Here is a 265,857-nt window from a genome sequence, read left to right on the forward strand (position 1 = left end):
GATCTCGGCGTCGCGCGACACCCGGCGGCACTCCTGCTCCGTCAGCGCGAGGATGTTGGCGCGCACGTGGGCCGAGTGCGCGTCCAGCGCGGCCATGGACTCGCGGATCTGGGCGGCGCGCGTGGCCGGCGGCGGCGTGTGGGTGAAAAAGGCGCCTGTTACGGGGACGAAGATGGCCGGCAGGAGCGTGGTGAGCGGTGGGATGTCGTTTTGGAGGCTTGCCGTGGACGAGGGCGTTGGTGGTTTTGGGGTGGACATTTTTTTCTTTCTTTTTTGGGGAATTGTATCGTGGTTTCGGTTATATAATGGTTGGAGTGGAAGAGTTGGAGAGGACAGGAGATGAGAAGGCAGGTGGCACGGGGAGGTAGTGATTTGGGCAGACACGGAATCAGATGCGTTTGACGGCCGTGGGCAGCTGCGGCGGCTGTCGAGTTGCCCGTTTGATGGGAGAACTGGCTGGCGTCCGAGTTGACTTGGGTACGGGGGGACTGTTTAACATGCATAACTTCATCATGCCTGAGCTCATTTGCGTCTGGGGTTGGTAGATGGGCGACATGCGCCATGTTCCTTCTATTTGGATTATATTTTTCAGCCTTGGGCACGCCTGATAACACAATCACCTCCCGGTATAACTTGTACATGTAAATCCTCATGAGTCGTCTATTAAACAGAATGACGATCCCACCTCTTAAAGACAGCTTACCTGGTGCTGAGCGCTAGAGGCAGATCTAGCGTTTCTGCACAAGTAGAGCCTGGTTTTGAACTGTTCGTCCACCATATGTGTATTTCTGTCCTGGCGAGGGGTGGACAGAAGCGTGCCCAACGTTGGTGTTACGTCTGGGGCATGCTGGAAATGTCTACGCATTTGCGCCCCCGAGAGACGCATCTGCTAGACGGCATAGATGCTGCAGGCAGCGTGCCCGTCTCTTGATACCATCGCCCCTGGCGATGTTTGTGGCAAGCTTAAGCGTGGTGGGTTGTGCCGTCATTGGTTATTGTAGCGAATTTCGTTCATTCACCTCGACGGCAGAATATTTCGGACGTATTCTCGTATAATCTTCAGTGCAGACCGGACCAAGTCTTCCAAGCGCCTGTCCTTGCGTTTCCGCATCCATATCAAGACAATGGAAAGAATGACGCAATCCACAAGCAAATGCTTTAGGAATATCCAGAGAAGCCAGCCAAACCACGCAGGAAAGCTTCGCTCTTTCTTTGATCGCCACTCCCTACCAGTCGAAATTTGTTCTCTTAAAGCAGCAACCTCTGCCGACAGCTTAGTAACGGCGCGCTCGACCTTTTTCTGCCATCGCGATGACTTTTGGTCTTGGCTTTCTGGCTCTCGGCTTTCTTCCACGGCATCGTCCAGGTCCATCATACGTTGAGATCGCAATTCAGCTTCGTCTTGCTCGCTCATGGGGCTCAATATTTTCATAGGGCCATCGGTGCCACTCAAAGGTTCTTGGAACGTCCGAGGGGCCTTGCTGGACGCGGGCGCCTTCGGCGATGAATCGGTTGAGCTTGGAGAGTTGTGCTTTATTTGGTTCCAGACGAACTCTAGTTCGGTTACAAGCTCGATGGCATCACTGCAATATCATATCAGTAACCTTGCCGGCGACAATGGAAATCGATACAAGAAACGTACGACGTGTTGGCATATCGGTACATAGTTTCGATAAGCGCCTCCACATATCTGCGCTTGGCTTCCGTTCGGCTAAGTCCCTTTTGCGAGTTCCAAGCATCCCACTTGTCTCTCTCCCTGTGCAATTCTTCGGCTGTGAGGAACGGCCCAGCGGTGGGTTGTTCCATGACACCATCGACATCCCCCTCCATCGCTTGCTTGTAGAGGCCATAGAGGCGGAGGCGATCGGATGGCGGCGGCCGTGATGCGCCGGTCTTGGGGATCTTCTTGACTGTGTTGAGGGCATGGACGAACACACGATCTGATGGCAGCAACGGCTCTGATTAGCATCCTGGTAGGACCAATATCTGTTGATAAACAGTAAGTTGACGTACCTACGGAGTCGGCCATGGTGACACTGATTGGCCCAGCGTCTGCCGCACCTGGATATCTATGTTGTCTGCGTTTTGTTGAGCAGCTCAGCTAGTTGAAGCGGCAAGGTGCTTTTGATGGCTGGTTTGTATGGCAATTCGATATGCCATTCGCTGCTATCGACGCGCCGATAGGGATGGTGAATGGTGGACAGCAGACTAGGTTAGGCGACGGACCGTGGGAAAGATAGGACTGAAAAGAGGAGGAAATGACAGGCGGGCGGAAATCGCAAGGCTTTCGCGCCTCACCGAGAATGTCTTTGTTGCCGTCGCGTGTCCAATCGAGACAGAAGGAAATTTGCGTCTACCGCGATGCTGAGGAAGGCCATTTGATGGATGGGCCAGAGCAGAGTGGCACGGGAAGGTCGATCAATTGATGGCTGTCAACCGAGGCCCCTGGAGCCGCCACTGCGGAAGCAGGTGGGTTGTGGATGGACGCCCAAAAGCACGACATGAGCAGACTGGCAGGTGCAGCCTGCGATTTGGTCCCGACCGAGGCTAGAGATGGATGGTGTGTCAACGGGTGACCAGACTGGTCCTAATTCGGCACCCGGTCACGTCTAATTGGTCCGTTCCCCGGACTTCTTTACCTTTCGCGTTATCGACATGGTTTCTAGAATGACAAAGGCCGTGTGCTTCGGATATCTTGGACAGTTTCCGGAGGTGGCGGGCGCTCTGCATTTATCGTCTAACCTGTGAGTAAATGGTTCACCGTGAGTCGATCCGTGGCCCTGTTGCGGTGCCGCTGCTGCGAAGAGCAAGGCGGATGCCCAATTCCGTTACGGTCGCCATGCCATATGTATTTACGGAATACAGCACCCTATGTCATATCTCAGTGAGGCTCTTACATTTTGTGCCAGTGTACCAGACATCCTGGAGCATTCAGACAGTGGAGATGCAAATGGCGACGTGGATGGTAGGCAGACGTTTCTCGCACGGGATAGCACTATTCCGATGCGACAAACACATATCGACTCGAGCAGACGCAAGTGGCGGATGATTGAATATGTCGCTGCGGTTCATAATATGCATTTTCTGAACAGATCTGACAAGTACCTGACAAACTGTGTTATGAGCAAAGGAGAAAACGGAATGGCCCTTTTGAAACCCATGCAGTAGGGGAAAACTCCTCATTTCCCCCGTACTGAATGTTTCGCCCTGTCCTCTTCTCCTATGATACTCCCCTTTGTGCGATTGTGCAAAATAATCGGTAACCATTATGGGTATCATGACAAGCAAATTCTATCTACACCGCAGACATCGTTCCACAATCAAGACATTGTGTCCGCTTCTTCAGAAGCCTTGGTGGCCTCCATGGCCTCCATAAACGCAGCCTTCTTTGCCACGTACGGTTTGAGGAGCTTCTTATTTTCCAGCGCCTGTTGCGCTGCTTTCTGTGCCGCTTCTTTTTTCCCAAGAGCCGTCCCCGTGCCGAGGAGCTTGTTTCTTTCACCCCACCCATCCAAATACGCACCGACTGTGTAGAGAGGCAAGCCAAGGTCCCTATCTCTGCCCATTCTGGGCATGTCCTCGTACCGAACGAGAACGCCTTTAACTCCAATCTCTATACGCAGCTTCTCTTTGGCGCTTAGATTGCTGTGAGATGCCATGTCTTTGGTGCTCCCCTGCTCTGTGGAATTGGGTTGAGTAGCCAGCTTGCGTTTTCTGTCGTTGGCCACAATTTGGTCCTTGATGGTCCTGGCCCAAAGCGATTTGAGCCAAGATGCTGTGTTGGCCATGCCATTCTCAGGGTCAGAAATAATAGCGGCGGCAACGTATGCCTCAAACATGTCGGCTTGGGTCTTGATAATATCCTTGTCACTCGAACTTCCGCGACCGCGTGAAATGTCCTTCTTCAAGTCACCTGGTAGCTGAGCCTTGGATTCTAAGCCGTACTCGCGAAAGTACTGTGCCAGGGTTTTGTTTCGGATCAGTATTTCTCTCAGCTGAGAACATCTTCCAACAGGAGTAGAGGTGAATGTCTGGTAGATCAAGCTAGATGCAATCAATTCCAAGTAGGCATCACCTAGCCATTCGAGACGTTCATAGCCGCGGAGAGGGTCACTCAGACCTGGATGCAGGAAAACCGTCGCTTCAAGCTCCGGGTCTAAAATCTTCGGAATACAAGGCAGACTTGAAGGTATATCTGAAGGAAGCCAAGGCGTCAATCCAAACATGGCTGGGATAGGACCAGGTATTCTGATGTTTGGTGCCACATTTTCGTCGGTAGAACCGCTATATCTTTTCCTTTTGCTCTCTTGGCTGGCATTATCATCTGCGGGTCTTTTCGACATGTTTTCAAAAACAAAGGGTAACGATGATGAAGCTTTGAAATTACTTTTAAGAAAATTATCGAAGACATTGTAGCAAGACAACCTTGCCAAACTATGAGGTGGCCCCACAGCGAAGTATGTAGCCAATCAGAAGTGATGGATCACGTGCTCTTTTAGTCCAGTGTGAAAATATCTAGTTACATGTTGATGTGTAAATGTGTGTATGTTGGTCATGTATTTGTGTTTGTATATATTGTTTGAATTCCTATTATTGTATTGCCTACGGAGTACGAATATGTCTCTGCAATTTCCTAGTCAATTGGTTCTGCCTCTGGAGCAATCGAGTTTTTTGAACCAAAATTCTGGATAAATCAAGTAATTAGTGGGTCCAAGCAACAGGGCAAAGCTCCCTGCCAACGTCAACTCTGAACTTGACCAGAAAAGTTGCATGACGGCCTCGGCAATTATAAAGTATTGCGAAGATGAGTGTACCACGAGCCCGGTTACTAGACTTAATGAAGGTTTGATTCACTATATCCAACTCATCTGCGACTACCCATCTGACATTTTGCAGGCGCAATGCCAGGTCTTCGCGACGACATACAACCCGGAGGGCGTGCGCATGGGCAACAAGGTCCTGCGGCAGCGATTAAAAGGCCCGGCCCTCGCCGCCTACTATCCGAGAAAGGTTGCTACCATCAAGGACGTGAAACGAGAATTTGGACCTGTATTAGCAACGTGGGATGAGGCCGAAGAAGACCGATTTGAATACATTGAAGAGTACGCTGCACGAACGACTCAGACCCTGAATGTAACGACAACGATTCTGACCTATAATGTCTAGGTTGAAGCAGCGGGGAAAGAGCGCGCCAAAAAAGAAGAATGGCCCTCCTGGTACGTACAGACTTCGATTGAGAGGGCAGAGCCTATGCTAACGTACTGAGCAGCCGAGAAGCCGGGCAGGAAGCGATAAAACGACCGGCTGGCGGCACTGGAGGGTCATATGCGAGAATGACGTGAGCGCATAAACAGAGGCGTCGTTTTGCGATTGAAAATAACTTCAACGAGAATCCCGATACCATCTAGATGGCCTCCATTCGTGGGGTGTGTATATTATACTGTACGAATTACCCATACATTTTCGATTGTGCGAATAAAATACGAATATGTCGATAGCATCGTGACGTGTGCCGAATCCTCAAAATAATAGAGCACGGGTGGGAAATATTGAAACACTGGGCTATGCAAAATGAAGTTGGTATTTTGATAGTGTTGATGCTGGCCGTGTTGTGAATTATGTTGAAATAGTTGTGGCGCTAACAGGCCAAAGCTAGTACGAACAGCATGAGAAGTACTCTTTGCGGGATTATTAGGTCTGAAGCTGACCTACAAGATATTGAGGTGATTGATTCACTCCCATGATCGTTTGTTGGGTCTCATGGCCTAAGCAACTGTTGCATTCTACTAAAGTACTGAAGTTGTTTGACCTCTTCTGCATCGACGCTTTGAGCACCTGCCGACATCGGTTTGCCAGGTGTAAGCAGCTGCGGCTCATAGCAGTCAGCCTGCCCTAGCGTCAACTTAAAGCTCGGTCGAGTCTGCTGGATTTGCTTAAACCTCCCCTCGTCTGTCTCCGGTCTTCCGTCTTGCCCTTCCACTTCCACTTTCACTTCCACGATTCTTCCGCCTCTCTGTCCCTCCACTCTCCCTCCCCGGCGACGAGGCTCGCTAGTATCTCGTTTGCCGCCATATATCTTGCCTTTTCTTCTAATCTGCATGCCGGAAATGACCCAGGCCATCTTCACACTAGCCGGCACTTGCCATTTTCTCTGTCAGGTCGCTCTTTCAAGCTCGTCGTCAATCTAGCATATTAGTGCAGCCATCTGTCGTCACACCATCTTTTTCCTTTCTCTTCCTTTTGTTCCCCATCTCTTCTGATTTCTTCGCACCACTGTCTTGGTTTTCCCACATCACCTCTGTCTGCGATCTAACAGGTCTGTTTTTTGAGTGAAATCTTCATAATCTTTATTGCCTGTGTCCCCTTCAAATAGGCACAGCCGTTTGTTATTTATTTCTTTTCAATACTTTCCAGCGTTGTGGCTGCACTACGCTCCAACATGGTCTCCTCCGAATCACGCGGTTCACCTCCTCAGCGAACCGGCAGCATTCCAGTCATCACTTTCCAGGAAGAACCCATGAGCACAAGTGGTGATCGACCATCACCCGTGAGCCAAGCCGGTGTAAGTATCTTGCTGATCCTCTTGTTGTTTGCCCTCTACGCGGGGCGTCCTCTTCTATGCAGCATCCTATTCACCCAAATCCCCTTGACGGCCACGAACACGTCTGATGTGGTCTACAGGACAACACGCCATTCACCACTGGTCAGAAGAATATCACTGTGCTTGCCACGTCGAAGCTGGTTAATCAAGCCGTTCCCAAGGTGAGTTGATCACATGTCGCTGTCCATATCCAACAACTCACTAACGAGACAAAATACAGCAGTCAACAACTGAAGGATCCTCCAACACGAGCGAAGCTTACCCCATGGACAAGCTCCTAGCAAGGCTATCGGAACAGCAAGCCGTGCTCAGCCAGCAGAACGAGGCACTCAAATCTGGAGATGACGAGGGAAACATGTGCCAGCGACTCCCTGGACACACATCCTCCAGTAACTCCCTGCCAATCACACCAGCCACGGATGGTTTCTCGTCTACCGCACCAAGCACCCGTCCAGCCAGTGCTACTCTTGAAGAAGCTCGTTCCGACTCTGATGAAGTTCTTCGCTTAAAGCTTCAGCTAGCACAAGCCCAGAACAAAATATCCAAGTTAGATCAGGAATTGTCTATCCGCACAATCAAAGGTGAATCGGAAATGCAGGCTATCAACGCAGCTCGAGGCATGGACACAACCGCTCGTGACAGCGTCTGGATGGCAACAGATGATGACCATTCAGACACCAGTGAAGCCATGTCTACTACTACCTTCACTCGTACCAAGGGCATTTGGGGAGCCACCAAAGGATCATTTGCTGGCAATGTTCTTCAAGGCGCCGCAGCTGAGCCACAGCCAGGAACCTGGCTGGGAGGACGAGGGTTCAACCAAAGTTTCACCGACGGGAGCTCGTCCTACCAAGCGATGGAAGGATATCGTGGAGATCGCCTAAGCCCCGATCCGGATCTTGTGATGCGTCAATCCGCAACCAGACGACCCAACCGGTACGATCATCGAGCCAGTAACTCTCACCACTTTGCCAGTGTCGGTTACAACCCTGTGAATGGACCAATGGCTCAATTTGAAGCAATTGGGGGTCAAATGGCTTCTGCAAATATGCATCCGCCCCCTGGACTTGGCGCCATGGGGATGGGAGCTTATGCTGGATACCAGCAACAGCCCGTCGGTACTCCACTGTCTCCTCATGCATCCGAGTTTACATCCAAGACTCACTGGAAGAACGAAGTAAGTACATAGCCATCTCCGTACATCCTCTCACACCACCCGCTCATTCTGGCCAAAGGGACTTCCGACCGAGGGCCCGACCTATTTGCCTCCAACTGAACCTCTCAACTATCGTCGTCTTCTCGATCGTAATGTGACGTGCAATTGGAAATACATAGTCGATAAGATTGTGTGCAATAATGATCAACAAGCCTCCATATTCTTACAGCAAAAGCTAAAAGTTGGCACACCGGACCAGAAATACGACATTGTTGAAGCTATTGTGGCCCAAGCTTATCCTCTGATGGTAAACAGATTTGGCAATTTCTTAGTTCAGAGATGCTTTGAGCACGGAACCCCTGAGCAGGTGATTAACATTGCCCGGGCTATCCGTGGCAATACTCTCAACTTATCCATGGACCCCTTTGGATGCCATGTAGTCCAAAAGGCATTCGATTCGGTCCCCGAAGAGTACAAGGCAATCATGGTTCACGAGCTTCTCCGCCGCATCCCTGAAACAGTTATACATCGATATGCTTGTCATGTATGGCAGAAACTCTTTGAGCTTCGATGGACTGAATCTCCACCTCAAATTATGAAATACGTTAATGAAGCTTTGCGCGGCATGTGGCATGAAGTAGCCCTGGGAGAAACTGGCAGCTTGGTTGTTCAAAATATCTTCGAGAATTGTTTGGAGGAAGACAAGGTGAGTGTCTTTGTAGTAGCTCGACGAGCATCGCTTGCCTTCGTTTTCGCTAACTCTCTCACAGCGCCCCTGCATTGAGGAAGTCCTCGCCAACATCGATATCGTTGCGCATGGACAATTCGGAAACTGGTGTATCCAACACATCTGCGAACATGGCGCACCGCCAGACCGTGGCAGGGCTGTTGATCACGTCATTCGTTACGCCGCTGAGTACAGCACTGATCAATTTGCTTCCAAGGTGGTGGAGAAGTGTTTGAAGATTGGGAACAGCGAGTTCTTGGGTCGATATCTGGACCGGGTCTGTGAAGGCCGCTTGGACCGGACTCGAATTCCGCTGATTGACATTGCGAGTGACCAGTATGGCAATTATCTTGTGCAGTGGATTCTTAACAACGCTACACCTCAGCACCGCGAGATGGTGGCGGCCCACATTCGAAAGCATATGGTTTCTCTCCGGGGCTCCAAGTTTGGATCCCGAGTTGGCATGCTCTGCACCAACCACGCCGTCACTACGCGGCCTGGACCTGGAGTTGGGCCTGGTATGGGTAGCCGTATGGGTCCTGGACCACGATTTGCAGGGGCATATCGTTAGACAAACCTTTATGTGTGTAGTCGGATCTTGAAGTCATTATCGCCTTTGCATAATATAAGAATTTTGCTTTACGACTTTTAGCCTAATGTGACGATGTCTGCCGCAGTGTAGTCCTGCTAATACTCGCCAAAGCTTGATGTATGATGTTTTCCTTGCAGCTACGTAATAAGCCCATCCATTAAGTATGCTCTTTAAAATGATTCTGGCTCAGTTTTTCAACCCAGTCTCAAGGCTTGAATTGCGGTCATCGAGACCATATGAGCAAACAAAAAAAAAAGGAAGAAAGAAAAGGCCAGCCAGTCCTAACGCCTTGTTCACCATGCAAAACAATGGTTTAAACAAAATACAAAGGATACGCGCCGCATTAGAATGTTATGAAGCTACGGGATCAGCTGCCGATGTTGCCTCAGCAGCCTCGGTGTCTAGTTGAGGAAACTCGGTGTCGAGAGCTTTGGGAAGATTCACTTCCGGGGCCATCTGAGGGTTGTCCCGTTCCCAGGGTTTCTTGGGAGCTGCCCGAGAACCAACGGGTTTGACTGACTGTGACGAAGGATGAGTCTGAGCTTCTTGCCAGGCGAGTACAAGTGATTTTGCAAAAATTGGCTCAAGACTTACCGGATCCCTGACAACGGTATTGGGAATCTGCTTTATCCCGGGAATGGGCTTCCCTTCCTGCAACAGCTTGAGCATCTCGGCAAAGCCCATCGGGTAGCTGGGTTGGTCGCCGGTTGCATTCTCAGCTGCGGCTTTACGGTCGACGTAGAGATCGGCCTTGGGGGCGGCTTGTTGCCAGGGGAGTGGAGGTTCAGAGGGCGAGGATGCGGAAGGGGAGCGGTATTCTTCCGGTAGGACTTGGGGCGGTGTGTGGCCCGGGTGTCTGGACAGCCAGTCTTTGTATTTGGCGAAGTCGATTTGGACGCCTATGCGCTGGGCGTAGTAGAAGATGCGGGCGTGGACGGCCATGTCTGACGGGGAGCCGGGTGTGTCTGGGGGGCCGAGGATGGCGGACAGACCGGACTGGCGGTGTTAACAAGCTTGTCGGCGGGAGAGGGGATTGACTGGATGGACGAGAAGTAGGAAGGGCAGCGTACGAGGAACATTGTGTCTTTTGTCCAGGGATATGCGTCGAAGGCTTGGAATATAGAGTCTTCATCTTTGAGGGAGCGGATGCGGTCGGCGCCCGGGAGAGAGGGCTCTGGCTGTGCCATTTGGCGGGGCTGTAGGTGGTTGAGGTGAGATTGGGTGAGGAATGGGTGTGAAATCGAGTCGAGGTCGGGATGGGAAATATGAGATGAGCTTGTGAGGAACAGATGTGAGTGTGAAAGCTGTGTGTGTGACTGTGTATGGTGTGGCATGGACAGCATGTGATGGATGATGGAAGGGTGGCGGGGCGGCAAAATCTGGGGTCTGGCATATGCGAGAGAAAGTGCTCGCATGAGCTCAGGACGCACTGATGGGTGTCATGGTGCCGTGTGTATAAATTAAGAAAGTCAGGCGGGGTATGGAGTATTCGTATCCGTTTATTCATTCACTTGCGAATAGCATCCTTTTTGCGTTTTAAGTCATGAGTCGGCTCTCAGTTCACCTTGTCACGTGCAGACTGCGTTGGGCATCGTCATCTGAGAGGTGTAGGGACAAGGACGAGTGAGCCCGTTCCATCTGACCTCGCTGGGGACAAAGGGCGCGATGTGCTACAGGTGTTTTAGTGATGGACATAGTGTTCATATTTCCAACATTGAAGCTACCCAAGTGTTGAAACAAGTCATGAGCGTTTGATGTTTCCAAACCGATTCCAACTAGAAGGGACAGAGACCAGGGGACTTTGACGGACGGGGCTGCCGAGACGTGGCACTAGGAACTGCTGGCTGCTTGACCAATCCCGTGCCGACTTTTCCCCCAACTGCATCACGAACACCATCGACACTCCATCGCATTACTGGCTAGCTCAAATGTAAGACGTTCCTCCACCACGTCAACTACCGCCGCCACCTCCTACGCCCTTGTCTGCCCGCGACCTCTCCTCCGCCCTACCCCATCCACGGAGTACCGAGTGCATCGAGACGTAGCGGCATCAGCATTTCGTCGGCCAGCCATAGTCGCTGCCTTCAGACCTCGCACGACTGGGTGGTCTCGACATTGACCAACTTCAAAACCCACGTCTCTCCATCGTCATCTCTCCGTTCCAGTCGCCCAGATGCACCGTGCGGCCTTGAGAGCGTTCCGGACGACTTCCACCTGCTTCAGCGCCGTCCGCAACCTCTCCCGCACCTCACGAGCATCCCACCGAGCTCTCTTTTCCGCCGCCAGCCAAGCCGCCCATCGCCAGCCCGTCGCTAATGAGCCTCTGAGGTCCTCCATGTACTTCCGCCGCTTGCCCGTCGCCCTGGTCTCCAGTATTGTTGTGGGATACGGCGCCTGGTACTCGTACAATTCGACTGGCGGCGTTCCCGGCGGATCATCCGTCGCGCGAAGCTTCACTTCCACCCAGGGTTCTAGCGATGCCCTGCCGACCAGGACTGTTCTCGTTGTCGGCGCAGACGAGCTTCGACAGGGCACTATTGTGGGGGAAGGGCCTATCCTTAAGCCCACAGCTGACGGGCGCCGAATCGTCGAGATGTTGACCCCGGAGCAAGCTACCGAGAAGTTGAGGGCGCTGGAGCAGTCATTCTCTGTGAATAGGGGGCAGGGCGTGACGAGGTACGACCTCGTCCAGTTGCCAAGTAATGATCCCATCGAGGACGATCATGCCGAAAAGATTGTTCAAGTTCCCAGCCGGTCTGCTGGTGCCGAGGGACAGAGCAGTGACTGGATGTTCTGGGGTGTCTTTGACGGCCATTCGTGAGTTTTGCCCATTTACCTACCTTTATTTCTCGATGCTGATTCATCCCTAGCGGCTGGACAACATCAGCAACTCTTCGCGAGAGCTTAATCAGCTACGTCGCCCGCGAACTCAACGAGACGTACAAATCCGCCAAAAGCAACTCCCCCACCGACGAAGCCATCGACTCGGCCATCAAGACCGGCTTCACCCGCCTGGACCACGAAATCGTTCACAAAAGCGTGGAGAAGGTGTTCAAGGCCAGTTCCAAAGCCGTAGCCGCCGAGCTCCTCCAGCCCGCCCTCTCAGGCTCGTGCGCCCTGCTCTCCTTCTACGACACTCGCAGCAACCTCCTCCGGGTAGCATGCACCGGTGACTCGCGCGCCGTCCTCGGCCGCCGCTCAGAATCCGGCAAATGGACCGCCACCGCCCTCTCCGAGGACCAGACGGGCGGCAACCCCAGCGAGGCGGCACGCATGCGCAAGGAGCACCCCGGCGAGGACGGCGTTGTCCGCAACGGCCGCGTCCTTGGGGGCCTCGAGCCAACCCGCGCCTTTGGCGACGCCGTCTACAAATGGTCCCGCGACGTGGCCGGTAAACTGCGCGCGTCCTTCTTCGGCCGCAGCCCCTCCCCCTTGCTCAAAACACCCCCATACGTCACCGCCGAGCCCGTCGTCACCACCACCAAGGTCAACCCCGAAAAGGGCGACTTCCTGGTCCTCGCCACCGACGGCCTCTGGGAAATGCTCACCAACGAAGAAGTCGTCGGCCTCGTGGGCCAGTGGATAGAGAGCCAGGCCTCGTCGTCCGGCTCGTCAACGTCTCAGTTCGAAGCGGCGTGGTCCAAAATCTTTGGCTCCCAGAACAAGCCGCTTCCCGTGGAACAGTCCAAGACGGGAGCAAACGACGGCCAGCGGACGCCCATTCGTCTCCAGCAGTGGGGAATCAACCCCGACGCCAAAGACCGCTTCACCGTCAAGGATAAGAACGTCGCTACGCATTTGGTTAGGAATGCCCTGGGGGGCAACAACGACGAGCAAGTGAGGGCTTTGCTTACTCTTCCCTCACCGTTTTCCAGAAGATATCGGTATGTGTTAATTTTCCCTTGTCCCCCCCCCCCCCCCCTTTTTTTTTTTTGCGCCGTGTTCCTTATATGTAGATGTATATGTATATGGTGCAAGTACACACAGTTCATGGGCATGTGCTAACTTGTCCAAGGGATGACTTGACGGTCCAGGTAATTTTCTTCGGGGACGGCCCCAAAACAGGCGAGGTTACGATAAACCTCGATGCTACCGCCGAAACAGCCGAGCCCAAGCCCAAGCTGTGATTGTCTTTAGCGGCGTCTTTATTTCTACATAATGGGCGGTGACATGGAATATTGATGGGTGATTCAGGCATCTGACGTGGCTTAGCGTGTATATTGTAGCGGATCAAAACGGAGACTTAGAGCGCAGGAGCTTGTATTTTAGTCAACTCGTCCCTACGGATAGAGTAGGGTGCAACTAATAAAGGCATTTAGTGGCCCTATTTGCGGCAGCTTCCAATGAGGGATTCAAGAATTTCCACCGCTGATGAATTTTTTTTCAATTATTTGGACTTCTCTGAGTATCCCTTTCCTAAGCTAGATGCCAGACAGGAGCCCAAGGTGCCATAATGATCTGGTATTAGGACGAGGGAGCGACTGGCTCTGGGACCTGGTGGACTAGACACCTTCCTCTGGGCAAAGTAAGCCTTCTGTTCCATAAGCTGTGGAGCATTTTTGACAAATACGCTACCCAGACTATGATGAGGATGATTTGTCATGACAACACCGAATAGATGCAGGCCATTAATATTGAATTTGTCGCCCATGGCCTCTGTGGCTATGACCTGCGGAACATGAGAAGAGCGATGCAAAAAGGGATGAGACGGCCCGTACCAGTCCCATGTTTGAAAACGTAGACGACTGCTACGTCATTTGGAACGGCATCTTGTATCCTGAATACGTGTGCTTCCACAGCGATCCAAAGGACTCAAAAACAGTCACAATGACAATCCCCACAGCCAAGGAGCGACAAGGACACAATCTTGATTACATCGGCTGCATTGGAGTCTTGGAACCTCTTCAGCAACAATCTTTGGCATAGCCTCTTAGAAGTGCTGTCAGAGGTCAGAATGCAAAACAAACAGAGATAATGATCGGTATCAACGTACCAGTACTTGCGGCGGTGAATGCAAACGGTCCAATAGATATCAACTGAATAGTTCGTAGTGTAGGTTGGTTTCATTGAAATATCGACATGCCGCTCCCGGCCGCTGCATGTCTTGCCATAGATCCTGCGTCATGAGACGGTATATAAAGGCAACCAGACACCCTTCTCCTTGTGTTGTTGCGCAAACGGAGACAGTGGCGCCGTTGATAAACCGCAGGTGTCTAGGTATTTCCGCTGCGGCGGCGAGGTTTGCGACGAAAGGGCCGGTCAAAAAGAAGCGGATACATGAGAAACACCACGTAGGTGTCATAGCACGAGCAGCAAGGTCTCCGTCTTCGTATTAGCCACGTTCATTCCATATGCTATTGCTGCAACGGCGTACAAAGTTGTCCACGGGTCAAGGTACAAGCCAGCGCTGGGGACTGCACCCAAGCCAACGTCCATCGTCCGCAACAGCCAGGTTCCACTGTGGAACTCCATACTGGCATATCTTTATGAGAATGATGACGATTCTGCTTTGACAAGTTCAAGTCAAATTATTCGGGTTGGAAATTCTCTCGAGACAAAGTGATTATGCGAGTATGGCGCTGGTGAGAGGAGTATGCAACTGGACAGTCCGCTGGCGTGCAAACTCTAGTATGAAGAGCAATTCGACTTGGTCGGTGAATGAGTATGTGAAGCTCCCGGGACGCCTATAAAAGCGTGGCGAAATTAAGATACAATCGAGAAGCAAAAGTACGATATTCAATGTACAAAACGAGATACCGACAATAACGTCCCAGCCCGTTTGATGGCAGACTATGGCCCGCTTAGCGCTTGCTTTACTTTGGAGCCTCCCAGAATTCCTCACCGTAATGAAGTACATTGGCCATACCACCTGTAGGCATAGTCTACGTGCATGGTTAGCGAGACGGCAGATGTGTGAGGTTTATCATGTCATACCATTGTAAAATAGGCCCATTGATAGTATGCAATCCGGTCTTCGAGAGTTGCTTTACCACGAGGTTGTAATTTCTCAGACTTTCTCATCGTATGAGATGCGGGGTGCAGCGTCATACTTGAATGAAATGAATCCATTACGGGAGTGACCTCATTGCCAGATGACTGTGAGACACAAGACTGTCCTGTTGGGGCCGACCACGGCGTTGGAACCGCCAACTGCGACCGTTGAATGCTGGACACGTTTGAAGACGAAGTAAAGAGGCCAAGCTGCTTCACATGATGAGGAGACTCATGCCCGCACCCAGGTAAGTCGCGTGATGTATTGCTGTTGCTCACCACTTGGGCGTGGTCGGAGGCCATGTTGCCGGGTCCAAATCCTCGGGTCTTCGGGCCAACAGCTTGGAGACAAAATAGAGGACGACGAGCAAGCTAGGTTCGGCATGGGAGAATGCGAGGTTAATATAGACCAAGTGGGTGAGAAAGACGATATGATGCAAGACGATGGAGCCGACATTGGCCAGAGGCATAATGCCTGGTTTCGAGGCGGGCGCGAAAAGCCCTGGATGATGCCGACGTCCTGTTCTCTAGCATCGACTTGTCCGGTTTGGGTTGCTCTCCAGGCCACACGTCGCCACGTCCGTTCCACGCCGAAGGATGATGTGTGTACGACGAGTAGATGACAGGGCGAGGATTGCCTGTATCGTCGTCTCGTGGCGGAGTAAAACAGTGTGGCGCTACAAGTGCTCGGCAACAGCACACATCGGCCAAACGAAGCAGAAAGTACCAGCAAGCTGGAGCAATGCCAAAGATGCAAGTAATGAATATGTCGCGATGGAACGGCGCAAGAACAAAGTCGAGACCAAAACGACCCCTTTGTTGGCTGAGTGTTTGATGGTCGGATGTGGGGCACAAGGACAGGTCGAGATTGAAGCCCAGTGTTACAGACACCGGATTGGAGTTGCTCTGGTCGCAAGCATCAGACTTGGTCTGTCTTCTAGAAGGCTCAATGGGAATGTATTGATACCAGGTATTCTGGAGTGCAATTTGATGCAAGGTATGGGGTAGTAGTGCTTTAGGTTAAAAGTGATGGTGGAGCGAGCAAAGGGAGGTTTGCCAATGTTAAGAACGTAAGAAAAGGCCATTCGCCGATTGGAAGAGCCAGGACTTGCATGTGCATGACGGCTTGACGGCTTGACGGCTGGCGACCCAAGACCGAAAGACCAGGCCACGAGAAATTATCATTGAACATTGAAGCTTGAGGCCAATTTGCAGCTGCGGCCCAGCAAGCTATTGACGGGACCTCATGCTCTCTTGTCCAACCCGACACTTGCTTCACCTCCAAGACTCCAACCCTCAAACACAACGGAATGTTCAACAGACAAGGAACCAGACAGCCGTGCTGACTGACACCCAGGCTATTTTATGGCATATAATTTGCAAACAAATGATAATTGACTGTTGCCACCGCTATTTTTGTACATCGAATCAAGTTCACTCCCGCATCAAATTGCTTCCAGCGTTCAGTTCAATTCGTTATCGCGCCACTGCGTCACTGCTTTCGGCGTAGCACGTGACGGTCGTCATTCCCCCGGTATGTTCCACTTGTCAGCTTGTCCGCTTGTCCCACTCCGCGCACTACGTCCGGACTCCTCTCCAGATAAGCCACGCAGCAACTTCCACCCAAATCACAACTGTGACGGCATGCGCACGATTGTGCGATTGGGTTGCGGTGTTGTTTTCCATGTTTGCCGTTGAGCTCCTTCTCCTGTGCTGCTTCTAGTCATTGGAGTTTCATGTCGTCGACTTATCCCGTCACCGGCCCACAATCGCGTTTGCGACGCTCATCACATCAAGCAGAGAGAGCTCTTGGCATGCGCCCATCGACAGGCACGACGAAACCGCATACAACTACGACCCTAATACCACAATGACCTTCACAAATGCCCCCGTCACCAGACTGCTGGTCCTCGGGCTCGTCGCGGCCTCCATAGGCGCCAGCATGCTCGATGTCAAGCATTACTTCTACATTTCCATCGACACGCACCTGTGGAAGTATAGACAGTTTTGGAGGTTACTCGCCTACCAACTGTGCTATACCAACTCAACCGAAGTGCTGTTTGCCGCCATGTCATTGTACAACCTGAGAGTTGTCGAGCGCATGTGGGGGTCGAGGAAATACGCCGTGAGTAATCCTCAACCCATCATCTTGTTCACGTTGCAACAAGACTAACAGGACAACCAGTCATTCGTCGTCGTCTGTTCCCTCTTCACCGCCGTCATTCCTCCCCTGATCATGGCCGTATTGCGCCCGCTGTCGGCAGGCTTCTTCAACTACATGCCTGCAGGCCCGACCCCTATCGTCTTTGCCATACTGGCACAGTACCACTCCATGGTTCCCCACGTGTACAAATATCGAGTGGCAACGTCACAAAACACCACAACGGGCGGCTCCTCCGGTGTGACCCTGTCGGATAAATCATACCAGTACGCTATTGCCCTCCATTTATCGTTGCTACAGTGGCCCGGGTCGGTGCTTGGTGCCTTTGTTGGTTGGACAGTGGGAAACGCTTGGCGAGGAGGTTTGATGCCAGCTTCATTGGTGACGTGGCGACTGCCGGGTTGGATGGTGGGGCTTCGATCTCACAGGCGCAGTGCCGAATTTGAAGGTTTGCGAAGACGTCTGGAAGGGGAAAACGGCTCGGCTACTGGCGCGTCGTCTGGTGTTCAGGGCTCCAGCGGCCAGCAAGCGGAACGAAGAAGAACAATGGGGCAGCAGATTGTGGACCAGTTCCGTGAGGCATTATAGAATGTATGATGATGATGATCTGTAGATGGTCTTGCATATTTTACAGCGGCGTCAGCAAGCACTTGCATTGTCATAATCAATTTCTGTTGGTACAGGCTACGTGTCTCTTCCAAGCCGCCATTCCTCGCATCAGCCTGCTGTCGGTATTTGACCCATGGGCCAGAGGCGGTCTCACTGTCACTAGTCTTGATTCCGCAATGATACTCGTAGCATGATCTCAACGAGTCAGTGACTGGCTGGCCCATGGTGGCAATCGACCGAGTACGTATATACGTACATACACTGCCCACGGCATGGAGTACTTGCCATATTCTGGTTCACTCCCCCGATGGAACATGCCGTGCATAACCAGGCACAGGCACGTGTTTGAAGGGATCGCGGATCGCCAGGATGCAGGGATGATGCCAGCCCAATTGGAGCGTTGGGTTTGACCTCGCCTCGTCGCTGAGCCCGGCTCGGACCCCGGTCATTGTGGCTGCTCGATCAGCTATCATTAATTACCCAGGTAAGCACGGAGTACGGAGTAGGTAGTACTAATTTGTAACATGCTGCAAAAAAATCCGACGTGTTGGGAAATTAGGATAAAAATTTTCGAGCATCGGTCTCGAGATTCTCGGGCCTTGTTGTTGGATGCACTGCTCCATGCAGAAAGAGAGACTTCTCGTTGCTGGCTGGGCTGCGTGATGCCAAGTGTTACGCACCAATGGCTTGAAGCTGCGGCGAGCGTGAGTTTCTGATGGGACGGCTGAAATGGCAATGGGTTCCTTTACATGGCTGGGTCGACGGCCAGAGATGGGGAATGTCCGCGTCCCAGCGGAAAACACCTTTGTGTGTCCGTGTGTACGGCGCTTGGGAGGGTAAAATGGCAGAAGTCTCGGGCTGAGACGCAGAATTCCTTTGTGTGTGTCCGTTCATTACGAGAGAAGGCCATGACTGTCTCGCAGTATTGTCTGAGAGCGTCGCAGATGCACACATGTGCTCCGTACGGAGTAGTCGGTACGGAGTGGAAGCACAGAAAAAGAAAGCAACGAGACCAGACATCACCAGGGTGCAGATTGATGATGGTAGTACTCCGTAATGTCAAGCCAATTCAATGTCTGGTTGCATTGATGTGTTGCCCCAGTGCCAGTTCCCTGTGGTGAGCAGTTACGTCAACCACCCGTCAGCCCGTCAGCCCCGTCAGCCCCAGCCTGCGCCGCACCAGACATGGACGGTCCAGCGACCACACGCCGCCAATTGCAGGCTCAGCCAGCGCTGTGGCTGCATCAATCAATTGATGGGTCCAGCCGTCAAGTTCAATGTTTGGTCCGCCCAGGTGCCGGGCCCTGGAGGTCCCTGGCCCCCGCTCCCAGCCGCGCTCCCGCCTATCGTGTGGCTTTGCATCCCCCGAATATGGCCCAATCTGGACACCAGCTTTGACACTAGCGTTGACACAAGCAGCAGCGACATGGGCAAGGCCTCCTTTTCCAGTCTCCCAAACCCCAGGTCAAAGTCCAACCTCCCAACCCCAAATCATCGTGCCACGGCCCTTTCCTGCCATCCTGCGCTTCTCCTCGCTTGCCTGTACCATCGCCACCTTGCTGAGCTTCATTTTTTTTTTTTTTGGATTACTGTACGCCTGTGCTTAGACCCTACGACCCTGCCGACACGCGACCACCCGGCCTCCTATCTCCGTGCTTTGGCCTCTCTCTCTTTGATCAACAAAGCTATCGCGACTTGCTGCCAACACAACACAAAAAGACAAACTTTGACTTCTCAGTACCTTGCATCACACCGGGACCAGCAGACTCTATGGCGAGTTAAACTGGCTTGTTCCTTTTCCCGCAACCTGGTCCACTCCATTTTCTTTGTTCTTCTCTCTTAATGTGCTCATGAATATCCACGGACTGGAGGATTGAAACAATACGATTAATACTATGAACGGCTACCCGACGGGTAGAGCCCCATATGATTACGGGGCCCCCAATCTGCCGTCCCAGAATATAAATCCTAGCGACAAATCGGAAGGTTATGCACAGGATGGTAATGCGAATGGATTCGCGCAGCATGCGCCACGGCACCAAGTAAGACGTCGAGATGGGACACAACAGTTGTCCCTACCCAATGACTTGGCTGGGGAAACACTTGTCAGAGGAATATTGTGCTAACACATGACAGGCTTCGGGCCCGAATTCGACACCACGGTCAGCGCGCGTCGACTTGAAAGACCCAATTCAGGTCCATCTGCTCACCGAGACGGCTCTTTCCGACAGCAAGGGATACGAGATTTTGTCACAAGAGGAAGTGGACGAACTGAAAAAGCACGCTGCGCTACTCACCCAGCGCGTAGAGACCACAAGATCCAACCTCGCCATCCAATCCAAATACCGAGATGCCACGGCGTCCATGGCTCGGCTCAACGCCCCTGGCTTAAATGACGAGCAGCGCAACCGAGAAGCTGAGCGTGAGAGAATTGAGAACGAGCGGAAGTGTGATGAACTGGCTGCAGAACTTCTAAACTTGGAAAAGCGACTGTTGATACCTCATCGGAAAATCGTAGAGCATACCGCAGCCATCCTCCAACTAACCCACAAGGCGAGCAGGAAAAAGACTGCACCGCAGAATGGGCAGCTCATCAACGGTATACCTGGAAGTCCCGAAAGCCTATATACCTACTCGCACAGCAGAAATAGTATCGATCAGGTCGGCGATGAGACATACTTCGATGATCCGAGCGCCTACCAGCTCGATGGAATGGATCGACCAAGGAATAATGTTATTGAAATTCCTCTCAAGTCGCCAGTTCGTGAACAGAACCAGCTTCGAGTTGAATTGGACCGTATGCGTGAGGAGAATATTCATTTACGGTCTCAAACCGATGGCCTGTTGAAGAGGCTTCAAAGCCTCAATGTGTCGCTGCGTGACACTATTGTTCGATTTAACCCAGAGATCAACCAGACGTATGATGAGCCGCCTCAAGTTTCTGCAGCCCCAGACATCAAACTCGCAGACTTGCTCAAAACTCAGATTGAGTATCTAGAGAGCGGTCTAGTTGCCGTCCAGGCCGAGCAAGACTCGTTCGCCGGCGGAATTCAAATGGGAGAGCGTCTTGAGGCCATGAACCTCCAGCTACGAGACCTCCTCATGACGTCTGATCCTCATTACACGCCAACACCACTGCCATTGGACTCCGATGTCAACGGGCAAATGGCATACCTAGAAGATTCAATTCGAGCTGTCGACTCTCACATGGCGCGCGCTAACTCCTCACCTAAGGCAAATGATGAAACTGGCCCAGTGCTAACTACTCTTTGGGATTCGATGCAAAAGGGCATCGTAGAGGCCAAGCAGCGTCAGGATGAACGCAAGAGAAGTCAGATCGAAAGGGGCATTACAGAGGACGATATGGAAATGTCCGACGACGAAGACTTCGATACAACCAAGCCGTACTCTCTAGACACATTCGCCGACAGGGTGCAGCGCATACATGCGCGAACCATTACTCTACGAGACCAAAAGTACGTGCTCAAGCGGCAGATCAAGCAGCAGCGGGAGCTCAACAAGTCGGACGGGGAAAAGGACAAGGAGCTGGAACGCAAACAGAGGGAACTCGAAGAAAGCCGGCAGCAGTTCAACCGCTCTGAAAAGGACCGCAAGGATGCTCAAGAGCAGCTATCCAACATGATGGCTGACTTTGAGAAGGCCAGGGAGGCAGCAGACCGTGCTGGAACTGTCACCCTTGAGCTTGAAGAGCGCAAGGCCAAAATCACCCAGCTCGAAAAGAGCCTCCAGGCCACCCAAGCCAGCCTGGCAGTCGCAGAATCCGGAACAAAGGGGTCCGAAAGCAAACTCTCCGCAATCAATGCTCAGATTGAGGAGCTCACTGAAGGAAAGAACGTAGCAGAGACAACTGTCCAAAGCCTACGCGACGAATTGTCGGCCAAGAAACAGGAGATTGACGACACAAAGAAGAAGGTTGATGACCTGGAATCGGAAATGGTTGATCTTAAACTCGATCTGACGGTTGCCAAAGCCGAATTGGACGGTGCTTATGGGTCCCGTGCAGAACGTGCGGAGCGTGCAGCAGATATCGCAGCCCTGAGGGAGGACGACAAGATCAAAAAGCTCAAGGAGGAGATCAAGAGGCTTCAAGGGGAAATGAATGAACTCGGAGGAAAGGAAAAGGAACTAAGGAAAGAGCTTCAGGGCATGACGGACGAGTGCCAAAGAATCACTAGCGAATCTGTTGGATTAACGGGCGAGCTGGATGATGCTCTGAGGGCTAAAGACAAGCTCAAAGAGGAGCTTCACAGTACCCAGGAGAAGATGGCGAAACTACAAGAAGACCTAGACAACGAGCGACTCAAGATCCCCAGCGACGGGTCCAGGCCAGGAGCTGGTGCATCGGTTCTGAGTGAGCGATTTAGGGCGACAATGCGGGAAGAACGCAAGAGATTCCAGGACGACCTAAAGGTGCGTACAAAATTACACTCGTCGCTGTGGAGGGGATAGAAAGGGAATGCTAACAGTTGTACAGGACGAACGCCTCAGGTACCGCAAGTTGGAAGAAGAGCTCAGCAAACTAAAGCGCACCTTGGGGCCTGGCAAAAGTCCTCTAAGTCCACGGTAAAAAAAAACAAGTTGCACTGCATGTCCTTCACAGTCCATTTTGTATATTTTTTTTTTCGTCTCCCCAACAATTTTGGCCCTCAATATGGCCTTTGGGGTTTCTTGCATACTGCACCATCGACATTCTTGACAATGTCGCTCTTGGATATGTAAATTGAAAAAAACATGCACTCACTCACAGAATAACCGGGACGCAAAGCAGTATTTGGGAATTCGCAGAGTGCGTATACAAACTTATGTCTGGATTCATACACTTCACACTTTGTACATAGCATGGCATTGGAGCCGGCTTTTATCACCTTTTTTTTTCCTTTCAGAAGCATGGAGAAGGGACAGTGCGTCAGTATATTATTTTCACGCCCTGCTCTGGGTTACGTATTAAAGTCATGACGGGGGCGAAACATTAAAGAGAAGGGCGATTGGGGAAAAGGAGGAGTCTTATTGGGCCTTTTTTTTTGGTTTTTGGTTTTTGCTCATTCCTCTTTTCTTCTTTATATATATACATGTCTATATTCAGGTGGCAAGGACGTTGAGAAGGGTATTCTTAGCGATAGGCATATATGTGTCTGATAGTCCTGGACGGTCCTTGCCATGTGGCTGGTTGTGCTTGGTTCTTTGTTGGCCCAGCTGTGTTTAGCCAACGCCATTTTCTTCCAACTGGCGTAGCCACGATTGTCCATTACGTGACCTGTCGCTGTGGCGATGCTTCTTCCATGTACCTGCTACTCCAACAGGCGCAGCCGTGACATTACCTGCCGTACACAGGTCGCTCACTGGGACTTCAACTGGGTTGGTTGCGGCGTCTGCTTATAGTGAAATCGTTATTGCTCGCTTATATAGCCTAGAGAATATAATACGTACAAGCATAACGCATACAGGGCAAAGTGCCGCATGCGGCCGCAACAATACATGTACAGAACAGAACACAGAAATCTCCAGTTCATCGGACCTCAGAGGGTCACGGGGTATATAGGTACAAAGGAGAAAAAGAATTTCACGGGATAACCTCGACACTGGGGTTGTAGCTGAATGCCGTTTTTTGGGGGGCGTCTACACAGCAATCCTACTGCTCTGTAGTGCCTCCCATTCCCGAGACCCTACAACCTGGACATCACAGCCGAGTGCTGATCCAGTCTTTATCTTGCCATCTGGCCCAGGGAGCCGTATCCGCAGCTGCGCAGCTGGGTTCCGAAGAAGGCCCTTGCCGGCATCGGGCGTGCGTAGCATCGATGATTTTCGAAGCACGGAGCGTTGCCAGGCATTCCAGGCAGCAAAGTCTTCCATCTGCTTAGCGGCGAGATATTGAGGGGTTGACTTGGCAGGCTTCCACGCGAGTTTGTCCTCGGGCAGTGTGCCGAAATCAAACATCTTGGACGCTGTGGCCATCTTGACGAGTTCGCCCAAGACATCCTTGCCTTCTGCGACGACGAGTGCTCTGCGTTGTTCTCTGGTACTTGTAGGTTTCTTGAGCGGCTCTGCCAGCCAGTCGTAATTCTGCTGTTCAGTCATTCGTGCCCGATGGTTGTCTTCTCGCAAGTATCGCACTGCTGATTGTAGGCCTTCAATGTTCTTCTTCAGGGCGTCCATCTCGCGAGCAGTTGCCACTGCCCGCTCTTGGCCGGCCTTCATGCCAGCCGCATCCGCACCATCTGCATAGGCTCGGCTGTCGCTTGCAATCTTCTTCCATTTGTCACGCTCGGATTCGAGGCCCTTGAGCTCTCGATCTTGTTTCTCGATGTCCTCTTTGAGAATGGTGACTTGTTCACCGGACGCCTCGAGTTGCTTCTGGAGACTGCTAATGCGTTCAACATTGGTCTGAGCATCGCGCATGCGTGACTCGAGTGTATCGATCTTGAGAACAGCAGTGCTGAGGTGCTCATCTCGCTGAGCAATTGTTCTCCGAGCTTCGTTGTGTTCTTCCCTAAGGCGCCGCAGCTCTTCTTCGGCGTCGGCAGGTACTGTCTTGAGCACCTTGAGCTCTTGAGACCGCAGTTTCCACGGCGCTGGGTGAACGTCAAACTCTTCCGTCTGGTCGAGGTCGGTTGCCAGAGCAGCCACATCGTTGATCTGACCAGTCACTATGCGCAGCTTGGAAAAGTACGCAGAGAACATTTCGGATTCGGAGGCAGAGGTAGCCTCCAATACAGCTTGGTGAACGGCGCTCTGAATCTCGCCGTACGTGAACGGCTCCACCCGCCCTTCATCTTGGGTAAGCAGCAAGTGGACGCGGTTGCCAATAGCTCGGGCTATGTTTGCCAGCTCTCGGCTGTTATGCTCGCATTGCTCAAAAACCGGTTTCGTATCCGGGAGTAGTGAGAGCGAGCGGGTCTTCAAATCCTCCAAGGCACGAACCGCTTTACCAGCAATGACCTTGGTGCTTCTTGTTTGTGTAATGACCATGTCAAACTTTTTCGCAAAGAGCTGGCTCATCTCATCCTCTTCAGCCTCAGAAGGAATGGCGCGCTGAACCATGGCTCTTGTTGCATTGAAGGCTATTGCAGCCGAGTCGAGGTGGCTTTGCACAACTAAAGACGACATGTATACATAGTCTGCAAAATTGGGAAGGCCATTGGAGATATGCAACTCTGCCAAATGTGACATGAGGGCAATTGTTCGCTGCAGCTCTTCGGCACACTTCTTTTCCTTGAGATCATCACGACGAAGACCATCAATCCAGCTGTTCAACGCGCGCTCAACGGGCTCGAGCTCGAGCAAGGAGTTCTGATATGCCGAGAACTGCTCAGTGGTGCAGTGACTAATGTCGTTGATGAAGCGATCACACACTGCCGCCACCCACACGAGCTTGTCCACTGCGTCACATCCAGCAAGTAAGTCATCTTCGTGGCCGGGTTGGGGTTGCCCATTGATACGCTCTTTGATAAGTCCATTGACGAGATTTGCCTTGAATGCCAATCTTCGGAACCGAAGCAGTGCAAGAACCGAATCCTGGTCTTCACGGTACGTGTCGGGGAGGAATAGCTTGATCATCTCGAGATGTTGCTCTGCTTCCTGGGCATCGAGGTGGCGAAGCTCCAAATCGATTGTCTTGACTTGTGCCTTCGCGACGGAAATCTGGAGCTTCATGTTCAAATCCATCATGGCTCTTGAGCGATCATTCAGTTTCTCCGATTCGCCTTCGGTCACCGCCTGTGAGGCTCTCATGTCATCCAAATCAGCCTGCAAGCTTTCCACAAGTTCTCGGAATCGTAATATCGTGTGCGCCCTATCGTCAAGCTCCCCTTGTTGTCTTCCAGCCCTTTGCACTTGTTCCGAAATGATGGTGTCTCTAATGTCCAACTCTTCCTGCATCTGCTTCTCCAACTGCACATGATTAGCTTCTAATTCATCGTCAATCTCCTTGAGAGTCTCAAGCTCTGTGATCTCGAGTTTGAGCTTTTCTATCATTGAAGACATATCCATGTTTTGCTCAGACAATTCTTCAATCATACTTTGGGCCCCAAGAGCGTCGTTAAGTTGTTCCTTAAGCTGTTCAACGACCTGTTCAGATCGGACCAGTTTCTCCTTAGTCAAATCGTGCTGTTCCTTGACTGGCCCAAGCTCCTTGATATCTTCCTCGAGCCCAGCGATCTGATCCCGCAGTTCCTTCTCTTGGTCTTGAGTTATATCGCGTAACCTTATCAAGGCCTCGCGCAGCCGCTCATTGGTGCTTTCCATCTGCATCCAGCCAGCGCTGGCGCGTTCTTCCGGTGACATTCCTTTGCAATAATCAGAGTTCTCGGCTTCAAGAAGGTCAACCTTGAGCTCCAGCTCTTCTGTTTTCAGTTTCAGCGCCTCTACCTGCGACTGCGAGTCTTCAAGATCCAACTCGGCGATCTGCCGGTTGACTACTGACAGTTCAAGCTCGGCCTCGAGATCTGCTTGCTCCTTTTCAATTGATATAAATCTGGCTTCCGCTTCCTTCATCTGTTTTCGCAGCTCAGCGTTCTCTTGTTGCTGGGGTTGGTATTTTTGTTGGAGCTTCTGGATGATGCCTTCAAACTTGTCTCGTTCACCTTGAACCCTATCCAGTTGGTTTAGTTTGTCCCTGTCCTCGAGGCGCTTACGTTCAAGCACTTTGAGCTTCGCTTTCAAATCCTCATTTTCGCGATTCAAAGCGGAATTCGGAGCAGATCTTTGGGTTGTGACAGCTGCAGTTGTTCGTTTCGACAGTGGAGGCGTAGACGACGTTCCAGGAGACGTAGCAGCGGCAATTTTTTCCAGAGCTTTTGCCCTCCCTGCCACTGGACTCGTAGGCTGCGGTGAGAGAATCTCCCCATCACTCTTAATGGGAGAACCTGGACCAGCATCATCGGCTGAGCCACTATCACGCCCCGCTTGTGAATCGGTCGACGGCCGACGGCCAGAGTCTGGTCGTGAAACAGTGCGCATAGATTGGGGGGGACGAGCTCCGCTGGCAGACCTTGCATGAACTCCGCCGGCGCGGGCTGTTGTCGAAGATATTGACGATACTCGTGCTGTCCGCGAAGCAGGGACGGCCGGCGGTCCCATCGGAGTTCGCTGTCCACTAGCGGATGTTCTTGCTCTGGCGGCTCCAACCGCAGATGCTGATGGAACTCGTGCATTTGACGGCGTGCCTGTTCGAGAAGCAGAGGCACTGGATGCGGCGCTGAGCTGCTTTGTTGGAGACTTTGCGGGAGACTACACCATGGCTGTTAGCGAGGTCGAACGTCGGAATTGGGGCTCCTATCCGCACCCTCACAAGACTAGTAGGACGAGACTTGGGAACTGGACTGGGACTGGGAGCGTTCAAGCTCCTCCGCTTGGCTAGCGCAACATCGCCGCTGGGAGCAGCCTTCACTGATGCCGGATGAAAGCTGCTCGGGCGCGCTGGTTTGCGGCCAACGGGCTTGGTACTTGGGGCCTGTGCAATAATTGTCGCCATCATAGGCTTGACAAACATGCCGTAGCCCGCGGGGCAATCAAAGTACCTGACTCCCTGAACGCTGCCATCATTCTTTCCAGTCTTGTCCTCAAGTTCAACGCCAATCCACTCCCCAACCTGGAAGTTGGTCTGGCCGGCAAATCGAACCGTAGCCTTGCGACCGTCGCTCAGCTGGACTATCTGGCCAGGCTTAAAGTCCGGCATTATGAATGAGAAGATAGGCGTAGGAGCATTGTGGTGCCAAAGCCCGCGGAGTTGGAACGCTGGTGGTAATGGCGATGGTGGTGGCGACGACTTGAAGCTGTCGATACTATCAATATGTCGCCAGGGGTTGATGGCCACATGCAGTGTGCAGAAGTGGCACCGAGTCTGGTGGAACAAAACAGGCTGGCTGCACATGGCAACTGTGGGGGACGCGTCTGTAAGAGTAGACGCGCCACACCAGGCGTTTTTTAGTGGCTGCAAGCCCACAGAGTCGCTGTTGCTGTTTAAGTGGCTCCGCCTGCCTTTCATCTGCAGTGCTGCCTCACATTTGAGGCTTCCATGATTGTTCCTGGCTTGGCCCGCCATCTGAAACCACGCGCGTTCATCAACCCGTTCTGGGCCACACAATCATTCGTTGATGACATCTGGCACAGTGGCGTTCAAGCGCCTCGACCGACCAGCGAGTTTACCAAGTCAAGACGCAGCCTGGGCCGTGTCGCTGTGTATTTACTTACACGCATCTACGTTCGCAATTCGACAGATGGCACAATGACCGGTTGGACGGCACCCCAAAACGAGTCCTCAATTACTACAACTGTCTGGTGCAAGACAACCATGTGCCCGCAAGGTGCTTGCACAAGCAATCTTCCTTCTCCTCATGTCCACATGCCCATGGATGGCCCATGGATGGCATTCAATCCTCAGCTCTCTTGGCTTCTTGACGCCATTACACAACCGCCATTTTTCTCTTCATAATATGGTGGCGCTCCTTCCGACGACAACACCGACGGATCAAACTGAATCATGTCTCCAGCTCTCACAGACTCAGTCTCGGGAGAAGGCCTCCCTCATCCATTCCATCACCTCAAAGGCCATCCTGCGCTCTGTTGCTTCATCCAAGCCTTGCCCGGTCAATACTCTTACAGAGATCAGTCCCATATTTCTCGAGATGTCGACAACGCCTGGCTTAGCAGCATCGTCCTGACTTTCTTGTATATGCACAACCAGATCAGGATTGGCAGTTCCCCGCCAAAGACTGGCCGTCCATTGCCAATGGTCTACAGGGCTGTATCTGTCCGACATGGTCATGGCAGAAGCATACTTGTCTGAAATGGTCAGACTGAAACCACCCTTCACCAAAGCAACCGGCATTTTTGGCGCAGCCGTTGGACGTCTCCCATCATCTGGCGGAGTGCATACCTCAGTCGACGGAGCTTGCACCACCTTTGAATCCTTTTCCTGGTCTTGGTCTTGAATAGTGCCTCCAGCACGTCCGCCTGTGACGTGATAGGCAATCTGCTTTGACTTTTGCCGCCAAGATAAAATGGTATCAAAGTATTCTGAGAGCAGACTGTCCACGGCAGCACCATCATTCCCTTGATCAGTTTCAGCAGAGGTCTTAGTCGATCTCCCTTCCGCCAGACCAGCTTCATTTGACCATACTTTAAGGGCCACATCTCCGCCTGCCGCCAAGGCTTTCTCTATAGACACACCAACCTCATCAAGAAGCCCTTTGCTTGCGTTGCCTTCAACGGCGATGAACACCCCTCGCTTGTCACGGTGTGGCCCATGCTGACCTTCTGGAGGCAACACCCGTGTAATGGTGGACAAAATGCCTAGCTTCTGGCTCAAGTTTGGTTTCTTCATCGCCATTGTCTCTTGGCTGATCGAGTGTGGCTTCCTCGTCGGTGAGACATTTAATCTCGCTGACGGTATGTCTGCATGCCTACTTTCCACCCCTGGCGACCTCGAAGGCGAGGGAGGAATTGATGTTTGAAGGGGCGGCAACCGCAGAGATTCGTCAAAGCCACTGTGTCGACGACCCAGAGGCTCCTTGTCCATTGACCACGGCGAGGACCCTGGAGGCCGCAGAGGCGGTGGCATAGGACCGCTCTGTGACCTCGGAAGGCTGGCCAGGTCTGGCAATGTCGTCCCGACGTAATGCCTCGCCCGGCCAGTAGTGCCCTCCGGCAGTGTGCGGCTCAAATCTGGGGGTGCAGGTGGTCTGGTAGTGTATGCCCCGGCTGTTCCAGCGATGACATGGTACCCGCCTACACCATTCGCACGTCGCCGTTTGATCTCAGGAGAACTCGGCTCACTTTTTTCAACGTCCCGAACAGGCGGCAGCTGGTGGGTGAACGGCAGCCCACTGGTCGGGGATTGCTCAAAGCTCGATCGACGAGACAAGGCAGCCGTGTCTGGCCGCCTTAACCCTGGCTGAGGCTGGGACGCCAGTGTGAAATTTCCAGCTGGTGAGGTTGAATATGGCGTCGAAGGTGTCCTTGGTGTTGAAATGGAACGGCCATGGCATTTCGGGCATCGACCATGCTCATCCGATGGTGATGTGCTCGTCCAGGTGCTTTGATTCTTGGCACTCCTTCGAGGCTGGTATCGGTAATTTGGATACTGATGCTGGTGGCGCTGCTTCTCCTCTTCAGCCAGCTTCTTCCAGTTGTCCTTGACATCTTCACTTTCGTGTTTCCACTTGTCTCCAATAATTTTGGATATTTCTGGATTCGAAAGCTTGGGGTTTTCGGCGGTGACTTGTGACTGATGGTGTTGGCGATACAAAATGAATGCTGAAACGGAACAAGTTAGTTAGCCATCACACAGCTTTCATTGCGGGAGCAGAAGTCGTCAAACACAAGTGTCTATTGTTGACTTATCCCGTGATAACATTGCTTCTCAGGATACTCCCCAGCAAGCCTCCCGAAGCGCCAGGGAGAGCCTAAGAAATCTGTGGCAAAATGTGACTGCTTGCAAGTTCACTCACCATTTCTTGGTCTGGGTATCTTGGGTGCCGGGGTACACAGACATATTATATCGCGGGGGCCATCTTGACTAGAAGCACCAACATTGAGTGGCTCAAACATGCCGTGGTTGGCATCCGCAGTGTTGATGGCCGACGCCCTTTTTCTCCCCGAGCCCGACCTAAAGGGGCTAGGAGATTGTCTCCCGTCTGATGCCAGTGTAAAGCCTCCGCTATTTCTGAAGGGCCTCTGGAGACTTATGTGAGGATGAAGAGAAGCACTCACGGTTTCCATATCTCGAGTAGCGAAAGACAGTACTTCGGTCATGGTGCGGCGAATGGGGGCAAACGACGGTGAGAAAAAGGGGGGGGTGCAAGGATGCTCACCCAGTTGCGTCCCAGCTTACACCAAACCCCGAGCTGTGAGGTTTTTTCGGGGTCGTGATGTAATTCACGGAGGTGAAAGATGAAAATATGAGCAAACGGCCAAGACGCAGAGCCAGGACGTCTAGGGATAATAAAGAATGGGGAGGGAGCATACTCGAAATTCGGAGTGGTGGGAAAGGCTGTTGCCAGAGAGAATATTCGCTGGTATTCTTGCACTCTGGACGAGCGTCAGGCCTACCACAGTTGACAATGAGAACTGGCTCGCCGACAACCCGCCTTTGGATAAGCTCAAGGCTGGCTGGCTTTGGCCGCCATTATCTGGCTCGACAGCGAAGCAGTCTGAGCCAGTGGGAACTCGTACATGTCTCGGGAGACCGCCAATGTGGATTTGGCAGCCAGCCCCGGTTGTGCCAGAAGGTTTCGATCGTCTGTCAGATCGGATCCAGGCAGAGCTTATTCCTTTGTCCGGCCAGCAGAACCCTACAAACATCTACGGAACCCCCGTGCTAGACTGTCGGCACTTCATCCATCGTTCTTGCTCTTCGTTTTAGGATTCTACCAAGAAACCGGTAACGGAAAGGTACCAGGGACTATCAACGGTTATGAACAAGCTCCCAGCACCGAGGATAATCAAGAAAAGACACACCTACATGCTTTCGTCTTGTCATATCGGCTGTAACGGCGAAGTCCCAGCATGCTTGACATCCTAGCACGGCCTGCCTGCCCAAGAGGTCTCTCTCTCGCCTCTCTCTCTCTCTCTCGGCTCTAGGTGTGTGTGTTGAATCAGAGGCTTTCACTACGCCATCCACAGTTGCCGCCGTGTGGCTTTCTGGACATGAAGACCTCCTCCACCCCGTACCCGCCCCAACCTCACCCAAGGGCGACAATGACCAAGCCCAGTACCCCCCACAGGAATGTAAGTTAGATGGCGTCTGGAATGCCCAATGCCTGAGACAAAGACGACGGGCCATCCGAACTCGGCTCAACATATTCCTGCACGTGATACTGAATCTGCGCCAACTCTGGACGATCCAACTCTGCAAGTGTGGCCCCCGGTCACTCGTGGAAGGTTGGAAGGTTGGGGCTGCGTGGAGATGGTGTGATGATGATGCGGATGTGTGTATGAGGTGTGTCTGGTGCTTTGGGGGGCCACCAAGCAGGCACCCAAGCTGGTGGTGGTCCATCTTACACAGTCCCCTGGATGTCTCGGCCTCGCAGGCAACGTCGTAGACGATGCCTCGCAGAAGAATGGTCTGCAATGCCATTACTCAGGAAGAAGCTGGGAGCCAATGAATCCATATTCAACAAGATGGGGGCCAGCAAGTCTCGTAGCATTTTGATCCTGTCTTGCATGGCTTGTGCCTGGGTCACTTGTTGCCTGCACACCTGTAACGAGACGTTTATTCCTTGATTTTTTTTTCATCATCCCCTCCGCCCTTCTCGTGTTCTCCAATACGTACACTTCTTTCTTAGTAGTCATTCCTTGCTACCTATAAAAACCAGCAGTAACAATGGGGCAAAGATAACAAGCGTGATGTGAAAGGTGACAGAAAACAAAAAGCCAAAATCAAGCCCTATCCCGGCGCCATCTCTCCATCTCCAGTAGTTAACACAAAAAGTAAAATCCAGTTCGTTTTGACTTTCCCCTCTAAAAATCTAGACAACACGGCAACGAGCAGCGGCTATTGGATGCAACTCCAACTGACTGAAGGAAGAGAAAAAAAAAATTTGAACCTCAACAAAAATTTACACTACGAGATGTAGTCACGTCCAGCTTCGCTGCTCAATAGCGAAGCGCTACGGCGAGCGTCGAGGAACAGGTCTTCGCACTCGCCAACGTCTTGGACGTCAATCTGGGAGCGGCCGTTGGCTTTTGCAAGAATGCTGTTGTGTTGTTTTGTCAGCGACAATGTCTCAGACACAAGTCCACGCCCGCCGAGGAAACGATCCCGACGGACCACTCACGTCCTCGCCCCATGTACCACTCGGCACTAGAGCATCTCGGCCGGAGGGGGGAAGAGAGAAACAAGAGGGAAGGAAGAAAGCGGCTGCCTAAGCAGGGGTTCTTCACGAAACAAGAAGAAAAAAAGAAAAACAAAGGAGTACAAGCAAAAAAGAAAAAAAAGGGCCAAGCTGCATACCTTGCCGGGGTCAGTAACTGCAAGCAATACCGAAGGCTAATGCGCACGCCATGGTCCGAGATCTTGTCTATAGCCGCATCCGTGATGGCGACGCCCTCGGTGGAGGCTCGTATCCGCACAATCTGCTTGATCTCGTCGGCTTGATAAGGGGCGGTGGGAATAATGAGCAGCCGCGCGAGAAAGTCGGTTGGAATGCCGTGGGCAGCGACAATGTCGTCAGTGCCTCTTATTGTGCACATTCCGCGATTTGACGCCAGGACCACAATCGGCGCAATCGGCGATTCCAGAGCCCGGTTGAGGTAGGTGAAGCATTCTACGTCAAGCATGTGCGCCTACGGACGATGCGGGTTAGTATTTGTCAATGGAGGGGGGTGGGGAGGGGGTTCATTATTCTCCCCCATGGTCGCCCTTGAGGTTGTTCCAGAAAAAGTGAAACATGGGAACTAGGAGAGAATGGAGGAGCCAGGGACGAGAATGGAATTGTGCCGACTTACTTCGTCAATGAAGAGCACGCCCGGAACGAGTTCAGCCACGCCTTGGTCGATGTACTTGCTGACCACTTTGTTGATTTCGGCGCGTAGTTTCTCCGTAATCTCAGTCATTTTGGGCTTCATGAGCTGGCCCATCATGCTCATGATGTCCTGACCGCCTTGCGGTCTGGCGTTGGCCACGTCCAGGTCGTGTAGGGTCACGTCCTGCACGATTTCCTTCTTCTTGTGCACCTCGCCCTTGGGGATGGGCACGTACTCCTCGGCCTCGAGGTCAAACTCGGTCGCATAGGCGTCCGACCTGCCCACCCGCTTGCAGGCGCCCGTGTTGGCCTCGATGTAGATGACGTCGCCGACCGTCACCCTCTCCTTCTGGATCGCCTCGTAGATGCTGGGGTCGAGGCGGAGCTTCTTCTGCCCCTTGGCGCTCTTGAGCCCGATGAGCAGCGTGCTAATGGTCTTGCCGTAGCCGCCCAGCGGGTTCTCGGCCTCCTCCGGCGTGAGCTCCGTGACCTCGCCCTCGTAGACCTCCTTGGTCTCCCTGACCTTGAGGCCGATTGCCCTCCGGAAGTTCTCCATGAGCACCTCCGTCTTCTTGACTTCGGTCGAGTAGATTTCGCTGCCGACAATGGGGCAGAACGGGATCTTGGTTCCCAACTCCTGGCTGACGGCGAGCGCGAGCGCCGTCTTTCCCGTGCCAGGTCCTCCCGCGAGAAGCACCCCTCTGCCCGCCATCTTGTGAGACCGAATCAGATCGACCACGACGCCGCACGACTGTTGACAGAAGAAGAAGAAGAAGAAGACACGTTAGCAAGCCCCATCACCGGCCCTTCAAACAAGAGCGTGTAAAAAAAGGAGTGTGTCATCAGTACCTCTCGGGCTGGAACTTGGCCTACAAATCCGGCCGCATTCTTCTCCGCAAACCCATCAGACTTCAGCCCAAGTCCCCTGATATGTGTATGAGCTGCTGTGCGGTTGTCCCGCTTGTTGCCCTTGACTTCGCTGATCTGGACCATTTTGGCGGTTTGGCGATTACCGATGCCCAGGGAACAACAGTCCTTCGTCGTCGATTGAAAAAACGAAAATGCCGTTTTACCCGCGTTCGCTTTGGGGGAGCTTCTAAAAAGCTTTGTTCATGCTCCAGGGGGCGCGAAATCGATGGGGAACGTTGTCGATTCGTTGGTGTTTTGGTATTGCTTTTCCGATTTCGAATCTTTTTTTCCGCGCCCAGCCTTACAGCTCCCCGTTTGCTAGAGGCGTCGCGACGTGACTGCTAGTTTTACCATCACGTGACGTGGTCCCTGCGTGCGTAAAGTCACACTTACCCTGTATGCTGTAAGGCGTGCACAAATAGTACATCATTTGGCGACGCATGTGCTACTCCAACGTAGTTTGAGGTATATTCCCATCAGGTTTAACATTGTGCTGAAATCAAGTAATCACGTTTATGTTTTCTCATGGTTATATGTGGTAGTGGCGGACGGGAAACGGAGTAGAATAGAACTCGGTATGTTTCATCTACACTGCAATTCGTGTATTCTAACGTGCGGGCAGGACGTATGCGGCTTGCCTATCTAATTCTCTCGAGATTCACACTTTCGGTATGCCCAGCAACACCAACGAGCATGGGCGACCCTTCAGCCTCACCAGACAGATTGCTTTGCCTCTCCACATCCTCGGCCTTTGGCGGTGCAGGTGCCCTCTTCATAAAGATGACGCCGACAGCACTGCCCAGGATGAGCGTGCATCCGGCAAAGCTCATCAACCCCATGCGCCGGCCAAATATCCAGCGATCAAAGCTTGCAGCAAACAGCATATGCGTGTAGATCATGGCATTCGCCCGGTTCGACTTGTCGGCGGCCAGGCCCGCCGTCAAAAGATACTGCATGACGAAGCCGAGCCCGCCCAGTGACAGCAGAAGCAGCCACTGCTTCAGGCTCGTCGGCGCAATCCACCGCAGAGAAGGCTGCCCGATGTCCAGGACGGGGCCAAGCCCCAGCGCCGTGACGCATATAATGGTGCAAATCACAGCAAAGGCGTTTACAGAAATCAGGGGGTGCGCCCGCTTCCCAATGGCCCGGAGAGTCGTGAAGGCGCCAGCGGCACCAAGGACGCCGATCAGGGCCACTCCGACAGCCAGCAGTCGTTCTCGGGGCGTGGTTTCGTGATCAGCGCCGGGGATGGAGGAGGCACGACGGGCTCGCCCGGAGCTGGAGCTGGCTGCGTCGGCCGTCGTCGCAAACAAAGCCGCGGGCTGGGCGATGAGGACGACACCCATGAGGGCCACGAGCGTGGCGAGCTGCTCGAGCCGCGTGAAGGGTTCCTTGAGGAGGAAGTAGCACACGAATCCTGCGACGCCGGGGGCCAGGAACGTGATGACGGTTGCGTCGGCCAGCGGGAGGTACATCATGGACCACCACATGCCAAAGATACCAAAGAAGCCTGTGCATCCGCGCACCAGGAGGAGCCACCGGATCCCCTTCTTGCCAAATGGGTAGTCCGGTATGCTCACCCACCACATGTACGCCAGGCAGCAGATGGATGTGACGGCCTGGCGAACGAGGAGCATCTGCACGGGGTGCATGCCCTCGCCCTCTAGCTCCAGGAACCTGGCGCTTAGATTCATCGTGGCGCCGAATAGCTGCGACAGGGCAACGAGTATAGCTGGCTTGTTTGCTGTCCAGAATCTCTTCAGCGGTGATGATTTCATGCCCGCAGTAACGTGTATACCGCCCGGCGGGTGATATGGTCCATGTGGAATCGGTGACAGTCGGCCGCCGGGGGCCGGACTTATAGAGAGGCTCCGGAGGGTTTCTGCCTCGGCGACCTGAGATTTGTCACCTCGTCCATGAGGTGATTGGACATGTCGAAATCCGCGCTGTGATGTTGCGTGCCCGGTGTTTTTCTTTGCTGTGAGCCGGCCGGTCCGGTCATCCGTTGCTTCACGCGGAGCGGTCAATGATAGTCCCTGGTCCATGATCCATTTACGTGAGGCGGGGTTGACAAATTGTCGATGAATGGGGGAGTTGGCTACCGGCAGCCAGGATTTTTCTGTTTTCAATAGTGGGTTGACCAAATAAAAGACGAAAACGCTTCCCAAAACTAGCCCTCTCTGAAGCCATTTGAATCCCCAACAGTTGTGGCCGTGGAGAAGAAGAGGAGAAAAAGTGGCAGTTTGTAACTACATGGAGTTGTCCCATGCAGGTCAGCACTCGAATGGGCGGCAATGGTCTGGTGCAAAGTAACTTGGTTCCGTCATCGCCTTTACCCAAAATCTTGTCCAGGATACAGCGAGTCACAGTAACGCAATTCCAAAGATCGGGCGCCCGTCAACCCAAAATGTGGAGTTAAAGCAGCCGTACAGAGATCCGTCGAAGGAAACGACTGGGTATCAGGGCCTGGTAACGCCGCCACAACCAGTCGGGGGCGAGGGCTCGGGAATAATCCGCGCCCGTGTTGGCTAATAAGGAAGGCCGGAGAAGGATGGGATTTCTTAGTGAACGCCCGTCTGTTGTTAGTTGCATGTTTGGTCTGGTTGTAAGTGGCGGTTGGTTGGGGATGGAGTATTTGGAGCCCGATATCGCATTAACAAGGTTGGTTGCCTTGGTCGGGATCGGAGGCGGGGCTCCAGGTCGTTGAACAGGGATCTCTGGCGGCCCATTGCTAATCTGCCCAAGATGGTGTCATGTAGAGTTGTGCGTCGCCGCTTGGGTGTTTTGTGAGTTGAAGCATTTATGCGTGGTGTTGAGACATGATTCCTTCACACATGGACAAAAGATGCTTCGCAGCAAAAAGGACGTATCGATTCAAAGTCTAAAGTCTAATGTGCCCCCGAGTGGGAGTAGCCCCAAAAAGCTAGTGATTGCGGCCACACTGGCCCATTTAGGAAGTAGTCATCGTGACCATCAACTTGTACGAATTACGTAGAACCAATCTGATCCTATATACCCACGCGCGCGGCCCTTGGCTTTGGTGACAGTGCGACTGTCGCAAGGCATGTCCTATGATGAGCTATTGAAAATCTGATATGTCGAATAAAAATTCCAACGAGCCATCTTGTCTTAGCTGACGTGGTTAGTGACAGTCATCAAAACACCCTTTGCGCCTCCTAGTAGTAGTTTTGGCCCGAGAAGTGTAACAGATGGAAACTTGGTATCATTAAAATAAAGACTCTCGTGTCCACATTCAGTCCACGAAATGCCATGACTGCATAAACTCCGGTCCGCCATCCCATCGCTCGTCCCAAACAAGTACCTCGATGCAATATAATCCAGCAACGCCGTCGATGCCGCTAACCCTTGACGCCAAATTTTATGCCAAAACCCCAACCTTCTGTCCAACAGGACAATCACTTCTTCTTCCCCAAAGCATCCATCTCGGCCTCGGCATCATCGTCGGCCTCGCCCAGCTCCTCCTCTGCTCTGTTCCCCTTCCCTGCTCCTCCTGCGCCGGTAACATCCTCCTTCTCTCTCCTCCTCTCCTCCTCGGCCGCATCCTTCATTATCTCATCTTCACCGTCCCTCAGAATCTCACGCGCCTTCTTGATCTCCTTTTGCTTCTCAAACACCTCTTGCACCTTGCCCAAAAACGCAGGGTTCTTGCGGAACGCAAACTCAAAGTCCTCGTATTTGATCTTTTGACGGCCCGAGTAGTGCGCCGCGCGGGTGGCTTCAAAGGCGATGGACTGCATGAAGTCTGTGAGGATTTCATCCAGAACGCGAACTGTTTCGGGGAGAGGGTTTTTGACGTCGCCATGGGCGTAGAGGAGCTGGGCGACTGCGCGTGGGTTAGTTGCCGGGGGAGCAGACCCGGGAGAGGGCGTGAGAACTATCGACCAGGGAGATTACGCACGCTCGTTGTGGGAAAAATTCATCTTACCGACATTTTTGCCGGCTCGTGCTCGTGGTTCCATTTTGACGGTGGTTGTGCCGCTTCGCGGGGATGAGCGCTGAGTGAATGTGGTGACGGGATGGATATGGACGGCGACCGAGTAAGGCTTATTGTCGGCAGGCAAGTACGGAGTACAGCGTAGATTAATTCTGCCGTCCGCCGCACCACGGTCCGTAGACGGAAGTCAGATGCACTCGGCGAGAAGAAAAGAGGTAGTGAAGCTCTTGATCGTGTTGAGAGGAAGTGCAAGTATGAGCTTGGAGTACCACCGCGCATGTGCCGCCAAGGCACGGGTCGGCGAATCTTTGCTCCTCCCCACAATTGCGCCTCCTGGAACTACGTGGTAGTTACTACGACCGTAGGGAGCATACCAGGCTAAGAGGCCAACATTCAAATCCAATATCGCGGCCTCCGCAACCACCGCGATTTGCGCCTCCTTATCTTCGCCATCTCCTGTTTTATCTCTGTCGCTCAAGCTGCTGCAGCCATGGTAAATTCTTACCCCCCCGCGCTGCCTGTAGGAACTCCATCGAAACCTGACATTCTGTAGTCCGCACTCTTCAACTTCCGATCGCTCCTCCTCGTCCTCCTCCTCCTGATTTGCACGAGCGCATACGTCCACCACTTCACGCCTGGCATCATGGACAGAAACAAGAATGGGTATGGCGCAGTGCTCTTTTAGATCTGCATGGTTGATGCGCAATTGCGCCGATAAGACGAGGAACGAAAAACAGCTGACGCAAGCAGTGTCATGGGCATCTTCTGGAAATGCGCGAGAATAGGGGAGCGGCTTAGTCCGTACATAAGCATATGCTGCGTTCTCATGGCTGTGAGTAGAATTAGGGACTCCTGAGATGCCTTATCGCAGCGCCCCGACTTTCCTGGTTGCAGTCAAAGGGAACAACTAACGAATTACCTAGGCCTCCATACTCATGAACTAGATTGGATTGCTTGTTTACGATGATACATGGATTAGAAAACAACAGGGTCTTATTTTGGCGGAAGCTTGTTCGTTGCTTAGGAGTCTGGCGAATGCGGACATTTATATAGGGTTGAGAGGGTCATCGTGTGGAAAGCAACAGGCGCTAGAGAGGCAACTGGTATTCATCGCCCCACGCCAGCAAACTACTCGTGTGTCAAATATTGAACTGGTCCGAATGCAAAGGAATGCCATGGCCGGGATGACCGGAGCCCGAAATATTTTTCTTGGTGAAGCGTCTGATGCGGCATTCCCAGAGTCTGAGCATGTGGCGACCCTTGCAGTGAGAGGGATGCGACGAGGACGACAGTCGTGACGGGTTAGAATATAATTCGAATGATGCGGATGCTCGGGTGTGATTTGACTCTGTCGAATTTCGGGATTATTCCATCGAATATAATGACGAACCATGGCAAAGTTTAATCTGGACGCCTGTTCCGGACATCTGGACCGTTTTCGTATGATGGCCAAAGCGAAACCTAGGGAACTCCGGAAAACACTAGGCATGAGAGCCGTAATGCTGGCGAAAAATAACCACGATTAGCTTTTCAACTAATCGTTACCTTCCTAAACCCGAGTTTCCACGCATCACCGTGTCGAGCCTGGCCCGGCGTTGACGATGCCATGACGGTCGCCCGTTACCGTCACATACAAGTTTTGACTACCGAGTCACGATGGCTCCGAAACCGTAAACCCTACAGTTATTAATCGCAAGGCGTAGGCCGCTATTAACGAATGCCCGGAGACGGTCGGCTCACCCGACAGCCTGGAGAATGAGCAGAGTTTTAAACTATTGCCGCCGGCCGCCGGCCGCCCAGAAGCATGAATGACGCATGTCCGGGAATGCTCCATATTAACACGACTCGCAAGCGCATCAAGTACCGGTACATGGGACCACTTTCCGGAATCTTTTTACCTGCCCAACTCAGAGAGTAGTTAGTAGTACTCCGCCGTGTTGATGGACCTTTCGACGCACCTCCAGCTACTTAATGTATCGTTCCTTTCAACCCCTGAATTTGCGTCATGTCATTCGAGAAATCCCGAGATCCAGCGTACAGGGTTTGTTTAGCTTCCAGAATCCCATTCGAACGCGACCAGACACCTGACAGCGGAGTAGCGTCGCAGTGTGGAGGGTCGCTCTATATTTCGGTTAAATTGGCTGGCCCGTCGCATATTCTTGGGAGGGGGGGTAATCGCTGGGAACAATCATCACCAAGACAAGGGGCAGGAATGCTTTCCTGCGGAGGATTACCACACCAGGGCAACTGCGCCGACGCACACCGCCCCGGAGCATGATGTGAAGTCAATTTGTGCAATACTACTCCGTACAAAAGTACGTACATACATAGCCTGTAACCTTGCTATGCACAGTACATTACAATACTCCCTGCTCCGTACACACACTGCCTCGTATCCTGTGAAGCACGGGAAACTCCACGGCTTGAACGAATGCGGGTTGCCACCACAGCTGACAGGCAGGCTGAGTGGCTTTTGGCGGAAATACTGGACTCATAGCGTCTAAATACTCCGTACTAGTAGCTAAATTGACGGTTCCGGGGTTCCGGGTTGGCGAATCCAATGACACCAATGGCAAAACTCGACGCCAGTTACCCACACTTGGACCTGGAAAAGATAAAGATCACATGCGCCACGTGAGTCGCCCGGCCCGGCCCCAACTGGGGATTTCCAAGGAGAAAACGTGGCGAGGGTGGCTCCGAAGTACCTGGGAACAATGATGAGGCTCATGTGACAGGGAACACTAGTTGGTCCTGTTTCCGGGATTCAGGTAACACACAGGGAGTCCACGGGATCTCTGAACCGAAGCCTCGAACCATGTTCAGCTATGATTGCTGTGTCGTATCGCTGTATGTACTCCGTACTGTAGAGGAGTGCCCCCAGCTGTAGTCGCCATGAGCTTTGGCATTTCATCCTTGCTGTTGAACCCATCATTCATTTTTGAACCATAGCCCGACGGCTCTGTCAACGAATTCATTAATGAAGATGGGCGAGGCTTGCTAAAGGGTGATTCTGCCCAAGGAGGACATTGGGTGGCCATCTCGTTTGTTCGAGAAGGCAATTAGCGACATGACTTGTGGAGATCAATCCGGTAGTTTGTTATGCAAGAGTACTCAGCTGTGCTTGTCTCCAAGTTGGGCAGAGGGATCCCTGCGACGTGAAGGAGGGACTATGTACATTACATGCTCAAACGGTAGGACAACGGTCGGTTTGTTTCAGTAATCTTAGCCTCTGCGTATTGAAGGGTAAGCGAGGTCGACAGGGCCAGGCCTCGCGGCAGCCTATCGCAATATCAGTTTATGCAATGGATGTTTGATGATTCCAACGGATCATTAGCCCTGGACCAACAGACATGAACATCAACGAACAGGCCATAGAGGCTCATGGGAGAGCATTTCAAATTTCCCCACCAGCCACAGCCACTTCTACTACTACTTCAACTGCAATCTTGCTGAATGGCGGTGGCGTACTCCGTAAGAGGCACGGGCTTGTTGGGAGTGGAATTGTCGTCTTAGGCTTTTTTTGCCAACAGTCGAGTGTGTCCGACTGAAATAGGCAGCTGTGTACCGAGTAACAAAGCCAAGGCCATGTGTGTACGTTGCGAACGGATTGGCCTCAATAGCCACCGTAATTATCGCCCCTCAAGCCCGGCGCCGACCAGGTGGACACTCGTCGTAGTTGCTATATTTGTTAACATGGCGAAAAACCCCTCATGATGGCAAACCCCGGACGCAGTATTGAGTGGCAGGATGTACATAGCAAAATCGCGGACTAGTTATGAAATGTACATATCGAACGAAAGCCCCGACAAAGGGGCTGAGCTCTATGCCAGTAGCCTACTGAGCCCGATAGTTGCAGGCTATGAAACGTCGTCGAATGCGACACTAACAGGCGAAAATGTCAGAAGTGTGCATGTTTCCGGTTTCGGTTCAAGCTACGTACATAGTAGATTGTCCATGGCATCAGGCTAGCTGCGAAGGGCCAACCAACAACGTGAACTCGCCCATGGAGTATGCAGGCAGAATGCAGAGCAGCCCTGCTCTGCGGGAGGTTCCTCAAAGCTCGGCTCTGTGGTAGCCATTGAGACCCTGTTTTACTGACCCAAGCATCTTCACGATTCTTCGTTGGCTGCTTCTTGTTATGCTCGAAATGTGTGTTGTTGGTCTCTGCCAGCCAAGTGAGGGCCAGCACACCATTTGCCGCGGCACGAGGGCTTTCCTCCGCTCCGAGGCGGCTCAACTCAACCACGTATCGAGAAAGGAACGAAGAGGTATGTATGATGGACATTGATCAGTCAAGAGACAAACAAGCGGTTCCCTTGGCAAAGGTGGTGCCAACTTACGGCAACAGTATGAAAATGGTGAGACTGTCCCAGTAATGTGTCTCCACCATGTCAAGGGGCCGCAAGTTTAGTACGGTGCCCAACAGACGGTTGATGATCGAAAGCGAGTCTCACAATCGTTGGCTAATGAATTTAGATCGGAATTGCTGCCATTCTGCCCATACCAGGTCTGCCGGTAACCAAACCCGTGTGTTTATGTTGGCTGAGAAAAGACCGGGTTTCCTGTGTTGACTGAATTGTACAGAGTGGGAATCCGCTGTGGGATAACTGAATACGTAGCCGATTACACGAGCATCAGTGCGATCACCAGTGCGGCCATAGCTTGACTCTTGCAGCTTGTCGTCTGCGTCAGACGAAGCCTTGGTGAGCCATACACCAATGGACAGTTTTACCCATTTCGGCTATACAAAATGAATGAATAACATATCTCCATGATCTCATGGGATGGCACCATGAGTTAGCCCATGCATGGTCTGAATGTAGGCCCCAATCACGGCTTCGTATTTGGTGGCACAGAAGCAAGACGCCTCACCTACGGCCACGGCATTGGCGGGTTCAGAGCGGGAATTTCATGTGTAGTTGTGGCTTTCGATTGGCAGTGTCGACTATACTCTGCATCTGCAATGTAAAGTGTTCCCGTGTGTAGTGCTCGGCCAAGGCCATAATCTGAGTCTAAGCAGAAATATTGGCCATCGTGTTGGAAACCCAATCTTTTGTTTAACAAATGTGCCTAATTTCCCTTTAATTGACGCCACTTTCCGGGATGGAACACATCTTTTCAGGATGCCAACACATTCTGCCCAGATATTACCGGTACTCATAACGCCCCCACGAATTAGAACGTCCCTATCCTCGGTAAACAAGTTCCGGCTCTCGCTAAGATCTCTTGACTTGGTACTGGTGAAATGAGACGTTGGCTAAGCCGGGTATTCAAATAGTTACCCGTGACTAGTATGGAGTAATTTGGCATATAATACACCCAAATACGCACAGGCCGTGACAGTGTATTGTTGATTTCAGGAAGAATACTTTCCGGCACCGAGTCAAAATTATCTTTCTTATTCTAACCTGCCCATGTATTCTGTTGGGTGTCGAAGCTGATGTGTCTGGGTTGTATTGTTGCAACGCTGTGATGCTCGAAGCAGAGAATTGAATACTTTAGCGGAAGGATCGGCCACGCCCGATCACGCCACGCTGTGCATCTTCAATGATGTCGGAACGGGGGCTCGTCAGCAATAATCGTTGCGTGGAATACTAGTCTGAAATTTAAGGTGGAACACGTGAACCCAGTCCGCGTAGCCAGAGTCAGAGAGTGCTATACGTACAACACAGTACTGCTTGTCCGAGCCCCTCGTCTCGAAAGCGGTGCGGTTTCGTGCCACGGTGAGGAGAGTGACGAGATTGGCGCCCAGAAACTTGTCAGCGACTCGTGGAACCAACATCTGAAATGCGTTTTAACGCAGCCATCCCTGTTCCGCGGTCTGCCCAGTCCCAGGAGTGCGGGAGACCTAGTCTGGTAGCATGGTCGGCAGGGTCCCACCATGATCTGGGCCAAAGCATCCAATGATTCCCTCTGAAATAGTAGATCTGTCCCAGGCTAGGTAGCCAGAGTGGCGCCCCTGTCCCGAAGTGATTACCACAAGCTAGCCGGCTGCAGGCCTCGAGGTCTTCGGACGATGTGGTGTGCGGATTTGTGGGCGTGGGCGTGGGCGTGGGCGTGTGGGCAGGACGGAGTAGTATCGAGGCAGCACCCAATTCGGACGGCTACTGGCTGCTTCCAGCACTGAGGGCTCTGCATTGTGGCCTAAACAGCTGAGAACATGTCGACTAGAGCTGTGGGCTCATGTCGGATGTCGCCATGCGCTTCAGTCAGACCATGCTGGAGTCGAAATGGATGGGAGGTTATCCATGCAAGATGCACCGCACGGCCAAAGGTGAGAGTCACCTGGCCAGCGGAGCAGCGGAGCGAACAAAGAAAGAAAGGAGCGCGCTCCTGTGGCAAGCCGCAAGAAACAACAGCCGCCCTCTTGGATACTATTTCGAACGTTGAACCGCAGTGTGGTGCCACGATGTGTCGTCAGAAGGGTCAAACCAAGGTTTCCAACGCGAGTACTCCGTACGTGCGAGGTGGCGGATTGCGGCGTAACAGGCTGAGAGTCTGCTGCACATGGAGCAAGATGCAATGCTGAGGCGGCGAGCGAGTCAGGCCACTGGGCTGCTCCTACCCCAATGTGCGGAAGTGTTTGGTGCCGGTTCGTCTAAAGCACTGCTAACTTGGAAAGGGAAGGAACTGGACGTGAGGCATCACTAATACGGAGCATTTCTTGTCATAACATCCCGAGCGCTGGTTCAACCAGTCCGAACCAGATGCGGGTAGTTTGTGCGACTTGTCGGATGCTCCTTCCTCAATGCCCCATACAAAGCGACTAGCTATTCAGGTACTTCGGTACTTGGTGGCGTACGGCACCGAATAGACATCTGGACCGCCAACTCCGTCTAGGTCTGCGGATGTCGCCTTGTCAGCTACCGAGCGTTTATCGGCTAGCGAGAGCCAGGTGACGCGATCAAACGTTTGACTGGCTTAATCCAGTCATGCAACCGTCAGGCTGCATCTCAGAAATGCCAATCGTGCGTGGCGGGCCAAGACCGAGGCCGAAAGAAGCCAGTGACCACTCAACTCGTTACCATCTACGGAGTAAAGAACCGCTGAAATATGGTGTCTGCAAATTCCACCACAGCGTTGGTTGGTGTAGGCAGGCCGCACAAACCAAAACCATGTTGCTCCGTTGACACGAGAGGTTCTCAGCATTTATTCCTGTATCAGGCGGAGCTAATGCACCAGTTGGCCGGCGAGGAGAGATCAACGAGCTGCAAGTTAACCACCAACTCAACACTCAACACTCACACAATGCAGTACACACGACACGGCCCCCCAAACCAATATTACGCGTCGCTTCGTAATACAGCCTCGACCGGCGAATCTGCAGCCGTCGAACTGCCATTTCTTTTTCCAGCCCTCGACACCAAGGGCGCATGTCGACGGAGCGACTCAGGTACTGGACTCTAACCCCAGGTGGTGACTGCGCAAATACCCCAAAGTTGATAAATAAATATCTAGGTAATCAGCCTGACTGGAGGATGCCCTGCGTACTTTATGAGGGAGAGTTTTATTTTAACCATTTGAAGTGTGGAACCACCGCAGCCAACCAGCTGGCTGCATCATACCCAAGACAGTAGGTTGGCCGAGGAGGAGATCGCACTTCAGCGTCGTACGGAATACCCCAAATTGATATCAATCAACAAGGCAGAGCCCTGGAGCGCCTTTGAGCAAGCACCTTGAAGCACCTTGGAGCCTGGCCGGGGAGCACGCACGCACCTCGATGGGAGCTTGAGTAGACTCTGCCACCCCTGACCTGGACCAGAGACATGCAAGGGCATCAAGGGCTCAAACAAGTCACATTATCGAACCGGTGCGGATTACTAGTCATACAGTACCAGAGTCTCACTCGTACCTGTGGCCAGTAGCCGTCGGCACAGAATGATGGTCAACAACACCAGCCGCGTTGTTGTTTACGGAAAACACAGCATTTGTAGGCAAAAACAAACAAATCCAGCCGAGGGATCCAGGTCGACTATCATGATGCTGAACCAGGCACGGGACACGGAGCGTGCGCGCGTGAGCATGTTACATGACGACATGAAAGGGGGGGGAGCCTGACAATCCGCACATTTTTCTTCTTAATCGTAAGTTGCCAGAATGGTAATGCCGTCGGTTCAAATATGAGTGGCGGCCTCGGAGCGTCCGCCACAGTCGCAGTACTTGAGTGTTGTATGTGGGGATACAAAGGCTCGGGTGGGCTCCGATAACTTTAGAATCATGAGCAGTCACTGCGCTTTTACTCTGTACCAAGTAAACAAACAGGTGTTCAAGGCCTTAGCCACCTACGACGTGAACCGCCACCAATATCCCGCCGACGCTAAACGACAAGGAGGCTCAGCCTTTGGCAACGTCAATGCTCGATTCTAATTTTTTTTTTAGGCCAAGTACGGATTGCTCCGTGTCAAGCAGGCCATGGGCAAGTCACCCATCAAAGCGGCGGCGGTAGTCTGCGATGAAGGTCTCTGGCAACGGATGATGTCACCCGAACAATACATCCGTCTTCTCTGCTTTTAATAAAGTATCGGCCTTCTTCCCGGAGCTCGGGACTCGGGGCCGGGAGCTCGCAGGGGGTCAAGATGCCCCAGAATGAGTAGTACATCTAGCGGCTCTGTCTGCGAGTTGAGATTGTGTCGACTTGGACGACGCTGAGGCCAAGGGGTGGTGTTTGATTGGGACATTTGTGAAGCGAAGCCGAGGAAAGGGGGACTAGTGCTGGAGAGCCGATACGTAATTGAGTGGTGCAAAGAACGAAGGGCATAGGGCCGCTTATGTGAAACATAATATTCCGTAGCTCAACAACATGCATAGTAGTAGTACTTCAAAGACCTCACAGCCAAGGGGCTCAAGAGGCGCAGACAAAAGATCTCGTTGGGCTTTGTGCAATAAGCACTCCGTATCCATAATTTAGATGGCAGTCTCCGTGTCCCAGGTCGCGGGCCATGGCGCCAACACAAGACGCCCCCGATTCAAATTTCCATCCACAGTGAACCCAAAATATTACTGCATACGTTGAGTGCTACGGACATGGAGTCGTCGTACTGGCAGCAATGCGAGGCCCAAGTCCACACCTAATCCATACCCAGGCCGCGCCCAAGCCAACACGCACGCCCCCTGTCCCCATTGCATCGGAGGGAGGGCAAGGGCACGGCGATTGATGGGCGTAACATGGGAGATGGGCTATTTGGGGGGGGGGGCGCACGGCCGGGCCACTAATACCAGCCCGTACGCTGAGCAATCGAACATTGAACCAAGCACAGTCGTCGATTCCTGGAGTTGCCGAGCAGGTCGATGTGACTTGGCGACTGCAGGAGGAAGGTTGCGACTGCGCATGTAGCGGTACATCTGGCGCAGGCTCTGGCCGCCCAAGACTGCAACCATGCCGGGGTGCCCGGCGGCCATGAGTTTCTAAACTTGTCCTGGTACAAAGGCCCTCGAAACATTGGAACTGGGACTGTTGAATTGACCAGGACCAACATCGAACATTGCCGAAAGAGCCTGGCGCATAGGCCGATGCGCAACGCAGGTCGCTATTACTTGTGTACTCAGATATATGTACCTCGACGACTGACGGGCATTATTGCCGGGACATCCTTGAGACCACGAGAGCAGAGTGAAGATGCAAGGCAAGGACTGAAGGGAGCAACGTCAAGTACATCTAAGTACTTCGCAGCACGCAGTATACTACTTACGTGCGGAGGTCATGACAATTGAATGCCCACACTTGCTGCCGCCAGGCGCCACCGATGGTCTCAAGTGCTGCCGCTGTTCGTTTTTTGGACCGCCGTTTGACCCGCTGACGGATGCTGCCTGGCGAGTTTTACGGAGACCAAGTCGCGAGACGGACTCTGAACGACGGCGCGAATGCAAGCCTTGCCGTTGCGGTGGAGAGCCACCGTATCGGGCGCACTGGCGCACCACTGCAAGGGCTCCATACAAGCAGCCGTGATGAAGCTGAAAACGAGAACTTTCAAGGCAAATACTGTGAGATGCGCCAGCCCACCGCTGGGTAGCTAGGCATTTGGCTTCCAAGGCCCCATGTTTGCAGTCGAGCTGCGTCGGAGCAATGCGGCATGGAGGCTTGCGCCTGCGCCCGGCGTCGTCACGGAGGTCTGCATTCGTGTCCAGCCTGGCGTGGTACTTGGATTATTACTAGTAGTATTGCTCGAGGTTCAAGGCACCACCAGACTTGACGCCAAGTATTGCGAGCCAACCCACATACCGCTGACCCTTGGGAGGTTCAGGTACATCCGTTGCCATGCATTGACGGTCTGGTGGTGCACATGTGCTCTCAATGCTGCAATGTTCGGCCGCACCCACCTGCGATGCACCTGCTGGCACCCACTGGCACCCACTGAACACCCATTGACACACACTGACGCCCACTGGGCACCGTCGACCTGCGCCGGCATGGACCTGACATCAATGGACGTCTGGACGCAGGGTGAGAGATGGCCGTGCGGCTGCGTGCTTGACTAGAGTCCTGCTGCCCGAGTACGATTTGCCGAGTGCGTGAGGAAGCAACAGGAACAAGCACTAGGCTTGGCCACAATAGTGAACTTGTCCACTTCCGATGTTGGCAGCCAACATTGCAAGTGAACATTGCAACATTGAAGGCGCCAGCCAGCTCAAGTCACTGGTGCTCTGGGGATGCATGGCGACACCACTGCACCGCTGACACCGCTGCTGGACACCTTGGCTGTAACGGCTGGTGCGCTACTAAGACCAGACCAGCCGCTCGTGAGGCGTAGGTGTGCAGTTGTACTAGCGTTCCGGTTACAGCGCCAAGTGGCATAGGCGTTCAATGTTAGGGCGTGCAGGCGTACTCCGGCTGTTCAGGTGGGCAGTCCCAGACATTACTCGTACCAAGTACCACCAGTCGGACCCTGTGACGGGGAAGAGACCCCCCCCCTTCTCCATCAAGTACCTGTCGGGTGGCCGGTGGCGGCTTGCCCTGCACTAGTCATTCCTTTGCTTGACCGAACCCAGACGACCATCCACACTGGCTTGGTGTTCGTGTAATGAATGAAAAATGAAAGTACTCACTCCTCCGTGCTCCCTTCCTGCACGGCGACTCGTACCGTTGGCGCCATGGATGGAGTCGATGTACTTCCGCGAATGTCATGGCTGCCCATGCCAAATGCCATTCCCACTCAATGCGCAAGTGCGCATGTGGACTTTGATCACCCTCCGTCCCCTTGCGAAAGTCCCGGCCCTCCTTTTCTCGAAGTCACTTTCCTTGCCGGCGCCATCGCCTCCCTGGGATCCAGGTCGAGTCCCAATCCCAAGGGACAAGTCCGCTTCGCTCCTTCCGTTCAGAAACAGTTTTTGTTCTTTGGGTCCCCCGTCTGATCTCGACTTCTTTCCCTTTTCACTCCTTCCCTCCCTCCCACTCTCCATTGTGCCAACTCTTGCCTTTTTTTGTTCTCAATTCTTTATTCATGACTTTTGATATTTTGATTTTCAGACCCTCATTCGAAAGCCTTCTGACTCCTCGTCCAGTCCTTGGGCACATTTAAGAGTCACTACTGCCTATGCCCACGCCTACGCCTACGCCTAATCCACTCTGATTCCCTCTTTGGGCGACATACGGGGCATCCCTTCCCAACGGCACCCGACCCGACCCCGAACTCGAACTCGTCACAGCAAAGTTGTTTGCCGTATGTGTTTGTGCTTTGGACAAATAAAGACGGAACACGACTTGGAGGACACGAAATATAAAAACCCCGGCAGAAATAATCCATACGCCACCCCGTCGAAAAACTCGTCCCTGGTTGAGCGTACCCCAGTCGGGCATCTTACCTTTCGAGATATCACTCTTCATACCACACCGACTTTATATCTGGATGTAAGCACCACGAGGCCGCACCACGTTTTCCCACATCCCCCTGCTGTAATTTGCTTAAGCACAGCCTTGTGTCTCGTTCGGACTGTGAATGATGGGGGGTTTTCTGCCGACAGCCTTTTTTACGTGGTCCCTGGGCCGAAGTTGCTGCAGCTCGCCCTCAAATAGGCGACTGGAGTCTGCAACTGTCCGGACCTCGTGACTGCAGGCTGCGTTTCACCTCGCACGTTTGCATGATCCATAATCTTGAAATACGGAAGTTGCTCTTTCTGCTAACACGGAAACCGTCATAGTTGAAGGAAGACGTCACTTGGTTCATATTGGAAGCCACTCGATTTCCCTAGCGGACCAACTAACGAAATAACTCGCACAGCTTCTGCCGACAACCAAGAGGGCCAGCACACTCAACTTTCACGCCCACGTCAAGGAAGAAGCATAATCAATTCTTAACATGGTACCAGAGCAGGATACTGGCGGCCCTGTCGAGAGACCACGCAGGAATCTTTCAACCTCAGCCCCCGGACCCAATACCGAGACTGAGCAAATACAAGATGCCGATGTCCAGATGCAGCAGGCTCCTCAGGACGAGGCACAAAATGCAGGCAAAAACCAGTCAACATCACAAGAATCGCCTCGGCGGTGTGATCCGGCCCTGCGATCCTCTACACCCGCTGCCGCAGTGCTATCCAGAAATCCGTCTAGCAACTCACCGTCGTCTTCGCCAACACCAGAACCGGTGGTAACACGGCATTCAAGGCGGCACTCTCTTCATCAGTCGCTCCCTGTTGAGCCCCCAGTCACAAAAGCTACTCTGAGCGAACTGGACGTATCAAAGATAATCCATAATCCCAAGTTACGGCACGACATAAACTTCGACCCTGAGCTGCACTTTAGGCCGAATTTGGACGGAGAGAAGGGGCGAAAAAAGCAAGAGAGGGCAAATCAGTTTTGGCGGACGTTGAAGGAGGAATTGACGCTATTCATAATAGACCGACCCGCTTTCCATGCCAAACATGGAGAGTCCGACGACTGGACACTCCCCTCGCTGCTCAAGGCCGTCAAGGAAATAATTCAGACGCTGGTTCCCCAACGCGACCGCCAGTTTTTGGACGAAGGCTTTAATATCGAACTGTTGATGCAGCAGTTTTACAAGGGCATCGCCGATTTGGAAAAGTTGGCTCTCTGGCTTTCCCAAGTGCTCAAGTCTCACTGCGCGCCGATGCGGGATGACTGGGTAGACACCATGTATACACAGCTTCGCGACGGCAATCGCGATTCTGATTTGGATCAACTTGTCACTGGAATGCGCAGCTTACTAAGTGTACTGGAAGCTATGAAGCTGGACGTTGCAAACCATCAAATTCGCTGTCTGAGACCTGTCTTGATTGAGGATACGACACACTTTGAGCAAAAATTCTTTGTCAAGAAGATTCAGTCTCGAAAGGTGGACATTACCGGGGCTCGGGAATGGTATCGAGAATTTGAGAGAAATTATTCTGCTACGCTTGTTAACACGACGCAAACCTTTGGCGACATGGGCGTCTTCTTTGAAGCCCTCTCTCGTCTGGTTCTCCCCTCATCCGGGGAGAAGCGAGTGCCCAGCACCTTTTTGTTTGACGAAGAGCGAATTATGAAGCTCCGGTCAGACATGGTTGACGCAATCAACTTGGATATTTGCATGCGCATGTACGAGGATCTGGAGCGGGTGGCACGCTATAGCTCAAGGATGTTCGGTCGCGGGTGCCGGCCCCTTGACGAGGATACCTTTAACTCGTCCACAATGCCAACTTCAGAGTTTAACTTCAACACGCCACTGTCCAACTCTAGGCCGTCAAGTCTCGCACTTAGCTCTTCTTCTAGCTCTGCATCTTCCTCCCCACGCTCTTCTCTATCCATGCCTTCATATGTCGCGCCGGAGAACTGCGAATCACGAATCAAGGCCAAGAATGTGTACAACTCGCTGGTTGCGTTGTTGCAGTCGACGCCTCCATCGTCGCGTTATTGCAATCGATGGCAGACTATCGCCCCGGCAATGGCTCTTCAAATCTTCCGGTATACCAATGCCCCGTCGGAGTTTCTGCCAACGTTTGAGGGGAAGCTCATGGACAATGTGTGCCGGGTTGATTCACAAATCTACAAAGAGGTCGAGCAGGCTTTCCACAGCAGGCTGATGACTGCATTAGCGGGCCGAGTCCGTGAGTTTAAAGCACTGTCAGGCGTTTCGCTCTTCGCCGTAGCCACTGGTGGACGAGTGGCCAACAACAATCACCTCTCTCTATGCCGAGACTCTGAATCATCTTTACGCGATGGACAAGATGAGGGAGGAGTTGAGGATATGGCAACTCGGCTGGCCCATCTCGGTGTTTTGCACTGGCGAGTATGGGCTCAGTTGGCATATCTCAGCGAGCCTGAAGATATGTCTGTGGACGTTCCCAGTCACATCTAGGCGAAATGGAGATGATTCAATACTACCAATGATGGTCTAGGCTGGGAATGTGGTGGCTCTTTGGTATCCGCTAGACCGGCCTAGCGAGGCCACCACCCCTTATTTCCGACCGTCATACAAGCAATTGCTACCAAGCATCGACTATGCGAGGCCTAACGAACCTTCTAATTTGGACACATCAAACGTCGAAGGAAGCCGACTCGAATAGAATCAAGTCGAATTGGCAAATGGCGCAACATGCGCAACGCGCATTTTTTTTCTTTCTACATTAACAGTTGAGAGTCTTTTTTTTTATCTTCTCGAGTCTTCAGAATGGAGTTTCAAGAGTAGACTGGGAGAACTGAGAATAGCGAGGACAAGCTGCTTTGGCGTTTGCATACATATTTTTCTCTGCCTTTGCGACTTTGTTTTCATTGATTTTGACCTTTGTTTGTTCCAGCACGATTATCAATCCCTGCATGCGCTTTGCCTATGCGCTTTGTTTTATTTTGCGTGTCCTTGGGCCGTCATGGTTGGTTCCGGACATGGGACAGCCTGTTTGCTTTCTTGGTTGTGCACTTTTGTCTTTCAGACATGGCGTTTACTGGCGGCAGGATTATGGGATCAGACTTTGGGGGGGCTCAATAGCCGCGGCATACCCCGAGTTTTCTGACTGCGAGCCTAATATGAGGTGGCAGGCGGCGGGAGCAACATACTTTGTGCATTTGTAAGATTGAAGAGAGTCCACACTCGAGCCGAGGCGACTATAGGGCCAAGGCGATGGGAGGATTGTATATAGTGTAAAGGACACGGTCCACCGATTTATCATAATGCATTGATTTGACTTCACCCATGGGTGCTATTAGTTTTGCTGAAAGGAGTTTTATGTCATGAAACCAGCGAGTTGCGTCACCAAGTGGCGTTTGTTATGTTGCAAGGCTGGGCACGTCTGTGGCCACGTGAGTAACTCGGCGCCGGTCCTCGGATGAAAAGGGGCTGGCTGAATGGCGGGTGCGATTTCGCTCATGAGGCGAAGTGCCTTTTTCATTGATAGTCCGACGGTAATAACTAACCTGCGCCAGGGTGCACTCAAAGAGTGAACCGGACGCGAATGACTTGGGGTGAATGAATAGTCGCGCGTAACCTTGTTGCCTCGACATGTGTATGTATGTATGTACTCATGTGTCGGCTGTATGAGAAGGATGGAAGTGAATGTGTTGCCGGAGGAGCCAACATGCGCCCTTGGCGGCGCGGGGGTTGTTGGCTTGACTTGCGATTTGGTTACATGTTCTTGTATATCCGCGTAGTATTCACTGCTGGCTGAAGTGATGTGTGCGCGGGCGCGGACCGGGAGCCTCCCCTGACGTCGGTGCTGTTCGTCTGGCGTCTTTGTGTGTGAAACATGCCTGGCGACCGTGTGAGCTTGGCTTTGACTTGTTTGCGCGCCCGGGTCTTGAGTCTTGACGGCTGTGAAACAGGCTGGCAGGGGCGAGTATGGGAAGGCGGTTTGAGAGGTGTTGACGGGCTGCTGTGAGGAGATGTCCAGCATGGTGGCATCGAAACAAACGTGCTGTTTGTAGAGATTTCTGAACAGGTTTGAGGAGCAGCATGGCGCGTGGGCTGCTCTGCGGTTCCTTTCTCTGTTGGAGGTTGATATGTCGTCGCGGACGCGAGGTCACGGACCGAAGGGGAGAGGCTGCGGTGCCGCTGGTAGGCTTTGGGCTCTTACAAAGGACCTTTGGGATTGGTATCTGTCATGGAGGTTACGGTGAAGCCGGCTGGGAACTGGAGATGGCTGATGGGGAGGACAGGAAGGATAGTCACGGTTCCTTGTGGTGAAGATTTGCGAGCATGCCATGTGTTGCTGTTTGCTGTATATGGCATGCATGTAGGAGGGCAATGGGGGAGCAAGATGAGGTGATATCGTTCCAACTTCCGTGGACTTTATGGACTTGGAACAACTGCGTGCTAGACATTTCTGACTCGAGTTGACGGATTCAATCTTGATATAGGATAATTAGACACGCAAGATTGGACAATGTATGGCGCGCAGAAGATGAATGTCAATATCAACGTCGGTATCAACAAGAATATATACAACAACATTGGCATCGGCATCAGCATCGGTATCAACATTAGCATCAAGATCAATATCGACAGGTACATGAGAAGGAACAGTAACATGACTATTTCCAGCAATACTCAGAGTGACGTCAATGTCAGCAGCAGCAGCAGCAGCAGCACCACCACCACCACCAACAACAACAACAACAACAGCATCATCATCGTCATCATCATCATCAACAACAGCAGCTCTCCCCCACCTGCTACGTGGCCACCAGCCCCTAAACAAGTCCAGCCACCATGTCCCCCCGCCCGCGCCAGGAACAAGAACCTGGCCCTACGCAACGTTCTAGCTCCGAGCCGAGAAAGCCTCAAGCAAAACCGCCTGGACCCCTAAAAGCCCGGTTCCCCCAATCCCCCGGGAGACCCAAACCCGTGTATAAAGCCACAAATAGTAGTCGCGCGGGGTAATCTCGGCCGGGGGATTCCCCAGTCATTCTAGTCACGTACGAGTATCTCTCTTTTCACACCCGATATCACGCCATGTGCCTGGCGTCCTCGTAGCGTCAACGGCTTCCTAGCCGGAATACCCCTAAACCCACGAACCCTGAACTGGTGTATATCACGCGCGCGGTGTCATGATCTGTTCATGTTCGCAAAACATATACATTGAAAAGATGGAAACTCAAATCAAGAGGCTTGCTGTGGTCACCGCATCACGATTCTCTGATGTATAAGTTTTGTCACCGCCGGCGAAGCCAAAAATACTGGATCTCGGTGCTGGCTGAACCTTGTGCCGCCGCGGTCGCACGAGTACCCGGTATTTTGTTTTTTCATTTTCTTCATTTTTCCGCTCTTTTTATTGTTCGGGGGATGATACCTGTTTACAGAGTTCGGCCTTGTGTCGACGACTTGCGTTGTCGAGGCTGGGAGAGGGCCGAACCAGGCGGTCAATGACTCATGATAAGGGACGGTGTTGTGAATATGTTGAAATTGAGTTGGGTACCTGAGTAGGCTGGGATAGGAAGATACTTGTGGTATCTAGTGGTATCTTGTGGCGGGAATGGGGGTGTAAGACTTGGGAAAGTGTTTAATAGAAGCCATGTTTTTCTCTTTTCTCTGCCCTAGCCTGGCTCAAGGGGTTTGTGTAGCCGTTGCGTGGTTGTCAACTTGTTATCGGCATTGGCCGCACGTTTTGCGGCGGTGCTTCAGAGGAACGCTTCGCTGCTGGTGCTAGAACAGAGCATCTGCTCGCCGCTTGAAAGGCCGTTGTGAGTGAGCTAGGGGATATCCGCTTCCTGGTCGAGATCAAGTTGGAATGTATCTAGGAGGAGCGAGGGTTAGAGATATGCATGAGGGTCAAGCTTAGAGTCAGATTATATACCTGGGTTAGGGCTATTTCAGGAGCCGACATCTGCTCAGAGGGATTGAGAATTCTCCACGATGGGGTTCTTTGTTCGACATGGCTTATCGAGAATGGGAATCGGCAGGGAACTCAAATTGCGCCTTCTTGCATACGTTCCCTGCATACCTACTATACCTTGGTATGTCTTGGAATAGGAATAAGCATAAACACCTAACTAGGTAGGTATACAGGCTGGGACAGAACCAAAGACCAAGGGAACACGTACATGTGGCCAAACCGCCAAGTGCAAAATGGACAGCTGGGCGATTCCAGCAGTGGTGATGTGTTGAGGTGTCGAGCCACCAGAACGAGACTATGGCGATGGACCATGACCCTCGGCGTCTTGAGAACCGCCGTTTCCACTTCTTCTCATCTCTTTTGGACGCGCGTAGTCCCAGCTGCACATGGCCGGTCGTCCTCTCTGGAGACGCCAAGTTCCGACATTGTGGTTCAAAGTTTGTTGGTGCCATAAAGGGGCAGCCATGCCCAGTCTCACGAGCCCGGTTTTATATCCGTGTAAAAACAAAAAGTAACAGAGAAAAAACATACCATTATTGAGGAAAATAACTTGTGCAAACGCGGTCCAAGTATTTCGGTACGCGGAGCTTCCATGCACATTCTAGACCGATATAGTATTGATATTGGCCGTTGTATGGTTCATTTTCCCTTTGTGCCTTTGCAACTGTTTTTCTTATAAACCCATGGCTCTTCTATAGCTGGCCATGCCATTTTCATCATCTCATGTTTTGATGGGGCAGCGTGTCGTGAGTCTCGCCCAGATCATATACACATTATTCCTCTAGCACCATAAAAAAAAGAAATGAGACACCCCCTCCCGGCCTTCATCATGACCTCCCCTTCCCTTTCTTGTCCTTCTTCTTCTTCCCGCCGGATCCCGCACTCCCCTCGTCCCCCCCGTGCCCAGCCGCACCCGCCATCAAGGCACTCATAGGATCCCCCCCGCTCTGCATCTCCTTCATCATGTCCTTGAACAGATTCTCCGACACGCCGCCGCCCGTCATGGCCGGACTCAAATACGGCAAGTACTCGTTCATCTTCCAGCCCCGCGGCACCGCGGGCTTGGGGTACGGCTTCCCCTCGGGCGGCTGCACCTGCCCGCCCATCCTTACCCTCAGCCCGGGCGAGTTCTCCGTGGTGGGGTTCTGCTGCAAATGCTTGGCAATCAAAATGTACAGGTGGTGCTTGCTCTTGATGCCCGACGGATTCTGGGGCGTCTGCTTCAGGCCGACCTTTACGCGGCCCGGGTTCGCCCAGTCCTTGGGATGGGTCTTTTCCGGCTCGAGCAGCGTGGGCAGACGGAGGCGGGAGCAGGCGTTTGCGATTTCGCGCGCCAGGGGGCTGCGCACGGCGAGCGAAGCCGGCACGCGGCGGCCCTGGGAGAGGGTGCGGCTGGCGTCAAAGTAGACTGGGTAGATGCACTGGAAGGAGGAGTAGGCGGAGCGGTCGGCGTCGGGGGCGAGCATTTGGCTGGGCAGGTTTGAGGGGGCGGAGGCTGGTGGTGCAGAGGATCTGGGCGGCGGTTGCTGCTGGGGTATGCGGCGCATGATGTCCGAGTCGATAAAGTCGTCAATGTCGCCTTCTTCGGGGTCGGACGCCACGTCTGGGTCGCTGTCGGAGACTTCTTCTACCCGTGGTTGAGACATCTTGAGTGTACTAGCAACAGTGGGACGGATCGAGGAATTGAGGTGACGATGGGGACGTGGTAGGACAGCTGGGCTGGTTGGATGCCCACCGATGTGGTGATGAAGTGAGGTTGGTGTTGAGCTCCGAATTTGATCCAAGGTGGTCAAATGGTGGGGGGCCTGGGAGACAGAATGGCGCTAGCCCTACTTGGGGAAACGGCCATGCTACCGAGTACAAGCAAGTCTAGTTTAAACATTACCATCAATTGATCTGTTGCTGAATAGTTGACTTTTTAAATTCTTGGTCAGAATCACACGTGGCACCCTTGCCACAGCTGGACCTCCAACTAACAATTCTCTCGAAATGCTATACGTCCTCTGGTTCAGTAAGCACTTGACCTTGCCTCAAACAAGAAGGATCCGGATAGCATTTTTCTTGATACTTGGGACAAGGTAGCGAGCAGGTTGAGCAAGGGGAAAAGAAGAAGCCCGGAATCTGTAAATGGTCTTTCGAGGTGCTGTTTTTTCCCCTGGTTCGCATTCTGCCAAAAATCCAGATTCACCAGACACGCTCGCAGGCCCAGCCAACCAGCGCATCAACGCCCCCAACTACGTAGGTAGTTACTACTTCCCATATCCATTTCCCAGCGCAGTCCCATCGCTAAAACACGTCCCCAGCCTAAGACAATCACCCAGCCAAAACTGTTTGCACCACGCGTCCCCTGCGCAGGCAACACGGCAAGGCACCACCTCCACGACGGAACAAGGCAATGCTCAAAAGCGCGGGCGTGGATGAGCAAGGCCGCTCCACAAATTGACATGAGCCAAGATGACCGCCGATGCCAAGCTTTTGCTCCCCGCCCGCCTCACACAAAATTGATGCCAACGTTCACAAAAGCGTCACAGGCTCAGCCTCGATGGAATGAAAAAAAAATATAGATAGTCAGTCCCATAACTACTATACACAGAAACCCCCTAGCCAAGGAGAAAAATGAGCCCCGTCAAGCCAGACCAAAGCGCAATCTGCAGTTACGTCGTCCCCGCCTAGCAAAGTGTGCTGTTTACCTAGTTCCTGTGAAACCGCTTTCCGTCAAGCTTAAAAAACGATCCCTTGCTTCATATATATGTATATGTATATATGTATAGTACTGTAATGACTGTAATGACTGTAATTAATCTTCATTTCATCGTATTTGGTTTGCCTTGATGCTTGGATTTTTGAACTTTGTCCCTGGGGGATGAGCCTCCTCGGGGAATTTGCAAAAGGGGTGTATGCAGACGTTGTCGCGGATGCTGGGGCACTATTGAGGAAGAATTGCTGTTAGCAACATGCTAGGTACATGCACGCGGGGCATAGACTAATAGACCAGAGTAAAGGCCAAAAAAAAGAGAGAAAAAAAAAAAAGAAAACGTACGTGATGGCCGTAGATGCACTCGTCAGACTCGCAGTCTTGCCCATTTGTACACGGGTTCTGACGAGCCAACACGGCAATGGCGTTAATCTCCTCGCTGCTGGGCTTGTAGTCGTGGACAAAGAAGCACGAGTCACCCTTGGTGCAGGGCCCTCGCAAAAAGTGGTTGTTGCACAGCTTATCCGACTCCTTGCGCTTCTTGATGCTCTCCATGGCCGAGACGCTGACGGTGATGGGCTCGTCCAGCCCGCGGTGGCCGGGATCCCAGTCGGGCTGCTGGGGGGGAATCTGCTGATACTGCGCCTTGGGGGCTCGACTGGCGGCGGGCTTGGGGGCGATGGGGAGCGAAATCTGGGGAGGGGGGCTGCTGTTGCTGCTCGCGGCGTTGGCGTATGATAATGATGAGCGGCCTGGCGTGCTGGCTGATCCGATACTAGTGGCAGGGCTGGCAGTCCTAGGTCCGGCTACCCAGCTGCCAAGCTGCCAGGCTGACGTACTTCTATCGGGACATTTGTCACTACGGAAAAGGTCCCTTCCCAGATCCATGCTGGGGATGCTGGTGGCGACGAGCTCGGGGACGGTGGGGACGCCTTCGATGATGGTCATGCGATGGCGGGAAAAGTCGTTTTGGGCAATCTTGTCGAGCAAGGGGGCGTATGAGGGATCGTGGGAGACGCCCAGGAGAATATGTCTGCAGTTGTAGTTTTCAAGGTGAAACTGTATATTATCTGCGAGTCGGGTCAGCAACTGGTTTGGGACTTTGTCCTTGTTCTGGGAAAAGCGCAGCATTTACTCTTGATTTTGGACGAGACACAGTCCTTGTCGTGTCCAGCATCGATAAAGTCGAATGTTGCCTCGCCTTGGGTGAAGCCTGAAGCAAAATCCTTCAGGTCGGACAGGTCGCGGCCCAAGGACTTGGCCAGGCCGCCAAAGTTGGCCACCACTTTTGTAATAATCTCGACGTCAGCATGCTCGCCGCACTGAGCAGTAATGGCGTCTCGAAGCTCGCGAGCAGCCTTCCTGCCGCCTTCGACGCCTTGCTTGATCCATTGGTCGCGGAACTGTGTCTGCGTTTAGCGCTTGGGGTTTCTTCACGCGCGTGTCGTGCTCAGTTGTACATACCAGCAGGCCGTCGCCGTCAATCATGACAAGAATGTACGCATTGTGGTTCTGTTCAAAATTTTAGTCTCAGCGCAAAGCGTCGCCAACGAGAGCATCGCCATACCCTGATTTGTTCGATTTCCTTGGTTACCCAATCGGTTCTCGCCTCGCTATTCTTCAGCTGGGTCTGCAAATCTCTCTTGTCGCGTTTGCACTCTTTAAGCTCGTCGACGAGTTGCTGGTTCTGGAATCGCAGGGCGGTTTCGAGCTTGTCGCAGTACACGAGGATATCCTGCCACGGGGCGTTAGCATGCGAAATCTCAGTCAAGTGCCTCGCAGGATGCCATGCCACCAACCCGAATCAATAGATCTGACGAGTCCCTTTGCTGCTGTATGCCCTGAAAGCGCTGGAAAAAATCCACAAGATTCGATCCTGCCGACATCTTGTCTGAAGAGTCGTAATAAGGCGTGTGGTGGTTTCTGTCCTGAGACTTTAGGGCAGACATTTGGTCGAGATGAAATTTTTTGGGCACGCGCGAGGGGAAGAGGAGGTGACGATGAGATGAATAAAGAGTATTAATAGTTCGGCAAAAGCGTGCTCTCTATTACAATACGGAGTACGGAGTACACAGATTATAATTTTAATGTGCACATGTGCCCGTTCACACCCTGGTCAGCTCCAAGACTCAGTCCGGGGTCGACGAGATGGGGGGAAACAGAAGGCTCAACAGGGCCGGCTGCTGTGCGACAGGAAGAGGGCAAAAAATAAAATAAAAGAAAAAGCTTCAATACGACGCCACCCAACGACCACGGTTGGGTTCAAAGCAGGCTGGGGTAACAGAGACACCTGGGGGGTTTGATGAAGAAGGGGAGGGCGCAGTCGAGGAGGGTATAATATATTTGTGTTCCGATTCTGAAAGCCTGGCGAAATCGCAGTCCAGGCGTGTAGAAATACGCAAGCAGAGAGAAGAAGCCTTTTCAAAAGAGTCAAAGCAAGCGAGATCAAGACGAGTGGTTTTGTTTTATTTTTGGAATGTCGACCTGTAATTTTTCCCCCCTTCAACGATTTTAGGCAAGAAGAGGAAAAAAAAAACAGACTAAAAATTGATAGGCGACTGATAAGAGAGGCCGGCGGCATCAATGTTTCCACCCCTGCATTTCTGGACTTATTCCTGGGGGCCAGCGGCTGCGTGCATTGGCTTGTGTCGGCTGGAGGGGTGGCCCAGGGTTGCATGGCCTCACCGGGAGGCAATCAATCAAGATGCGGGATGCGGGCGGCACAGTGGGGCCCAATCTGCTGCCCCGTCCTCGTGTAGTACCTGAAGTGATCCGGCTACGTCCATCGTCGGCCACCCAAGCCATCAAATATTAGGTCTGGTCAATGAATATCATCTTCTTGCAGCGTCACGTCGATGCTGCGCCTCGCTTCCCATCGCCTTCGTTCTGCCACGCAAAGGCACAATGCAACTCGCTACGCACTCGCTCACTACAATGAAACACCATAAAGCGACTCTCAGCCCAAACCAAACCCTAACCACGCAGCACGGCGCCTTGCCGACCGACCGCCTTTCAAGCTCCTCCAATCAAAGGCCTGTGCCTCCCCCTTTTTCCTAAACGTCACATCTGCTGCGACTCCCAATGTTTGTCTTGTCGCCCGCCCGGCCTCTACGCGCCTGCAAGCCGCCCGCCTTGCAACCAGGACAGTATCGAGTTCCATCACGAATACGGACTACATAGAGCACAAAGCATCTTTCGTACAACCACCACCCGCGAGCCAACCGCCCGGCTTGCATGCCTCTTTTACCAAACGAGCCTGACGTTTGTCACCACCCCTGCTTTCACACGTCGCTGCCTTCCGTGCAACTCTGGTGTTTCGATCGGGGGGCAACCGGCTGGTCTTTCTCATTGTGCCCTGCTTGACGTTTATGCGTCATTGTTCCCTGACCGCTTCATGGGGGACCCCAGTCGTTGACGTGCAGAACTTGATTCGCGACATGGGCGATGCGTTTTGTTACATGCTTTTTTATATGTATTCGTTGTCTGCAGCTGACTGCATGGGGCTTTGCGCCCTTTCGGAGCCGTTGTTGTTCTTACTTTGGGTTTTGTGGTGGGCTGGATTTATTGTGTCTGGGAGGCGCCCGGCAGCACACAAAGGTTATGCATGTCCAGGTGACGCTCTTGCAAGCGCCCGTCGCACTTTGCACGCCGTCAAAGTACATCAAGCGTCATTGACCAATTCATGAGCCCGTGAACACGGGGCTTATAATGAAGAACACCGCCGAGAAATACTCGCAGAAGCTTATCGCATCGCTCTCCGGTCGGGATACAAGGCCTTGGAGTTGCATGCAGCATAGCCCCCGATGGCTTAGGAGGTGTATAAACATCGCCACGGCTCTTGGGAAACATTTCCATTTGCATAGGAAAGGAAAAAGTCAAGGTAAGCGCCTATATTGGAAGTCAGATCCTTGCCATCTTGCCGTGCGTTTCATCTTTACCTCCGCAAACGCCAGGGTTGGTTGCCGGCAGCCACCTGGGTAATATCTTGATGCATACCCGAGTACGTCGAGATCGCCGTCCTATCAAATTGCGTCCGAGCCTTATACCCAGGACGGCACTTCCCCCAGAGAATAATGAGAGACGTTATTTCCCAATCATGATCAAGGTAGGAGAAATATGCAATCCTCGCCAGCAATGTCCAAAACCGCAGAAAGCCGCGCGATGTGGCCCTTGTAACCGCGGCCGCAGTTTTCAACTGCCGCTCCTCCGCTCTATGCATGCCATCATCTGGGCTGAAACCTGTTCAACACCTGCCAAAGCGTACCCTCGGCAATGTCCCCTCCAAACTGCCACTCCGACGCCCCCCCTTCGCTGGGAGCCATCTCCGCAGCCGCCATCATACCGCCACCATCCTGCACCGCGGTAAGGTCATTGTATATCAAGTCTGAAATAGCAAACGTCGGCATGATATTCGACAGACCATCTGGCGCAAAGGCCCATTCGCTGGGTGACAGCCACGTCTCGCCCAGTGTGTCTTGCCTGGCGTTTCCCACATCTTCACCCTCAACTGCACTCTTCGCCATGCTTGCGCCTGGGAGTGAACTAGCTGGCCAGACAGGTGCTGGGTTTGCATTTGCATCCAGTCTCGCGGACCCGCTGGCAGGCGTATTGTCCGAAGGTCCCCTCGTGGAGGCTGGCGTGATGGAACTTTTGGAAGGCGAGGCAGAATGAGCAAGCGCCTTTGTAAATTTGCCCAAAATGGCACGGAGAACACCCTGTGCGGCCTTGGCGAGTGGATTGCGATGCTGCATTGTCGCAAAACGCTCTATGGCCCAGTGGATATGTTGAACGGATAGGTGCCGGTGTTCTGGGTGTTCGTGTGGAAAGAGGATGTATACAGAGGCAACGAGGACGATGGCGTCGAATGTTCCAAAGAAGAGCATAAAACTAGGGCTCGTTAGCATTTCGCGGCTTCTTTTTCACTCGCCCACGTTCGCGTGGGAAACTCCTCACCGACAGAACTCACTTTCTCCAGGATGTAGAAGGTAGGCCCTCAAACATTGATCTCTGCATCTCCAGCATGGCCAAACCAGCTGTCAATGCCTCCAACCTACTCTCCTTCCTATGGAACAGGTATGGTCGATGCAAGGCCATGAGAGTGAAGTTGTGAATGAAGTGGAAGTAGTATCGTGTCCCCCCTATCCACCCCTCCACCTCGGGGTCGTTATCCCAGCGCGTGTCAGGATTTTTCAGCCTCAATATAGCGGGCGTTGATTCATGGAGACTCATGATTTTCTGGTGAACCCTGTCGATTTTGGAGAAATCCCTGGGGTAGGGACCCTCATGTTCGAGGTCCTGGATATCTCGTAAGGGCAAAGTTATTTCGTGTAACCAAAGACAGCGAGTCAAAGGAGTAGGAGGGTCCTTTTCCGGATTCCGAGGGGCGATAGGAGTATTCGAGCGGTTGGATGGCACTGGAGTGTCGATTGGGAGGGATGGGAGGCTGTGGCGCCAGTCCACGGTACCGGGTCGGCCTAGTATTAAAGACATGTTGATATCCCTGAGCTGTTAGCAGCTGTTTTGTTTGTTACCGCGGAGAGGGGGGAGTGGACAGGGTGGCAACGCGACATACCACATTGCGAGAATCATGTACATCTTGCGCCGTCTCTCGATGAGCCACTGATTCTCAATAACGGTCTCCAAACTTGTTTCTGTGGGCTTAGGATCGAGGCTATCCCGGTGCATGCCCAACTCTTGAGCATCTCTGATAGCAATTCCAATCATGTGCCACTACGCCATTCGTTAATCTTGAACCTACCAAAGCATGTCGAAATGCTCAACAGGGAAGAAGGGGGCGGAGGGTGTCTAACCGACTCAGTGACATTAGCAGTATACTTCAAGAAGCAAGCTCTTAGAAACTCGGCCTGAACCGTCGTAACACTCAGCCCCTTCTTCCCAAACAATCCCACAATTTCCGCCCCGCTAGCACTGTAATCACACGCCAAGTCCTCAAAAGTCATGTTGGCGGCATACTTCAACGTCACAAACTCCTCTTCCTCGTCGTCCGGAAGGACCAGTAAAGCCGCGGCAATCATTTGGAACAAGACGGCCGGGAAAACCCTCAAGCCAGGAGGAATGCCCCGCGGTCCTTCGGTGGAGAATATACTAAACGGGAGGTTATTCCACTCCTGGAGTTGGGCGAAGAAAATGTCCGGGTCGACAAAGTAGTACTGCCAGTTGAATTCGCGCATACACATGGCCACGAGCTTGTCGATGAAGACCTTGGCAGGGAGATGCCGTATGAGGTCCTTGTATCTTTCGCGCACAGCAAAGGAGTCTTCGCGGGAGGTGCAGGCTAGTGAGAGCGTAGAAAGTGAAGATTGGTCGTCGAATGAAGGGGCCGTTTCGATTTTCTTGAGAAAGGAGATGGTCGATGCTCCAGTTTGGCCGTAGCCCCATGTTGCGGCCATGGTAGAGAGCGGTTCTGTAATTTTTGGGGGCGTTGAAGATGCCGAGATTTGGGGCACTTGGGTGGATGGTGATATCTTGGTGATAAGGCTGTTGTTGTTGATGGTGGTGTTCCCGTTCTCGGATGTACGGGCACTCGGGTCGTAAGAGCAGAATGTTTCACGGTTTCTAGAGCGGCAATTTGCGCAAGGAAGCTCTCGGTCACACTGGCTATGTTAGTGTTTAGTGTCATGATGGGATATGCCGTGACTAGGTGAGTTGAATTGCCATGTTGGGTGCGCTGAAGAGTGGAATGTGGTGATGGCATGAGAGAGGGCGTTGACGGAGTACCTTTTGCTTCCTCCTATGACACTCGGTACACGACACAACAACCCTCCTCCTCTTCTTAGGAGGGCCCTTTCCGGACGGCACTGGAGCCTCTGTCTCGAGTATCGAATCGCTCATGGCTTCGATCGGCTCTGTACGCAAACTGACGATACCTCACCACTCAGCCAGGAGCCAAGGCAGGCCATCAACCTCAGCGTCCAAGTAGTCTCACGGTTTCTACCGGCCCTTGCCTTCCTGTCCAGTGGCAGCTTTCAAAGCACTCATCTGTTGAGAGATGCAGCTTCTGCGTCGGCATGTACGGTGCGAAGCCGGCCATGACGTACGTACATGGAAGTCAAAATTGAGTTGAGGTGACATGTCAACCGTCACCGTTGCCCATCCAAGCTGAAAGTCAGATTGTCGCTACCGGCTGGTGGGGCCGGAGTCAACATTGAACATTGAACAGTGAGGGGCTCTGGGCCAGCATTAGATGTCAACTGGCCTGGTCGTTCATGTGTCCACCAGTTAACCACGAAGCTGTACCGAGTTGTCCGCAATGGAACATTTGAACCAGGCTCTTGCATGCCGCCCACACCACAACCACCACATCTGGGCCATTCAGGCGCCCGCCAGCCCGTTTTCAGCGCTCCTGGCCTGGTACTGCTGCCTACTGAGAACTCCTTTCGATGTTGACGGGGTGTCCGGTGTGGCGGACTACCAAGACCGAGGCTGGCTGCGGGAGACCACAAGATACATACCTTGGCGACTTTCGCACATCACGCGAGCCTGAACGAAATGTGGAGAGATGCCGAGTGGTGCCATCCTCGCAACCAACGTAAAATTTCCGACTGCATCGGCAGATGGGACCAGTTTGAATAAGGTAATCCATGCTACCTCTGTGGTTGCAAGGCAAAGTATCTTGCAAACACTATTCACGGTGTTCAGAAAGACAATATTCGTAAAAACATAAGCCAAGTATTTCAACGTTGTCCCCGTCCTCGAATCCCTGGTAGTACGTACCCGTCAACCAAGATCTCGTCCATTTAATTCTCCAACCGGCTCACTACTTCCGTGTCTCGTTCCTAATCTTCCTCCAGACCCATCACATATTTTTGTGTCCAACCGAGTAAAACATTCGCCCAATATTGAATCCACTTTGCTACCCAACATAAACACCACTGTCCCACTTTTGCATAGACTATGAAGAAATCAAACCTACATATGTAAAATTGACAAATCAAGCCGACATTTCCTCTTGTACGTCGATACGACGCTTCTGGGAAGCCACTTCCTACCGTTGCATTCAGCGAACTCTCTCCGTGTATGCCTTCCATGCTGCCGAGCGGTATCGTTCTGCCTCGCCTTCGGGGTCGCTTGCCTTGAGGATGCCGCGACCGACAATAACGATATCTGCTCCGGCGATGCCGATAATCTTCTGAGGTGTATTGTATTGCTGCCCCTTGCCATCGCCTTGGACGGATCCGTTCTGGTCATCGTCCTGAGGCGGCAGCTGACAGCCAGGCGTCATATGGATAAATTGGTCGTCGACTTGTGTGTTGAGAGCCTCTTGTGAAACAAATCCCATGACAAAGTCTCTGTGTTCTCTGGCAGCTTCCACGCATGCTTGCGTGTACTCCTTGTTCATAAAGTTGCCTGCCGATGACATTTGTGCCAGAATAAGTAATCCTCGGGTCATGGGCGCTTCTTCGATACCGGCAAAGAGGACTTCGTCATCACCAGCCATGTTTTTAGTCAGTCGTGGCGAGTTCACAGGCTCATATTGTTGCGTCACAGTAGTAACGGAGACAATGCTCCCCTTTCGTCCGTCATCTGTCCGTCTAGGCACGCTGTCATTGGTGTCGTCGCGACCGCTAGAGCCTATATCGTGGTCCTCAAACTCCTCTGCGGTAGGAGTGCCCACAGAAACTGACGTCTTGACCTCGTAAGGATATCGCTCGAACCATCGAGTGGCAGCGTTTGCTAACGAGGTCACCGAAGCTTTTCCAGGTACCATGTTCACGTTGACGATATGCGCCCACTCAATAATTCGAGCGGAGCCGCCAATATACTGCATTTCCACGGTATTGCCGATATCACCAAACTTGCGGTCCTCAAAGATTAAGAATCCATGACGACGAGCCAATGAAGCCAGCTTTGCGCCGGTGCCGGTTTGAGGGTGGAAATCCCATCCAGAGACCATATCATAGTGTGTCTTGAGAACGACAATGGACGGGCCAAGTTTGTCCGCAACGTAGATAAGCTCTCGGGCGGTAGTGACATCTGCGCTCAAACATAGATTCGACGCCTTCAGATCCATCAGCTTGAAAAGGTAGGCATTGAGCGGGTGAGTGGCCGTTTGAGCCCTAGAAGCGTACGTTGCCTTGAGGGTTGGGTGTTGTGCCATGTTGATGTTGTCAGGACCCTGGGCACTCACGGGCTATTGGTGTGCGGTGTTGGCAGGTGAGATGAGATGAGGCTGAACTATGCTGATCCGATGTGACCTTGAAATATGGGTGGCAACTTGACAGTTGGAACGTCCCGAGTCGAACGGGAGCCAGTTGCTTTGCGTCAATTTTTCTCAACGAGTTATTGCCAAGTCAAGACTGTTCGCGGTACTGCAAGACTGGGTAGCTGGCTCAGGATTTTGAGAGGAAAGTCTCGTGATTGAGGCAAGGTTCGAGCTTTAACAAGGGCTGTGGAGTTTAGACCGCCGACCACCAGAACGTAGTGCCACGGATCGAATCTCCTGATTGAGCGCAAAAACTATCCGGCCCAGGCTAGTCAATAGCTAGCAAAGTCGTACCATATCACAGGTGAAAAGGACTGACAATTTCTAACAAAGAAGATTTGCGAGAAAGGACCAGGAAAAAAAAAGAGGAGCGATCAAAAAATGACAGAGCCAAGCTGCAAAGATGCAGCAGGGGTGTTCAAGCCCAAGTGGTTCTCGGAGAGAGCCCTGTTGGACACTTTGGGCGGGTTGGACCCGTGGGACTGGGCTCTCAAGTGGACAAGGAAATCTGTCAACGGACAGGGATCAAAAACAGGAACGAGGGTCTGGTCGAGAACAGGCGCCTCTGGGGTGCTCAAGCGCAGGAGGCCGTATGCGGGTTCGGAGAGCGGCGTTGTTCGTTCCTGTTGGTGCTGCTGCTCAAGAGTGGCAACGATATTCAGTCCCCTCCCCTGCAAGGGCTACTCCGGCCAAGATAGACGCGATAAGATACAAGCGAGAAAGCAAAGGCGAACTCGGCACACCGAGCACGAGGCTTGTGAGGCTTGACCTGGAACAAGCACGGGACTTGTCGTACAAGGGCAAGGCTGCGGTTGAAGCCCCAGACTTCACCAGAAAGCAGAAGGGAAAGGGAAAAAGGTGGCTCCAGTAGCTGACGGGTCGAGAGGTTTACAATGGGCAGGACCAACAGCGCACGTCGCGTCGAGTCGAGTCGAGTCGGCAGAGGAAGATGCCGGTGCCCCCAAGCGCCGAATGATACCGGTGGACTGGCAGGCCACGACTGGAGGCCAAGAATTTCGAGGCTGCTGAGGCCCTGGTCCCAACTAAGAAGACCCTGCAAACCGCGACCCATGGGTGGCTTGGTATCATTGATCAACCGGTGGCGTGCCAATCTGCGCTGTAGTGTGAGTGGTGAGGTGTCAATCTGGAGATGGGTGGGTGCCACAGTTGATCGCCATCGAGGCCTTGCGTCTTCAATCCACCTACTCCGTACGGAGTACATCCACGAGCCGAGATGCCAAGGGATGACGCAGGCCGGAGGCTGCCCTAGCGGCGGCGTCCTCTGGAGCCGTGTAGCCAGAGCCAACGCTTGCCGAAGTCGAATTTTTCGCATCTTGATGCTGGATGGTCAATGAAAAATGTGCTCATTTTATGTTGAAAGGAGCTTGGATTTCGAACAGCAAGCCCATGGCCAGATTCGGGATAACGGGGCACCTGGGGGACAGGGGGCATATGACAAACAGGGGCAGGAGCGCGCAAGCCGCAGCAGACCATGGACGGAAGGAGGCACTGGTGGTGACTGCAGAGCATCATCAATTTACTCCGTACTCCGTACCACGCTCAACATTTAAAGCCTGGCGCTATTTTCAATTGCAAGCATCCCGCCACAACACTTATTTTGGGCACATGCAACGGTAGACGACTCGAACTGTTCACACCAAGTCTCAACGTGCAGACCAGACTACACCACGCTGTCGAGCCCTTGGAGACCAAAGTCTAGACTCCAGAAACCAAAATGTCCCAAACGCGCTTTGGTTCGCAACGCCGCCGTACCGTTGATGAATGAATCAACGACCTCTGCCCTTTCGATACCAGCCCTTGCCTACGAGCGAAACAACTCGGGACATGGCAGCCTAACATTGCAGTGTCAGGGACTCAAGGCCATGTCCACCAAGCCTGAGCTTCAGTGTTCTCCTATACGGCACCAACATGATAGCAGAACGTACCGACCTAGGTACCTACTTAAGTACCTAGGTACGGAGTAGGTAATAGGTATTTGACCAGACCAGGTACCTGGCTGTTGTGCTCATGATAATACTATTTTGTCAGTGTAATTGTTAACAGCAAATGTATTCTGCCACAGACTACTCCGTACAACCGACATAATGCCCACGGGTTAGTCACACTGTCCGTATGATAGTTCGAATTTTGCAGCTCCCACCGATCCGCAGCCTGCACACCGAGAGTTGATATAATACACCAATTTTCCCACTCAATGAGGCTCGAATGCCATTCGGGCCGGAGCAACACTGGAGCTTTCTCCGCGTGAAGTTCATTGGAGGGAGCTCCGCCAGCGGACATCGTGGCTGGCGCGGCGCCCTGAGCTAATTCCCGCTGCGGAATATCGAAAACACCTTGACGATACATCAAGAGAACCTGGTACTCATGTTCGACTTCGTCCACCTGCCACATATCCCGTGCCGGGCTCCCTGGCGCCGTGCCGCTTCCCCCCTCAACCCCAAAAGCTCTGAGGTACATATATCCCGTACCCCATGCAATACCTCATATTTTCTGTGTCTGGTTTCCACAGACATCCCTCCCTGCTCAAGGCTCCCCAAGCCTCCAGCATCCACGGCCAATGACAGCAAAGGCGCTAATGTGCCTGACCTGCAGCCTTCGGCAGGATAGTGCTTTCGATTTACACACTTCTCTGCTATTGCTGGAGCGGGAAGAACACTTTTTGTCGATGCGAAAATAGGTTAATGGATAATGCCGTTTAGCATGGCCCATTTGTCTAAAGGCGGACGGGGGGAGCAAGCCCAACCTTGGTTGTCTCGGCGTGTCCGACGCTTGCAATAGCAGGGCATGTCACTAGAGCTCGCAAAGATGCCTGGTACCCGACTCCCTTCACAACGAGAGGCATTTATAGCTTCAGCAAAAATAAGTTTTGGTGCATGGAACTTTTGGTATGATGCTCATGGGATGTTGCCATGTTGAGGTCCCCCTTTCCCATTTTGCCGATATCGACAGACTTCATGTCCCTTTGATATCCAGGTTGTCGAAAAAGCCAATAGCTATATCTTCATGGACATGCATGCTTTTTGCACTTGCTGCATCGCATCTGCGCCAAGTCCCAATTTACGGTGGCAGTCTCCCGCAGTGTGCGTTGTCTCTGCTGCCCTTGTCCGGCTGACTGTACGTGGCGGAGATCGAGATGCACATATATGCACAGCTAACAAGGGTATGCATGGAGATTCACATTTACAAGCCGTGCCCAGTGAAGGCGCTCAAATGCAACTTGTTGTTGACCAACTGACTGAGCTGGTTCGTTTCTTCAGTCAATGAGATGGATTTGCCCTGTCGCGTGCTTTCGATGTTGAAAGCTTGGTAATGTTCCCCGAGTGTAGTTGGCAATGCTGGGCTATGACTCTTGTAAAACTTATTTCGGTACTGGCAAAGGACAAAATAGCTTTGTGACAGGACATCAGCGCGGTCGGGAAGAATGCCTGGCATGGGCTTCTTATCCTTAGTCCGATCAAGCCCGATGTGCGTCCGGCCAGTACAACCTTCTACGGGGGAAAGGGAAGAGATAACAAGTTCACCAATCCAAAGAACTTTCGAGTCAAATACTATGTCTGTCGTTCCTCATGTCTTATTGAACAAGGAAACTGTCGAGCTCCAAGATGACCAGACAAGTTCATCATCGAATACAGCAGCACAACGCAACCGGCACTCTACCACTCAAAATTGCATGCCCATATTGACGCCGATACCGACAAGATATTGGCTATGATGCGGCCCCAACGTTCCGCATTTTATCATCTGGGGTCCTGTTGATCTTGATCGACTTAGCTTGAAGAAGTCTTTCCGACACCATCAGCTAACGCTGGCTCCCTGTTTCAAGCTCAATTCACAAGACGTGGCAGAGAGTAAGCAAGAGGTGGGCTGGAACATGTTGCAGTCCGAAGGGGTCCAATCCTTGACCCGAACTGAAAACCCGACTGTCACTACTGAATACCAATGTGTTGCATAAAGAGATGGCAATGCAGCCGCGGACAAGAAAGGTCAATTGATTGATGCCTTATGACCTTTAGCTGAGCCTCAACCATGTCTAGTTATTTCGCCGCCTCGCAGAGTATCTTCTGTTCCCCCCATGTTTGAGCGGAGTTCTGATGACTCGTTCGACTACAATCATCTTTGTCCCTATTTGGTCTTTGTTGCCAGTGACCGAGGGACGTCTTCCAAGGCGAATCTATACCAAGTCATCATCTTGGGACAGAAATAGCAGCCAAGGCTTCCGCGTTGCTGTCTGGGATTGCCCAGGGTCAATGCTCGTCGGCTGATCGGCTGATCGTCTTGGACATTTGCAGCTAGCACTTAAGGCGTACACACTCTGAATAAACATTTGTGCAGCAACTCACCAAGATCGCCGGAAACGGACCCTGCTTTAAACCTCATCAGCTGGGGTCCCGACGAAGCAGGGACCCAAACACAGAAGCGGGCTCTGTTACACAGAAAAGGCCCAACAGATCGTGAAGCCCAATAAAGGGGCTTCACCGATGAAGGACCTATTAGTTACACAAATTAAACACGTGCTTAAGTAAGAGCCCTAGGCACAGCTATTCCCTTTATGTATATATAGTGATTACTTGTCCCTCCCTTGCTTTTACAAAACCATGGACCTTTGACATCGTACTCGATCATCTTTGAATTGAATCCTTTCCAAGCCCTTGATACCAAGCCTTTATCGCAGGCTCCCATCGACTAAATAGCCATTTACGATTTAAATCGTCAGCCGCGACGGTTCGGTATTAGTATATGAACGTTGAATCACGACAGCTTCTGAATCATCCTCAGATGTGGCTGCGTCCGAACCGCTCGCCACGGAGGCACAGCATGTGTATCATTCGGCGAGGAACAAGAAGCGTGTCATGTCTACGAGTTGCGCGATACTATCTGGTTTGGTTTGCCTCGCGGCCTTTGTGAATGCATGTGTAGCAACATTGCCGTCCATCTCATATCGCAGATTGGACACTGTTATTGTTTTTGGTTACGCGAAGCTTAAATAGCCGACTACTACGTCACATAGACTGAAGATGTGTGACAAGGGCTCAGAAAGAGGGCTTGGAGCAATAGCTCAATTCAACTAATAACAGTCTTTGGCATCAAAGGTCCTTGGTTTTCCTCAAGGCCTGGAAGGTCAAAGACGTCTTTAAATACAAGAAGTCGGTGAGGGACTTTGCCCTAGGTCTCGTCACCGTAGCCCTTGCGCAACCTTTGACATTGGGCCATTTCCGTGTAACAATAGAACTAGCTAACTAGAAAATATATAATTCAACTACTTCAAGGCGTCGTGCAAAACGGCGTTGGCTGTCAACGCTCGTCTAAGTTCCATGACTTGACATATTCCTGGTTACAAATAGCTAATGAGTTATTAAGGCGAGTTCCCTGATAGACCTAGGCTGACCGCAAGGATTATTGACACTTATTTTGGACTAAAAGCTTTTGGGACACGGGATTCCATAGCAGAGGTAGGCGAACAGCTAGAATGGCTAAGCGCGCGCAGCCTTCTCTCGTTCTATCTACGAATATGACATCATTTATTGTACACCATTCATCAGCGACGTCAAAGCCAATAGTCTGGTTGATATGCTGCCTGAAAGACGGACTTCTCGTGACATGACTTTCAAAATCAGTTGCATAGTTCAGAGAAGGCAAGACCAGGCCGTTTTTTCCTTCTTTCCCGTGGCTGGTACCGGCACCAAGGTATTCAGAAATCCAACTATGCCCAGAGGTTATCCGATACCAAGACGGGCAAAGCCCGGTGCTGGTCTTAAGATTCCGCTTAATATGATGGCAGGTCTTGGTCAAACCCAACGGGTAAATACCTTTGGTAGCAAGCCCTTTATCAAGTGGTTTTTAGCCATTCTCGTTCTAACAAACCGTAACGGAGATGTGATGATCTGGCACTTGGTACATAACCAAGACGGAAACCTCATGTCCTACTTGGATAACACCTTGCGTACTTGGCTTGGAAATGACATGACGAGTTCTTGTGTGGTGCGCGGAAGCTATATGCTTCGCCAGTAATCTGTCACAAGGAAATGCAAAAGTTTTCTAACTAACAGGTGCTATATTAAATAGACCGTAGATGTCAATTATGCTACAAAACCGCCTCTGCCATCTCACGACAGCAATCTTCTTGGGATAGTTCTCCTATATAGGGGACAACTGGTCACCGGTGGTGTTCCATTCAGCATCGGACACATACATACACCCACTCACACAAGGTCAAAGCTCAAGTGAATCCATGAAAAATTCGTGGTGCTGTGGGACGAAGAAGACGAGCGAGGTTGGTTGGTTAATGGAACGAGCGCTTCGCTACACACGGTAGATTTGTCTCTAAAGAACGTCGTCCACGGCCAATTCAACTCGGAATTCCTTCGCCAGCCCGATTATATGCAAGAACCCCCGGTGACACACATAGTTAACTCGGCTATAAAAGTCCCTCGTAATCGAGAGAATTTGAAACTCCAAGTCCGTACGGGGAATAAAGATCATTCAAGCTTTGCGGATCGAGTGGACGGCTTCTTCGATATACTGGATAAAATTATAGACTACCCGGTAAGCGTGGATTGCTAAAGGGACGCAAAGATGGAAAATTGAGATTTCCATGACTTGGCCAAACATCAAGATGCAGCCTACTCTCAACGCTCCACAGAATCTTGCGCGAAATTCGTGCGGTATAGTTAGAAGACCATGATGCCGTTATTTGGGGACATGACTTGAGTTTCAAATGGCATTGGAACGATGTATGTGACCTAGAGGCAGATCTCGCAGCGTCGCCCAAGGAGTCTGATTTCGAGTTTTATAGTTGCGGAATCGGACCGGGCATACGTCCATCTATCCCATAAAATAATTGTCACTTGGCAAGCTCAACCCATGGGCGAATATCAAGGGTCATACCGCACTGGGCGACTCAACATCGTAGCTGCCTGGCTGCCATTTGATGGACGTGGCACAAACCCTTCAGCGTGTGATGAGAATTTGACAAAGGCGTCGACGTATTGCCAACGTCGAGTCAGTGCAAATCATTTCGATTGGTCTGGCAAAATGGGCATGTCAACTTGATAGTCATTGTGCCATCAGTAGTTGCGGGCCGGACCTAGTCGCCGAGTTACGCTACCACGCTAACCGCCCGGGCAGAAACCCATGGCGAAGCGTATAAAGCCGTTCTTGGGGCCGGACCTCCCGAGCAGTATACATGTAAATAAAGCGGGGTCCAACGGTTTTGAGCGGCCAACGTGACGACACTTTGCAACTGCTAACGTGATAGTATCTGGACGAGTCGGAGACTGACCCACTCCGCGGGGTGGGTCTCCCGGACAGTGGGTCTCCGGAGCCGGCCTGTCGCGTCTACAGCTTATCTATTAATTTCCGTTATTTTCACAATTTCGAATGCCGTCACTGCCGTTATTGCCGTTATTGCCTTGCTTCTCATCCAAATTTGATACATTTAGCCAAGAGAATGATTGTCAGCTCAAGGTCATCATGAATGCTGCTTGGCGCAAAGGCACGTGAAACTTGTAGGGCCAGACTCTCGGCCGAAAGTCAAATCAACACTCTTGCTCTCATGCCGGTGGCCACGGCCGCATACGAGCTCCAGGCTAGTGATTACATGTAGACGTTGACATTACTTAACAAATGTGCTTGCTTTATGCATCTGTGGATGCCGAAGCTACCTTGGCTAACTAGACTTCAACTCCCTGCTTTTATTGCCGCATCTCTGCTTGCTATCTAGAGAATGGCCACCACTTTCCCAAAAGATATTGCGCTAGGAAATTACTAGCACAAGTGTCTTTATTTATAAAATACAACTAATTCTAGTTACGACTAGTTACGGACAAATATCAAACATCATCCCCCCCCCGGTAAACCGTACGCCCTCTATTTCTTCGCCATCCAAGTCCCTAAACCGATCAAAATAAAAAGATTTGGTCCGTCATCTTGGCCATCGCCCCCGGCTGTTGAAAGCCCAACGCCACCAGCGACGATTTGCTAGCCTGAACCATGCCCGGTGGCCCACACAGCATTATCCTGCTATCAGCACTCGGCGCCGGCAACTTCTCCCGCATCAACTCCTTCGTAACATACCCCCTTCCATACGCCCAATCAGCAGGCGGCTGATCCAGCATATAGTACACCGTCAAGTTATCAGGATACCGCCTTGCAAAACGGTCCAGCTCCTCACGGAGCAGGATATCCTCCTCCCTTCGATTCGCATACACAAGACTGATGCGCGTCAGATCCCGGTCGTCCTCGCAAACCGCCCGAATAATCTGAAACATGGGCGTGATGCCCGTCCCGCCCGCCACCATGCCAATCTCCCTACAGAGCCCGCGCCGATACCGCATCGCGCCCTTGGGCCCTCGGAAGAGAACCCCATCGCCGACGCGGAGCCTGCCCAGGAAGCCGCTCGTCAGCTTGCCGTCGGGGTAGACCTTGACGACGAGCTCGAGCACCCCGCGGTCCGAGTTGTTCGACACGGGCGTGTAGGAGCGCGAGACGCTCTCGCCCCCGACGTCAGCTTTGATGGCGACGTGCTGGCCGATCGGGAGGCCGAGGACCGTGTCGGCGGTGGGAAGAGCAAAGGTGAGCTTGTAGACGTTGGGTGCTACCAGCGTCTTGGTCTGTAGGGGGAGCGGGCGGTACTGGGAGGGATCCAGGAGGCCGTGCTGCAGAAGGGTGTTTTTCCGGATGCGCTGGGGGGCTTTTATGTGAGCCGGGTAGCTGGTGAAGGACTTGGTGCCCCAGATGAGCTTGGCCAGGCGCTGGGCGAGAATCGCGTTGCCGACGGCAAAGATGCTGCTGCTGATGAAGAGGCCCTTTATGAAGCCGAAGCCGCCCTGATTTTCGGGTTTGCTGTGCAGCCATGAAACGAGGGATTTGGGAAGACAAGGCCGGCGGTGTCTACTCAGGTAGTAGATTGCAGCGATTGACAGTGAAACAAGGCCCAGGGTGGCCAGTGTAGTCAGAGACTGGCCTTTGGTGGATGGTGTTGGCTTCGGACTCGGTGGTTGACTCATTATTGGCTTCGGCTTCGGCTTCTGCTTCTTTTCCTGATGGCCTTGGAGGTTTCCAACGAGGTATGGCTGCATGATGTCCCACGCGTCTTCTGAATGCCCGGCATTGTCAAACTCGTGGGTGGCATCTGTGCCTGCTGCCTCTGCCAGGACGTCGGCGCCGCCAGGGTGGTCTTGCAAATATTTTGTTACGTCGTAAACTGCGGCAAAGTGTTAGCAACTAGGAAGAGTTGATGGCCTTTTTCAAATCCAACCTTTTCCGTGAACAGTAATCCAGCAGTCCTCCGGCTTGTTGTGCTGCGCAACTGTTGCGGCTTCAATCTCCATGGCGTATGAAGGAGAGGTGTTTTCCGCGTGACTGGCAAGACTATGTGTTTCGCAAAGAGATCCGTTGTCTTGACTCTTTATCTTGACAAGACATCAAGGTGGAGCTTATATGTAAAGGCGGCCATGCATCCCGTTCCACAGTAGCAAGAATACCGAGGCTACGATGGCGGGTATTAATGTCCATGGCGTCCGCGGATTATGCGGATCATGGATATGGATACCGAGGCAGTTTACTGCATTCCTGCAGGTAAAAGTTGGTCGGCCGGACTCACCGATCCCTGCGGCTGCGTCCGACGTTGCATTGGTTATGTCAGGCAGTACGTCACATCCACATGTACGTACTACTGCATATGTAGTATCATGTACGTTGACTGCTTCTCGGGCAAAGCCAACGGACTGGGGGTCGAATTCGAATTTTCTCGCGATGACGGCTGCAGGGGCCGGACCGGAGAGGCAAGCCGCCGGCATGCAGCCGCCTTACACATTCACCGGCCCTTAGCCTTAATACATCGGGAAGCTAATAAGAATAAAGACATTATGGTTGGACGCGGCTGAGCCCTGATTTGGCCCACCTGGAAGTGCCGAGGCGGATCCTGCTTCCATCTTCCATGGAGGTCCGTCGACGAATCGAGTCTTTTGGGTCTCGAGTCGCGGCACCAAGACAACAGGAGAAGCCGATGGCCCAGTGATGGGGGTCTGGTGATGATTCGGGACGTGAAACAGGGAGGCTCTGCAGGGGAGCACGCAAGAATGGATCAGCCTCGGTATGCGCCGTTGTTCCATTTTATCAACAGTCGCCACTTGTCCGGTGCGCCAGGGGTTGAGCGTAATGGGAGTCGAGACTATCTACCTAGGTATGTATGATTTGGATGGATCCGTGGATGCATGGTTGGATACATATATGATATAAGCCCAAAAACCCGTTGGCCCAACGTCTTTTACAGACACCAAGTCCTGACTTGAAATCATCCATATCCAACACTGGCAAGCGATCATGAGCTCAAAACAATTTCATCTTCTCGGTGAAAGCCCATCGTCTGCCATCGATATTGATTTGGCAGAGGTGGCAGATGTCGACGACCTCCAGCACCTTGTAGCCGCGCACTTCAACATAGTTGATCACCAAGGCAAGAATTGAAAAAGAAGACGCATAATTCAAACCGCTTTCTAACTCGTCTTCAGGCGTTGGATTTGTCTCTAATAATCAGAGTCTAAGTTCAGTCTCAGACGTCAAAGACGCGGATGACCCAGTTGTCATCACCATCGACGGCCAGGGCGTTCGGCAAGTCCCTGGCCCAGCAGGTCTTCCGTACTTTGGCAACTACTTCGAGGTGTACCCAGACCATCTGGGAAACCATCAGCGTCTTTTCCAAAAGTACGGTCCCTTGATTGTTACCAATAATATGGGTAGTAAGGTCTACCAAACAAACGACCCCAAGCTGTCGCAAATCTTCTTCCAAGAAAGCGACTTCTTTAGCAAGCGAATTGTTCCGGGACATCCCCTACACCCCATCAAGTCAGTCGAAGCAGGTGTCTTTTTGTCAGATACAGACACGGAGCAGTGGCGGCTTGCGCACAAGTTTCTGCCTCCGGCCCTCGGGCCCAAGGCAGTGCGCCACTATGCGCCTACGATGCAAAGCACCGTCGAACAGGCGTTTGGAGTTTTTGACGAGCTCGACGAGAGCGGTGAAGCTTGGAACGTATACCAGTACATGCTAAAACTCGGTTCCCAGGCAGTAGGGAAGCTTGTTATGGGCATGGACTTTCAACACTTCACCGGCGTGGATGCCCCCTTGCACGAAATGGTGCACCAGATTGCCCTCAACCTGGAACTAAACAAACGCATTACGAGCATGGGCTCATGGTATGCCCACATGCCATTTGGCGATCCCAAACGACTGCGGCAGAGCACGGCCAGAATAGAGGAGATGATTATAGACTCCATGGCCAAGGCGTCCAAGGGCCAAGTTGATCTGGACCTTCAAGACGCTGCCCTCGAAGCAGAAAATGTTGTCGGTACGCAAGTAGACAGTAGCTGCTGACTTCTCGTTCCATAAACACAGCGGCTAACACATGACGGCAGATTACTTGCTGCGAGCAACAGACAACAACGGCAAGAAGCTGCCGCCCACGCAGTTCGTCTCTGCGCTCCTCGTGACGACGGGCGCCGGCTTCACCACCACATCCTCGCTGCTCTCCTGGCTGATATACAGCCTGGTGCGGTATCCCGGAAACCAGGAGCGCCTGCTGCAGGAGCTGGTCGACAACGGCTGGGACCACGACACCCAAGTGACAGCCGACCTGACCAACAAGCTCGGCTTCCTCGACAAGTTCATCAAGGAGACGCAAAGGCGGCACAACCCCTCGTACCAGCCTGGCCGCACGTCCAAGGTGGACATGATCCTGCCTGGCGGCTACAAGCTGCCCAGGGACTCGGTGGTGATTCCCGCCCTGCACCACATCCACAACAACGACAGCCTGTGGGATAACCCGACGCGGTTTGATCCGGACCGCTGGGACACGGACAAGGTCAAGAACCGGCCGGCGGGCTCGTACGTGCCGTTTGCCGCTGGGCCTCGCATGTGCGTGGGCTTCAACTTTGCCCTGCAGGAGATTAAGGTCTTTTTGCCGAAACTGGTTTACCGGTACAAGTTTTCGCTGGCGCAGGATGGTCCGGTCGAGTACGACCCGTACTTTCAGTTGATTCGGCCGAATAATTTATATGTCAGGGCGGAGCGGCGCGTGAAGTGGCCGCCGAAATCAGAATGAGGAGATGGACGGGGCGAGTTATGTAGTAATATAGGTGGTTTTCACATGAACTTCTATCCTAGAATCGGCAATTGTAATACTAAGATTAAATACTTGCCCCGGTAAGAGCCCTAAGTATACCGTTCTCTTAATATATATATATATATATAATAGTTACTGTTCCCTCCCTCCCTCCCACCTAGAAAACCAAGAACCTTTAACACCCTACTTGATTATCTCTGAATGGAACCCCTTCGTTCCAAGCCCTTGATATCAAGCCCTTGTCACAAAAGAGGTTTGGTTTCCTACAGCGTTAGTATGCAACTTGTTCGGCAAGGGGGTACGGCTAATAAACAAGCCGTGGTTCTCGAGCTTGTCTCGCAAACGAAATTCCCACATCTTTTATAGACAAATAGCCCTCTTAGATGAGCATAGGGACAGACAGAGATACACATTGAAAGTCTCTTTTTCCAAAAAAGCGGACGAGAAGCGGACAACACTGACGGTAGAAGTGAGGGAATTCTCTTTTCGCTTTCACCACCCTCGGGGTCAAAACGTCAATGTCCATCTAGCTATGTATCCATAGTTCAACATCTTTCTTTCTAGTTTTGCGGACATATGGCCTCAAAATACCTATACGGACCTCTCCGGGCGTGGGATCTTTCGTATGCCGGATGCTTAGTAGCTCGAGGGGCTCACAGGATCAAAAGTTGCACACCCTCCCCTTATTATATCCGCAGCAAGCGTTCTTACCTCGTCTGTGACAAGGGCCTGATACAAGGGCTTAGAGCGTAATGACTCAATACAAAAGATGGATTTTATAGGATATCAAAGGTCTTTAGTTTTTCAAAGAAAGTTAGGGACGAGTGACTATTACATATACATGAAGGGAACAGCTGCGCCTATGGTTTCTACCACACTCGAACTAGCTGTTTCTCAGTCCTTCTCAAAGAACATGGGTCTCTACGGAGAAAAGATTGGCGCACTGCATTGCTCTGCCGAACGTCAATGGCTCTTGGATCTCCGAGAGATGAGCGGGCGGATTAGACAAATGCGCAGAGCACTCCATGACGAGCTTGTCGCCTTGGGTACTCCTGGGCAGTGGGATCACGTTGTCTCTTTCTATTCTTCAGAAGAGTCATGCCACTCATCTTGAGTTTAGACTACTTCCCAGCCATCTGGCCTCATCAGATCGCTAGCCAGCCTCTTAAACTACTAATATGAATGATTTTATACCATCTAGCAAGTACGTCAAGTCTGCTTGCTCAACCAACAGAGACAGTCTTACCCGACAGCGCCCCTCGTTCACCGCATGTTCCATTTTCTCATAGAATTACCTCTGGATAGATTCACTAGCATCATCCAAGGCTTCTTTAGCAAAATGAAGTGGTGCTGACTACCGGCACCATTGTTGATTGTCACGCAGCCAAGTCCTTGCCTTGGCCTTTTGCTTAGTCTTCTTGCTGCGTAAGACATGACTAAGGTGGCCATTCAGGGGCTTGTAGGCTTTGTTATGAGAAGAAATAAACCTGAAAATAGCTCTTGCCACTGTACTAATGCGAGAGCATAAGCTCGCCACAGCTGCTGCACAACAGGAAAAGCATAATTTGACAATAATCCTCCAACGACTCATCTCCATTTCTTTCCAAGTTGCTCATGTTGGAATAAATATAATTTGAGCGCTACGGTAATAACACGTACAAAATGCTTCCAACTTACACATAACCTTGTTTCCGTTGCTACTACGTTATATATTACTTCATTATGACCCGCACTCGAAGCCTTGCTGAACATCACTCGTTTCTCCCCAGCATCCCTCACTGTGCGTCTCTCCCACCGTCAGGGGTTCACTGACTCTCCTTCGGCCGAGTTTGAGTCACAGGGACTGCTCAACCCAGGTTGTGGTGAAGGATGAGCTTGCGGCAGCAAAGACAGCAGGGATGAGACCGACCGCAGTGGTCGGTCTAAGCCAGAGGCATTGGGTGTAGTGAGAGACTCGATGTGGAATAACGACGTATTTGCAAAAGGTATAATGAACAACACGTAAGAAGTAAGTGTCGCAGATAGTAACACTACCTGAATGGTGACATTGATTGTTTCAAATGTGCACCAAGGAATGCTATTCCCTTTCCATGAGATTTGCTACGCAGGCAACCGGTGATGTAGGTGCTACAGGACAAAGGTCGGGCTCAAAGCGCAACTTTTGCCTCTATCCAGGTTACGCTCTGTGGTCAACCATGATATTCCATGTCCTGCTGTATTGTATGCGTCCCCGCAGCGTCAGTGGCGCCAGGTCGCCTCTGTTTTTTCACGATAATGTGACACCGCTTGCGAGACATTTCCGAGGGAGCAGCCATGCTTGAGCATACGTAGAACATGATTCTGCAAAATACAATAGTCGATAAGAGTTATTCAGCCGCAAAACTCTATCGTGTTCACGAGGCTTGGGCGGTTAAACCATTTGAGGGGGCAAAGTTTGACGCCTTTCCGCCTCGTCCCTTCAGCTGCAGTTTTGCGACATTTCTCCTCCGCGATTGCCGAAGAGCATGGAGGGCAACCACGAACAATAAAATTGTGCAAGATTCGCAGTGCCATTCGTCCAAGTTACATGTTTAGACACCAAGGACTGTCGTCGAGACGAGTAAGCTGTGAGAGAGATGAAAATTGCGCACAAGGCATCAGCGCCACAACTAGGTTTTGAGTATTGTACCGACTTGACTTTATATATTTTCAGCAAATAATATAAGGAAAGAACTAAAATATTCTTGAAATGTTTTCAACCATCTTTTCTCAGGAAAATTAAGTGCTTATCCAAAGCCTAGGCGGAAACGTCATTTTGAAAGATTGCTCTTGGCAGGTTTTGCCGGCATCAGCAGCCATAATCTCGTAGAGGCTTTGCGCAAAGGCATCAACGACCAGTCCAGCCACCGCGTGCTAGACATATGATGGCCGAGTATACCCAACGTTTTTGGAAGGGCTACTGCCGAAAACAGTCCGTCGTGGAGCTCAATCAAGATGGGTGTCTCCGGAAGAGCTTTGCCGAAGAGGGTGTGCGGTGGAACTTTCCGATGGCGTCGAGCGGGAAACTGTGGTTCGTTTGAGATCGGAGAGGTCCCAGCTGCCGTCTGTGTAATGAAGCCAAATGCCACGGTTGTAACCGCTAAAATCGGCGGCAGTTGACGCCACTATGCGAATATCTCGGGGTGCTTTCAAACATCGAGAACAGGAGTCACGGGGTGACAGGAAGCGTGCAGATCCCTTAGACCGGCTTTCCTCTCTCCAGACGGAAAATAATTCGTTCATTCAATCAAAACCGGCTTTTCTCCATTTCTTCCCGCTTGCAGCTTGTTCGCCCCTATGAGTCAAATTCATATGCGTCAGAGTCACATTTGTCGTATTGGCCGTCCCTAATGCCCACAAAGTGAAAGACATCAGGTATATTTGTGGCCTCGGGGTTGCGAATGCGAATGCGATTTGCGACGATGTCCAAATCAGTTCTAACGGTCATGATCAAGTATTCATCACTAATGAATTGAATGATGGGGTTGCATTCCTCCGGTCCATTAGATAATGGTATCATTAACTGGCCAGCCCTTCTTGGAGGCCAAAAGGCTGCAAATTCGCTGACAGAATCAGAATCCAAGTATATGTGGCCATAAGCCATGGTCTCCTCTGGATCTATTACATCGTCCGGGTCCCAGCAGAGAGCACTGAACTCGACGTATGGCGTCCTGAAGAACCACTCATGGGAACAATAGTCGTGAAAATCGACGGAATATAGCGTAAACATCTGGTTAAAGATGGGTTTTAGCTTAGGGCAGTCTCCCCTTTCCTGGGCTTCCAGCATAGCCTCATAGGCTGCGTAGACTTCCTGTTCGCCACGAGCCTCTTCCGCCCGGTCTTCATTCTCAGGGCAGCCTCGCTCGTTCTGGGCCTTTAGAATAGCCTCATAGGCTGGGTAGACTATTGGGTTTTCCGGCACTTGTTCCTCTTCGTCTAGTAAGCGTATCTTCCGGGCTATGCGTTGGCGCTTTAAGTCATAGTAGTTATAGGCATCGCTTCCTGTATATGAAAGTTCCGATTCCTCGTCGTCATCCTCCCAGGAGTCGCATTCGCATTCATCCTCACTGCCGCATTCGCATCCATCCTCACCGTCACCTTCGCATGCAGCGTCTGAGCCACTACCTTCGCTGTCGCCCTCACCCTCTCCCAGTTCTGAGATGTCCTCGTCAAAGTCACTTCCTCTAACCTCCCGGTCCTCTAGGTCGCAGGTGACCGACACTCGATAGTACCAGTCTGGGAGTTCCATTGCGGTGTGGTAATCACGACGTCGAGATGATTTGGGCCGTGTCGTTCTATTGCTGGCTTTCGAGTTTTTCCGATGGGTGCATAGATGAAATGGCCTGACAGAAATCTTCAGACCAAGCTGGCTGTCAGTGGTTGAACCCTACATACAATTCAGACCCTGAAAGTTTAGCCATGTATAACATCAGTAAGTGGGCCAGCTGGCAGGTTATTCACTAACAGCTGTTAAAGTGGACCCTGTATTTTCTTCCGAGAGAAATCAAGGAGCCCGCCCGGGCTGATAAGGCGATACAAGGAGAATAAAAAGGAATATAAACCCTAGTAAAGAGTACTAATCCTCTTATAAAATATACATATGGTGTGTAATGTGGAAAGGAGCGGGGTTAGGTCAATACATACATTCCTTTCGCTTGACCGTAATTTCAACTGTCACACAAAAAATTAAAAAAACAGGCCTGTACTCCGTACATATTTTGTGTGATATACCCCGTACTTCTGTGAGGGCCCCCTTATCAGGTAACATTAACTGTTTAATTGCTTGCACAGCGCCACACTTATTTAAATCCCCAAGTTTGCCGAACTCAATGCAGGCAAGGTATTCATATGTAAGAGAGTTATCAAACATGTCGTGTTACTAATTGCCCATCCCAATGGTATCCAGCAGCTGGGCATCAGGTCCAGTATACAAACCCGCAATGCCAACAAAGGGAGAACATTACTCCGTACGCAGGCGCAAACTCCATCACGGGGCGGGATGCTGCGATAAAGAGGAGGCAAGAGAAAGAAGAACAAGAACAAGAGCTGGCGAGGGTTTTTTATTCTACACGAGTCGGTATTATTAAACCATGCCGTTCTGCGCCGCCACCCTACTCTCCAGTCAAATCAATAATGTCAATCTCTGTGGGAGGCAACTTCCTCTTCACTCCAGCAACGGGTGACTGGCGCAATCTCGTGGAGCTAATTGCCTGCAATGGCCCACGAGGTTGGTCTGCCGCCCGTGAGGAGCCTGAAACCACTGCCGGCGATTGACCCTGAGCCCGCTCCGGCGCCGCGGAGAGATGCTCCATATTGACAATAGTTAGGTAGTTCGGTCCAAGAAGTAGCGAGAGGTGGAGCGGCTCGAACTTTCGAATCTGTTCCTTCGCCAACATCAACCGCGATTTCCAGTCCAGAAGCCTCTTCTCATTGTGTCGGAACGTCTTGGTTACCACTAGAGTTTGGGGTGAACCCGACCGCCACGTTTCATGGGTACAGTCTACTCCCCCGGAGTCGAGCTGCTGGTGCAAGTGCATACGTCGTTTTTTATTTACGGAAAAGCGGCCGACTCTTTCTGTGCCAGCAAGAAACCTGTTCAGCCACTGACAGTCGGAGCATTGGCAGCGTACACCGGGCCGTATCAGGCTTGTCTTCTCGGTGGGCTTGTGCCCTACGTACTTATTGACGTACGCGTGTAGAAGGGCCGAAAAGAGCTGTTGACAATATGGGTTGTCCAGAGGTATAGTGTTGGAGACAAGAATGGGTATAAGACGGCGTAGGAAGGGAAGCCACAAGGCGTGGAATTCAAGTGCTGGGAGCTGTTGAGCCTTGACGACGAGTTTGGAAACGAATAGCGTTACGAGGTCGTCTGCTTCTGTGCTTGACTGGATGATGGCTGAGAAGAAATCGGCCAGCACTTCATAACTGATGGCTGTTCGGCGGTCCAATTTTTGGGCTTGTTCACAATTGTGTGGTGTTTTCTTGGTTGGAATCGCCTGGCCTCCAGCGTCGCCACGCATTTGTGTGAAATCTGCCAAAGTGATGAAGTATCTGGCCTTGGCCTGGTAAAACTGGATAGCATTTCCCATTGGCAAGATTCCATTTTTGCTTTGCTGTCGAAGCCGGGCCAGGAATGCAAGAAAGAAGGCCGCGGCATCATGTCTTTGATCGATCCTGGGCAAAATGCTGAGAAAATAGTTAGCGTTATACAAATAGCAGGCAGGAACCAATGAAGCTGGTGCAACGCACATTTGCGACATAAAGGTCGGGGGATCATTGAAAAACAAGGCAAGATCCACCATGGCAGGCCCATCTTCGCGGCCCAGAGACTCGGAAGCGCAGGCATCCATGCAAGAGCGGAGTTTTCCGCGAGCCCAGTCTAGAATATAATCAGGAGTAGCAGCGGTGTCAGGAGTCAAAGCGTCGTTTGACATGGGCACCAATTTCGTGATGGCGGTAAACTGATCGGCGAAGTAAGGATAGGAGGAAATGGCAGAAGATATCCTACTATAGTTAGCTCTCGAAAGGGCCACATGATCTAGCAAGCATACCCGCTTTGAATAACATTAAACCGTTCATTAGTATTGCTATCGCCAGTAAGCAACCACTGCCGCACCCAGACAAAGAAATCTGGCGGCAGAAGGCCTTCGTGATGGCCAGCAGCCTCTTGCAAGAAGTTATATTTTCCGTGCTGGATGGCAGCCGTAAGAACGTCCCGTATGCCGTCCCCATCGATCCACGGTTCCTGTGCGCCAAACCCTCCGATGGTCTTGCGGCGGATGTTCCACGCCTGCTTGGATAACATTACCAGCGCATTGACGAAAGACTGGGGGGTGCTGTGGTTGCAAACATGCTCGGGCCAAATACCGGATCTGTGTCTTGAAATTGTGATGGGATGGGCAGCAACTATCCTCATCGTAGGTATCAAAGAAGGACAGGAGCGAATCACGGGGAACGATGACAGCGGCCTAAATTGTTGAGTGAGTGGTGACTAGAGATGACAAATATGAAGAATAAGAGGTGACATACCGTTACTCGATACCAGTGCGTCGCCGTTGGGCCCCGAGAAAGAAAATATCGTCTTAATACGTCCAGCTGTTACCAGCAATCCTGCAACTAGGGTGGATTGAGCAGCCAATAGAGACACACCGAGTTTCCCATATACCCTTCGTACTCCTCTTTCGCTTCTTCAAGGTCCTCGAAGCAGTCTTCTTGGAGGATGTCTTGTTCATCGAGGCGCAAACGCGTCGTCACCACATGGCCCTCCAAGTCGACAAGAGTCTTCACTGCATAGCTCGTGTCAAGAACTTCCTCAATATAGTGATGGCTGGATTCATCATCGTTGTAGTCGTTGTAGTAAGAACGATTATATCTCCTATATCCGTCGTACCTGTCTTCGTCGGGGTCGTACTCGCACATTCCCATCTCCTTCTTTTCTAGTAGTGCGAGGAACACATCAACCGCCAACTCCCCGGATATCTCCTTCAGGGCATGGACCTGCGCCAAATCTCGCGTCTTCAGCGCCTTTAGCGAAATATTGGCTTCAGTGTAGTCGTGGTCGAGCACGTGGTACACGCAGTTGGTCTCGCGCGACTCTTTGGGCTCGCTGAGCCACCGTTTGAGAGTGCGACGGAGCGCTCCCGTCTCAAACTGCTGTAAGCCTGCCGACGGACCAGGCCCAGTCAAGTGAAGAGCGAGGTTGTAAGTCAGAACCCATCGGAAGCCCGAGGTGACGGGCAGCACCTCGTGCGACACGTCCGAGTACCACGAGGCGAAGGACTGAGGGGCCTCAGATGTCTTGAAAACCTTTTTCTGGCCGCAGTGCTTGAGAACTACCTCTCCGCCTTGGTGGGCTGACGGTAGGCAAACGACGAGGGTGCCGAACATGCCAGGAATCTTCTCGGTGCTTGCGTAGTATGTCCAGTCAGTCTGACGGCGACCATAGCTATCGAGATCCTAGAAGAACGTACTCGGTATGTGCCTTGAACATGGCACCCTTCTCGTAGATGAGCATTTTGTAAATCTGGGCCGCGATGGGGGCATTAATGCCTAGATTTAAGGCGACTTGGGCACACAAATGCCGCATGAAGCCCGGCCAATGTGGGCTTTGGAACCTGAACTGCCCTGAGTCCAACTCCCACGTCTTTCGAACCGCAGTGTCGACGATGGTGGCGCTCCCCTTGCCGTATGGCGCCTGGCGAGCCTTTGCGATCAGCTGGCGGGCTTGCACCTCGCTCAGGGGCATGGTAATGTCGCCTACGTTGTCGACGAACAGGCCGGCAGGCGGCGGTTGAGGCAGGACACCGAACGATGCAAAGGATCCTGGGGTCTTGATGCTTGATAGAGCGCTGAGAAGGTCGTCCATGAGCCCGACGTCGTAGCCGTCAACGCCCAGATTGTTGCCCTCGGGAGTCTCGACGACAGCGCTGGGTCGTGCCGAGTTGTTTTCTGCCGCAGGCACCATCGCCGCAGCAGATTCTTGGTCTGATATCATGATTGTCTGCTTGCAGGGAAAACAAGACCCAGATGTGCAGAGGGAAGGAGCAGCCAGTCGTCAAACGAAGAAGTTCACTAACACGCAAAGGTTGACGCGATTGACGCGTTGCCAAGTCGACGCGTCGGCCATCCAGTGCAGGGATTTTTATATTAAAAATAAAATCGGTGGGAAGATCACTAGCCCTTTTACTTGGAAATATAAAGCTAATTCAATCAAAGACTATTTTGTAGGTAGAAATACTGACATTATAGAATTTATAGTATATCGAAGGGTCAAATGGTATAATTGCAGCGCGCCGTGTGTGCGGCGGCAGGCTGGTCACCCGAGCGGGCTGCCCTTTTCCACTGATGTAAGGCGCTGCACCAGCGAAAGAAGAGAGCAAGGATTAGGTCTAGTTAAATGCGACAAATGCAGCAAAGATGGATATCCCGAACTGTGCTATTATGCAAGTCAAAGTAGTAAGGGAAGTGTTACGGCGAGTTTCATAGAACCTAAATTTCCGTCCGCAAGAAACCAGGACTTGATGGTGGCTGATTGGGGTCTTGCGAGTTGACCGCAACAATCGTCCGAGGATTTGTCTGCGAATTATGGAGCATTTTGCGTCGCTCCAGCCTCAACTGACATGCAGTTTTTACACCAGTGACGCTTGTCATTCCTTGCCGTTTACTTGAGAATATTTTCGTTTGTTCCTGGCATCCCCGTTTCACTTCCTAAAATATTGTCTAGCGTTGATACGGAGTACTTCAGTCCTTGTGTTCATTATGCAAGTGCCTCGCGAGACACACTGGAAACTCTATATGACCTGTAGCGACCGTAGGATTTCTGGCTTCTTATGAAATGGTGCTGCAAGTACAGGAGGAACCTTTCGGCCGTCTATCTATACCCTGTCAAGTTGACTGTGTTATGGGCTAGCTGCAAGTCCGCTGATCCAGGAGACTGTATCTGCAAACATCTTCCCAAAGCCTGGGGTAGTTTTTTAGGAATATTTTAATACACAGCAGAACACCGCCAACTAAATGTACTTTAAGCATATAATTTTAGCTTCCTAGCTAAACAATCAAGCTTCGGCCCAAACCCAACACTGTGCCGGCGCGACTGTTTGCTGAGGGCAGAAGCGGCGCTGGTTAGAAACTAGTTGCTTCGAAAACCAGGGCCAAATTCACATTCTTATTTACATGATGGTCAACCGCCATCCCTGGCCACCATGACACATCACAGCATGTCGGGACCAGTTCAAGTCAGGCATTAACTAACTGGCATGACCCTTGTCTGAGCCGCCTCGGCGAGGGCCCCGAATTGCCCGCAAAGTAAGTCGCATTGGTAGACAGAAAACACACCCATATGTCTGACCAAAGGAGATGTAGTCAACATCACGGCATCCATTCTATGGCGTAATTGCTCCACAGCGACCTTTCTGGGGACAAGGGGAGTGGCAGATGTTTGCAATATGCTCTTCTACATGCCGAAGTCAAATGAGCCGCGTCCCCCCGAAGGTGTTTTTCTGTTGTTAAAATTCCGGGCCGAGCTTAAGCCCTTATCTGCTTGTCCTTATCGGTATCTGCATGCGAGCCTACCCCGAGTATGGACCAACGTCAATAGCATCTCATCCTGCGTTGCGATGCTGGATACGTCGGACTAAAATATCACGCACCTTTATCGACGGGCCACTGCGGAGAGAAGTGGTTAGCCGCTGACTAGAGGCGGAGATAGACACCTCACCCTTGTTGCCGCCCCAAGCCTGTCATAGGAGAATGACAATGATGACCAGTTTAACCTGGAACAGTTTGAGCTGCGCATTAAGGGTCCCACGGCCAAGCTTGCGAATGGCCAATCAAGACGGCCATGGTGGTGAGATGCGTCTCCTAACAGACCTCGGCACGCGCGTGAAAACTGAACGTGCAAAGTGCGTGGATGCTGATAAGGGGAGGAGAGGTTGAAGAGAGCCTCTGGGAGTACATACCAAAAAAAAAAAAAAAAACGTCACAATTGAGATACGGGCTGTTGATTGTAACAATAGGCAGCTCGAAAAAAAATATCTTACTCGTCCTGGAGCACAGAAGATGTGACGCTGGAAATACCCGGGAGTAGTCGTTGGTTTCGAGGTGCTAATGGACTGAGGAGGCTGCAGACATCTGGCACAGCAAATGTACTAACAACAGAAGTCAACAAGCGTGCCCAGTCTAGTTCGGGCTAAACCCAAGAGGCTCCGCGCCTGCTCAAGTGGGCCCTGCTTGTGGCACCTTGGGCCAAGGAGCACTTGGAGATTTTTCAAGACTGAGACCAACAGCCTTGTTCAGACTGGTTTAGTTGGGACTGGCTGGAAAGTTTGGCGGCAGCTGCCGTCATCACCAGGTTTCCTCGGGGCCTTGGACAATTCAATCCTGAACCCACTTGTAAATTGCCTCCGACCACCACGCCTCTCCTCTCCTTATCGCACTTTGGCTTCTTGGCTTTTCTTCCTTCTCATCCGCTCCTTCCTGCCGACTACCGGTGCCGTTTTTTGTCCTGAACTCGGATCTTTCAAGCATCATTTCCAAAGTATACCGTCTCTTTTTCTTCGTCTTCCTCCTTTGGCGGAAGCTCGACTTTTTCCTTTGCTGTCCTGCCTGCGTCGTCACCCCCAGGACCCTGTCGGCCCCTTCGGTCGCGCATCCCCAGCTCTCCCGGTCGACCTCGAAACGAGAATAAAACCGTGCCACGCGGACACCTCTGCCGTCGCATCATGTCAGTTGCCATCGTACGGTCTTCTCGACATCCCTATTGACGCCCCTAGCAAAGCATTCTCTTTCTTTTGCAATTTGCAACAATTGCACCGCAAAAATGTCTACCCGTCAGACCCGAAGGAAATCTGCCAAGCTGCGCGAAGCTGCTGCAGCTGCAGCCTCATCCGATGACGATCAGAAGCCCATCATCATGAATGGCAATGGCTCTGCTCACCACACTCCGGAAGCCACGGACATCGAGGAAGATGAGAATATCTTTCTGTTCTGGCCCAATATTATCGGTGCGCAGCTCCACGATGCCTTGTTCTTGCATTCTTGGGCGATTGCTAACGCTCGCGCATCTCTAGGCTACATCCGTATCGTCCTCGCCATCGCCTCCCTATACTACATGCCCGTCCACCCGCGAACCTGCTCGGTCCTCTATAGCATCTCCTGCCTGTTGGATGCATTCGATGGCTATGCTGCCCGCATTTTCGAACAGTCTACTCGCTTCGGTGCCGTCCTTGACATGGTTACTGATCGCTGCACAACCTCATGTCTGCTCGTCTTTCTGTCTTCTGCCTTCCCCAGATGGGCTATTCTGTTTCAGGGCCTGATTGCGCTCGACTTCTCTAGCCATTACATGCACATGTATGCCACCCTCGTCGTCGGCGGCTCCGACTCGAGCCACAAGAACATTGATAAGAGTCAGAACTGGCTCCTTAACTTGTACTACACCAACAAGGTAGGCAAAAACAATATCGTGGACCGTGATATTGAGAGCATGGGCTAAGAATATGTTCCGCAGAATGTCTTGTTTACTCTGTGCGCTCTCAATGAGCTCTTCTTCATCGGTCTTTACCTTCTGGCCTTTTCGTCTCCTTGGCTGTCTCCCCACCTGATCAAGAGCGTCGAAGAGACGAGTGGTGGTTTCGTCAACCCCGGTGCTCCAGTTAACACCTCGCTGCTCCGACAGATGTTCCCCGACCCCTTTAGCGCCTCTGCGCTAGAAATTGCCCGTGCCAACAAGATGGACTCTCTTATTCCTTGGGCTATTGCTGGTATCAGCTTGCCTTTCATGGTTATTAAGCAGGCTATCAACGGAGTCCAGTTATACAACGCAAGCAAGTGGCTTGCTGATGTTGATATCAAAATGCGCAAGGAGAAGGGCCTCCCCCGCAAGAATAAGGCCAAACGTGTATAGTTTAGCTGCAGACGTGACGATCTTGACACGGTGCAGGCGTCTACGACGACTAAGAATCCTACGACACAGATGAGCCGTGTGCGGACCTCGTTTGGTCTTGGCGGGGTGGTATGTGGTTGGTCTAGGTTCCATAGACATGGAGGCACCTGAGGACATCTACACTTTCTCTTCCCTGGTGGCGCAGAGATGCCTGTTTTGAAGGCAGGAATCGTGCGCAACACTTGACTTTCGCTGCGGTGGCACGACAGAGCGCGTCCCACCAACTTTTTTTAACTGCATGAATTGGCGTCTGGAAACTTGGAGGGTTGATGGATCGTGGTATAATGCAATGGCATATGCAGACTCCACGGCTTTGGGTGGATTTAGTCTAAACACAAGGCAATATGTTCCGAGGGTCCCTATAAGGCACATATTTTGTATCTTTACGTCGGATCTATTTCTTGGGCAGATCAATATTGGGGCTTTGTACGGAAAACAATGGCTATTGGTCCTATTTATCTTAATTACAGGGAGAGTCTTTCGCTATTGTTTGCTTCTTCATAAGGGGGAATGGCTTGCTACTATTTACTTCTTTTGGGGCCGCTGCCCAACTTTAGCCTTTTTCTTTTCCATGGGAAGTATTTTTATCGCCTCTGGCATAAGCACTAATGAAAGGGGAGGATGGGGGGTTTCAACGAAAGGCTTCATATGGATATATTGCAATATGAGTGCTAAAAATCAATCAATCCAACCTCCATTACGTACATCGTTTCCTTATCCTGAAATGTCCTGTTCATGCTAGATGATGCTAGGTAGTAGTTCTGCCGGCATTGGCACTGGAGGATACAATCTGGCTATTGTCGGACTCGGATATGTCTGCGTTGCGGATGATGCTGGTTACAGCCCTGGGGGCTTCTTCGACGGCCTGCGAGAAGCCGTACCAGGCTACGACGGCGACACCAAGGAGGCCGGTTACGCAGCTGAATACTAGGGCTACGATGCCTCGGGATGTGAATCTGGGGTTGTTAGTGACCATGCATATATATGAGATGGCAGGGTGTGTCGAGGGATTGTGATGGAGAAGCTTACCCAGCTGGGAGGGGAGCAGGGGGCTCACTCTGGCCGCTGAGGTCGAGGAGGTCCCTTGTGTTGGCTGCCGCGTTGCCCTCAGTGGCAACATTGGCCTTTTGGCACGCCTGGAGGTGAGTGGGCGGGATGGAGAGCGTCTTTTGCAGCTCGGTGGGCGCTTCCACAAACGTTGCGATGAGGCCGGAAACGACGTGCCATTCGATGTGGCAGTGGAACAACCAGACTCCTACTCGTTTGGTTAACATGTATGAGCTTTGGTGGGTTATGGGGATCGAACACACCTGGGTTGTCGGCTTTGAATCGCAGGACCATGTTGCCTTCGGGCCAAATGACCATTGTGTCTCGGCGCATGGGCACCCTGGGGAACGTCTTGTCCGTCTCTCCACCTTCATCTGCAAAAGTACCTGCAGACTCGTTTGAGCGGTAGATGGCTTGGAAGTTGTGGCCGTGGAGATGGAACGGATGACGACCGCTGTCGAGGTTGTTGACGACGATCTGGACAATCTCATTCTTCTTCAGGACAAACGGATGCGTGTATTCGCCGTATACCCTGGGGTCGTTGGCCATTTCGCCGGCACTGAGGGCTGTGTAGAGCGTGGGGACCTTGGGGAACGTATAGGTGATGTTGTTGAAGAAGGCGTAGTTGGCACCATCACCGAGGTTGTCCATGATGACATTAAGCTCCACGGTTCGGTCGGGCTCTGGGAGGAGTTCCATGCCATCGTAGGCTTCGAGCGTCATGTCATCGAAGGGGTTTAGCTCGTCTACGAGAGCAGCGGCTGGATAGTCTTTGGATTTGTCGTAGCTGAGCCAGCCAGTGGAGTTGTAGTTGAGCTCAGGGGGGAGTACATCAAACAGAGTCTATGCGATTCCAGTTAGTTGCCGTCACGCTGTCTTATTACAAGGTAGGATGCGAACCTACCGTGTCCATACTTGCGACTATGGGAAAATTTGCAGATGTTTCGTTCTTGGTTGTCAGAAGGAAGCTCACTCTCTGAGCGGCGGAGACGTAAATCATTTCAGCTTCAGCGTCTTTGGTGTATACGCCATCAACCTCAACAATTCGCATCTTGTGGCCCTCAAACCAGAGGTACTGGCCGGCAAAGGCACCGATATTGACGACACGGAACATGTACGTCTTGCCGGGTTGGACAGAAATGGTTAAGTTCTGAGTGTCGTTCATGAGAGCAGCGTTGGGAACGGGCTCGGCTCCAGTTGGGTTTGTCTTGCTCATGAATTTTGGGATGAGTGTTGAAATCTCGTCATGGTACCAATCGGAAAGCGTTAGGACGATTTCCTCATCAACTTCTTTCTTGTACGGGAACTCGGGATCATGGACAATGACTGGGCCACGGAGACCGTCAGGATATTGACCATCATTGTGAGAGTGGTACCAATACGTGCCAGGTTGGTTGACCTAGGACTCAATTTCAGTGTGCTTGTTCATACACGTGAAGATAAGATTTCTCGACTGCTCGACTTACGGTAAAGTTGTAAGTGAATGAGTTGCCCGGTGGGATTGAGCACTGAGTGACGCCCGATGGGCCGTCCATGTTGTTGGTCCCATTCTGAAACAGGCCGTGAAAGTGCAGCGACGTCGACTGGTTTCCCAGCTGGTTATTGACATTGATAATTAGCCGGTCGCCGATATTGCACTCAATTCTAGGAATCGGCCATTTTCCATTGATGCCAATAACTGGTCGTTCAAACGCTGCATCGGGGTTGGCCCTAACCCAGGTCACGTTGAAATCGTGGTTGATGGTCGCTGCTGACGCCAAGCTCAGTGATGCAGCCAAGGCGGCTGTCAATCGCACAAGACCCGCCATCGAGATCCAGAGTTTTACCTCGTTCGGTAGTTGAAGATGTTGCTCAAGATAATCTGGGGGAAAACGTGCTCAAGCACGGAGAACTTTGCTCATGCGAGGCTCACGGTGTTGGGTGTATTTGACAACAGACTTAGCGCAGTCGCACCTTCCTAATCATGAAATGGAGCACTTGCAGAAATAAGCTCACAAGCTGGCCCAATGCGCACAGGTGGGAAGGAAAGAGCGACCGCCCCGTGCAGTCATATGCTTGTAGTCAAGTCTGCTCAACTTTGACTCCGAACGGAATTCTCCTTCACATGGATAAGAAGACCACTTCTCGCCCATTCCTCAACTGATTCAGGCCGCAGAAATTAGCCGGGATTCCCAGATACGAAGCCGAACCGGCCTGTCTCCTCTGTTGGACCACCACCCCGATATATTGGACTGGGCCAGGGCTGGAAAATGCAATAGTCTTGATCCCAGTGGATGTCCGATCTCGACAAGCGGACAATGCAGAACAGTATCAGCTAGCCAACTTTGGCTACCGACGTCAATGCAGCACGATCATCCTACGCTCAAGCCCATCTGTCCACACCTCCCCAAAAGCGAGCTCGGATTGCATGAGGGGTCGAGGGTTGAATCCTCCCGCCGATGGCGTTCTCTTGACTCCTTGATTGGATGTGGCGCAACTTTTGCAACGCCAAACCGAGGAGGGGCTGCTTGGTTCCTCACCTGACGAAAAAAAAAATCGATTATCCCTGGCCCATGGCCTGATTGATTGTGATTGATTGATTGATAACCTTAGCTGAAAGTCAACGACCCCATCTGATAAGCGGATCAATGGTGCCATGGCTAACTGTAGAAAACTCAGGCATTGACTTGCTAGATTGACAGGACGGAGACCAAAGATGAAGCAAAAGCCTTTAAAGAGCATCACCACTTTAACAGATGCTTTCTGGACCCATGCAAGGGATTATCTGATGATACCTTGGCGCACATGGCAAGGGGGGCCATGTGGCAGAGAGTCATTTTCAGTTCAAGGTTGGGAACTTTGTCGCCCCTAGAGGGGCAATTCGAAGCGGTCCCGAGACACATTCTGCGAATCGAAAATGCCTGCACATTCTCATCCCCGCTTTTGGCGCGGTAGGCGGCATGTGCATTCCCAATTGTGCATGTAGACCGCGCCAAACTTTTTGCGTTCGCATCATTGATCTTGTTGGCACGTCCCTCGGTGCGTCTGTTGTGTTACATTGACTACAACCACCCAGCCCCCCCATCTCCATTAGCAATGCGTCGGAAGACATTGGGCCGTTCTTTATGACAACAGAGATTTATACATGTGCCACTCGTCTCTCAGCTCGGGTTGCCCAAAAGGATGGATCTCCTGTGTACCTCCCATCTCGTGTGCCAACTATCAAGATTTTGGCCCCCCTTGGTGCGTCCAATATTTCCAACAATTTCGACCCAATTTCGCCGGCAGTCTTTTGCCGTGTGGCTGCCGCGCTAACTGATAAAAACGGAGCAGCAAAACAAGATTTTCTCAACCGACGGCGTATTTATCCCCGTCCGTGGCCTGACAACTTGGAGGGGCTGCCTTGGGACCAGGGCCGATCGTGGCCGAGTCGCTTCTTGTCTAATCAATCAGGCAACTGATGTGACATATTTCAGGTTACTTACCAGCTGTATGGTTGTTATCTGATCCGAATCTTTGACCAAACAATATTCCCCATCTTTGGCCCATCGCTGGCCCATCGCTGGGTCTCTTGGCAATCACTTGGCCGCTTGGCTGTCTCGGCTCTCGCCTAGTGCCCTGCGACCGTCAATCCTTGGCATTCCTGCAACTACTAGCTTGTACCTGTCACATTCGTGGTGCTCCGGCTTGGGAGGTTTCCATCTGCCGACAAATTCCTAGCCTTCTTTTATCTGATTCCCCCCTCCCCCAAGAGGCAGCTTTTCGTTGGGCAAGATCGCTTTCTGGCAAACACAACAAGGCTATTCCTCAACATGGCCAAGGACGTATTTTCAGTGCCAATCTTTCTTGTCGTCTTTCGAGAGACACTGGAGACGGTCATCATTGTGTCTGTATTGCTTGCTTTTCTCAAACAGACTCTCGATGGCCCTGAGCGGGATGTAAGGACATACAAAGCACTTCGCCGCCAGGTATGTTTGACGCACTTTCGTCCCGTCTTCAAGCCCTAATTTCGTGTGATAGGTATGGCTTGGTGTTGCTGCGGGATTCTTCCTCTGCATGGTTGTTGCTGCTGCCCTGATTGGTGTCTTTTATACCGTTGGATCCAATTCCTGGGACAAAAATGAGAACTACTACGAGGGTGCTTTTTGTCTCTTTGCCGCAGTCATCATTACAGTGATGGGTGCTGCCCTTCTTCGAATCGGCAAAATGCAAGCAAAATGGCGCGTCAAGCTCGCCAAGGCTATCGAATCACCCATCAAAGCCGGCTCCAGGGGCTGCTTCTCCCACTGGCTGGAGAAGTACTCCATGTTTGTTCTGCCCTTCATAACCGTTCTTCGCGAGGGTATTGAGGCTGTTGTGTTTGTTGCTGGTGTCACCTTCTCAGCTCCTGCATATGCCGTTCCCTTGCCCGTCGTCGTTGGACTCCTTGTTGGCGGCATTATCGGTTACCTTTTGTACAAGTAAGGGATGCCCGGAAACTATGGTATTGAAACTCGCTCTAACGTGTGCTCAGGGGTGGTTCTACTGCCAAGCTGCAAATTTTCCTTGTTGCCTCAACCTGTCTCCTTTATCTCGTCGCTGCCGGTCTCTTTTCCCGTGGCGTTTGGCATCTCGAGGCACAAAAGTGGAACAATGCCATTGGCGGTGATGCTGCAGAAACTGGCAATGGTCCAGGTTCATACGATATCGACAAGAGTGTTTGGCACGTGAATGTAAGTAGCTGACTACGCAAAGCCCCCAATCGTGCATGTCAAAAAATGCAACAGATTGCTGACTGTCACCAAGTGCTGCTCACCCACTTCCACCAGCGACGGCGGCTGGGGTGTCTTCAACGCCATTCTCGGCTGGCAAAACTCCGCCACCTATGGCTCGGTCATTTCCTACAATGTCTACTGGATCTTTGTAATAGCTGGTTTCATCGTCATGCGATTCAAGGAAACCAAGGGCCACTGGCCATTCATGAAGGCCAAGGCCCCCGCTGCTCGGGAGGACAGCGTCAGTGGAAGTTCTAGCCCGCAGGAGAGCGAAGTCGTGAAGTCCACGAACGTGACGGAGAAGACTACCCCTGCATAGTCAATCCCAAACACATGATACACAATTCCACCACTGGTGGAGAGGGGATGAATAATTAGACGTATATATAGTGGTTCTATCCAAGTTGAGCAAGTCCTTAATACCAAAAAGTTGGCAACCTTGAAGCGTCTAATTCCCACGACTTGTCGCAAGATTAGGCCTCTGGTGTCCAATCCCATGTATCCGCAGTGAACAGCCGCCTCGCCATCCCATCTGCATATAAAGCGCCCTCATATCTCAACCTCTGATCGGTCGCCAGGGCCCTCGTAAAGGCAAACGCATTGGAACCCTCTTCCGCGTCTCTGACATTCCTCAAGCCCTCCTTCTCATTCAACCACGAAACATCTGCCCTCCTTCGCTTCCAATCTGCCAGCGGAATTGCCACCACGCCCGCACCTACCATGGCCCTAACATAGTCTAGAATGGGATCAATTCGAATCCTCAGCCCGCAATTTGTGTGGTGCTTGTCAATCTGGTAATTGGGACACTGTTTCAAGGTCCCCAACAGCTCGTCTATATCCACCATTGACGTATCCGGCACGTTGTCCACCGACGACGGCGCAAAGTCCACGAGGTGCAGCAGATCCTTTGACAGGAGGAATTTCAGCATCTGGCCAAACTGGAACGAGTCGCAGGCGGTGCTGGAGTCGTACCCCAGCTTGCACTGGCGATTACGAGAAGCGTACAGGGTAAGAAAATGGCGCTGAATGGAGGCTATGGTGTCCAGGATACATTCTCGACGGTACCGGAGTTCTTCTGCGTGGGTTGGTTAGGTCTGGGGAGTGTGAAAGAAGCGCGCCCCGGGAGAAAGGGGGGGTTTATTACCTTCTATGCCTTCCGGGAGATGCCACCATGCGCCCTGTACTTCGTCCTCTTCGCCGTATACGCCCCAGAGCCGTGAGCCCCGAATGACTAGTTCCCTGCTGGCCTGGTGCAAACGCATCGGCTGCCCCAAGAGCCAGGCCACGAGAATCTTCTGACGCAAGACCTTCTCCGTCTCCGTCACACGTCCCGACTCATCCAGGTACGGGCGGGTGTTGGTCAGGGGCCACTTGAACTTGATGTCCATGAGGGCTCGAGACACAGGGGCGCGGCAGTCGAATCGATCTGCTAGCAACGCCAACGTGGTCGCATACGACATGACCGTGCGAGTCGTCTTGATAGGCACCTGGTGGATGATGCGAAGCATGTCCTCAAATACGGATTCCCTCCCCGCAGACTGCGTCGCCTCATCATCGTCTGTAATTTTCACACGAGGCAGCTCAGCTGGATCTGCTTCTGAAGTCTTTATCTTTCTGCCAGCTAGGTCGGCATGGACAGCGGTAATGAGTTTGGCTTCCCGGAATTGCGGGTTTGTGAGCAAATTGCCAAAGTACTGGGAGTGTGTCTTAAGCATGTCCAGCTGTACGCGGTATGCAATGGTGACCTTGGGCTTCAAGACCTGTGGCGGCGCGGATGGGCCATTGGGGAGGCTGGATATGCGGGAGGCAGAGAGGGCCGCCTTGCGGGTTTTCCTGAGTGTCTCGGCGGATGTTTCGAAGGTTACGGAAAGAATGATATCACCGATGGGAGTGATGTTGACGACGTCCGGGAGGATGTGTGGTTTGCTGGGTTTCGAGGGGCCATCAGAGGACTCGGCGTCTGCGGAGGGTGCAGACTCGCCCATTTTGCGGTTGGGGATGGCATCGGTGTTTGCTAGGGAGAGAGCAGCATGACAGTGATGAGAGATTGTGACTGTGGTGCGTGAGCTTGGAGATTGGCGGTGCGTGAGTGGCAACTCGCGTGCTCATGTCTCATTCGAGGTGTGAGGACTCTGGACTCTCTGGACTCAGGGCATGAGAGACGGGAGGTGGGTCCTGATTCGAGCCAAACCATCATCTCCAACGTTCCTCCGGCCAAATTCTCCGTGGCGAGAGGTTCAAAGTCCCGCCATCAATACAAAAATTGCTGTTTTTTTTTTAACTCATCAGCAGTAGTCGAATGTCTGGTCGTTTCAATCTGATCGGTGGGGGCCGCAACGATGTCCAGCTGCGTCCAAGAAGTCCAGGAACAAGACAGGCCAGGCCAGGCCAGGCCAGTTGGCGCTTTACCATGTTGGGCAGGGGGCAGACTGAATGCTGAATGCTGAACACCCAACAAACAATCAACCACACTCAATGTCGATCCAGCCCAAGCTTCGTTGCTCCTCTTGTCTAGCCCTTCTCATCCCGCAACGCCGCCTTTGCACCTCCTTCACGCCGACACAAAGTCCTGGTAGTCTCCTTGTTTGATCGGTTGGAAGCTTTCGGTCCGCAGAGCAGCATCCCGCCAAACCACCACCGCCTCCTCCGCTCTGCATCGCAGGCCCATGGCTGTAGTTCGCAGCGGGCTGGCTTGTGTTCGGTTACCCAGGGGGAGCTGATGCGTGACCTCGCCGGGTTCTATTCTACAGCATCGCTTCTACCCTTCAATGGCATCCATACGACACGCCGCGCGGAGCTCTGCGTCCAGAGCCGCAGCTCACATGGCGGCTGAGGGGGTCTCCATGCCGAAGGCATCAGCAACCCTTCTTGGCGCAGGTTCGGCGTTTAGGGCCACGTCCGCAGAAGACGCTACACGTCCACGATTAAAACCTACGGGGACAGCGGCACGAAGGTCCTTGTCGTCGGCCTCGGGGGCTCGTGGCGGCAGCCCATCCCGGCAGACTCGCGCCCAACGTCGAAGCACCTCTCCGCTTGTGACGAGCCGCCACAACTACGTGCCTGTGCCGCGATACCCAGACCAGCAACTGCGACAGTACTTCCACACGTATTTTGTCACGCATCTTCCGTCGTCGTCGCTTCACCCGGACTCGCACCGCACCATTGGCCCCGGCCACAAACTGCCCCGCGATGCGTCGACCCCCCATACACCGAGTCCCGGTCTGTCTCCCGCCGCCGTGTCCATTCCCAACATGCAGAGTCGAGACCTGACCGTGGTCCGCATACCGCTGCGGAGGGCGAAGCACCATTTCGGCTCCGCGACGGCCAGGGGGAGCAGGCCGTATAACGAGGATACGGACCAGGCCGGCACAGTGGACATACCTGCCTTCGCAAAGAGGGGTCCCATGAGCGTGAGGCAAAAACCAGGCGAAGCCACTCCGGCAGACAGCGTGTTAGGCGATCCCCAAATATTCTACTTTGGCGTCTTTGATGGCCACGGGGGCACACAATGTTCTCACTTCCTACGAGACGAGCTACACGGATACATCGAGGAGGCAGCCATTGAGTTTGGCCTGCAAAGCAGCCTGCGAAAGAGCAAGCCCGGGAGAGACCAGCAAAAGCCCGCAATCGGCGAAAAGCCGACGTCAAAACAACGAGCCCTTGACTCGATTGACATGAAGTCGGCCAAAGACGTCGAAACGAAAATGGACGTGCCCGACCCGGACAACCGCAGATTCGTCGGCGACCCCCCGAACCACGGACAGGCCCTCCCGAGCGCCAAATCACCACCGGCCGAGTCGCAGAACATGGACAAGGCCATCAGACTCGAGCGCGACCTCGTCAAGGCCTACGGAACCACCATAGGCGGCTACTTTCGTCGCTTCAACCCGGAGCATTTCGACACGTCCCCCGAAGCTGGCAAGCAGGCCTCCATCACGGTCGAGTCCAGCCTGGCGTACGCCTTCCTCCGCGCCGACCTGGATTTTGTGTCGGCGCAAGCTCGCAAAGCCGACCCGGACGACTCGGACCAGCCCCTCAACGACGACGAGATCCTGGGCGCCCCCCACGCGACGCCGTCGGGCCACGGCATCGGCGGAACCACGCGCTTCAAGGGCGGCTCGACGGCCTCGGTGGCACTCATATCGACGCCCACGACGGCGCCGTTCTGGCACCCGGCCGCGCACTCGACCCTCGTCGCCGCGCACGTGGGCGACTCGCGCATCCTGCTGTGCGAGACGGCCACCGGCCTCCCCCACCCCCTGACGTCGGACCACCACCCCACGACGCCCACGGAGAGCCGGCGCCTCCGCCGCTACGCGCCCGCCGGCTCCATGGTCACGGGCGACTCCTTTGGCGAGGAGCGCATCGCGGGGCTCGCCAACTCGCGCGCCTTTGGCGACATCAAGTCCAAGCGCATCGGGGTGTCGGCCGAGCCCGAGATCACGCGCGTGGAGATGGGCCCCGCCGAGTTCTCCTTCCTCGTCCTCATGAGCGACGGCGTCTCGGGCACCCTGAGCGACCAGGAGATCGTAGACGTCATCAAGGAGGCCAAGACGCCCGAGCAGGGGGCGCGCAACGTCGTCGAGTACGCGACCGAGGTGTCCAGGGACGGCGACAACGCCACCTGTCAGGTTGTCCGGCTGGGCGGGTGGGAGAGACGGTCCGAGGGCGGGCTGGGCAGCATGGGCACCAAGGAGATTAGGGACATTAGGAAAGCGGAGGCGCAGGACCCGAGGAGGGGCAAGAGGTGAGGTTTGTTCATTCAGTCTTTGTGTGCAATCAATTTTTCGTCATGAGCGGCATGCCTTGGGTGTGGTGATGGATGGGCATAGGGTGGAGTTTGCATGTAGCGACCACTAGATACTTGGCTGCATAGGCGGTGTGCTGACGATATACATATAAATGGACTGCTTGGTGGATGGCTTACGATTCTGAGTACATGGTTTCAAGACAATTTTTTTTGAAAATATCGACGACGGCTCTTTTAAGACTCGTCTCTACATACACGTCCATGTAATTCATATCGACATACCTCATATTCAGAGCCTATTTTCCCAACAACCCCTACTAAAACCTGAATTCCGTGAAATCATCCAAACATACTTGAGCTTTGTATCTAGTAGCGTCCCTGGCCGGGATACTGGTTCCAAGAAGGCGGCTGACCTTGTCCGTAGGGGGGATATCCCTGCGGGGGTGGACCGCCGTACCCCTGGGGCGGCTGCTGCCATTGTCCTGGAGGCGGCGCACCATACTGTTGGGTTCCCGGATATCCCTGAGGACCACCGGGAGGAGGTTGCTGGCCGTAGCCCTGGTAATACTGTCCCGGGGGTGGGGGGGCATTGTAGCCTGCCTGGAAGGTGTTGGATTCGTTCATGTACGAAGCCGCCTCTCCTCCCCCGCTCGTCGAGGTATAGGACGGCGGAGTGGGCATCTTGCTTGTCTCCGGAGCAGGAGAGTTGGATACGTAGTTGGCGGCCTGCTCGCCGTCATTTCCAGACATGGAGTCCAAATCGCGGGTGCGAACCTGGGACCATAGTGAGCCGGCGACTTTGCCGTGGCCGAGCTGGCTGAGGGCGTCAAAGGCACCGTGGGAGTGGCCGCCTCCACTGCTGCCCGATTTGGCGCCGTTGAGGATGTGGTTCTTGCCCGTCTTGACGGATTCCGAGGAGAGGATGCGTTCGAGTTCGTGGCGACGCGGGTGCTGGTCGGCCCACATTCGTACTGTCTGGAACATGTCACGCTGAATTTCGATATTTTCGCTGCGCAGGGCTGGGTGGTGGAAGGCCCGGATGACGTCGTTGACGACCTCATCTACGGGGACATTGGGGTTTTCCCAGGCAAAGATGACGCGACTGAGGTTGTGTGAGCGGATATTGAACAAGGGCAAGACGGGATCACCTAGGGCGTGGAACTTACGGAACCGCGTATTGAAGAATTGTCGCGGCGACTCGGCCGGCACAAGAGTTCAGGACGTTGGTGAAGTGGTCCTTGGACAGCATAGAGTGGGTAGGATCAGAGCATCTGTTGTTCTCCCACGGCTCCAGCTGGGACTTGGAGCTGGCGCTGATGACGCCGGATGAGCCTTCCTTTAAAACTTTGGTGACGGAGTTTATGATGGGCCGGATGAAGGGGGCGAGAAGACCCAATACAAAGGCAGTCAGGGTCTCGCTGATGTGTTCCAGGAGCTTCTCCAGACCTGGAACCTTGGCAATACCACGGCTGATTGCCTTGACGATCTTGTCGCGGAACACCAGGATGGGGTAGATGCGTTTGGCGGTCTTTACGGGGTCAAAGTCGGGGCTCATCCCCGGTACGACGTTGGCATTGTCGGCACGAGTTCGCTGCTGGTTCTGCCGGTTTTCTCGCTCCTGGGCTTCAGAAGCTTCCTTGAGGTCTCTTGCCTCGGAAGCAAATCCAGTTCCAACATCAGGGAGCTTGGAGAGAAGGGAGATGAAGTCGCTTGGACCAGAGCCGTCGAACAATCCCCTGTCGCCTGTAGCCACGGGACCGCTTCTGGCACCTTCGGCATTTTTCAGGGCCACATCAACTTCATCGACCTCGGATTGGGTAAAATGATCATTGGCTTCGCCAATGACGGAGTGCAAGAAGTCAACGGCACCAAAGGTACCAGTTACTATGGGATAGATCCTCTTGCCCTGGATGTTTATCTCGGTTTGGGTTCCGCAGTGAGGGAACACATTGTGGTACCCAAGCTCTCGCAGAGCCAGCTCACAATAGTTGCTGTGCGCCCCAAAGTCCTCTAGGCAATGGAGCGCTTGACCCAGGCAGCGGAGGGCCTCGCAGAGATTCTCGTCCTTGCCCTTGCCACGTTCACCACAAGTGTAGAGGCGGCCAAAGTGGATACTGCGAGCAAAGCTGAAGCGAATGTATCCGGTACTGGTGGCCCATTGTCCCGTCTCGTTGGCAATGTAGTTCTTCATTCCCGTTTTCATATCAATCTCTGTTTCGACGGGCTGGACGGGACCGCGGAGACGGGGGTCGAAGGTGCGGGCATCGACGCCATCTGCGTACCCAAGGGGGTTGTCGATGTGCTCCTCTGGGCGATAGCAGCCGAGACGCTCCTCGGTGACTTCGAATTCTTCGGTGGCATAGCCGAAAGCCATGAATGAGAGAACCCAGACCTGGATTTGTCGACAATCCTTGTTAGCTGTGTAGGCGTGTGCGACGAGGCGCGGGGACTCACGAGGATTCGAATCGTGGCGGCGTTGACGCCCTTGAGACTGCCGACATCGACGGCTTGGGAGTAATCGCGGAGCCAGTTTCCAAAGTAGGTTCGCTTGATCAGCATGGAGGTCCATTTCTTGCCGTGCAAGAAGGCGACACTGGCGAGCATATCCTCGATATCTACAATGCAATGGCTGTCAATATTTGGCGGGGTAGCCCCATGTGGAAATCAACATACCTCCATGGCGCCAGTTGTGTCCTTCGACCTGGCGGCAATGTGTTAGCCGTGCGCATGAGAGCTCGAAATGGGATCACGGCTTTGTTCATACCTGGGCAATGGATGGGATGTTTCCAGCCCCAAAGGCGGCAGCCCTGCCAGGAAGCAAGACCAAGCAGACGGCGAGCACTAGGAGCCACGTGCCCCGCGGCAGAGAAGGCGATGACATGACGTCGTAAGCTACTGTTGCGGAAGGTGAATGTGGGATTTGGACAAGGGCAGATGATGGTAGGTTTCGAGATGGACCAGGCGATCGCAGGCTAGGCGCGATGGACTGGAAAGGCGATAGAGGAACAGAGTTGCGATGGCTTCAGGGACCGAGTGCAGAGACCGGCTGGGACTACTTGGCGGCGACCTTGATTTCGACTCCGAGCCAAAACGCTGCTATTTTCAGCCCCGCAAGGAATCTTGAGCTGGCGCGCTGTTCGCATTGTTGGACCCTCCATGGTCGCTCTCTGCCCCGCCACCGGCTACTTGAGCCTCCGCGGCTGACGCCAACGTTTGAACATGTAGATGATCCGTGCACCAGCGAGTTGCAAACGCCGGTTTGATCAATACGATTCTACATTACAACATAAAACTAGTATTTTACCAGTATGTACTAATATAAAACTTATATAAAGACTAATTTAACAATTAATGCCCCCAAACACTATATAACCCGCGGGCTTTTTTAAATTTAATGTAAGCGTTCCTAGAAAGAAGACCTAGACTCCACTTTTTCAAGCGCCAAGGCACATGCATGTGCTTGTTTGTCATAGTAGATGGAATCAGTCAGCACTATAAGCCAGTGCCAGTTTAGACCACACAAGTCAAGTATTGGAATCATGGTGTACCAAGTTGGAATATCAGGTCAATTTCAGTCACGCTAGATTGGGAATCATCGTTGTGACCCTAGTTTAACCAGCTCCTTGGCTTTTTACACACGAGGCACAAACTGAATAACGCACTTCTGGCTAACAGAAAATCAATTGCCGGCCTCTTAATCAAATCAATAGGGTAGCGTCAATGCTAGTCTACAGTGGTCCATATGATCCAACAAATTCTTTGTTCTGCATACTAGTACAGAGTGATAGTAACATAAAGTATGATTATAAAGCATGAGGTCAATTTGGATTAAGAAATCCAAAGCTCACCGCTCTCCCTCTCTCTTTCAGGCCCGGTAGTTGGAGTAGGCTGTGATGGTATCGCTCAATTTTTTCCCTTGTTTTTCAATAGGGCCTCTAGGGCCGACTTTAGGTTCAGCAGAAAAAAATCATGTTATTAGTGTGCCACCAGACATTTTGCTTTAGCCGCCACGTGACTAGTAGCCCTGTGCTGTTGGTCGTGCGGCTTCAGTATGGACTTTTCTCCCCTCTTTGAAAGTTGGAAATACGTTTTGCATTGTTAAATAAACATCTGATCTCTTTACCTTCTCACCTATTACCTCGCGCCATCGAGTCATGCGTACTGATTTCCGCCATGGCAACCTCAACCCTCAAAATCCTTCTCATTGGCAAAGGAGCTCGCGAGCATAGCTTGGCTTGGAAACTGTCTCAAAGCCCATCTGTGCAACACATCTACGTTGTCCCTGGGAACGGCGGCACACAAGATCTTCCCAATGTCTCGAATATTTCTCATATCGGTCAAGATAATTTCCCGGGGCTCGTTTGTTTTGCCAGAGACCAGCACATTGGCCTCGTTGTAGCTGGACCCGACGATGCTGTTGTGAACGGCATAGCTGGATATTTTGAAGGCAGTACGCACTTTACCTCGTATCTTCTGTGTGGCATGATGGGTATATAACAGTCTAGCTAATCCAAGTCCATTCAGCTGGTATCCCTTGCTTTTCTCCCTCCAAGGCGGCAGCAGAAATAGAGGGGTCCAAAGCATACTCCAAGGCCTTGATGGAAAAATACGATATTCCAACCGCCAAGTATAAAACCTTTAGTCAATATGAAGATGCAAGAGCCTATTTGCAATCTATTGACTGCTCTCGTGTTGTATTAAAGGTTGATGGTCTGGCTGCTGGGAAGGGTGTAGTGCTGCCTGCCAATGAGGCGGAAGCACTTGACGCATTGCGTCTGATGATGGTTGAGTCTAAATTTGGCTTCTCGGGACAATCTGTTGTCATCGAAGAATTTCTAGATGGCGACGAAATCAGTGTTCTCACTTTCGTGGATGGCTGCGGAGCTTTCAAATCCCTTCCACCAGGGCAGGACCATAAGCGTATATTTAATGGAAATAAAGGTCCTAATACTGGAGGCATGGGAGTTTATGCGCCTCTGAGTTTCTTAACCACCCAAGATCTCGAGACAATCGACCGGGAAATCATCAGGCCTACGCTTGAGGCTCTTCAAGCCGAAGGTATGCTGTAAATTCATCCGTCATCTCTTGTTACTAATTTTCTGTCCTAGGCCGACCTTTTTCTGGCATGCTCTTCACTGGCATAATGATAACAAGAGATGGACCCAAGGTTTTGGAATACAATGCTAGGTTTGGAGACCCCGAGACGCAGACAATGATGATGCTGCTTGCTCCAGAATGTGACCTTGCCACGATCCTCATTGCCTGTTGCACAAAGAAGCTTCAAGATGTAGCTATCCCCGTACGTCCCGGATTCGCTTGCAATGTGGTGGTTGCAGCCGGGGGCTACCCTGAGTCCTACCGCAAAGGTGATGTCATCACGGTCGAGGGCTGTCCATCAGGTCTGTCGGTACTGGTCCCGTAGATTTGATACATACTAATTGCATCTAGGTGTGGAGATTTTCCACGCTGGAACGGAGAAATCGGCAGATGGGCAACTTTTAACGACTGGTGGCAGAGTCCTCTGTGCGGCGTCGTATGGGTCAACTCTAGAAGAAGCAGTCTCTCTCGCTTATAGAGGCGTACAAGCCGTGCAGTTCAAGGATAAAACGTACAGAACGGACATTGCTTCACGGTAAGTCACAGTAATTGCCCTATCAAGCTTTCAACTTGATCAAGTGTTAATCTGTTGTTTTTACCTTTGTAGTTGCCTGTGAAGGGAGCTCCGTGGATACAAGGTGACGTTTGTCCTGTCAAATAGGTGGAACGGGATAGGAGGGGCGCGAAAGAGCCACAAATCCACGTTGGACTTGAGGCAAACATCAAGGGGGCCAAACTCCCGCTCTTGGAAGATGCGGATAAAATCGTGGTTGCCTCTTTCTTTGTCTCATTCACCCAGACACCTTGCCCAGAAATGAGACCAGAGGCATCCACAACCAGTCTACCTCCCAGTTGGGTCTCCCGGTTGGCATCGAATTGCTAGTTGATGTTCACTGACCTGTGAATTTTCCCGGTACCATAGTTCCCAGGCGCAACAAGAATTGCTTCAAAAAGAGACGGCCCGGACAGTTTCCAGGCGAGAGCATGTTCTCTGGATATGAGAGGACGAAAAAAACACACAAAATACTGTTGGCTTGATCAGGCACCTAGAGCTTGTTCCCCCATAGCCGTGCTTGTGGGCACACTGCCTTGGTCTTGTCATGATGACACCTAGCATCAAGGGCCTGCCGAAAGTAAGCTGGTTAGTCGTGTTTGATTCGAGATCAATTTGGGATATTTATACCTCGGAATTTCAATTATTTCAACACGTGGTGGCGTTGTTGTTGGCTCTCGTGCTGAAAATATGGACGGGATCCTGATGTGTTGCAGGATCTGTCTCGTCATTCGTCTAGTCATTATGGCAGCCGCATGTTGTTGCTTTGCACTACAATTCTTCCATGCACGAGGCCGACTCTTCATTTGCTATCGTACTATGGATGATACTAGACGTTGCCCACCTCAGGGATTAAAGCTTAGAGTCTTTGACACTTTTATTCGTCGGCCTTTTTATCGCTGACTTGGTTTCAACTCGGCCGTATTAGTGAGAGTTTTATTCGCTCTCTGAATGAGATGAGCTGTTGTCACTGCAAGTTGCAAGCCGTTTGCCGATAAAACCATTGATGAAGAATGGCTTGCTATCTATCTGAGATGATGCAAAGACGCTAGTTCGGCCGCCTCCAAGCAGACAATTCTCCTTTATTACCTACGCAATAAACCTGACAAAACAAGAAAACAAATGCAAGTAGGAGATTGCTAATCCGGCAGGCATCCCAATAGGGCAAAATGATGGAGCGGTTCAACACGCGTCATGATGCTGTTGCGAGTCAGTTGTGGAGTAGAAAAGTTCCATGTCTCAATGTAGAGCGGTGATACACCTGAACGCGAGCCCTAGCATAGATGAACTGTTCGGCATTATTCTGCAGTCAGTGGAACCCGTGCATAGGTTCTTGAATCGAAGCCGGTGGGATTTGGATTACGTGAAGGGGCTGAGTGAGGCTGTGGGGAGGAGGCCGAATGAGTCGATGCCAAGTCATTCGACACTCCATGTCAGGTTTTGCCCCTGCGCAAGAGTCCGTCTATTTCGGGCAAGTGTCTGGTCTGGTCCCATCAACTTGACTCTTTGGATGAGGCTACATTAATTAGTTCTCTGCACATGCATGCCGCGAAAACCGTCAAGGCCCTTCAGACGGACGGTTTAGCTGACAATGGTTGGTTCTTGACCAAGCAACACATCCGTCTGCGCTTTTTATCCAAGGCTTTCCTCGCGACCATGGCGTTTATCCTGTTTATATTACATTGAATCAAATTAGATTAGCGGCCCGAATCGTGGCCGGGCATTACGGATCCATCCGCCACAATTGTCGTTCGACAAGACGTCTTGGACAAAACGGACCTTTATGCCGGTGCTGAAACCTAGGGGCAGATGAAAGGACTCCGGCTATGTCTGGGCACGAGTCAGCCTGTATCAGCTCCCATCTCATGCCAATGCCATTGACTCGGAGAAGCGCATTACCCACACGCGGCATGAAGGCATGAATTACTATCGTAGCCAAGGGTGGACAACGGCTTATGTTATCGCAAAGAACGCCCCCGAGTTCATTACTCGTCAAGTCCGTCGTGTCCGTGTATGCCTTGCATCGCAAGTCGCATATATATACCGCCGTCGACGACGTCTATTTGCTTCTCGGATACCAACAACATCAATTCAATCAATTCTAAGCCAATATGAAGTTTTCTATCACCCTCGTTACCCTTTGCATCGGGCTGGTTGCCGCCGCTCCTCGGGCGCCGGAATCTGGTGCCCTTGCTGATAAGCCTCAGCCCAGACAGGCTGGAGGGCCAATATATTCTGACGATTTCGTCTTTCCCGACGACGAGCGTCTCAAGCCTAAGCCTACGCCTACCTCCACTCCAGTCCCCGATGATGCGTGCTAAGGAGGGCGCGTGTGGGCGTGTTTGTCAGGATTGCTTGGTTGTCTGGGTATGTGTCGTCCTTTTTCTTTGGTATTTGATGCAATCGCTAACTTTCCCAGTCCTGACGAGCCCTCATGGGATACAATTTCGTGGATACTGGGTCCGGTTTAGCAGTTATAAAAAAGAAAAAAACAACAACTTTGGAATTGCGCTGCGAAAGATGGTTGATTAGGAGGATTGTTCATGTACACAGCTGCGAAATGCCAGATTTAGATGTTTGAGTAAAAGATTACCATGTGTATATCTTTGTACTATCGAATTTGATTTATCTACACATTTGCTTCGTGATATTTACTACTTGACCTGGAATAATATTAATGTGAAAAGTTGATTACTATATAAAGTAATAAGCTTTGAGCGAGTTCGTATATTAATGTACTTTTGGCAAGTTTTATATTGAACAAATCAACTTACTTGCTTGCTATTTCTAGAGTATCTATCCCTATTATACACATGATAAAAAGGTCTCTTGGCGCTAGGGCTAAAGGCCAATCAGACAATAGAAAGCTCTTGGTACCAAGTAATTACCAGGCGAATACTAGAAGCACGGAAGCTACTCAGTACAGTGTAATGACCTCAAAGGAGCAACTTGCTTGAGTTGTGCAAAGAGCAAATAATAACCATCAGCCCACGCCCATACCTCGACAGCCTCACCTTGTAAAAGACATAGAGCTTGCCCCCCTTAACCTATCCTGTTTCATAAGAAAAAGTCTACATGTCACCCTTTACCCGGAGGACTTCCACAAGACACTGGTCCCTTTTTCGTTCCAGCTCCTTGGTATCCTTGCCCTGCAATTCTTTAGCAACACTCTCCCGCAGCGTCGCGAGACCCTCGGGAGTCCACTGAAACGCATGAGCTTGCATATCGTCCATCCAACTCCTGGTGGCAGGCCCCAAATGCTCCAGGAAATGCTTGAAGCCGTCAGTACCGCCTCCGCCCCCCATGGCGTTTGACAGCAACGGGCCGGTAACAGCCCAACGCGGCCCAAGACTACTGGTAACACACGTATCTAATTCACGAGTTAGCAAACATATACACAGGTAAGTTGTCCAAGCACAAGTCGACTCGCCTAGATCCTGTGCCGATAAAACACCACGGCTCACGAGGCTATATGCCTCATTGCAGACCGCTGCCTGGAGACGATTGGCTGCGAAGCCAGGTATCTCCTGGCGAATAAGCACGGGCTTTCGACCCAGCGACTTGTAGAAATTCATGGCTGTTTCCGTGCTCGCTGCCGCCGTCTCAGCGTGGGGGACTACCTCGACGAGCGGCATTAAATGAGGAGGGTTGAAGGGATGCCCTATGAGCACGCGCCCTGCGTTGACGGCGCATTTCGATATAAACCGGGAACTAGGTATGCCGGATGAAGACGACGCAATAACAACGTCTGGGCGAGTCGCGGCGTCTATCTCGCCAAGGATATCGGTTTTCAACTCGATGCGTTCTGGCGCATTCTGTTTCGCAAGTGCGGGCATATATTAGAAAGGGAAGGGTGACTGATCGAGACGTGGAAGCAGGTACCTCTTGGACAAAGTCGACATTGGCAAAATGATGCTTGAATTGTGCGCCCACGAAGCGGTAATTGGTCAATGCTGCATTCGGACCCAGGCCCGACTTTTCCATGGTCGGCCAGATGGCGTGGAGGTAGTCTGCGAGCTTTTGCTCGGCGCCTGATGCAGGATCGGAAACAATGACTTGGAGGCCGTGGGCTAGAAACAGGCCTATCCATGAGGACCCGATTACCCCGGTGCCAACCACGCCAACTGTCCGGATGGACATGGTGTTGAGGGATTGTAATACGGATAAGGGCAAATTCGGATGGAGCGGCTCTAAGTAAGATGGGTGACGGAGGTGATGCTTGCTGCAAAGCCCAATGCGAATGGAACAGCGTCTTGGAGAGCCGTCCGTGACAGTGCGCCTTTATAGTTGGATGGAAAGCTGGTTTCTAGCATCGCGATTCACTAAAGCGACACGGATGTCTAATTGAAGCATTACTACCTAGATAGGTAACAATCTTTTATCTTTGCCCGCCGGGCCAATCGGCTCATCCGGCTAGCTCGGCTCGGTACTTGTCGATATTACATCAGTGCAACACTTTTGCGTGAATTATCGGGCTCGCCACGTACGTAGTGCCTATTCTGGGACGGCAAACTGCCGAGGCAATGCCACATTTGGCATGCATATTCACGTCATGGTAGGGGGTGTATACATGTAACGAATAGAGAACGCCATGATAATAATAGGGGAAAGTCACGCAGGATATACTTGAAGTGGATTACATGAGAATACGAAAGCATAGATTTTGACAGCAGATACACCTGATATTAGTACAAAACTATTAAATTCTACATTAACTACCTAGGTACCAGCTCTTGGACTTTGCTTGTTTGTCTTCTTCAGGTTAGGCCGAGCATAAACGAAGCCAAGAGGATCCATCAGATCGTGCATCCATTTGAGCCGAGTTAGCGCAAAGCGGCAGCCAAGCTAGACTCCTGTCACCAGCTGCCAGTTACAGCATAGTCTAGGTGGCAACTGGCAACCTTAGCGTCGCATTACACGTGTGGTAGATAGATCGAGGTTTACACGCCATTTTATTCCGCGGACAATAGTACATGATTCCGAGAGTACCAGATAGAGCGGGGCTTACCAGTTGACATGTTGCTCGAATCTGTGGATACTTACCTAGGTAGTTATTAGTTGATTCCCAGAGTGGCTAGGCTGTACGTGAACGAAGTCGTTGCGAGGCATTGATCTACTAGGCAGTTTCGGCACTTGCCTTTCCACATCTTCAGATACCGCATTGAGTTTCGGTGCTGGCCGAGCTGGCCGAGCTGGCCGAACCGCCCAAAACTACATACGTCAATACGTACGAGCAGGGCCTGCAATGTTGTTAGCTTGGTCCATTCGCCAGCAACCGGGGGCAATTGCCGCTGCCCGTGGCCCATCAACCAGTCCACGGATGGACGAAGCTTCGTCGCCCCGTGCTTCCGAAGCAGAGATCCCATCTGCACTAACATAGCGCCGGCCGTGTAATTCCTTATCGGGGAGATGGGAAGACTTCGATTTAGCTTTACATGGACGAGTCGTACCTATCAACGGCTCCATGATTGATGCAATGACCACGCCACAGCGCAACTCCCTAGACTTGCTGCCCGTTGCCGATTATATAAGTTTCAACCGTGTCCCTCTACGGATCGTACCATCACCGTAGTCTCTTTCTATACGGGATCTGGTACCCAGATCTCTTCAATTCCGACCCAACTCACTCCTCGCGCATCCATTCGTGATCCAACACAAGCCATGGGCTTCCAGCTACCTTCAACCGTCGGCCGCGTCGTCGCCGTACTCGGTGGCGGCGTTTTGGGTCGACGAATAGCCTGTAGCTGGGCGGCCAGCGGCTACGACGTCGTCATCCGCGATCCCAGCCCGGAGCAGAGGGCTGCAGCGGTGCAGTACTGCAACACCAGCATGTCGGACTACTCAGATTCAGCCAAGCGCGGCACCGTACAGGCCCTGGATGACCTGGAAAAGGCTGTCGAGAAGGCATGGCTGGTTGTCGAAGCGGTCCCCGAGAAACTGGACCTGAAAATATCCACCTTTGCCGACCTAGAAAAGCTCACGACGCAAGACGCCGTCCTTGCCTCCAACTCGTCCTCGTACAAGTCTCGAGAAATGGTTGGGAATCTCCAAAGAGAGACGAGGCGGCGCGTTCTGAACATGCACTACTATATGCCGCCGGGAAACCGCATCGTTGAGTTGATGACGGACGGCGAGACTGACGAGACCATCTTCCCCTTCTTAGTGGACAAGCTTAAAGAAACCGGTATGCATCCTTACGTGGCGCACAAGGAGTCCACTGGTCTTATTTTCAACCGCATGTGGGCTGCTATCAAGCGCGAGGCCCTGAGTATCCTCGCCGAGGGTGTGGCAACACCGCAAGAGCTGGATGGCCTCTGGATCGAGATGTGGTCTGGAAGTCAGACCGGGCCGGTGGCCATGATGGACCAGATCGGCTTGGACACTGTCGCCTTTATCGAGCAGCATTATGTTGCGGAACGTAAGTTGTCCGACCAGCCTCTCAAGTTCCTGCAAAAGTTCCTCGACGAGGGAAGACTGGGAGCCAAGTCTGCCAAGGGCGGGCTTCTTCCTCCCCAGCAGGCGACTGGGCCAGCACACCACCTCGGCGACAGCGGCAACATCCTCGATCCTACCCTCTATGTCCTCGATATTGGGCTCTCTGCTTCCAACCCTCTTGATGCCCTGAACGCAGGCCGCATCATGGTTGGCTCGCCGGACGGGAGGCCCTTTCGCACCCTGGTGTCAAACCAGCACATGCCTGACGGTATTGACGTCTCAACCTCGGCCAAGAAGCTCTTCTGGACCAGCATGGGGAATCCGTCCCAACCAGACGGCGCTATTTTCAGCTCCAACCTCGACGGGAGTCATGTCAAGGAGATTGTTCCGCGCGGCTCGGTCCACACCCCGAAGCAGCTCACCATCGACCACAAGAACTCCAAAATATATTTCGGAGATCGGGAGGGTCTCAAGGTTTGGCGGTGCAACTTTGATGGCTTCGGCCTGGAAACGCTGATCCAGAACGGAGACTGGCGGAACGATGAAGAAAAGGCCGACCAGATGAGGTGGTGTGTTGGCGTGACCGTGTCGCCATCAACGGGTAAATTCTACTGGACTCAAAAGGGTCCTTCAAAGGGGAACAAGGGACGGATATTCCGGGCCAATATCGATTTCCTGCCGGGAGAAGAAGCCGGCAACCGGACGGACATTGAGGTCATGTTCCAAAACTTGCCGGAGCCCATCGACCTGGACATTGACGAGGCCGCCAACGTGCTCTACTGGAGCGACAGGGGCGAGCTTCCCACGGGGAACAGCATCAACTCGGCAAGGCTCGACGAGGCCAGGCCCGTCCAGGGCAATGCCACGAGCGTGCCGGGCAGGGACTACACGCTCCTTTCTCGCGATTTGCACGAGGCCATCGCGGTCAAGCTGGACTTGAAAAAGGGGCACGTGTACGCGACCGACCTCGGCGGCAGCTTGTACAGGCTCGACGCGGACGGTGGACACAAGACCCGAATCTACGACGGCGTCGGAGCTCTTTCCGGGCTGGCGCTTGCGTACTTTTAGTTGCTGGGTTGGCCTGTTGCTCGGCAATTGTGAGATGAGCTTGGCCGGGGCAGGGCAGGGCAGAGGAATGGACAGCATGGAGCTAGTTGCAGCAACTTCTCATTCCTTGGAACACGTTCCATTCTATTCAATCTCGTCAGCCCCGTGAACTTTCAGTAGGGAGATATAGGGGCGCGAGTACGTTGGATGAGCTGAAAATTGGTTTCGGATACTGTTGCTCCTTTAAAGCCTTTCGGATGCCGTGAGAGCTTCGCACGACTGATGGAGCAAGCCGGTCTCAGCTCATAGCAAGCAGTGAGAGGAAATAGCGCGCCACGATTCCTGAAAGCGATTGATCTGCGTGTTTATTCCCAGTGGCTAGGCTCAAGAAAGCAAAGTTTGTAGAGAACATGTTCCGTGGGTTTATACACACGTCTAGTCATGTGACGCCGGGATAAACGGGTCTGCAATGTGTATGACGATCACAACCTCCTGCGTCATCCATCTTCGACCTTCGGCCTCCAGGCCCCCATTCAATCCGAATGATGAAACGGACTCACCGCAAGGTCCGCAGTGGTTGTAGCACGTGTCGGAGGAGACGGGTGAAATGCGACGAGCTCAAGCCATGTTGGTTCGACACTCCGGCCCCGGCATATCGGTAGCCCAGCTCACCAGGTTGCCAGTACTCAGTGCCAACGACTTCTCACGCGAGGCCAGCCCGTCAGCTGTAGCTATGGTACACCCCAGGAAGCCCTGGCGGCCTCCTCGACCGTAGTCAGAACACCCTCGCCTCTGAGCTATCTGTCCATGATATCTCAATTTGGCTGGCCGAACCCGACGCCGCCAGAGGCAGAGGCCTTGCTATATCAACTATGTGTCATCCGTAAAGGCATCATGCCGGCCGTAGAACAGGGGTTCTTGGTGGGCGCTAACCAGTTCTCAAGGTAGGCGAATATGCCATTTATTTGTTGTTGATGTCTTGCCCCTGGCTGCTGACGGCAAGCAAACGCCCAACAGCTTCCTTGCCATGGCTGGCAACTTTGAACATCTCAGGCACTGCTTGTGCAGCATCGGAGCGGGGCATTTAAGAACCCTCACAAGTCTGTCTCGCATGTCCTTGTTAGAAAGCCGCTTCAGAGGTCTTGCAATTCACGGAATGGTCCGAGAAATGCAAAGCATAAGCTCTCAGAGCCGCGAGCGCCAACGAGAAATGTCACAAGGGCTCATCGCGTCCTCGATCCTGATGGCGTGGTACAGCCCAAACCCGTAAGAAGCACAAGGCGTGAACCAAGAAATGCACCGCGCTGACTTGCGTTGCTGCAGAACCGAGTACAGTAGCTATCTCAAAGGCACGCTTGCCGTAAGTTGGACGGCCCTAGAAGCGAACCATGATAAGAGCCTAGACTGAGCTTGGGCTGACACATGAAGCACGCAGTTTCTCGAGCCATATACGGCAGACAACCAAGCGCCCCTTGTCGCCGTACAAGGTCTGCATTCCGCCGTGAACGAGCCACGGGGCGAAGGCTCCCTGGACAGCCCGCCGCAGCCGATGCGGCAAGGGCAAAGACTCCTGGAATCAGCGACCGCGTCTATCCGCAGCCTTTGCAAGTGCAAGCTAGATAGCGAGCTCGAGTCTGCGGCGAGAGAGCTCCTCATCTTTCTTCAAAATGTACGCCACCGAACTTGGCAGCATCTGTCGCTCGAGGACCAGCTGTCGACCATGTTCCCCATCCGCAACTGGCTGCGCTTTGTTCCCCGTTCGCCAGACCGGTTCCTGTCCAATGACTTCTTGCTCTACCTGTACATGGCAAACTATGAGACGGCCATGCTGGCCATGGGAACTGTCCTGCCTGCTGTACACCTCCCCCTGGCCATGACGGAGAGGAGCTCCGGCGTAGCTCGACTACGAATATTCATACAAGACGCCGTCAACGCACGATTTTCAGGGGCTGAGAGTATTGCAAACTCGCTTCCGGTGTACACTGCGTGCATGGAATGGCTAGCTCTTGCAGACGAGTGCGTGGAGAGTTACCAGACTCGCGGCGCGCCGGTGAAGGCCATCTCGCGATAGCCTCTGCCGCTGAGTGCGTGAAAGCAACCCTGTCAGGTACATATATAGTCTTACTCACCGTGGACTTGTCCTCACTCCATGTCTATTTGAGCAATTTCGCAGCGGCGTCTACTGCTCAAGAATGCCCATGGCACCGACACCAAACGGATCCAGCGGCGAGCTCCTCGGGGAGGTTTCGACCCAACAGTCAAGCAGCCAGCTCAAGAATTTCCCCGCCGCAGTACTCCATGTATTCAAGACAACTCGGGCGTTTTGTATGTCACGGCGGTCCAGGTATTAGGGGTTGAAGAAGGGTAGGGATGCACTTGCCCATGCATGGCCAAGGCCAACTACCTGAGTATTTGGAGCATCCCACACCGAGCCAATAATCCGATATGAACTCTCTAAAGAGTATACAGTACGATATTTACTTGAATTCTGGTATCGGACTGATGAGTTCTTTAATGGCCAACAATGATGCGCATGCGTGTGACGGATCCTATTAGGATACAATAGGAGGCAAATAGGACTTGACCAGATCATGTGCCCGGCTGTCACGCGATATACCATAGCATATTAGTGTGCTGGTGTCTGACGTATCGCGATGTGGTCTGGCCTGTTGCGGTTCTCGGGCTTAGGTGTAGCTAGCTACATTGTGTTGCTTCCATTGGGCCTTACCTGATGTCAATTATTTAGATACATCAAAATTATCAAAATAAGTTAAAATGTTAGTTTCTTTAAACTTAATAATAGCAGATTGGTGTAAACTACCCGGTAGGCAAATACATTCAGCCACAGACTGAAGTGGATTCTCTCTGCAAATAGGTGTCGACCATTCCACTGCGTGTTGATAGAAGGCGTGAATGGTTTCCCGCCTGTTTCACGCCCTTTGCTTTACAAGCTGAGGTATATCAATTAATAGACTGGGCAGGGAGAGGTATTTTCCCTCCCGCTCCTGGTGTTTCACGTACAAGATACATATCGTGCACTTGAATTCACAACACACCAAACCATGCAATCACACGCGCCAGCTGCCATGGGCTCCATCTTGGACGCAATTGGGAAAACACCCGTGGTGCAGCTCAAGCACGTCGTACCGGCCGGATACGCCAACGTCTACATCAAACTGGAGTTCTACAATCCTACCGGATCCTACAAGGACAGAATGGCAAAATCCATGATTGAAGAAGCCGAGAAGCGCGGGGATCTCCAGGCCGGCATGACGGTGGTTGAAGCCACGGGCGGCAGTACCGGATCGTCGCTGGGATTCGTCTGCGCCGCAAAGGGCTATCGGTTCCGAGTTCTTTGCTCAGACGCCGTCGCCGTGGAGAAGCTGCGGTCGATGACTGCGCTGGGAGCAGACCTGGACATTACACACAGTCCGTCTGGAAAGCTGACGCCAGACTTGCTGCCTGCGATGAACAAGCGAGCGGCGGAAATCGGCCGGGAGCAAGGCCATTACTTCACCAACCAGTTCCTCAATCGAGACGCTCTGGTTGGATACGAGGGCATCGGCCACGAGCTGGTTGAACAGGTCCCTGGGGGGATTGACGCATTCTGCGGAGCTGTTGGCACGGCCGGCATGGCCATGGGCGTAGGGAGAGTGTTGAGGTCAAAGTCCCCGTCGACGCGGATTGTCATTCTTGAACCTGCGTCGGCGCCGTTGCTGACCCAGGGCGTGACGGGGACACATTCTGTTGAGGGTGTTGCCCCGGGTTTCGTCGCACAGCACCTCAATCGGGATCTGTATGATGAAGTTCGAGCCATCGACGAGGAACAGGCGCGCGCTATTTGTCGCCGGCTCGCAAAGGAGGAGGGCCTTCTTGTAGGGACGTCATCGGGGCTGAATGTCGTTGCCGCTCTGCAGCTGGCCAAGGAATTAGGACCCGGCAAGACGGTCGTTACGGTTGCTGTGGACTCGGGGCTCAAGTATCTAAACGGCACCCTCTTTCAAGATGCGCAGAGTCGGGCTGGTGGCGCTGCTAAGCTCTAAGCCATTGAAATTCCTGGCGGATAAGTCGTCGAAGGCAATAGAGGCGGCGTTGGCGAAGAGATAAGGAAGCTAGCTCTTGGTGTTTGTAGGAATCCGGAGATTAGATGAATGGAGCCTGAGGGGCTTGTTGTTGTGCTCTGGAGCAAAATCATAAAATCTCCTGCCGACTAGTATTATTATTATGCTCTACTTGTGCCACGCATTGACGCAACATTGCCAGCTCTTGTGCACCAGAAGATCATAGTTTGTTGTCCTTCGGTAATCGCCAAGGATCTGGCACCAAACCCTCACTGAATTTCTCCTTGGACTAGGCTTCACGCAGTGCCCCTATGACTGTAGCGTGTTTCTAAAGGACGGAATTATCCTCGCTGTATATGTCTTAGATGGTGTGCTTATTGGGCCCTACAATAAGCAGGTCATCAACATATACAGTAAGGATAATTCCGTCCTTCAGAAACACGCTACAGTCATAGGGGCACTGCGTGAAGCCTAGTCCAAGGAGAAATTCAGTGAAATAAGCAGGTCATCGACATATACAGCGAGGATAATTCCGTCCTTTAGAAACACGCTACAGTCATAGGGGCACTGTTGAAAAATTATGTGTGCCCAACTTAGTTGTATTAACCTTGCCCACCAACCTGACGGTTGGGGGCAATGCTCACTATAATAAATACGTGTACCTGGTTGCTCTTATCTTATCCTCACGTGACTAACTCGCCTATTCCAACACACCAGACCGCTCAGGGCACCAACATCCGCGTCTCCTCGGCCTGGTCGGGTGCTAATCATGCAACTTTTCCCCAGTCTCCCTTCATACTAGCCACGCTACCCTCTGTACACGCCCATAATGGCATGTACGTACGAGGCGGAGGGTGGAGATTGTCCGGGTTTCCATTTGACAAATGGATAGCCTACTTACTGCTTACCTCTGCCCTACAATTGCCCGAGCACTTGAGGCAACGAGATTGATTCGATCCCCAATGACTGACACCTCAGTGCTGCGACAAATCGACCCAGAGTAACGCCACTTTGCGTCCTCGGCACCCGCTCGTTCCTGTAATTAGCGGCGGGCACCGCAGCCCGGGTTTCCATGTTCCCCAAGTACCCAGTGCTGCCACAGAGTACCTTCAACGCATGTTGGTGCCTGTGTGAGTGCATGTGTGTGCCGGTCAATGCCTCGCACCGCTAAGACCAAAGGAGCATCGTCATTAAAACCTTCCACCCAAATATTGTCGCATGATTCGCCTTTGACATTTACCATCCTCATGTCTCGCCCGCTCTAATATTTCCCGTGCCCTGCACATATCTTCGTCCCTTGTTCTTCATCCTTTATTTCTGTTTGTAAGCTGCATTCCCTCTACTTCAGTAGTTTGTCGAACCCCGAAAGAGCGCGCACATCGACTGCGGCTCCCCTTTAAACTCCTGTGGCGCGACCTGCAAATACCTTCACCGTCGGCCCAACTGCCCATCCCGAACCGACCGAATATTACCAGACGTCACGATGCCGGCCAGGACGCTGCCTACCTTTACTCGCGCAGAGGTCGAGGCGCACAACTCTGCCTCCTCGTGCTATGTTACCATTGGATCCAAGGTCTACGATGTGACTGACTTTGTCGACGACCACCCTGGTGGCGGCAGCTTGATCATTGACTATGCTGGCAAGGATGTCGAGGAGATACTGAAGGACCCCACGTCGCACCCTCACTCTGAGGCTGCATACGAGGTGCTTGACGACTCACTCGTCGGCTTTGTCGTCAACCAGAAGTCGCCCGCCGCGAATGGCTCTGCCAAACCTGCCAACGGGACTGCAACCTCCGAAGATGCCAATTACGTCCACCCGCGAACCGGCATGTCGTGCGAGGAAGACCTTAGCAAGGACACCGACTACAACCAGGATTTCAAAAAGCACAAGTTTTTGGACCTAAGCAGGCCTCTGTTCCTGCAGGTTTGGAACGGCGGCTTCAGCAAAGCCTTCTATTTGGACCAAGTTCATCGCCCTCGTCACTACAAGGGTGGTGAATCAGCGCCTCTCTTCGGCAACTTTCTAGAGCCGCTCACCAAGACCCCCTGGTGGATTGTCCCGTCGCTGTGGCTGCCCTTTGTAGCATACGGTACTTATATCGCTAGCCAGGGGCTTCATAATCCATTTGTCCTGGGTGGCTACTGGGTATTCGGTGTCTTTTTCTGGACCTTTGTAGAATACTGTCTACACCGATTCCTGTTCCACTTGGATGAGTAAGTCGTTCCTATCTCGTGGCCACCGATGCCGCAAGCCGCTGACCCGTGAATATAGCTACCTCCCGGACAACCGCGTTTTCATCACATTGCACTTTTTGCTCCATGGAATCCATCACTATCTCCCAATGGACAAGTATCGATTGGTTATGCCTCCTGCTCTGTTTGTCATCCTGGCCTCTCCATTCTGGAAGCTGGCCCACGCCATCTTCTTCTACAATTGGCATGCGGCTACTGCTGTTTACTGTGGCGGCATTTTTGGCTACATCTGCTACGACCTGACACACTACTTCCTGCATCACACGAACCTGCCCTTGTGGTACAAGCAGCTAAAGAAGTACCATCTTGCCCATCACTTTCTCGACTATGAACTGGGCTTTGGCGTCACCAGCAAGTTCTGGGATCAAATTTTTGGCACGGAGCTACAAACCTCCATCAAGACCAAGTAAATCCCGTGTCGGTAGACGCGATTCCAAAACAGTCTCCACTAGATCCTTGAGCCGCTGTACATTTGCTCTACATGCATGCTTTTTTTTTTTCACATTTGCCTGGATCGGCACGGCGTTGGCGGGTTTGGGCAGTTGACGTATAAGACGACTTTAATAATTGTTAATAATTGCCGCTGGTGGCGCACAGCATCAACAATGAAGAATGCGCCGCTTGGTAGGTGCAGACGATGAACGTGGAGAGATGCTCATGTTATACATTGATATCCTGTCAGGTAGCACTTGGACACGGCAGATTTACCTTAATACTACATTACTTCTTTTTCTCTACATGGTTTCCCGGCGTCCTGTGTAGTTGAAATATCCGATACGGTTTAGCAGTAGGGCGGGATTTTTGACAGCCTCGTGCCCCCATAATCCCCTTCGCAAGTGCCGCAAGCCGCAAGTGCAAAATTTGGCGCCGCCCCATCACGTGATCTACATGGATCGTCTTGTCGCCGCCTCCACTTCGGAGCCTGACGATCAGTCCTTGATCTCAACCAACACATCCCATGTTCGCCAACCGCGTATACCCGCAGCGTACGACACATTGAAAAGCATTATTTATCATCTGCAAGGCCAAAGATTTTGACACAATTTCATCTATATAGCTAGCGCATCCTTGCGAAGCCCGCAAAATCTGGAGAGTAGGTGATCATGTCGGGCTTAGACGTCGAAGCCCTCTTGGAGGCTACCGCCCAAGGTTCAGCACAACAAAACTCCAATACCCAGAATGATGACTCTTCTAGAAGCGACAAAAATGGTCGTCCCCAAAATGGAACTGATGACAGCCGCGACCGCGACCGGGACGCTGGCCAAGATCGCCGCCGACGCGATCGTCGGGACACTTCTCCAAGACACCGTAAGGGCACTCCAGGCGAGACTACCCCCCGGAGTGATACTGGAAGCCACCGCAGTAGACGCCGCAGTGAAAGCCGGGATAGAGACCGGTACAACTCACGCCGACACAGGGACGGTGATTACTATCGTGGACGACGAGGCCGCTCCCGCTCCCGCTCAAGATCCCCTCGCCGGCGTTATCGTCCCCGAGATGACAGAGATCGCAGAGACCGTCGCGACCGCTCCAACCGCAGGGACCAAGGTCGCACAAGAGATCGATCTTCCGGCAGACGATCTCGCTCACCGCAGTTGAATGAGGACGAACGCGACAGCCGTACCGTTTTCGTGCAGCAGCTTGCTGCTCGTTTGCGAAGTGACAAGTTGAAGAGGTTCTTTGAAGAGAATGCCGGCCCGGTAAACGAGGCCCAGATCGTCAAGGACCGCATCAGTGGAAGATCCAAGGGGTAAGTCCAAGCCTGTTCTTTGATGGCTGTGAGTGATCTTGTACTAATATGCTTGCCTCTAGAGTTGGTTATGTTGAATTCAAAGACGAAGAAACGGTTCAAAAGGCACTTCAGCTCACTGGAAAGCCATTGGCAGGTATTCCTATTATTGTCAAGCTCACAGAAGCTGAGAAGAATCGACAAGCTCGCAATACCGAGTCGACGAGTGGAAATCCGAACTCTGTCCCTTTCCACCGCCTTTATGTTGGCAATATCCACTTCAACGTCACGGAACAAGACCTACAAGCCGTCTTTGAGCCATTTGGTGAACTGGAGTATGTCCAACTCCAGAAGGACGATAATGGCCGCAGCCGTGGATACGGATTTGTTCAGTAAGCCATCCCTCGACTTTGCTTCCTCTTGTTTTTCTCTCGTGAATACTTGAAACAAAATTCTAACTGCGATATTTCAGGTTCCGTGACGCAACCCAGGCCCGAGAAGCTTTGGAGAAGATGAACGGCTTTGATCTTGCAGGCCGACCCATCCGAGTCGGCCTGGGCAACGATAAGTTTACCCCTGAGAGCACGGCCAACTTGATGCATAGGTTTTCAGGACAGAACAATTTCCAAGGCTCCGCCTTCTCTGGAGCCGGCGGCCGCGGTGGCCAGGCTTCTACGTTTGATAGAGCCGGGGGACGAGACAGCGACAAGGCCGGCGGCGCAAGCGCCCTCGATGACACAGATGTCGCAGGAGTAAACTTCAATAATTACAGTCGCGATGCATTGATGAGAAAACTTGCCAGGACCGACGAAGCCTCTAATGGAAGAGAAGACCAGGTCGTTGTGAAGCCCAAGACCGAAGCGAAGCCGCTTCCTGTCAACGTCAACATGGCTAGTCGCTGTGTTGTCCTGCACAATATGTTTGACCCCGAAGAGTAAGTACAGCATGACCACATCTGTTTACACTTGAATAGGCTAACTGACGGTTTCGACAATTAGGGAAGAGGGCGACGACTGGGTCAAGGAACTCGAAGACGACATTCGAGCGGAAGCTGAGAGGCAATATGGACATGTTGTTCATATTGCCGTCGATCCGAACTCCAAGGGTGACGTCTATCTCAAGTTCGACAAGGTCCAAGGCGGTGAAAATGCCATCAAGGGCTTAAACGGAAGATACTTTGGCGGCAGGATGATTAATGCATCTCCAGTTGTGGATGCTGTCTACAGCAGTCTCTTCTCTCGCACCAGAGCCATATAAAAAGCTAACATGGCTGGCCATTGCCCTGACATCATCTAGGTATTCGACAGGTTAGTGGAAATTACAAAATGAATGACAGTTTTTTGAACTCCCCACTGAGACTGAAATCTCCAGCGCGTACTGTGCAACACTTGTTACGACTTTTTCCGCCCGAATCTACCATGGGACTCGCTGCAGAGGGCCGTTGGTCTCGGAGCCCAACTCGCAATAGTTTCCGCCATGCTGCACCCATGCCCCGAACTAAAACGCAAAAACTAAGTTAGACACGATGTTGCAGGTTCTCTCTGATGGCATTTTGCCTTGAATCGCGTACGAAGCCACTGTCGGTCAACGCCTGAGGTTCCTGGTGATATGACTGACATGACCCCGCTTCCTTTGCTCTAATGTTTGTACTAGAACGTTGACGACATTACCAAGGAGGAGTACATGTCTACTGTTGAGGGTGGTTTTGGCGTTGTAGCCTCGGGTTCGCTCACTGTCTATAGTAAGAATATATGCAATTGTAATTTGATTCATGGCCGGGGTGGGAGTAACGTAGGGTTTGTGCCGTGGTACAGTCTGCAGAGCATTGTGACGAATAGAATGAGAGTATGTATGCTGCACTTTTTCGAGGCGGGAGATATTTTCTAGGTTCAATTGCACCGAGATGAATTGAGTAGGAACGCCGACATCTGGACTTACTCATGTCACAGCCAAGCACGTATCTCACGCACCTAATTTCACCGAACTTTGAACTTTGTAACAGGTACACGGTTCACGTGGGCTAGCACTTATGTCTATTAGAAAGTCAGGCACGATTGAGCCCTTCTTTCACAGGCCCGGCCGTGGAATTGGCCGTCGATGAGCTCCGTGCACCGCGCACTTCGGCGTTCTGCAACTTGTCTGTTCACATTCATCTCAGATTCACGTCAACTCCGGGTCGAAATGCCAACCTGCCAAGTGGCCATCGGTGCCTACGCGGCGCGCCTAATTTGCCTTTTGCCATTTCTAAACTTTGTTCCTAGCCCGCTTTTTGAATGTTTCTAATTTTCCCACAAGCCGTATTATCTCCTGTGCTAGGTTGAGCTTGCAAAGCTTGTTTTCTTCTTCTTCTCGGTGAGTTGCTTGATGCCCTTTGCATTTTATTCGATTTGCGTCATCAAAAATCGGTCATTGCTTTGCAGAAAGTGACTTGTTCCTATGGCTTGCTAGTGATTGTTACGGAGCAAGCCGATCCGACCTTAACTCTTTGTTGGGGAGGCCGTGTTTCTTGGAGGGCAGTGGCGTTTGAACGTTTACAGGTAGATGGTTCACATTTTATATTCACTCGGGACACCTTTGCGAAACTGGTCGCGCGTACGGTCCCAGATCCCGCTTCACTGCTGCTTTGCCTCGGATAATCAAATCGGACGCGTGCTGACGGGCAACAAACAGTGCTGCATCGGAGTGTAGTCTGGCATCTGTCCATACAGACTATTCTAATTGCAACAGGAACGCAAAATTACCCAGCGCTTCCCATCTTGAGATAGGTCCCAAGTCGTATCGGCAGTCTTCAGAGTCTGTCTTTGCAGAATGACAGGCTCGGAGGGGCAGTCTGTGTATGAATCTGCAGACCTGGTTGCCCTCTTGAGAAAGCAGCTCGAGAACGAACAGCCCGTGCCTTATCAAGGCGGTAGTATGCTTTCTGTGGACTTTTCGTCGCCGCTTGGTGGCGCGGCTCGCGCCGAGCGAATTCGCCAAATGTCGCATAATCATGTAAGGTTTGCCCCTAACCTCTCGCACGAGACGGCAGCTCATGTCTCGCAACAGCCTGCCTTTGAAAAGTCCCGATTTGCGCAGGAAATACTCGTCAAGATCCAACATTCTCTCCGTCGAATGCCCGGCGTGTCGTCGAGCGAATCTGGCGAAATCGTCGGCCAGCTCCAAGAAGTCGGACAGGTCATCAGCCAAGAGACCAGCCAGCTCGTGGACGCCCTGATGAACGTCACCCTCGACCAGGAGGATACCGACAAGGCCGTTTCGCGCTTGAGCCTGGATGCCACCATTCTCAACGCCGAGATGGACGACAAGGCGCAGACTATTAGGGACCTCCGCGCTGAGCTTGACGCGGAGAGGAAGAAGCGCGAGCAGGCGGAGCTGGATGTTAAGAAGGTGATGGCCGATCTGCAGCGATTGAGGGAGGATTTCAAAAAGCTTCAGGAGAAGGCAACAAGGAAAGATGAGGGCGCGGACGCTGACGTTCGTGATGACATTGTCAAGGTGCGTTTGCCAAGGCTGTGAAGCGGCTGGCGGTTGAGATGAAAGCACGCTAATGTTTGTACTGAATGACAGAGCCTCGAGGATTCGATACGCTATCTGGAGGATCAAGTCAATAATCGGCGCTCGCTGTGGCTCATGAAGCATTCGGATCCGCAGTCTGTCGCCCGTGCTATCGAGACACTGGCTGATTCGGTGCAGGACAACCAGGCCGCTCACCAATCCATCTTGTCCATGAAGACCAGAGCCGCACGCGGTGCTAACAACTACCAGGACACCAGACATCAGGGGAGCGCAGACGCTCGCCCGTACGGTGAGATGGCGCCTCCGCCTCGTCCGCCTTCGGTCTTCCAGGCCTCGAGCAGATCCTGTGCGGTTGATCCCCCCAAGTTCGGCCCCCTTCAAGCTGGGCCGCCTCGGGCCCCGTCTGCATTCTCCCACGAACGACGATACCAGGGATCCGCGTCGTCGTGGAGCTCTGCCCAAGGCCGGCTTGCGCAGGCCGGGAACCCCTTCTTCAGCAACGCTACGTCGTCGTTTACTCGTCCGCCGACGCGAAGACCATACCAGGCACCTACTCGGTACAGACCTACTGCTGCAGCAGAGTTCCAGCCGGGCTACGCCCCCGAACATGCTCCGGCCCGTCCTGGCACAGCATTCGGCCACCACCAGCCTCCGCGCGAGTATTACCCCCAGACCCCGACGACGTCTCGGCCCCGGTACGGACGACCTGCCGAACCCAGCATGTCGGAGTACGGGAGCGCTCCCTCGTCGGCGGGCAACGCGGCCGCCGCGCGAGGCATCCTCTCCGGGCCGCTGGTCCACATGAACGAGCAGGCGGTGGCGGCGTGGAACGAGTCCATCATGGAACTTTACGCCATGATCCGCGCGTTTGTCGAGCGCCACGCCAACGTGCCCGACCCGGCCATGGCCATGAAGATGAGCACCCTGCCCCTGTGGCCCGTCCTCCTGGCCACCTACCACCCGCTCTCGGCCAAGGAGGCCGCCTCCTATCTCGACATTCACCTTCGCGCCGACAACCCCAAGTGCTGCCTCGTCACGCGCGTCATCATCGACTACATCGTCAACCGAGTCTGGGTGCCCAACGCATGGATCGGCTTCGACGATGACTGCACCTACGCGCTGCTCGAGCTGGAAAAGGATCTCGAAAAGACCCAAGGTAAGAAGCTCCCGCCCCCCTGTGTTGTATTAGAAAACTCGCGCCTGACCCAAACAACTTGTCTTGTCGCGACAGGCCAGCCCTCGGCGCAGCGGCAGCCCCTGCTCGACCGGCAAGCCCACATCCTCGAGGCAATCATCAAGTCGGAGCCGCTGGCGTTCCACAGGGAAAAGGTGGGCGACATCACGGCCGCCCTCATGGCCACCATCCAGCCGCTGCTCAACCGCCTGGCCAACCCGGCCGACGCGTACCGCGACCTCGAGCACGTCGCCGACCTGGCGTGGGACCTGTCGTCCAAGATCCTCACGTCGCGGCTCACGTTTGACTTTCGCTTCCCCGAGGTGGGCGCGCGCTTCTCTAGCCAGAGCATGCTGCCTATCTGGCCGGCGCTCGAGCCGACCGAGCTGCAGGCCAAGCACTGGCGGGTGGCGCTGGTGACGACGCCCGTCATTACCTGTCGCAACGACACGGGGAGCAATATCTCGGCGCACTCGGTTGCCCTGGCGGATGTGTATTGTATGCAGTGAGAAAGGAGGGGGGTTGGCTGTTATTCGGGTTGTATTGGGCAGATGGCGACAAGGTTTTACATTTTGTAACTCGGCTGAGCTTTTGGGTTTATATATGGCTCTTGGTAGCACATTTTTGCTTTGGTTTCCCACCAAGACTTTTTGATCCAGGGTATGGATTTGCAATGGGCCATTCGGGGGGGGGTTTATTTTGTTTGCGGAATTGCGATTGCATCCGTGGATTTAGGTTTATTTTGTTTTAGGGATTCGACGCTTGATTAGACTTGGCAATTGAGATACGCGTTGTTTACGGCTTGGGTTTCGGTTGAAGCCGGTTTTTAGTTGCGCAGAGTGTCGTGGTGTTGCGGTGCTGCGTTGGGCATGGCTACGCGTCTCAAGTAATATCCGGGTCACCGTGGGGCCCAAAACACTTGGGTTTCTCTTTGGAGCGTTGGGGCGGCGATGCTTGGATGAGTTCTCCTAGCATGTCGTTGGCGGCAAGTCTGGATGGCTGAGCCCATGTTTCTTGGAGGGCGAAGACGCGCCAGTCTCTGGTGGTGGATCTGAGCACGACGAATGCTGATGGCTGTGTGGGCCGTATTCAACGCATTGTGAATATTGTATTCTTTGTGGTGTGGAGATTCTGTAGCGCTTGACATGGCTGAGGAATCGATCATCAGTCGTGTCAAGATGTGCGATGAAGTATCGCGAGGTTGGTGTTTAAGGGGTGGTAGATGAGTCCCGCTTTTACACATGTAGCGAACCAATCATTTGGCGCTCTTAGACACTTGGAGAACTTGTCGGTGATTACAGAGTATGGCAAAGTACATATGCACTAATAATGGCATTTTTTTTTAAAGCAAACTACTACTTAATTGTTTAGTATACGTGTGTGTGCTGCAAATAGTTTTTTGATTTAATCAACCCGCTTGAATTAAGTCTGATAGTATTCACAGTTGGGCATGTGGGAACCGAGTTTGGCTTGCTCTGTTTCGATTTATCCACCGTGGCTGCCTGCCAGCCGGCGGAGGAAAGGCGTGTCTAGCCACGGGATCGCCCGCTCTCCCAATGTGAATTGGTAAGAAGCTGTACGAAATTTATGCACAGACTTGACACTTGCCCCGAAAAGACAAGCTTCTAGTCGGCTACAGACCGAGTGACCTCGCTGGAGCATTCGCTGCCCAGACGGGGATTGATCAAATGTTTCGAGCGCCAATGCCTCCAGTGTGAATTGCTCCTCCAGTCGCATTCTAGAACACCAGTTGACGTCTACGGAACCTTCCTTTACCGGGGGACGCTAGCCAATTACGGGGTGATAATGGTTCCTTGGGTGGGGCCACTGGCAACCAGTCTAGATATGCCGGTTCGGCCGGCTGTTCGATGTTCATACTTCCCGGCAGCAACACGGCATATATTTACCAGCATTCCAGTTGCTCGTCACCGCCCTCTTCATGACATTTGACTCGGTTCCCCGGGGTAGTAAACTGCGATTGGCATCGGCGAGCCCGTGAAGGCGCCGCTGGAGGTGGGCAGGTAAGCAGCAAGCCCAATCAGTTCCCATGGCTGAAGTTACCGAGTTGTTGGGTCCATGCCTGTGCGTTTAAATTGCGACCTTGATGACCTGGCTCCACCCCCGCATTTGACTTCAAGTCCACCACCTCTGCTTTTTAACGCTCCGTGATGAATGAAACCCTCGAGAAATGTACGTGGGTTCCCGCCCCTTGCAGCTGCAGAGAAACGCTCCAATCGCGCATTAATTCCGCCCATCCTCGTTTTGTACACCGTATGCTGTTTTCAAAAGCTTGAAATGGCACGGACCCATGAACTTTGAAGCTTTATAGAAATCTGGGCCGACAACACTTTGGCGCCTTCACCTTGCCAGGGGGTCGCATACCCTCAATCTTGGTCTACCCGGTCAACCCCAGAGTAGCCATCTCGGGGCAGAGAGGCCTTCTCTCGTACTGCGACATGATTCGAATATTGACGCCGACTCTTTATCTGAACTTGGCCTAACCCATGAGATATCTATTCTATTATTCTATATTGAATTGCTGACTGTTTTCCTCTTAAGTTGAATGAGATTACAAGCATGATACAAGTATCGTCTATTATTCTATATAATGAACAAGCATGTAGAGTATTACAAATAACTGTGTTTCTATACGCTTAATATTATCAATACAATTTAACCAGTTTCGTTGGCCACGAATCCCCATAAATCAACCAACTAGCACGAGATTCATAGACTAGGTTTTCACAATACTTCAATGTCCCCATGATGAACGGCTGATAATCCACAGGCAGTGCTTTCGCCAGTTGTGAATAAGGGCAGCAGTAGGAGGAGCAGGTTGTGAAAACCCCCACAGGCTCAACATATTCAAAAACAAAAGGCCGTTGTCTCGGCCTACACGTTTACGAATACCAACTCACCACCAACAGAACAGCCGGCCGCTCTAGCAAGGCGACTTACCAGCCACGACTAGTGCTCCCATTCTGCGCTGTTCTGCCAAAAACGTTTCAACCTTTTCATAGATTCCTCGCGGCTCCTTGCAGTCTCATCATCTTCAGGCTCTTCCGGAGCCGCCAAAGCCAGCGAGGCGACAATGGCGTGTCTTGCAAACTCGGCAAAGATGGAATCCGGGAATTCGGGCAGTATAGTCGTCATGACGAGGCTGGCCCCCCTCATAAAGGTCATGTACTCGGCCATGCCGTCCCTGGGCATCAGACACGACTGCGACATGAGGCAGTACGTTGCGGCGAACAAGGCGTCCGCGTCGACTGCCGTCTTTGGCTCCGCGTCCAGCGCGCCCGCCAGCAGTCTTATAGCGTCGAGCCTGTGGCCGAGAGCCTGAACCGTGTAGTCGCCCGCGCCGTGCTGCGAGAGGTGCGACGCACCGAGAGCCAGCAGAGCGTGTCCTAGATGCGCGTGCTGGGGAAATCCCAACGCGCAGGATCAGCACCAAGGCATTGCTAACTTGGGGGGATGGGATAAGGGGCTTTTACGCAGAACGTACATGGTGCGCCGTGGCGGCGACTTGCCACCAGACACGATGCCCTCCGAATGGAAGACTCGGGAGTGCTGTGGTGAGGACGTGGTGGTAGAACCTAAAGTCCTCCATTGTGAAGCCGGTCAGGAGCGCCTTGAAGGGCTGCGACAGGTCTGGTGAGTGGACGTAGATGCACTGCAGCCCCGAGCGGTGACAATGCGAACAGCTCGGGCGCAGCTCGTTGCACTTGATCTTTCTCTGCTTGCAGCTGAGACAGCCGAGACGGGACTTGCAGTGAACCCGTCGCCGGCGCTTGTGCTGCGTTGGCGAAGTGATGCGAGACGCGTGGGTAGGTGCCGCGGACGAGGGACGTCCTCGGTCGGCACACAGGGGATCTAGTAATCCTGCCATTGTCCTACATCCCTACCGAGTGTAAAGGGATTTCGACATGTCTCTCCGCTCTCTTTAAGTCTTGCATTACCCAACTGGGGTCGAATAGTAATCACATGAGAATGGACACGTTGCAAGAGGAAGCAAATTACAGTCCCGGGATGCCTTTCCACAGCCCAATCGGAGCTCCGGGCCTATAAGAAGAAAGAAGAAGGATTCTGGAAAGCCCCCTACTTGTGTGGTGACTGTGGCCGAGGCCGTTCCCAACCACACACCCCTTTTTACACAGCAAATCAAAGCCCAGGACAATAGGTACGCAAGGTGGGGGAGGGCTGAGTCGCCCGAAGCTTGATGACCACCAACAAACCCGGCGACGGGCAACTTACGCGCCACTGCGACGCATAATGGTTTCCCAGGAAGCAATTCGATGTGCGGGCTGCATGGAATGGCAAATGTTGGTTGAACCGTCCCTGGGCTATACGAATGCCGTGTCTGCATACTTTTGCGCCGGAGCTGCCCACCGATGTGGATAGCCGCCAGGCGCAGTGCCGGCATGAGAATACCCCGGACCCACCTTGGGCCGGACCCGGCTGGGGCCGCCTTGGCTCCATGGGCCCGTTCAAGTGACGGCACCTGGGGCTTATTGCAGCCACGAGGGTCCGCATCACACCTTTATCGATCAACTTTAAACGAGCCCAGTGCTCGGTACTATCGATATCAATTCAAACGTAAGCGAAGCCTCGGCTTTGGAAGTTATTTCCGACCTGTTGCGAGTAGGAGTGCCGGGACCAAAAGGGCACACTTGTAAGCTGGAGATTGGCTCACGGGGTCGCTATTGCTCCATCTTTTGGCTCCATGACTCAACCAACCATCAACCCGACAACCGAGTCATGAAAATTCAGCACGTACGCGCAGGCTCGAGCAGATGTTGCGCAGCTAAAGCGAGGGCGTTTAGGTGACGGTGGCTTTTGTAAACGCAACAATTGACTCTCTTTATTGGTCAGAGGTTACACGAGGGCCACCACGAGACGTAGATAGAGATGCCACCGACTTCTTGTGTAGATGGAAGCTGTCTGGCCATCTGGGCCTCGAGTAAACCGAGGACATTTAATGCCAAAGACTTTTATTCGACGAATTCAAGTCCTCATACACTGAACCCTTGTTACACTATTCAAGAAACGAGCGAGGATGGGGAGAAATACCGAGAACTGTCCTAAGTTGCGCACGCAAGAGGCCTGCCCAATGTACAATTGGATGTTCAGCCCGCCGTCGGAAAACCCACATTTCATCCGCGGCGGCATCTCACCCCAACAAGGCGACATTGCGGCCACTGTTCCGCAGTCTAATAATAGACTTGGTCGTTATCAACAGTCTGGTACTTGTCATCTGCCGGGATGCAGTTGTCAGGGCTGACATGGTGCCGGTCGGGGTTCACGACGTATCGAAACCTACACCAGAATCTCCTGTCAGCCCAATCACTGTCTGTACCGTGGAATAAAGATTCCCAGTCTCACCCCCACAACCCGGCGCGAGCTTCGAAGTATCTATCCCTTTTGGCAAATGTCAGGCCGGTGAGTATCGTGCTGGCGGGTGAGGGCTGTGCCAGAGTCTAGAGTTGTTTCATGTTGTTAATAAGGGTTGCGATTTTGGCAATTTCTTGACTGCTGACACTGCGATGTTCACGGCTGCAAGAGAATCTCAATCGCCATGAATGCGCCGAGCAAGTCACGTCGGCTCTCGGATATATGATCATGGACCTACTCATGTTTCTCGATTGCATTTTCTTAGGGGTAATATTAATACACAAATGCACGTCAACATGACATGATGCCATAAGCCGGCTTCCACGGACCAGACATAGAGTTACAAATGGTTTTTTAAAAAAAGTACATAGAATTAGGTTATGAAATCGGCAGATTGTTTAGTTTAAACAATATCAATCTTCTCCGCCGCCCATTGCTCAGCTTGATTCCGTGTCATCAGACTACGAGGCCTTCTTGGAGCGTCTTCTTTTTGTAACGCTTAGTGTCTCTCTCTCCATCAACGACAGATCCATCCTTGGCCACACTTGCATATCAAACTGGCCCGTCCGGTAGCGACAGCTATGGCCGCCTACTTCTTGTTGGTGAGTCGATGCTCGTCGAGTCGCTTGTCCACGGCGCCCAAGACAACCTTCAGGATGGCGTCACCCGTGAGCCTCTTGGCACGGTGTCTTCCTGCATCCTCCCACTGACACGACACCGTGTCGACTATATCCCGAACGCCGTGACGACTCAAGCCATCGTCTAGTTGTTGTAGCGCACTGGTGGCGGAGCTGTCTGAGCCAATCTGGAAAAACTGAATGCCGACTTGGTAGGATGGCGCGGCCTGCTGATCGAGGGCTTTGGCAACCTGCAGAATGGCCTGCTCAGGGTTGTCGGAGGGTGCACCGTCGGTGATGACGATCAGGTTGATGGGCTTGACGTCATCAACGTCGTTGGCTGATGCAAACTTTCTCATGTAAGGGAGGAGGATTTGTTCCAATCTTCTGCCCGTGTAGGTGGCACCGTAAGGGTTGACATTGCTAAAAATCGTCTCGATCACGTCTTTTCGGGCCACGTTATAGTAACCGCCCTTGGCCTTGTACCCGTCGCTGGGTGTCTGGCTAGACTTGTGGTTCAAAAAGTACATGTCGATGCCGTCCTCGTCGTACAATGTGACAATCTCGGCGATGGATTTCAGGGCATCTTGCGCCTCTCTCCAGAGGCTGCCGGCCATGGATCCAGAATCGTCGATGAGCAAGATGGTGTCGAAATTGGCCAAGTTGGCGTAGCGGTCGCCATCGGAGACGCCTCCGTAGACACCGGCAGGCGCGGGCGCGGGTGCAGGTGCAGGTGCAGGTGCAGGTACGGGCACGGGTGCATGCGAGGGCGGCGATAGAAATACGGGCGCGGGTGCGGGTTGATACGCAGGTGTGTAGGCGGGCGGGGGGGCGTCGCTGAAGTTGTTTGGCCCGGCTGCTTGTTGTTAGTAGGCGTGTGCTTTGCTTCACCATCTGAGGACTTGTCTTACGGTACGATGAGGGACCAGAGGTGCTCGATGACAGTCCACGAGAGCTCTCGGATTTCTTGGACTGCGATGAAGACCGGGATGAAGACCGGAACAGCTTGTCCCTGGCGCTCGAAAGGCGACGCATGTTGATGGCTCTTTCCTCGTATATGTCGGTTGGGCTTGGCGCAGTGGCAAAGGCAGGTGCGATGGTGAGTGAGAGGATCAGGGCCAAAAGTGCTTGACGGTGTTTTTTTGTCGCTGCCTACCTGTTGACCTTTTTTCCTCCTTGGCTGGCTGCGTCTCAATCTTATATATCCATCCTGGCAGTTTGAACACTCGGCACACAAACATTGACCAGACCGGAGTTGCACGCTTTGGCTTGGGTTGGCGCCCGGGCCAGGTCCACCAGGCGCGGAGCCGGATTCAGCCTGGCACCTCTGAGCCACCGTGGTCAGCCCGCAGAACAAAGAGGCTGGTCTGGTCTTCACAGAGTGTGTGGCGTGCGCGAGGCCACTTCCACGGCTTCACTGGCGCAGCGGTACCTGCGCCTTTGCCGTCGGCTGTGTCTGGTCTTTGGTACACTCATGCATTGCCCCCTTGTTTCCCCCGCCATGCACAGCCCTGCACTGGCCATGGCGAATTCTGGAAACTGCAAATGGACTCGATCTGGATACCACGCCAACACGCGAAGCTGGGGCCTGCCAAGACGCTAGAGGCTGCATCATTGATGCCAGAATGTCATGTCAAGTTGGTTTCGGCGCCATGTGACATGGAAGCACCCTGCTTTGCCTTGCAACAGGGCTGCTTCCCTCTGCGAACATGCCGTCTGGGTGCCGCAGACAGCCCTGATTAGCTCCGCGGGGCCCTCGCGACAGACCAGGGGCAAAACTTTCACAGCTTGGCATGCATTCGATAGCACATGCAGTGTCTGGGATCCCCGATACCGAGTGAGCCTTGGAGAATGGCTTGATACACTTCAGACAACCAAGGCCTGTTCATCGCATGGCAAACCATACTTGCGCCCAAACTGCATGTTTGCTACCAGTGTTGCACAACCGCCTTTCAGGGGGGCGGCAGGGGCACATGTTTGCAACACACCGTCGACGTCTCTCTGGCTGTTCAAAAAGCCAAGAAGAAAGCTACGTCATTTGGAAGCTGGGAGCACCTTTGACGACGAACAATCCCAGAAACCCGTCCAAGGACCTTTGTTGCTTGTGCGTATACTCCTCCTCTAGCAAATCCCGCGAAAAACATAACCATCTTGTCATGCACTGGACGTATTTTTCTGTCTTATTCTGTCTTTGGTTACCCCACATTCTCACCTGTCAAGTCTTGACCCCCGTGGATCGCGCTTGTAGATGGCCGACGCGCCATTACATTGACCATGCTGATTACGGGTGAACTTAGTTTCATACTTCTCCATAAAGTGGCTTTGTTTCCATGTTCATTCACTTATTTATTCCCGGTGCTCCGGTGTACCTTCCACCGACTACCTAACCTCGTCAAGTGACACAAATCTCAACAGCACAGCCACTGCCGGTTCATACCACCGACACTTTTCTCGGGGCTGCCTTGATGTCGCGTGTGTTTATTCATCATCCCCGAGGTATTCCGCATCGCTAAAGTGGCTTTTAGCGGTTTCCGCCCCATTTATTAACTACTTCCTAAGCTCTCAATCAGAGAAGGCGGGATTTGCCTGCGTTGTCATCAAGCAGCGTTGCGCTACAGCTTCTAGAAGCCTTCCTTTTCTAAAATTTAGACACGGCCGTCACTAAGCCTCTAGTTACTAGGCAGTCACTCTTGAAACCTTTGGCAGCTTGTCAATATAATTAGGGTTTAAGCTACTGCAGACCTTCTAGAAGGCCCGACAGATGACTCAATGACTCACCCGAGCAACTCGGAACCCTTACTCCGCCACGATGGACAAAGTCGCAAATGACGTTGCCAAATGCGCGATGCTGGCGGTTTAATCCATGGTTTTGCTCGACACGGCAGAAACAGCCCGCCACATGATTTGTGCACTCAAGCCCGACGTCTTAAATGTTGCTTACTACTCTGCTAGGCCTGCCTCTCTAGCAAGCTGGTAAAATGCTCCCTTTTGCTCTATCAAAGCAGCTGGCGTATCAGCCTCAATAATCTCTCCGTCATCAAGCACCACTATGCGGTCAGAGTCGATGACAGTATGAATGCGGTGCGCAACTGTAATGATGGTGCGATGACCGGATATATTGTCCCGCAGAGTCTTCTGGATAATCATATCCGTTCCAGCGTCCACCGCGGCCTACATTCAATTAGCTTTGGAGTTTACAGCATGATTTCTGCATAAAAAGAAGTTTCGACAGCGGCCAAGACTGATACTCACGGTTGCTTCGTCTAGCACTAGGATAGTCGAGGGCTTCAGCAGTGCGCGGGCTAATGATATCAGCTGCTTCTGGCCTTGGCTAAGATTTGAACCTGTAGAGTCAACGGTGAGTATTAAGCGAAAGAGGTGACACAGCGTTCCTGCCATCTTACCCCCTTCGTATACTTTCGCGTCTAGTCCACCACACATGCCGGCAACGTGCTCCTTCAGTTGAGCAAGTTCTGTAAATTTGGTATATTAGCCCAGGTCGCCAAACGACTCAATGACTGGTTTCGCACGTACCAAGAGCGACCCAAAGCTCAGTATCGTCATGGGCCTTGTCTGGGTCCAGGTTGTCCCGAATTGTTCCTTCAAACAGAGCAGAGTCCTGAGGAATGATCGACACTCGGCGCCGAAGGTCCAAGAGTCCTACACTCGATGCATTGAGGTCATCAATGTGGATGCTCCCCAAGGCTGGTTCGATGATTCGAAAGAGCGACAGTACTAGCGAGCTTTTGCCAGCCCCAGTGCGGCCGACAATGCCAATCTTTTCCTTGGCTCTTATGTCAAGGTTGATGTTTCGGAGGACTGGGTCCAATTCTGGTCTATAGCGAGTGCTATAATTGACAAATTTCACGGCCCCCTGGGCTGGCCAGCTACCTGGCGGCCGGTGGCTCTCAAGAACATCCGGAGCCTCGCTGGGTAAGCCAGTGAATTCGAGGACACGCTCTACAGACACTATGTTCGTCTCAACCTCCCCGGTGGCTCGGACTAGCGAGCCGAGGCACTGCGTGATTTGTCTGCTGACTGTCAGTATACTCCAGAGCATCTCCGAATGGACCCGGTGGGGAGCTGCACTGACAGAGCGTATGATATTGTCAAGCCGGCCATGCCATCTGACTGACCAGATCTGAAGGCAACACCTGCAACGGCAAATCCGGCTGCTAGTAGAATTACGACAGACCCAACAAATTCTAGTCGAACCCCTAGCCACCGGTTTGCTGTTATCGACGGAATATAGGCCTTCATGTTTGCGTCGACTCGACGTTCATTTTCTCGGATAAATCGTTCCTGAGCTCCGTAGGCACAAATAGTTGCAACACCCCCAAGGGTCTCTTGAAAGTGGGCAAAAACAGGACTGCGGCTCGTGCTATCTAAGCGCTTGAGTTCTCGCTTGGCTCCCAAGTAATATCGCTGCATGTATGTATATAGAAGCACGAGTGGGATGATGAACACCACAAAGAGTGGACTTCCCAAGGCAATTACGCCAAGAATAAAGAAACCTCTCGCAGCACTAACAAACAGCGCGTTGAACTGTCTGGCGAGGGACTCGTCGATACGATATATGTCACTACAAGACATCCCGTCAGCTGTAAATGACGCAAGAAAATGGATACACAGGTACACAGGTCTACTGTGTCTAGTATGATGTGGCCACGGTCTTGGTTTCCACGTACCTAGTGAATCGATTCAGGATTTGACCGGCTGGGGTCTGCTCAAAAAAGCTCATGGGAGATTTAAAAACTGCAAACACCATCCGCTCATGGAGGGTGCGTGAGGCCTGTCGGTTTGTTAGCCTGGGCAGTTCCTACGTCAGCGTTTCAAACACCATTGGTGCGCGTCGTACCTTGATGGAGCAGGCCAGCCAAAGTACCATACTCTGTACAAAAACAAGGACAGCTGAACCAAGCCCAAATGCAACATATACACCAATGAACTTTGAGACTTGCGGATTCTCCCCGACATAGTTGTTCGTCTCGCTCCAGTGTTTGAGCCAGATATTACTCCCTGTTTGCTTATTAGCAACAGAACTCAGCGCGTCACAGCGAATATCAGGTTTATGGAGCAAAAAGATCCAGCAATAGCGGCCCTTGACCGAATATCCTCGATACTCAGCTTATAAGTGCGCCTTTTTGGTTCTCTCCTCTCTCCATGGCCCTGACACAGCGACTGTACTTGCTCTTTCCCTATAGAGTGAAACAACACAACATATGCAAAAATGCACATACCTATTTCAGCTGCTTGGGAGCCGATGAGAGCAACAACATATAGACAGACAAAGACAAGACCATTCGACTTTGCGTAATCACCATACACCTTCCATCCCACACGGCCTTGTTTTGAGCGTTCTGTACGTATGATTGGCTCAGATTCCACGTCAATGCGTCTCCTTGGAAGACTTCGGCGACGTTCATCGTCTGCGCGGTGAGCTGCACTCGGATCTGCCTCTTGGGAAGCCACTTGGCGCATTGTTGTCAATCCCTGAATATTGCTTATAACCTGTAGTTTTCCGGCGCTTGACATATCGGCAGACATATTGACTTTATCTTCATCATTTAGAGTACCCAAGTTTCCTTCAACATCGTTGAAATCTCTCATCGCCTCCATGGTTTGTGTGCCAGTACCCCTTTCCGCGATTCTGCCAGACTGAAGCAAGACAACTGCGTCTGACTCGGCCAGGGCAGCCTCGGAGTTTGTGACGACAATTCTTGTTCTTCCTTGAAGGAGGCCATGGCGTCCAAGTACATTGTCGACCAGATGTCTGGCAACGTGCTGGTCCACTGCCGCTAAAGGATCATCCAGCAAGTATATATCTGCTCTAGAGTATATTGCCCTGGCCAGGGATAGACGCGCTTTCTGCCCGCCACTCAACATAATACCTCGATCTCCAACCTCAGTCAGGTCCCCGTTTGGGAATTGGACAAAGTCGCTGACTAATTCACACGCCTTCATAGTGTTCTCGTAGAACCCAGCGTCCCATTCATGGCCAAACGTTATGTTGTCTCGTATCGTGGCATTCAGTAGCCATGTGTCTTGTGCCATATATGCGACCGAACCATGAACCGCCACTGTACCTTTTACTTTGTGAAGGCTGCCGAGAATGGCGTGGATCAACGCAGACTTGCCACTCCCAATGCGGCCAACAACGCAGCAGAGCTCACCCGCACGAGCCGTGAAGTTGACTTCTTCAATAGCCGGGTTGGTCTGTTGTCTGTCCCATGTGAAGGTTGCTTCGCGTATAGCAACCGATTCTGCACCGGTTTGCGTAACCGTGTCGTTGTGAACAACAGCGTTCTCTTGGACCTCATCAGCGGTAATAAAGGCGCTTAGCCGAGTTACTGCAACACTTGCCTCCGTAACGGAAGAAATAGCCGCGGGAAGGATAGTCAGGGGGGCCGTCAACAAATGGAATAATGCAAAGGCAGGGAACACAACATCCGTTGTCAGCGGGCTGGCCTGGACTAAGACGTATGCTGAGAACGCTGCACAGGCAACGATGAATGGGGCTGCCGCACCGATGAAGCCAGATAGTGCTTGAAGGTTGCCCACCCTGCAAAGAGTTGCGAGCTCCATGTCATTACGAATGTGACTGATCTTGTCCATAAATGCTGGACCCCACGCAAGAAGCTTGATGCTCTTCATCATCTGGACTACTTCTGTGATAATCTTGGATCTCGCGTCCTTGTTTTTCATCTGCTGCTTCTGAAGAGCCTTGATGGCCACGGTGATGGTCTTGTTAATAGGAATCATGACGAGTATCAAGGCAAGACCGGCCAGCATGCTAGGCCCCATCAGTTGATATAGAGATGCCGCAGAGAGAACTATTTGCAACGGAGCGGACCAAATATGCTGACTAAACTGAATACAGTCCTGAAGGCGCTGCGAATCTACAGCCATCAGATTGACAATGCCACCTGTGGACTTGGAAGCACGCGCACTATTTGACAACCTAAGCGATTTCACATAGATTGTGGAAATAAGCGCCGCTTTCACTTTGACCCCGGTGTAAGAAAGTCGCTGGAAGCACTGATGGAGACAGAGGCTCTGGACGACAGAGACCAGAAACATGGCCAGCGCAAGGGCCGCTCCATTCGTCAGATTGCCTCGAGACTGGACAAATGATATCAAGAAGCGCAATAACTGTGGCTGCATGAGTGAAAATATGTCAGCCCCCACCTTGAAGAGTATTGCCTGCACATAGGCTCGTCCGAAACCGCGGAAGAGAGCCTGCCATATCGACGGGGCTTTTTTGCCGACCAGCTCGACACTCCATGAGTCTTGGAATGTTTTGGCTGCAGCCCTTGTATTCTCACTCTCGGGTAGCTCCCAGAGGTCGTTCTCAGTGAGACGATTCCTATAGCCAAAGGTCATCATGGGCGTCATCCACGCAAAAGTCAGAGTGGACCACAATGTCACACGTGGGCGGACGTCAACGTTGTTTATTTGGCCCATGCCGGCGTATCCATCTGGCACAAACCAGACAAGGACACATTCGACGCACGAGAAGACAAAACTTATACACAAAGCGGCAATGGAATACATATGACGCTTGTTCATATGATGTGAAATAGTTGATTGCAATTTTGCCCCCAGAAGAAAAGTGAGAATAAGCCAGTAGAAGGCTGCTCCTTTGGCGGCTCTGCGTTGCCGGCCACTTGGCCCCAGATACTGGACGACGAACATTGCCAAAAGAGACATGACAAGAAGGGTATAAGCCCATACCCAGAGGTCGCTGAGCCAAGCATGTGGATTGCCGGTGATCAGACCAGCAATTTGTACAATAGTGCCAGTGACGACGAAAGCGACGCAAGCCTATACATGTAATAAAGGTGTCAGGGGCGATTGACTGGATTGAGGCCGAGACGGATGCCGTTGAACGCAAAGACACGCACCTACCAAACTTGTCCAGTATTTCCAGCCCCTTGCCTCTACCTCCCCATTAGCTCTTCGGCGAACAAAAACCCATATTGACAGGATGCCAATGAACATCCCGAATATTGCTACTAGCAGTGCAAGCATGTCAATGAAACGCGGTGCAAGGCCGAGTCTGACAGGACTTAGGAAGCTCCATCCCTCAGCATTACACCCCAGAGGCTCGCGGCATGAAATTGTGCTTTTCCGATGGTCCAGACGACGCGAATTTGGGATTGTGTAGGTATGTTGGGAAGCAGGCTCCATAACTGGGTAGTTGGCGACCGTGTTGGTGAGCATTACAGTCTCAAGCACAGTAAGGGTTTGAATGATATGTGTTTCCCTTGCATTACGAAGAGTGCTGTACTGTCGAGTGGATAGACTTTTGTGAACTGAGAAGAGAGGTAGGCGTCCGGTGCCTCTGCTGATTGATAACCGGGCGGTGCAGCTACATTCTTATGTAGAAGTCCCGTTTGAACTTGCGGAAATGCGGCAGTGATGGCCAGGCCCACCCGTTGCGTTATTAAAATTTGATTCGTTCATAGTTGGCCAAGGCAGCTTGCTTGGGGCTGCTTCTGCTAGGATGAGCTGTGATGCCGATGAGTTAAATTGCAATACTTGTCTTGATTATCGGGAGGGGAGGACTTTGACATGCTCATATAGGTCGGTAGGCACGCGGTCCACAGAAGGGCTGCACCTTCCTCTTTAAGCTCGAGCGAGACGGAAATGACGATATTAGCGATTGGCAGTTTATATGCGCGCCTTCCCAGACTTGCGCGTATGATTAGAAGAAAGAGTTGGTCCAATGGAGCAGCAGGTAGTTGCCTTGAGGGAATGGTAAACGAGAAACTGGGTGCGGGGCATCAATTGGTCTTTCCGTCAAATCTTCCTCCAGACGACGAGGCAACGGCGTGCCAAACCCCCTGCATGGCTCTCGAGGCAGACAGTCCAATCCCATAGTACATATTGACTCTATTGCAACCAACACCATCAGTGACTTCACGATATCCCGGGAGCGGATATTAGAGTGCACGAGTACAATTACTGCCTTGCTTTGTCTGCGACGATACCTGTCAGCAGGTCCCGCGGGTGCGCACTGCCCACATCAATCCAGCTGTGAATACCTCGTCAACATCGACTCTCAATTCGCCTCCTAGCTTGACCGAGATTATTCATGAGGCCGTAAGCCTGTCCGCACCGGACCATCGCAAAGAGCTCCACAAGTACCGTGAACACACGCAACGCCTCAAGCGGCTGTTTCGCTTGCTAGAGTATGAAAGGGGCAAGTCTCTGTCGATTGCTATGCAGGGACCACGGATAAGCCCGCGTGGGAATCAGACGATTGTTTCAATCGTGTATTTGATATTGATACTTTCCGCCCTGTTGAGTTGACTTGGTATATTATATACCTTGTGCTCAGCAACCCGACTGACATGGGAGGAGCCTGGACACACCCATAGGCGTAGCACGAGTCGATCCCATTGATGCGGTGGGAAAGCCTGACGCACGATTGGTAGTACAAGGGCAAGATGGCATGGGCAAGATTCACGTCAGCCTTGAATATATGGACCATGAGAGTAGTGCAGATTTCAAACGCATGAACGGTTGCAGGGGCTATAATCTGTGACAGGGCAACGGGCCGGTCCAACAGATGCAAACAACAATATTGCAAAGCAAAGGATTACTCCACGCCATAAGTAAGTTAATAAAAACGAACTATAGTATCTATTAAAACCTTGGAAATTTGTGTAATATCTAAATATTGCAATAGCTAAACTATATGAAAACTTTCCCAATTGCCATTTATTCGGTTTGCAAAGTGTGACGGTCACGCGATAAATGACCCATCACAAACCTCAAGTTTGTGACGATCATTTTCCTGGAGGTTTTGGCCATCTACTCCGTATCTCTTGCCAACTTGCCCCAACGCAACCCCGCATGTGACAACATCTGTGCGGAATTCCCGCTGGCAAAGACAGCTGCAAGAGCCTGGATCTGGTAATCGCGGAGAAACAAATACGACGGTGGGTTGCATATCGGCCGGATGGTATGGGCGGGGGATCGCCGATATACAGTAAACCACCGTTGTAACGATAACCTTCGTGAGGCCAAAATTAGCGATATTTGGTGACTATCGCAAAGGTACGACTATTATGGGGCTTGTATTTTTACTTACATTTACTATAATAAAGGTACATATACAAGGATTAGCAACCCTGTTATGCTGACTCACACGCTGGAGGACCCCCTAATAGTGGGGCCAAAGCCGCCCAAAACCGCCCAAATAACGATAAAAGCCCTGAATTTGTATGGTGACTAAGCCTAATACCTACGATATCGTGCGACTCGCGACTTTTAACGATTTACTAGGGAAAAACCCTTAGATGACCGTGAACCATCGTAATAGCGCGATTATCGCTAAGATGGTGAACGTTATAACGGAGGTTTACTGTATGTTGAGCTGTCAACATCTGCCACGTCGCGGCAAGACCGGACATTTACGCTTATCAAGTCAAGCCGAGACACTAGAAGCATCGCAGGCAGGCATTGGCTAATGCTACCAACCTCGGCCATCAGGCACTACACACGGCTTGGGGTTCGGCTCAACCATCTCAGCCTGAAGAACCAGACTCTCTTGCACCGCTTGCAGAGGGTGTCGTGCGACTTTGGTTTCATCACATTTGCGGTCGAGTCCCCTCTTCAGCTTGCCTCTCACGTCTGTGGCGCTGCGGCATGTCGTAAACATCATGTATGCGCCTATGGCAGTGCCGCTATTTGCTGACTCCCGCTCTTATCCTCTCAGCCATCTCAGTAGTTGAAGCAACTCGACATGCATCTCGACTGATTCGGGCGATGCGCGAGATTGAGTCCGAGAAGGAGCCAGTCTCGGGCATACGTCTCGTTTCCATGACCGTGGAGCGGCAGCACGTCGTGAAAAATATAAATTTGATACATCCCGCCTTTCAGATTCACAGTTGATGTTCTAAACCATCCAACTACATCATCTTCTGCATTCTTACGCCAAGATTCAGCTCTATTCGCAGCCATGTCTCTCCCCGTCGATACCATCGATACCGATAACCACGACTTCGAGTTTGCCCAGCGTGGCCTCCTGGCCAAATTGAACAATCCGCGCATCTATGACTCGAACAACAACGTTGTCTGGGATGCTAGTGCCTACGACTTTATGCAGCAAGATTGTCCCCCGACCGCCAACAAGTCTCTGTGGCGACAGGGCCAGCTCTGCAGCGCGACGGCAGGTCTGTATCAAGTCGTTGACGGCATTTATCAGGTCCGCGGGCTTGACCTTGCCAATATGAACATTGTTCAGATTCCTTCAGACAAAAACAAGATCATCATAATCGACTGCTTGACATCTGTGGAAACCGCAAGTGCAGCCATTCAGCTCTACCAGGACTACCACAAGGGGCGATTCCAACGCCAAGCGGAGATTGTTGCCCTCTTTTACACTCACAACCACGTGGACCATTTCGGAGGCGCCCAAGCTATCGTGGACGTGGCTGGCAAGGATCTCCGAATTATCGGTCCCGATGGCTTCCTTGAACATGCCGTTAGTGAGAATGTATACGCCGGGGCGGCCATGTCTCGACGGTCCATCTATATGTACGGGGAGGCCTTGCCAAAATCTCCCAATGGTCAGATCGGCTGTGGCCTCGGCCAGGGGCTATCAACGGGACGTAGCTCGTTGGTGGCACCTAACCAGAGCATCACCCAGGACGGTGCCCTAAAGCCCGGCATTAAAGAGCTTGAAATTATCTGCCAATTAACTCCGGGGACGGAGGCGCCCGCCGAAGTGAACTTTTACTTCCCGGCTTATAATGCCCTGTGTATGGCGGAGAACGCAACACACACGTTACATAACATCCAGACGCTGCGAGGTGCGCCGGTTCGTGACGCCAGACTCTGGTCTCGCTATCTCGACGAGTCCATCTCCCTGTTTGGACACAAGTCCGATGTAGTCTTCTCCAGTCACCACTGGCCTACATGGAAGCACGATAGCGCGGGCAGTGGCATTCAGGACGATCACGTCGAAAAGCCGCACAACTTGATTGTGACTTTTCTGTCGGAACAACGTGACTACTATGCTACCTTCACAATGAGACCCTGCGCCTGCTGAACAACGGCAGCACCCCCGTTGAAATCGCAGAACAGATCAAGACTCCGCCCAATCTGAGCCTTCGGACCAACCTGCGCGGCTACTACGGCTCAGTTAGTCACAATGTCAAGGCCATTTACGATAAATACATGGGTTGGTTTGATGGCAACCCTGCAAATTTATGGAAACTCGAACCGACTGATGAAGCGGTTGAGTACGTGAAGTGCATGGGTGGGCCAAAAGTTGTTCTGGAAAAGGCCAAGGCATACGTCTCCGAGAACATCGACTCAAAGCTACGATTTGCAGCCACTCTCTTGGATAAATTAATCTTTGCGTATCCCGATAACGTAGACGCAAAGAATGAACTGATATCTGTTTACCAAAAGCTCGGACAGAGCGCAGAGAACGGAACCTGGCGCAACATATATCTTACCGGAGCGTACGAGCTGCAAAATGAACCGAAGCCGGCCGTCAACACCATGACGCCGGCGTCCCTGATGGCACTCAATCTAGATCAACTTTTTGACACAATGGCTATCCGTATCAATGGCCCAGAGGCGTTTGCCTTTGAAGGCAAAATCACGATTGACTTCATGGTGGAAGATATGCCGCGAAATTCGGTCCCAGGAAAAGGTCAGATGGGGTGGCACATGAGATTGAGCAACGGCGCCATGACGGGGCACGAGATTCCCTATGTCGCGTTTAAGGACCTCAAGGACAGCAAATCGGATCTGACAGTCTGGCTAGCGCACGAGACTCTGGTCACGGCTGTCGGGACCGCCGCGGTGGGCAAGAAGGCTGAGATTACTGCCTACCAGGTCGTGACCTCGGGGGAAGTCGGAGCGTGGGAAAAGGCCATAGCCTTCATCCAGGTGCCTAACAGTGCATTTAACATTGTGACACCCTGAGAAAATGTCGACTATTTAATACCTAGGTAGTTGGTGGTGTTGACGCTTTAGCAAGCAGACAAATTTGCTCCTCACATTACTCTTGCTGACAAGGGGATAGTTATTCGTGGAATATACTTGAGCCAGAATACAAGCGTCGCGTGCGGCACCTTTTCTGCATACACAACATCAGATATACTAAGACTCATTCCATTATAGCATTATAGCTTTGCTAAGAGGTATCGAGGAGGCCTTATGCCTTGTCCAGTTCAACAATAAAAACACTCCCTGTAGAAACTCTTACTTTAACTACTAAATGTTCGACATATTGTTAGAATTGTTGACCCTAGAACTAGCCCTTAATGTTTGGTTAAACAACCTACGCCTATATTTATTTCCTTGGTGCATGGCATGAGCATTAAATTCAGCAATATATGCCCAATGCATGCTTCGTCTTAGTTTCTACCTAGGTCGAAATGACCATCCACTGTAACAGTCTAGACTTGGCTACCGCGATTCGCATAGCTACGAGATTTATAGTGTTTAGCTGCTGGGATCAGACTTGGAAGGTTTAAGACTCTTTTATAAAAGCACCCAGCTTTCCTCGACGCGGGCAGGGCCTATAGAAGGAGAATTGGCGCCTCCTTACTACAAAGCGAGCATTGACAGCAGCGAGACAACCTACCAAGACGGCCATCGAGTCGATGGGCGCTTCCAGTCCCGACGCCATCATCGCCTTCGCGTATCGTCAGCGACGGGGTCCCTTGTATAATCAGCGTGGCAACATCCGAGACCTCGGCCTCTTCAATGCCTTGATTCCCTCCACGGGTCGGGGCGTTCTAGCCGTTGCTTCGTTCGTCCAGGCGAGTGGCAGGCAGTCACAGCACCACAGAGGATATTCTCAGCATTAATTCCGCTTCGGGAACGAGGAGGAATCTCGACGATAAGTCCAATGTCGGCGCACCGGGCTGGCGAATGCGTCTTGTCAAGCTTGGAGGAGGTCGGGGCCGGCGATAACTCTTAGCCCCCGTGGTGCTGGCTGTCCTAATGTATAGGGAGAGAGTGTGCTTCGAGTGACGGTAAATCTGAAATTCATAAGTCAAGGAAACCATGGAAGGGGGCGATTTTGATCCCGCGTAGAGATTGCCACTCTGGCAAGACGCAAGACGTAAGACTGGGATCCAACAAGTGGTCGCCACCAACTCAACTTCTTTTATTTGCTCTCGAACCCTGCTCTTCTCGTACGGTATAGGTTTCTCCAGCTCTATATACGTTAATGTCATGCATTAAGTACTGTTTTTGACTGCTCCGAATAACTGTCTAGGTGCAGCTACATCTCCTACTCCTGCTCAGCAGAGTGCATTGGACACATTTGTCTCAGTCTTTTCTACTTACTTAAGCCCTAAGATTTCTATAATCCATGGTATGAGCAGCCTACAAAGTATAATTCTCTCTTGGCCACTCTAGACGCCTATACTGGCTGAATTTTCCTCCACAGTGTGGTATCTGTGGGCATCAAACTACAAGCTCTGTATTAATCCATTTAAGCAGGGGCATCTCTGCGCAACTTCAACTACACTGGCGGTGAAAATGGACAATGGCTAATTATGCTTCAGCAAGTGATAATCTTGCCAGTTCGGTCCCAAACAGTTCATCATCTTGACATGTCCTATAACGTAATACCCTGTTACTTGACTGAAAATAAAGCGCCAATTAAAACAAAACTCCCAGTAAATATCTTTCCATTTATAGATGGGTTGAGAAATCCGTCTAGTGTCTGCGGATGCCATATTCAGCTGGACTCCCGCACACCACGCGCCGCAAAGCTTAGTGCCACTTGAAACTCGAAATCGAATTGAAGTGCTACTCCCACACACATGAGATCAACGTTGTTCGTATATAGATATGCCTGGACACCTTCAAACCGCCTCTGACAAACGTATTGAAGGAGCATCTAATGCACAGAGTCTGACTTGGGGTGGAAAACGCAACGCTGCCTCACATCAATGCACTATAGTGACTGGGGACGGTTTTCAGACTTGTGACAGGATGTGTGGATTATGTTTCTTCGAAGTGAGGCAAGTGCATCGTCTAGCGGTTATGGGGAGTATTGTCGTAGTAGCTCGATGACACTCCAGTATCCCTTCTTGGCGGCCAACGACACCGGCGTCTGTCCTTTCTCATCTTTGGCCTTAATATTAGCGCCCTTCTCAAGGAGCAGCCTTACCACGGCCTCGTGCCCGTTCTCAGCGGCCCATAATAGCGGAGTCTGGCCGTAGTAGCTCATTCTAGTCTCAGTATCGGCGCCCTTCTCAAGGAGCAGCTTTACCACGGCCTTATGCCCGTTCTCAGCGGCCCACGATAGCGGCGTCGGTCCTTCCTTGCCCTCAATATCAGCGCCCTTCTCAAGGAGCAGCTTCACCACGGCCTCGTCCCCGTTCTCAGCGGCCCATAATAGCGGCGTCTGGCCGCGGTGGCTCTCTGTGGTCTCAGTATTAGCGCCCTTCTCAAGGAGCAGCTTCACCACGGCCTTGTGCCCGTTCTTAGCGGCCCACGATAGCGGCGTCCGTCGGTCTCTATCCCCGATGTCGATATCGGCGCCTCTAACAGCCAGCAGAAATGCAAGCATTATTACCTCTTCGCCATGCTCTGCGAGATAACTGAGAACCCCTCTTAGCCGTGAAAAAGTGAAGTCACGTCCGAAGTTGGATCGTTTGTTTCCATCCGGGTAATACTGTTCAAACAGGCTGTGAATAGGAGACATCGCTGGGTTGATTTCCACCTGGGCTTTTAACAGCGCCCGAGTTGCCGCGCCGCTATTGGTAGCTAGCGCCGCAAAAATTGGTGTGCCATAACGTTCATCTTGTACTTCAAAGCCCGCTAGGTTGGACGGGTGACGTCCGATGAGATTCGCCATATTATGCTCCGCTAATATATATAAAAGACTCGCATTTGTATGTCGGCGTACCTCGTGTCGTTCAAACAAGTTGTCAAGCTTAATCCAGTCAGCCTGCGGGAAGGTCTGAAGAAAACTTGTCTGGGCGATTCCACCGCCTTCTGCCGCATCCGCGTGGTATAAAACGTTTCGTACAGCGTACTCAAGCAATGGAAATGATGTATCTGCCGACTGGCGGAGCTCTGCAGCTTCCTGGGATGATGCTTTCGGAAGCGAGCTGCCGATATTTAAATGGGCAGCTATATCAAGGCTCATATACCTGAGGCAACACTGCTTTAGTCGTTCATGACTTTCTCCTTGAAAGTTTTCTCCAAAATCGGACCAAATCTCCCTTAACCCATTTTCTTTTAGAAGAAAATCCTTAACCGACTCGTGAATAAACTGAATTGTTGGGTTTTTAGATTTAGTGACTTCGGTAAGCCCTTTAGAGGAATCAAGGATGAAATTCTTCATAATAGATACTGTAATTTCATCAGGATTCCAGTCAGAAAGAGCCCCTGGTTCAATGCCAGACAGGATGGCAAAGTATAACTGTTCCGGCTTTAACGGCTGTCTCGAAAAGAGCACCCACTGAATACACAAAAGCAGTTCGTCCCTTTTATGGCAGTCCCGCGTTAAAATATCGCGAAACAGCTCGTGAAGGTCCCCAGGAATATCTCGGAGTATTTTTCGTAACTCATGAATGCGGCCTTTGTCATGCGCTTTGTTCAAGATTCCCACCACTAGGACAACCCACATAAAAACTCCAGATGCCTTTTCTTGCAGGTCAGCACGGATCTGCGCGGCAAGACGACTGTGTCCAATTGTCAACTCGCTGTCCACGTAGTTGACGATATCCTGGCCATGTCCTTCGTGTCCTTCGAGAATTAGGTTAAGTCCTCTCTTAATGGAAATGTGCGGGTAGTGCCTGCTTGAAAAGCAGACCCGAAAGCTAATACCGGCTGGCGTGGTTGTTTGGCTCAACGATTCAAAGAACGATATCATATCTCGGATTTGATCCTCATCACATTCATCCAAGGCGTCAATAAAACACATAAGGCCGGTCTCTCCAAGACCCTGCACGGCTTTTTCGAAAAGTGCTTTCAGCGATTCAACCCGCCATTGGTCATATCCACTGTCCCGAATTGCTGATGGGAGAGAATCAAGGACTTCCTGGAGTCCAGGCAGTCGGTCGAGAAGCTGTAGCAGTATAGACCGGTATAATCCAATTGTGGACTTCTCGAGATCACTTCCTCGCGCGTTGAAGAAAAAAGAGATGATAATCTTGCCCTTTGTCTTCTTCCGAGCATTAGCAAGAGCAAACTTCATTAATGTCGATTTCCCGGCCCCAGGCTTCCCTTTGATCCACAAAAACCCGAAATGTTCGTTGAACTTATTGGGGTCAAGCCAGTCAAGATATGCAGGCGTCTGTAGCAGCCATTTACAGGTCTTGGCATGAGCGTTCTTGATGGTCATCTGCCGGGCATCGATTTGGTCAAATCGCAGCGACTCCAGTAGCACACGTCTTTGCTCGTCATTGAGCGATTGATTCTCTCCTCTTCTGGGCCGTAATGAGATGCCACTTGATGTCCTGCGGAGATTCTCGGCGCTATTTGAAGGAATTTGACTGAGAAGATCCTTCGCATACGCAGCCGCTGCCATCGCTGCATACCCTTGCCACTCTTCATTCTTATGAGAATCTGAGTAGTCGCAGATACCCCGAATAATTAGACAAGGGAAGCTGCTCATTAATCCTGCCGCTTCCATTTCAAAACATAAAATATTCTTTTTTAATGCCAGTCTATCTCGAACCTGAGCGTTCTTCATTAACTGGTTCGCCGAAGCAATTAGTCCGTAGTGAATGTTCGGCGTGTCCCCGTCTCTGGTCCGTTCCGGACGAGATATTAACTTTGAGGGATCGTTACCACAGACTGCGGTACAACTTAAGCCACCGCTTACAGGATGGGTGAACTCGCATCGATACAACCTGTCGCTGCATGGGTCTGGTCGCTTATACTCCTGCTGCAATCTTGGTATCTTCTTGAGAGTGTTGTTAATGGCCTCTTTTAGCCGATGCCCATGCATCTCATGACGTGCCTTTATCCCACTTACTGCAGTTCGTAGGACGATTGGCGGCTGGTTTAGAAAACCCGTTGTGCGGAATTCCACGTCTTTCATCTGATCCTGAAGTATCTTGCCGAAGTCGTACTGGAACACACCACCTATCCCATCTCTGGGGTCACTAACCACAACGTCGCCAAGACGTATATCGTGCTTCTGGCTTGGCGCGCCGCCGCCGATGCCGACCATAAGGCCAATCTTGATATTGGGAAAGCTATGGAGCATATCTTTGGCCACAATAGCTGCAGAGGCAATGCCATACTCGCCGCTAGGTAAGACTGCAATGACGATATGGTGATTCCCCATACGACCCAGAGTGTAATGATTATGGTCATATGGGGACACAAATCTTGGTCCCTTGTGCGTTTCATCGAGGAAAGCTTGTGCGGCAACATACTCTGTGCTTAAGGCACAGATCCAACCAACTGTGTATTCATCGTTGTCCATGGCCTCCGGAGACACGCCGACCAGGGTTGGTGTCTGCGTATCTGCATAATCTGTATTCCTCCTCTTTACTGGGCCACATACGACTTCGCCATCACTCTCGGGCTCAAACGTTCGCTTCGGCATCATCTAATGGCGTTAATTATTGGTATGAAAGCAGGTCAATAAGTGAGGCCTCCGGGACAGATTATTCCGGTGAAGAATCGGGAACCGCTCGGTGTGTTGTCCGCGCTACCAAGACAAAGGTTGGAGTTGCAGCTTGCTATAGACGCCGCACGAAGGGCAATTCGACAGCGCAACTGGTCCCTCCAATGGGTGTCAGTAGGACGGCCGCATCTGTGCAAAGCTCAACGACAGAAGTCACGACGATATTGCTGCGTATTGCTCAACAGTGATTGAACAAATTAGGCAGAAATAAGGCCGGTCAGCAATCCGTCAATGATCAGCCATCTGCAGCGGCGCCCTACCTAGGTACTTGACACTGCCCGCTTACGTGCTGTTGAAGAAATATGCCTCGCCCAACAAACTCGTTCTCATGCAGGCGCCACGCTGTGTCGCCCACTCATCATCTTTCCTCTTGCACTGTTGACCGTGGACCGACTAATCGGCCACTCACGCTCATTCTGCCAGACTTTGAACGGGTTGATTGGCCCGTAGGTTGATGGACGCTGTCGAACGCCGATGGACGACGTATGTTGTCGGCGTCCTGTGTCGAGTCGCTGCTGACAGCAGCAACCGGGCCATTCAAGGTACCTATAGGTAGGTAGGGAGCTCAAATGCTGTTTATAGCATGCCCCGAAGGCAATAGAGTCAGAATCGAGAACTCGCATTCGCGTACGCGCTTTGCATGCTCCATGGCCGGCGTATTCGTGCTAACAACAAAGCCGTCAATAGATCATGTTCAGATGTCCTTGCTTCTCCTAGCCCAAGCCCTGAGCACGATGTCGCGACACGGCCACAGCCCACGACCATCTTCGTAACGCAAAGAGATCAGTGGCTTAGCCATTGGAGGCCATTGATTCACAGCCAGCACAGAAAAGGTGTTGATCTAGAGCACTGCATCTCGCCCGAGCCTTGTTCGAAGTCAATACGACGTGGGCAGTGGCGTGCAGAAGTCGAGTTGCATCAACAGGGGACCCACCGAGCAATGCAGGCAAGAAGTACCAGCCTGGACTGAGGGTATTTCATCAAATTAAATCAATTGATGGTCTAGGTACCAAGTAGTAGGCAGTTGTCGCGCCAGACTCCTATGCTACAATATGCTGCAGCAAGTTAGTGTGGTACTTCTATATTCGCAAATATATTCTTTCTCAGACTGTAGGGCCTACGGAGTCCGCCTCGAAGCACCTGTCCTCAACCGTGAAAAGAATGCTATTCGCGGCTGCGTATCACGTTCCCAGATATCTCAGATTGTAGGTTACAAAATACCAAGGGCTGGTCAACGGCCTCAATTCTTTCAGTCAAGTGGCTGGTAAAGATGAGGGACCACGACTCTTTACGCGAGCAAATGACAGCTATGAAAGGTGAACAAGATTTACATTGAAACTATATCGCTCTTTTACTCTTTCTAATCTAGTCTGCTTCACGCGCTGTTTATTTCAAAGTCACCAATTCCTCAGCGCTGGTCGGGTGGATGGCCACACAGCTGTCAAAGTCTGCCTTGGTGGCACCCATCTTGACAGCGACACCGAATCCCTGGAGCATCTCACCACTGCCCTGACCCATAATATGCAGGCCGACTACCCGCTCCTCAGGACCAGTAACAATTAATTTGTAGTTGGTTGGACCCTTGTGCTCGGGCTCCATCATGGCGTAGTACATGGCTGTAAAACCCGTCTTGTAGACCTTGATATTGTCCTTGCCGTATTTCTCGATAGCCTGAGATTCCGAGAGGCCAATGCTACCGACTTCGGGGTGTGCGAATACGACGGATGGAATGTTGCTGTAGTCGAGCTTTTGGGTGGAAAATTCCGCAGGTCCAAACAGGCGCTGCGCCAGTTTACGGCCAGCGGCGATGGCGACGGGGGTAAGCTCTACCTCTCCACTGACATCACCGAGGGCGTAGATATTCTCTACACTGCTGTTTTGGTACTCATCGACCTGAACATGACCACTTTCTGTCAGTTTGATGCCAGCTTCTTCCAAGCCAATATCCTTGGTCATGGGGGTTCGCCCAACGGCCCAGATAAGGTGGTCAACATCCGAAACGGAGCTCTCCTTTCCCTCGGCATCCTTGTAGGTGACGGTAAGCTTGCCGTTGGCGTTTTTCTCAATCTTGGTGGCCTGTGACTCCTTGTGCAGGTTAACCCCGAGTCTCTCGTACTCATTGGTAACCGTCTCCTGAATCATCGGGTCGAAATGGCGCAAGAAAGTTTTGCCGCGGATGAAAAGGTGGGTTTCCGTGCCAAGAGCGTTGAACATGCCCGCAAACTCAACGGCGATGTAGCCAGCTCCAACGATGGCAACCTTCTTGGGCCGCTTGTCAATGTCGAAGAATCCATCGCTGTTGATGCCCAGCTCCGCACCGGGAATCTGTGGGGGGGAGCTCGGGCGGCCGCCGACGGCGATGAGAATCTTCTTGGCATTGACGACAACTTTGCTACCGTCGTCTAACGTAACCTCGACTTGGTTCTTGGACAGCAGCCGACCCCAGCCGTGCAGGTACTCGACCTTGTCGTTCCCAAGGTTGCGCTCGTATATGCCGTTCAGACGCTTAACGTAGGCATCACGCTTATTCTTGAAGGTGGTCCAGTCGAAAGGAGCGGTTTCTGTGACGGAAAAGCCATAAGACTTGGCCTCGTGAAGAGTCTCGGCGATGGCAGCGGCATTGTACGTAACCTTTTTGGGAACACATCTACACATCACGACAACACTAGTCAGCAAGAAATCCTCACATACAAAGTCTCGTACTTAGAAACAGACCCGGATTATCAACTTACCCAACGTTCACGCACGTCCCGCCGAGTCGGGCGGCTTCGACAACCATTGCCTTTGCGCCAAACTTGGAACTGGCCATGCGGGCCGAGCCAAGACCACCACTACCACCACCAAGCACAAGGTAATCCGTTTCCTTCGTTATGGGAGCCATTGTCGCAGACGATGTAGAGAGATGGCGGGACAAAGAAGCTATGCGATGCGGGGCAGCTCTTGAAGTGCGGGACAAGAGGGCGAGGGATTGCATGGACGACTAGGGCTATCTTGCATATGTGTAAAGGCTTTCCCAAGTCAGGATGAGCGAGCTCCCCTTTTATGTGAATGACGGAACGAACCGAGGGGAATGGTGGGTATTGGACCGCAATGACGTCTTTTATCCCGGATCAGAAGTATTTGAGTTATTCAGAACGAAAGAAGAATATGTATATGCGAGCTTGGCCGGAGAACCCGATCTAGCGCCGATTGACGGAAGATCCCTCAAGGTTGGCTGAGTAATCTGTGTCTGCGAGCAATGCAATGTGACGGGGGAGCGACTCTAGGCGTATGACGACTGAGCTGCAGCTTGAGGGTGGCGCAAAGAGACTACAAGCACCGTCTGGAATCACTGGATTTAGGCTAGATGGCATATATAATTCCGCACAATAGCTCGGGAATGATTTGAAATTCACCTTCGGATTCGACTGCGACCATGTCAAATCATTGGGATTGCGACATAAACGACGGGAAACCCCGGCCAATCATTGAGCTGGAGAGCACGCCTTGCTAATGGGGCCCCACAAACTCCGAGGACGAAGGAATTTCCAATTCTGACTCGGCATCGAGACGTGAGATTGTCAAACCAGGTGATGGGAGGTGCTGCTAATGAACATTCGGCTCATGTGCTCTGTATATTTCTCCCATTTTGTGCAGCATTTCAGAATTGCCGTGCATTCTCTCATCATTCGACATGTTCACAATGCAGTCAGGTCTGACGCCTCGTCTTTTCCGTTGCACCTGCAGCCACAGCCACGTTCCTGGAGTGCGCTTTCACCAGCCACACTTTGGTCGACCAACACCATGGGTTCCCCAACCGCTCGTCTCGGTGACAGCCACCGAATCACAGCTCTCCACCAGACTCCAGCCCCCCAGGCTGATCGCAGTCTCCCAATTCCAACCTGATTTAAGTTTCCTGGCTCCTGGCTTGCCTCTTCTCCATCATAGCGCTTCGACCCAACGGTCGTCCAACGTTGTTTGGCGCACATAGATTGCAAATCTTTGCCTTTGAACTCAACCGTCAGGAGCACCGAGACTGCACGGAGTACCAGACGAATCCATTCAGCCCAGCCACGGTGACGACGACAACCCAACAACTCCTCCCCTCCCAACCCTCATCATTGACCTCAAGCTCTTGGATCATCCATGCATCATAATGTCTGCTGACCTTGGCGCCGATTCTGGTATGCCGATTCCACTTCCTTGACTATTTTCAATTCTGATTGAAAACGGTCCAAGTTAACCTCAAAAGTGCCTGCAGCGCCGCCGAATCTCAACCTCTCCCCCGAAGAGAAGCGAGTCTATGCACAGCTATTTCGCCAAGCTGATGCAGAAGGCGCTGGATTTGTCACTGGCGATGCCGTCGTGGCGTTGGCTGAGAAAACAAGACTTCGGAATGATCAGTGCCAAACAGTTCGTCACCGGCTTCCCTAGTCTTCCGCCACATCCGACTAACGATTACCCTCTATCAGATATGGCAGATCGCGGACAGTGAGGACCGTGGTTTCCTCACGCCGACAGGCTTCAGCGTTTTTCTACGTTTGATCGGCCATGCTCAAGCCGGACGGGAACCGACAGCCGAACTAGCCCTCCAACAAGGCCCGATACCTCGATTCGAGGGCTTGTGGACATCGCCGGCGCTGGGTTCGCCCACCTCGTCAAGCCCAGCGCCGCTGCAAGCTCAAGCAAGTGGTGGCGCCGTCCGAATACCATACTTGACTCCGGACAAGGTGTCAGAATATGCTGCGATATTTGAGCGCCTGCCGCTGCAAGCTGGCAGACTTCACGTTGAACAGGCCAGACTGATCTTTGAGAAATTCGGGTTGCCCAAGGAAACGATAAGAGACTTTTGGACGCTCACGGGTATTGAGGAACGAGGGTTCTTTGTGCTCCCCGAATTCGCTATTGCTATGCATTTGTTTACCTGTATCAAGGCTGGTAGTTTACGTTCCATGCCCAAGGCCCTGCCGCCCGCTTTGTACGAGGCCGCCACTAGACGCGGTGCTGCACCCCGTCAATCCCCCAGTAACACCGGTATGGGACCGATACCAAGGCAGTTGAGCGGTTCCGCCCAGATGCGAGTAGGCAGCCCTCTTGGAAGGCCGCCAATCGCGCCGGCCGCAGCCGGTGGTGATTGGGCTGTGTCCGCTGCAGACAAGGCCAAATTCGATCAAATTTACGCTACTCTCGATAAAACCAATAAGGGGTATCTTAGTGGAGAGGAGGCTGGTCCATTCTTGAGGCAGTCTAACCTTCCGGAGGAAAAATTGGCCCAGATATGGGACCTTGCCAACTTCAACAATCAAGGCCAGCTTACTCGAGAAGGATTCGCTATCGCCATGTACTTTATTCGACAGCAGAGAAGCGGCGTTGGCGGTGATCTGCCCGAAACGCTGCCCGAGAGCCTCATTCCTCCCAGCGTCCGCAACCAGAGGCAGCCTCCTCCGTTCCCTGCGCCAGTAGCACGGCCTGCGCCTCCGCAGCCCAAATCCGCCATGGACGACTTGTTTGGGCTTGAATCGACTCCCAGCCCCGTGCCTGCGCCAGTACAAACTACCATGTCTACTGGGGGGTCGAATGCGAATGATCCATTTGCTGGCGGTTCAGCTATTCTGCCTCCATCGTCCCCTATCCGCCCGACCACCACCGGTACCACATTCAAGCCATTTGTGCCATCTTCAACATTTGGCAAGGGCTTGACCGGACCACTGTCTCAAGGGGATGTCCCCAAGCAGTCAGAAGATCTTTTGGAAGACAATGACCCGGAAGCCAGCAAGAACATCACCGGAGAGACGACCGAGTTGGCCAATTTGTCCAACCAAATTGGAACCCTCTCGAAGCAGATGCAGGATGTTCAAAGCAAACGAACCACAACCCAAGGCGAGCTTAATCAGACGAATTCTCAGAAACAAAACTTTGAGCAACGACTGGCGCAACTGCGAGCCCTGTACGAGAAGGAGGCCGAGGACACCCAGTCTCTAGAGAAACAGCTGAGAAAATCTCGTGCTGATACACAAAAGCTTCAGTCTGAGTGCATGACCCTCGAGGGAACATTCAGAGACGTTCAGTCTCAGCATCAACAACTTGCAGCCGCTTTGCAAGCGGACCAGCAGGAGAATGCAACCCTGCGAGAACGCATCCGGGTTGTCAACGGCGAGATTGCCAAGCTCAAACCCCAGATTGAGAAGCTCAAGTCGGACAGTCGCCAGCAGAAGGGTCTAGTTGCCATCAACAAGAAGCAGCTATCCACGACCGAGGGAGAACGAGACAAGCTTAAGAACGAAGCTGCCGAACTGGCCAAGGGAGGGGAAGATGCTGCCAGGCAGATGGACAGCAACTCACCTACCTCGGCAACTGCACAGGTTGCGAGCCCGGCCTTGTCGACTGTCAGCGATAACAACCCCTTCTTCAAGCGAACGGCAAGTACCGACATTATGGGTGCCTTTGCATCCCCTCCGACGAAACCATATGCCGACAAATCGCTTGATGATGTATTTGGTCCGTCATTCGGACCAGGGGCCAGCACGAGCACTCCTCCACCTGCCTTCCAGCAGCAGCAACACACTGGAACTTCTGCGGTCAGCGGAGCGTCCTTTCATACCGGCCGTTCCAGTCCCAGCATAAGCCGCCAAGGTACGATGAACATGGAACCTCCTGCGCCGCCCGCATCAAGGCAAATCAACTCTAGCTTCTTGCCGTTCCCCGACCACTCCGAATCTCTCTCTTCGTCTCGCCAGGTCTCGCCACCCGCTTCACGAGCCGAAGGCCTCTCTGCTGACAGCAATGGTGAGTCGGCCGCCGAAGAGGGGGAGAAGAGTGAGACACAAGGAGCAACGCCTACTGCCACTGAGGCACCGACAGTTTCGGTTACGGAAGCAGCATTGAAGGCGAAGGCCGAGGAAGCCACCGATTCGGCGCCGAAGCCAGATCCTTTTAGCAGTACCGATCAAGCAAAGGCTAAGGCAGATTTCGACAATGCTTTTGCCGCTTTTGCTGCCTCCGGCAAGGGCAAGGCCGCTGGTGAGTCGAATGTCGACAAATCCACTGATGCTTTTAACACTGAGTTCCCGCCCATTTCTGAGTTGGAGCGCGCCGATGAGTCTGAGTCGGAAAGCGAGCGAGGTGGTTTCGACGACGACTTTACTGCTGCTTCGCCTCCAAACAAAGGTGTCAATAAGAAGGATGCGGTGGCCACGGAGGCCACGGAGGCCAAGAAGACCGCCGCGGAAACGCCTGTAAATGTCGGCCCCGAAATCCCCGCTAAAGAACCTGTGGAGGATACCAATAAAAGGTAAGTAGTAATCGTTGTCTTAATCAACCAGAAAGTAGGAGTTCAACCAGTCACTAACTTGAGGTCCCTAGTTCCGAACAGCCATCATCACCTGCCACCGTCACCAACACATCCCAGCCGACTTTGACTGCTGATGACATCTTTGGAGCAGCTGCTCCGAACGCTATGCCCCAAAATACGAATGGGAAAACCGTGTTTGATGACCTGGATGACGACTTTGAGGGCTTAGAAGACGCCAAAGAAGGGTCTGCAGATGATGACTTTGCCAACATTTCTCGGGACGACTTCAATCCCGTGTTTGATAGCAGCCCGCCAGCCAGCCAAGCCAAGAGTGAGTCCACGGCGTTTGGCAATGAAAGCACATTCGACTTTGTGTCTCACAGCTCTGCAGCCGGTAGTACTACCCAGCAGAAGACTGCTGACTCTCATGACTGGGACGCCATCTTTGCTGGCCTGGACTCGCCTAGTAATCTCGCCCCTCCTGGCCCTGGCGGGGAGGCAGGTGGTGACAAGCACGCCGAGCGTCCAGAGCCTCCTGGCCGAGCCCTTACCGAGCAGGGCGTCCACGATGATCCCATCTTGAAGAGTCTCACCGACATGGGTTATTCTCGTTCAGACGCGGTGGCTGCTCTCGAAAAGTACGACTACAATTTGGAAAAGGTATAAAAATATTTGTCTCCGCGATTTCCTCGAGTAGGATAACTTGCTAACCAGTATTTTTTTTCTTCTTCTTCTTTGTCAGGCTGCCAACTATCTCGCAAGCAAGTCATAGAAGCCACCAGCCTGCATAGGCACTAGCAAGGCTATAACAGCCTCAACCAGGGAAGAAGAGGATATTTCGAACCACAGCATTTTAGGTGACGTCTTGGGGGCCCTGCCCCATGTTCTTTCTTTTGTTCCTAAAGCGACAGAGGGCCTAATGGCAAGGGCGGGACAGTACGCCCGAATGGATGGATAGGAGAAACATAGTTTTTAATTACCTGGACTTGGCCATGTTTCAAAGGCAAGATTCGAGTCCACTGTACGCTAGACAACGCATCTTCTTGGTAGAATCAGCAGTCTTACAGCATCCCGTCTCCGTGTCTTGTTTGAATAGTGAATTCCTCTAAATGCGACTAATCGTACATGGAAACAGCCCCTTGTGCTGTCATTGTCTGGCGTTTTCCTCATTGCCAGTCATCCTTCTCTCCCCGCGGCAAAAACCAGCGACGCCTCAAGTCACGCATCCATCGTCTCTACTTGACCTTGCTCATGATTGTCTCGGGCCCCCTTACGACGCCTATCTGCGCCGCCCTCGCCTTGACGGCATTCAGCATGCTCCTCTCGAAATCATCCCTCGACTTCAAGACGGTCTCGACCCACGAGATGTGCAGGTCCCAATAGGCCGCCTTGAAGGCGGCAAACTGGTCCGCCACGGCATCCTTGTCGCAGGTCAGCAGGCCGAGGAAGGGCTCCGTAACCCTCCACGTCTGCTTGATCGAGTTGCCGACGTCTGGGTTGGGCAGGTTGCTAAAGTACTCAAAGGCGGTGGAGATGTCGTTGAAGAGCTTGTCGCGGAAGGGGTCTGCGCGGCGAAACTTGGCGCCCCTGTTGCGCACGGAGAGCAGGTAGCGGACCAGCAGCTCGTCGGCAAAGATCTCGATGAAGATGTCGACGAGGGAGTGGTGCAGGACCTGGCGGTAGTCGCTGACATACTCCTCAAAAGTGACCACCATTTGCTTCATGGCCGTGTTGGCGTACCACTTGGGCGTGAAGAAGTCGGGCATGACGGCGCGGAAGTCGACGGCGAAGATGAGGTGCGCAAACTTGGTAATGCACCAGGTCGAGAAGTCGACGTACGAGTCGCGCAGAGCGTTGAGCTCCGACTCGCCGCGCTCGAGATACTGCGGCGTGACGTGGGGCTCGAAGTTTGTCCGGAAGGACGAGAGGTAGCCCAGGCGCGACTCCTCGTCGTTGTCGTCGATGCAGGCGATCTGGTCGTTGGCCGTGGCGACGAGCCAGTCCTGAAGGGCCTGGAAGCCCTCCAGCTCGGGGACCTTGCCGGTCTCGTAGCGCGACGCCTCATCCTCGAGCATGCGCTGCCACGACTGCTGGCGGGTGCGCAGGCGGAGGAACATGGCGTCTATCACGCCCTCTATCACGTCGGAGCGCTTCGAGTTGGCGCCCGCATCAATCTGCTCGCGGAGCATGCGCCAGAGGGCGATGAGGTTCTTGGTGCGGAAGTAGCCGTACTCGTCTTGGTCGAGGTTGGAGCCCTCGACGTTGCGCTCCGCAAAGTCCTTCTTTTCCTGGTTGAAGATGCGGTCCATCCACTCGTCGAGGAACTTGATGATGAGCTGGCGGAAGTCGCGGACGAGCTCGGCCTCGCGGTTGTCAATGACGTGGGGGGTGAGGTCTTCCTGGCTGTAGCCCATCTTGGCCATCTTTCGGTAGTACTTTTCAGGGAAGCTGATGATTTCGAGGTTGTGGGCAGATGTGGTTTCCGGATCTTCGATCATGCCGATGAGGAAGTCGTGCATGAGCTGGTGGTATATCTCGGCGTACGTTTTGCCAATCTTCCACTTCTTGGGCATGAGGGGCGTCATGCCGACCCGCACGGCGTTGAGGTCGTTGAAGTACCACTTCATAATCCCCTCGAGCTTCGAGGCGTCGTCTAGGAATTCTTCGCGGGACTGCTCGAGTTGCTGCTCAGCACCAAGCTTGATGGCCTGCAGAAACTTGTCCTTGTAGCCGCGGGCCTTCTTGGCGCCGTCTGTGATGCTCTGGAACCGGGCTGCCATTTCTTCGTGGTCCTTGAGCGCTTCTTGCAGGGCCAGGACGCGCTGGTCGCTCTTCTCTTCGGCCTCAATGACGACGGCAAACCGGACCACGAGCCCATTGTTTTCATTGATAACAAGGCTGATCAGGTCCATTGCCAAGAGACCGACATGCTCGTCAAACCAGTCAATCGTGTCGTCCAGCCTGGCAAAGTAGTCCTCCAGCGTCGACTCCAGCCCAGGGTCTTCCGCCCTATGTATCTGCTCCATGGCATCGTCTCGAATGTTCCTCAGCTGCGTCAGCTCGTAGTGGCACGGCAGCAAATTGGGCATGTTCTCCTGGTCGGCATCGTCCTGTCGTAGCATGTTCTCCACGACGGTCAGCCGATCGTTGAAGGTCTCCAGATCGCGTCTCATTGTTTCGACGGCAACAAAGTTTCTGTGGGCTTGGGACACCAGGTTTATGCTGGCAAAGTCCTTGATCATGTTTTGGGATTCGGAACAGAGGCGGTCAATCTTCATCATTTCTTCCTTGATGAGCTGGACTGTTTTTTGGCCGTCGCTCAGGCCCGTCATACCCGATTGGGTGGTTTCGAGCTGTTCGCGGAGACCATTCCGTAGTTGGCCGTCAACGGCTCCCTTTTTACGCGAGAATTCCAGCTTCAGCGCGGGGATCTTGTCGAGGTCGTCCGGATGCCGAAGCAGTTCGGACAGCTTGGGCACGGGGCCGTCATCCATGGTGGGCGGGGTAAGCGGACAGGCTGGCTCTATGCGATCATATCATGGTAGGAGAAAGTCTCTGCCAGAGTGTTTCTCCCAACAGTGTGGCTTATCGCAAGTTGGGCGCGAGGCCGGCGCGTAGTCGCCGAGGGTGGTGTAGTATTGTCGGATGCGATGTCGTTGGGACGAGAGCCAGGAGGCCGTTGGTGTTACGCCGCCTGCCCCCACACCAAAGCATCACAGTGGGGCACGTGTCAACATTGAAGTGTCAACTGGTCCAGGTCTGCAACTGGGTCTGGTTGCTGGAAAGTGGCACTGGCAATCGGCCATCGTTGATCCAAAAGCGAGTGCACCAGGTATTATGAAGGCCGCATATTCAATCAATTTTCTGAGCATGTAGCCCGCGATGCGATGCGCCGACCTAGTCTACAGCCCACATATCTTGGGTATCATGAACATCAGTCGGACTCACTATCCGACCCAGAGCTGCTCGTGTCATCGTCGTCATCCTCCTCTCCCAAGCTCTGCTCAGCTACAACCTCACCAGCCTCCAAACCGACTCCCTTAGACTCAGTCTCTTCATCCAGGCCGTCTTCTCCATCCTCATCAGTGCCCACTTCCCCTTCTTCGCGGTCCATTCTACCCTGTTTCCTACGCTTCGATGATGCCTGAAATTGTGTGTTTGATGGCCCATCCTTGCGTTTTGTCCTTTGCGTCTGCGGGGGAATCGAGTCCTTTGGTCCTAGGACAAATCTCGGAGGAAGTGTGTCTCCACGCTTGAGGACGTAGATGGTAGGAAACTCCAAGACCCGGGTATTGGCCAGAATATCGCGGAGGCAGTCCCCAGCCTCCAGCGCCGTAACTTGTGCAGGCATATCAGACCTTGCGAGAGGTCCCGCGAGGAAAAACTGAAATTGCTGTCGTTGGGCCTTCTCCTTCTCTGCAGGCCAGTCCTCGACGCGTCCCCCAGAAAATAACGTCCATTTCCCATCCACAGGATCCTGCATACAGTCCAAGCCAAGATTCCACCTCGAATCAGCCCAGCTCTGCACCTCCCAGGCCCGCATATGCCTTTCTTGCTTCCGCGATCCCGTCTCTGCACGAACCTTTTCTTCCAGCATCGCCGGGTATGCTTGAAAGAGCGGAACGTCATCCATGACCTTGCTCAATGACCTTGCAGTCTCCTTCTCTCCCCCGACCACCAGCCACTCAACCTGCCAGTTAATCCTCCCCGTCCTCCGGTTCAGCTTGGTGGAATTCTCCCTCTGCCTGGCCATTCCCAGCGGCGCACAAACAATCTGCACGTTCAGTCTCTTTAGTCTCTGCGCAAGCCCCTTTTCGAATGTCCTCCCCTTGGCCTCCCGCAAAACTCTCGTCACCAGCACTTTTCTCTTCCTCCCATCACGCCCCATCTTCCATCGAACTTGTTGGATCGTCAACGGCCGCAGCTCCGCCTGCTGCACGAGGCCTTTTTCCTCAACGAGCATCTTCTCGGAGCGCTCGACAGACACCTCAATGGCATGGAGAAAGTTGTAGTCATGGTCGACGCCGGCGGCGGTGCGCAACTTCGAACGTGGGACATAGGTTGTCGGGTCGCGTCGGCCGCTGCACTCGGACCAGGCTTTGTGTTTTTTGGCGCACGGCAGGGAACAGGTTTGAATGTTGCACCGGGGGCATTTGTATTTTGGGGTCGAGACGTGGCATATTGAGCAGAGGGATGTGAGAAGAGGGTCCGCCATGCTTGTAGGCGTTGTAGGTATGAAGGAGGAGATGAAGATTTTGCCAGCTTCGGTGATCGCTGCGATGTCACTTTCCGCCTCGGGGCTCTGCTTCTCCTTCGGCTTTTTTTTTTTTAGTCCTGTCGCTTCATGGGGCCACAACGACCCCCTGTCAAGAGGAGGGAAATTGTGGACTGCTTGCGGATTTCGGTGGCTTGACACTCAAATGTTGGGTCGCGGGACGTCACGCAGTGAATTGCTCGGTGGGCTTACACTTTTTGCTAGGTGCACTCACGCCCTACCTAGGACCTAGTTGTTAAGTAAGTAAATATATTTTTATATATTTTAAAATGAATAAATATATTAAATTATACATTATTTAAAATTTTAGGTAATACAACGCGAGCGCATCTAACAAAAAAAGTAAGCCCGCCGAGCAATTCACGTCACGCATGGCCCCCCAATGTCTCAGCTGAATCTTGCATTGCCTCACCTCGCCATCGAGCCGATCTCGGCTGTAACTAACATGGCCACTTCACCACTATGGCTTCATTCAAAAATTTGTCATAAATTGTTTGGCGTCTCGCTGAGAGGCTAACGTCATCATACCTGGCACAACTCAACACTGCCTATTGAGCCAAATATGCGTTTGTCTTGGAAAACCCAAGTGCCTCTGGCTATAGAGAAGATAAATACAAATAGGTCAGACTGCAAACTAGGGAAAATTCAGGCATTGCGAGGGAGAAAACGCCAAGGAAAGACCAAAAGTTTTTACAGCCTCCATCCAAGAAAGAAAATCCCAAAAATAGGTCAAGACGGAGTGACCAATATCCCGACTGTAGTGTCGTCAATATGAAATGAAGATACAAAAGTATAAAAAAATAAAATAAAATAAATAAAAAAAGTGCAGCAATACGCAATCGGATATAAGTGAATCACCATGTCAACAGTCGTCCAGATAAGTTAAAAAAATTGCGGTTAGCAACCTCGTAAGTAATCAGCATTGACAGAAGTTTGCCTGTCGTCTGCCTGTCGTCGGCTTCGTTGCTCCCATTAATCCCGAGGAGCCAGGTTCTTGTTGGGCACTAATAACCACCCCCTTCGTCATATCATTCCTCAAGCAGGTCGCTCTACTGTTTCTCACCGAGTGCCACTGGCCCCAAGAGCGCTGATTCTGGCACCAGATGGGCGATGCAAGAGCGACTCAGTGTGTTTGGCTACAACGCCGTTCTCATTGGTGGCGCCGCCGCCGCCCTCACTGCGGTTCTCCTCGTAGTCCTCCTCGTCGTCCTCGACAATCTTTGTGGGGATCTCGTCCTTCAAATTATACTGCTGGCTAGATCGCTCAGGTGTAGTAGTAGCCGAAGCAAAGGACATGGCAGTGCTGCTGCGGTTGGGGATCAGATCCGGAGTAGGAGGGATGCTGGACGTGCGTCCAGGCTGGAGGCGTCTCTCTTCGCCATTATCTGAGGTGGCAACAGAGCGGTCGTCATGGCCGTCCTCACTCTGAGTATTGGACAGGCCGCTGTGACGTCGGCTTGATCGGTACTCAGCATCGTGGGCCAGCTGCAGGCTCTCCACAGCGGCCTGGCACTGGTCAGCAATGTTGCGCACAATATGGGCTATAGCATCAGTCTTGTCTTTGAGGTGACGGTCGGCAACGTCAGCAAAGCTAGCCGCAGAGAGTCGCTTGCTGCGTGGAGATTTCAGTTGGCTCGTATTATCGTCGCCAGACGCGCCATCCGAGCTCCCCCGCTCATCACTCTCATAGCCTGCCTCAACCTCGGCAACCAGCTCGTCAGGCTTAGTGAGAGAATGAATGAGATGTTCCATGTGGTGGCTCTGGCCACCAATCAAACTCTGCAGATGCATCACCACACGGCGAGCTTCGTCACGTTGTCGCAAGAGAGTAGAATTGGTATGGCTGAGCTGGGCAAGCTCCTTCTTGTTCCTCTGTCTCTCGCGCTCAAGATCCTCGGCCATCTCCTGCTGGAGAACTAGAGCCATGAGAGCATCATCACGCTGCTTCTCAGTGCCGGTAAGACGTACAGACATGCGAGCATTATCATCCTTCTGTTGGTCAATGAGACCAGTAAGTCGGCGGTTCTCTCTCTTGTGTGTCTCAATCTTGACTTTGAGATCCTGTGTCTCCTTGGTAAGCTGTTCAGCGAAGGCCTGGAATTTGAGGAATTGCTGTTTCCAGCTCTCGAGCTCCTCGACAAGATAGTTGTTTCTCTTGTTGACCTTGCTGAGCTCTGTGTCCATGCGGCCCTTGAGATTGATGAAATCTTGCCAGGCTTCGAGAGCGTCACGAGAATACTGATTTCGCTCTCGAACAATTTCATTGAGATGTCTCATTGAAACTTTGGTCATGAGAGGCTTCTTCACAGAGCCGCCGAATACGGCCTTGATACCTGTATTGCGGCCCGTCTTCTCGCAGACATGGTCCATAACAGCCATAATCGCATCCTGGTTCCACCACTCAGGGTCCTGGATAGACTCAACTTCTCCGCGCATAACAATGATCTGACCAGCAGGGACCAGCTTGCCGCCGCCATACGCTGATCGAAGATGATGGGGAACGCCAGCGGGGGTGACGTCACCGTTGAGGGCCTGAGTCAGGCGAGTAACAAATTTGTTGCGCTGACCAGGAGTAAGCGCAGTAGGTGGACTAGATGTGAGAACAAAGTTGCGGTCCAGGTCAACAACCAAAGCGTCAGTAGGGGCAGTGAAGAGAGATCGACACTCGGCAGTCACACCCAAGATATAAGGACCGGGCTCTTGAACAAGCTCCTGTGCGTGGCGGGCGTGTACAACCGGGACGTAAAGACCGCTCCATTCGTAAACTCGGACGCAGTACCGCACTGTTTCGGCGGCAATTGTGAGCATGGCGGCATAGTGGCTCACAAAGATGATTCGTCGAGTCGGAGAAATGGCTGCCTCAATAACACCAACAATGTTGGGGATGGACAAGCAGTTGAAAAGCGGCCACATGGAAAAATTCTGGAACCCAGTAGGGGAGGAAGGGAATTGGTAGCAGAGAGCATAGTCCTTCATGTCAATGCGGACCAAGTCGTTCAGCCTAGGAGCCGGGAAGCTCAGAATACGCGAGACTTCCTCGGCGTGGAACAAGTTGGTAGCCTTATTCCAGTGAATCCACATGCCTCGCAGATAGTCGCCCAGGAGGTTATAAAGGGGGTAGCGGGATAGGAAGGACAGGCAGTAAGGGATCCAGTAAGTCTCGTCTGGGTTGTCGTAAAAGTCAGACTCGGTCCTCTTGCGCAGGTCCCGGATGGTCTCAGCCCTCTTTTCGTCGGCTCGAGACCAAACTCGGAGGCAGATGCCGTACAAGGTGTGAGAAGAGTCTTGCTGGAGCACAAAAGCGTGGTGAACGCAGTGGGGTTGGCTCCTGCCAGTGCAAATCTCAACATCGTGCGGAAAGCAAGCCTAGATAATCGTGTCAGATGTTTCTTACTCTTGACCACATAATTATGGGGTTCTTTTTTTTTTCCTTTCAATACTGACCCTCATAGCGGAATGGAGAGCGCGAGCAATCTCATTATCTTGCTCCAGACGAGGGCTGCTGCCGAGAATCTCAGGGAGCCAAAATTGACCAACAGCACCCTTCATATGGCCAATCTTGCCCTGAGCGGGAGCCGGCGCCTTCACCCATTGCGACGGTTCGCGGCCGACGCCGCACACCATATAGGCATGAGTAAGAGTCTTTGGTGTTCGCTGTTGAGGCTTCACGTTCAAAGTCGATGGAATTGGCTGCGTGATACGAGAGTGCAGTGACGAAGTCCGACTGGGAATAAGCATATCGGCGCCGGCCTGGTCGCGCGTGCTGGGCCGGCCATCACGGTCGCCAGTGCGAGGGCGGGTAAAAGAAGAATGGTTATTCAACGACGGAGCCATAACGGGCAATTCGTATCAAGGGTTGTCGTGATGGAATGCTCGTGTCGTAATCGACGCCCCTATTGAAATGTCTTTTGCACTCAACGTGGCGAAAGGATCAGAAGCGTGCAACTAGCCATTCGACGGGGAATGAATGATATTGGTAAAATTTTGTCGATTGTTGGACTCGGTGGAGGTCAACCCGCGAAGAAAAGAAAAATGAGCAAGGAAGGAGAATGAAGAACGAACAAAGAACAGCCTGGGTCGGAAAGAGGTCTCCGAGGACTCTTTCAGAGCCGATGAGGGTGAAGCAGACGGACAACCGGGACTGGCGAGACACGGAGAGTGTAGAAACTAGAGGAGAGACTGGGGACGAGCCTGTCTAAGATTTGGGGGGCATCCAGGACATGGGAGCTTCACAGCCGATCCAAACAGGTGAGCTCTTCCTCCAAAGACTGGACGGGAACCCACAATCGCAGGGCCGTTTGTACGATACGGAGACAAGAGAGCACTTGGACCTGGGTCTTTACCCACGGCCAAAAGGAGGGGAGCGAGCAAGATTTGAAATGGCCGGACATGGCGGACGCAGCAATTGAGCACAGAGCTCGAGGCTGCATGGGAGAGACAAGGATGCCGCACTTGAAGAGCCCACAGTTCGGGTGAGCCATGTCGGCGGTGCGTCGTGTAATGCGTCGTGAGTCGTCGAGGTCGATCAAAGGCGAGCAGGGTCGAGCAGGGTTGCATGGGGATCCCGTCAGGGGAAAGTGGGAAGGAGGAACGCCACTTGGAGAGTTGAGGCGTTTTGGCGTTGGAGAATGCAAAGTCCACCACCACTCTGTCCGTTCGAGGGGCCAATCCGGGCCAGCATAACCGTTGTCCCCAGCAGGATTTGAAGTACCTTGGTACCCGTCCTGGTGCGGCCCGTCTTCAACAAGGCAAAGTCCTCGGTACGCCGTTTCAGATTCTCGGCATGGCCCAGGCACCTGGGCTGACTGCACATGGCCAGGCCCGGACGGGGGGGGGCAGGAGCCAGACAAACCAGAACTGCCAGGCCGCGCCTTCCAACTTTAGACTGTTTCTTGTCCTGCAATACTCGGGGGCTCTGCTCTGCATACACCAAAGTTACTTGTGAAATTATTGAAACTTTGAGCACCAACATCCCCACCTCAAACGGCAGTTATCGCATCGTCGACCTTCTCTCTCCATTCAGCGTAATGCCAACCAGCTCGACACCTCGTATTGCACCTAAATTCTCCCTCGTTGTCGATGGGCCTGATGAACGGTGGGACGAGTTCTGCGCCGACCCGTGAGCATGCGCAGGGGCCCCCAGGCGCGGGCAATTGCGACCACCATGACCGCCAATAGATTACCGTGTTGTCCCGGCCAGGGAAATTGTCTCTGCTGGCACCAGGACTGAGAGAAGGGAGACAGGACCTCAAAACCCAGCCAGCCAGCCAGGAAAAAAAGATGCCCAGGGGGCTTCAACATTTCAGCCCACACCATTCATCCTCGTGCAACCTGTTGGGCTGCGCCGACAAAAGCAATGCTAGTCAGTCAGTCGACGGAGTACATACACCACAAACAAAGGGGGGCCGAGGAAAAGAACATGCTGCAGCATCTAGGGCCCAAAGAAACAACAATTAAAAAATCTTTCCTACAACCAGCACTAAGGCTAAGGTGCGGACGTTAATGCAAGGGGGTCCAAACGCCTGCTTCGTAAGCTTGGGCAGAGGGCAATATGCCAATCACGTCGTCCGTTGGGCTCACTGGCAAAATTGCTGGTACATTTTGTTTGTCTGCAAAGAAGAAGTCAACATGCCGAGGCTCTAATGCTTTTATTGCTAGGTCTCATCACCCGCTTGGCTACCAGTCACATATTACCATCACACTGGCTTGTATTAATTCCCACAAACGCCAACCTAGTCAAAGACGCCCGCCGTTAATGCCATAAAAACGTCACAGCGCTTCATTTAATACTACTTGTACCTGCCTAGGTACCTAGGAAGGCAGCCAAGAGTGCCCGGCACAGCCAGGTGCTCTTCTACAGTAGTACATGGTGGTCGTGGATTGTCGATTCTTTCAGCCTCCACCCACCACTGTTGAATACATACTACTAGCGCATTGTTTCGTCGCTGGGACCGTCCGTGATTCTCACTACAATACAAACTAGTACTTTTCGCGTTGTGTGGAGTCCCCTGGCCGGTCCTCCATTGCGGTAGTACTACTTCACCAAGGTTGGACCCCGGAAAATTGGAAGCAGGCCTTGGTGGGAGGTGAAAGATGCCGGATCAAAGATATTCGCCAGTTTTACCCCAATTTTGCGTAAGGTCAGTAGATGTTACGCGCGTCGTTCGAGGATCACGGCGTCTGCCCCTGATGAAGCCACGTTCAATTCATGGAAGGCATAACTCGTGCATTCGCTGCACTGTTGTGTAGTCCGCTTCAAAAAAGAGGTTAGACGCTGAAAGCTTCTTTCCATCATCTCATAATAGACGCTACTTCGAATCACCGTGCACGGGCGATGACGCTGGGTCATCTGGTATCATTCTGGCGTCGCTTCGCATATCGCACCGAACTCCAGTGCGGTGGGACGCGATGGAAGCTTATCTGACTACTTCTTTGAATCTCCCTGACCGAACGGCAAGACGGCAACCATTGAGTAAAGGCCTGGGCTGGACAAAAAACCTCAGATGATGCGCTTGGCATTGACAAGTGCCAAGTTGCGGCTTGCCTCCGAAGACGCTTCAGCACAGAAGCCATACGAGCCCATGTTTGTGGTGATGGCTTTGGCTCGCAGTTTCTCTATTCCGTACAGACTCGTGCGTTTCCGATCTAAGAATATTCCGGTACGGAGTACTCGGCAAACATCTATTGCACCTGTGCATTGATTGAAACCCCCACGCTGCTGCAGGTAGTGAATGCGCAAATATAATGCCCTTGGAGCACCCGGCACCTACGGACATGAAGGCACCGCGCAGATCACTTGTTTTGGCGATAACTTGCTTCGGAGAATACAAGGCCGGATACAATAGAAGCCGAGCCGAGCAGCCCTGTGCAATCACGCCCGACTCATCCACAGCCCAGGAAACCCAACCCATAACTTGTTTTTTCGCTGATCGGTCGTATCCCCGCTTCATCCTCTTTAGTCAGCTCTATCATCATTAACGAGTTCTTTCTACGATGGAGAGGCATAGGTGTTCAACTTCATTGGAGTAATTCAACGCCGCCGGGTGGTCGAATACTCATGTCCACAAACTATAGCTAGCCTCTCTGCTCAAGACTCTCCGCATATGCTCCTGAGGGTAACTTGCCCTGTGACTGGTCCTCAGTTGATTGATTCAAATGATCTCATGCCATAACCCCGTCCGCACCGTGTTGTTGGGGTCATACATAGCCGGTGTAGAAAATCGGACCAGGGCAAGTTGCAGTTGCAGTTGCAGTTTCAGTTCGAGTGAAAGCTTACAGACGCGATTAGGCGCGAAGATATTAAAGCGTTTTGGGTAATATGGTTTGGTGACCGGGATCAAAAGAGCACCTGGAAACCTTGCTCAGGCAGAACCTGGTACGTTTTCCCAGTTTTGTCGACCAGACTACTCCGTACTCCGTACGTTTCAACGGTTTGACACAGCTCTGAAGGAACTGCTCTGTTTCTCCAACTTACCATCAACAAGAAATGCCCTTGGCTCAGATGGCAACCGAATCTTGAACTATTTCTTCGTTCTTCGCATGCTTCCAACCCGTTCCCGGATCCTGAAGCACCCCAGCAGAGAAGCAGCAGACGTACAGAGCCCCCAACTCGCAACTAGAACCCCGTTGGCCCTGCTTTCGCATCCTGTTCATTTCAATTGCTTTCAGAGGCAACACGGACGGATTCGCCCGGTGGAAATATGACGGCTGATGGAATATTTGACTTGTGATCTAAATTTGGGGTGCGGCCCGACGCACTTCCATTCAAGTCTCGGTTGGTTTCGCTAATCATTCATTTTACAATGTGTACATGGGTGTGGCCATTGAGCAACCAACTTGACAGATCAGCTGTCCCGATTTTGCCCAGTAACAATGCGCAGTCATTCCAACTCAATCAACGAAAATAGGACGGTCTACAGAGTACGATGCGGCAGTTCTCAATGTCGCGCCCTCCTCTCTCGTCTAGAAACCAGAACCCGACGTTACCACCGCTTCGAGTTGTCGCTGCTTGGATTGAACTTGAGACTGATATTACAGTTTGCCTAGCATTTGCAGTCTGCTCGAGTGTATATACTCCCCTCCCCCGTACGAGAGAAACTGATGACGTGTTGTCGTTTCCTTCGACCTGCATGACAAGCCAAACTCAGCACCATTTGACACCCATCTCGGGTTCTCTTGTTGTCTTATTTTAGAGATACCATGCGCCTAATACGACTCCGGCAATCAAACCCGACAACTCAGGAGAATCCGCATAATTTTGAAACATGCATCGATCCCCGCCTCCACTGTCTTACATACTCAGTACGTACATTGGACACAATTCCCACCTGTCGTCTCTACATTGCCCTTCTGTGAGTGTTCGACAGCTCTGGGAGCATTGGGGCCATTACGGAGCCATGGTCCTGTAATATGGGTACACGTCTGATTTATGACAAGGCGAAATAACGCATGATGTGAATGTTCACCCTGAGCCTGTGCGCGTATTACCTGTCATATACATAGAGTACTGCTTCCCTTGTGTCCCCATAAGCGTCGATGATGCAGCGAATACCAACACCCACCCCAGACAAGCAAAAGAAAAAAGATCAACAGCGGGTCGGTGGATCATTTTGACGCCCATCGTTTGCGCCAGTCGTGAGTCGTGCCCTGTCTCCAGGCTCCAGGGAATGGTTACATGGAACAGAAACATTGGTACTCCGTACTGCTCCCTACATGCCAAGTTATGGGACCTGGCCTAGCTACTCGGTAGGTACCCGAAGTTGGTGAGAATCCTTCAACGCACCGCTCTGCTGTTTCTTGACTTTGGTACGGAGTACGATTGCTGCGGCAGGCAAGAGGCATCTCATCTGGCGCCGTCTTCTTCAGACTCTTGTTGGGTGCTCGCGGCCCATAAAGGGGCATACACACCTCAAAAAATGCATACAACCCTTTCCACAGGACTCTAGCTTTTTATGCTGGCGCGTGTTGGTCGCATGTACGGAGAGTTGGTCATAACAAGGCGAGGCCACTCGTTGGTTGCCCCATTAGACTATTTACACAATTCGGTCTGATATTATGCGATTTTGGGTCACCAGCAAGGGTCATATGCTGTGTACCGTTCCACAATATGACAGGCAAACATGAACTTCTGCAGGATGTAATTTTGATATGTATGGCTATTTCGGGGGTCGGGCATGTCGTTTGATGATTCTCGGATTGCTACCAGCCCGTCAACTGGGATTTGGAATTCGACAAGTGGTACAGGGTAGTCCCGGACAATGACGAAATGGTGAGAAATATATTTAGACACGGCAAAGGATACGATGAAACAACTTGAGCTGTCCTCGCAAATGGCGTAATGGCGGCTGAGGGGTCAGTATGGCGTGGCAAAGCTTCAATGTTTCAGTCCTGCAGTGCTGGCTGTATTGTCGCCCTTGGCCCGGTTTGTCAACATCATTTGCATCCGCCACGTCTGATGATGATGTGAGACCGAGTTATCTTCATTCACTGTGCACCGCTGCATCCCATCTTTTTTCTAATTCGCATGTTCAATATATTTGGCAGATATTACTTGTGCACTTCATATTCCATCCGTGGCAAGTGCCTGATCCGTCCACGCAATAGGCGTGTTATCGAGTCCTGGGCAACCAGACTGCTTGAGACAACGCCTCTTCCCGTGACTGGGAACGGGGACAGACGGCTGTTGGAATCGTAGAGAAGTTATCACCTTGGTGGCATCACACAGATCTAGATGCTGACTGTACATGGCTCACAGGGAACGATGTGATCTTTGTCTGCCCATTTGAACAAGTGCGCGAAAACAGGGCAACGATGCCGCGGCTACCGTGTCCGAGCACCGGGCGGCAAGACGACGACATAATACAAGCAGTGTGTATGTACCATGACATGACACACAATCACAAAACTCCCAAGGCCACTGACTTGGGATTGTGTTCTTGATATATTCTTATAGGGTATTTGTTGCCTTGTGTGTCGCGCTTTTGAACAGCGAGAGCGCCAGAGTCCCGGCCGACAGGCTCTAGGATTATGCCTTGAGCCACCTATCTAGCAAGCTACAGATGATTTCTTGCACGCCCTGCGTATAACACATCGTGCTTGTCATTGTCTTTTCCTGCAAGGAAGGATGCCTGGCTGCTTGAGTGCCGTTCGTCCCCTGCGCGTATAGACTAATAATGGCCAGCGTTTGAAGTCAACCAGTCGAGATGGCCAAGTCTAGTATCTGTTGGTGACGCGTCCCGCCCAATCCAGAGTGATATAGCCTCCTTCATCCTTGATCGTATAATGTATCCCCACGGAGGGTATTGATGCTATCGTCGTCGTCTTGCAGCTTCAAGGCCACGCGAAGAATGTGGTCGGCCAGTCACGACCAGTTTCCATGCTGGGAGAGAAGACCCGAGCTGGATAGAGGAAATTTGCTGCGGAGTCTGGTTGTGACTGTGCTGCTGTGTGAGCGAGTCTGCTGCATGCACCATTTTATCAAAGATGGTTGATCAGTCGGGGCGACGAGCGTGGCTGTTATGGGAGACGGTGACGTGTGTATCTGCGGCGCGAAGACAATCATCCACGCCGCTGCTGCGCGGAACTACATCTCTATGATACTGGCATCCTTGTAGGCTGGATTTTCCACTATAAGTCAAGTCCGATGGTAGTTCCCGGCACCGCGTCGGGGAGCATTCTATTTGTTGGCCATCTGGGTGCTTTGGATGCTGTCGTCTTGGTAGCGGAGTTGTTGCCCTCTTCGCGCAGAGCAGCAAGGGCATTATATAAAGGAGGGTCTCTATTCGATTATACGAAACTATGGCCTAGGGGTCGGCAACGGGCTTGGATGCCTTTGCAACTCGCGTCGTCTATCTATCTGACTGCCCTTCCAGCAGGGAACTTGATACTGACCTTATTACAATGGCTTTTGTTTACACCGACCAGACCTGATTAATGCCCAACATATTTGATCTTGTTTCTCAAAGAAACCTACGCGCCTGTCATGTCAACAAGGGGCGTGCATCCCCTGCCCTGGCAGATGGATTGGTAGATGAGGCGGCGCACGGCGTAACAAGTATCGCTTACCACAAGTCCCGCAGGCGTCTGCTATTCATGCTTGATATTCAGGCCATCTACGACGACATCTTGTGCTGCATGGAACGCACTTGTCAATCTGCCACCAGAGAATTGGGCCTACCCGGCACTGGCACTTGGAGTATCCCCACTGACATGTTGCGGAATATCGTCGCTTGTTCTGATACCATGTCTCTTTGAGTTGCGGCGCTGACGACACTTGGCAGATACGTGTCCTGCTCTTCACTGGAGCACACTTGCTTGGTAACTTGGTTTCCCGGGCGTACGTGGCCCGACATAGAGCGAGTGTTGCGAGATTGATAGACGTTGCGTACCGCCGGTGCATACGTTGCGCTGCTGAGAAAACGTTTCCGCGGTGTAGTGGTCCCTGACGGGTTTAATGAACAGAAATACCGAAGACGGAGAAAAGCCATACTGGTTACGAGACGCGGATTGGATCCGGCGTTGATATGGAAACGAGGAACAGCAGGACGCTAGTAGCGATTATAGGAAACTCATGAGGCGAGCATAATGAATCATGCAAAGGGAGAGTAAAGGAAGGGAATAGAATCATGACATGTGTAAAGGACACAATGGAAACGTGAGATTACTTGAGATAAACCGAATATGAGTAGGCGGAATGAAAGGCAAACCTCCCGGTCCAAGGCATCACGATTAGAATTCTGGTGAGGCTTGCCGGCTGACCAAAGCTAGGCATGAGTAAAAACCCCGCACACATGCCTGAAATTGTGCCATTGAATTTCTTACCTGTTTGACGGCCGCTTCGTGAGAGTCATCATTTACCCCCACGCGGTACCGGCTGTTTAATATCCAGAGGGTGTGATTCACTTGGTTGTTTGTATTCAAGAACGGCCGAGAGTTGAGCAATAGCACTTTTTCGAGGCAAGAGGGGAAATGGATGCCGGGCAAGGCGTTGATAAGATGCGCTGGCGGCAAAGTCTGCGCTGACATTTTGAAATTTCGAAATAAGCAACGATCACGCCATAGGGGAGGAGGACGCGCCACCCACATTGCCGAGAACAGATGATCATGGGGGTTGTCCCGTCTCATTTCAGGCATCGAGGAAATCAGTCCGTCTTGTTTCTTCGGCTGAAATTACCTGAACATTGCTCTTCTTACTAGATCAACCAGAGAAGCGTCGGCGTTTCTGTTGGAATAGGAGAAGACACTGTTCAATTGCTGCCGGCGCTGCAACCCCTATCATGATGATAATAAGACATGCTCAAGCCCAGAATAGTTTAGAATCAAACTTACGAATGATGCAATACACTACATGCTACTACACAAAAGACATTAGACAATCGAGCCAGTCACGGCACAGTTAATATCGGTGCATGGTCATCTGGGTGAGGTTGAAGCTTGTGCCAAGGACCAATTACCATGTTGCGGCAAACTCTGCAGAGGCGAGGCCACACACACTTAACGCAGGTCATAATTAATTTCAAACGACAAAAAAGGAGTTAGCTCCAAGACGCCGCAACTTCAGCTGCTTCTGGAGGAATTGAACCCATTAGGCAACCCGAGCCTGCCCGTTGCCCAAGGTGGCAATGTAAGACGGCCGCGCATATCGCGTCAGGAGATCCCCAAGTAATACATACGCCTGGCTGTGCCTTGTTTTTTAAGTTGCCATGGGCGGCTATCGTCGCAGCTGTCATGGTTTCGTTTTCTTTTTCTGGTACTTGTCTCATCTGTCGCCATCTCTGCAGGGCATTATTGGGGTTCCGGCCTTCACGTGTGCATGTCTGTATCACACCATTCGGCTTGCGGGGCAGCTCACGATGTTCTTCGACAATGCAGGGTCCAGTCTGGGCGCGTAGCCAATCATGACAGAGCTGGACATGGAACAATTCCTGCGAGAGTTGTCAAGATCCCGGGAGCCTGTCTTTGGCGGGTGTCGCGAGGAGTCGATGCTGCAATGGATCCATTGGATTGATATTTTGGGGTATTTTTGCTACTGTGACTTCGCTTTGCTACAGCCGTGATGCCAGGAGAGCGAGAAAAAACGGCCTGGGTCGATTAGACGTCAACGGTCAGTCAGACGGACGGATTGATGTTGGATCTAGGGCGTCATACCACAGGCGTGCAGCGAGCCCGAATTGCTCCGTATAGTGGGTGGCTCCATAATGGGTCGGCTCTGGCGCTAACATTGAATGCTACCGCGACAGGTGTCTTGGTCGGAACAAGACATTTGGCCGAGTAATAGAAATTTGCAAAGATAAGGTCTGGAGGCGCGGGCGTTTTGGTGCGCATGGCTGAACCATGGGTGCAAAGCGCCGTGCTGATTGGTGGCACGTGGGCCCTTTGATGGGGCATATGGGGCCTCTGGTTTACATGATTGCTAATCAGCCATTGGTGCGTCCCACAGCCAGCAGCGACGAGTGCTTGAAGTGGGTGAAGTCCGGAGTAACCAGACGAGAGATGAAGTCGCTGCGTGCGGAGATGCTTCGGCTGCCCCTCGGCCTGGCTCAGGCTGGCCGCCCGCGACCACACGACAAATCTCGCACGACTCATAATCCGCCCGCTGCGGCAGTTCCCCGTCAAACTTGCACCCACCATCACCACGAGTCCTGCTCTTGTCGTTGCAAAACACGGCACGGCATCAGCGTACATTGACGATTGACGATTCGACTCTCTCCGCGCGAGATTCCGACTTTTGCCTCAATCGCCGGCTTGGGAACGCTCCTTCACCACCGGCTTCACCACCTCCGGCTGACCGTTCATTTGCCACCTGTCGAGTCGGACTGCGCAGCGGAAAAGAACGCTTCTTCGGCCACGACATCCAAACCAGCTATTTGCATTTCCCTCGCGCTACCCTCCGCTTTATATTTGGTTTCACCGGCCCTGCAAACAAAAAACAAAACATTGGTGACTCGTCTTACCAAAGGATCACGCCATAATGTCGACATACAACGGGAGGCACGCGCCCAACGTGTCGCAATACCTTCGCGACCTCAACACTATCAGTCCCCAGGACACTACGGGCCCTGCCGAGGACGCTTTCAACATGGAAGATGACCTTGCTCTCTTCACCAATACGCAGTTTTTCGATTTCGACTCTGGCCAAAACACCGACTTCCAGGCCCAGCCTGTCAAGGTGGATGTCGAAGATGCCACACGACATGGTTCGACCACGTCCGGCGACGTTACCCCCGCCCAGACCACCATAAATGATATGCCTAATTTAGACTTTATGTCCGGTGAGTAAATTTTTCTCATTTTGAATTTCAAGTCGTTTTTTTTTGTTTCCCCGACTTCCGTGTCGGCCTGGCCGTGCGCTTTTGAGACGACTGCTCGTGCAGCCTTTCTCGATCGATCTCAAGGCGGGGTGACTGGGACAAGGCGGAGGAAGCACAATGGCTTTTCCAATGCACAAATCACACAATATGCACGTCTTGTTTCTTCTGCAATCCCCCCACGCCCTCGCAACCACCCCTTGGCCGCCGTTCTGCACGACGCTGCTCCCCCAGCCCTGCTGGCGTGGACTCTGGGGTGGTTCATGTGGTAGATGTGGGGGGCCATTCTGCGGGGCCTCTCTCGATGACAAATGGCCAGCGATGGCGCAATTCCTCGTGATTGTCCGCGCGCACATGGTCCGTCATCCGGTTGGCATCCACACCAACGGCTATCGTCACAGACTGCGACCTCACTGCAGGTCAGCCTGCCTGTTAAGGACTGCCGCTGTCTTCCCCCGAGATGGCCATGGCCTGGACTTTGCTCTTGCCATTTAAACCACGCACAAAGACATGCCTTGACATGTTACGTGAATCTGCGCTGACCGCAATTGCCTCCAACAGGTGACTTCAACTTTACCGAGTTCAACAGCGCCTATGCTGCCGCCCCACAGATGAATGCCTTCCCCGACTCGGCGCAGGGATTCCAGCCCCTCCAGCCCAACCACCAGGTTCAGATTCCTCATCAGCAGCCACAATTCCGCCAGGGCAATGCACGAGCTGGCGATAAGCGAAAGCCGGACGCCATGGTCTCCGCTCCTACTCCCGCTCCCCAGCAGATGAACTTTGAGGACGCCTCTCGCGTCGCTGCCGAGGAGGACAAGCGGCGGCGAAACACTGCCGCCAGCGCCCGCTTCCGAATCAAGAAGAAGCAGCGAGAGCAGGCTCTCGAAAAGTCCGCCAAGGAGATGACCGAGAAGGTCACCGCCCTGGAGAACAAGGTTGCCCAGCTGGAAACCGAGAACAAGTGGCTCAAGAACCTCCTGGTCGAGAAGAACGAGGGCAGCGACGACATTACTGCTTTATGGAAGGAGTTCACCAAGCATGCCAGCGAAAAGTCCAAGAGTGCCGAGTCATCTACCACAGAAGCCATCAAGGAAGAGCGGTGACGTAGAGTAGAGGCATTTTCCTAGTTGTCAAAGTGGATGATAATGTGATGACTTGTATTGGCGCGCGTATAGATGCAACGACCGCGTCAGGTGGCGTTTTTTCCTGTTGGGTTCTGGCGTTTTATCAACTTTACGGCTCTGTAAAGGAATTCTGGGTGGCGGCTTTGCTACTGTTTTGGACAAGCGAGACGTCCGTCCTGATATATGCGGATGATCTATATACGATGGAGAATATAGAAATGGCTGGCTAGATATGAATTGAATCCGTTGAACGTTTACGGTCGTGTGAATGGCCACAGGTCTCACTGCCTGTTTATCCGATGATGTATTTTCAGGACGGCGGGGAACCCTGGCTCTGTGTTCCGGAGGAGTGGGGATATGGGGAGAGAGGTCGAGAGTGGTTATTGATTGTGTCAATCATGTTGAGTCTGGTTTCATATCACTTCTCGACTGCCGTTTTAATTCGCCGCCTGGTCTTGTCCCTGCCGTGTCGGATGCGCTGACCCCGTGCATGGAGCTGGTCATTCCGGAATCATGGCATTGTCCATGTTGTTTTAATTACTCTCATGTAAGCTTTGGGCTTACGCGGGGCTACTTGTCTGAAGTGAGATGCTCGTAAATTATAGCATCTAGTAAGCAAAGCTAGCCTTGTATCTAGCATTTTATTTCGCATTTTATAACCGTCTTTGATACTTGTAGGCTTATTTTCCCCTCGCTTTATATGTTTCTTCAAGGTTTGGGGCATATATATAAAGCGAGGCAAAAAACAAGCCTGCAAGTATAACAGAAGGTTATAAGAAGCGAATGAAACCATGTATAACCCCCCCCTCTTCCCCCCGTCTATCTATCCAAGCATGTGATGTTACAAGTCTAGTTCACTCCTTGTCAGCCTTCCTCAACGCCTCCAGCCGCTGCTTGTTCCGTCTCCCCAGCACCCTTAGGGTGTTCTGCCTCTCCACCTCGGCCATCTCGGACCAGTTCGAGATGCGGGACACGGTGCCGTCGACGTTGACGACAAGAGGGCCCAGGTGGTCTAGCTTGACGGTCGTGCCGTCCCCGGAGACGTCGAGGGTTGTCGCGGAGTCTCCGGGGGCGGGAAGCGCGCGGCCATTGGGGTTTGGTGATGGAGCGGACGGCGTTTCTGGCGACGAGGACGAGGAGTAGAAGGTGGGCGAGGGGCCGGTGGTGTTGGCTGCGGACATGGCTTGGGCGAGGGGGAGATTTCTGATTCTGGGCGCGAGGCGTGAGAATAGGAGCATGTTCCTGCGGTGTGATGCCGATGTGTGGTTTGTTGATGATGTGAGGTTGAGCCTGTTTGGTAAAGGTGAGGGTGAGGGTGAGGGGCCAGGGCTGTGAGGAAATTGCTTGAGCAGAGCTTTGTCCCTTGCTGCTGGAACGAGCGCGGTGGTGTGAGACTTTGAGACCCCGGCGGCGGTGATTTGTCTGGATGGAATTGCAAGGGCTGCCAGGCTGTTCTGGTGTTGACGGTGTCTGGTGAATTTTTGCGTAATGACATGGAGGTGAAATGAAGGTGAGGTTGGGGGATAGGCTCCACTCGGCTCCCGGTGAACGGCTGACCTTGGTCACCTCCCCTTCAGCGACTGCTCCGCTTAAGCTTGCTGCTGGGTATCAGTATCAGCTACTTTGATGGTATATGTTTTGATTTTGACATTGACGGGGTTTCTGAGCCACAGGACCTTTTAGCCCTGACTACTTAGCTGCGTGAATCCAAGGGGGTCCACTCCGTAGTACAAGAGATTCGCGGTAGTACATGCATAGCTGGGTTCAATGTTGGCAGATGGCTTGTTCCCGTCTTGGCTGCTGAGCCGGCGCCCAGTGAGGCTTGTCGCCCGCCGCGTGGGACGTTATGCAGCACGGAAGAAGGGGGGAGGGACAAGAAGCCTTTGGGTAGCACGACGGCATGTCGATGCCGATTTTGCGTAACTAAGTACCTAGGTACCTAATCGGCGGCCCAATGCGCAAGTGCTTTGGCAGGGTCGTTTCACCGGATATACCGCGAAAGGGGGGCGTTATTGCCGACCACGAGAACAAACAAGCTGGCTGCCCTTTTGCATCGACGACGCATTGGCCATGTCAATATGCGGCCGTGGAACCCTGGCCAATGGTCGGAGCAGCCGTATTGTACATAAGTACATGTACTTAAGCAACGGGCAGGGAACTGGCGAGGCCCGCCGTTCTTGTCCCTCCTTGTGCAGCACATGACAATGTAAGCAGATGTCGGCTTTACTCTACCTTGTTGAAACGAAGGCGCCTAGAAGCAGTGTACAAGTACCATAAAGGGGCCTATAAATATCCCTTTTTTTTGTAATGTATAGCAAGAAAGATTTCCAACGCCAACTTTGAGTCACATCTGACACATGGAACACGAATGCAAAAAATAGAATTGGATCCTGGCGAAATGGCCAGTGCGTTGTGGTTTTTCTCTCTGTTTTTGTTCGACCTACGACCCCAAAGTACTAGTACTGAAAGGACACGGCCCCACTTGAGGACAAGGCCGCTAGAGCAATGAATGAAGCGGAGGTTCTTGTAATACAGTCCAGGATTGGATGTCGCTTCTGACGACATTAAGAATGGTAGCTAGGGATCAATTTGAACAGGGGAATCGGTTCTTTGTCAAGTCCATTTGCTATGGAATTGAGGCCTTTAAAAAAATATGCTGTGTCTAGGAATTAGTGGCTTCGATTGTTGACAGGACGAGCATATAAATAATAAATAGATGGATCTCGCAAGACAGATTCAACATCAATCTATTAATAGTAACACTACGCCAAAATGGGGTTGATGCCTTTTTTTCTTTTTTTCTTTTCTTTTTCTTTTTCTTTTTTGGATAAAAATCGTGAGAGATATATTAGTATTAATACCAATCTACTTTAAAACTTGAAAGACAATGCCACTGTCGGTAATATTTGTATTACATGGCAAAGTCGTAACATCTCTTGGCCGCTTCCTGCAGTCGAGATGAGCCGTCTAAAATGTTGGTTGGGGTTAGGGTTATGCAAGTCCCCACAGAACCCAAGGTGGTCTGTGGATCACGGATCAGTGGGAAAGGGGACATGGGCACAGGGGACAGGGGCACTCATATTGTATCCAACGGTGTATGTGCATATGTAAATACATCTGGTACATTCCTGCAACTTGGATGCACGGAAATGGGGTCGACGACACCGCTTCTTTGAGCACCTGCATTCGATGGCCGTGATGGGCAGCGCTGTTAAACATTCAAGTGATTCAAGCATTCAAACGTTTGACATGTTTGAAACCTCACCGCGTCAACACGTGTGAGATGGGAGACATGATACATAAGTATGTACGTGAGGGACGTCTGACGTGCCGAGTTCCGGGCGAGCGTCTCAGGGATCACGCTACAGCCACAATGCTCACCTTGGACGTTGAAATGCTGGAAACTTGGCCCAGCGTCGGGATTTCTCGTTGCATGCGCTGCATCAAAGAATTGCCTCACTGTCAATGTCCAGCTCGCCGCCTCGCGTGACCCAAGTGCTCCCCCGCCCGCAAGCAAGCAACGGGCCAAGTGCATCCAGTGACGAGGCCATTCGGGGCCAGCCGGTGCACGACTCGACTCGACTCAGAAGTCCACATATAACTGCCGCGAGCTCTCCACTTGTTGCTCTCAAGCTCTTCTTCCTATCCCCGTTTCCCACCTCGACCCTTTCGTCCTCCTCTATTATTTCGTCGTCTTCTTGGAAGAATTCTTCCTCCTATTCTCTCTCCCAGGCGAAGCTGCCTGTCTGTATCGATTCACTCTACTCAAAGCAGGACGGGACGCCCTTTGGGTCAGCATGTTTGGCGGGCGCAAGTTCTCCTTCAACCGCCACACTGGCGCTCCCAAGCCCAGAGCTCGTCGCTTCAGCAACGCCGAGCCTGGCGCAAATGGTAAGCCTGACGCAGTTCTCTAAATCCAGACGTCTTCTCTAGCCGAGGAGTTTTCTTATTATCCTGCGCTTCTTCTGTCTATTGTGTCGTGGCAAGGGAAAAAAAAAGTAGGCGCAGCCGGTGTGAACTTCTCGAGCACCCCCGCAATTCTGCGTCTCCTTCGTTCGCACTCAGCAGATTCTTTTTTTTTTTTTTTTTTCCTTCCCACGACAGCATCCCCGGACAACAAGGAAGCGGAAGCGGAAGTACATAGGGATAGCAATTCGCTGACTTCTGCTCAGAGGTTCAATCCAAAGTCCACCGTCAGTTCCGCAACGCCCACGAAGGCCACCTCCCCCACGCTGGTCTCGACGCCAGCAGAGCGTCCACCGGAGTCATCTGGTGCACCGAGCGCGCCGCTGAGCTTGGCTTCTTCGAAGATCCTGACTCCTGGGCGAACCTGGGTCAGGGAGCCCCCGAGGTCGAGGATGACATTGCCGGCTGCTTCAAGCGTCCCGAGACCATTGACATTTCTGTCGCCGCGAGAGAGTACGGTCCAACTGCCGGTATTCGACCCCTGAGAGAGGCCGTTGCCAAGCTGTACAATGAGATGCACCGCAAGGGCAAGGACAGCCAGTACACGTGGGAGAATGTGGCCATTGTGCCTGGCGGCCGTGCGGGTCTGATTCGAATTGCCGCCGTCTTGGGCAATTCCTATTTGAGTTTCTTCTTGCCCGATTACACGGCTTATAACGAAATGTTGAGTTTGTTCAAGAATGTGCGTTGACCGACACGGGGAAATGGACCTTTTTTTCTTCTTTCTTTGCAGCCACCAAGCAGGAGAAATACTAACCATCGGGCCAAACAGTTTGCAGCCATCCCCGTCCCTCTATCGGAGGAAGACGGCTACCACATCCACCCGGACAAGATTGCAGAGGAAATTGCTCGCGGCACCTCGGTCATTCTCACCTCAAATCCACGAAACCCTACCGGCCGGGTCGTTGCCAACCCCGAGCTGGCCGAGATCCAGGACATTTGCCGCGGCCGCGCCACTCTGATCAGCGATGAGTTTTACTCGGGCTACAACTACACGAGCAACTGCGACGGGACTACTATTTCTGCCGCCGAGAACGTGGAGGATGTCGATGAGGACGATGTCCTGATTATCGATGGTCTTACCAAGCGATTCCGACTGCCAGGGTGGCGGATTGCGTGGATTCTCGGACCCAAGGGTATGCGTGGTTCAACTCTTGTCCCCGGTGCGGCTTGGAAAAACGTTGGAAGCTAACCATGGCCTCTAGAATACATCTCCGCGTATGTGACTTGACAGGGATGCCCGATAAAACTGGTTCAGACTAACACGGCTGTAGCATTGGCTCCTGTGGCAGTTATCTGGACGGCGGCGCGTGCCACGCCTTCCAGGACGCCGCCATTCCCATGCTGGAACCAACGCTTGTGCATAATGAAATGGTCCATTTGCAGCGCCACTTCCGTGTACGTGCCCAAACTCTGCCGTGCCGTTCTGGGGACGGGATTCTCTGACTTTTACTGCCTGATAGGACAAGCGAGATTACGTTGTCCGCCGCCTGCGCGAGATGGGCTTTGTCATTAAATACGTCCCAGACTCTACATTCTACCTGTATGTTTTACGTGTTGCTTGTCCGCCCCCTTTCACCACCAGAATGAATGTCGGCGAAACTGACGGAAAGCCAGGTGGCTCAACCTCGACGGCCTCCCCGAAAGCATCGCCGACGGGCTCAACTTCTTCCAAGCCTGCCTGGAAGAAAAGGTCATTGTTGTGCCCGGCATCTTCTTCGATCTGAACCCCTCGCGACGCCGTGACCTGTTTGACAGCCCGTGCCACCACTTTGTGCGTTTCTCGTACGGCCCAAGAATGGACGTGCTGCGCATGGGGTTGGATGGCATCGAGAGAGTAGTTTCCAAGTAAGTGCTCCTGGGAGTTTTTTTTTTTTTTTTTTTGTTCTAGCGCATTGTCTCTAATTGTTTCTTCTTTTAGACACAAAAAGGCTGCGGAGTAAGTAGCAGGGGGGCGAGCAGTGGGCCGGGGAGACACGAGTATCATGATGAATGATGGACGAATGTTGAGAAGAAGGAAAAGGTGTCGAGTAAAACTGGATAACTGGACGTCGCTTTACTGGGGACTTGGGCTTTTGCCCCGGCCACTTGGAGGAATTGTCCGATGCTTACATGTACTTAAGTATGTGAAAGTTGGCGCACAATCAGGAACTAAGCGCTTGGGGCGCCGGGCAGAAAAAGCGGCGTGCAAGGACTCACAAAGGCACTGGGCATTGAAACCAGGAACCAGATAAATTAACAGTGCTATTCTAGACAATTACATGACCTTTTTTTTTTCTTCTCCTGTTTATGGTTATATCTGTGCGTGTGCGTGTGCGTGTGCGAGTGAGGCCCTCTGATGCGGGATTCAGACAGCCAGTGTTTTTGGACATGTAAAGTCAAAAAAGAAGACGGGTGAAAAAAACATGAATGGCTTCAATTTCATGTCTCCATGTGGCTGTCGTAGCCAGCCTTGGCGAGCAGTGCAATCACTCTCTCGTATTGGCGGGGCGGTTGTTCGCAGTCTCTCTCGAAGCCAAACCTCGAGGCGCGGGGGCGGGCTGTCGAGGGTCTACCAAGCTTGACCTCGCGGCGCAGAAGCCCGTCATAGAACAAGGCGGCTATGGAGAGCGCCCTGCATCCGTCGGCGGCGTGCGCGCTGATGTCGGCGCCCCTGCGGATCAAGACGCTCACCGTGTCTGCGTGGCCGTTGTGCGCAGCCAACATGAGTGGCGTGTACCCGCGAGTTGATGCCGCATTGACTTGGGCGCCGTTGTCGAGCAAAAGTCTCGCCATGTCGGCATGGCCGTTTTCTGCGGCCAGGTGCAAGGGCGTGAGGAGGGCGTCGGCTGGAAGGTCGTCGACGTGAAGGCCGTCGGCATAGATGCATGCGGTGACGGAGCCTGTTGCACGGTTGACGTCGGCGCCGTTGGCAAGCAGGAAACTCGCAATCTCTGGGCTGTTGTTGTCGGCGGCGGCGGACAGGGCCGTGAAGCCGCCGGCCAACGGCTGGTTGACTTGGGCGCCCTCGCGGACCAGGAGCTCCGTCATGTCGAGGCGCCGATACCAGACGGCATAGTACAGCGCTGTGTACCCCCCGGCTGGCTTCTTCGCCTCAAGGTCGGCGCCGAAGTCGATTAGTTTCTTAGCAGTGGCGAGATCCGAGCGCTGACTGGCTACCATCAGAGGGGACATGCCATCCCACGATCGGTCCTCGACATCCGCGCCCATCTCAACAAGTTTCTGGGCTGCTCGAGGAAGCCGGCCATAGCAGGCAACCATCAGGGGCGAATACTCGCAGGCGTTTCTCCTCTGCTTAATATCCGCACCATGCTCGATTAGCATGAGGGCCATCACTTCGTCTCTCGCTTCCAGAGCATTCCAGAGTAACGGCTCAGGCTCATGCTCATCAGCATAATCCGCGAGGCTTCCGCAATACCTGAGGAGAGTTTCAAGAAGTATCTGGTCTTTCATATATATAGCCATTCCCAATGGTGAACGTCCTGATGTACCTTTTAATTTAACATCGGCGCCGTGTTCAAGTAGCACCTTGATTACATTATGAGATTTGTTGCGGATTGCAGTAACGAGCGGCAAACGTCCCTCGAAGGGCTCATTAGGCCTCTTGTATTCACATACAAGTTTCCCAACGCTTTCCACGTCTCCCTGACGGACGGCGTCATGCAGAAGCTTGGCATAGCCTTCAGCCTGGCTGGAGTCGTGGGCCATATTGGACGCTGGGTGGTAGCTTTACCGTTGGTTTTGATAGAGTATAGAGTATTGGTCTTGCAAAATGAGAAGAAGAGGGAAAATGCCGTGTGCTGATGATGATGAGCTGATGGAAGAAGGCTGGAGGTGACCATGTATTTGTACCCGCGAGATGCCCGTGGACGGCGGTGCCAAGCACACCGATCCATGCTTGATGGTAGATGCAGGCAGAGAGTGCGTAGGCCTTCATCACTGCGGCCTTCTGACACGCAATGTCCGCCTCTGATGAAGAGGTGAATGAATAGTTTGCTGTGAAGAACTGGTGTGGCTTGATGTCCATGCATCTCTGCGTCTGAAAGACATCATTGTTCGAACAAAACCTCGATTGTCGCTTGAGAAATAGCCTCGCGGTAAAATCTAGACCTCATCAACTTTTTGAACCGTGTCGTTTGTCTCTTGAGTTTTGAGAACATGTTCTGCAGTGATTCACGGCGTCGGCAACACAAGGCGAGTCGGTCTTTGTTCAGCTCAACAGCCACGTCCAACAGGAGCTATGAAGCCATCCTGAACTAGCGTCGATGATGGGTACTTGAATTCTGAACAATGGTTTCAATGTCGGTGAACTCCTCAATGTGTTCTGGCTTGGATACAATCATGGAACGCCCCTTTTGTCGCAATATATAGGGGGTACTAACACACAAAAGTATGTGGCGTCCGGTGCAATATCTTTGTTGGTCGCCCATGGCGCAAGCAGTCTGGGCTTCCTAGCGGGCATAGACTTTATAAATAGCTGAATGACAGACCGCGGGGCCACTTTGGTCTCCTGGACTTACCATGAGGTTTACAGGCAGTCTGGTGAGTTGGTCCTGATGAATCTCTTCAAGTCCACCGGGTACAGTCTGATCAGTGGTAAAATTTGAACCGTGCAGGTAGGAGGCGGGTGGTGATCACTACTGATAGCTACTTCCGAATTGGGCCGGATGTGGCCACATGACTACATAGGCACTCAGGCTCAACCCGCATCTAAACTTGGGCCTCGACAATGCACTCCTTTGCTATAAAGTTAAAAAAAAAACCCCCCCGGACCCCCTTATTCAAGTGTCTTCAGATCCAGCTTGGGTTCGTTCAAGGACCAGTGATGGCATTGCTGGTAAGTGGATGGACACAGACGGCGAAACATGCATCGACAGTTTGTTGCTGATGGATTCAAGTCGTTTGTAGGAAGCACTGAAATCCAACCCGAGCCAGTCCTACGTACATGGCCGACCTCTACTGTCCGCCCAACAAGCCTTTCATACCATGTGAAGTCGTCAACGTACATGGTCGAGCACATCAGACTCGTACCTTCAGCAACCTCGCTTGAACTGGCATGATCAAGTACTGCAGATTCTGCTTCGATAGCAAAATTCGCTGGAATCACATTACAACGGATGACTCTCGCTCATTTGTCTAAAGATGCAATTCCGCATGCATACTGCACGTCTCACACATACACCACATCCTGCACGCTGAATCCAATCACGGCACAGTACGTGCGGCTTTCAATTCTGTCATATTTGGTAGAAAACATGATAATAAATTACCAAAAACCCTGCTGGGCCCGTCCTTATTCATTCCCAGGGCGAACGAACCCAACTTCTTTCTTCTCACAATAAGCGTCGCTGTATACAACGACACTTTAGTCTCCATGGCCTCCAACAAATCTCCCAAAAATTGGGTCCTGACGACTTCACCAAGCTATTCTCCGGGGGGAGCTCTTTCTTTGGGGCAGGTCTTGACCAATCCTTATGATGCCTCCAGTGGCCTTGTATCCAGCAATTTGCTCTCCATCCCAGAGGGCACACTTCGCGACGAGACCAGCTGGAAAGACGTCAATGAGCAGTTTACCAATGCCATTGGCGCTAAATTTCACGCCTTGTTCAACGATGCGTCTGGTCTTGTGGCTGGTGCCCATGCCAACGCAAACCACCACCGCCATGACAGGTCCAATTATCGCATAAGCAAAATACGCAGCATCATGTTTCAGCCCTCTGTCTCTTATGCCAAGCAACTACTCGAAATCGACGATGTACCCAAGAAGAAACCATGGTTTGGTCAAACACGGTTGTACATGGTGACTGGCCTGCGGATTGCTGAAGGGGTGAGTCTGGACGCAACCGCTTCTAGAGCCAGCCACGTTGGCGCGGGTGCTGCAGGCGACTTTTCTCTGGTGGGAGCACCCATAGGGACCGGCCTGGGTGGCCACAGGGGTACCATGACTGAGAATCATAAATCAGTGGCAGACATTTCTTCGTTTGTATTTGCCTACAGGCTCCATGAGATCATCTGGACGGGTATACTCAAAAAACCCTCACTGGAATCCTTCAGTCGTGGTAGTACTCATTCCATCGAGCCAGATTGGGCAGACCGGGTAGATCCTGGGCTTGCCGAGATAACGGGTTTCCAGATAGATAAAGTGGCTGATCAGCCTTTTGATGGAGAAGGCTATGACAACAAGGAACGGATGACTGAATGATGTTGGCCATTATTTACCCCTGTATTAGCTACTTTTTGCTCCTTGTTTTATTTTTTTTTATTTTTTCCTAATTTTTATCTGCTAGGACACCGACGGAGAATATGAAAATTTTGACCAAAAGACAAAAGTTGTACTACTGTTAATCAATCTTCAACCAGAGCATCGCCTGGACCGAAAAAGGAAATAGGGGCCATGGCTCAAAGACGTCGCGGCGCCTCCGCAATGTGGTTCCCTACTGATGCATAATCGCGTGTGTATGAACTGCCATCAAAGAGATACCACGGAACAAGATTGAGGTGGCCCTGCTGAGATGAGGAATTGCTATTTGATAGCATACACTCACGGAATATTTGCAGCATCCCCTGCATTTTGGCAGCCTTTTCCAACGTAGGTCTCCCACCGCGTTCTTTCCAAGTGTTGCAAAATTCAAGCACCAAAGCAGCTATGCCAGCCATGATGGACGTTGCCATTGATGTGCCACTCACACGCTTCTCATAGTTTCCGCGATTTAATTCGGCGGGGAAAGCAACGCAGAGATTCTCTCCAATAGTACTGAAGTTCTTCCATCTATTCATATCATCAGGTCCCTGGTTGAAATCTGATTTGTTTCCTTCATATGTGGACGAACTTGCGCAAATCACGTTTTCATGGCGGGCTGGAAACCCAGCCGAGTGTTCACCTTTATCTTTACCAAAGCTGCCTGAAGCGGCAAAGAATAACACCGGTCTCTTTTTATCCCCTTGACGATTCTTAAGAGCTTCATCGATGATTTCTACCTCGAATTCATAAGAGAGGGACATTGATATAATGTCAACCTCCCACTCTGTAATGGCGGTTTGAATTGCCTACAGAGAAGTAAATTCGTAAGCAAACAAACTGACATAATCTTACTTTAGGCAAGAGAGAGTTACCTCGGAAATTCTTTCTGCTGTCTTTTCATCAAACGTTGATTGATTTGATATCTTTGCGGTGTAAACAACCGCCGTAGGGCAATTCTTGAGGAGTAAATGGGTGCAGGCTGTCCCATGGCCGGTGTTGTCTTTCAAATCCGGTTCACCAAGGGGATGCATTGTAAAGTCACGGCCGAGCTCCTCTCCTATTTATTTGCTTCGAACGAATTTCTGCAGGAGTGGATGGTCGATATCAAGACCAGTGTCAAGGACAGCAATCTTGACTCGCCTCTGATGCGGTCGTCGTATGGTGCTGAAGAAGCTCTGTACTCTCTTCATGTGGTGGTCATCAGTGAAAAAGTCGTCGGCACCAATATTGCTGCGTGCCACGTTAGTTGATTGCATCTCTTGATGTGGACATGTAGTTCATACGCTCGGTCATCGGCTCCTGCAGACGCATTTTGATAGCCGAACAACGTGGTCCCTAGGTTCCTTTCCTGTTGGGATGCGCTGCTAAGAGTTTGTTTGCAAGTCGGGAATACTTCCGAAAGGTTTGTTGCCTCGATATAACCCGGGTCGTCGCCGTTCATGCTTTGGGGGTCGGGGATATAGGCCCTAAGATTTTCTTCTTCGTCCCAAAAGATGATAACCGAGAACGTTTGATGAGGCATTATCCTCCAACATATAAGTGGGGAGATTATGGCGGCAACAATATTCTGCATATCGTAGTCTTGGGCGAGAAGAACGGCCATCCCGGGCGCGACCCAAAGGAAGCCAATCTCATACATGGTCGCTTGACCATGGTGATCGGCCAACGCATTGATGTACTCATGTTCCCGTCCCATGTCCTTGTGCGAGATGGAGGGGAAAGCGTATACGATCATGACTGAAGTCAAAACGAAACCATCTACATTCCGCCTCATCAAAAAGGCCGTCCCCGATTCATCCTTGCGGAACCTCCGGATTCTGGATTCTGGCGCCAATCGGATCGGCAGGCACATGCAGTCGACCGCTGGGTCGTTGCCCTGTTCATATGAGCCAAGATATATGTCATTGATCCATTCTTCAACTGACGACCTCGTTAGCTATCCAGCGACCCCTGGTGAAGGGTGCGAAGCACATACCTGGCCGAGATTGCGAAGGGTTCGTTGTCCTCGGGAGTTGATGAGGTCTAAAAGGCAGCATCTCGGAAATCCGGCCAGCCAGGCGGCGAGGATCTACACGGTTTAGGGTTGGTTAAATGGGGAGAGAAGTTGTTGCCGAATTCAAAGGAAGATGGAAGACAACCTCCCTCTTATACTAGCAACCATGGGCGGGATTCAAAGGACGCGCCTCGGGTCTCTGAGCCCCCTTCTTTTTTTTTTTTTTGGACGCGAAAGCCAAGCCGCCCAGACAGCAACCCCCAGAATCGAGAGTTGGAGAGTCGGGGAAAATCCAGCGAGCTCCATCACCAGAGCAAACTGTTGCTGCTGCAGGTGGCTGAAGCCGTCACGATGTAACTTGAACCAATCATGGTCGAGGCAGCACCCAGGGGCAGCGTTCGAAACGCCTCGCCGTCTGCAGCCACAACACAGCGAAGCAAACAAGGTTGGAATCGCCCGACAAGAGGGCAGCCAAGCAAGGATAAAACATGCACGCCCCGGGATTTGCGCCGGCGGCCCTCGTCATGGCCGGCTATGGGAGACGGCATGGCGAGCAAATAGCTGGGCTGTCAGCAGCCACAAAACTACCAGGCAAAATCAATCATGGGCAGGCTGCTTCAAGGCCAATTGTCCCACACACCCGGGGCTTCTGCCGTTGGTTCTTTCTAATCGTGGACTGCTTGGGCGGGATACACACGGCGGGATGGAAGCTTCATGCCAGGCGCAGGCACATGGCCCCCTCGGATCAAGTGTAAAAAGCACTCGACATTATGGCCAGGGCCCCGAGAAAAATCCACATGGGACATCTGGATGCTTTGTCTGCTTCTTCGCCGGACGTGTGGTAGTACAAGTGTAGGCGGCCAGGGGTGTCCCAGCTTGCCGTTGCAAGACCGCGGACCCGGGCCCAGGTAGCACGGCATATCCGGATATCGCAACCCAACCAATGGGAGTTTGAAATAACACAATGCCATTGACTGGATTGTCTTCTTCGGCATGCATAACGACTTTCGAGCACCACTGGCGACTATGCCGGGGCCTGATACTGTTCGTCAGATCACCAGTGACCTCACGAGAGAAGAAAATCGTTCCAATACTGGCGGCAAGCATCCTCGTTCCTGTCCTGTCAGGGCTGACTTTGCCCACCGTTCAAGGTGATTATACGGATTGCATGCTCGACTCATCATGGCCATCCTGTTTCTCATGATTACGTACTGAAATGGAAAAGTGAGATGCCTGCCAGAGCGGCCAAGGAACGCCATGCTTGGCCGCGGGGCCGACGATGATTTCAAGACTGCTTCAGGCAAATTATGAAGTAGAGTAAAAATTTATACGGCCCATTTCGAGGCAAGGACTGACTTGAACTTGTATAGAAAATCAGATAACCTTGCCAACGCCCTCACTTACTTATCCGTCCACTGGTTCATCAAGATGTCCATCCTCTCCTTCTACAGGGGGGTTTTACCTTTGGAATAGCGTGTTTCAAAGCATTCGGCCATTGCTGTGGCAGCATAGACCGCTGCGTGGTTCATATCGTCCTTGTAACTTGCCTTCCGCCTCGGGTTCGCGGGGTTTGGCGAGACTTGGCTTGAGTTCATTGCTTGCTGCGTTTCCTCGTGCCATAGCTGCTGGCATAATACAACTATCGCAGACTCTGGACTCTGGAGGAGACTCGGCTGGGCTCAGGCACGACCTGGATCATCGTAAACATGTACATGTGGATGGCTATCGAGGCTGGCGTCGATCTATCTGCACGTGTCTACCCATAGTCGGCCCCATTTTCGATTTCTCCAAAAGAAAGTAAAAACTACTTTGGCCATGGCGACACATCCAGGCGGAATCATCCCTGTTCCGTTGTTCCCCGTCGGTGTCTTTGAAAGAATCGGAGCCGGCGCCGTATCGGAAGACGACTCAATTCCACCGTTTTGCTTTCATTCGATGCGTATTCTGTACCGTACCGTCAACCACGGCGGCAGAGCTAGATATGAGATGAATACGGCATCTTGAAAACAGGTACGTTGAATCAGCCAAACCACGTGAAACTTGGTATTAGTATGAGTTGTGAAAAGAAAAACATGCGTCGCTTCTCAAGTCTTCATAAAATTGTTGACTTTTCGGGACTTTGGTTCCACGGCTACCCATGAAAGACATGCCGTGAGTTTCCTGCACTAACTTGCATCAAATAGCACTCGACATATAGCTGGTTTATTTCAGAAAGACTCTTCTTCGGAGGGAGCATCTCGTCCGCCTCGAGCGGCATACTGGACGTGTGTTGGATGGCAGGTTACCATTGACCAACTTACCATTGCGTCCGGCAGCGTGGGGAAGAAGCTTCTTCAACGTTCGAAGCTGGGAGGGGTCCGGTGTCATGGGCGATTTCTTGGCGCGTCAACAACATTCCTCTTCTCTGCAAACAAGCATCGCAGCCGCAATCTCTGTCTCTATAGCAAACAAGTGACCAAACCGAGGGGTCTTTGATGCCCTTTACGTTTTCTTGGCCGCAAAAGAGCAATTGTGCCCTGTTCCCCCCAATCCCCCCCGCTTCCGCCAATGCCGTGCAAGCATGGTGACGTACAGCCCCGCGTGCCTGCAAGGAGCCCCACGTCATTGGTCCGAATTTCACGAGTCCCTGTTGCCCCTCTTTCTTAAGCCCTTTGTCAGAATTATAACCTCACGAGACAAGGGCTTTTGGTTTTTTTTCGTCTTCTTCTTCCTTAGTCTCGTATTTTGCTTCTCATCAGAACGATAAGAAGATCTACTGCAGCAGCCGAAAGCTCTAATCACTCACTTGTAAGTTGGACCTCAACTCATGCTCTTATTTCCCTAGGTTTCTCTCAACCATGCTTACTTTTTTCCCCATCGCGACAAGTCTCCAAAAAGTCATAACAGCATCATGGGTGTGACCAAGACTACTCTCAAGGAGGGCTCCGGTGCTCAGCCCACCAACGGCCAGACCGTCACCATTGAGTACACCGGCTGGCTGAAGGATACCAGCAAGCCTGACAGCAAGGGAGCCAAGTAGGTCCAGCCGACCCGAAGGGGGGCAGCAGTCTCACCTTTTCAACCAACAAGGTGACTAACTGGGGGCCACCCGTGCCAAAGGTTTGACTCTTCTGTCGGTCGTGGCGATTTCGTCGTCCAGATTGGCGTCGGCCAGGTCATCAAGGGTATGTCATAGCAGTTCCCAGCTACGCCATGAAAAGGAAACGGGGGGACAACGTTATGTAACCCTTTTTTGCGCAGGTTGGGACCAGGGCGTCACTCAGATGAAGGTGGGCGAGAAGGCTACTCTTGACATTAGCCCCGACTTTGCCTACGGTGCTCGGTAAGCTTGCGCACACGAACCCAAACCCAAACCTGCTGCCAACGTACTGACTGCGTCCGTTTTACAGCGGATATCCTCCCATCATTCCTCCCAACTCCACCCTCATCTTGTAAGTCCTGCAAATGCCCTGGAGAATTTGTTGGTGTTGCTCACATATCTGCGTAGCGATGTCGAGCTGAAAAAGGTCGCCTAAGTTCCCAAGTTGGCCGAGACGGATGAAGGATCAGGACGACACGGTGGTTGCTGCGCGGCGAAACAACAAGCTCTCCCGTCTAGGATTCGATGAGCCTTGAGAGATGGTTTTGTTCTTTTTCTTGTCCCACTCGTTGCGTCTCGATATCCGGTGCTACATACTTTTACACCCTGCTGCGCATATAGGTTTTTCTCCCCCACGAGGGTTTTCCTATGCCACGTCAGTAAGGAGGGGGATGGCGGAGGGCTAGAAAATTGCGTCGAGTAGATTATCTAGAGTGTCTCTGATGAAGAACCAATACATCCATATGTTGGCTCTGCCCTGGCGTCGCGAAAGTTCCGTCGCGGAACTAGCCGACTGAATCCGGAGTCCAGGCTCCTCGTATCTACATTGCCTGCAAGTTTGAGGAGTCGTCAGACGTCATGGTGATAAACAGGACTGCAGCAACGACTTGGCGAAAGAACGATACAGCAATTGGCGGCTTCTTTAGAACTACATATCTGTCAATGGAAGAATCAAGACATTCCGGTAAGTCAGCTGTCTACTCTCAACTTCCAAAGGTACCTTGGCATCCCTTGACTGATGGTCATCAGTTTTTGATTGATAAGAAGGGTCCCAAGTCAAGCAATTCTCGACTTGTTGCATACCCGGCTTATATCGATACGGGAATGACTTGCTGTCTGTACAGAATTTTCTCATCGGAGGGCCGATTGAAGCTCCTACTTCAACATTCCAATCTAAATTTGGCAGAAGGTTGTCGTCGTCGTCCATAATACTACCAGGTCTGGAGCTCTAGCAATGATCAGCATCCGAGTCTGGCATGTCCATCCAAAGTTGTTCTCACGCCATTGCAGTGACCCTCCATTTGACGTACCGAGCCCCGAAACTAAGAGACAACAGCATTTCAGTCAAGGACTGGTGAATTTGGCATTTCTATAAAAGAGCAGTTGAGAGTCACGGTTCCATCCTGAAACGTGCTTGCTATCCGTCGGCTGCAGTCACCGCTCTGGGAAGCTAGCAACCAGGAAGGGTTCAGAAGAGCAATACGTACTTCTCGTACGGAGTACCGCACACTACAAAGTAGCATCTTCTCACGTCCTTCTATCTAGTGACAAACATACTGTGGTCGACTAGTAGGTCGTGCCTAACCGTCTAACTGAACAGCCTGTTCGTTCTCACGTCTCCAACTCCTCAGCAACTCACCAATGAACCAATTGGGCAGCAACCACTCGCACAGCATGTATCGGCGACCCCCCCCAACAACATCAAAGCAGCCATCTACAGCACAACAATTCCTCACGTCAGAGCCATGACGGGGAAACTGAACCCCCCAAGAAGCCAAACTCAGCCGCCAGCAAAAACGCCACAAGCACTCAACAACCCCCATCCGCCTCCCGTATCTATTCCCGCTGCCTCCCGCCCAAAAAGAAGACAAAGGTAATCCGCATTCCAGCAAAGATATCCCGCAGACAAGGAAAAACACGGCGGTCTCAAAGCCCATCAACAAATACCCAATGGGGCACAGTTGCCTTGTTTCACACTATGCGACGGGTAACCCCCCCTCTGCCCGAGATTGGCAAAGATGTGCCCTTCCATGAAGGAAAAACAGCTGGAATGGAAGGGTGTGAACTCTGCGTCCATGTGGCACCACCAAAACGACATGCCGTACGCGACGCCCAAAGAGGATTGGAGAAGAAAACCACGGCCTCTCTCCCAGCGGAACAAGATGCATCGGAGACAGATGGGGGCTCAGGCAGACTTTTCGTTGGGCGTGATAAGGTTTGGACGGGATTGTGAGTTTTTGTTTTGTTTTGTTCTTCATGCTCTCGCAAGGGAAGACCCCGTTGCGACACTGCCACATAGACACACGTCCGCTCCACCTCGAAAGACAAAAGGTGTACGAATAACAGCACGGAGAAGAAAACTTTAGTACGCATGTATGTACAATTAATCGTGGCATTGCGTGGACAGGAAGGGATGGAGAAGGATTCGACGGCCGAGGCATAACGTGGAGGGCTGAGGATGAAACGGGCGGGTCTGACAGCGGATCTGAAGGCTTATGTTTTTGATCTGGGAACCCCCATCTTGGTAAAACTGTGGGAAGATGATGTGTACCGTGGACGAATGGCGTCGGCTGGTGGCCGAGATGATGGAGTTTCGAAACGGTCTCGACTGGCGGCTCGTTGATGCGTGCACGCAGCGCCGTGTACGGCTCGCATCACGAGCTGCGCCTGGTGGTTCGTCATGGCGTTTGGGTGTCTTGTTGCTTCATGCCGCTCCGAAACGAGCGTACCCGAAACACGGCGCCGGTCTGGCCGTGCTCTCTTGTTTTTGTGCCCTTTTTGACCAAACGTCATGCCTGCAGAGCTCATCCATGCCCTTGGGGGAAAACGGTGCTTTGTCATGGTACTCATACGAGAAAGAAGCGCCCCCGCCGGCTTGAAACGGATAAACGACCGTCGACGTTGAGCCGCAACGCACGGAGCAGGTAGCAGGTACCATGACGGGTGAGAGACGGCGTCTAAGATGGGGCATGAACTTTTCAACTTCCTTGTACATACAACCTTACTGTATATACATACGCAGGGTGTACACACACGTCAAGTTGCCTTTGATTTGGCGGCGTGTGCGAAAACTCACGGTGCATTTCTCCAGCCCATGCATAGAGTCCGGTGCTGGAACCAGGCCATGGAACGATTCTGTTAGATGGCCCACGTTTTTTACTGCGCTGTACACGGTACTGTCCTCGAGCCAAGTACTCCGTAGTGCGAGTCAACTTGCAGGGGGAGGGGGGTGGCGTGTACGTCAAGGCCATATCGACAGTCCTGTAAACTCAGCCCAAGCAAAAATAAATAAGTAAATAAATAAATAAATAAGCAAACGCCAAAAAGGGCAAGCCAATGCCAGCTGCAGAGAGCAAAAAGTAACGTCAAAGAAGGAAAAGTTACTTTGCCCAAGACGTGCCAAGCCATGTCCAGCACATGTACAGGTAGCACCAAGTCTGAACAACCGCTTAATAATAATAAAAAATACAAGATCCACCAAGTAATGTTTGCTGGCGAGTGAAAGAAAGAACAAAAAAAAACTAGTACTGGTACTAATCTTTTTTCATCCGTGTTTGTGATTGAATGTGACGCGGGTCTGGCAGTTTATCGAGATTAGCTACCTGGGCGTGCAACGTCATTCCCGCACGGCCGAGAAGAAAGGCTTCGGACGATCAGGCCCTAGCTGTCGTCCGTAAGCGAGAAATTTTATTTTTTTTGTTGTCTGGTCGAGCTACGTGCTGCTAGCGCGTGCGTTAGTGCACGTACGCGGTGCAGGCTCGCCAGCTAACATCAATGGCGAAAGGGACCCGGATGTATCAGCCACTCGGCGTCATCCGATGGCTTTTCCAAATCACTCTGCCTAATAAGCAGCCACTAGTAGTTACTCCGTAGTGTCCATTGACATCACACGACAACAGCATCGCGAATGGTCTTTGCTTTTTGTTGAGAGTGGGCAAACCAACACCCTTGTTGGCTACGGCCTCTTTTTTTTTTCCCCCTTCGCCCTCGTGGTCGCCCGATCAGATCACGCTTGGGGGCCGAATCTGTCTCAGCACTTTCTCCGTGCTTGCAGTGAAAAGCGGGCCGTTGATCGGTTGCAAGAGCTCGACTTGCCGTCGTCTTTTTGTGTCTGGAGGCTTGTAACCCTCTTTCACGCAGGCAACGTACGACTCTGCTCTGTACTTTACGTACCATGACACTCACAACCAGCGATCCACTTGCCGATCGCCGCCGGGGAGAATTCAGAATAGTACTACTAAAAAAAAAAAAGAGGGATTCGGGCCCTGCCTTTGCCCTATTGACATGGACTGGAGTACGGATTGTCCTCCCACTGGCCCAGCTTCCTCGGCGGTGGTGTGTTGTGCTCCGTGCGGCCGGGCTTGGCTTTCCCTGCTGCAGCGGTTTCGTGGTTCCGACTGAACGAGTGGGCTGTTCTGGAGACGTGAACGCGTGAGCGTGAGATTTGCACCCGGTCCGCCTAGTTTGAAAAAATAAAATGAAAAATTTCAACAATTCAATAGACGGACGAATGAACGGGTGGACGGGTGGCCAGATATAGCAGAGGCCCAGATGGTGCCGGCATCGCACAGAATGCCAATAACCATCAATTCGATACCAATGCGTTCGCGGTCGAAAATGGCATCCGGTTGGGTTTGTGTCGCGTGCCCACTGCGGCAGGCGGGAACTGCCGAGCGGTCAATTGGCTCCCCGCCCGAAAAAAAGAGATGGCCAACCAGTCAATGCATCCATGTAGTCTTTTAGGGGACCGGCCGCCGTCTGCAAAAAGAGTCGCATCGCGACATGGGGGCGCGATTTTTCGTTTGCCAATGGGGGCCGGGTGAGGACCACATGCGTCGTGCTCGGTACAATGGCGACAGGTGAATTAAGGAAAAAAAAAAAAAAGAGGTCACCTCGACGTCGAGCGCGCCGCATCATGCAATTCTTGCACGATATTGCGTCCCCGTTGATATGAAAAGCTAGCTCCACACCTGTTCCGGGCCAGTCAGCTGCCGCCGCGCCCGGCATCCAGCACCGGCTTGAACAAAACATCATCAGTGCTATCAGCTGCCATGTCGTAATCTATTCTCTCTTTTTTGGCCTCGGGAAAGGAAGGCATCATTCCACCTGGCGCGGTGAAAAATTTCCCTCTGCTCCACTGCAATAGGGCTACAAGAGAACCCGAGAGCAAAGTCCGCCCTTACATCACCCACCCCGTGAGACACGAGAACCCTGCATGGGTCGATTTTGACAGCATTCGCGGACGAAAATGAACCTACTAGTACTCCGTGCTACTAGAATCAATTGACCTCTAACAGAAGAAGGAAAAAAAGTTTTCCATCGAGGGTTCTATCTCGGGGCCGATTTTTTCCCCCGTCCTCACTCCCTTGGAATTTTTCACTCCAATTGCAAACAAGCAAGTTGCGTGTTCGACAACCCCCCTGCCTGCTGGGCCTCGGTCGCCCAGCAAGAAAACAAATTCCCCTTGCCATCAATAACGGGAGGATTCCATCTCCCGAGTTTCATCTCCCGAGACCCCATCTCCGTTCTCCTCCCGCGCTACTCATTCCTGACCCAAGATATTTCCCCCCAATCCCGGTCCATAACAATGGGGAAGGAGAGAAGGAGGGTCTGTCCATAAACTCCTCTTGCATAAACATTATGCAGGTGCTGTGAAGATTCTTAACTTTGGAGGCAGACGGGGCCCCACCGCGTCGCCTGCTACTGGCTCACGGCCAGCACCACAAGGGCGAACATGTGTTGTCGTCTCTGTGGTTTCAAGAACGCCGCCTGGACAGGCTGACGAACAGGGACGAGCCCTTTATGCGTATAAACCTATTTTTTTGCCTTTCCTTTTCATATTGATTACATTTTTTCATGAAACCAAATGGATCTGCGTACGGCAGCAGGCAGCCAATGACGAGCCGGCAGACCCCTTCTTCGCTCTTCTGCCTTGTTGGGCCAGCCCGTCTCGGAAGGGGACCAGACGCAAGCTGGCAAGCTGTCGATGCACACGGAGTACAGTGTAATGTAATGTCCTGTAAGCAAAGCCAGTCCGCCCACGTACGTACAATGGCCATTTCTCGCATACACGTACGAGAGCGACTGGTGAAACAGACGCAGGAATCAGTTCCTTGACCCCTCGGCACAATCATCAATTCTTTGTAAGCACCAACCAACCCACGCCTTCGACATCCGCAGCGCCATGCCCTCCGAAATATGGTGCTCCCCATTGAAAGTCGAGAAGCCCCTTCCGTGCACTCCGTCCTACATACTAGTAGCAATAGTCGTTTTTTTGCCACCGCCAAAAAAACAACCATGGCTCTGGCGTGCCCGCCAAATCTCCAAGCCTCGGGGTACAGTGGGCACTTGATAGATCTGGCGGGCGGCGGACAGGCGGCCACGCCCGCACCCCATGCCTTCATGTTTAAATTTCGTCCCATTCGATCACTGACCCAGTCGGTACACGTCGCCTCCTCCGCCTGTCAGATGGGACGTGGAGGTCCAGAACGCGGCCACGCCAACTCTAAATCTGCCACCCTTTGCCCATCAAGTACTACTCCTCCCCCGGTGCGAGCTCGCAAAAGGGATAGACGATTTCGGCGCCTGCTCACCCGGCGTGGCTTGGGGGGGCGAAGAAAATTTTCCCTTTCTTTCTCCCCCGCTTGTCCGACAGAGGGCCCCAAGTGATGCTACTCGGAAACCGTTTGGGGGTGGAGTATGGAAGGGCCGGGCTGGTTCGGATATCAATGGGCGGCAAGCCGTTCTTTTGTTGGCTTGTTCCCCATGCCGGTGTCGGAACCAAAGGCCCGCGTGCAAGCCGGATGGCGGTTGAATCGTCTTTGTGTTTTTCGTTTTTTTATGGCGGTCGTCGTCGTTTGTGAAGTGGCGAATTGGCTCTCAATGCCTTGGGACCCATATTGCCGAGTTACAGGTTGTTTTGGTGTCGTAATTGGCGTGTTTATGCAATACGTGGGCTTTTTTTACGTACGCACAATGCACAAGGCACGGCGTACGACGATTGGCATTGGTATGATGGGTTCTGGCTCCGTCCTTGGGCCTTGTGTCAGCTTTCGAACCCAACCCGTTCGGCCCTATCAACTCTTCCAATTGTCACCCAACGTCCGGCATGATTGCCAGCTAGTTTGGTCTTTACTAGTCATGGACCTTTTCAATCAACATCACTTATGCGAGTGGGGGTGGGGGACTGGCAACCCAAAAGTTTACTTTGGCCGTGACGGAACGGTGCTTCTATTGAATCAAGCAGCCATAGGCTAGTTCGTGCTTGTAGCTATCCATCCAGTCGCTTGTCGTAATCTATCTCCATGTGCAGGTCTCTCATGTACCCCATCTCTGGGCCATGTGTTGCTGCCAGCTTCCCCCCCCTTCCAACCTGGGCCACATGTCGCCCGTCTGGCTCCGTTGCGCCATTGCATTCTCTGTAACAAAAAGCCAAGTCCCGTCTATGCCAGACCCTTCTGTCTTTGGTGTCGGCCGACTTTGCATATCCCGAGTATCATCATATTGCCTCAATTCCCAAGTCCAATTGCTCCCCGTGCCATGCTAGTAGAAGTAGTAGTAGTAGTAGTAGTAGTAAACAGTTTGTGACACCAACTCCAGCCTAATATGTGTGACACAGAACACCTCGCCTAGGCCGCCCATGTCCCATCTTTCCCAATGTTTAACAAAAAAAGCGTAGAAAATACAGAAACAGTTTTTTAGTGGTCGATATGCATCGCTCCGTGTAATGCCGTCTTGATACAACAAACAATTCGACGAAGAAAATAGTGTATAGGTGGGTGGGTGGGTGGATAGCCGAGCCAGGCCATCCACGTCGTTCGGTGTTGCTTTTAATTGAGTAGAGTTTCGTGGTATCAGTGTCGTCAAGTTAAAAATAATACTTTTTTTTTCAAGTGTAATGTAGTCGAGAGTGAAGCGAGGTTCGGGCGTGTGTATTAGTACGATCGTCGACGTTGGAGCCTGACATGCTCAAACGAAATGGCATACGCTTTAAGCTCTTGTTTGGCATTGTCAGACAGCTGGTTGGGCTCGCCCGTCGTCGACGTACTCTGCATGGAGCAGAGGCTGCTGTGCGAGCTCGATGGGGTCAGGTTTGCAGCATAGGTGGAGGTGGACTGCTCAAAAGTAGAGGCGGTGTGGTTGCTGCTCAACGACAAGCTGCGAGCAGCAGACGAGGCACCGTAGGCTTGGGGATTGCCAAAGTCGTACGCTGGCGATAGGTAGAACTTTGGCCTTGATGGTGATAAGGATGACGACGACCGATGGCACAGGCTTGGTGAGGGAGTCGACCACGGATAGCCGGCCGGAGCAAAGGCTGGTGAGCTTGCTTGCGAGCTTGGTGTTGACGTCTTCTCTTGATCGGCCAGTCTGCAGGATTCAGAGCAGTATGCCGCACCGTCGACCTGGACCTGCTTGTCACAGGCGAGGCAGAATTGGTGTGCCCAGAGGTTGAAAGCCATGGTAGCTAATGGGATGTGGTGGGTGGTTTGGTCTGGTTTGGTTGTGGTGAATATCGGAGCAGAGAAAGCTGTCCAAGAAAGTGTTCTCAGAGTCCCTTTTATGAACCCCGTGAGTTCAACGTATGTATGACTGTTACAGGCAGAACAAAGACGTATCAGACCAGGGGGCAGCTTTTGTTAGCTGTAGTGGGGAGCGGATGTTGAGATCGTGAGTCAAGTCGAGCGAAAGCGGGACGGGCTGATGCAGTGGGTTTTGTATGGGTGGAGTGCCCGTTGCATTTGATTGCCTGTCAAACCGAAAAGGCTCAAGATGGGTCGACGATGGTGTCGAGGACAAAGGGACAAGAAAACCAAAAGCCCAAGACAAGATGGGAAGAGACGGAGAGAGAGGAGATGCAAGATTGGGAGGAGCAGCGTTGAAGAAGATGAGGGCAGGACATGTAAGTATATGTATGGACTGATGGGATGGGTGTGCATAGTTGCGGCGTGGGAGGAGAGGGACGCGCAGAAGGACAGCCTTGGGGCGCGAGAGACATGGATAGACAGGGGATCGATCAATTGGCCATGGGCGGGCCATTGGAGTGCGTGCGAGCTGCCGGGTGTGGTGTGCTTTCTCGAGGCACCTGGGGGGAGGGGTGGCATCAATGGCCTCGCCGGGGCCAAAGGGGGACATGGAGGGGGAGGGGCGTGGAATTTACAATGAGCACAGGCAAAGCAGTCTGGTGTGAAAAGTCACTTGTGCAGCCTGGCCGCGAGGGCCGTCGAGGCCCCGTGGTATTAGATCTGGACCTATGTACAGCTTTTTTTCCCCCTTTGCGACATGGAGGCCATTTCCAGCTAGCATCCTCAGTTAGCGCCCTCTGTAGCTGCGTACCTGCCTAGGGCCGCCGGGCAGGAGCGTACATGTCTAGCGTCTGGTCAATAATACCAGCATTTTGGCCACTGCAGCCTATTACCAGCGCCGGTGACGGTTCGCAAGCGAGAGCACTCAAGGGCAGGAAGACGAGGAGTCGACTGGGTGCTTGGAGTCGGCAAGAATGGGGCCAGACGGGGGTCCACCTCCATACTGCAGTGCCCTGGCTGCAGCGACAACATTGAACAGGGTGTGCGTGTCCGAGGTGGTGTGAGCACTGGTGCTTGTGGCCAGTGTGCACCGAAAGCCGCCGTGGTCGCCGTCTTGTCAACGTCAATCGACCTGCTATGGCGGAATCCCGTCTTGTCTGGTCGTGGCTGGTTGACTCTGCGCCTGCGCCTGCGCCTACGCCTAAGGACGGGCGTGACAGACCCGATGTGGGGGCGCCACCGGCTTAGTGAGTGGCGTGAGCTGTTGATCACACCAGGCCACTGCCAATGTTCAATGTTGACTTTTGTGCAAATCTTTTCGTCTTTATTTCCTGGCCTTGTACGGAGTACCGAGGGCCTGCACGCACGCCAAGTGGAATACACGGACGGCCAAAAGGGAGAGTGTGTGTGCTGCTGCTCACAGCATGTGTGCAATACAGCAACGGCAGCGCTTGGCAGGCCATCATGGTGCGCATGGCCGGCCTTGTCCATCAATTTGCTCGAGCTTGCTATCCAATAATGGCTGATGGGCGAACGACGAAAGGCGCCGCTGAGAATGCCTGCGCCGGCTGGTACATGGGACTAGTCGATATTGTGGTGGCCTAGTCGCACCACCGCGATGTGCGTGTGATTTGTGATTTTTTTTTTCTACGGGTCCACAACCTAGAATATTCCCCGGTGCATCTTCTCTCTTTTCCTGAGGCACTGGTGAAGCACGCAAATCAACGTGCGGCTTCCACGATGGTATGATGCCATCCCAGTGGTGAGGTGAGGTGACTCGATGGAGCATACCGGACAGCTTGAGCTTATCCGTGCTTCCCCGTGCTCCTCCGTGCCAGTGCCCCATTATAGCGACGTCGCCCGCCAGTCACGAGCACTGTCCGGGCGATGAGCTCATGGCGACATCGGGAAGGTGAACAGCGCTAGATTGTGACGCATTTCTTGGGTGCCTTCTTTCTCGGCCATCTAGTCTTTTTTATCTCGTCCCCTCGGCAGATTATCATCAGCCCTGGGTAAGGGCATCATCAATGGCCATACCCATACTCCCTAGGTACTAGTACTAGATAACCAAAAATTGACATGGACCATGTATGGCTCGTCCCGCTATTATGCATACGTACCCCATGCTGGCTGTCTGCACAAAGGGTGAGGCAGCAAAGACAAGAAATAAAGCAGCCAAGGACATAATGAGGGCGGGTGGAGCTGTTTCTCATGGCATGTTTCGCTTTCCTATGCTCCGTAGCCTGTCAACGGCCTGCTCTTCTTGATGCATAAATAGCCTCTGTACATACAAGAACAATTAACTATTCATAACCATGTGCAGACAACTAGTAGTATGTAGTAGTACTCCGTACCCTGTCTTGAATTGTTCAACTCTGCCCAACAGGCAAGAATGCCTTCCGTCTTGGATTATTCTTTTGTTCACGTCTCGGGACAGAGAACTGATCAGCGCCGTGGAATGGATGCTCAGTCTGGACCAACTCTCTGGTCACGACAGTCGGCTGTGATTGTGGATAATCGACGCCAATTTTGCCGCCCAGGCAGTCAGACAAGCCGTCCAAGACGACAACCGTTGCCGTCCTTTGCCAACCCTCAACCTGAGGCAGCCTCGCAACAAGGCAGCGTGGTGGCTTGCTGTCCGTCTGGTGCATCGTGGCCCCGCCTGGGATTAGCGGCGGCTGTCTTCCAGCATGGTCTAGCCCTCTTTTGGCTTGGTGCACCCGCCCTTGTCCGCTTCCCTTGTGAACGGCACTCTTAGCGTCCCGCTCTCCACAGTGTTTGGCGTGCCTCTTTTCTTTTCTTTTCTTTTCCTTCAATGTTTCCTCCTGGACGTCAGGTGCAGAACAAGAACACACCACGAACTTCTTTGTGCTGTTATTAGCATAACCTAACCGCCTCCCCGCGCTGCGTGCCAACGGCTCGTACCAGGAGAATTGCTGGACCAGTGTCCAGGCAGCATGAGGTAATCGTCGCCCATGCTGTTGCTGTTCCCAGGCAGTCAACTCGTCGTGCTAATCACTGAGGCAGACTCTTGCCCCAAACGGGATTCTTGCAGCAACATACATAAGTCGCTTATCACAACGCTAGGCAGTTTGACCCCGGAAAGCTTGGTTCGCTCGACACCTTGGGCAGCATATAGCATGATGATGCGTCACTTAGAGACTAGATGTGTGCTCTCCCGAGGATCCATGACCCCTTTGATTTGCCACCATATTGGGGATGAACCAGCAGGTCGCCATCACCAATGATCCTCATCAGTATCAGTAGCCATTGAGCGAAAGCCTGCCCGCCACAAAGGCGTGCTACATACAACCCGGCCTGGCTCGCCTGCAGCTAGGCGACCTGGGCGAGCGATTCAAGCCAGACATACTATAAACGCTGCTTCACGTTCCAGTTCACGCGCAGGAAACACGAAACAAAACAAAAATGACCCCTGACTTTGTGCTTGTTGCCGCCGTCTAAGAATATCCTCATCAGACCAGCCCGCTTCGCATCAACAGCTCGCATTCGTGTTCAATATCTGTCCCTTGCGGCCTCCCCATGCGACCAGGAAGACATGCTGCTGCCATGGATCAGGAACCGCTGGCTGTGTGGCTGTTTGTGGAGCTGGCGATGAGTTCCGAGGAAGGACAAGTTCACCATCCACCACTTGTCTGCAGTGTGACCACCGGCCTATTGCACCTGCAGCAGACTTTGTCCCTCTGCACGTCGTTATTGGTCGTTGGAGGATGGCTGCCGTCCTGCAATCCAACCCCCCCAGACCCTTCGATGGAGCCGAGTGGTCATTTTGCCATTGTCGCAACACCTTCGAAAGTCGGGCTGGTGGTTGTTTGCCCCGCAGATGACGACAACTCTATTCACCAGAACCTTTATCCTCACTGTCGACACACAAACTCCGTATGCCTTTTGCAGACAATCCAGTGATGTGCTCTTACATCATTGCATCTGTCCGCTGCTCTCGCCGTGGGTTGCTTCGAAACACATGTACATTGGCCACGCCACGGTTTCTTCCGATCTGTCGCTCCTTTGTATGAGACAAGGAGCTTCAGACTGGCATGCCTGTGCTATTTGCGGTCATTCGAGGCGTGCCCCAGTAAGACATTTCTATCTGGCATCGCCACACCTTCTGGAATTCTGAGCGCATGGATGGATGTCAGAGATGAGACCAGCAAGTAACCGAACGCAAAGCAAAAGAAAGAAGGAACGAAGGAAAGAAAAATCTCCATGTAACCATCCTGGAACTCGTTCCGACGGCACGACATTTCTCAATATCATCTTTTGTGATGCGCCGCGAACGTTTCGCCTCTCCCGCCAAAGCAAACGGTCGCCTTTGTCCCGCCGCCCGAGTTGAACCGTTAGACATCTTCCATGTTTTGACCAGTTACCCCTTTCCCATGCCTGCATACATATTAAATTGAGCACCAACGACGCCAGCCTTTCCCCAAAAGTCTATCTGCGCCGCAGCCGCAGCCTCTATTAGTGCCCCATGTAGTCCAGGCCATCGTGTGGCTGCGATGATGGTCACCATGTACTAACTAGGCCACTTCGGTCCACACCTGTCAGATGGATGGCATACGAATACACTTGGGGCAAATCACGAGTGCCAGGTTCCTACGCCATGGCTGCTGTCGAGTTGTCTTGCCGCCACCTGACGAATTTTGCTCGGGCCCTACTCGCTTCTAGGCGTTGATTACTCCCACCATCTCTTCTCTGGTTATGGATGGGGAAATCTAGCAATCTTGGCAAGCTGGATGACGATTGGTCAGGAACACTCGCAAGCCAACCAGCTGCTCGTTGGCTGGTGATTCCAAGTCAAGACTTGACTTGTTCACTCAAGTGGCAGGATAAATTTGCCCAACATAAAATGCACACTAATGTATTATGATAAATCATAATATGGAGCGCCATACGGAGCGCCATACGGAGTAGTCAGGTGCCCACCTGGTCTAGTTGAAGACTTTTGGCCTCCCACGGTAATTCCACTGCCCATTTGGAATTCCCGTATCCTGGGGTTGGTTTACTCACAGCTGGCAAGGTCCTGTCTGTCATGTTCTTCATGGGGAAGAATCGAACCCAAAGAGTACCGCGCCGGAATAAACTTGACGCTATTTTCCGGTTAGCTGACTTGGCGTCCGCAACTATCGACGGGGACGCGCGGGCTGTATGGGAACGTGGAGCGGGTTCACCACAAAACGTGGAAGTTTAAGCAAGCCTGTTCAGCTGGTTACGCCCGAGTGACGGAATATTTTATACTTTTACCTGGGCGCCAAAGGCCGTGAATGGTGATGACGAGACGTTTTCAGCTCCAAGGCTTGTCGGGCCACGAGCTTCATATCGGCTGCCCAACGCCTGATAGGACTAGAGCCAATCACCGTGCTCGACCCGGGCTCTGGACATGGGAGAATTTAACTCGGTACATGCAATCGAACACGATCCCCAGGCCACGGGGCAATCGACAGAATCATCCAGCGGACAGCACTCCAGGAATGCACTGCACGACTGCGCCACTCGCATCAAACCGAGTCGCAGCCCATGGCGTGGCGTGAAACAGCATGGGCTTGTCAACCCTTTGGTTCATTGCCGATTGCCTGGTAGAAGAGTGCAAAGTGCTCATCGATAGGGACTTTCTTTATCGAGGTCACCAAGACCTGACTGGTGGGTCAACCCCATACGGAGTAGTACCCAGTACAGCAAACGTAGAAGTTACAATGCAGGGGATCCCCTGTGCTTGATTAGATCTCGTTATTCAGCCACTAAGAATCTGTTTACCATCCCGGGTTGGCATCTGCCGACTGCCTGTGGGGATGGGGATGTGTGCTTGGTTTGATATGGTCAAATGAACGAACGACTTGGCAACGGCTGATCAAGTGCAAAGATCACATCATGTGATTGGTGCTGGGTTTGCCAACTTGGCAGGGACCTTGACGGGTTTGTCACAACCAACTCCCAAAGAGACGCTAAGCACCATCGCATACATATGTACTTGACCAGACTTCAGCTTTCAAGTACGGAGTACTAGTAATTACAACAGGATCCGACAAGGCTGAGAGGGTCCGAGCTCAAGTGCTCCTAAGCACGGGAGGGCTGCCAGCCCTTGCTCGTCACTGATGCTCAATGTCAAAGGAGTTCTGCGTATCACGATACGAGATGCTGATGCGTGTCGGCTTAGCACATGGAATCGAAACAACCAAATCGTTCATCTCCCAGCAATGCCACCGCCGCAGCTCCGGTAGCGTTTCATCCGGAGCTGTTCATGGGCCGAAAAGCCCAGTCATCATTCGTATATGTGTGTTGCAGCAGCAAGTATGAGATGCGACAACCATGGGTTCATCTGCTGGTGCCACCAAGCAACCGAAGAATTCTCCTCCCAAGTAATATCTGGAGCGCTTGCCGCAAGCCACAGCCCGACACAACGGTGCATCTGCGACCAAGCATCGGGCCCAAAGGAACGGAATGGCCGAGGCAGACGTGGATTGGCCGAATACTGGCCACCAAACGTTGGCAATAATGGTGGCAAGCGCGGGCGGCGAGCTTCCATGTTGGCGGTGTCCCGAAACTAGTATTACTTGACATATGTATTGCGACATGGCTCTCATTTCATTGGCAGGCTCTCTCTCACCGGGAGAAGAACAGACCATTCGAAATCCCAGCTCCGTGGTATGCTCACCTGCATCGTGCGGATGGCGCAATACCACTTTTCCAACCAAGTGAGCCATGCTCAGGTGATTTGGCAACACCAAGAATTGAACAAATGACGAGATACCGAAATGAAAGGGGCCACTGCACATTTCTTGACAGTCCGTCTCACCTCAGTCATGGGGGTAATGCTTGCCGCTGCCCAGGTGAACGGCGACCAAGACTCCTCAGTGCTAGGAACTGGCGCCGGCCGTTGAGTCCTGCCAGGGCGTCTGTAGCTCCCAACATTACATGTCAACCGATAGGCCATTCCACACGTGCAGGCAGTGTCGGCTGGACAAGGCTGATGGAGCTGCGTCCTCTTGCTGGTCCAGACGTCGAGTCTGTTGTGGGCCCATGCTATTTCTGGTCGATTACTCCGTACTCGCAACTCTTTTGGTCGGCGATTCTAATTCTAGCAAGTGCTACTAGTAGTGTCTGGTCTGGTACTAGTAGTAGCACTACTAGTAGCTGTGATCAGCTGGCCCTTGGCTCTTGCCTTGCCCGTGACGGCGGATAGGGGGGCGTGTGGGTGAAGTCGCCAATATGAGATGGACATTCCGGCCTTCTCAGCAGCCACACGCTTGGTCGTCCAGCTTCAGCCTTGCATCGACATACAAAGACTCAATTGTTGATGCTCTGGCCAATGCGCGATGAGTAGCCAGCGTGCGCCAAGCACTACTCCATACTCCCTACATCAGCACCGTAAACGTCATTGGAAGGTGAGCAAGAGAAATTCACGGTGCACCAATGGCTTTCCATGGTTCCACTGGGCACGTCAGAGTGCTTCGAGGCAACTTGTTTGACACATTCCTCGGTCGGTTCAGTCGGTTCCAGCCGTACCTTGCATATGGTGCTGCCATTCGGGCTGGAGGATTTTGACGCAGCAGAAACCTTCTAGAGGGATGATTGCACACAGTGGACCGGACAAGTGGCGTGAAGCTCGAGCCGTGTCTTGGGCAGAGAAGCCCGAAAATGGCCAGGGCGCTTGAAAGAAGACTGGATTGCTCGGCTGCGTGCGGCTTGCGATGCCATCAGGCAGCATCGTGTCTTGGCAATGATATGTCCAGGTTCTGGTTGAGGTTTTTGTTTTGTTCAGACCCTTGTTTCAGAAACGTTTGTGGGTTTTCTCGTGTCTGAAAAAAATTTTCACACTTGTTGGTGCTTGCTGTCTTGTGCTAACCCTCTCTCTTACAGTTACCTGTTAGCCCTGTCTAGCAACTCACCCCCCAAATTTCAGCTCGATCCTCATGATAAACATCGATCGCCAAGAGATGCTCTTTTCCAAGAACCTGAGAGGGTCTGCAAACTTTGTCTGATGGAGCCGTGGATCAACTTGCTCCATAGAAGGATTCTGACAGCTACTTAGTCCAGCGTACTCCGTAGAGACCAGACGGCTCAATCGCAGCACAAACAACTCCATGCTATTACCAGCTCCACAGCCTTCCCCAGATGCTTGAACGCGGCTCAGACGTCACGCAAAGGACGCCATCAGTGCCGCAAGACGGAGGAGGGATTGGTGCAAGACAAGGCATCATGCACCCACCCCTGTTTGACGTTGAGGAGCAACAGTTCGCGCATCAAATGAAGACGGAAAAGGTCCTGGACTCTCCCCAATGGAGCCATTGTCTAGGACCAGCATTGACAGTGGGCGATGTGCGAGCAAAATCACCCAAGTTACGTGCCTAGGTAGCTTGCCTAACATGGAAACACCCGCGAAGTCCGACGTTGGCTCGAGCACACGCCGGCGCACAGAGAACAAAAAAGCAGCATTGCCAAAGACAAGAGGTCAAGGTCATCTTCACTCGGCCCCGATCGTCATATGCATGGCAGCTCTTTGTGTCATGGGCCGGCTCAAGATGTAGTCGGGATGCCCGAAGCAGGTTACCACACTTGTTTGTTTCTGCCGACTATACCAACAGGACTTTGATTGTGCCTTGAAAAACTTGACGGGTAACGATCCATCGTGGGCTAGGCGGCCTGGGGTATGCTACGTAGGTCCTCTGTCTCACATGCCGCCAACAACAATGTGCTGACGAGCGACGCTGTTTCAACTGGGCAGATAGACGAAGCGGCACGTACACATGTACATAGTACACGTTGTACTGACAGAAACAAATGATGCATCGACCCCTTCACCAAAGGCCGCATGGGTGGGTGGGTAAAATGAATGGTCGCCTTGTCGAGAGGCCGCTTTTCTGAGCTGTCAAACTATTTTGACCAAGACGCCCGTCCGCCCGGTTCGCCTTTCTCAAAATTACGGCAATCACCATGATGAAAACAGCCAAGGGAGGGCTTCAGGATAAATCAACCACGGTTCTTTTCCGGTTTTTTTCATTCTCGCTTATGCCCACGTCCCAACCTGTGCCGTGTGCCGTGTGCCGTGTGCCTTGCATGGCGTCAATATTCAACAGCGGCTACAGAAGTCGTAGCGTGTATATTATATTGTATACTCGGTACTATTCGTATATATGTACTTGCGCCAGGGGGCATTTATGTATATATTCTTCCATAACGACGGTCAGGGTCTGATTGCCGGCTGACGGAGAGTGTCCAGGTCTTACTTCTACCACCTCTACCATCCAGGCTGCCGCTCTTTCTGCCCTGCCTCTCCATTATCATAATTATTGTACTCCGTAGGCGTTCAATATTATCAACTCATGAGCCGCACTACACTAGTGTACCTCTACCATGTCATTCGCTGCCAATTGCCAGGTTTCATATATGTATGTGTACTATGTATGACACCGGCAGTTGAAGCAAACGGTCTGATTGAGTATCCGTCCATCATCGCCTTTTTTCCAGAACGGCGGAGGCGATTGGCGGTTGCTCTTTGGAAGGTCGTCTTTGCCTTTGCAAGTTTGGCCTTGTTCTTGGACTGACAGTGCGTCTCGAGTTTCTTCTTTCCGAGTCTGGGCGCAATTCACCCAGACATTCCGTTATCAAAATACGGCGTATGGAGTACGGAGTAATAAACACCCATCTACTCCGTACATACAGAGCTACCGCGGCTGACTGTCACTACCAGCCACTGGGATCCTGTCTCCTTTCAACCCCTGAGCAAAAAGTGGCTGCCGAGCCATCCTCATCGGTCTGTGCGAGCGACGATCTTTCTGGGGCAGATGGACCTCCTGAAGGACCCTTGTTGGTGGCCGGCTCAGTGACGGGTACTATCTTTTTTCGATACTCGGGTCCCTGTATATGAATGCAGCCGCGAGAGAGACGTGGTGAGATCAGAGGTGCAACATTGCGACATTGTATGTCGGCTGGCTCTACCCCGGCTAAAGACTGCTTCCTGGCAATGTGCAGCCTGCAACAACCAGACAAGGTAGTCGAGTCTAACAACTCGGAGTGCTCTATACATACATACGGAGAGCTCTTGGCGGCGGATGGCCCGCACTTCTTCCACGTCCGTCAGCTCTCACTTGGCGGCGTGTTGGAAAGCGACACATCACAATGTCGAGCCCGTCTCCGCCCCGTGGATCAAGCAAGTCTCGAGAAACGCGTGGCAATGGATCATTTCAAGCCTCTCGGTACGGAGTATCGGAGAGCTTCAGGTTTTGAGTTGCAGTGCGATACGAACGACTGCTGGTATCCTCCCTGGCCTTCTTTTTTCTCCGCGGCATTGGTGTTCCCTCTGCGGGATCTGTCCGTGAATATCATGTCGACTTGATGCGGAACTTGACCTGCGGGCGCAAGCCGTGGCTTGGGGTTTACAACACAGGTCCTGGTACTCCGCATGTATACTACTACTACCCTGTAATATGTATGTATACTCTGTGCTCGGCACTCGGTTCTCCGCATAGTACTACGACAAATGATGCACGAGGTCGATTCTGTGGCCGCAACGGCTTTTGAAAGCCCCGGCTTCCCGCGTCTCCTCTGGTCTGACAGGGCGGTGCTTGAATTAGTATCCTTTGTACGGAGTCACTACAGTCTTTTGGTCGCCCAAGGCCATGTTTTTGTTCTGAGCCAATTTTGTCGGCCGGGGACGTGGGCTTCGCCCATGGCAGGAAACGTGCTGCTCAAACAAGCGCGTATCCCCCTCTCATGAGAATCCATCCCTCTTTCTTCGACTGGGAGATTTTGTGGAGGGCAAAATATCTTTTTTCCCATGTTATGCGCGCGCGTGTCTCTACAGTCATTAGATATGTATGTACACACAGCAGCCCCAACCCCGTATGTATGTATGCACATATGTATGCACAATTTCCTCGTGTAACATCGTGACATCTTCCCTCACCCGGATGCAAAAACCAGACAGGGGGACGGGGGGAAGAGACAGTCCAGGCCCTCCACGATGCAACCCGCACCTGCAGCCAAGCCCTCTCCTCCTCCGCAAAACCCAAGAGAGTGCAGGTTTGGGGGTACTACTGCTACTTTTTCCCACTCTTTCCCGCCCGAAGCCCGAGGTCACCTCGGATGGGTGAGCATCTGTGCGGGCTCTCGCGTTGGTCGAGGGCGGCGGCGGCAATAGCGAGGGGATACACTGCTCCCGTGGAGTGATTTCCTCCCGCTCTGTTGGCCTCGTTTTCCGGTACCTGGGAGGTCTGGAAACTCGGTTGTTGGGATTTCTTTTAGACGCCTGCAATTTCCAGCTGCTTGTCACCGCAGTCTTTGTTGGCCGTGACGCGAGCGCCACATGTACGCCTTGCGGAGTACAGCATACATACTACATACGCCTCCGCGCTTGAACCACGTTGTGGTGATGAATGGCGCCCGGGGAGGGGGGAGGAGGGGGAAGGGGGCTTGCCGTTCTGAAAATGACATGCTGGTGTTTCTGTCATGTCGATGCGCGTATATGCGTCTCGGCGGGCGCATGCTCCGTGCCGTTGTCAGATCGTCAGAGATGCGGGCTTGTCCATTGCATGGTTCACAGTTTTTATACCGGAGTGTATGAGGGACGGAAGAAAAGCTGTCGTCTCTGCCGCCTCGTGCCAAAGGGGAGCAGAATACACCTCCCTGGACTGAACCCCCAGTGACGCATCGCACAAACACACGGGGCACACCGCAGGCACCACGAACCTGCTCTTCGGGAATTGACTCATCTGCACGGCGCGGCATCGTGGCACGGCGCACAGGCACACGGACGTGTAGTAGGAGTAGTCGTCTTGGTGCCAGCACCCTTCGAGTCCTGGACTCCTGGGACGGGACGCCGTCGAGGACGCCTGCCGACAGGGTGCGCTTGGTGGCCGTGCTGTAGTCGCCGACGTCTGTTCCTGCTGTCGGTTCACCCCGAGAGCCTTGCGGACTTGGGGGTCCGAAAGGGAAAACGTGCGGAACCTGGTTCGTGGAGTTTGCTTCTGGTGGCAGCTTGGCTTGTGGGGTGCGTTTTGGTGGCTGCCGCCGCCACGGGGTCTGCCACGGGGTGCCTGGGTGATCGATGTGTTTCAGCTGCTCTTGGGTTTGATCTGGGATGGGCGGAATGATGTGACGAGACGTGTGTGTGACGGTGGTTGATGAGACAGGATCGTGCGGTGGTGTGTCGTACGAAGATATTCGGAGCTCCAGTCGTGAAAAGTTGGGGGAGGAGGGGGGGGAGGGGGACTGGATCAGCAGTGCGCTTGTTTGTGAGGGAAGCGGCGTGACGGACTGCTCACCAAGGCCTGGATGCTGTTTGATCATCATGGCCGCCAACGTTTTTGTGTTTGTGCGGAACGGATGGGCTTGGCGGCTTCGTGTTCGCTCTTGGCTCTGGTTGCCGCTGATCGGGTATTGGGGTAGAGAGATGTTGGCCAAGAGCAGCTTCATGAGCGTTGATGGGAGATGATGGAGGCTGCTGTTTGTGAGTCGAGTTGCGATGGTATATGCCGAGTTTCATCCATACTTGCAAGATGCTGTCGTGGCACATCTTGTCACGAAAAAGCCTCGACTCGGCTGCCTAACATGGAGCTCATATTCTTGTTTGGGCGGCGTATATGTATCCTGTGGTGAGTCTGAAGAACATATCACGAACCCGGTCGAAACTATCTGACCTTATCTTTGTTGCAGAGTTGGTGCTTAAATCGCCTCGCTCCAGCAGCTGAGACTATGTTGATTGCATCATCTCGTCTCGACTCATGTGGGGGGAACCTACTTTCCTCATGGCAAGCGCAAATGAGTTTGGTGTTGGCCAACAGACGCTATGTGCCCAGAGCCTCCGCGTGTTGCTGAGGTTATTCGAAAATTGACCACAGACAAAACGCCAGAAATCAAGCGCCGTCTTTCGGTCTTTTATCTACAGGGCCGAGCTGTTGACATGCGTCAAAGGGACCCAAGCGTAATATATAGGTGACGTACACATCTTGAACACTGATACGTGAAATGACAAGCAAACAGGCCATCCACCACAACACACCCAATCCATGAACCTCGATAATCATCAGCTGGCCGGTCTTGTGCGGCGAGATAATTTTGACGTTGTCAGTCCGGAAGGCGGCTTGTTTGCTGTTGTAGACTTCAAGAGGCACTGATTCACCCTTTGGAGGATGCTGCACAGAGTTACAGTTTCGTGCGTGATGTGGAAAGACTCGTGGTACATTGTCGATGACAGCGCTAGGATGGCTAAACTTGGCTCATGGTCTGCGTCAATACCTTGTCGGCGAATGAAGGGTCTGAAGTCGTCGGCTTGTATGGACTTGTTGTCCGGCCACCTGGAAACAGTGACGATTTGGGGTGTTTCTGGCTAAAGGCCTCTGCATGCCGACGCCAATATTGGGTCTGTGGCCGAGGAGAGGCGCGACCTGTGCTATTGTAGGACGTTGGACGGATGTTGGGATATCTCTAAACTCAAGGTATGTATGGAATTGAAACCCTCCAAGTTGTGGTTTCGGGAGCACCGTGTAAGCTGATTGGCTCGAGAGTCGTTGTGGAACCCCCTGACGACCTCGCAACTAGTTTCAACTCGCAAAGGCCGCATCAATATCGCGGTCGACCAAACTTCAGGGTATACAAGTCGTTCTGGCAAAATTTCATGTTTCTCTTTGGCTGAGAGAGCGTGAATGAATTTCGAGGGATTCTTTGCAAGCCGAGTCAAACTAATCTGCACGCGCCGAGTATCCTGCAGGTCTCCGTACACACTTCCAGCAAGCACAAGGCCAACCAGTGAATAATGTTTCCTTCCACGCTCACAAGGCCACCTCGCTCTCACAATAAGCAGCCGCGGCACTTCATCTATTCTCAAATATATCATGGCAATTGCAAGGCTCATCGTCGCAGGAGACACTCGGCACGGCCGCGCCATTGTTGCGCTCCCCTCAAGCAACCCCGAATTCGATGTGATCATCATCTGCCGAGATGCCAACAAGGCATCGCCTTCCATCTCAGGCGTAACTTCCATCCAATTCAACCACGCATCCATCACGATGCCCCCGTATGCACCATCATCGCCAAAGGCATCGACCTTAAGTACCTCGCGTCGCACAAGAAGCCGGCCTGCGTCACAAATTTCCTTCTTGACAACACACTGGACATCCTATATTCATGGGACTGTATCCCTCCCTCACTGGCCTGAACCAGCGTCAGTCTTTACCCCCCGCATGTTCGTGTCTCTCGCCGCAAAGGCAAGTCGACGAACATGTATTGCAGGTGACCGGTCAAATGAGGACTCATGTTGCTGAGGTGTGTGCAACCGTGGAGCAGGCAGCCCGTACGAGGACGTGACGAGTTGACTTTGTCGCAGGACCTTGTCGGCGGCGAATACGTCCGGGTGCATAGCGGAGGAGCTCGAGCAATCAATCGCCAATCTTCACATCTCTTGATTCATATGTCAGTCGAGAAAACCACCATAACAGAAAGGGGCACATTGGTATCGACAGACACGACCGGGCATCCAAGCATCAGCAACAGCACCCCCTCCCATCACCACGTACATCTCCATCTAATCACCTCTCACTGCAGAGCCCCAACCACTCCGAATGACGAAACACAACCTGAGCATCACAGCTCACCGCATAACAGCCGTCTCATCAGAATGCGGGGTCCCAATGTTGAATCCCCAGGCTGGAAGTCATCGACAGCCCTTTCCGCTGCGCCCCCACAGCCGATCTCATCAGCACCGTTAATCACGAACATTATTGTGACGCCGCCACGGCTATCCTATTGGTACGTTCATGTCCGTCTCCAAGTGTAACACGCCTCGCGTCCGCGACAGAGACCCGAATTGGACGGGGACATGCATGCCCCGGCATGACGGAAGGGCTCCGCGTTGTGTGTACGCCGCGAACACGATGGGCATTGCAGATGACGAGAAGCTTTGTTCTACTCGAACACATCTGCCTCCAACTCGCCCATAACACGACAGAATGTCCAGTCGACCAAGACCAGCCGTCTGCCTCGCCATATTAATGTTACAATCCGGGGGAGGGGGACGAGACTCGTATTGAGAATATTTAGGGTAGCAAGTGATAGCTCACCAGCACCAAGGCAAGATCCAGCGTTTATATCCACAAAATCCAATTCGTCTATATTTAAAGAAGCCAGCAGTCATCGTCTCAGTTGTAGTTTATCCGACTCCGTCCGGGCCAAGGCATGATCGTCCAGGCAGGAAATGAAGTTTGGAGATTCATGTGCCAGGCTGCCAGGACGACACGCCTATAAGCAGCACACGCCTCCTCCAAGTTGCATCCGTGTAGAAAACACACCGGCGTTAATGCAGCCACTCCAAGCGAGCCGTTTCATACATTCACAGCATGCAGGGACCGAAGCGCCGCTCGTCGCTGTGCCGTCTGCATACCCGGGGCTGGATGTGCATGAGGCATTATCTATCGTCTACGCAGTGAGGAGGCGGGTGATTGTTGTGATTTAGCCGTACGAGCCAGTCGCATTGCTCGATTGTCGTGACAGACTCGAGTTTTCAGGGCAGGTTGGCTGCTGCGACGAGGAAGATCCCAAGCTAGGTTTTGGAAAGAGAACCAAGACGAGTACAGGCTTGACCATGTAAACCAATTCCGTCATCGACAATTCAGGTGGTTAGAGCCTTTGCTGTTGTACCGGCGACATTTCGTGACGTGTCAAGGTAATCGTGGGTGTGCCCCGGACTTGGAAAAAGTACCAGGCAGAACATGCATTAAACCTCAAATAGAAGTGTCAAGCTGGTCAAACCACCAATGGAGTCAGACAGATGTGCTCGAGGTCGTCAGGACCGTGAAGAATGAAGGGGACCAGATACTATCCGAGGTTCCACTTTCACGGCTACGAACCGGATACGAGCCGTTGCTTTGTGGAACGTCTTGGCTTGTTTTTGGAGCCTATGAGGTTCTCTTTTTTTTGCAGGAATTGGCGTGGTTCCAAAGCAGTTAGGGAGTGTAAAGAGCCCCAAAATAGGAGTCACTCTAGGCGAAGATAGGTGGTTTTTTTTTTATGCAAATGCGGCTGACGTGATGTTCGCATACTCGGCCGCATGATGTGCTCGGTGATGGGCGTTGAACTGAGTGGCTGTGATTTTGGTTCGTCCAAATTATTCAATTGCACGCGGATCCTACTGAGATGGATGACAACGATGCAGATATCCATGTGGCCTGATGCTGAGGGTTGGTGCATCCATACAACTTCTTGTACGATAAGCATGATTCATTCTTACAAGCCGCAGGTTTCGTCAACCCATTGGGTAGAGGTTCTTTCAAGTGCTTGGAATTCTAAGGTTACAACCTCGGGCAGGTCTGCATACTACCGTCATTGTCCACACTCAGCTGGGCCATGTTGGAGACCGTGTAAGACATATTGTCATATCAACCGATCTATTTACAGCAATCGATCCACAGTCACTAGCCACAGTTAGCACCCAAATCCCAGAGTCAAGAAGGCTCACAATCCCTATGCCTGATCCCATCCCTGCCTGTTGAACTGCATGCGCAAAAACGATGCTGGCGGGTTGGAGAACACCGGCACATCCCGAATGTGAGCCTCGGAGCAACAAGAGTACTCCCCATCGTCATGCCCGACGACATTCACCGTCCGCGGCGGTGTGGTCAGTGAGATTCTCCTAATGCTCGTGACGATGTTCCTGAATCAGTGGGACTATCTTGTTGCGTCATCCAGCTTGGCAGATTCGAAAATAAACACCCTCTGACAGTAAAGATTGAGCGTCAGACCGTTGACATGTGAAAGTGGGCTTTGTTGTGGGGGTAACAGACCTGGTTTGTGGATCGTACGGGCCGACCAGACCCAGGCCAAGGACGGCCAGGGGAAGAGGGAGCCGCAGCAAGGGAGGGTCAAAAATGTATGCCACTGTCTCTCATTAGAAACTGAGGTTCATGATGGCCGGCCGAGGGGTTCTTGAGGCTGCCGAAGCAAACGCCCCTTATGCCAGACCGAACAGCAAACCGGATAAGCACAAGCCAAAAAGAGGGACTAAGTTTGAGAATTCAGGGTCCTCGGGGTTCTCAGGGCTCGTGCTGGTTCATGTTTGTTTTGCCACCATCGCATGCTCTCATGCATAGCCGACCCGAGGAATAGATGTCATCACAAAGTCCCATCTTGATACCGGCCGGCATGGGAAAGGAAGAAAAGCCCGAGGCCCGTTGCGCGCACCATTTATTGTACTTGCCGTGGCATTTATGGGCTGTCTTGCTGAACAGAGGTCGTTCCGGTTGTGCCAAGTGCTTTGAGCAACCGCGGTACCTACGAGGCTCATTTCTCGAGACGGCGAGGGCAACGCCTCGATGCGCGACATTCCACTAGTTGGTTCATTCACCTAGTCATCGGTCTTGGACTCTTGGCTGACGAGTGGTGCCGAAACCCTTGCGATGCATGAAAACAGTCGGCTCGGATTATCGTAAATACTCACTTGTCCTCGGTGTTGACCAGGTCAGTTAATTGTTACCTAGGTGAGGGTCAGTCGGCCGTGATTGATCGTGAGCAGCAAAAGAAGGACCATCTGCTGCGTGACCTTGCCCAGCCGACTGCTTTTCGTCATACGACTGTCATGTCATCGTCGACCTTTTGACCCTCGTTTCCATTTTACGCAGGCGGACAACTGGGGCGAAGGCGGTTTGAGGGCCATAGTAAGCCGCCATCATTGCGCAAAATTGCGACACGGCTTGACTCATAGCTGGGAGTCGCATCATCCGCCTAAACATAACACCAGTGATCACAGCATCTATGATCTTGTTTTGCCAGCTGCGCTTACACCGTCTCTTCACGCAGAAGCTGATATCTGATCGCAAGGACGCATCCATTGTCCCATTTGACTGAATTTCGTAGTAAACTGCCGCGAAGTGGCCAGCACAGCGCCGAAATCGGGAGTGAAGGTGTCACTTCACAGGAACATGATCCATCCAATGTTTTGAGGCTGGAGATAGGCGGGTTGCCCTTGTCAGACATAGATAACGAGCGGCTTGCATCGCTCCTATCAAGGTGCAGACTGAGAGGCTCAGATAAGCGCCAAGGTGGGATTTGATCTGCCTACACTCTCCCCAAAGACCGACAAATCAAGGCTGCCTCCAAATTTGCCGGTAGGCGCCTACTAGCCATGTTTTGGCCAAGCTGAATCGCTTTCGTCAAAAGAAATTAATTCCAGTACTCGAACACCGCCTGGTGCGCGAGTTGACAGCATAACGATGATGGATTCTCACACCACCACGAGGTTCTGTGGCCAAGCCAACGATGAGCTGCACCATTTGTTCTCCACCCTATTGCATTGCATGACATAAGAACCATGCAATAGCAAAAGCTCAGAGGTGCCGGAGCAAAGCCTCAGAAAGGATGGCCGGATCAAGACGCCCGCTCACCGGGTTCCCTGGCCGTATTCCCATGGCACCAGCACAGGACGCATTCATTTATGTACGTGCGTAGGTGATGGCCAGCCATCCAAAGATGGTCACTGGCGGTCCAAGACAAAATTTCAAGATATTGTGCTGGAAAGCGGGTCCCACGGAGGTTTATTTTCGATAAGCCATTCGACACCTAAATGATGTCAAACCTTGATGGTGGTGCCTTCGACAAGCCGCCCGCCGCGGAGAGGCTGCTTGAGATGCCTACTCCGGCCGGCTTCTCCGTTTATTCTTTTCTTTTTCTATATTTTTTTCTCATGGCGGAATTGCAATGTGATTCTTCCTGTGTCCTGAAGATCAATCCGTCAATTGCTCTTGATCCTGAGTAGTAAAAAGAGTTCGTCGGAATGTGGTCTGGCCAGTTTGCCCCGCCTTGGTAGATGATTGTTTCAAACCCCAGCCAAGAACGGTTTGCGTTGGCGTGTTGCAGATTCAAAGGAAGAAAAAGCAAGGCACCGTTAGACTTGAACATGCCATGCTTGCTTTACTGACAGCAAAATCTGTAGAGCTCTGTGGGGCTGTCTGTCAATGGTGGAATTGGACTCATCTCTGGCGGCTTCTCACACATGCTGCTGATATGGCGTGCCATGGCGGTTGGCCAGGGATGTATCTCAGCAGACTGTCACATGCCAAACACACGACAACTGGTGCACATGGCTTGCTCCATGATCGACCAAAGCAGACCAACACCAGCACCATCCCACGTAGCAGTACGAGGCAACAGATGGGGTAGTGGCTGAGAAGCTGCGGCCAATTGCGTCGTGGAAATCTAAGGGCAGACTGCATTGCAAGCGGGCGACGATAGCAAGCGGCAACCAACGCGTAGCCCATCCGGCGGTACAATTGGCACACGGTCCATATCTGAAGCTCTACGGAGTACTCGATGCCTCTTTGTCTGCTAGCTGCTAGTGCTCCGTACTCTGCACTATGTACCTGTTGCCCGTTGGTTAGCCAAGGGGATTGTTGAGGTGGCAAGATACTCAAGTGGATCATGTGTGGCGGCGGCGTTTGGCAGCGCATCGCGCCGCTTGCGAAAGGCCAAGGTCTTCCATGTCTTGACGAAACATGGAAGAAGAGGAGACGACATCTGGGCATCTGGACATCTGAGCCCACAATTGCTGCCATCCCCTGCTCCTGCCTCGTCTGCCGCCTGCCCCATGTCTCGAGCTTGTCTGGGCCACTTTCACATGTTCGCCGCACAACCCTCAGCCCAACGCCAAAGGAACGCCAAAGCCAACGCCAATGGGCTGCCAGGTTTGTCGTGCCCGCGAATTCTCCCTCCAACAGGCCGCTTTTGCCTCTGAGAGTGGAAACAAGTTGTCTTTGATAAGTGTCTGGCCCACGCCAGTTTTGCAAGTGGCGTTTCTGACCTGCATCCATCCTTTTTAATCATTGACTTCTCCCGTCTACAAGAACAACTGAACCCTCCCTTCTTTCACCACCACCTTGAAAAACGCTCGATCTTGAGTTATTTACCCAACAAAGGGCCCTTTGTCAAACGAGTCTTGTTTACTCGCCTCACTCACGTCCACGTCCCGCTCTCCCTCTCTCCCACACACACACAAAACACAACGCCCACCACATTCTCAATGGCTGTCCCTCAGGTCAATGGCGATGTTTCGCCCCGTCCCAACTCTGCTTTCCTCCAGGTATGTTGCAGCTTCACAGTATAGGATCAAAGCTTCAGCTAACAGATACACTTTTACAGCACCTCCTCGCCTACCCTTTGATCAGCGATAGCATCCACACTGTCAGGGCCAACGAGTACGCTCAGCGCTCCATCAAGCTCGGCGATTCTGCCTACCAGACTTTTGCTGCTCCCGTCCTCCCCTGGCTCGCCAAGCCGTACGAGTACGTCTCTCCCTACGTCGCTCGGGCCGACTCTCTCGGTGACAAGACCCTCGACCGCATCGACGAGCGCTTCCCCATCGTCAAGAAGCCCACCAGCGATCTGTACAACGACACTCGCAGCCTGATTTTGTTCCCTTACAACAAGAGTATCGAGGGCCGTGACCACATCTTTGACGTCTATGCCAGCGAGGCCAAGAAGATTGAGCAAAAGGGCCTTGTTGGCCAAGGCAAGGCCGCTGTCTCTACCGCCTTTGTCGTCAGCAACGAGACCCTGGGCTGGTTAAGCAGCTTCCTGGCCGCCAAGAAGGCTGAGGCCACAACTGTCGTCAAGGAGAAGGTCAAGCAGTAGATTTCCAAAGTACACAAGGCGGTCTACATCCTTCCAGCACTTGGCTGACCTACCTCGGCCGTCGCGTCATGAGATGGCCTTTTTCACCCTCTTTCTTAGTTTTGATGGCTTAAAATTTGTTCTTGGCTTTATGTTGGCGTTTTTGAAGGTTGCTGGCTTCCACGATCCCAAATATCATTCATACAAGTGGAGGATGGCGGGACTTGACAGTCATGCACAATTTGGCGGCGAGCTCATTATACCTCGGAATTCTTGGGCATAGTTATCTGCATTTTTGTATCAAATCATCTCTCTCATTTGTTTCCTGCTCGAAATCTTTGCGTTCTCAGCTCAACTCAGGTTGCGTGACGATATACATGAGAGTCTATGCCAATGCCAAGGGTCCGGTCATTGGCTTCAGAAGTCTTAGAGTGCACGCAAAGTCTTGTTTTATTCGACCCTGTGTTGTTTTTCTGGGCTGGTAACAAAGCCATTTGTCTCTCCTTGCGAGAAAGATGAAACCAAAAAAGCATAGAAATGGATGGATACTTGGCATAGGGATCGCAACCCATTTTGGAACGGCCTCTGACGATGATCGGAAAAAGGAGCAAAAGAATACCAATGAAAAATACTTAATAGACGAGTTAACAAATTGTTCCCTGTCCTTATCCATGGCTCCATTGACCTTGTAATTGTTGCATATGAATGTCTGACAGTGTTGTCCTCGTGGCCGGTGACTAGGAGCGGGAAAACAAAAGAAAAAGTGCATATGTACGCCACTGCTTGAATTCACATGTGAAAGGAACCCACATCCTTTTCTTGGCGCAATTCAAGGGTCTTTTTTTTTTTTTCTTTTCTTTTTTTTTTTTTGGGCCTGCACCCCCAGCAGTGGCACCTGGTCTCCGACCCGGGTATTTCGCATTTCGTTTGTTCCATGGGCTTTGGTTTCGCCCTTCAGCTTGCTTTGTTGGCATGTGATGCGGCAGTTGGAAGTCGTCTGTGGTGTTCCGTACTTTGGTCGTCACTCCGAAGGCCCAAGGGGCTGGTGTGGCTAGAACAGCACTGTCAAGCAAGTCCACATGTCTAGTTCAGCAGACGAATGCGTACAGGATCTCTATCCTGCAGCGGATGCCTTGGCTGGCATGGGTTCTGGAATCACCACGAATTGGCCTGAGCAATTGCTGACTGTGGTGTTTGTCCGCACCTGTGCTTCTACGCTCAAGGCACTGCTGATGTAAAAGTGACTAAGGTGGGGGTAATTCCCTGACATTCCCATCAGCCAATCACGTCACCCAATTGGCACCCCTTCGCAGCCAATCGAGCTACAAACGGCAGTAATACTCGGTAGTATGGTAAGCATGACAGAGCTTCCCCAAGCTCCCGCGCCAGCAGGACGAGGGGAGAACAAGGGATTGTTGGATGGCTTAAAAACAGCCGCATTTCTCATGCATCACCAATCCCCTTGGTTTCGAATCAAATGATAAAAAACTCAAAATACCACATCTCACTTCCGTCATCTTCTAGATTGCACTACAAGCAGCCACACACACCCCCGCGCAACGGAAAACGTCTATAAATTACCGTCGCCGCTCCCGACCCCAAACCCATGAAGCATTTCCGAAGCACACTCATCACAGCAGTCACAATTGGCATTGTAGCAGCCATCGTCTCCAAATACACCAACATTACTGCACCAACAACAAAAACAGCAGCAATAACTACTACTACCACTACCACTACTACTTCACCCAGCTCCAGCAAACCCGCCGCCATCCCGCTCTACACCCCGCCAAGCAAACACCTCGAAGCGTCAGCAATGTCGGTCCCCCGCGCCATCCGCAAGGCCTTCCTGGCCGTCGAGCAGTCCGAGGGCGCAGGCGCGCGCGTCCGCCGCTCCATCGGCACGCCGCAGCTGCGCAACTTCTCGCCCTTCCTCATGCTCGACCACTTCTCCGTCTCGCCCGGCGCAGGGTTCCCCGACCACCCGCACCGCGGCCAGGAGACCATCACGTACCTGCTCGAGGGCGCCACGGACCACGAGGACTTCGCCGGCAACAAGGGCACCCTGTACCCGGGCGACCTGCAGTTCATGACGGCCGGCCGGGGCATCGTGCACGCAGAGATGCCCCGCAAGACCGACGACGGCAAGCCCAACGTCGGCCTGCAGCTGTGGGTCGATCTCCCCGAGAGCCTCAAGGCCTGCGAGCCGCGATACCGGGACCTCCGCGCCGCCGAGATCCCCACCGTCGACGTCGACGCCGGCAGGGCCACCATCAAGGTCATCTCCGGCCAGAGTCACGGCATCGACTCGGTCAAGGACCTCGCCTACACCCCCGTGTGGATCCTCGACATCATCCTGCGGCCCGGCGCCAGCGTCACCCAGCCCCTGCCAAAGGGCTGGAACGCCTTCTCCTACGTCCTCGAGGGGAGCGCCTGGTATGGACAGGGACAGGACCGCACAGAGATTCAACAGTTCCACAACGTCGTCTTTGAGCAGGATGGCGACGTCGTTCACGTCGAGACTGATGCCGACGCGACAAAGGACACTCGTCTTGGTACGTTACTCCCTACAGCTACCCTATAGCGTGCATCTCGCGTCCTTTCCCAGAAGAGTAGAACATGTTTGCTAACATGCGAAATAGTCATCATTGCTGGCACGCCTCTTGATCAGGAAGTTGTGCAATATGGCCCATTCGTCCTCAACTCAAAAGAGGGCGTGTACCAGGCCTTGTACGATTACCAAACTTTCTCCAATGGCTTCGAGAGGGCAAAGGACTGGAAGAGCGAAATTGGCAAGCCCATGATGGGATGAAGTCGGATCTGAGCCTGAATATGAGAAAATGACAGACATGCCCGGTTGGCGTTTGTGAATTTAACATCTCTTTGATGCACATGTATTTATTACGAGTTCTGTACACTAGGAGAGATCATGTAGTCATTTGACATATCGATACTGAACATTTACAAATGCTCCATCCAATCTTGACACCATGAACCAATTTGCTACCGTAACATCAAGTCACCCAACCAAATCTTTGATTCTCAATCACAGTCAAAACGAGTCACCATTTTCAAAGACCCAAGTCAAAAATTCGGACCCCAAAAAATTATTCATTAATGTGATATTTGAATGAGAGCAAGAAAGCCAGCCCCTTAAGAACCAGACCAGATTGCCGGGGGGTATCATGAAAACCGCCACAGGCGGGCCGTAGTTCTGGGCCTACATGAGTAACCCGTAATCGTCCTCGGACCTGTTTTATACCGAATTTTCTTTCCATCTATAAAAAACACGTTGCAAATCAGATTTCATGCCTAACCTGCTCACTCCATCGTCGGCACTACAAGACGGAACACATAAACCATATGCCTCATTAACCCTCGGCCAACAACCCCAAGATAACTCATCTCCAGTCCACTTGGCAAACTTTGTGATTTAAGATCAACTCGGGAACGTGTACCTTGTACCTGTGCCGATGAAGATTGAGACGTGGTGCCTGAGTATCAAGTATGAACGGGTATTATGTATCAAAAATGTGCAACGTAAAACATCAAAAGAAGGTTGATTGAACCAAAGAGTTTCTCATCTTAGATGAGGAGAGCGGCAAGGCCAGCAGCGGCGAGGATGCCAGGAGCAGCAGTGATCTGGGCCTGTGAACATCAGTCAGTAAAATAATTACTATCAGGGAAGGTGCGTATGACTTACAGCAAGACCCTTGCTGGTGGAGGTAGCAGCACCACCGTTGCTGGTGGTCTGGGAGCCAGCGCCGCCCTCAGAGGTTTGGGAAGCACCGCCATTGCCTTCCGAAGTGGACTCAGAGCCAGAGCCACCAGTCGAAGACTCGGAGCCGGAACCGCCAGTTGAGGACTCAGAGCCGGAGCCAGTTTCGGTGGCACCAGAGCTCTCAGTGCCAGTAGGGCTGCTCACCGCGGTGGCGAGAGTAGTGACAACCTGAGAACCGTTGGTAGTGTAAGTGAGGACAGAGCCGCTAGCGTCACCGTTTCCGCTGTTGCCGCCCTCAATGGTGGAAGTGGCAACTGGGGTAGTGATGACCTTGCCATCAGTGCCGGTTTCAGTGCTGTAGAGGGTAGTGACTTGGGCACCACTGCCACTCTCGCCGGATTGAGTGGCCTCACCACCGCCAGTAGCACTATGAGAGGCCTCACCACTGTTGGAACCAGTGTGAGAGGCGCCAGCACCGTTAGAACCAGTTTGAGTGGCTTCACCGTTGCTGCCAGTCTGGCTAGGACCGCCAGATCCCCCAGTAATCACGACACCGGCACCCTCGCAGTACTTCACACCGTACTCGACGACTTTTTCGACATCTTGTTGGCTGCAGATGGCGCGAGAGCAGTCACGGAGACCGTAGGCGAAGTTGGGGTTGCTGCAGAGGCACTTGACGTCGCCCTCCTTGCAGCCAAGCTCCTGGGCCTTTCCTGCAGCAATCATGTTACCGGCACAGGTTTGCTGTCACCATCAGGTTAGCAATCAAGACAACCCCTGAAGGTTCGGGATGGTGAAGCACTTACACCGCACTGAGCGAGGGCGGCAAGGTCCTGAGCAGCAACAGCCGCAACCAAGGTGAAAGCGAAGGCAGCCGACTTCATCTTGACGGTGTTCAGTAGTTGTTTCAGACTAGAATCTCGGAACTTGGTTAGCCATAATTCATATGAGCAGAGCACTTGTACAATATGATAAGTCTGTGCAGGTGAAAACCAGCACGCGCATTCTGCCATGTGTAAGGCGTGGCTTGTCGTGTATAGCTGGGTGGCAATGGAATGATGAATCGAGGAGTCGTAATGTTGGGGTATATAGGGCCAATTGTCGCTGCAAAGATTCATCACCGAGGCGTAGCAGGCAGCTCGAGACAGCAGAAGAGGCTCCAGAGACGATTAAATTGACAGTGTAGAGTCTGCATTCCAGACCAGATGATCTCGATGAGCCGTAGCCAAGGTGCTCCGGACGGGCGTCGTTCCAAAAGACTCCTTCGTTCCCCCTCCCTTACGAATTGACCTGGGATACTCCATGTGGGAGAAGAGCAGGCGAGGGAGCAGGCAGTGTGACGGCAACGTGACAGATGAAAGCCAAAGGGAACCAAGAAGGAAGAATGCAGACTTACACGTTGATAGTAGACTTGTGAGTGAGATGAGTCTTGATGGCAGGGCAGTGCTTGAGATTGAGGAACAGAGCGTGGGTAGAGAGGAGTAAGGGAGAAGGGAAAAATCGAGGAGGGCAGAAGCAGATTTATGATGTGGACGAGGGCGCCCGAGTGCTGTTGATATTCGCTTCCTAGCCCGAGCCGTGCAAAGCAAGCACCAGTGGGCCAGCCAGACTGCCAAGGCAGGAACAGGTGGCCGGCAGCCGTGTGCCACCTGCCCGGCACCTCAGATGCTGCTCAGGTTCTGCTCAACTTTTTGGTGCCTACCCATGGCGCTTCTCGGCCATGAGACGGCCACATCATACCCAGGTAAACATTAGAGTGACCAGAGGATACGGAGTGCTCCGGAATAGGACCAGCAGAGCTGGGTTTGCCAAGGCAAGGGTACCGACGGACCAGGTACCGATCCTGGGCTATCATGGGCTCGCTGGGCTCAGGCGCACTGGGGCATATCTGGATCCACCTCGGGGCCCCGTCTCAGCTAGTAGTTGACCTTTCCAGCAAAGTTCGTGAGGCCCACCAGCCACCAGCCACCCGCTGCACCCTCACCCTCAATCACTCACCTTCACACGCACCCCCAGGCACCCCAGTTGGCCAGTTGGCCATGCCGTATCTAGAGATCCTAATGAACGCCCTGGTCTGCTCCATCTGTCTTTTCGGTGAGATGTGGCTGTTGAGGCTTGCTGCTGGCCAGCATGATTAACCATCGGTAGGCAAGGAAGGGCAAGATAGCAAGCCAGACGGGTATTGACAACACACAGGGCCAATACATCATGTTGAACTCTGACGGCCGTTAACGGAAATCAAGGGAATATCGCAATTGAGTTGCCAGTCAATCACCAGAGTTACGGCTGTCTCTCACGAGTGATGTACATACCATCAACGCTCAAGTCGCAGCACCCGCAACCTCGCCTCCAGGTGTGGTTTTGGTGGTCTGGTGGCACGCTCTCCAAGGGTCGTAAAAAGGTGGTCCATCCACCAACGTTACCAATGAGGTAACGGCACACCAGCAACGTATGTACTGTTACGTACATCTCCCAAGCTTGGGAATCAGTGACGCCCGCGTCCCGGCTAGCGGAGTCGTTTGGGAACACGGGGGAGCCGCTCTTTCAACTCATTGCTTGGTTACCATCTCGCCGCAGCGCCTCCTCTGTCGTCATGTGGCGAACGGACAGGCGTTGTGATAGCTTGGAAATGAACTTCGGAAATCAGGCCTCCCATGGCAAATCATCGAATGGCCGACTTGTTGAGCCGGGAGGGGGGATTGTTTACGGGATGGAGTTATCAGTCGCACACCTGTCGAACATTCCTTTTACAATATGCCGAGTAGTCTGGTAGATGAAACAAACGGACGATGCCCTGGACTTGCGCCAAGGAACACAGTAAGGAACACAGCGATGTGTACCTCCCGCAAGGTTCTCCATTGAGAAGCGTGGACAGGACCATCTCGTGGCTTGTGATGGTTCTTGCTTGCTTGTTTGGATGCTCCGTCGACGAAAATCCCATTCGACTTGAGAAATACACAATCCTCCGTACGGCCTCTCCGACTCGTTGTTGCCGAATCTTGCCTGGAACTTTCCTAAACGCATAAGAGGCTACCACGGCTCAAATCAGCTTCCACATCTGTATCTCAATTTTAAACATCAATGCGTAGGTTGTGAGAGCAGGTTGGAGCATTGTCGCATGCACTAACAAACGCCGTCTGAGCACTAACAGCGTGCAATTTTATTTGACGCAGACTGCCAGGGCAGCAAGACACACCAAACGCAGGGAAGAGAACAGGAAGCATTGAGGTGCTGGCGCCATGCGCCATACACTGACAAAGAGGTTCCGCATTGGAAATTAGGCGGGCAGTCATGGACAATGATGCCAAGCTTCGATCGATTATGAGAGGCCCTGACTGGAATGGAAATATGAGTGGACCATTGCGGCGTCTACCCCTCACCCATGCTACCTTGGGCTGCTTCTTTGGGATGGACCAGGTCAATGGATGCTCGTGGAAGTTCGATGCCGCGCCACAATCGCCACACGCAAACGGCATCCCCAGAGAGGCTGGCTGTGTGGCCATCATCATTAGGACTATAACCACGTCGCGTATTTGCCCATCGAGGAACGGGTCTTGGCAGACAGACTCGACTACCGCGGATAACCTGTCACAAGAAGAAAAGAAAAAAAAAAATCAGAAAAGGCGGATTCAATGAAACCCTCAAAAGTAAACTACTCCCGCTTCAACTAACCAGAGACACAGCCGCATCCCTCGCCTCAAGCCACTTATAATTTATAAACAACTGCCTAGGGATCCGCTCCCGACCTGGAACTCTGGCAATAATAGCCAAACTCGAAAGAGCATAACCTCTGTGGAGATGGCCGAAAGCCTGATGAGTTTCAAGAAATGAGCAACTCGCAGGCACTGACGCCTACTCGTTAAACACTTTTCTACTTCCGAGTATAAATGTCAGTCAAGAAAGACAACTTTCTCGTCGGCTATAAAGGAGTGTCTGATGGTACGATGAACTCATCACGCTCGCAACCATGCCCCGTAACTCGCAACTGGAACGAAGAGCCAATAGGCCAGACAGCTATTTCGCGGTGTTTAGACAGCCAAAGTAAGCCTTCTTAGATGCTTCGTGAACACATCTAAGACTCCTACTTTAGAGATAATGTCTGTGATTAGGCCGTTGTCATTCGTTGCCTCGCCTGAGGTGGCGTCAATTGATTCCATTGGACAAGAGTGATATCAGCTTACCCCGGCCACTCTCCACTACGAAGATCTGGTTTTGTTCAGATCTATGACAAGATAAAGGAACAAAGTCGTGCTCACTACATACTAGCACGAGTCTCGTCTGTTACAATGCCATGGCCCTCAGTTCGAATGGAAGCATAGTTTTCTTTCGGCGAGCAACACAGACTGAATAATTTTCCTACCACACCCTAGTGTTGGGGTGATATCTTAGTCCGTCTAGAGCGAAGAGTGACGAAATTAGCCCCCGCAAGGCGCGGTTTGAAGCCGATCGGTACCACCATCCAAGCGCCAATAGTCATGGACAGGGGTTGACCAAGATGTCGCACCCTCCCTGAACCGAGCTGGCCTCGGGAGGAAAACTACATGTACCTTCTAGCCGTGCGGTTTCGATTGGTCAATGGGGCGCCGAATAAAGTTCGAGCCCTATCGCAGGGGCTGCTTGGTTTAATTCTCCTCTAATGAAGGACCAAGAACAAGGGACGGACTATGGGTATTCATAGGGACTGAACCCACGTATGTACATACAAGGCCATGCTGAATGGATGGCATCAACCGCGGAACCTTAGATTTTGGTCTCACGAAACATCGGGCTGTTGTCTATGGCACTCCTCGTCCAGAGAGGCCCAGGTTGTTGAACCCAAGAAGCCTGTGGCGGATATCGAGAAACGGCGGTCCACGGTCTGAGCCCTGTCCAGCTGGACTTCACTAGCCACCCACTCAACCCACCAACCACGTCTTGGCCATGGTTGGCATCATTTGGGTCCCCTGGCCGAGTCCGAGTCACTGGCCAGACATTCAGCACCTCCACATTTCGGCGCTCCGATGACCGTCTGCTGGGATATAATATGCAGCATCGCAGGCAAATTCGCCCGCGGGATGCCTTTTCAGCGCAGATGGGAAGGTAGCCTGGCCCAGAGGCCGCCAAAAGGAGATGAATGTTGAAAGTTGCCTCCAACCGGATACAATCGCGTGGAGCGTGACGAAATGACAGGGACATTTAGGTCGACAAATGGCATCGGTAAAACAGGTGCGCAAGCCGGACTATGCCTCCGGATTCCAAGCGCCCTTTATGAAGAGTTGCAAGAAGAGTGCTCGTGCGTACTGACACGGGTTGAGCATACGGGGAGTCATTGGACAGCGCGCCGTCGACGGAACAATGTTGAAGATTTTGCATCCAAGTCTTGTGGCGCGCCTTCGGCCCCGGACCCGGGCCATCTTGTTCCAACGGCACCCTGAGTTTATTTCTTTGGGCAGCTCGGGCCCTGGCGTACCTTGCAGGTCAATCTGGACGACAGGCTCCGTCATGTGTGTTCTGTGCTGTCTTGTAGCTACCGAAATGCACCACCGCTACGCATGCTATTTACTACACTTGGTTTGACGACTCATTGGGTGTCCCGTAACGGTTGCTCCTCTAGCCACGGCCACGGCCACGGCCACGGGTGGCAGGTCCGTCATTTTCAATCACGCGTTGAATTGTTCTTGAACTTGGTATAAACAAATTCATTGGGCACACACGCATGGCCGGCAATAGAAGGCCTATAAAATCAAGAAACAGGCCTTGCGAGTCCTGGTGCGTACCCCGTTACTCCATCACTATTACACGGATGATTGTGCTATGCGAGCCACCATCCATCTACAACCAACCAACCCCGACAACCCGAGTACCGCATAACATCAATAATATTTTCATACAGGCATATGTAAGGTGTCAAGTACCACTGCTCTCAACCTGCCTCAATGCCCACTGCGCACTCCGCAGCCAAATCTCATGATCCAATATCCAATGCATTCTGAGTGGGCTGGACATGCAGGACGGCCCAGCCACGCACGTTTTGCATAACCAATCGCACTAAAACAGACAACAACAGAAAAAACAAGCTGGCCCTGGGAGTGTATATCAAAAAATAACCAACTTGTCTTGCGACCAAAGAACAGCACCCACAGGGAGTGCATGTATCGCCAATGCTATGCCTAGCAACATCTGGTTGCAAAGGCCAGGCGCAGCAATCGACATCGGTGGTATCACCAGCCGCCTAACAGTTGCAAACTTGCCCCCATCAAGAGGTCTGGTTGGACGAGGCCACAAAATCATGGACGTCATATCGGCAATCTCCTCTGCCACCCGCATGCAACCGCACCGCCTTTCGACCTTGTCTCACGGGGGCCCCGGCACGGATCCATGTCGGACATGTCCTGTTTGTTTGTTGCCGGGTGACGTAAAGCCCCTTCCCTCGACTTTTGCTTTCAATCGCACTCAATCGAAATCGCGACACCCGAACAGCCACGCCTTTCGTACCCACCAGGTGCGTAATATCTCCGTCAGCGATTTCTCTCACCGTACTTCCAGCCTTGCATGTACATACAGTACTGTACATAGCTTTTCGATAATGCCTCGGCACGCGCCGCGGCAACCCGCTCGATGGAGCAATGTCGTCAATTGGGCATGCATGGCCTACGGCCCCAAATCATGCAACAAGAGACGGCTCCCGACTACAGAGTACGCATCATCCCGTCGAGACGGCGAACACGACTGTGCCAAGTGCAACCTAGCAAGCGAGGGGCTCATCTTAATCAACCCGATCACCGATTCACCTTGTACGAAAGAGTTATACAGTTCCCGTCTTCATGAGCCGGTATCTTATTTGTTGTTACTCCGCTTCTCCATGTCTCATCTTGTCGTTCATCTACGCATGCACGACATCCAGTCTGGTCCTGCGACTTTGTTTCTTATTTGTCTTGGTGCAATGCAATACCCTGCCAGCAACACGGGCCGTGCAAAGCGATCGGCTTCCTACATGCCTTGCTTGTACCCGGGAAACAGGGCTCCTCTTACAACTCATGCTCGTACTTGGCAAACAAAACATGTGGTGCTTGCATGATACCTTTCGTGAAATTAATCCTTGCTACGCGTATGCAACACTGCGATAACTCAAGACACCCATTAGGCCGTCTCTCTATAAAACAAAAATGCCAAGAATAGGACAAAGTAAGGAAATGCAGGCCTTGACAATAAACCCCAGGTTTCGTTTATACGCGAAACTTTCCACAGAAACTGTAAAGAGCCACGCCTGCGCTCGATATACTGATTCGCTGAATGCCCTTTTTAAAAAAGAGAAAAAAATAACCAAATCGAAACATTACCCCATATCAACTTATCCGTGCCGTCGTACCCAACTCGTCAGCAAATCGTTACACTTATCCCCTGAGGGATTCCATGTCTCCTTTTATTACAGGTTAACCACTGCACATGACGCAGGCTTCGGGGTTCTCAATGCTGCCTATGTCACATCAGTTAGTAAATAGGTTTGTGCCTAGACTGCGCAAGGCGAGTAGATACTTACAGGCAAGGACGGCCTCCGAGTAGATATCCCGCTCACGCTCCCCGCTATCGTCGCCATCTTCAGACTGGCCAGAACGCTTGGTCCCGGGCTCGGCAAGCTCCTCATCCTTGATAGCTTCTGAGGGCTCAGTGGGCAGGACCTTGGGGCTGTCGCCCTCATCAACGTCAGCCTTGATGGCAGCTGGCTTGCTCGGAGAAGCAATGGGGCGGGAAGCACCAGCAGGTGGTGGAGTGTTGCTAGGAGTAGGAATGCCGTTAGCATTGACAGCATTGATGCCGTCTTCCTTTCTGAGGTGAGCGGCTCGGGGCACAGCAGATACAGAGGTCATGTAGCTGGTGCCAGCAGGTGCGGTTCGCTTCTTGGGAAGTCTGTCCTTGCCAACATTGGCATCAGCAACCTTCAGAGCCTCCTGGTCAACAGTGAACTGGATAGGAGCGGCAGCAGCCTGCGTGCGCAGGTAGTACATGCCAGTCTTGAGACCCAGTTTCCACCCGGCAAAGTGCATGCTGGTGATCTTGCCCATTGAAGGGTCCTTCATGTGGATATTGAGAGACTGGGACTGGTCAATGAAGGCACCACGGTCGGCGGCCATCTGGACAACCTGTCGCTGAGAAATCTCCCAGACAGTCTTGTAGAGAGCCTTGATATCGGCGGGGATGTTAGGGATGTTCTGAATGGAACCGTTCTCAGCAATAATGCGGTTCTTCATAGCATCAGACCAAAGACCCATATCGACGAGATCCTTCAACAGCCAAGGGTTGACAACCTGGAACTCGCCAGCCAGGACACGTCGCTGGTAAATGTTGGAGGTGTAGGGCTCGAAGCACTCATTGTTGCCGAGGATCTGCGATGTGCTAGCAGTGGGCATGGGAGCAAGGAGCAAGGAGTTGCGGATACCGTGCTCTTTAATCTGCTGCTTGAGAGTGTCCCATTCCCACAGGTCAGAAGGCGTGACATTCCACATGTCGAACTGAAGGATACCCTCTGAGGCGGGAGATCCCTTGAAGGTAGAGTAAGGGCCCTGCTCCTTGGCCAGCTCCATGGAGGCGGTCAAGGCAGCGTGGTAGATGGTCTCGAAGATTTGCTTGTTCAGCTCGCGAGCCTCGGGAGACTCAAAAGGCATTCGCAAAGCAAGGAAAGCATCGGCAAGACCCTGAACACCAACACCGATAGGTCGGTGTCGCATGTTGCTGTTGCGGGCCTCCTGGACCGGATAGTGGTTGACATCAATGATCTTGTTGAGGTTACGAACGACAACCTGAGTGACTTCGTGGAGCTTCTTGAAGTCGTAGCGGCCCTCGTCGTAGTCGACAAAAGCAGGCAGAGCTAGAGAGGCAAGGTTGCAGACAGCCACCTCGTCAGGGGCAGAGTATTCAACAATCTCAGTGCAAAGGTTAGAGCTGCGGATGGTACCGAGGTTCTTCTGGTTGCTCTTCTTGTTGCAGGCATCCTTGTAGAGCATGAAGGGATTACCAGTCTCGGTCTGAGCCTCAAGGATGGAGTACCAGAGCTTCTGAGCCCGAATGGTCCTACGGCCCTTGCCCTCTCGCTCGTACTTTTCGTACAGAGCCTCGAACTCCTCACCATAGCAGTCGGCAAGGCCAGGGCATTCGTTGGGACACATCAGAGTCCAGTCGCCGTTCTTCTCGACACGCTTCATGAAGAGGTCGGGAATCCAGAGGGCAAGGAAAAGATCACGAGCACGGACTTCCTCCTTGCCGTGGTTTTTTCTGAGATCGAGGAACTCGAAAACATCAGCGTGCCAAGGCTCCAGGTAGATTGCAAAGGCACCGGGACGCTTGTTGCCACCCTGGTCAACATATCTGGCAGTGTTGTTGAACACACGGAGCATGGGAATGATGCCGTTGGAGGTGCCGTTGGTACCAGCAATGTAAGAGCCAGTGGCACGAATGCGGTGGACATTGAGACCGATGCCACCGGCCATCTTGGAAATCATGGCACAAGTCTTGAGAGTGTCGTAGATGCCGTCGATACTGTCATCCTTCATGTCCACAAGGAAGCACGAAGAAAGCTGGGCTTGAGGAGTACCAGCATTGAAGAGTGTAGGTGAGGCATGGGTGAAGAATTTGCTTGACATGAGGTTGTAGGTTTCAATGACGCGCTCAATGTTGTCTCCCCAGATACCGACAGCAACACGCATAATCATATGTTGAGGTCGTTCAACGATCTTACCGTTGAGCTTCAGAAGATATGATCGCTCCAGGGTCTTGAAGCCAAAATACTGGTAGTTGAAGTCCCTGTCGTAGACAATGGCCGAGTCGAGCTCGTCCTTGTGTCTCATGACGCACTCGTACGTGTCCTTGGAAATCATGGGCGAGGCACGCTCATTCTTGGGATTGACGTAGTGGTACAGATCGCTGACAACAGAAGACCATTGCTTCTTGGTCTGCTTGTGCAAATTGGAGACGGCGATACGGGCGGCGAGGATGGCGTAGTCGGGGTGGGTGACGGTCATGTAAGCCGCGGTCTCAGCAGCCTGGTAATAAGCGTTAGAATTTTTGACGTGTACCGCGATGGTAAATTGACGGGAAGTGGTCTTACAAGATCATCAAGCTGAACTGTGGTTACACCGCCGTAGACACCAGAGATGACCTTCTGGGTGATGGCAACAGGATCAACGTGTTCCGTGTCCAGGCCGTAACACAGCCTTGAGACGCGGGCAGTAATCTTGTCGAATTGGACGCGCTCTTGGCGACCATCTGCAGGGACGTTAGCAAAAGAGGCTCGCTGCGAAGTCGTGGAATTGGGAACATGATATACGTACCGCGCTTTCTGACGAACATGGTGACGACGTGGCCTCGTGAGGGTTGAGCGGCAATGAGGATCCAAGGGGTATAATAAATTCAAATTCGAGGCGAACGTCTCCTCGATTATTGCAAGCGTCTACCAGGGCACCAGCAGCTGCCACCGTCCACAGGAGCAGAGAAGATGGAGTTAAAACGGGCAAATGATGCCGTCGACTGTCCAAGAGTGGTTTGTGTAGAGGCGAGAAAAGAAAAATGCTCGTACAGGTGGACGTTGAAAGCCTTCTTAAGTGCGGCGCGTGTTTTGCACAGCACGCGTTACGCACCTGCTAGCGCGACAACAAGAAACGGCACTGGTCAACTGTGCTAGGTTAAAGTGGCCAGTGGCCAGTGCATCCGTGGAATCCATTAAACACGGGCCCCACGCACCGTCGTCAGCTCCAGCGTGAGTGATCAGGGCTTCGGTGGCGGTGACAAAGCACCGTCACAATATTGCCAAGTTAAAGGGCGGATTGTTGTGCCTGGTTTGCCTGGATATGTCCCTGGCGGACCCAAGAGTCAATGGACGATTTAATTTCGGCGCATTTCTCGAATTCCACTTGCAGTTTCGGACCTGCGGCTCTTCGGCTCGGAGGTTGAAATCATGTACTGTCTTACGTCTGGCCCTCATCCACTTTCGCGGGGCATCGTGCAGGAGCGCGCACCCCTGTCACCCGTCATACGTCCAACATCTGGCGCGGAATCACGTGAGACGCACCTCATTATTAATGAATTTTTAAGCCGTTTCTCAGCCCAGCTCAACTGAGATCACCTGACAAAGCACATGTTGACGACGATGGTCAAAATGGGATTAGCTGCCAGGCACGAATTGGGTGGTTCCAGTGAGAAGTGGCAGATTGTGCGCCTGCAGGCCGTCCTGAAGCTCCAATAAGAGTTGCACGTGTTCATAAGAAAATTGCCTGTGACTCCTTGTGTGACTCAATCAATGAACCAAGGAAAGAAACAAGGGGCGTAAACACCCTTCTCAATGATTTTGAGACGACTTCGAAATAACACTTCCCTTCCAAAAAGCATATTACGCCGTGCAACAATGGCTTCTCAGGCGGGGGAGACGCCGAACGGCACCTACAAGCCCAGATATGTTGATGTAGGTCACCACAACGCCATATCGAAGCTGCCAGCCCGTGGCTCTAGATGTATCATATCCTGACCGCCTCTCACCAAGTAGATTGGAATCAACTTGTCCGACCCCATCTTCAGAGGCAGACATCATGGCCACCAAAAACACCCCGATGACCTCACAGGAGTCATCGACCGAGCTCGACAAGTAGGATGTACCAAGCTCATAGTTACGGGATCGGACATCAAGAGTTCCCAAGACGCATTAAACCTGGCAGAAGAATACCGTACGTATTCTTCAGTCCGCGCCCTCCCATAGACATATCATGCTAACGGCGAGCAACCAGCCGGGACCTGCTACGCAACAGTGGGCATCCACCCATGCAGCAGTGCCATCTTTGGCGCGGCAGACCTCAAAAAGAAGCAGAGCGAGCACACGACTCCGTGTGAAGGCGACCCCTACGCTCCCATGTCAGAAGAGCACCATCCTGACGCCGCAAGATCCGCCCATGCCATCTCACTACTCACCACGGTCGTGGCCCAAGCAAGGTCATCCGGCCAACCGCACATCGTGGCCATGGGCGAATTCGGCCTCGACTATGACCGACTAAACTACTGCAATAGAGTAATCCAGAAGCACTCGTTTGAAGCGCAGCTCCGCGTCGCGGCCTCGCTGCAGCCGCAACTACCCCTGTTCCTACATTCGAGAGCTGCCCACGGTGACTTTGTCGCCATTTTGAAAGGCGTATTTGGCGAGAGGTTAGAAAGCCTAGACAAGGGTGGCGTCGTGCACAGCTTTACGGGCACCATGGAGGAGATGGAAGAGTTGATGGACCTGGGACTATACATTGGCATCAACGGGTGCAGTTTCAAGACGGAGGAGAACTGCCGCGTCGTCAAGGCTGTCCGCCTCGACAGGCTCATGATGGAGACGGACGGGCCGTGGTGCGAAGTCCGCCCCAGCCACGAAGGATACAAGTACCTCATAGAGAGGAAGGCCGCCCAGGCACCCGTGGAGAACGGAACGGCGGCGCCCCAGGCTGCCGCTCCCGAGCCGCAGGCAAAACAGCCCAAGAAACAAAAGAATCAGAAGAAGCAGCCCGAGGTACCGGACCGGTTCAAGATTGTGAAGAAGGAGAAGTGGGAAGAAGGCGCCATGGTCAAGGGCAGAAACGAACCGTGCACCATTGAGCGCATTGCCCAGATTATTGCCGCCATCAAGGACGTGAGCGTTGAAGAGGTCTGCGAAGCTGCCTGGAAGAACACCATCCACGTATTCGGACTCGAGGAAACGACATAGACAAGTGAGGCACACACACACATATATATATACATATATATGCATTGGCCATAGTCGCATTCACATAGAGGGGGTATCAACGATAGAAATATAAAATACACCATATACCCAAGAAAGCAATTCAAACTCCGACCTTGCATCATAATCCTGAACCTTTGTGGCCCCGTATCAAACCATTCTTCACAACGCCTGTAGTCACGCCATCCTCACCCGTCATCCATCCTGGCATTCGCTCGCCGTCCACGATCCCAGCTTCAACTAATTGCCGTATCCCTGCAAAGACATGCGGGCCCTGAAAGTTGATGCGCACAATCGGTGTCCACCGCGTCGGATCGATTTCATCCTCCTCCTCTTCACCATCACCCAAGGCCTGCCGTAGCGCGGCATCAATCTTGCTCCTCCGTCTATCCGTTTGCCGATTCCGCCTGTCATCCTCGTCCTCAGAGTCCTGTACAAACAGACCGTCTATCGCGGGATACGGATCCTGCATAATAATTTCAAACCGCTCAATGCCCTTGCCGTCAGACACGATGCCAGAGTTGCCGAAGCGCGCCTCGGCCACCGTTTTGGCTCTCTTCGCCGCGCGCTCATGCTGTGACAGCGGCCTTGAGCGCTTTTGAGCCGTCTCCGCGTTCGACGACGACTCTCTCGATAGTGGCGGTGTGGGGAGGAGCGTGTCCAGCGGCGATTTCTTGTCCTTTTCGTTTGCGTAGATGCTCCATCCGCCTCCTGCTGCATTGCTCCGCCCCGGGCCCCTCTTGTCCAGGAGCGCCTCCAGATTTCTGCTCACGAGACTCGTGGGCTTGAGAGTGTATCGCTCCCGAGGACGTGAAAGCGCCTGCGGAACACCGTTCGCAATGAGGCTGGGTAGGCTTTTTGATTCTCCGTGGCTAATTGGCCCGGTGGCTTGTGCTCTGGTTATGTACAATGCTGGCGAGCCGTCCGGGAAAGCTAGGTATATGGTACGGGAAGAATGAAAGCTGGTAGAATTGCCGCTGCCGTTGAGGCCTGAAAGAGCCAAATCTGTATTATACGGCGATTCAATGGCAAATATGCGCAGCAGCAGTAGAGGAAACTTTTTCGGTCGTGAGAAGTGATAGTGAGCCTTGATGTCAGGCAGGACCTGCTCCTGCAGGCTCTGTAGGAACGTCGACGGATGGAATCTCGGCAGGTTGAGACTCTTCTCGTCTGCCTTGAGAATCTCATCATCAGCGTCTTTGGTTGGTAGATTCAAAGGCTGGATCTTGTATGCCGTCCATTTCTGAGACGTAGGGTGCTCGTCGAGGTAGGCAAAGTCGATCATGGCAAGTTGGTAGAGCGTCAGCCCATGGCGCCAGTCCCCTTCCAATATGCGACTGACAACATCGCGCCTGGAGCCCCTCTGCTGCTGCAGATCTGTGTAGAGGTCGTGCAGCTCCTCGATGGACTTGCACGGCGGGTAGAGGTCCGCCGAGTCCTCTGGCGTCTCGTCATCGTCGGCTCTGGGGGGCGATAGATACGGCGCAGTGTACGCTAGGGATGGGCCGTCGAGCCAATCGAGGGCGAGGAGGATGAGGGCCTCGCGAGACAGTCGACTGATGGCCTTGATGACGGCCGTGTTGGTGGATTCGACGCGCAGAGACGATGGGAGGCGGGATTTGGTTGCTATGGAGAGACGGGACATGGCGGCATTGGGGGCTTGGGGGCTCGGGGGCTAGCATGAGCGGGCAACGCGCCGAGTTGGAGAGGGCTATCGATGGCCAAGTCATGAAAGAGGCATTGCACTGTTATATAGTCGGGAATTGTACCGCCGGGAGAGTTGGCGCAAAGTATTGAAGAGGTCGAGGTGCAGCGGTGGCCCCACCAAACAAAGCGGCACGCGATGTCGTTGCAGCGAAACGAACGGCCCGCGGCAGACGACGGGCTTGATTGACCTGGACGCGTCTTTCAATGTTAGCTTTTTTATGCGTCAACCCCGTGGGCCCACGCACACGCGCAGCCACGGCCACATCTTCCACTCGTCAAACTCATCAACTCATGTGCACCAAAATGGGTCACCTTGTGTAGGGATGGGCTTGAAGGTGCATTCTGATTTTAGTATTTCCGCATGGTTGCTATAAATTTCTCACCACGGCTCAAGGCGACACTTCTGACGCCTTCACAAGTTTGCGTGGCGTACTCAAGGAAGAAGTCCCTTCCTAGGTAAGTAGTTCTCGCTACAGGTCAAGTATACGTACACGAGCATATTGCAGATAATATTGGTTTTTTTTTGTCTGGAACCCCAAGACTCACTGGCTCTGATCTTATATCCGGAGCACCGCAGTGAATGCAAAACCTCACAGCTGTCAAGGAATGCAGGCAATTCTCTCGAGCCTCTGTGTGGGTGGGCCACTGTCCGGCGACTTGCATCTCGCAACAGGCCAGCTCACTCTTTCGTCACCAGATAGAATGAGCACCAGCTCTTACACATTGCCAGCCTCCTCTGGAATTATGCAATACTCTCATTTGTGACTTCTTTTCTCCAACGTCTGCTCCACGCACTGTTTGTGGATGTGTGATTCCATCTTGCAACGCCGCCATTACAGCAGATGACAGCTCTTCAAGCATCACACGTTGCTTGAACTTTTTGTTCCTCAGCCAAGAAGCGCCATGGCTCGCAATCGCTACGCAGTTAGACGCCCAAAGAGCACCCGAAAGAGCACTGGTAGCATTTCCTCTGGCATCAAAAAATGCAACGTAGACGGCCCCGAGATCGAAGGCTCTGGTCGAAGCACGCCTGTAATTACAGGACCCGGATGCGAGACTACAACGGATTCGGGCAAAAGTCATTCCAAGATCAACGCCGTCGGGTCGCACGCTCGCAGGGCTACTCACACACGAGCCGCTCAATTCCGAGGCTCAAGAAGTATCCACGAAATCCTTGCCTTGGGCCTACAACACGTGTTCACGAAAGAACGGCAATATCTTGACTATATCAAGAGAGCGGCCAATGTATCTTGCCAACCAAATCAAGGTGAAAGCCTGACTCACGTAGCTGGTTTACAACGGCTTTGTGGCAGAGTGTTTGGTACTGGCGGCGACACTGAGGACTGTGAGCGAACCAACGGCGAGGAGATGGACAACGGCCCCTTGTCAACAGATGAAGCAGAGCAGTCGTTAGGGTGGCTAGATGATGTTGTCGATGCGCGTCTTGCTATGCGGATACCTCATGTGTACGATTTCAAGAGTTGAGCACAGAGACAGCCAAGCAGCTAACTGGCAACGATAGGCAATCATCTTCAAATCGACTGCAAGCTGCACTGCAGCTGAAGAACCCCTTTTGGCGAAGCGGCTCTACGAAAGTTGCGCTGGAGTCCGTCAGAGCACCGAAAAAACTATGGCATCCAACCTCCCACGTCAGTTATCGACAGTGGCTGCAAAATTCGTCGTCAAAATACGGGTGCAGGCGCCTAAGCGCCCGGGTCATCAGCTTCAAGACAAGCAAGTCTCCCTTGCCCGTTGATAATCTGGCTTGTCTGGGGAATGAGCTGGATACCATCATGACAATTGACGATGATTGGGGTTCAATTGGAATCTTTGAAACTGACATGTACGTCAAAATCTCCGTGGAGCTTGCCACCAAGAACGATGATTGACTTATCCTTTAGCCCGCACATATCAGGTGTCATCCAATCCTGGACCTGGATCAAAATCACGAAGCCAGTCTTCGTGGTCGATGACCCCGACAACCCACATGTCGGAGCGCAATCATGGGTAGTATTCGCCATACCTAGTCGACAGGTCGAGAAGCTGGGGGAAGTCTAGGTGACTTCACGCCCAGAGCTGACCGATTCGTCTGGCGAGCTGTCCGACTCGGAGCTACTGAGCTTGCGTCTGGTGCTACGATATAGCAAAGGTGGTATCCCCAGCTTTGAGTGCTCGAAAAAGAATGCAGACGTAGTTTACCCCAACTCCGGGCATGAATTTCTTACAATGGGAACGCTCCCACCGTATGATTTTTATGATGACGAAGGAACTGGCTGTTTCATCACACCTGAATTCGAAAAGCAGTGCCTACGAGATAACTTGATGTGGAAGGAGGTGCAAGCCGCCATGGCCAGATCGGCTTGTATTGTGGAAATCAAATCTCAGCCCGGGGAGGGATGGAATAATATTGCGCCATCGGCCACAACGTCTTTGAATTGAGGGAATGGTAACTACCGCTCCGAATCTTGGGGCTCAAGAAAGGTGCAGCTGAGCAGGGGGGATTCTAACAGATGCACCACTCGTTCCGGCGTTGGGAATCTGACGACCAAGCTTCGACGACGAGGAGTAACCAAAAGATGAACTACACATGGGGCTACAACTTCCGAAAATCACTCATTTTGTGTACCGCTGGAGGATTTGATTACGGCGATGCCTAAGGCGGAGCCGTGTATAATCTATTTGCGTCTCGGTGAGGACTCATTAACTCCGGTTGAGTCGGATCTATTCATTGCTTGGCTTATTGGGAACTAAAGGCTTGTTGTTCTACTGTTCCGTTGACGGGGCAAGGGAAATTTACGACAGCTTTGAAGGTACAGGTTTTTGGGTGGAGGATTTCGACTCTTTATGGATAAGGCAGAGGTGCGGGTATGCGCACGATGACGGCAATGTCGAGAATGGGCTGCTACTGAGATCAATCAATGGTCCAGCAATGGAGTAGGGGAGAGTATTTTGAGACACAGGAATCTCGTATGGGTTACCAACAGGCTGAGAAGGTCCTGCGGTAGCTATCAGGATCTCCGATGAGAGCAGGAGAAATCAGGGAACGGATTTGGCTAGTGCATAGTGGTGCAGTAAGCTCGAGGCTTACGTCGAGCAAAACACCGCAGACAACATATGCATGACAAAACCTGGTGCGCATGGTAAGCTGAGCAGGCAACCGGTGCGAGATGGTGACTTTGAAGGCTGCGGATGCTCGGGTTCCGATGTCCGAACACCGGTTGGCCGCAGTACTAAGCAAGTTTACACGGCGTGATTGTGCACCCCAGATATTACGGAGTAACTACGAGAGTGAAGTTCCAGGTTGTTCATCCAAATCAGCAGACATGCCATCATAGCCAAGGCGAATAAGCCCAGGGTCCAAGGCTGCTGGTGTCAAAGGATATCGGTGTTCCGCCAATCTCGGGAAACGTACGGAGTAGTGAAGGGTGTGGAACAGTCGCGGCGTCTCAAACTCCGGAAGGAACACGCTAGAACCGTAAGAAAGAAATCGCTGTTGGGTTGGGGTAAAACATGGGGGGCCGAATAGTCAAGCTGATCACGCGGACATTGATATTAGTAGTGCTTGAAGTGCTCATCCACTTAGTCGCTGACGGGCATGACAATTCGCGTCTCCATTTGCATCCATCCGTGCCCATAATGCGGATTCAAACTGGTGACCTAGTCCATGGCCTTTTCTCGGAAGAACAGTCTGAAGGTTTGTTGAGCTCTGCTTGGCTGTGATTGCCTCGAGATGGGAGCGTCCCAGCGGAGAAGTGGCCGCCGGGGCGTCTGCAGGGGCCGAGAATGTTGACATGTCTGGTCGACTGGTCTGGTACATTGACACTCTCTCTAGTGCGGTCTGGTTGCCACTGTAGCTTCCGCTGGCTCGAGGAGCGCTGAGCCGGTGCTGTGCGGTACTCCGTACGCGGTCTGGGAACGAACCTGCACAGAGGCCGGGTCAGCAAGGTGACTAGCCAATCAGCAACGGCCATTGGTCGCGCCCAGTGGCTTGTCCACCACCACCTTCCTTCCAAAGGCTGCTTCCCGCTCTAGGACGTGCTCCCCGCCAAGTATATCCCTGCCTGGTTGGTGCACAACTAGTATCGTGGGAACATTTTCTGTCTGCGGCGCTTGGCCCCTCCTCATCCGCCATTTGCTTCTGCCTTTTACTTCCATCCACACCCAGGCTCCTCTCCGGCAACTCTCTGCTTTCTCCTTGAGCTGCTCGGTCGTGGTGTAGCTCTCGACTTTTCATCTTCATCCCATCGCTCGAGTGCGAACGTTGCCCATCATGCAAGCTCCAGTGTTGGTTATGAGTGAGTTGGCTGTCCTATTTTTTTCTTGGCAAACCTTCCCCCCTGGTGCCTCGTGATGCGCCGGCTTTTCGAGTCCCCAAAGCTGCATCATCTCGACATTGCCATGCTGACTTTTGATATCTGCAGACACCAACAGCGGTGAGAGACAAACGGGAAGAAAAGCTCAACTGTCCAACATTGCCGCTGCGAAGACGTATGTTGCCTAGCCACCCTGCCATCACCCTGCCTCGACATCCAAGCACCGGCCGCTAAACAATTTTGTGCGTCTTTTCATAGTGTTGCCGATATCATTCGATCATGTCTCGGCCCCAAGGCCATGCTCAAGATGCTCCTCGACCCTATGGGCGGCATAGTCTTGACCAATGACGGACATGCTATCCTGCGGGAGATCGAGGTGTCGCACCCTGCGGCTAAGAGCATGATTGAGCTCAGCCGAACGCAAGACGAGGAAGTTGGCGATGGGACCACGACCGTCATCATTCTAGGTAAGTAGTGGAATCAGCATCATCACCGTCGCAGCCCATGCTTCCACGCCCAACCCACACTAACGCTGCTGCAGCCGGTGAAATCTTGGCCCAAGCTCTCCCTCAACTCGAACGCAACATCCATCCCGTCGTCATCATTTCCGCCTTCAAACGCGCCCTCGAGGATGCAATCAAGATCATTGACGAAATCTCACTACCGATCGATATTGATGACGACAAGGCCATGAACCAGCTCATCTCGTCTTCTATTGGTACAAAATTCGTCTCTCGATGGATGGACCAGATGTGCGAACTTGCCCTCAAAGCTGTGCGAACCGTTACTTGGGAGACTGGCAATGGAAAGACTGAAGTTGACATCAAGCGCTATGCTCGTGTCGAAAAGGTCCCCGGCGGCGAGATTGAGGACAGCAGAGTCCTGGACGGCCTGATGCTGAACAAGGACATCACACACCCCAAGATGCGCCGACGCATTGAGAACCCCCGTATCGTCCTGCTCGACTGTCCTCTGGAGTACAAGAAGGGAGAGTCTCAGACCAACATTGAAATTACCAAGGAGGAGGACTGGAACCGAATCCTGCAGATTGAGGAGGAGCAGGTCAAGGCCATGTGCGAAGCCATCATTGCCGTCAAGCCCGACCTTGTCATTACCGAGAAGGGCGTATCAGGTGTGTTTTTTTTTTTCGTTCAATGACTTGTCTATCAAGATGTGTTGTTGTATTGCTAACATGACGCACCGTAGACCTCGCCCAGCATTACTTCATGAAGGCCAACATCACCGCCCTTCGACGAGTTCGCAAGACCGACAACAACAGAATAGCCCGAGCCACCGGCGCCACCATTGTGAACAGAGTGGACGACCTCCAGGACTCCGACGTCGGTACGCGATGCGGCCTGTTCGAGATTGAGAAGATTGGCGACGAGTACTTCACTTTCCTTACCAAGTGCCAGGACCCCAAGGCCTGCACCATCCTCCTACGCGGTCCGTCAAAGGACGTCCTCAACGAGATTGAGCGCAATCTGCAGGATGCCATGGGCGTTGCCCGCAACGTCATGTTCCACCCTCGCCTGTCCCCTGGCGGCGGTGCCACCGAAATGGCTGTCTCAGTTAGACTGGCACAGCTCGCCAAGGGCATCGAGGGTGTCCAGCAGTGGCCATACAAGGCTGTTGCGGATGCTCTCGAGGTGATTCCCCGCACTCTGGTCCAGAATGCCGGTAAAAGCCCAGTGCGTGTCTTGACCGACCTACGTGCCAAGCAGGCCGAGGGAAAGAGCTCGTGGGGTGTCAACGGCGACACGGGTACCATTGTGGACATGAAAGAGTACGGCGTATGGGAGCCCGAGGCTATTAAGTTGCAGAGTCTGAAGACGGCTATTGAGGTAAGCCGCCTATAAATTGGAAGCCGAGAGAGGATTCATCACAGCTAACTGTTGGCAGGCCGCATGCTTGTTGCTCAGAGTAGACGATATTTGCAGCGCCAAGAAGGCACAAATGGGCGGCGCTCCTGGTGTTGGTGGAGGTGACGACTAAGCCAGACGTTAGAGAGTGAGCGATGAGACAAGGGGATGGACGATTTTATCACCAAACGGAATGGATACAACGGTAGGGAAAGAAAGGGAGTAAAGCATGTATGGTTTGCAACAAGAATACCCCTATACTCTCGCCGCCAGAGGAGCAAGTGTGGGTTTTGGAGGGTTAATTCGCCATAGACTACTACAAAAATTCAAGGTGCACGGGTAGCTCGAGAGGAGACAACTCCCTCAGCTGGGTAGACGGTTTTCTTTTTGTTACAAACAAACAAAAAAGATTACGAGCAAGATGAGTGCAACATGTGATGCAGTATCATACTGCAAGTAAACTGCTTCATACTCTTCATCAATGAATTGATATGGTTTGCTATGCATTGCGTATATATACAAGGGTATCAAAATCAATGCCATGCCATATGTACTGTGAACTATCAAATGCAGTCAGTCATCATCATGGATGACAAGACCAACAGGCGCTGAAGACGCCGTCCCCCCGGCCGTTTTATCTTGTTCACCCTTGTCCTCCTGCACGCCTGGATCCCCTCCGTGCCTACTCGGGCCCTGTGCAGCGTCTTCGGCTCCCTCACCACCGCCAACGCTGGTGCCTCCCGTCTTCTTTCCCTTGTTCGCCTTCCGCGCCTTCATCTTCTCCCTCCGCTCCCTGTTCTTCCTGGTTTTCTCTTCATCTCGTTGGAGTCTCTCGGCGCGGCTCTTTTCAAAGTCGTCCTGGTCCTTCTCCCGCTTCAGGGTCTCGTCCATCTCCCTCAGACGCTGGTATTCGCGGCGCCTCGAGGCCTTGTACACGTGGAACTCGCCGGATCCAGCGCCCGCCGAGGACCCCTGGACGTTGGTGTAAATCTCGGGGATGTGCGGGGCCCTCTTGACCGCGGCGGACGACGGGAGGGGAATGTTTTGGTCGGGCTTGGCGAAGAGGGCTGTTAGCGAGGCGGCCTGGGAGGACGTGGGCGACAGGACGCGCTTCTTGGTGGCCCGGCGGGAGCGCGGGTCTGCCGATGTTGGGATTGACTCGGGGCCTGGGGCGGACATTTTGGGACGCGTCCGGGGTTGTGAGGGTGTTTGGCGGAGATTATTTGTTTGCGTCGACTTGATTGAGGGGGGGAGGGCTTGACTCGGCTCCCCGAGAGGGTGGTGGTTTTCCCGGAGTTGTGGTTTTTGTTGGTGATGGGCGGGACGGGGAGTAGGAAGGCCCCGAGCGGGGTCAGGCGATGCGAGCGCGGGCTCGTATGTCCTTGTTTGAGGCGATGCGGCGCGATGCAGTACGATGTGACGCGATGGCAGACGGCTGTGGTGATGGCTGGTGAGAAGCAGGAGTGTTGAAAACGAGAGTGTCAAAGACGGGAGATGCCCCAGCGCTCGGGGGGGCCGAACAACGGAGTGAAACACGGAGGAACACAAATAAATGAAAGATAGGGGAAGCGAGCTGTGCGAAAGGGGCCCGAGTCTATAGGCGGCTCTTGGCAACAGCAAAGTTTAAAGTTGCGGACTGATGATTTCTGACAAGGCTGAGAAAAGGATTGCGAAAAGGTTTACTCGGGTGGTGTGTGGATGTTTGAGGTTGACCGGACGTCAAGAAGACGGAGCCCCACATGCTTTTCCCCGAGACGGTGCGCGCAACCACTTTAATACGTTAAGTAGTCGAGGTACAGTCCTGTGGCCCCCAAATCCAGGCCGATATCGAATCATCTTATGCATGAGCGGGACGGGAAGAAGTAAAATAATCTGGCCGCGGCGGCTGCACCACCAACGACAGACAAGACAACGCACAAGTCACGCGAGAAGGATTTATTAGGCAGCGGTTGCAAATGGTTTCATACTTACTCGCGCCAGCATGTTGGGGTCCCGGGATGCCCCACGTGCGACAGGCCCTTGGGTTTAAGGTAAACAAGTATGTAGTCAGTACATGTCAGGCGCCTGTTGCCGTCGCTGAGGAGAGGTATCGGGGTACTTGAGTAGGTACGTCAACTCCAGTCTGGAGTCACCATTTATAATCCACATGCTCCAACATACGATCACCATCATACACATACCTCTTTGCTTTTCGACAACCTCTACCGAGAGCTTCGAATGGCCTGCTTGTCCAAGAGTGCCCTCATTCATTACATCTAATATACCCGCACCTCGTTATTTGCGACTCGACTTCCTGCAGCCTGTTCCAAACCGTCCCGCCGGCAATTCCAACACCTCAACGTCGTGAAAGATTGTATCCCGGACGTCAACGGCCCAACCCAACCTTGTCCTCTGCAAACTACACATACCCCCTACCTGCAAAACCATGGCAAAGCCGAGATTAATTATACTCATTCGACATGGCCAGTCGGAAGGAAACAGTACGTCTCTTTGCCAACCGCATCCAGCCTCTTCTAACCGTCTTGACTTGCAAAATTGCTAAATGCTCTCTCTCCTCTTCCTCAGAAAACCGCGAGATCCACCAAACCGTCCCAGACCACCGGGTAAAGCTCACGCCCGAAGGCTGGTCCCAAGCCCACGAGGCCGGCCGCCGCTTGCGCAACCTCCTCCGCCCAGACGACACCCTCCAGGTATTCACATCGCCTTACCGACGCACGCGCGAAACCACAGAGGGCCTCCTCGCCACCTTGACGTCTGACGACCCGGAGCCCTCGCCGTTCCGCCTGTCTAACATCAAGGTCTACGAGGAGCCTAGGCTGCGCGAGCAAGACTTTGGCAACTTCCAGCCATGCAGCGCCGAGATGGAGCGCATGTGGCAGGAGCGCGCAGACTACGGACACTTCTTCTACCGCATCCCCAACGGCGAGAGCGCCGCCGACGCCTACGACCGCGTGAGCGGCTTCAACGAGAGTCTATGGCGCCAATTCGGCGACGACGACTTTGCTAGCGTCTGTATCTTAGGTGATTACCACTCTCACCTTCTTTTCTGCCTCATCATGAACCAAGTCTAACCTCCTCCGTCTTTGTTTTCTCCGCATCTAGTCACTCACGGCCTCATGTCGCGCGTCTTTCTCATGAAATGGTACCACTTCACAGTCGAATACTTTGAAGACCTCCGCAACGTTGACCATTGCGAGTTCCTCATCATGCGCAAGCAAGAAAACGGCAAATTCCTCCTCGAAACCAAGCTCCGCACGTGGTCTGAACTCCGCCGAGAACGAGCCCTCGCCAACAGCAGCAGCAGCAGCAGTATCAAGGAAAAGGAAAAGGACGACACCTCCAAGCTCGACCGCACACGCACCTTTGTTGTGACCCGGAAATGGGGCGGCTGTCCCAATGGTTGCAACCACACTGACCACTATAAGAGGCGTCACGACCTCGAGGCCCTGCGCCAGAAGGACAACGAGCTCAGCGGTCACGCCTCCGCCGCCTCCGCCGCCGCCAACGGAGGTATGATATCCGCCCGTCGCCACCGGCACAAATCCACCGTGAGCATGGGCGACGGCGACGACGAGTACAGCGACCAGCACGTCCTGGGCGACGCGCCGCTCGAGAAGACACGCAGCCTGGACGAAATCATGTCTTCGCCAGACGGCACGCCGTCCTACATCACGGCCGAGGACCGTCTGCGCAGCCTCAAGTCCCCCCCTTTACACCTCGGCCGCGACTTTGGCGGCACCTACTCGGGCCACGCATCCCTCGCCGGCTCCGACTCAGACGTGTCGTCCGACCTGGGTCGCCGCTGCCGTCGCCGAAAGACGAGCCACAATGGCGAGGAACAAGCTCCAAGGAGCAACGGCGATACCTCTCATTGCATGGGCGCGCATGCCAATCGGCTGGGAGACGCACCGCCCGCGGCGGGCTCCGACATGGAGGACCTGGATGCCGCTGAGAAGGAGGACAGGAGCATTCGTGGGAGCGTGTACTAGATTTCGCTGTACATTTTTCTTTTCTCTTCTTTTTCATTCGCTTTTCTGGGCATAGCATTGCTGGCGTTGGGCGGGAAAACGGAGCGTATACACATTGGGCTTCATAGATTGAATACATGGCGTGACCGACTGATTGCTGAGTAGGATGGAACTAGTTCTCAAGACAGACTCCCCAAGTGAGAAATGATTAGAAAAAGTTGACCCCAGATACGATCGAGTGCCACAACTCCAACAGAACACCGCCTCTGAGACCCGAGTGAACCATCCAAAGCCTATCTATGTACGGGGTATGTGCCCGGCAAACCAAGGCTCCATGTGTCCAGACAAACTTTTAGCTTGGCACATCGACCATGTTCACCTCGACACCAACAATCTAATCCCACAAGAAATCAATTCTTTCTGCGCCGTCTACCCGACGACGTCTTTCTACACAATTCCAATACATGACAAGAATTTACCTTGCGCCTTCCATACCCTTTTGCAGAGGCCATGCGCACGTTGTAATAACACATGGAATGAAAAAGAACCCGAATCAACCCAGACCCAGTAAACACAAATATCCGTCAACAAGCAAGTCCACCAAACACTTGCATCCTTCATTAACAGGTACGCACGTCTTTTTCCTCTCAACAAACACCCACGTGGGGGGGATATTAAACACTCCCCCTTGTATAAGCCAGACCGATCCCATACAGTGATGCGTCATGCTAGAAAATGGACAAAACATCGTAAAGTGTGCTTTTGCACCACGTGAAACCAGACTTTCGTGTATCAGCAGGTGATCGCGGCCGCTATCGCTCGCTTCGCATTGTCTCCTAATAGAAGGCATAGAAAAAAAAGAAAAAAAAGAGAAAAAAAGAAAAAAAAAGGCCACGGCGCGTTTCATGCTGTCTTATATACCAGCGGCACCGGGAAGATTATCCCCTCGCTACTCTTAAGACGGAAGGAAGAATACAGTGTTGAAGAAGAAAAAGAGAACAAAGAATATGTGAGGTGAAGTAGAATGAACAAGGGGCAACTCGCTGCTGACTCATGGGCTGCTCCTGCCGTCTCAAAAGAACTTGGCCATGGCCCTGCTTAAATCGATAAAGTCGACGGGTTTTGTCACGTAGTCGCTGAAACCCGCCGCAACACATTTTTCTTGCACATCAGACATGACATTAGCTGACAGTGCAATAATTGGCAGCTTGGGCAAACTCGACAGCTTCTCCCATTCTCGTATTTCACGGCATGCCTGGTAGCCGTCTTTCCGCGGCATATGGAGGTCACACTTGCATAATACGTTAGCTTTCGACTCGGCACATTTTGTTTCGCCCTGCAGTAACTTACCAGAATCAGGGAGTAGTAGCTATGAGGCTTGGACAAGACAATTTCCGTGCACTCGACGCCGTCAACAGCAACCTCGACCTCGACTCCAATCTTCTTCAAATACTTGTTCAACACCTTCTGATTCACAGGATTGTCCTCCACAAGCAGCACTCTGTACCCCTTGTTGCCCATGCGCTTCTCAATCTCTTGGTAACTGGCCTTTTGATTCTCAACCATCTGTTGCGCCGTAGATCGGTTTCTGTCCGTGCTGAGATCTCGTACTTTTTCCGGGTCGAAAATGACTGCGAATCGCGACGGCTTGACAGGCTTGTATATAAAGGTAACGAGATTCTCTGACAAGAAACGCTCGTGCTTCGTATCGGCAGCTAGCTTCTGAACGGCCTGTCGTTGTACAGAGTCACAGAGAATCACAATGGTGGTTCCCTCGATTTTCTGCGACTTGGTAATTCGATCCATGACATCAATGATGGCTTCGGCAGACGCCAAGTTGAGAACGATGTGAGTAAATCGCATGGCATCTTCGCCGCCAAGGAAAGGCTCCGCGTCTTCGATGGAAGCAATGGCCGTAATCCGATGAGGAACGTCCTTGGGTAGCGTCATTTCAATGTGTTGCGTCGTTGCTTCGCGGCTGTGGTGCTGCGCGCAGATGATCAAGATTGAGTACAGTGGTGGGCGCAAGTCACTCTTTGGCCGAGGGCTGCCAACCTCTGACGTTGACGGTCTCGACGGCGACCCTCTGTCCACGGCCATTTCCAATTTCATTTGGGACAAGTCCTGTCCGCTGGCCTTGGCTGCCTCACTAAACCGAGCCAGACCGGAATGGCAAGATGCACTCGAGGGGGGGCCAGTGAGATATCTCGGAGGGCGACTCGGAGGTTCCAGGCTACCACTTGCACAGGCGGATACGGGGGATGCAGAGTCTATTCCCTTAGGATTTGCCCCTTCTTCTTCTCCTTCCCTTGAGCTACTACTACTGCCTCGCAACTCTTCAACCGCGGAAAGTCCTGTAGTTTGATGGTTAACATTTTCGGACGATCCTTGTCTTGATCCAGTGGAGGCGGTTGATCCAGGACTAATTGGGATGTTGGGATGGTCTTCGGGCGATGGCAAGGTAAATCGAGCAGTGAATGTAAACGTTGACCCTTTGCCAGGAATAGCCGTGCCTTCCATCTTGCCACCATGAAGCTCAACAAGTTGTCGAGAAATCACCAGTCCCAGGCCGCTTCCGCCATGTTGCCTGGTGCTGCTTCCGTCTATCTGGCTAAACGGCTTAAAGATCAGTTCTGCCTCCTCCTTTGTGAAGCCCCTGCCTGTATCGGTAATGGCAAATTGAAGCATAATTTCATTCTCGTTGCAAACTGCCGGGTCCTCTTCGGTATACACTCTGCACCGGCTAAACACTTCGCCCTCGGCCGTAAATTTGATTGCATTTCCAATAACATTGAGCAGGACTTGGCGAATTCGAACCTTGTCGCCCTTTACCCACGCAGGCACATCTGCTTCGACAAGGTAGTTCAGCTCGAGGCGCTTGGCAATGGCCATGGTTGATACGAGTTCGTTCACGTCCTCAATCAGAGACCGCGTGTGGAACCACTCGTACTTTAGCTTCATCATGCCGGCGTCTACCTTTGACAGGTCTAAAATGTCATTAATAATCATGATCAGGCTGTTGGCGCTGGTCTGAATTGTATTGGTGTAGTCTCTTTGCTCCTCGTTGAGCGTTGTGTCCTGCAAAAAGCTCACCATGCCCGAGATACCAATGAGAGGTGTTCGAATCTCGTGAGACATGTTGCTCAGAAACCGACCTTTGGATTCCATGGCTTCCTTGAGCTTGGCCTCCAGAAGCTTGTGATCATTAATGTCGGTAGCAGAGCCAAAATAAGAACTGGCTCCCCGTCCGAAATCAAACGTGTCGATTTCGACGCAACGAATGAGGTGCCATCGGTACTCGCCAGTCTTAGACCGCAGTCGGACCTCGGTAGTGTATGACAACCTGCCACTTGTATCCGTCGTCACCTTGATTATGCCCTTTCGTGCGAGTTCTGTGAGCTCGGCGGATGGGAGGGAGTAGATGGACTCGGAACCGGAGCTGCTGGCTCTGGACAGCGCAGGCTGCACGTTTCGCATTCCTGACTTGCCAACAGCTGGCTGCTGCTGCACATTGCGCGCCGTTGGCGTAGTCTGGGTTCCCGACGACGATGCTCCACCGTGGCCCTTTTCTTCCGGAGGTGATTGTGCGTCATTCAAAGGCTGACCTCCGTGCTCAATTGGAATCCGACATCTCGCTAGATCATCAGGGTGTACGTGGTCCATGAACCCAAGACCGAGCGAATCCTCAAAGCTCTGCCCGGTGTAGGACAGCCACTGGTCATTGGCAAACGTAATGGCGTCATCCTCGGTGGCCGTAAAGATGATTTGTGGGATAAGGTTTGCGAGCAGTCGGTGTTTGGCCTCGGAAGCCTCGATTTCTTCTTGTCGAGCAGCCTTTAGCTCGGCAATATGCTGGTCATGAATGTCCATATACGAGCCCAGGAATTGCATGATGACTCCTCTCTTGTCCTTTGACGCCACAGCGCGGGCATAGAACCAACGGTATGCACCATCAAATCTCTTTATACGGACGGATCTTGAAAACTGCTCGCCTGTACGAAGCGAGTGGCCCCAGGCTTTGAGATAGCCCGCTCGGTCATCGGGATGAATGCTCCCCCATGGATCAGCCGACAGGTCTGCTACCGTCTGCCCACGATATGACAAGAAGCGACTATTCACCCACACAGTCTCGCCTGTTTGGGGCAATGACACAAAGACATGGGCAGGCAGCGAGTCTAGTATGAGACCCTTTAACCTATCGGATGGAGGTGGCATGTCTCCAGCCATGGACGTCAACGAGCCGCTACGCGGTGGTACGGCTGGGGTGGGAGGCAGTCTAGCCGACAAACTAGAGCTCGGAGGCAGCGATTGGAATGTTGAAGAAAAGTCGGCGCCGTAGCTATGCAACACACTGTGACCATAGTGAGATGCGTCGTTGTTGGTATTGAGGTCTGCCTTGCCTCCGTCCTCGGCCTTGTCGCTCACCAGCTCAGAAGCGCCGCCACCACTACTACTCAGGGCACCGGCGTCCTCCTCGTCCTCTTCCTCCTCCTTTTGGGGTTTCGTCATGGAATCTTCAGATTCGAAATAGCCTCTTTCCACCACTTGCTGCTGGGGGCTAGAAGCCGCCTCATTCCCAAATCGAACTCCAGCGAGAGACAAATGCCTTTTCTCGCTGGGGGAGCTATCTTTGGAGACAGTTCGCGGCCGTTGAGTCGCCGAATTCGACGCCTCCTTTACTACTAGTCTTTGCTTGGTTGCGAAATAGCTCTCTAGGGCTTGTGAACCTGACGGACTACCAAGAGGTTGGCGCCGGTCAACAAGATGATTCAGCGAGCCGTGTTCCCAGCCAGGTGTAACCAATGGTGAGGCAGTTGTACTTTTCGAGATGGCCGAATAGTCGCTGGGACTGGTAATGCTTCCTCCAAGAGAGTTCTGATGAACAAGAGCCTGCGCCGATGCCAGAAACGCGCCACCGTCGACATGGCTTCCGAACGGGGCAACCGCCCCGAAGCCGGTTGTCGAAGGCCGTCGTCGTCGAAGGCCGGCTAATTCGGTTTCAAGGTTGCTGTAATGACGACAAAGCGAGAAAGAAGTGGCCATGTGCGGCGCCAGGTTTTCTAAAGAGTGCCTCAGATTGGAAGGATAAGGTATAATCGGGCTAAGGATGGAGAGGACAGCAATGGGGGACGATCGGCTTCGTTTTACTTGTTCGGGAGAGACTTGGTCGGCCTCAGCGCTTACATGCCGCTCATCCCTGCTTCGTAAATGTGACTTTTGTTCAAGCGCCGCCGTATCAAGCTTGAATGACCGCGTTGGCTTGGAGAGAAGGACGTGGGTCAGGGGTATGTGAAGGACAGTCCAAGAATTATCGACGCCAATCGCTTCCGGCGGACGCATTCCTGTGTAGCTTGTGGGGGGTGAGCCGGGGTTAAAAGAGTCTTCGTCGACCATGGCATCTGTGAAGAAGGGGTTCTCCTTTGGGTCGGCTCGAACGGCGGGAGACGGAGCTGGTGATTGGGACCAAGGGGACGGCGGCGCTTGTTCGTACTCCTCATACTTTGGGGTTGGTGGCCGGGGATCCTCGTCGTCCAATGACGATGATATAGTGGTCGTTTTGAGCTTGTCGCCAACATGATTATTACCCATACCCTTGGACTGTGTTGTTCCTGCGAAAATCGTCGACAATTTTGACACGGACTCGGTTCGCGGTCTTTTGATTCTCTTGGAATCTGCACTGCTTCCCTTGGAAGCTGGCTTCTGTTCAACGGTCTGCTTAGGGTCGGGCTTTGTTCTGGGAAGGTATGGATATGTTCGAGTTAGAGCCACGGGTCGACCACGCTCGAGCACTCGCATAACACCGGTATGGTCAATTAGGGGATCAGCTTCATAATCCAGGGCTTGCAGAACAGGCAGGACCTGTCCCTGGCCTTCGTAGCGGGCCATGAACGGGGCCTCCCAGCTGGGGATTGCCTGCTGAGTCTCGGCCGTGGCGTCATGCTCATCCAGAGCGTCTTTATTCAACTTGGTGTAGTCATCATGAAGCTCTGCCGCGACCCGCGGTGAAGGATACTGCGTCTTACTTCTCGATAAATTAGTCGGTCTTTTCGGCGGCGGCATTATTGAGTTCTGGTCCAACGATTTGTGTTTGTTTTCCTCAAAGGCGGTATATGAGTGGCGGCTCCGCAACCCTGGCCGGGGGGCTGCAGTAGAGGGCGAGTCTGCGGTTCTATCGTCAAACGCCGCTGCCCCATCGGAAGCACTACTCGCCTTTGCCAGGTAGCCGAGGCTCAGCTCGTCTTCTTGATGCTCATTGTATGTGGCTTTTTGACCCCAAGGAACATTTTCAATGTCAGTCGTGTCGGCAGGAATGGCCAGCGTCACTCGCTCTGCTTTGTAGATGTCCCTCATGATTTGTACCACTGTATTCCACCACGCATCTAACCCAGGCTCAGCAGACAGCATCAGAGACAAGTCGTAGAGGTTCGGAGAGGGGAAATCGAAACCATGAGGATTCTCGGAGGCAGCTCCTGGCGGCTCAAACGCGACATTCGATGCTGGCGTGGATGACTCTGATGAAACCTTGTCCAGCAAACCGCGGTATTCCAAGGGCGACTGGAATTGTTGCCGTGATAACGGACTCGCCGTCGGTTGGTAGGGAACCCATTTGGACGACGTTTGATGGGAAGGAAATCTGGCCATTCGGGGAAAGGGGTACGAAGGTGTTTGTGCGACTGCTGCCGGGGTCATGGTGCCGCGGACGGTGTTGCCAGACTCGGTCGAGGTGGTGGTGAGCGCCGCCGTGAGCATTGGCGGAGAAGACATGCCTGCTGCTTCTTCTAGGATGGGAGAAACTCGGGTCTTTTCCGACTGCGTCATGAGCAGACCTTTGAGTGAGAGTTCGCGGATCTCCTGGTCCCGAGCCAGCCTGGCGCGATATTCATTGAGCTGTTGCTGCGAAGTAGCCAGGACTGCTGCTGGAGGATGGTTGCCCAAATCCGTGCCTGCAGGCGACCAGTTGTCTTCTGCTGCCGTGTGAGGAGCGATGGCTTCGTCGCCATGGACTCGTCGTTCCTTTGAGCTCTGCCACTCTCGCAGGCCCCTGCCCGACAGTTCGGACGCTGAAGAGAAGGGGTAGCTGGAGCGGCGTTGAGCCATTCTAGTACGTGCATGCCCAGTGGAAATGTGTGCGGCGTCTTCTGCTTCTGCTTCTGCTTCTTCTACTAATACAAACTTGCCCACAATCACTCCATCTCTGGTGATACCACTCCCAGCAGCTAACTTGCGAGTCGTGGGCGATCTATGCGGCGGAGACGGAGGAGAAGCTGGGTTGACGGCGGCCACAGTGGAAGCCTCTGCGGTGGCACGCGTCGAGTCGGGCGTCGTCGAGTCGACACAAGTCGAGGGCGAGATATAGTAGTTAATGTCCAGGGGAGGAGAGTCAAGGCTGTGCATGCCTCATATAAGAAGGCTCGTGATTGGTAGTTATGAGGTCAGTTCGGTGGGCGGCAGTGTGCATGAGGTCAGAGGCGGGTATATGTAAGTAGGCCGTTTTGTATGCACAAACGTCAATAAGGCTCGCAACGGCCGGGATTTGCAGCTGCTTCTGCTGTCAGCACAGTCAACCGGTCCAGCTGTCTTGCACAACCGACGACAAGAGGCACCCACGGGCAATTCTCGTGATGTTCTCCGGTGCCAAGTGCGGACAACTCTGGTCAGTAAATCCGTCACCGCCCAAAGCCTTGGAGGTCGCCGGTAGGCCGGGAGTTGCTAAAGAGAACAAACGGTGAGGAAGGCTGTCAGGAAAGACAGGCAATGCAAGCGCAGAGGGAGCGGGTTAGCGCAACAGGCGAGACGTCAGACGACCGAAGACAGACGTCACGTCACCAGGCCGTAGAAGGCTGGACGAGTAACAATGAAGGGGGAGGGAGGTCGGCAGAGAGCAGTCTGGCACCGTGCCCGTGCCCGTCAACACTGGGGTCGAGGGGGCTTCGAGGACTGCCTAGGGCCTTGGTGCTTTGGTGCTTAGAGTCAATGACCGAGGGACTGCACTTGAGACTTGATTGAGCAGAAGCCACGAGCTCGAGAGCAGCAAAAGCGCGAGGTTGTGCAACTTTGCAAGTGACTCGGTTGACGCAAAAATGGACACAAGGATGGCCACAACGTCAGGCTGCGTCCTCGGAAGCCCTCAAGCGCTGCAAGTGGGCCAGCGGACAGGCGGGCAGGCGGGCGACTGTGCTCAGTGGTGCATCTGCATGACAAGGGGGTGCCCGGGGGGCCGTCGAGGCGCTTGAGTGCTCTGATGCTCCTCGGGCCTTTTCACCGGGCCAAGAAGGTCAGCAAAAAGAGGCCATATGTCGGTACAACTGACAGACTCTGTCCATGGCCTGGGAGGTTTTTTTGTTTTGTTTTTCAAAAACGTAAACTGAATACTACACATATTTATACATAAATAATTCATTAATCAAATGGCTCTTCATCTATCCGCCCGCGTCGCTACGCGCGTAGGCCCGGCGCGCAAATACACCAAGAACCTGTCCGCCGTTTCGATTTTGTCACTTTTTCTTTCCAAGGATCGTCTCCAACCCTGGAGAGACAGACGTCAACTGCCTAAGTGGCCGTCGCCAGGAGAAGCGACCGGGGGGGCAACTATGACGTAGGTGACGGCACGGACCAGTGGGCGATTGAATTAATTCCAGAGGTCCATGGCCAGGGCCTAAGGCCAGCCAAAGCCCTCCGTTACCACACCGCCCAATCAGCTCGTTCATATCTCGCACATCCCCATCACCACAGCCCAGGGGGGGGGAGGGTTAGGGGGCCAAAATGGAAGCCACATTCTCCTCCGTTGTCCCATACCAGACCCAAAAAAAAACCAGTTCGTCACTCACGTCCCTGTCACCCACGCAAAGCAATTCAGTAGCCACACTCTCCTCGACCATGTTGGCCAGCAATCCAGGCGAGAGTCCAGGGCCTAAACTGGTCAGACATCGTTAGTGCCGTCGCTGTCGTTGCCCCTGCGGCCATTGTAAAAGTACCATTACTAGTAGTACGTACTACCAGTTGACACATGTGCACTCCGAACAAAACAACAGGAACAACGGGGGCTGCCTGAAATTCCTGGGCCATGACAGCATCTACCGAGTGCATTCTCCTTGTTCTTTAATTTTACTTGATTACTCCGTATTGCAGCCATAATCTATCTTCCAACTTTTCTCGCCCTCCCCGCCATACTTCCACCGCAACTCCACATATCAGGTCAACAATCATGTACGGAACATGCTCCGTATTGTAGGCACTGATGCTTCTCCATCAAAAACTTATGAACAACTGGCTAATAATGTTCCAATCAGCAAACCCGAGCTCGTTGATCTCAAGTCGTGTTCCGAGTTTTCCTCTCTATGGCGAATGCAACGTCTGGGCCTATCATGTCCAAGCAACCAGTCAGCAATCGTCAAAGACAATGTGAGCGTCTAGCCCAATGACTGGCCGACTAGTCCGGGGTCCAAAGAAGAGCGTTGGAGCTTTCAACAAGGCATGCTAGTAGGTCACCCAGTCGCAAAATCAATGCACGTCGAGTCGTCGAGTTTTCCTGATCCGGCGCCCTCTGTAGGAAATGCAGCATCAAACATCGACCAAGCTGCAGACGTACCGCCTGGCAATAAATAAATAAAAAAACATGGGTCCGAAATCTCGGCGCTGCTTCGAAGCTATTTGGCCTTGGCAAAGTAGTGTAATTGATATGGCTTCTCCTCTTCCAGAAACCGCTGAAAAGGAGGACTCGTCGTCTCGAAGGTTCGACTGGATTCGGCGCCTCCTGGATTCTCGGGTCGTTTCAACTGGGCCTTGAAGACTCTTGGTCAGAACTGGGCTTTGCGGCTGTCCCGTGCATCTCCATCAACTGGTCCTCGTCATCACGAGCTCTTCACGCTAGTTTTCCAAACCCCACGCGCCAGAAAACCCAAGCCTACGGATTAAAGCCTGATGGTCCGTTGCCATGCAGCCCAAGGCCCACGCGCCGGGAAACTTAGAGGTTCCCCTAGACTTCATGACCCATTCAACGGTGGCTCACTAGGAGCTTTTATTATGCTGCGGAGTGCTTAATTTGCAACTCTAGCTATTAGTTGCCGGCTCAGCGTCGAGTCAAAGACCGTTCCCCGGTGCAAGGTGGCCGGCGAACTACCAGGAGCCCTGTCAGGATTGTATCGGCTAACATCAGGTATACACACATCCCAGCACAACAGTGCAGCAGGCGATGTAAATGTACTTTCGGGGGGCTACGAATTACGTACGCCTCTCTCCCCACATCTCACCGATTCATCCCTCACGACACGTGCAAGCAGGAGGCAGCGTCGAGAGGCTGTGCACGTTTGTATCACAACATGACTTCAGCCCTGTTGTTGAATGCCACTGCAAATCCAAGGCCCGTACAAATGATGATTGCTATGGCGATGGCAAAACGCCCCATCCCTAGGCGGAGCATTCTCAGCTGGGTAGCTACCGGCGAACCAAGCAACTGGCAATTGACGAATTCACAAAGATGTCTTTCTAATACCCAGTGATGTGGTGAGATGCGAAACTCGGTGGATCTTATCAGTCTGTCTGGACCTCAGGTCTGTCTGTGTACGGAGTATAGATACGTCCTCCCTGCTCTGCCGCGTTAGGGGTGGGAAGTGTCTGACGCCAGCAAATGGCGCCTAAATGCCGAGTTACACCAAAAATAGCAACTAGCCAAGACATACTCCGTACCAAGATGTCGAAATGCTTCGTCTCGGCCCTTGCCTCAAAACGGTGCGCAGTCACGCAGTCACGTCGTGTCACGTTTCGGCCGCGTTGATTGTTTGCCATGGAGACGACATTTGGAACCAATTTCCGAACTGCCTCCACCTGGTGGCCTGTTTGTGCGGCTGCACCGGAACCAGCCAGCTTTCAAATGTTCAAATCGGCGATTGGATTCAGCGCTTGCGCCTGCCCGCGTTGGCGAAGCCGGTGTAGTAGGGCTGCAGCTGGGAGGTATAGTACTACTATCGCAATTGATACGAGTATATTGAAAAAGCAAGGAGTGCCGACAACCAACCGACTGGAATTCCCCAGATAACCGCCATGGCGTCGGCTGCACTCGACCGATGCCGGCCAGGGAGGGAGAGATGAATGCTGCAAGCCACCAAGTAACGCTTGCCGGCTAGCCGGCTAGCACCAGACGTCTTTGATACATACATGTCACCTATAACATTAGGGGCGCGGAGATGGCATCCGAGGCAAAAACGCGGGCATTTGCGCGATGTCGGATGCAGAGCTTGACAAGTCGTCTGCAACAGAGCAAATCCAAGCCGGTATGCACGACGCCAACTTGAGACTGGCCTTCCCCGCACGAGATCAAGTTGTTGTTATTAATGATGAGCAAGCAGAACACCACACACATGCAGATTGCCGCGTCTTCACCAGACCAACAAGTCAGAAGATAGGGGTCCCTTGCTCGTGTAACCCCGAGGTACACGAACGAACATCGCTTGGCGATACATCCATTACGAAATGAAATGAATCTATCCCTGAGGCCAAGGAGACGCGAAGGAGGTGCCACGAGCGTGGCCGTCTGTCCGAGTCTTCTATGACACGACTGGTTTTCGTTTGGGAATACTATTGACCGCGTTCTTTTCTTTTCTTTTCTTTTTCGATTGCCGCGCGCGTGGCTGAAGCGTCGACCTAGCATCTTGAAGTACCCCGTTCGGTATTGGGGGGAGGGGGAGGGGGAG

At 52.5% G+C, this 265,857-nt stretch overlaps 71 protein-coding genes across 71 annotated transcripts in view; 31 read left to right on the forward strand and 40 right to left on the reverse strand.

Annotated features, from left to right (window-relative positions):
- The window catches only part of MAA_08872 (uncharacterized protein), a gene marked incomplete at both ends in the record, with an annotated part of 656 nt that extends 398 nt beyond the window's left edge, over positions 1-258 (reverse strand). Inside the window, one exon of the mRNA XM_007826870.1 lies at positions 32-258. Within this exon, the coding sequence (XP_007825061.1) occupies positions 32-258 (227 nt within the window). The remainder of the gene's footprint in view (positions 1-31) is intronic.
- Positions 259-1,015: 757 nt separating this feature from the next.
- MAA_08871 (Acyl-CoA-binding protein, ACBP) lies at positions 1,016-2,029 on the reverse strand (the record flags this gene model as incomplete). The annotated part of the gene is made up of 3 exons (XM_007826869.1): positions 1,016-1,583; positions 1,643-1,958; positions 2,014-2,029. The coding sequence occupies 3 exons, from the start codon at positions 2,027-2,029 to the stop codon at positions 1,016-1,018; spliced, it is 900 nt and encodes a 299-aa protein (XP_007825060.1).
- A 1,291-nt stretch (positions 2,030-3,320) lies between these two features.
- Positions 3,321-4,343, reverse strand: MAA_08870 (Ribonuclease III; the record flags this gene model as incomplete). Its single annotated transcript, XM_007826868.1, has 1 exon — positions 3,321-4,343. One exon carries the CDS (start codon positions 4,341-4,343, stop codon positions 3,321-3,323), a length of 1,023 nt encoding a protein of 340 aa, XP_007825059.1.
- A 461-nt stretch (positions 4,344-4,804) lies between these two features.
- MAA_08869 (Ribosomal protein S27/S33, mitochondrial) lies at positions 4,805-5,295 on the forward strand (the record flags this gene model as incomplete). The annotated part of the gene is made up of 4 exons (XM_007826867.1): positions 4,805-4,843; positions 4,897-5,102; positions 5,167-5,216; positions 5,270-5,295. 4 exons carry the CDS (start codon positions 4,805-4,807, stop codon positions 5,293-5,295), a joined length of 321 nt encoding a protein of 106 aa, XP_007825058.1.
- A 1,144-nt stretch (positions 5,296-6,439) lies between these two features.
- On the forward strand, positions 6,440-9,055 carry MAA_08868 (Pumilio-family RNA binding repeat protein; the record flags this gene model as incomplete). The annotated part of the gene is made up of 5 exons (XM_007826866.2): positions 6,440-6,562; positions 6,682-6,762; positions 6,822-7,778; positions 7,837-8,463; positions 8,528-9,055. 5 exons carry the CDS (start codon positions 6,440-6,442, stop codon positions 9,053-9,055), a joined length of 2,316 nt encoding a protein of 771 aa, XP_007825057.2.
- A 372-nt stretch (positions 9,056-9,427) lies between these two features.
- On the reverse strand, positions 9,428-10,263 carry MAA_08867 (uncharacterized protein; the record flags this gene model as incomplete). Its single annotated transcript, XM_007826865.1, has 2 exons — positions 9,428-10,072; positions 10,147-10,263. The coding sequence occupies 2 exons, from the start codon at positions 10,261-10,263 to the stop codon at positions 9,428-9,430; spliced, it is 762 nt and encodes a 253-aa protein (XP_007825056.1).
- Positions 10,264-11,249: 986 nt separating this feature from the next.
- MAA_08866 (protein phosphatase 2C) lies at positions 11,250-13,203 on the forward strand (the record flags this gene model as incomplete). The annotated part of the gene is made up of 3 exons (XM_007826864.1): positions 11,250-11,893; positions 11,947-12,960; positions 13,092-13,203. 3 exons carry the CDS (start codon positions 11,250-11,252, stop codon positions 13,201-13,203), a joined length of 1,770 nt encoding a protein of 589 aa, XP_007825055.1.
- Positions 13,204-16,937: 3,734 nt separating this feature from the next.
- On the forward strand, positions 16,938-17,816 carry MAA_08865 (UBA domain-containing protein Ucp14; the record flags this gene model as incomplete). Its single annotated transcript, XM_007826863.1, has 2 exons — positions 16,938-17,192; positions 17,244-17,816. The coding sequence occupies 2 exons, from the start codon at positions 16,938-16,940 to the stop codon at positions 17,814-17,816; spliced, it is 828 nt and encodes a 275-aa protein (XP_007825054.1).
- A 1,916-nt stretch (positions 17,817-19,732) lies between these two features.
- On the forward strand, positions 19,733-22,425 carry MAA_08864 (involucrin repeat protein; the record flags this gene model as incomplete). Its single annotated transcript, XM_007826862.1, has 3 exons — positions 19,733-19,879; positions 19,974-22,268; positions 22,333-22,425. The coding sequence occupies 3 exons, from the start codon at positions 19,733-19,735 to the stop codon at positions 22,423-22,425; spliced, it is 2,535 nt and encodes an 844-aa protein (XP_007825053.1).
- Positions 22,426-23,474: 1,049 nt separating this feature from the next.
- On the reverse strand, positions 23,475-27,531 carry MAA_08863 (p150/dynactin-like protein; the record flags this gene model as incomplete). The annotated part of the gene is made up of 2 exons (XM_007826861.2): positions 23,475-27,083; positions 27,139-27,531. 2 exons carry the CDS (start codon positions 27,529-27,531, stop codon positions 23,475-23,477), a joined length of 4,002 nt encoding a protein of 1,333 aa, XP_007825052.2.
- An 825-nt stretch (positions 27,532-28,356) lies between these two features.
- On the reverse strand, positions 28,357-30,608 carry MAA_10627 (Skp1 family protein; the record flags this gene model as incomplete). The annotated part of the gene is made up of 2 exons (XM_011412345.1): positions 28,357-30,110; positions 30,305-30,608. The coding sequence occupies 2 exons, from the start codon at positions 30,606-30,608 to the stop codon at positions 28,357-28,359; spliced, it is 2,058 nt and encodes a 685-aa protein (XP_011410647.1).
- A 1,810-nt stretch (positions 30,609-32,418) lies between these two features.
- Positions 32,419-34,312, reverse strand: MAA_08862 (TBP-interacting protein; the record flags this gene model as incomplete). Its single annotated transcript, XM_007826860.1, has 4 exons — positions 32,419-32,551; positions 32,809-33,140; positions 33,303-34,070; positions 34,169-34,312. The coding sequence occupies 4 exons, from the start codon at positions 34,310-34,312 to the stop codon at positions 32,419-32,421; spliced, it is 1,377 nt and encodes a 458-aa protein (XP_007825051.1).
- Positions 34,313-34,866: 554 nt separating this feature from the next.
- Positions 34,867-36,273, reverse strand: MAA_08861 (Drug/metabolite transporter; the record flags this gene model as incomplete). The annotated part of the gene is made up of 1 exon (XM_007826859.1): positions 34,867-36,273. The coding sequence occupies one exon, from the start codon at positions 36,271-36,273 to the stop codon at positions 34,867-34,869; it is 1,407 nt and encodes a 468-aa protein (XP_007825050.1).
- A 1,371-nt stretch (positions 36,274-37,644) lies between these two features.
- MAA_08860 (transcription associated factor 19 kDa) lies at positions 37,645-38,208 on the reverse strand (the record flags this gene model as incomplete). The annotated part of the gene is made up of 2 exons (XM_007826858.1): positions 37,645-38,123; positions 38,175-38,208. 2 exons carry the CDS (start codon positions 38,206-38,208, stop codon positions 37,645-37,647), a joined length of 513 nt encoding a protein of 170 aa, XP_007825049.1.
- Positions 38,209-50,476: 12,268 nt separating this feature from the next.
- MAA_08859 (T-complex 11) lies at positions 50,477-52,471 on the forward strand (the record flags this gene model as incomplete). Its single annotated transcript, XM_007826857.1, has 1 exon — positions 50,477-52,471. One exon carries the CDS (start codon positions 50,477-50,479, stop codon positions 52,469-52,471), a length of 1,995 nt encoding a protein of 664 aa, XP_007825048.1.
- A 2,017-nt stretch (positions 52,472-54,488) lies between these two features.
- Positions 54,489-54,911, forward strand: MAA_08858 (uncharacterized protein; the record flags this gene model as incomplete). Its single annotated transcript, XM_007826856.1, has 1 exon — positions 54,489-54,911. One exon carries the CDS (start codon positions 54,489-54,491, stop codon positions 54,909-54,911), a length of 423 nt encoding a protein of 140 aa, XP_007825047.1.
- A 1,853-nt stretch (positions 54,912-56,764) lies between these two features.
- On the reverse strand, positions 56,765-57,583 carry MAA_08857 (signal recognition particle, Sec65/Srp19 subunit; the record flags this gene model as incomplete). The annotated part of the gene is made up of 1 exon (XM_007826855.1): positions 56,765-57,583. One exon carries the CDS (start codon positions 57,581-57,583, stop codon positions 56,765-56,767), a length of 819 nt encoding a protein of 272 aa, XP_007825046.1.
- A 1,163-nt stretch (positions 57,584-58,746) lies between these two features.
- On the reverse strand, positions 58,747-60,581 carry MAA_08856 (zinc finger domain-containing protein; the record flags this gene model as incomplete). Its single annotated transcript, XM_007826854.1, has 6 exons — positions 58,747-58,863; positions 58,978-59,702; positions 59,768-60,035; positions 60,097-60,144; positions 60,200-60,367; positions 60,432-60,581. 6 exons carry the CDS (start codon positions 60,579-60,581, stop codon positions 58,747-58,749), a joined length of 1,476 nt encoding a protein of 491 aa, XP_007825045.1.
- A 2,274-nt stretch (positions 60,582-62,855) lies between these two features.
- On the reverse strand, positions 62,856-65,484 carry MAA_10628 (Zn(2)-C6 fungal-type DNA-binding domain protein; the record flags this gene model as incomplete). The annotated part of the gene is made up of 5 exons (XM_011412346.1): positions 62,856-63,519; positions 63,599-64,132; positions 64,205-64,362; positions 64,443-65,246; positions 65,371-65,484. The coding sequence occupies 5 exons, from the start codon at positions 65,482-65,484 to the stop codon at positions 62,856-62,858; spliced, it is 2,274 nt and encodes a 757-aa protein (XP_011410648.1).
- A 1,165-nt stretch (positions 65,485-66,649) lies between these two features.
- Positions 66,650-67,750, reverse strand: MAA_08855 (orotidine-5'-monophosphate decarboxylase; the record flags this gene model as incomplete). Its single annotated transcript, XM_007826853.1, has 1 exon — positions 66,650-67,750. The coding sequence occupies one exon, from the start codon at positions 67,748-67,750 to the stop codon at positions 66,650-66,652; it is 1,101 nt and encodes a 366-aa protein (XP_007825044.1).
- A 479-nt stretch (positions 67,751-68,229) lies between these two features.
- MAA_10629 (pathway-specific regulatory protein) lies at positions 68,230-69,188 on the reverse strand (the record flags this gene model as incomplete). The annotated part of the gene is made up of 2 exons (XM_011412347.1): positions 68,230-68,487; positions 68,568-69,188. 2 exons carry the CDS (start codon positions 69,186-69,188, stop codon positions 68,230-68,232), a joined length of 879 nt encoding a protein of 292 aa, XP_011410649.1.
- Positions 69,189-75,774: 6,586 nt separating this feature from the next.
- Positions 75,775-77,205, reverse strand: MAA_08854 (Cytochrome b5, heme-binding site; the record flags this gene model as incomplete). Its single annotated transcript, XM_007826852.1, has 2 exons — positions 75,775-77,078; positions 77,133-77,205. 2 exons carry the CDS (start codon positions 77,203-77,205, stop codon positions 75,775-75,777), a joined length of 1,377 nt encoding a protein of 458 aa, XP_007825043.1.
- A 994-nt stretch (positions 77,206-78,199) lies between these two features.
- On the forward strand, positions 78,200-79,974 carry MAA_08853 (Cytochrome P450 CYP540B20; the record flags this gene model as incomplete). The annotated part of the gene is made up of 4 exons (XM_007826851.2): positions 78,200-78,319; positions 78,349-78,389; positions 78,416-79,221; positions 79,289-79,974. The coding sequence occupies 4 exons, from the start codon at positions 78,200-78,202 to the stop codon at positions 79,972-79,974; spliced, it is 1,653 nt and encodes a 550-aa protein (XP_007825042.2).
- Positions 79,975-83,308: 3,334 nt separating this feature from the next.
- Positions 83,309-84,262, reverse strand: MAA_08852 (uncharacterized protein; the record flags this gene model as incomplete). Its single annotated transcript, XM_007826850.1, has 1 exon — positions 83,309-84,262. The coding sequence occupies one exon, from the start codon at positions 84,260-84,262 to the stop codon at positions 83,309-83,311; it is 954 nt and encodes a 317-aa protein (XP_007825041.1).
- Positions 84,263-85,124: 862 nt separating this feature from the next.
- MAA_08851 (2OG-Fe(II) oxygenase superfamily protein) lies at positions 85,125-88,507 on the reverse strand (the record flags this gene model as incomplete). Its single annotated transcript, XM_007826849.1, has 5 exons — positions 85,125-86,199; positions 86,263-86,517; positions 86,565-86,885; positions 87,179-87,919; positions 87,984-88,507. 5 exons carry the CDS (start codon positions 88,505-88,507, stop codon positions 85,125-85,127), a joined length of 2,916 nt encoding a protein of 971 aa, XP_007825040.1.
- A 2,823-nt stretch (positions 88,508-91,330) lies between these two features.
- Positions 91,331-92,416, forward strand: MAA_08850 (CDP-alcohol phosphatidyltransferase; the record flags this gene model as incomplete). The annotated part of the gene is made up of 2 exons (XM_007826848.1): positions 91,331-91,957; positions 92,021-92,416. 2 exons carry the CDS (start codon positions 91,331-91,333, stop codon positions 92,414-92,416), a joined length of 1,023 nt encoding a protein of 340 aa, XP_007825039.1.
- A 787-nt stretch (positions 92,417-93,203) lies between these two features.
- MAA_08849 (Cupredoxin) lies at positions 93,204-95,310 on the reverse strand (the record flags this gene model as incomplete). The annotated part of the gene is made up of 5 exons (XM_007826847.2): positions 93,204-93,411; positions 93,485-93,713; positions 93,766-94,345; positions 94,407-94,901; positions 94,969-95,310. 5 exons carry the CDS (start codon positions 95,308-95,310, stop codon positions 93,204-93,206), a joined length of 1,854 nt encoding a protein of 617 aa, XP_007825038.2.
- Positions 95,311-97,293: 1,983 nt separating this feature from the next.
- On the forward strand, positions 97,294-98,554 carry MAA_08848 (Iron permease FTR1; the record flags this gene model as incomplete). The annotated part of the gene is made up of 4 exons (XM_007826846.1): positions 97,294-97,449; positions 97,502-97,941; positions 97,995-98,193; positions 98,267-98,554. The coding sequence occupies 4 exons, from the start codon at positions 97,294-97,296 to the stop codon at positions 98,552-98,554; spliced, it is 1,083 nt and encodes a 360-aa protein (XP_007825037.1).
- Positions 98,555-98,708: 154 nt separating this feature from the next.
- MAA_08847 (proteinrelated to hydroxyproline-rich glycoprotein) lies at positions 98,709-100,220 on the reverse strand (the record flags this gene model as incomplete). The annotated part of the gene is made up of 2 exons (XM_007826845.1): positions 98,709-99,310; positions 99,380-100,220. 2 exons carry the CDS (start codon positions 100,218-100,220, stop codon positions 98,709-98,711), a joined length of 1,443 nt encoding a protein of 480 aa, XP_007825036.1.
- An 858-nt stretch (positions 100,221-101,078) lies between these two features.
- MAA_08846 (protein phosphatase 2C) lies at positions 101,079-102,986 on the forward strand (the record flags this gene model as incomplete). Its single annotated transcript, XM_007826844.1, has 1 exon — positions 101,079-102,986. The coding sequence occupies one exon, from the start codon at positions 101,079-101,081 to the stop codon at positions 102,984-102,986; it is 1,908 nt and encodes a 635-aa protein (XP_007825035.1).
- A 365-nt stretch (positions 102,987-103,351) lies between these two features.
- On the reverse strand, positions 103,352-105,866 carry MAA_08845 (HET-C domain protein HetC; the record flags this gene model as incomplete). The annotated part of the gene is made up of 5 exons (XM_007826843.1): positions 103,352-104,087; positions 104,152-105,395; positions 105,440-105,600; positions 105,659-105,686; positions 105,750-105,866. The coding sequence occupies 5 exons, from the start codon at positions 105,864-105,866 to the stop codon at positions 103,352-103,354; spliced, it is 2,286 nt and encodes a 761-aa protein (XP_007825034.1).
- A 1,292-nt stretch (positions 105,867-107,158) lies between these two features.
- On the forward strand, positions 107,159-108,621 carry MAA_08844 (ATP-grasp fold protein; the record flags this gene model as incomplete). Its single annotated transcript, XM_007826842.1, has 4 exons — positions 107,159-107,435; positions 107,510-108,043; positions 108,094-108,384; positions 108,434-108,621. The coding sequence occupies 4 exons, from the start codon at positions 107,159-107,161 to the stop codon at positions 108,619-108,621; spliced, it is 1,290 nt and encodes a 429-aa protein (XP_007825033.1).
- Positions 108,622-110,746: 2,125 nt separating this feature from the next.
- Positions 110,747-110,956, forward strand: MAA_08843 (uncharacterized protein; the record flags this gene model as incomplete). Its single annotated transcript, XM_007826841.1, has 1 exon — positions 110,747-110,956. The coding sequence occupies one exon, from the start codon at positions 110,747-110,749 to the stop codon at positions 110,954-110,956; it is 210 nt and encodes a 69-aa protein (XP_007825032.1).
- A 750-nt stretch (positions 110,957-111,706) lies between these two features.
- On the reverse strand, positions 111,707-112,775 carry MAA_08842 (NAD(P)-binding domain protein; the record flags this gene model as incomplete). Its single annotated transcript, XM_007826840.1, has 2 exons — positions 111,707-112,450; positions 112,518-112,775. 2 exons carry the CDS (start codon positions 112,773-112,775, stop codon positions 111,707-111,709), a joined length of 1,002 nt encoding a protein of 333 aa, XP_007825031.1.
- A 1,521-nt stretch (positions 112,776-114,296) lies between these two features.
- Positions 114,297-116,138, forward strand: MAA_08841 (NAD(P)-binding domain protein; the record flags this gene model as incomplete). Its single annotated transcript, XM_007826839.1, has 1 exon — positions 114,297-116,138. The coding sequence occupies one exon, from the start codon at positions 114,297-114,299 to the stop codon at positions 116,136-116,138; it is 1,842 nt and encodes a 613-aa protein (XP_007825030.1).
- Positions 116,139-117,144: 1,006 nt separating this feature from the next.
- Positions 117,145-118,188, forward strand: MAA_10630 (uncharacterized protein; the record flags this gene model as incomplete). The annotated part of the gene is made up of 3 exons (XM_011412348.1): positions 117,145-117,383; positions 117,441-117,477; positions 117,553-118,188. The coding sequence occupies 3 exons, from the start codon at positions 117,145-117,147 to the stop codon at positions 118,186-118,188; spliced, it is 912 nt and encodes a 303-aa protein (XP_011410650.1).
- A 991-nt stretch (positions 118,189-119,179) lies between these two features.
- MAA_08840 (cysteine synthase) lies at positions 119,180-120,160 on the forward strand (the record flags this gene model as incomplete). Its single annotated transcript, XM_007826838.1, has 1 exon — positions 119,180-120,160. The coding sequence occupies one exon, from the start codon at positions 119,180-119,182 to the stop codon at positions 120,158-120,160; it is 981 nt and encodes a 326-aa protein (XP_007825029.1).
- Positions 120,161-121,661: 1,501 nt separating this feature from the next.
- MAA_08839 (Cytochrome b5, heme-binding site) lies at positions 121,662-122,844 on the forward strand (the record flags this gene model as incomplete). Its single annotated transcript, XM_007826837.1, has 2 exons — positions 121,662-122,395; positions 122,454-122,844. 2 exons carry the CDS (start codon positions 121,662-121,664, stop codon positions 122,842-122,844), a joined length of 1,125 nt encoding a protein of 374 aa, XP_007825028.1.
- A 693-nt stretch (positions 122,845-123,537) lies between these two features.
- Positions 123,538-125,420, forward strand: MAA_08838 (CC1-like family splicing factor; the record flags this gene model as incomplete). Its single annotated transcript, XM_007826836.1, has 4 exons — positions 123,538-124,184; positions 124,247-124,555; positions 124,636-125,097; positions 125,162-125,420. The coding sequence occupies 4 exons, from the start codon at positions 123,538-123,540 to the stop codon at positions 125,418-125,420; spliced, it is 1,677 nt and encodes a 558-aa protein (XP_007825027.1).
- Positions 125,421-126,971: 1,551 nt separating this feature from the next.
- On the forward strand, positions 126,972-129,362 carry MAA_08837 (uncharacterized protein; the record flags this gene model as incomplete). Its single annotated transcript, XM_007826835.1, has 2 exons — positions 126,972-127,658; positions 127,731-129,362. The coding sequence occupies 2 exons, from the start codon at positions 126,972-126,974 to the stop codon at positions 129,360-129,362; spliced, it is 2,319 nt and encodes a 772-aa protein (XP_007825026.1).
- Positions 129,363-131,820: 2,458 nt separating this feature from the next.
- Positions 131,821-132,739, reverse strand: MAA_08836 (C6 transcription factor; the record flags this gene model as incomplete). The annotated part of the gene is made up of 2 exons (XM_007826834.2): positions 131,821-132,270; positions 132,356-132,739. 2 exons carry the CDS (start codon positions 132,737-132,739, stop codon positions 131,821-131,823), a joined length of 834 nt encoding a protein of 277 aa, XP_007825025.2.
- Positions 132,740-134,830: 2,091 nt separating this feature from the next.
- Positions 134,831-135,893, reverse strand: MAA_08835 (von Willebrand factor, type A; the record flags this gene model as incomplete). Its single annotated transcript, XM_007826833.1, has 2 exons — positions 134,831-135,714; positions 135,770-135,893. The coding sequence occupies 2 exons, from the start codon at positions 135,891-135,893 to the stop codon at positions 134,831-134,833; spliced, it is 1,008 nt and encodes a 335-aa protein (XP_007825024.1).
- Positions 135,894-137,798: 1,905 nt separating this feature from the next.
- MAA_08834 (multidrug resistance-associated protein 1) lies at positions 137,799-143,081 on the reverse strand (the record flags this gene model as incomplete). Its single annotated transcript, XM_007826832.2, has 9 exons — positions 137,799-138,029; positions 138,111-138,202; positions 138,263-138,331; positions 138,393-138,889; positions 138,952-139,440; positions 139,547-139,650; positions 139,717-139,873; positions 140,095-142,682; positions 142,767-143,081. 9 exons carry the CDS (start codon positions 143,079-143,081, stop codon positions 137,799-137,801), a joined length of 4,542 nt encoding a protein of 1,513 aa, XP_007825023.2.
- Positions 143,082-145,827: 2,746 nt separating this feature from the next.
- MAA_08833 (beta-lactamase domain-containing protein) lies at positions 145,828-147,806 on the forward strand (the record flags this gene model as incomplete). Its single annotated transcript, XM_007826831.1, has 2 exons — positions 145,828-146,864; positions 146,930-147,806. The coding sequence occupies 2 exons, from the start codon at positions 145,828-145,830 to the stop codon at positions 147,804-147,806; spliced, it is 1,914 nt and encodes a 637-aa protein (XP_007825022.1).
- Positions 147,807-149,883: 2,077 nt separating this feature from the next.
- On the reverse strand, positions 149,884-153,411 carry MAA_08832 (Pfs, NB-ARC and Ankyrin domain protein; the record flags this gene model as incomplete). Its single annotated transcript, XM_007826830.1, has 1 exon — positions 149,884-153,411. One exon carries the CDS (start codon positions 153,409-153,411, stop codon positions 149,884-149,886), a length of 3,528 nt encoding a protein of 1,175 aa, XP_007825021.1.
- A 1,467-nt stretch (positions 153,412-154,878) lies between these two features.
- Positions 154,879-156,373, reverse strand: MAA_08831 (glutathione reductase; the record flags this gene model as incomplete). The annotated part of the gene is made up of 2 exons (XM_007826829.1): positions 154,879-156,139; positions 156,225-156,373. 2 exons carry the CDS (start codon positions 156,371-156,373, stop codon positions 154,879-154,881), a joined length of 1,410 nt encoding a protein of 469 aa, XP_007825020.1.
- A 1,254-nt stretch (positions 156,374-157,627) lies between these two features.
- Positions 157,628-161,428, forward strand: MAA_08830 (UBA/TS-N domain-containing protein; the record flags this gene model as incomplete). The annotated part of the gene is made up of 4 exons (XM_007826828.1): positions 157,628-157,655; positions 157,724-157,884; positions 157,944-160,762; positions 160,834-161,428. 4 exons carry the CDS (start codon positions 157,628-157,630, stop codon positions 161,426-161,428), a joined length of 3,603 nt encoding a protein of 1,200 aa, XP_007825019.1.
- A 569-nt stretch (positions 161,429-161,997) lies between these two features.
- On the reverse strand, positions 161,998-164,256 carry MAA_08829 (exocyst component; the record flags this gene model as incomplete). The annotated part of the gene is made up of 1 exon (XM_007826827.1): positions 161,998-164,256. The coding sequence occupies one exon, from the start codon at positions 164,254-164,256 to the stop codon at positions 161,998-162,000; it is 2,259 nt and encodes a 752-aa protein (XP_007825018.1).
- A 440-nt stretch (positions 164,257-164,696) lies between these two features.
- Positions 164,697-165,977, reverse strand: MAA_08828 (zinc finger domain-containing protein; the record flags this gene model as incomplete). The annotated part of the gene is made up of 1 exon (XM_007826826.1): positions 164,697-165,977. One exon carries the CDS (start codon positions 165,975-165,977, stop codon positions 164,697-164,699), a length of 1,281 nt encoding a protein of 426 aa, XP_007825017.1.
- Positions 165,978-167,096: 1,119 nt separating this feature from the next.
- On the reverse strand, positions 167,097-169,871 carry MAA_08827 (DENN domain-containing protein; the record flags this gene model as incomplete). The annotated part of the gene is made up of 2 exons (XM_007826825.1): positions 167,097-169,403; positions 169,482-169,871. The coding sequence occupies 2 exons, from the start codon at positions 169,869-169,871 to the stop codon at positions 167,097-167,099; spliced, it is 2,697 nt and encodes an 898-aa protein (XP_007825016.1).
- Positions 169,872-180,006: 10,135 nt separating this feature from the next.
- Positions 180,007-181,449, forward strand: MAA_08826 (Basic-leucine zipper (bZIP) transcription factor; the record flags this gene model as incomplete). Its single annotated transcript, XM_007826824.1, has 2 exons — positions 180,007-180,307; positions 180,905-181,449. 2 exons carry the CDS (start codon positions 180,007-180,009, stop codon positions 181,447-181,449), a joined length of 846 nt encoding a protein of 281 aa, XP_007825015.1.
- An 875-nt stretch (positions 181,450-182,324) lies between these two features.
- On the reverse strand, positions 182,325-182,708 carry MAA_08825 (uncharacterized protein; the record flags this gene model as incomplete). Its single annotated transcript, XM_007826823.1, has 1 exon — positions 182,325-182,708. One exon carries the CDS (start codon positions 182,706-182,708, stop codon positions 182,325-182,327), a length of 384 nt encoding a protein of 127 aa, XP_007825014.1.
- Positions 182,709-185,267: 2,559 nt separating this feature from the next.
- Positions 185,268-187,288, forward strand: MAA_08824 (Pyridoxal phosphate-dependent transferase, major domain protein; the record flags this gene model as incomplete). The annotated part of the gene is made up of 7 exons (XM_007826822.1): positions 185,268-185,361; positions 185,643-186,118; positions 186,170-186,572; positions 186,642-186,654; positions 186,711-186,834; positions 186,900-186,979; positions 187,054-187,288. 7 exons carry the CDS (start codon positions 185,268-185,270, stop codon positions 187,286-187,288), a joined length of 1,425 nt encoding a protein of 474 aa, XP_007825013.1.
- A 569-nt stretch (positions 187,289-187,857) lies between these two features.
- MAA_08823 (Ankyrin repeat-containing domain protein) lies at positions 187,858-189,144 on the reverse strand (the record flags this gene model as incomplete). The annotated part of the gene is made up of 1 exon (XM_007826821.1): positions 187,858-189,144. One exon carries the CDS (start codon positions 189,142-189,144, stop codon positions 187,858-187,860), a length of 1,287 nt encoding a protein of 428 aa, XP_007825012.1.
- Positions 189,145-190,810: 1,666 nt separating this feature from the next.
- MAA_08822 (uncharacterized protein) lies at positions 190,811-191,638 on the forward strand (the record flags this gene model as incomplete). The annotated part of the gene is made up of 1 exon (XM_007826820.1): positions 190,811-191,638. The coding sequence occupies one exon, from the start codon at positions 190,811-190,813 to the stop codon at positions 191,636-191,638; it is 828 nt and encodes a 275-aa protein (XP_007825011.1).
- Positions 191,639-191,835: 197 nt separating this feature from the next.
- MAA_10631 (High mobility group, HMG1/HMG2) lies at positions 191,836-192,708 on the reverse strand (the record flags this gene model as incomplete). The annotated part of the gene is made up of 2 exons (XM_011412349.1): positions 191,836-192,483; positions 192,550-192,708. 2 exons carry the CDS (start codon positions 192,706-192,708, stop codon positions 191,836-191,838), a joined length of 807 nt encoding a protein of 268 aa, XP_011410651.1.
- Positions 192,709-192,738: 30 nt separating this feature from the next.
- Positions 192,739-193,713, reverse strand: MAA_10632 (fungal specific transcription factor domain-containing protein; the record flags this gene model as incomplete). The annotated part of the gene is made up of 3 exons (XM_011412350.1): positions 192,739-192,907; positions 192,961-193,597; positions 193,653-193,713. 3 exons carry the CDS (start codon positions 193,711-193,713, stop codon positions 192,739-192,741), a joined length of 867 nt encoding a protein of 288 aa, XP_011410652.1.
- Positions 193,714-196,560: 2,847 nt separating this feature from the next.
- MAA_08821 (Peptidyl-prolyl cis-trans isomerase, FKBP-type, domain protein) lies at positions 196,561-197,185 on the forward strand (the record flags this gene model as incomplete). Its single annotated transcript, XM_007826819.1, has 5 exons — positions 196,561-196,685; positions 196,770-196,834; positions 196,911-196,992; positions 197,060-197,101; positions 197,158-197,185. 5 exons carry the CDS (start codon positions 196,561-196,563, stop codon positions 197,183-197,185), a joined length of 342 nt encoding a protein of 113 aa, XP_007825010.1.
- A 7,498-nt stretch (positions 197,186-204,683) lies between these two features.
- Positions 204,684-205,208, reverse strand: MAA_08820 (uncharacterized protein; the record flags this gene model as incomplete). The annotated part of the gene is made up of 1 exon (XM_007826818.1): positions 204,684-205,208. The coding sequence occupies one exon, from the start codon at positions 205,206-205,208 to the stop codon at positions 204,684-204,686; it is 525 nt and encodes a 174-aa protein (XP_007825009.1).
- Positions 205,209-216,322: 11,114 nt separating this feature from the next.
- On the reverse strand, positions 216,323-217,697 carry MAA_10633 (uncharacterized protein; the record flags this gene model as incomplete). The annotated part of the gene is made up of 2 exons (XM_011412351.1): positions 216,323-216,496; positions 216,627-217,697. 2 exons carry the CDS (start codon positions 217,695-217,697, stop codon positions 216,323-216,325), a joined length of 1,245 nt encoding a protein of 414 aa, XP_011410653.1.
- Positions 217,698-225,285: 7,588 nt separating this feature from the next.
- Positions 225,286-225,896, forward strand: MAA_08819 (perilipin-like protein, Mpl1; the record flags this gene model as incomplete). The annotated part of the gene is made up of 2 exons (XM_007826817.1): positions 225,286-225,345; positions 225,405-225,896. 2 exons carry the CDS (start codon positions 225,286-225,288, stop codon positions 225,894-225,896), a joined length of 552 nt encoding a protein of 183 aa, XP_007825008.1.
- A 1,585-nt stretch (positions 225,897-227,481) lies between these two features.
- Positions 227,482-228,687, forward strand: MAA_08818 (Pirin; the record flags this gene model as incomplete). Its single annotated transcript, XM_007826816.1, has 2 exons — positions 227,482-228,430; positions 228,518-228,687. 2 exons carry the CDS (start codon positions 227,482-227,484, stop codon positions 228,685-228,687), a joined length of 1,119 nt encoding a protein of 372 aa, XP_007825007.1.
- Positions 228,688-229,460: 773 nt separating this feature from the next.
- MAA_08817 (glycoside hydrolase family 18 protein) lies at positions 229,461-230,480 on the reverse strand (the record flags this gene model as incomplete). The annotated part of the gene is made up of 3 exons (XM_007826815.2): positions 229,461-229,523; positions 229,579-230,340; positions 230,403-230,480. 3 exons carry the CDS (start codon positions 230,478-230,480, stop codon positions 229,461-229,463), a joined length of 903 nt encoding a protein of 300 aa, XP_007825006.2.
- A 6,528-nt stretch (positions 230,481-237,008) lies between these two features.
- Positions 237,009-239,919, reverse strand: MAA_08816 (large subunit of ribonucleoside-diphosphate reductase; the record flags this gene model as incomplete). The annotated part of the gene is made up of 4 exons (XM_007826814.1): positions 237,009-237,052; positions 237,116-239,612; positions 239,678-239,835; positions 239,901-239,919. The coding sequence occupies 4 exons, from the start codon at positions 239,917-239,919 to the stop codon at positions 237,009-237,011; spliced, it is 2,718 nt and encodes a 905-aa protein (XP_007825005.1).
- A 1,051-nt stretch (positions 239,920-240,970) lies between these two features.
- MAA_08815 (endodeoxyribonuclease-like protein) lies at positions 240,971-242,299 on the forward strand (the record flags this gene model as incomplete). The annotated part of the gene is made up of 3 exons (XM_007826813.2): positions 240,971-241,027; positions 241,109-241,286; positions 241,347-242,299. 3 exons carry the CDS (start codon positions 240,971-240,973, stop codon positions 242,297-242,299), a joined length of 1,188 nt encoding a protein of 395 aa, XP_007825004.2.
- A 139-nt stretch (positions 242,300-242,438) lies between these two features.
- Positions 242,439-243,962, reverse strand: MAA_08814 (CHL4-like protein; the record flags this gene model as incomplete). Its single annotated transcript, XM_007826812.1, has 1 exon — positions 242,439-243,962. The coding sequence occupies one exon, from the start codon at positions 243,960-243,962 to the stop codon at positions 242,439-242,441; it is 1,524 nt and encodes a 507-aa protein (XP_007825003.1).
- Positions 243,963-244,927: 965 nt separating this feature from the next.
- On the forward strand, positions 244,928-246,082 carry MAA_10634 (uncharacterized protein; the record flags this gene model as incomplete). The annotated part of the gene is made up of 3 exons (XM_011412352.1): positions 244,928-245,490; positions 245,547-245,867; positions 245,926-246,082. The coding sequence occupies 3 exons, from the start codon at positions 244,928-244,930 to the stop codon at positions 246,080-246,082; spliced, it is 1,041 nt and encodes a 346-aa protein (XP_011410654.1).
- A 2,212-nt stretch (positions 246,083-248,294) lies between these two features.
- MAA_08813 (T-complex protein 1) lies at positions 248,295-250,332 on the forward strand (the record flags this gene model as incomplete). The annotated part of the gene is made up of 6 exons (XM_007826811.1): positions 248,295-248,319; positions 248,446-248,512; positions 248,596-248,804; positions 248,879-249,469; positions 249,544-250,181; positions 250,240-250,332. 6 exons carry the CDS (start codon positions 248,295-248,297, stop codon positions 250,330-250,332), a joined length of 1,623 nt encoding a protein of 540 aa, XP_007825002.1.
- A 440-nt stretch (positions 250,333-250,772) lies between these two features.
- On the reverse strand, positions 250,773-251,378 carry MAA_08812 (uncharacterized protein; the record flags this gene model as incomplete). The annotated part of the gene is made up of 1 exon (XM_007826810.1): positions 250,773-251,378. The coding sequence occupies one exon, from the start codon at positions 251,376-251,378 to the stop codon at positions 250,773-250,775; it is 606 nt and encodes a 201-aa protein (XP_007825001.1).
- A 1,246-nt stretch (positions 251,379-252,624) lies between these two features.
- Positions 252,625-254,188, forward strand: MAA_08811 (Phosphoglycerate/bisphosphoglycerate mutase, active site protein; the record flags this gene model as incomplete). The annotated part of the gene is made up of 3 exons (XM_007826809.1): positions 252,625-252,679; positions 252,765-253,220; positions 253,302-254,188. The coding sequence occupies 3 exons, from the start codon at positions 252,625-252,627 to the stop codon at positions 254,186-254,188; spliced, it is 1,398 nt and encodes a 465-aa protein (XP_007825000.1).
- Positions 254,189-255,239: 1,051 nt separating this feature from the next.
- On the reverse strand, positions 255,240-261,562 carry MAA_08810 (ATPase-like, ATP-binding domain protein; the record flags this gene model as incomplete). Its single annotated transcript, XM_007826808.2, has 2 exons — positions 255,240-255,458; positions 255,518-261,562. 2 exons carry the CDS (start codon positions 261,560-261,562, stop codon positions 255,240-255,242), a joined length of 6,264 nt encoding a protein of 2,087 aa, XP_007824999.2.
- Positions 261,563-265,857: the final 4,295 nt, after the last annotated feature.

The sequence above is a fragment of the Metarhizium robertsii genome (assembly GCF_000187425.2).
Source record: "Metarhizium robertsii ARSEF 23 chromosome Unknown MAA_Scf_1, whole genome shotgun sequence".
Taxonomy (NCBI): Eukaryota; Fungi; Ascomycota; class Sordariomycetes; order Hypocreales; family Clavicipitaceae; genus Metarhizium; species Metarhizium robertsii.